The 288,358-nt window shown below is 44.2% G+C and overlaps 4 protein-coding genes and 1 long non-coding RNA gene across 12 annotated transcripts; 2 read left to right on the top strand and 3 right to left on the bottom strand.

Moving 5' to 3' along the window:
• Nucleotides 1-32,293: 32,293 nt before the first annotated feature.
• Nucleotides 32,294-61,262, bottom strand: ANKEF1 (ankyrin repeat and EF-hand domain containing 1). 3 transcript variants are annotated; one of them, XM_083606852.1, is made up of 10 exons: nt 61,053-61,262; nt 56,267-56,652; nt 46,546-46,745; nt 45,162-45,311; nt 42,682-42,805; nt 41,079-41,904; nt 36,522-36,748; nt 35,106-35,359; nt 33,635-33,778; nt 32,294-32,861 (listed from the first exon to the last, which is right to left on the bottom strand). In XM_083606852.1, exons 2-10 carry the CDS (start codon nt 56,607-56,609, stop codon nt 32,700-32,702), a joined length of 2,430 nt encoding a protein of 809 aa, XP_083462978.1. In that variant the 5' UTR covers nt 56,610-56,652; nt 61,053-61,262; the 3' UTR covers nt 32,294-32,699. The 3 variants fall into 3 exon arrangements, with proteins under 3 accessions (XP_083462978.1, XP_083462979.1, XP_083462980.1); XM_083606853.1 differs by lacking the exon at nt 61,053-61,262 and adding an exon at nt 57,933-58,141; XM_083606854.1 differs by lacking the exons at nt 46,546-46,745; nt 61,053-61,262 and having other exon boundaries at nt 56,267-56,413.
• Nucleotides 39,112-41,155, top strand: LOC310759597. The gene is made up of 3 exons (XR_014546448.1): nt 39,112-39,517; nt 40,571-40,745; nt 41,026-41,155. It is a non-coding gene; the product is annotated as an uncharacterized lncRNA (long non-coding RNA).
• Nucleotides 61,263-72,112: 10,850 nt separating the features above from the next.
• On the bottom strand, nt 72,113-91,497 carry LOC310759583 (uncharacterized protein). 3 transcript variants are annotated; one of them, XM_083606865.1, is made up of 3 exons: nt 90,939-91,487; nt 75,425-75,541; nt 72,113-73,140 (listed from the first exon to the last, which is right to left on the bottom strand). In XM_083606865.1, the coding sequence occupies exons 1-3, from the start codon at nt 91,300-91,302 to the stop codon at nt 73,079-73,081; spliced, it is 543 nt and encodes a 180-aa protein (XP_083462991.1). In that variant the 5' UTR covers nt 91,303-91,487; the 3' UTR covers nt 72,113-73,078. The 3 variants fall into 3 exon arrangements, with proteins under 3 accessions (XP_083462991.1, XP_083462990.1, XP_083462992.1); XM_083606864.1 differs by lacking the exon at nt 72,113-73,140 and adding an exon at nt 73,168-73,360 and having other exon boundaries at nt 90,939-91,497; XM_083606866.1 differs by lacking the exons at nt 72,113-73,140; nt 75,425-75,541 and adding an exon at nt 88,940-89,531 and having other exon boundaries at nt 90,939-91,492.
• Nucleotides 91,498-138,354: 46,857 nt separating this feature from the next.
• On the top strand, nt 138,355-263,649 carry PAK5 (p21 (RAC1) activated kinase 5). 4 transcript variants are annotated; one of them, XM_083606855.1, is made up of 11 exons: nt 138,355-138,582; nt 167,435-167,518; nt 202,627-202,708; nt 209,509-209,723; nt 230,963-231,748; nt 244,661-245,155; nt 247,624-247,757; nt 250,694-250,820; nt 257,569-257,694; nt 260,994-261,128; nt 263,075-263,649. In XM_083606855.1, the coding sequence occupies exons 3-11, from the start codon at nt 202,627-202,629 to the stop codon at nt 263,228-263,230; spliced, it is 2,256 nt and encodes a 751-aa protein (XP_083462981.1). In that variant the 5' UTR covers nt 138,355-138,582; nt 167,435-167,518; the 3' UTR covers nt 263,231-263,649. The 4 variants fall into 4 exon arrangements, with proteins under 4 accessions (XP_083462981.1, XP_083462983.1, XP_083462984.1 ...); XM_083606857.1 differs by lacking the exon at nt 202,627-202,708; XM_083606856.1 differs by lacking the exons at nt 138,355-138,582; nt 167,435-167,518 and adding an exon at nt 195,586-195,683.
• An 11,684-nt stretch (nt 263,650-275,333) lies between these two features.
• Nucleotides 275,334-287,040, bottom strand: LAMP5 (lysosomal associated membrane protein family member 5). Its single transcript, XM_083606300.1, has 6 exons — nt 286,199-287,040; nt 285,553-285,719; nt 284,597-284,728; nt 284,044-284,149; nt 279,856-280,044; nt 275,334-276,662 (listed from the first exon to the last, which is right to left on the bottom strand). The coding sequence occupies exons 1-6, from the start codon at nt 286,263-286,265 to the stop codon at nt 276,484-276,486; spliced, it is 840 nt and encodes a 279-aa protein (XP_083462426.1). The 5' UTR covers nt 286,266-287,040; the 3' UTR covers nt 275,334-276,483.
• Nucleotides 287,041-288,358: the final 1,318 nt, after the last annotated feature.

The raw sequence follows: 288,358 nt of genomic DNA, 5'->3' as shown, positions 1-288,358 counted from the left end.
CTGAACAACTCTAACAATACACACAAAGAAGAAGCTCTGATAGATTAGCCCAATGGCAAATCTGGTCCAGCATCCCATTCTCACAGTGGCCAACCAGATGCCTTTAGAAAGGCTTCAAACAGGACCTGAGCAGAGCATCACTCTCCCCTTCTGTGATTTACAGCAACTGGCATTTGGAAGCTTCTTCTTTCTTCCTCTTTGGTGATCACTCATAGTTGAGTAAGATTGTCTTCCATAAACACGGTTTTAACAGTGAGTCCATAAGAGACTGTGGAGGCCAATTCTGGATCCACACGTCCTTCCACAGTGGGGACATAGGTTTTCGAGCAGGAGTTGACATGGTGAGAATTTGCCAAGCATGCCTTCCTCTTAGCACGTTTACCTTTGGCACATTTACCTTTGGTTACCTTTGGTAAAGGCTGTTCTCCAATTGGAGCGCTCGCAGGCCAGTGTTTCCCAGTAGTCGGTGTTTATACTACATTTTTTTAGATTTGCCTTGAGAGAGTCTTTAAACCTCTTTTGTTGACCACCAGCATTACGCTTTCCATTCTTGAGTTCGGAATAGAGTAGTTGCTTTGGGAGATGATAATCAGACATCCGCACAACATGACCAGTCCAACGAAGTTGATGTTGAAGAATCAATGCTTTGATGCTGGTGATTTTCGCTTCTTCCAGTACACTGGCATTTGTTTGCCTGTCTTCCCAAGTGATGTGTACAATTTTTCGGAGACACCGTTGATGGAATCTTTTGAGGAGTTGGAGATGGTTTACAAGTGGTCCATGTTTCACAAGTGGTCCATGTTTCACAAGCATACAGTATGGTATGCCTCTGACAGAGGAGATGAAACATAGCCATTGTGGCTACCGGCCATTGATAGGCTTATCCTCCGACTATATAAAATATCCTTTCAAAATTGCCACCAGAGGGCAGTGGTGGTTCAAATATTTACAGCCGTTTGGTACCTGGGGATTGTGGGGGGCCGAGTGGTGACATTTACCTAACACAGGAGGGATAATGTTGCTCTTCCAAATGTCTTGCTTTGCTTTTACGATTCTATATATTGAAGACTTTCTGATGCCAGCCTTCCTGGATGGCTTCCAGTAAATCTGCTGGGTTCTGTTCTGTTTGGGGGGGGGAATTAAAATCTCCAACACTTTGTCTAAATAGTTGTTCTCCAATAATGGGATGGAGAAGGAGGATTGAATACAGGGCCGTCTTAAGTATATCCGGCACCGTGGTACAAAGATCCCTCTGGCGCCGCCCCCCCCCCCAGTTTTCCAGAGTTGCCAACCTTTTTATGGCGCTGGCTGCAACTTTGCTGGGCTGGAGGAGGCGGGCGGCGGCTGGAGGGCGGCTCCAGCGGGGAAGAGGCTGAGGCTTCAGGCACAGCGTTGCTTCAGTGAGGTGGGCGAGTGCAGCGAGCTGATGTCGTGAGGCGCCACACCACATGGTGCGGCACCCAGCCTCCGCCTCTTCCATGGCGCCCTCCAGACCTTGGCGCCCTGGAACCCTGTGCCACTTCCCTCTATGGGCAAGATGCCCCTGATTGAATATATGCTTGCTTGAAGCATCTCTTATGAGAGCTGAAGGTAGCCCTGTTTAGGAAAGTTTTTAATGTTTGATGTTTTATCGTGTTTTTAATATTCTGTTGGGACGCGGGTGGCGCTATGGGTTAAACCACAGAGCCTAGGACTTGCCGATCAGAAGGTCAGCAGTTCGAATCCCCACGACGGGGTGAGCTCCCGTTGCTCGGTCCCTGCTCCTGCCCACCTAGCAGTTCAAAAGCACGTCAAAGTGCAAATAGATATATAGGTACTGCTCCAGTGGGAAGGTAAACGGTGTTTCCGTGCGCTGCTCTGGTTTGCCAGAAGCAGCTTAGTCATGCTGGCCACATGATCCGGAAGCTGTACGCTGGCTCCCTCAGCCAATAAAGTGAGATGAGCGCCACAACCCCAGAGTCGGTCACGACTGGACCTAATGGTCAGGGGTCCCTTTACCTTTACCTTTTAATATTCTGTTGGGAACCGCGCAGAGTGGCTGGGGAAACCTAGCCAGATGGGCGGGGTATAATTTCTTCTTCTTCTTCTTCTTCTTCTTCTTCTTCTTCTTCTTCTTCTTCTTCTTCTGACTGAAGCAAGAGACGCAGACAGACACACACACACACACTGTTCTCCATGGCTCAAAGAGGGAACTCTGTTCTCCAGGCTTCATTTTTATTCACAGCATGTATCTGAAGTGGCTTTTTATTTGCGTTCCACTTGAAGGAGAGGCAGCAGTAGCTTGCTGACGCACCCTCTAGCATTAATCCAGAAATGGGAGGGTGGAGGGAGGGAAATGGGAGCCTCCATTAAAGCTGTTTCCGATGATTCCTGCTGTCTGATCTCAGAGGCTGCCTAACCAAGCTGCTACCCTACGTGGAAAATTAAGCAGTTGTAAGGCTGAGAAATTAAGAAAGCAGCAACGGGCAGCTTTTGCTTAATATCTATGTTTTTGCTGATTGAATTCTGTGAAACAGGAGAGGATTTTTTATAGAGTGGCTGGGGAAAGCAAGGGCTGGGGGGGTGGGGAAGCGAATTTCTTTAAAAAAAAAATATTATTTTATTAGGTTTTAAATAATTTTATACATATAAAACATAACCTTTTCAAACATTCAAATACAAGGTTCTTTTCAACCTTCGAACCTTTCCCCCTCCCTCCATGGATTCAATATTTAAATTTAAGTTTGCCTCATCTTTTACCATTATCTATGTATTAATTGGACGCGGGTAAAACCACAGAGCCTAGGACTTGCCGATCAGAAGGCCGATCAGAAGGTCGGCAGTTTGAATCCCCGCGACGGGGTGAGCTCCCGTTGCTCAGTCCCTGCTCCTGCCAACCTAGCAGTTCGAAAGCACGTCAAAGTGCAAGTAGATAAATAGGTACTGCTCTGGCGGGAAGGTAAACGGCATTTCCGTGCACTGCTCTGGTTCGCCAGAAGCGGCTTAGTCATGCTGGCCACATGACCCGGAAGCTGTACGCCGGCTCCCTTGGCCAATAAAGCGAGATGAGCGCCGCAACCCCAGAGTCGGCCACAACTGGACCTAATGGTCAGGGATCCCTTTACCTTTTACCCTTTACCTTTTATTAATTAGCCATAATTATCATAAATAATTCCACATTACAAGTGTCCTTACATCCCTGCCAAAGATTTTAACTGTTTACAGTGGTCTTTTAAGCAAATTACAAATTTACTCCAATCTTTAGTAAATACTTGATCTTCCTGGTTTTGGATCTTCCCCGTCAGTTTCGCCATCTCCTCATACTCCATCAGTTTCATCTACCATTCTTCTTTTGCTGGTACTTCTCCTTCCTTCCATCTCTGGGCTAGCAGCACTCTGGCTGCCATTTTTGCATACATAAAAAGTCTTTTATCTTCTCTTGGTAATTCTTCACCTGTTATACCTAACAAAAAGGCTTCTGGTTTTTTTAACAAATGTATTTTTAAACATTTTCTTTCCTTCATTATTTATCATTTCCCAGAAAGCCTTTCCCAATGTACATGTCCACTACATATGGTGAAAAGTACCCTCCTCTTTACATTCCCAACAGAATTTTGTACATTTTAGCAATTTTCCTCGGTGTTGGATACCAACGGCACATCATTTTCATATGGGAAGAGAATTTCTTAATATGGTTCCCTGTGGCTTGAGGTCTTCCCTTAGGAAGCGAAGCATTGAGGGACCTGAACGAATGTGCTCAGCAAAAGCAAACAGGTTTGTGCATAATCAAGGGTCGGTGAGACGTTCAAACTCACAGATGCTTTATTGTACTTTAAAGGCTTTTTAAAACTAGTTTTTCAGGAAAGGCATCAGCCAGGGATGCAGAACTGGGACTGTGGCCATGTTCACAGCATTCAAAGTGTTATGATACCTGAAATATACTTGGAGTCGAGAGTGGATTTCATGCTCTTTATTCAGCTCATAGTAGTGAGGAGGAAAGGAAGTTCCCCCAGAATGTCTGCTTTATATACATAATTTACACAATGGGCCCCATGTGATTGGCTAATGCTGGAATTCTCTTGCAGGCCAATCAGGTTGCGGATTCACTTCCACCTGGAGCTGGATTGGGTGGCTTCTGTGGACCAATCAGGCTGCTGCATTCTGGGTCCTATTGTTCTAGGACCAATCAGACTGCTGCATTCTGAATCCTATTGTTCTAGGACCAATCAGACTGCTGCATTCTGAATCCTATTGTTCTAGGACCAATCAGACTGCTGTATTTTGGATCCTATTCAGCTCAGTACATAACAATACCCCTTTAAACAGGCATAGCTTCCCCCAAAGAATTCTGGGAACTGTAGTTTGTGAAGGGTGCTAGGAATTCTTAGGTGGCCCCTCACAGATCTGTAATTCCCAGAGGAATTCCCTATGAAGAGGGATGGTTTGTTAAACCGCTGTGAGAATTGTGGCTTAGTCAGCATGTTATTCTTTGAAGGAGAACGACCTGAAAATGATTCACAGATGGTATTTATCTCCAAGTAGTCTTGCTAAGATGTACAAGATTGAATCAGATAAGTGCTGGAGATGTAAAGAGATGGAGGGAACGTTCTTTCATATTTGGTGGATATGTAAAAGGGTAAAAGATTGTTAGGAAATGATCTATGATGAATTGGGGGGGGGTTTAAAAGTACTTTCCTCCCAAAACCCAAGTCCTTTCTGTTGGGGATAATTCAGACTGAAATCCCCAGGTGTCAGAAAAGGTTATTTATGTATGCCACTACTGCGACCTGTGTTTTGTTAGCCCCAAAATGGAAAACGAGCGAGGTCCCGACTATAGAAGATTGGCAACTTAAACTGATAGAATATGTGCAGCTTGCAGACTTAACATTCAGAATAAGAGAGCATGAAGAACATAAGTTTAAAGAAGACTGGGAAATGTTTATTGAATATATGGGAAATAATTGTGTACAGCTGAAAACACTGGCAGCATTAAGATAAATGTAACAGTGAAAATAAGTTTTGATGGATGCAATAATGGAAAACCGATTGGTATAGTTTTTGTAAAATATGCAGGGATTTAAGATATGTAAGGGACGCGGGTGGTGCTGTGGGTTAAACCACAGAGCCTAGGGCTTGCCAATTAGAAGGTCGACAGTTCGAATCCCCACAACGGGGTGAGCTCCCGTTGCTCGGTCCCTGCTCCTGCCAACCTAGCAGTTCGAAAGCACGTCAAAGTGCAAGTAGATAAATAGGTACCACTCCGGTGGGAAGGTAAACAGCATTTCCATGCGCTGCTCTGGTTCGCCAGAAGCGGCTTAGTCCTGCTGGCCACATGACCCGGAAGCTCTTCGCCGGCTCCCTCAGCCAATAAAGCGAGATGAGCGCCGCAACCCCAGTGTCGGCCACGACTGGACCTAATGGTCAGGAGTCCCTTTACCTTTTTAAGATATGTAAAAGGAACCATGCAAAGAGAAAAAGGGAAGTCATTGAAATCGTAAGGATGTAAAATGAGTATTTGAAATTGTAAAACTGAAAATATAATAAAATTATAAAAGGAGAGAATTGTAGCTTAGTGAGGGGAATAAGGATCTCTTAGCAACTCTTAGCACCCTTAGCAAACTACAGTTCCCAGGATTCTTTGGGGGAAGCTGTGACTGTTTAAACTAGGGCCCGGGGGCCAGATCCGGCCCAATTGCCTTCTAAATCCAGCCTGCGGACGGTCCGGGAATCAGCGTGTTTTTATTTAAAATGCATCTCTGGGTTATTGATGGGGCCTGCCTGGTGTTTTCACACGAGTAGAATGCGTGCTTTTATTTAAAATGCATCTTTGGGTTATTTGTGGGGCATAGGAATTTGTTCATTTCCCTCCCAAAAAATATCGTCGTCATGGAGCTTTAAATGTATGGTGTGAATGTGACTTGTGTTTATTCATTATGCAACACATCTAACCAAAGGCACAGCCCTTAAATTAGCGCCACTGGATTCTGCCTTCCAGACATTGCTAAAGAGGTAGCTGTCTTTCCTGCAGCAATAACCCTTAAACAGCCATAACCCTTTGCAGTATTATAGGGGTGAGCAAGAAGGGGGAGCCCCTGAATTATTGGAGGCTTCAAACTGTTTTCTTTGTTGGTTTAGTTCTCCCAGAGAATAAGGACTGCATTCACTGTGGGTTCTTAAAATCTGCAGAAATTGGGGGTGTGTAGGGAATTCTAAGCATATGGAAATTAATGGAGCTTCTCTGAGAGTAATTAAGGGGAATCTCAGGGAACTTTTGTTGGAACTGTCAAGGCTGGTGGCAAGCAGATTGTCAGAGAGTGCCGTAGCACGCATCTCTACTGCCACTACAAATTTTAAGGTCCCAGATGAAAGGAACACTTAAAAAAAATAAAATAATATAGGGGCTTTCCTTCTGGTTTCCATCCCCCACCCCATAAACCAGGGAACTCAATTGCATAAGAAACGGAGGAAATAAAATCTTCAATGAAACATTGGGCAATAGATATCGGTCCTAATACAGTGGTACCTCAGGTTAAGTACTTAATTCGTTCCAGAGGTCCGTATTTAACTTGAAACTGTTCTTAACCTGAAGCACCACTTTAGCTAATGGGGCCTCCTGCTGCTGCCGTGCCGCCGGAGCACGATTTCTGTTCTCATCCTGAAGCAAAGTTCTTAACCTGAAGCACTATTTCTGGGTTAGCGGAGTCTGTAACCTGAAGCGTATGTAAACTGAAGCGTATGTAACCTGAGGTACCACTGTATAGACATGGGAACGATTGTGGAATAGGGATATAAAATTTACAGCATTTTATGGTCTATGAGAAAATTATATGACAATGATATATCGATGGTATCTAACACTGAATAAGTTGGCAAAAAATGTATAAATTAAATCAAATAAATATCGGAAATGTAATGAGAAAGAAGGTTCTTTCTCTCATATGTGGTGGTCTTGTAGTAAGGTCAGAGCTTACTGGGAAATGATATATAATGAAATGAAAAGGATGTTTAAAATAACCTTTGTAAAAGCACACAAAAAAACCAGAAGCTTTTCTTTGGGGAATTATAGGGACAGAACTACCTACACTGTATAGAAACTTATTCATGTATGCTACTAAAGTGGCAAGAACACTACTTGCCCCCAAATGGAAAGAAGCAGAAGTCCCAGAAAGGAAGAATGGATACAAAAACTTATGGAATATGCAGAAATGGTGAAACTTACCAAGAGGAATAAGAAATCGAGATCACAATTATATATATATATATATATATATATATATATATATAGAATGGAAATGGTTAATGGAATATTTACAGATAAATTGCAAACAGATAAAAACATTAGCAGGATTATTGTAACAACCTGCAGTTTCATAAGAGTATATATTTAAAGTAGATGAACAGATGAGCATATTAAGTTAATTTGGTTATGCAGAAGGTATTAGAAACAAATTTAAGGAACCACAGAAAGAGGGGGATGGAAGTCAAGTTTTGAAATGTCAAAATGATTGTAAAATTAGTGAAGTGTATAAAACTGTCTCGCCAGAGTGGTACATGCTTTGGTTATCTCTCGCTTGGACTACTGCAATGTGCTCTATGTGGGGCTACCTTTGAAGGTGACACGGAAACTACAACTAATCCAGAATGCGGCAGCTAAACTGTTGACTGGGAGTGGCCGCCGAGACCATGTAACACCGGTCTTGAAAGACCTACACTGGCTGCCAGTATGTTTCCGAGCACAATTCAAAGTGTTGGTGCTGACCTTTAAAGCCCTAAACGGCCTCGGTCCAGTATACCTGAAAGAGCATCTCCACCTCCATTGTTCTGCCCGGACACTGAGGTCTAGTGCTGAGGACCTTCTGGCGGTTCCCTCGCTGCGAGAAGCCAAGTTACAGGGAACCAGGCAGAGGGCCTTCTTGGTAGTGGCACCCTCCCTGTGGAATGACCTCCCACCAGATGTCAAAGAGAAAAATAACTACCAAACTTTTAGAAGACATCTGAAGGCAGCCCTGTTTAGGGAAGCTTTTAAGGTTTAATAGGTTATTGTATTTTAGTGTTTTGTTGGAAGCCACCCAGAGTGGCTGGGGAAACCGAGCCAGATGGGCGGGGTATAAATTAATAATAATAATAATAATAATAATAATTACTAGTGAAATGTATAAACTTGAATAGAATGAATGAATGAACGAATGAATAACATGCATAAGAAACTGGGAGCATCAGAAGATGCCTGATTTGAAGCCCAGACCATTGTGCCATCTCACTCAGTATTGGTAACTCTGACTTGCCAGAAAGGACAGGGAGTGAACCTGGAATTCTCTGCATTCAAAGCAGATGCTCTACCACTGAGCCTCTTCCCATGAACTGGTATCCAGAGACATTCTGCTTCTGATCCTTAGCAACCAGGACCGGTAACCATTGGTAAGCCTTGTCCTCCAAGAATTGGAGGCTCTTAAAGCCATTCACATTGGTGGCACCATCACATCTTGTGGCAGAGAGTTCCACAGGTTAATCACAGGGAAACCACGATGCTGGGGGGGAAACAATGATCCAGAGTCTTTCCGCTTTAGCTCCCCAGGCTATAAAACTGCCATTATAGCAACTCCCTTTCTACAGGGGTTGAATAAGGATGACCTGGATGAGGCATGCAAAGATTCGAGAATTGTACAAAACAATATCTCACTTAGGTAACGCATGTTAGTGGTGAGACTGCAGAATTGTTTGCTTTTACTTTTTTTACAAAATATCATTCAATAAATCACTTGCATTTCTGACTAGAGTATTTTGGCTAGAGGAATTCAGAGAGAACTGATGATTCAGTTCAATGACTGAATTATTATTATTGTTATTGTTGAACTTGTAAGGCCCATTTCCAAATAAATGTGTCAAAATTGGCTCATACCTACATTGTCTAATGCCTTATTCTTATTCTTTAATTACATTTCTATACCCCCCTTCATAATAATAATAATAACAATTTATTATTTATACCCCACCCATCTGGCTGGGTTTCCCCAGCCACTCTGGGCAGCTTCCAACAGAATATTAAAATACAATACAGTGGTACCTCTGGTTGCAAACGGGATCTGTTCCGGAGGCCCATTCGCAACATAAAAAGAGCACAACCCACAGCGGTGCGTCTGCGCATGCGCGGGTTGCGATTCGCCTCTTTTGTGCATGCGCGTAATGTCATTTTGTGCTTCTGTGCATGTGCAAGTGGCGAAACCTGGAAGTAACCCTTTCTGGTACTTCCTGGTTGCCACGGGACATAACCTGAAAGAACGTAACATGAAGAGGACGTAACATGAAGTATGACTGTAGTCTATTAAACATTAAAAGCTTCCCTAAACAGGGCTGCCTTCAGATGTCTTCTAATAAGTCTGGTAGTTGTTTTTCTCTTTGACATCTGGTGGGAGGGCATTCCAGAGGGCGGGCGCCACTACTGAGAAGGCCCTCTGCCTGGTTCCCTGTAACTTGGCTTCTCGCAGTGAGGGAACCGCCAGAAGGCCCTCGACACTGGACCTCAGTGTTTGGGCAGAATGATGGATCATCCAAGGATCATGGGGCAGTTTACAATATAAAAATACAAAAATACATACCATAGTTACAAGCAAAAATAATAACCTCTCTACACACAGGGGGGAAACCCACATTTGAGCATGTGGATTCTAACCACAATTACAGCTGAGATAAAATGAGTGTTGCCAAAGCACCTGGGATAGCTCAGCTGGTTAGAGCACTGTGCTGATAATGACAAGGATGCTGGCTTGATCCCTGCATGGGGGTTGGACCAGATGATTCTCAGGCTCCCTTCCAACTCAACAATTCTGTGATGGGGATCCTTGCTTTGTTTTTAAGGGGGTTGTTCTGTCCCTACTTTAAAACTGAAAAGCAGAACCAGGAGAACACTGGGCTGAGTCCTAAACCCAATAAGTCCTGAGCTTAAGCTGGGGAAAAATAAAACCTGGACCAGCTCAGAAATGCAATGTCTTTGCCCAGCCTGCCTCTTCCCTGGGTAATATCTTGGCTGCATTAAAAGCAGCGCCGTTTCTCTCTTCTAGAAAATGTGTTTCAGCATTAATCGCTTTCTCATTCTCCAGCTAGTGCTTGTGTTGCAGAAGATGGAAATGACCCAGCATATTTTTGAAGAGACCGTGTAAACAATGTAAAATATCAGCCAGGCTGCTGCTGCTGCTGACTCCTTTGTCATTGTGACTCACAGCCTGCTTTTGGCATCTGACTTTCAATTGTGCCTCTCTCCCTGCAGTTTATCATTTCTTGGCTCACTGTTCACGAGCTCAGCAACTAAAAGCCACATTATTACTGTGGGATGGACTAAGGTCAGCTTACGTACAAATGTGTGAATGTCCCATCACGAATGAAGAGAGCCACACTGAATTTTCATGAGTGCCGAGCTGAAATGTGCCTGTTTAACGAGGACGAAGCCTTTTGCCAAATCACATGGGGATTAGAAATGTTTCCTTGACTTTTGTCCAAGTCCTAGCCATTAACTATGTACGGCACAGAGAGACTTGCAGAAAAGGCCCTGCGAGCTGATTTATAAAGCGCAAGACTAGGCAGCCTTCAGAACAGTGAAAGTCCATCGTTTTTCTGACCAAGTTGAGACAACCTCCTCACCTGGATTGAGCTAAGGCACAGGGCAGGAATAGACACCATGGTGCCCTGCAGAAGATGTTGGAATACAGTTCCCATAATCCCTGATCATTGGCCATGCTAGCTGGGGCTGATGGGAATTGCAGTCTAAAATTCTACAAGGTAGGCTTAAGTAGTATGTGGACCAAGAACTCCCAGAAGTGCAAGCTGGATTTCGAAGGGGCAGAGGAACCTGAGATCAAATTGCAAACATGCGCTGGATTATGGAGAAAGCTAGAGAGTTCCAAAAAGACATCTACTTCTGCTTCATTGACTATGCAAAAGCTTTTGACTGTGTTGACCACAGAAAACTATGACAAGTTCTTAAAGAAATGGGAGTGCCTGATCACCTCATCTGTCTCCTGAGAAATCTCTATGTGGGACAAGAAGCTACAGTTAGAACTGGATATGGAACAACTGATTGGTTCAAAATTGGGAAAGGAGTATGACAAGGCTGTATATTATCTCCCTCCTTATTTAACTTATATGCAGAATTCATCATGCAAAAGGCTGGGCTGGATAAATCCCAAGCCGGAATTAAGATTGCCAGAAGAAATATCAACAACCTCAGATATGCAAATGACACAACCTTGATGACAGAAAGTGAGGAGGAATTAAAGAACCTTTTAATGAGGGTGAAAGAGGAGAGCGCAAAATATGGTTTGAAGCTCAACATCAAAAAACTAAGATCATGGCCACTGGTCCCATCACCTCCTGGAAAATAGAAGGGGAAGAAATGGAGGCAATGAGAGATTTTATTTCTTGGGCTCCATGATCACTGCAGATGGTGACAGCTGTCATGAAATTAAAAGATGCCTGCTTCTTGGGAGAAAAGCAATGACAAACCTAGACAGCATCTTAAAAAGCAGAGACATCACCTTGCCGACAAAGGTCTGTAAAGTTAAAGCTATGGTTTTCTCAGTAGTGATGCATGGAAGTGAGAGCTGGACCATAAAGATGGCTGATCGCCAAAGAATTGATGCTTTTGAATTATGGTGCTGGAGAAGACTCTTGAGAGTCCCATGGGCTGCAAGAAGATCAAACCTATCCATTCTGAAGGAAATCAGCCCTAAGTGCTCACTGGAAGGACAGATCCTGAAGCTGAGGCTCCAAGACTTTGGCCACCTCATGAGAAGAGAAGACTCCCTGGAAAAGACCCTGATGTTGGGAAAGATTGATTTAAAATGTTGAAATGATTGTAAAATCAGTGAAATGTATATATCTGAAAAGTATAAATAAATAAAGATAAAATAAAGGTGGGCCACTGGCCTGATCCTGCCGGCTTGGCTTGTATACTTCTGCTGCTTTGCTGCTGCTGTGCATAGAAACCTCAGCTAGATCTTGTATATCTCAGCTCAAACAGGAGGTATATAATTCCAGGGTGGAGAAGTCCAAGACATTATTCTGCTGGGATGGCTCAGTTGGTAGAGCATGAGACTCTTAATCTCAGGGTTGTGGGTTTGAGCCCCATGTTGGGCAAAAGATCCCTGCATTGCACAGGGTTGAACTAGATGATGTTTAGGGTCCATTCCAGCTCTACAAGTCTATGATTTGCCCAATTCATGGATCTTGTAGTTCATTCAATGGGGTTTCATCATTTTCCCTGGCAGACGGAACTGATTTCTTTTGATTCCTTTGATCATTCTACTCATCTGTGAACCTTGTCATATTTAGCTTTTTTAAACACAGCATCAAGCACGGCATTTGATCCGAAATAGTAACATCCCTGCCGTCCTTGATAATTGAGCATGGCTGATCCATGCCCCCGTGGCTCTTTGCGCAAGTTGAACAAAAAACACCCCCTCTGAAGTGATAATGTGGGATTCAGCTTCACCTGTTCCGTAGGTAAACAAATTCTCATTTGAAGTGAAAAGTGTTTAATTAGCACTCTGGGCTGAAACCAGGAGTACTGTGTGGTTTTTTGGGGGGGGCATATCAGACACCACACATGGTCAACATGCCAGAAAACAGAGTTTAACATCTCCCACCAAAATAAATAATAATAATAATAATAATAATAATAATAATAATAATAATAATAATTTATACCCCGCCCATCTGGCTGGGCTTCCTCAGCCACCCTGGGTGGCTCCCAATGGAATATTAAAAACACGATAAAACAGCAAACATTAAAAACTTCCCTAAACAGGGCTGCCTTCAGATGTCTTCTGAATCAGTTAAAGAAAAAAGTAAGACAGATTTTACTTCTTTGTACAGATAACAAGTTATTAGCTGAGGCATGGATGGGCCACCTTAGGGACAGTCTCTCGCACACAGTATTTTGGACTTGGAAACAGATGCTCCGATTTAAAGTTCTGCTTAAGCTGTAAAAGCACATAATCTGGACCAAACTTCCACCTATTTTAAATGGACAGTTTTGCTGGGATGTGATTAGGTGCTAGGAGAGGATATATTTATTAGATATGATCCTTCCTTCCTCACATTTGCAAGTTCAGCAGTGTGCAGCATAAAATGGAAGCATAGATTGTCTAGTTTTTGCATCTTAAGTAACCCAGACAGCGTCTTAAAAAGCAGAGACATCACCTTGCCAACAAAGGTCCGTATAGTTAAAGCCATGGTTTTCCCAGTAGTGATATATGGAAGTGAGAGCTGGACCATAAAGAAGGCTGATCGCCAAAGAACTGATGCTTTTGAATTATGGTGCTGGAGGAGACTCTTGAGAGTCCCATGGACTGCAAGAAGATCAAACGTATCCATTCTGAAGGACATCAGCCCTGAGTTCTCACTGGAAGGACAGATCCTGAAGCTGAGGCTCCGAAACTTTGGCCACCTCATGAGAAGAGAAGACTCCCTGGAAAAGACCCTGATGTTGGGAAAGATTGTGGGCACCAGGAGAAGGAGACGACAGAGGACAAGATGGTTGGACAGTGTTCTCGAAGCTACCAGCATGAGTCTGACCAAACTGTGGGAGGCAGTGGAAGACAGGAGTGCCTGGCGTGCTCTGGTCCATGTGGTTACGAAGAGTCGGACACGACTAAACGACTAAACGACAACAACCCAGGATGCTTTAAGGCAGACTGGATTCTCCTGGATTTCCCACTTTCCTCCCTTAAAATAACAATCACACAAACAGTCTTATAAAATATATATTAAAAATCATTTACTCAGAATACTTGTTGAAGAGTAACACATATAGCAAGCTTTGCTCAGGCAGGCTTAAAATGGTAATTCAGTTACAAAGACCTGCTTAATTCTAGTAGATGTTCTTCACATTTCTTTTTTTAAAAAATATTTTATTTATGGTTTTCTATTTTATACAGCTCAATAATTTCACAATAATCTAAACATTTCAAAACTTCAGCTCCTATCATGTGCCTATCTAGCAACACGTGAACGGTGGGTTTGACTGCATCTTAAATACCCCACATTTTTATTTGAAAAGGGGAGTTGTAGGAAGGAGGAGTGAAGGGAACAGTCACACCCACCCATTGACTTTGCAAATAAAAATAAAAAGTCAGCCTCATTACGTAGTTGCATATTACCGTATTTTTTGCTCTATAAGACTCACTTTTTCCCTCCTAAGAAGTAAGGGGAAATGTGTGTGCGTCTTATGGAGCGAATGCAGGCTGCGCAGCTATTCCAGAAGCCAGAACAGCAAGAGGGATCACTGTTTTCGCTGCGCAGCGATCCCTCTTGTTCTGGCTTCTGAGATTCAGAATATTTTTTTTCTTGTTTTCCTCCTCCAAAAATTAGGTGCGTCTTATGGTCTGGTGCGTCTTACAGAGCGAAAAATACGGTACCTGCCTGAGAATCGTGTTTCAGAATGGGGGAGAGTTGCAAACAGAAATGAAGCTCTGAGAGAGAGCAGCTTTGGTCACTGGGTTGTGGGGTTCCAGAGAGACATAAGGATTGGGGAAACTATCATATTTTATGGGAATTGGAGGCCAGTAAAAAGCCAGCATTTCAACCAAAATGGATATGTTTTTTGTTTTGTTTTTTATGAATGGCAACAGAAGCATCCTCCATCTATTTAACACAGAGGGATTTCTAAAGCTGGCACAGCAGTCTTCCCGCTGTAACATTAAGCAAGGGATTGTTACATTTCTCCTTCTCTTTGCTTTATGGCCTGGTTGCGGCACAGCATAATAAAGAGCCGGAGGCAAGGGTTTTTATTTATTCCTGTATAGAGAGATGCACATACGAGTCTTCATAATGACATCTGTTTGAAGTGTGACAATGCAAACACATTAGATCTCCATCTTGCTTGCATATTGCTTGGGGAAATGAGCAGCACATTTAAGGACTGCTTTATCTGCTCTGGCATGTGGCTCTGTTTCCTATCAAAGCCCTAGGTAAAGGTAAAGGTATAGGTAAAGGTAAAGGTAAAGGTAAAGGTAAAGGTAAAGGTAAAGGTAAAGGTAAAGGTATAGGTAAGGGGCCCCTGACAGTTAAGTCCAGTCATGAACGACTCTGGGGTTGTGTTTCTCATCTCGCTTTACTGGCTGAGGGAGCCGGTGTTTGTCCGCAGACAGTTTTTCTGGGTCATGTGGCCAGCATGAATAAGCCACTTCTGGCAAAACCAAAGCAGTGCAAGGAAACACCGTTTACCTTTCCGCCAGAGCAAAAATGACCAGAAGAATCAGAAATCAGGAAGACTGAAATGATAATAAAGAATGGGGAAATTTTATAATTTATCTTAAAAACCATGATAAACTGTTAAAATCGTTAGTAGGATTGGAGTAACACTTTGTAGTTTAATGGTGAATTTTGGATATAATGGAGATGCAAAAGATTTGGATTATTATAAAAGATACAGGAGGAAAGGACTAAAAGTAAGACCCACAAAGAGGAGGAGGGAAGTCCAGGAGATTCTTTGGAATCTTGTTTTTATGTTGTATATTGGATATGTGATTTTAAAACTGTAATTTGAAAAACCAAGTAATTTTTATATCTATAAAGAAACTCAAACAAAACACTGAAATAGCATAGGAACCACTCAACTCAGCTGACCCTCAGGGTCAAATATTGCCTCAGCTGCAAGCTTCAAAAAGACTTAACAATGCAGTCTTCTTTAAGTAGTCATAGTAGGAGTAACATATACTGTATTTTTTGCTCTATAAGACTCACTTTTTCCGTCCTAAAAAGTAAGGGGAAATGTGTGTGCATCTTATGGAGCGAATGCAGACTGCGCAGCTATCCCAGAAGACATAACAGCAAGAGGGATTGCTGCGCAGTGAAAGCAGAGATCCCTCTTGCTGTTCTGGCTTCTGAGATTCAGAATATTTTTTTTCTTATTTTCCTCCTCCAAAAACTAGGTGCGTCTTGTAGTCTGGTGCGTCTTATAGAGCGAAAATACAGTACCCCCAAGTGTATTTTCGGAAACAAAATGAGGAAGGGGTTGTGAATAGCAGCTGCCGAGGAAATAATACTTCAGTTCTGCGTGCAGCTTCCCCATGTGGTGAGCGATGAAAACTGCAGCCTGGAACTTCTTGTCGCTGAGGGTGGTGAGGGGGATTTAGATTTGCTTCCCCTCTAAAGGCGAACCTACCTAATTTGCACCTTCTGAAAGAATACAGCAGGCATAGGCAACCTCGGCCCTCCAGATATTTTGGGACTACAACTCCCATGATCCCTAGCTAACAGGACCAGTGGTCAGGGATGATGGGAATTGTAGTCCCAAAACATCAGAAGGGTCAAGGCTGCCTATACCTGGAATACAGGAACTGAAGCACGGGGATTCTTCAAAATTTGCCCTTCTCCGAATTCTGTGATGCTGTTCTTTAGCCAAGTAATTTGTACAAAAAATGCATATTTTAGTAAAAATAGAATCGTGGAATTGTAGACTCAGAAGGGACTCTTCCAACCTCCTGCAATGCAGGAATATGCAGATGTCCCATTCGGGGACTGATTCTGCTAATAGAATTATATGAGGACATTTTTTAAAAATGACAAATTGATTTGAAAGAAATGCATTTAAGGGGGTTGGATTATATGAGCCTCATGGTCCCTTCCAACTCTACAATTCTATGATTGGAAAAATGAGAAACTTAAGGAAACCAGAAAGGCCTGCTTCCTAGTTCTTACGCTCTGGACTGACAGAGTTGGCAGTTTTGTTGCCTTGCCTGGAATAATTTTTTGTTTGAGCTGGGTCTTTGCCTAAGCTGCAGGTCTTCCCTGAACCTGCTGCCCTCTAGATGTTGCTGAACTCCAAATCCCATCAGCCCCAACCAGCTTGGCCAGTGGTCAGGGATGATAGAAGCTATAGTTCAACAACATCAAAAGGGCACCGGGTTGGGGAAAGCTGGTCCTGGCTTGGCAGCTGCCCACAACTCAGTCCTATGAATTGTCAAAATCAAGATTTGAGCTGAGAGATGCTATCAGACTTTGAGTTTCAGATGCACATTTACACACTCCTCGTACTGGGCTATTGTTAGAGGATTGGGGTATGAATGAGGATCAACCTCTGCTTCATTTGTAGCATGTTTAAAGCAAGACATATTTCCAGCCTCAACTCAATGACAGGCCTGATTAAAATCTCATTTTCCCTCCCCTCCACTAAAAAAAAATAAAAAATTAAACTGAATTTTAATTTCATGTCAATAAATAATTCATCCTGATTAATTTATTAATGTGTGCGGAGATGGAAAAGATGGAATTTAGTATTAAGTTATTCTTATGTGAGAATAATGGGTTTCTGACTCGAGCTGAGCAATCTTTTGGGTGTCTGCTCAGACGTAGGTCCTACTGAATTCAAAGGGGCTTACTCACAGTTTTGTGTGTCTAGGATTGCAGCCTAAAAAGTTGTCTTGATGAGCAGAGTATCACCCCCACCCTCTGGTTTGCAACTTGATCTGTAACAATAATAAATAGATTTAAATTTAAGGGGCTCTGGGAAAGAGACCTTGGAAGGCCCACAATGGAAGAAGAATGGCTCAGATATGTAAAAATATGTATGTCAATTAGACACTGTTAAGTCTTGCTGTTATTAAATGCCCTCACAGTTTCAGGTCAGTGATGAGGTGGCATTTCAGCAAGATGTAAGGAGGCAACCATTCTGGCCTTTATTCGTCACAATCAGCACTGTTTCTGTTTTCCTGCAGTTCAGTTTCCACCCAACACTATGCTGTTTCTCTCACTGTTCACTATGCAATGCAAGTTATGTAACTTACATATCTATTTATGTAATTTACATAACTTATGCTCATTCCGATGTAAATGAAACACCCAGAAAATGAAAAAAACACCCTTCATTAATTGCAAACCATTTGCAGACTTAAAAACGTCATTTTTTTTAAAAAAATGAATTTATATATTGCCCTATACCTGAAAGTCTCAGGGAGGTTCACAGAACCATGAATGAATACAGATCTTATTCACTTGTCTGATTCCTGACCACAAACATGCAACCTGCTGCAATTTCTGCTTCCTCTATAATTTTCCATGGAATTCTTTGACCTCTCTAGTGGGGACACCAGAAAGAAAAAACAAATTCACAGGGGAATAGAGAAGGGCAAAGCGCATTTCTGAGTGTGGAGAGCTTTTATCCCTTGTGAAAGATTTCCAAAAGAAAACTATGGATGTATTTCATATTACAGTTCCCATCCTAAACATATTTTACCTGAAACAAGTCCTGTTGCTTTTGATGCAGTTAACTTTCAAGTAGCCATGTTTACAGCTGCAGCCAGATTTTTTTTTGTGTGTGTGTTCATGAGTCACTTAAAATTTACATGCAGATAGTGTGTTTCCTTCAATAAACCCAGATGCCATATACACCTGGACAACGCCATCACTGGCCCCAACAACATCAAACATTCCATCTCAGGACGATTTAATTGTTCATCTTCTAACATTGTGTATGCCATCAAATGCCAACAGTGCCCTTCAGCTCTCTATATTGGACAAACAGGCCAAATCCTACGCCAAAGGATAAATGGACATAAATCTGACATCTGAAATCACAAGACAGAGAAACCAGTAGGAGAACACTTCAATCTCCCAGGACATTCTATACAAGATCTATAAGTAGCTGTCTTATTACAAAAGAATTTCAGAAATAGACTGGAAAGAGAAGTTGCTGAATTGCAACTTGTTACTACTACTACTACTAATAATAGTGTGGGTGGCACTGTGGGTTAAACCACAGAGCCTAGGACTTGCCAATCAGAAGGTTGGTGGTTCGAATCCCTGCGACGAGGTGAGCTCCCGTTGCTCGGTCCCTGCTCCTGCCAAGCTAGCAGTTCGAAAGCATGTCAAAGTGCAAGTAGATAAATAGGTACCACTCCGGCGGGAAGGTAAACGGCGTTTCTGTGCACTGCTCTGGTTCACCAGAAGCGGCTTAGTCATGCTGGCCACATGACCTGGAAGCTGTACACATGACCTGAAGGTGCTGCTGTGCAATGCCAGGTCAATGATTCATAAGACCACTGCCATCCATGACTTGATCATGGATGGAGGATTTGACCTGGCATGTGTAACAGAGACTTGGTTGGATGAAGCAGATGGGCCTGTCCTTGCCGCTGCTTGTCCACCAGGTTTCTCTTACGCACAGCAACCCAGACCTTGTGGGCGGGGAGGGGGGGTTGCAGTGATTTTTAGGAAGTCATTAGTTTGCACCAGGCGTCCTATTGGGAAGACCCAGTTCTCTGAGTGCATGTTCTGGAAGTTGGGCAATAGGGGCAGTACAGGATTCCTTTTGGTGTACCGACCTCCCCGCTGCACCAAGGATTCCCTGCCCGAGCTGCTTCAGGTCGTGGCGGATGTTCTCCTGGAGACACCTAGTTTGGTTGTCCTAGGGGATTTTAATATCCATGCCGACACGACCTTACAAGGGGCCGCTCAGGACTTTGTGGAAAGCATGGCCTCCATGGGGCTGTCCCTGAATAAGTTTGGCCCAACCCATAGCCGCGGACATGCCTTGGACCTGGTGTTTACCTCAACGGATGTTGGTGATCTGACACTAACTAAAAGTGAAACAAAAGAAGTGCCATGGTCAGATCACTTCCTGGTGCAACTGGACTTCTCCGCTACCCTTCCCCTCTGCAGGGAGGTGGGACCGATTCGGATGGTCCGCCCTCACCACTTAATGGATCCAAATGGTTTCCAGAGAGTGGTAGGGGATGCTTTATTCCATGTTGATGGCCTTTCAGCTGATTCCCTGGTGGCCCGCTGGAATGTGGAGTTAACCAGGGCTATTGACTGTTTGGCTCCGAAGCGCCCTCTCCGATTGCATGGAGCCCGGACAGCCCCGTGGTTTCCACGGATCTGAGGGCAATGAAACAATCGTTGAGACGGCTAGAGCGCCGGTGGCGGATGACCCATTCTGAAGCTGACCGGACACAGGTTTGAGCTCAATGTCGAGCCTCCCAAGTGGCGGTAGCGACGGAGAAGAAGACTTTCTTCACCGCCTCTATTGCATCTGCAGAAAACAGCAGCAGGAGACTTTTTCAGGTGGTCCACAATTTAGCGGAACCACCTGCTACATCGGGGCCCAGTACGGGCCACATGATCTCCTGCAATGATTTTGCAAAGTTTTTTGCAGATAAAGTCGCTCAGATTCGGGAAGAGGTAGACGCCACAGTGGGAGCAGGGCCAGGGTGGGAGAGTGCTAGAGTCCTGTCTAGTCAAATTGCGTGGGATCAATTCCAATCTGTTATGTGGACAGGCTGCTTGGACGAGTGAAACCAACCACCTGTCTCCTGGATCCTTGCCCATCCTGGCTTATAAAAGCTAGCCGGGAAGGGCTGGGCGATGGGCTTCGTGGGGTGGTGAATGCTTCCCTCCGTGAGGGAGCCTTCCCAGACCCGCTGAAAGAGGCGGTTATTAAACCGCTTCTTAAAAAACCATCTTTAGATGCAGCCACGATGGCCAACTATCGCCCAGTCTCAAATCTTCCATTCTTGGGCAAGGTGATTGAGCGAGTGGTTGCTGAACAACTCCAGGCACGCCTGGAAGAAGTGGACCATTTGGATCCCTTCCAGTCAGGATTCAGGCCTCATCACGGGACTGAAACTGCCTTGGTCACACTGGTTGATGATCTCCGGCGGGCTAGGGACAAAGGTGAGAGTTGTTTCCTAGTTCTGCTGGATCTCTCAGCGGCATTTGATACCATCGACCATAACATCCTTCTGGACTGTCTGGAGGGGCTGGGAGCTGGGGGCAATGTCATACAGTGGTTCCGCTCCTTCCTCCTAGGCCGTGTTCCGAAAGTGGTGGTGGGGGATGAGTGTTCAGACCCCTGGGCTCTCACTTGTGGGGTGCCTCAGGGTTCTGTCGTCTCCCCCATGCTTTTCAACATCTACATGCAGCCGCTGGGAGAGATCATCAGGGGGTTTGGGCTGGGTGTTCATCAGTATGCGGATGATACCCAGCTCTACCTCTTTTTCAAATCAGAACCAGTGAAGGCAGTGACGGTCCTGTGTGAGTGTCTGGAAGCGGTTGGAGGATGGATGGCGGCTAACAGATTGAGATTGAATCCTAACAAGACAGAAGTACTGTTTCTGGGGGACAGGAGGCAGGCAGGTGTGGAGGATTCCCTGGTCCTGAATGGGGTAACTGTGCCCCTGAAGGACCAGGTGCGGAGCCTGGGAGTCATTTTGGACTCACAGCTGTCCATGGAGGCACAGGTTAAATCCGTGTCCAGGGCAGCTGTGTACCAGCTCCATCTGGTACGCAGGCTGAGACCCTATCTGCCTGCGGACTGCCTCGCCAGAGTGGTGCATGCTCTGGTTATCTGCCGCTTGGACTACTGCAATGCACTCTACGTGGGGCTACCTTTGAAGGTGACCCGGAAACTACAACTAATCCAGAATGCAGCAGCCAGACTGGTGACTGGGAGCGGCCGCCGAGACCATATAACATCGGTCTTGAAAGACCTACATTGGCTCCCAGTACGTTTCCGAGCACAATTCAAAGTGTTGGTGCTGACCTTTAAAGCCCTAAACGGCCTCGGTCCTGTATACCTGAAGGAGCGTCTCCACCCCCATCGTTCTACCCGGACACTGAGGTCCAGCACCGAGGGCCTTCTGGTGGTTCCCTCACTGTGAGAAGCCAAGTTACAGGGAAGCAGGCAGAGTGCCTTCTCGGTAGCGGCACCCTCCCTGTGGAACGCCCTCCCACCAGATGTCAAAGAGAACAACAACTACCAGACTTTTAGAAGACATCTGAAGGCAGCCCTGTTTAGGGATGCTTTTAATGTTTGATGTATCACAGTATTTTAATATTCTTTTGGAAGCCGCCCAGAGTGGCTGGGGAGGCCCAGCCAGATGGGCGGGGTATAAATAATAAATTATTATTATTATTATTATTATTATTATTATTATTATTATTATTATTATTATTACACCGGCTGCTTCGGCCAATAAAGCGAGATGAGCACACAACCCCAGAGTCAGTCACAACTGGACCTAATGGTTAGGGGTCCCTTTTACCTTTACCTTTACCAGGAGAGACCTGATCTGAATAGAGACATTGGATTCTTATCTCATTATACATTATAAAGCTATTTTTAGCCATCTCACCCCTTGCTTTTTCCTGTAAGACCAATTGCAGTCCTTAACAGTCATCAACAGGTTTACCACACCTATCAGCCAATCACCCCCTCTTCACCCTCTCACTATAAATAAGGGTCTGGTGACTTCTGTTTCAATGTACAGTGCTACCTCAGGTTAAGTACTTAATTCGTTCCCGAGGTCCGTTCTTAACCTGAAACTGTTCTTAACCTGAAGCACCGCTTTAGCTATTGGGGCCTCCTGCTGCTGCTGTGCCGCCGGAGCACGATTTCTGTTCTCATCCTGAAGCACAGTTCTTAACCTGAAGCACTATTTCTGGGTTAGCGGAGTCTGTAACCTGAAGCCCATGTAACCTGAAGCGTATGTAACCTGAGGTACCACTGTATCTGAAGAAGTGTGTATGCACATGAAAGCTCATACCAGTAACTAACTTAGTTGGTCTCTAAGGTGCTACTAGAAGAATTTTTTTTATTTTGTTCCTTCAAGGGGGTGAGGTATTTGTCTGCCAGGGAACGGGGGTAACTCGCCTTCCCCTGCCATCCTTTATGAACTACGCTGCTGGAATATTCAGCTCCTCGGGAAAAAAACACCACTAGAGTAACAGACCACAGGAAGAGAGCTGTAAGTAAAAGAGAGAAGATCACAGGGGAGGAAACGGTTCAATCAATGCTTACATAATGGGTTTGAGTAACTTGCATGCTGCCAGCCCAGCTCTGGAAAAGCAGATAATTAAGGCCACTGGAGAGTATTGAAAAAACCTTTGGAATAACAGCAAGCATTTACATAACACTTTTCACCTTTGAGGATAAACATCCAAAGATGAACTTTTTCTTTTTAAGCAAAGGCAAAAACCACCAAAACATTGGGTGCAAAATGAACCAGATTTCAATTCCTGAAATTGCAAACTGCTTGGCAAATAAGGAAGTGAGCAGCAAAGTCTGTGTTTTAAATTCGGCTTTCAGGTGGAAGATAAGCCATGCCTTTCTTCTAGGAAAAAAAAGTGTCTGTTAGCAGCAAGGCGATTTATTTGAGAGTAAGTTTCGGGAATAATAATAATAATAATTTATTATTTGTACCCCGCCCATCTGGCTGGGTTCCCCCAGCCACTCTGGGCGGCTTCCAACAAAGATTAAAAATACATTAAAATGTCACACATTAAAAACTTCTCTGAAGCTTTAATAGTGGTAGTGGTGGTTGTTGCCTGTACAGTATTTTTGTTGGGAACTGCTAGGGTAGTCCAGTCAGATGGGTGTGTCATAACAACAACAACCACCCATCAAATTTAGCAGAGCTTAATTCTGAGTAGACCTGCATAGTATTGGGAATTTAATTTGAAATCACCATGGTGAAAAAGCAGTGTTTATTCTGGATTAGGTTTTTTTAAACGGTTGTAATTTTAAAATTTATACTTTCCAAGTTTATACATTTCGCTAATTTTATAAATTTCATTCATTTTACAATCATTTTGACATTTCAAAACTTGATTTCCTTCCCCATCTTTCTGCAGCTGCTTTAATTTATTTTTATATCTTCTGCATAACCAAATTACCCTAATTTGCTCATTTATTCATCTTCTTTAGATAAATACTCTTATGAAAACTACAGGTTATTACAATAATCCTGCCAATGTTTTTATCTGTTTACAATTTATCTGTAAATATTCAATAAACCATTTCCCTTCTTTTCCAAAAAGTTTGTTATTTTGATTTCTTATCTTCCAGAATAAGATTTTTCTTCAAATCGGAAGTATAACACTCAAAATGGAGCATGTTCGGCTTCCAAAAAAAGTTTGCAAACTGGAACACTTACTTCCGGGTTTGCAGTGTTTGGGTTCCAAGTTGTTTGAGTACCAAGGCGCTTGAGAACCAAGGTACCACTGTACTTTGTTTTTTGGAAATGCAATGTTAACCATGCAAACTATTCTCACATTTGGAAGCCTTGCCTGAAGTTTTATGCTAAGGGTTTTGGTTATAGGCAATTCAGTTCTTGTGCCACATGGCGGGAATGTTTTAAATGCTTGGGGCATTCTCTGAGGAATTTTAAGTTATTACCTAGGAGCCTCACTCGTGCAGCTCAGATTACGCATGTATAATATTGGGCACTGTTATTAAAAGCACTGTAATTTGCAAATGCAGGCAGATTGTTGGATATGGCTCACCAGAGCAGCAAACAGGCAGACTGGTTTTCTGATGAAGTGCTATCATTTATCGTATTTTGGAATCAGCATTATGCAAACGAGAAGCATGATTATTTTCTGTACTTCTGTCATTCTCAACCTTCCCCAGTAACTGAAATCATTTGGGCATTTGAAGGAACACAATGGGGCTCAAACTGTGTAATATGTCAATGGTAGCACCCAGAAGGAAAGCTTCTTAACCGATTTGTACCATTGGTCTGTTCAGGGTAAGACATGGAATTGGATGGCCTGATCCACTTGTGTTTTTTACTACCTTCACAACCACTTCTGCACTGAAGGCTGACAATTTTGCAAGCTGCTTCCAGCAACTGCTATGGTTGACATGATCTACAGACCCACTGCGCGGTATCTATCAAATGGATGTTCCTGTCCGTCCAAGGCTTCAGCCATCATAGTGGCTGAGTGCCAAAGAAACTGAAGACAGGCAATCTGTATATACTTGGTTTTTTCCCTCCCACTCCCTTTGCAACAGTTCCCTCTCCCATTCCAGAGAGGGCAGGATCTAAATTCACAGCTTGATATGGATGACAATGAATTTCTTGTTTCCAAGACAGAAAAGTTCACGTCAAAATAAGGAATTACCACTCAGTTTTGGAGAATCACAGCAATTTTTTTTAAAAAATGCTCTTTTGGTTCAGGAAGCTCATTTCTGATTTTGGTTTCAACTTATCCCAAAAGGTCAGAGTGATTGAAACCTTCAACTAAAGCAAAGCTGGTTGTGTGTCAAGCACACAGTTCTAATTTCTGTGCTGCATTCTTAATCTATATTGGAAGTGCTACAGCAGAGATGATTCAGTTTGTAACCAAAGGGTTAACTTTGTCCTCAGTCTTAGTCAACTACCCAAGGGTGTGGTGTTGCTACTTAGCAACCAGTCAGAGTGGCTGGTAGAACATGCTCTGATTGGCTGAGGAGCTCGGAGTGAGTTTTTCCTCTGCATGTTTGGTTGGATGTTTCCCTTGTTTGTTGTACAAAGACTGAAATAAGAAAGACACAAACCTCTCTCTTCCTTCCACCTCAGATTATACTGTTTATGTTCAGTTTCCTCAGTTAATTTATATTAGGATCTTTTCTCTGGACTCAGATGGCATTATTTGAAAGACTTTAATAACACTTTGCACTCAAATATTTGGCAGGGGTTTCAAGGATTGTCCAATTCAACTTAGTCTCCGAGAATGCTGGGAATCCTTAGATTAATCCAGGTATCCCCAACCTTCGGCCCTCCAGATATTTTGGACTATAATTCCCATCATCCCTGACCACTGGTCCTGTTAGCTAGGGATCATGGGAGTTGTAGGCAAAAACATCTGGAGGGCCGCAGATTGGGGATGCCTGGATTAATCCCATTCCTCACAGAAGCAGTGTAGTAGAGGATATCATTTTCCTGGACAACCTGTTCCATCATCCAGCTCATTTCCCAATTAGAAAATCTTTTTTGGCTAATCAATCAAAATGTGATCTTGCTTCTTCCACTGCACAGGCAACATTTCTTATAATTTATCACAAATGAAATAGATTTCCTCACAGCATTTTTGAAGCTGCATAATAAGCACTGTAATCAGTTGCCATTTTTGCTTCTTCAGTGATTCTCATGGATTTGTGTTTTGTTTCCCCAGATGAACGATATTATTTTGGAATGTGAATTCCCCAGAAAGCACATAGCTTTCGTTGTATTATTTCCCTCATGACTTTATTTGCGCATTAAATTCCTATCAAGCCCTTCCTCTCAAAGGAGACGAGGGTGGCAAACAAGTGATAAAACAAGAATAGATTTAAAACAATTCCAGTACAGATGCAGACTGAGAAAGCGTTCAGCTTAGAAAGCTTGGTGAAGGAGGAAAGTCTTCAGCAGGCATCAGAAAAAAACGACAGATGGAGCCTGTTCAATATTCGAGGAGAGTGTATTCCAAAAGGCATGTGCCACAACACCAAAGGGCTAATTCCAATACTGTGTAGAACAGGCCACCAGAAAGAAAGAAAGAAAGAAAGAAAGAAAGAAAGAAAGAAAGAAAGAAAGAAAGAAGAGGAGTTTGGATTTGATATCCCGCTTTATTGTTGTTAGCCGCCCTGAGCCCGGCTTCGGCTGGGGAGGGCAGGATATAAATTATTATCATCATCATCATCATCATTATTATTGTTATTATTATTAACCACTACCCGAAGGAGTCTCAAAGCAGCTAACATTCTCCTTTCCCTTCCTCCCCCACAACAAACACTCTGTGAGGTGAGTGGAGCTGAGAGACTTCAGAGAAGTGTGACTAGCCCAAGGTCACCCAGCAGCTGCATGTGGAGGAGCGGAGACACGAACCCGGTTCCCCAGATTACGAGTCTACTGCTCTTAACCACTACACCACACTGGCTCTCATCTGACCCTTATCTGCAGAGCACAGTGATCAGTCTGGTATATAAAGTGTGGGACAATCTTTCTAGCATCCTGGTCCAAAGCTGCCTAGGGCTTTATATCTCAAAATCAGCACCTTGAAGCCTGGTAGCTAATTTTCAGCCAGTTGTTCCCTAGCATGATGTGACGGACATATTTAAACTTCACAAAGGGGATGCAGATGGCGCTGTGGTCTAAACCACTGAGCCTCTTGGGCTTGCTGATCAGAAGGTTGACGATTCAAATCCCCAGGTCGGGATGAGCTCCTTTTGCTCTGTCCCAGCTCCTGCCAACCTAGCAGTTCCACAGCACACCACTGCAAGTAGATAAATAGGTACCACTGCGGCGGGAGGGTAAACGGCATTTCAGTGCGCTCTGATTTCTGTCATGGTGTTCTGTTGCACCAGAAGTGGTTAAGTCATGCTGGACACATGACCCAGAAATCTGTCTGTAGACAAACGCTGGCTCCCTCGGCCTCAAAGTGAGATGAGCGCTGCAGCCCCATAGTCGCCTTTGACTGGACCTAACCATCCAGGGGTCCGTTACCTTTATTTTTATTATTATTTAAACTTCATACCCCGCTGAAGTCAAGAACAGAACTTTAGACTTCAATCAGTAATATACATTCCAAGGGACAATCAAAGACAGCATATGGTGGAGAGTCTACAGATGTTGGACAATACCTTGGGTTAAGTACTTAATTCGTTCCAGAGGTCCGTTCTTAACCTGAAACTGTTCTTAACCTGAAACACCACTTTAGCTAATGGGGCCTCCTGCTGCTGCCACGCCACCAGAGCACGATTTCTGTTCTCATCCTGAAGCAAAGTTCTTAACCTGAAGCACTATTTCTGGGTTAGCGGAGTCTGTAACCTGAAGCATATTTAACCTGAAGCATATGTAACCCGAGGTACCACTGTAATGAAGATGCACATGGTCATGGTACAAGGAGCATGAATGCTGTACAGAAAGCACAATAAGGGTGCATCTACATTTGCATAGATTTGGAAGCTGAAGCAGTCCTCACTGGTACACCGAAGAAGAGCAGATAACATACAAACGAAAACACTTTTGAAAAGCATAAAGCCCTACTGCCATGAACGGCCATGGAACTGCATGTGTGTGGCTCATCTCATTACAAACCAGTAGCACCACAACTCACGCAATATCCTTTTCCTGGCAAGCAACCCATGGTGGCTGCTGCCCATTGGGACTGATAGGGCCGAAGGCTGGGAGGCCAACAGAAGGTGGCGCCAGAGCCAATGGCAGGCAGAGCCAACGAGTTCTCGTTTTGCTTTATCTTTGCCAAGTTCCCGAAGGGCAACCCTGAGATTATGGAGGAGGGTGTTGAGAGCAAGGGCCACTCCCCAGGCCAGAGGTCATGAAGAAGGCAGGCAGGTGTGGGCTGGCCAAGAGTAGACTGAGCTTTTTGGGACAGTGCCCCATTTGCCCTCATGGACCAACTCCGCCCACAAATGACAGTGAAGATAAAACCTACACCCCCCTTGTGGCAGCAAATTGGCTTTTCATGAGAGTTCCAAAGGAATTAGTTTTGTGTTTTGTGTTTATATTATTAGTCTTTCTGATCGGAGCAAAAATACTGCATGGCATTCCTTCAAATAGCTTACACTCTTCCTTCAAATAGCTTACTATTAATTATTAAAGCAGAGACATCACCTTACCAACAAAGATCCGTATAGTTAAAGCCACGGTTTTCCCAGTAGTGATGTATGGATGTGAGAGCTGGACCATAAAGAAGGCTGATCGCCGAAGAATTGATGCTTTTGAATTATGGTGCTGGAGGAGACTCTTGAGAGTCCCATGGACTGCAAGAAGATCAAACCTATCCATTCTTAAGGAAATCAGCCCTGAGTGCTCACTGGAAGGACAGATCCTGAAGCTGAGGCTCCAGTACTTTGGCCACCTCATGGGAAGAGAAGACTCCCTGGAAAAGACCCTCATGTTGGGAAAGATTGAGGGCACAAGAAGAAGGGGATGGCAGAGGACAAGATGGTTGGACAGTGTTCTCGAAGCTACAAACAGGAGTCTGACCAAACTGCGGGAGGCAGTGGAAGACAGGAGTGCCTGGCATGCTCTGGTCCATGGGGTCACGAAGAGTCGGACACGACTAAACGACTAAACAACAACAACAATTTATTATTATTATTATTATTTAATCTAAATATGTGTGTATCTGATACACCAGTAGCCAAAAGTGTGGAATCCTTTTGGGAAAGGTGTATTTCCGAGTTTGATGGCTCATAACACCTGATTGGTTCTCTAAACACTTATACTCATTGGCTACATTCAAATGAAGGAAAGCTACTGCGTATCAACCTAAGCAAGTTGTGCTTCCTTTTTCTGGTTATTTGGCTCTAACTTTTGACAGAATACAGATAATTGAACACACTTTGTTGCATTATATTCTTCTTTAAATTATCCTTCCACTGATATATTGTATTACTCCAAAAAAAAGTGCTATGAGCCATCAGATGAAGCTACAAGAAGTATTTGTGGTTCTCAAGTTATTTAATTCCCTGCCACAAAAGTTATACAGTGTTACCTCTGGTTAAGTACTTAATTCGTTCTGGAGGTCCGTTCTTAACCTGAAACCGTTCTTAACCTGAAGCACCACTTTAGCTAATGGGGCCTCCCGCTGCTGCCGCTCCACCGGAGCACAATTTCTGTTCTCATCCTGAAGCAAAGTTCTTAACCCAAGGTACTATTTCTGGGTTAGTGGAGTCTGTAACCTGAAGTGTATATAACCTGAAGCGTATGTAACCCGAGGTACCACTGAATATAAAAATGTAGCCTGGGCTTTTTGGAATTTGTGCTGTGGATTCTGCTGGTTAAAGAGGCCTGGATAGGATGCAAATTGCTGGTATTAGAAAGGCTAATAGGCCAGCTGTCAATTTTAGACCAGTGATTCATAGAGGAATCCAACCGTTTTCATTAATGTCCTGAATTTCTACAATGCAGCATTAATCATTACTCTTGCAGATACTTTCCCACCATCTGGGAATGAAGTCAGACGGCAGCCTGAAAGCTGGGATCTGTTAGGGGGCCACTAGGGGGCGCATCGGAAGATGGCTGACAATAACATCTCTCCGACCCACACGAGGTAATTTGGAGGCTATGATGGGGGTAATTAGCCTCCCTAACCCCCCCCCAGGATGATGGGGGGGGTGGCCCTTGCCTGCTGTGCCCTATACCACCCCCGAATTTGTGGGGATGGGGGCACTAGGCACAAAGCCCTCCTGTGGGATTTCGGCACTCCTGGACGCCGTCCCTGATTCGCGCCACTAGCTGCAAGAACTTCAAAAGAAACAATTTGGATGAGGCAAATGCACATATTTCAAGGAAGAAAGGGGAGTAAAGACTGCTAACAGAAGAGATCTCTGATAAAACAAGACAAGAATAAAACATGAGAAGATACGCCAAGACACGGTATGGCAAATGACTGATGGGGGAGGGGAAAAAAAAACTTTCCTTACTTTTCTTATGTGATTAAACAAGAATCCCCTCCCCTTATGAGTCAGAAATGTTGTTTTAAGGACTTAAGCTGTGGATTTAAGGCTGTGTGGAGATAAACTTTCGAACCAAAGCATGTTTTAAGAAGAGCGTGGAATGTATAAGAGCTTTGGAATGATGCAGTTAAAAATGCCGTCGCCATATTGGGAAGCTCTGTCGGAGGTCTTGAGTCTGGGAGGAGAAAGAGAGAAACAAAGCTGTTTATATATTGTGGATTAAACTCCTCAGTGGGATTTAAGAGCGACAGTTTGGCGAGATTATGATGGAAAGAGTGATGTTATCTATGAAGGAGATGATATATGGAAACCATCTCGATTTGAGGATTGGAAGAACGGAAAATTCACACAGGATTATTATTACTATTGGTGTTTATCGGCTTAAGGAGACTATCAGAAGAGATCATAAAGAAAAAAGAGAAAATATATGAACAAGATGTGATGTGGAAACAGCAAGATAAGATGGGATAGAATTATGAACTCTGTCTGGACTGATTTGGACTGATTTGGACATTAACGCAGCAGCAAGAAGATGATCAGAATTCCCCTTCGGATCTTGAAATATGGGTCCCCCTAACAAAATTAAAAATTTGGCTTTGTAATTCGGAATTTATGTGATGTGATTTAATTTGATGTGATTGGCCAGTTATTAAAAATTATTTTTTTAAAAAAAAAAAGAAAGCTGGGATCTGTTGGACTTCTCCCTATCTGAGTATTCTCTCAGCCCAAAGAATGCGTGCTTTCACACAAACACACAGGCAACTTTTACATTTCACTACTGAGGTTAACAGCGTCACTTTGCAGTTTCTTCCATTCTGAGAACATCCCTTCGCTCACCTGTCCAGACTTGGCTGGGGAATCAATGATGTCCCAGATTCCCTGCTCCGTTAAAATGTGATTATAGGCTTTTCAGGAGTGTTGGGCTATTGGCAAGCATCTTCGGATTTAGCCCAGCCTTCATCAAACTGGTCCTTTCCAGATGTTTTGGACTACAACTCAGCCCCTGCCATCATGGCTCTAGTGGGAGCCATCAAAAACATATGGAGAACATCAGGTAGACAAAAGTCAATTTAGCCACTTTTCTGTATGCCTGTGGTGAGTAAAAATGCTACAAAGCAAGACAGAGGGAGGCAGGACACAAGTGAAACAAGAGGAAGAGTTTGGATTTGATATCCCGCTTTATCACTACCCGAAGGAGTCTCAAAGCGGCTAACATTCTCCTTTCCCTTCCTCCCCCACAACAAACACTCTGTGAGGTGAGTGGGGCTGAGAGACTTCAAAGAAATGTGCCCAAGGTCACCCAGCAGCTGCATGTGGAGGAGCGGAGACGCGAACCCGGTTCACCAGATTACGAGTCCACCGCTCTTAACCACTACACCACACTGGCCAGTGAAACAACCCCAGTTTGTTGTTGTCCCTGTATTGATTGTCCTGGCTGAGGAAACATTGGAGCGCTGTGGCTGCTGTCTTTGCATTCCTGGTTTTGGAGGAGGGAATAGCAGCAAGAAATAGTGGTTATTCACTACAGACTATTGGATAACTAGCTAAATAATGCAAACATATTAAGGCTCTTCCAAAGAACATTGGGTGCACATACATACATACATACATACATACATACTGGGGTAAATCATGGTTTGTTTTTTCCTGGCTATTTGTTCTTTCCTTTCCTTGATAAACAGGAATTTTTCTCAGCTTCATTTTTTAGAGTTGAGTGGACATGGATCAAAACTAGGGACTCAGCTGTATAGCTGCAAATAAAATGTTTTGTGTGTGTTTTAAGTGCAATATACAATGTGACACTAGATGGTGATGGTGAGCCTTATGGAAAATTCCATGTATTGTTAAAAACTTTTTTTTAAAGCATTTTCAGAACGGTTTTTATATGTGTGTAGATTCCTCCTAGGAATCACCCAGATCACTTTCCTGTATTATATCTGTATTGCTTTTATGTTATCCCACCCACGACATGCCCACAAAAAATAAGGGAAAACCTACACACCCGTAAGCACCAGGACATTCTTCTCATGGGAAAATTCTGCGGACTTGCACAAATTCTACAGCTGCCCTAGATTTAAGAAGTATCACCAACACTGCTCAGTACAATGGATATTTATAGCACCTGGAAATAATTGGTTTCAAGTTTCTGTAGCAGGATAGAGTCTATTTTTTAAGCAAGGAGATGGTTTCAGATCTGGATGACTGGAAGAGGGTAATAAAAAGTCAACTGCAATGCAGTAGGGTAGCTGGACTCCCACTTTCCTGAAATGTACATTAATCTTCCAACTTGTTGCTAAAAAATAAATATATGAAAACAAATCCATTCCCAAATGCAAGACAGAGTGGTCCTCCTGGTTGAATACTTCAAGCATGCCCTGTACTTAAATTACATAAGCAAAGAACAAAGCAAAATTTCCATTGCAGTTCAGGATAACATGATTCTTGCCCTTTTCGGTACTGGATCCTTTCCGTCCTAGACATCCTTGCAGGAATTGCACAGTGATTAATGCAAAATAGCACCCTGTTGTAACAAACGGGCTTTCTCCATAAAGTTCCTCTTAAAGGGCATCATAAAGTCATCGAAGTCCACCTCATAACTAAAACGCTGCCGGCGCATCTCTCTCTTCCTTAGAAGGTCTTGGGTCGTTGCTTCTGGACTCCAAGTCTTGAAAGAGAAAAGGATCCCATAATTAAGATTCAGCACGTAAGGGTTATCCTTACATACATTTCTTAATGGAAGGAAAAAAGCATGGTTGATATATTTTATAACCACCCCCTCCCATGCCCCCGCCATGCTGAATTTAGGATTGAAAGAAGCATTCTTTTGTAGCCTATGGAATAGGTTTCTGGTGTGTTCTTGGTCATAGTGTGTTTATGGTACCCAGAAAGATTTGCAACCTCCAATTACTATCTCGCTTATTCCCAAGTTTTATATTTTCCAGGCAGCTTTCTTTTCCAGAAGGATATTTTCAGTGTGTTTCCCCACCCCTAAAAAAATGTTTATGGGTACTTTCATTTTCCTACTCATATTGAAATACTGCCCCTCAATGAGGCCAAACTTAGATACACAAAATGTTTAGGAGTATGTGTACCCCTGCGTCCCCCCAGAAAAAAAGCATTGGATATCTTTTTTCACAAACTGAACCCCTCCCCAGTACTCCTGGGCTCTGGAATAAAGTTAGCAACATCTAGCTGTAAAGGATTCAGAATTATGGAGCGGAAGTACTCCAGCAGAGTTGAAGCATCATATACAATCCTGTCACCTACAACTCCCAATAGGGGAAATATTCAAGAACAGAATCTCTTTGTGATCATTTCCTCCCCCTCAGATGAGTGGAACACTAAGAAATAAGCCATTCTACCACATTCTTCCCCAGAGACCCACTGGGGTGTTAAGATCAGCAGAGGGAGCTGGTCTTATTTTGCAGACATACTTACCCTCTGTGGTGTGAAAGTGATATTAACTTTCCTTGTGGCTCCTCTGGTTATCAGTGAATTCAGATGGACAACATTATCCTTGAGGGATTCTTTCTTCTCCTCGAAGAGAGATTTCTCAGCGACTGTTTCCGACGACGGTAGAACCTTAAACACAGAACATCATCAGTTGCACAAGTGTTTGTGTGTGTCGTAAATGTCTCACGCAATTAGCCGGAAGAGGCCTTTTTGCAACCCAAGTTTCTCGTTATGTGTCAAAATCCAAAAGCAGGGGGCTGTCGCAGTAGGTATGGGGGTCATGGAGGCTGCTCCCCCCTTGCAATGTGAGCACTGATAATAATAATAATAATAATAATAATAATAATAATAATAATAATAATAATAATAATTTATTATTTATACCCCACCCATCTGGCTGGGCTTCCCAAGCCACTCTGGGCGGCTTCCAAAAAAATATATATTAAAATACCGTAATACATAAAACATTAAAAGCTTCCCTAAACATGTCTTCTGAAAGTCTGGTAGTTGTTGTTCTCTTTGACATCTCTTTGACATGTAAAAACACCAGGCAGGCTCCACAAATAACCCAGAGATGCATTTTAAATAAAAGCACACATTCTACTCATGTAAAAACACGCTGATTCCCAGACCGTCTGTGGGCCAGATTGAGAAGGCAATTGGGCCGGATCCGGCCCCTGGGCCTTAAGTTGCCTACCCCTGTAGTAAAGATTTCTTAGTTTACAAAACTATGTGCATTGTCTCTTTTTTCAAGTTGTGCTTTCTACAGATCAGTTTCATTTGTTGTGAGACATTAGTGTTACATACAATGTTAGGTTAGGAAGAAAAGGGGGGATGCGGGGGAGGCGTGGGGTGGGGTCAGGCGGCAATGCTTCTATGCTTCTACTTAGTGTACGTGTGGGGTTTTGTGTCAGCGTCACTTGTGTGGGTTCTCTTACTATTCGCTAGTTGTGTTTCCTTGGTGGTGAGAAAGCTTGGGGGTGGTCTAGGGTGTGGGTGGTTGTCTTTGATTGGCTGTAGTGAGATTTGTTTTTGTGTGTGAGTAGGGTGTGTGTTAGCCAGAGTGTGGGGATCAGGTTAGCCAGATTGATTTGTATGTTGTTGGCAGATTCGTGTCGTTGTCTTGTTGGGCTGTGTATGTGATAAAGGGGAGCTATACTAGGCTGAAGGCATCTTCTTCTATTTGTCCCTGTGTCAGCTTCAGTTTATGGGTTAGTTTTTCTAATAAGGCTGTTTCCTACACTATTTGATACCATTGGTCCATCCATGCTTACTCCAGACAAGTCTCTCCAGTGTCTGGCTATGATGCTTCTGGCTACCATGCAAGCTGTTGAGGTCTTCTGCTCCCATCACCCCCTGGCCAAGCTGCCTGGGGATGACGAGAGTTGAGTCCAGCAACAGCTGGAGAACCCACCATTGAAGAAATCTCTTGTGCAGAACCATGGCATCGCCTTACCTCCTCTTTCACAGACTCTTTCGACGCAGGATCTGGCATCTTTGCCTTGGGAGTGGCAGGCGTTGCTGGAGTGGTTGGGGCTCCTGAGGCTGCTGAGGCTGCTTTGGCTGGTGTCTTTGGCTTGGCCCCCTTCTTCCCTTTCTGCTTGTCCCCTTTGCTGTCTGGTGGCTTCGGCATGCGGTCCAGCGTGTCTTGAATGTAGTGGACCAGCCGGGTGTCAGCATAAGCCTTTGCAACTTCCAGAGCGTTTTGTCCTGTTTGAAAAAAGATGGTGGCTCAGTATGTGAGGGCAGTGGCGTTCTTCTGCCTGATGCCAGAGTGATTCCATGTCACCAAGAATACAGGGACAGAGTGGGATGGGAGCCCAGAGTATTTGGGTGATAAAGATGCTATTGAGATACAACTAACCTGGGTGCATAAAGTTCAGTGGTGAAGCATTGTAAAATGATTGGATTTTGAATCCATTGGCGCCTACCTCTTTCTTATTTATTTATTTATTTATTTATTTATTTATTGACATTATGTACCACCCTATACCCAGGGGTCTCAGAGCAGTTTACACAGGCTTCCTCAACCTCGGCCCTTCAGATGTTTTGAGACTACAATTCCCATCATCCCTGACCACTGGTCCTGCTAACTAGGGATCATGGGAGTTGTAGGCCAAAAACATCTGGAGGGCTGAGGTCGAGGAGGCCTGAGTTTACAGAATAAAATCAAGACATAAAACCACAAAATACATAATAGAAATAAAAACAACAACCCAATAGCCCCCTCCCCCAAAAAAACCCACACACAAGGGCGTAGGATATAATCAGATCAACCAAAGGCCAGGTTAAAAAGAAATGTTTTTGCCTGGTGTCTAAAGGTGCATAATGAGGGGGCCAGACAAACTTCCCTAGGGAGAGCATTCCACAGACAGGGAGCCCCATGGACTGCAAGAAGATCAAACCTATCCATTCTGAAGGAAATCAGCCCTGAGTGCTCACTGGAAGGACAGAACTTGAAGCTGAGGCTCCAATACTTTGGCCACCTCATGAGAAGAGAAGACTCCCTGGAAAAGACCCTGATTTTGGGAAAGACTGAGGGCACAAGGAGAAGGGGATGACAGAGGACGAGATGGTTGGACAGTGTTCTCGAAGCTACGAACATGAGTTTGACCAAACTGCGGGAGGCAGTGGAAGACAGGAGTGCCTGGCGTGTTCTGGTCCATGGGGTCATGAAGAGTTGGACACGACTAAATGACTAAACAAAAACAACAACATAAGCTGGAAAGAGTTATTTTTTTAAAAAAAGAAAAAGAAAATGTAAAGGGGCAATGATTCAAATTCCTGTCTAGGTCAGAAGTTACTGATGAAACACCATAGCTAATTTAAAGGTTGCATTGGCTGTCAATTAGCAGTAACACAAAGGTTTTACCTTTTCTGTTTGTCAGCTGAGGCTTAGCACCGGCGTTGACCAAATGATGAACCGTGTCCAGTCGGCAGCTCTCAAGGCCTCTCATCAATGGGGTTCCATAGTTGATTGAAATAGCATCTACTGTTGCTCCAGAATTGATGAGCAGTTCAGCAATATCCTGCTGGCCTGCATGGCATGCATGGTGGAGAGCAGTCCACATGAAATTGTCTGTTGCGTTCACATTAGCCCTGCAGGCAAAGAACAATTGTTCTCTATATTAGAAATATGCTGTTTTGTCACATAGGGACATTTGAGGAATTTCATTTCAGTGAATTCCAATGAGAAGGGACCTGATTTGTGTTAGGATCCATCCTAGTCTCGTGTAGGACCCTGGCAGAGACACATGCCCGACTGGCATGTTCTCTCCCTCCTGGTCGATTGTTCGGGAGCTTCAAAAGCTTTCTTCTTCCCGAACATCATAGAGACCGATGCCAACAGACATCAGCACACTTAGGGATCCACAGAGTTTGTGCAGCTTGTGTAACAAACCTCAGCAACTCAGCATTTTGGCTAATCTACTTTATTTATATATAAACATACACGGAGCACTGCAACATGGCTCCCTCTCTCTCTAGCATCAGACAGCAAAGAGAAAAAGAACAAAGGACAATCGTCCCACTTCACGGAACACAGTAACACAAACGTCCTGTCTCCGTCACTTCCCATTCCGTGGAATGAAAACATATACCGCCATGTGATAGACAACAATCCCATGATGGCAGACAAGGAGAATGAATCTCCAATAATTTGCACACACCAACGCCGCTTTCTGTTACAACTACTGCAGTGCCTGATTGACATGTAAGCTAACAAGCTATAGCTTAGGGCCCCACTCTCTTGGGCCCCCCCAAAAAAAATTAAAGGAAAAAACCATACCTGGATGTACATTTCCAAAATATAAGATAAAAACCAAATAAAACAAAACCTATATACAGCAAAAGTGTTTTGTGGTCTGTAGGCTCCTATGATGTAAGTAATGAGTCCATAAATTACCATATAGCATACCGTATTTTTTGCTCTATAAGACTCACTTTTTCCCTCCTAAAAAGTAAGGGGAAATGTGTGTGCATCTTATGGAGGGAATGCAGGCTGCACAGCTATCCCAGAAGCCAGAACAGCAAGAGGGATTGCTGCTTTCACTGCGAAGCAATCCCTCTTGCTGTTCTGGCTTCTGAGATTCAGAATATTTTTTTTCTTGTTTTCCTCCTCCAAAAACTAGGTGCGTCTTGTGGTCTAGTGTGTCTTATAGAGCGAAAAATACGGTATATTCAACACAAAAAACAGAGACAGTTTGCTCCTGTCAAAGGACAGCTGGACATATAAAGGGCCCCATTACCTTCAGTAGCTTAGGGGCTCATCAAACCTAAATCCGGCCCTGACCAACTGCCATTATTCATCACCACAATGATGGTACACAATTGTCTGGGACTGGGTAGAGGAGGAATGGTGAAGCCCACCTCCCCAGCCTGACCCTTCAAAGAAGAAGACCATTCAGAATTACAACAGGGGTTTGAGGGAGGTCACAGATGACAGTTGGCTGATACATTATCACTAGAAAGCATACCAGACCCACCATCTCCCAGAACCCAGCGAGTCTTAAAAATAGGAGAGCAAAGGGCCTTCAGCACCAACCGTAGAAGGGATGATGATTGAGGAAGTGGGAGAGAAGCGGAGATTTACTCGGAGCAACACCATTATTCCGAGAGGCCACATTTCTAAGCCTCTCTCTGTGAATATTGAATAAAAGCAGATGATAAGGATTTTCCCTTGTCTTGTCCATTCCTGGCAACCAGCCATGGGGGTTGGTTCCTCCGCTGCCTGACAACAGTTGATGCAACACCTTTCTTTAAGCCAATCTCTAAGCGGTTTGCCAACAAGGTCAAAGCATCCACATACGGACGGTACATTTAAAGTACATGAGTTCCCTGGAAGAACCTTGGAAACTGTAATTTACTCCCCCCAGAGCTACAATTCCAAGCACCCCATAACAAACTACCTTTCCCAGGATTCTTTGGAGAAGTCACATGCTTTAAATGTGCTTCAAAGTATATGTAAAGGTAAAGGTAAAGGGGCCCCTGACCATTAGGTCCAGTAGTGGCAGACTCTGGGGTTGCGGCGCTCATCTCGCTCTATTGGCCGAGGGAGCTGGCGTACAGCTTCCGGGTCATGTGGCCAGCATGACTAAGCCGCTTCTGGCGAACCAGAGCAGCACATGGAAACACCGTTTACCTTCCCGCTGGAGTGGTACCTATTTATCTACTTGCCCTTTGACGTGCTTTCAAACTGCTAGGTTGGCAGGAGCAGGGACTGAGCAACGGGAGCTCACCCCATCGCAGAGATTCAAACCACCGACCTTCTGATCAGCAACCCCTAGGCTCTGTGGTTTAACCCAGAGCGCCACCCACGTCCCTCAAGGTATATATACACAGTCATATACTGCCTTTCCTCCAAGGGGCTAAGGCTATCATGCATTGCATTCTCCCCCACCCCATTTCACTCTTGCAACAAATCTGAGAGTTAGGTTAGTTAGGCTTAGAGACGGTGACTGACCTAAGGTCACCAGATGAGTTCCATGGCTGAAGAAGGATCTGGCTGTGGATCTCCTCAGTCCTGGTCCATTGCTCCCACCATGGTTGGAAACGTAGCTCCTCCAGTCAAACATACAATCTTCCATGACAACTTGCCTAGGCTGTCACATCACAATGGTCACTTATGTTGGACATAGCCATTTGTCTTCAACTCATGGGTGAGGACACACTACTACTGGCCTGCAGCCTGAACTAAGGTGGGAGACAACAGCACCTCTACCACAATGAACACACAAAGAAATGGGTCTCCAACCCATGTATCTTTGGGTTAAAGGAAGGATATGAAAAAGTTGACTACTGTTCTAGCCCGTCCCTTTGGGTGCAGCCTTCTGTTGCTTCCTTCACAACCATCTTGTGAAGTCGGATAGGGTAAGACTTGGTGGCCTGTCCAAAGCTACCCACTACTTCTTGGTAGTGGCGCCCGCCCTGTGGAACGCCCGCCCTTCAGATGTGAAGGAAATAAGCAGCTATTTTATCTTTAAAAGACATTTGAAGGCAGCCCTGTTTAGGGAAGTTTTTAATATTTAATGCTGTATTGTTTTTAACACTTGATTGGAAGCTGCCCATAGTGGCTGGGGAAACTCAGCCAGAAGGGCAGGGTATAAATAAATTTATTATTATTATTATTATTATTATTATTATTATTATTATTATTACCCACTGTCAGGATGGTGTCAGCGGCTCCTGCCTGGTTGCCCAGGAAAGTATCAAGACAGGGAAAAGTTTCTTACCCTCCCTTTTCATTTCAATATTACAAATAACCTAGCCTCTTGGATGAAGGCATTGTCCCGAGTGAATCTCCACCCTCTGTTTCTCCCACTTCCTCATTTGTCACTTCTATGGGTGCTGCTAGGTGGCCCTCTGAGCTCTTCACTCTCCTACTTTTAAGGCCTGCTGGATTCTGGGACATGGAGGGTCTGGAATGCTTTCTAATGACACCATATCGGCCAGCTGCCATTTCGCTCCTGCCTCCTCCTCTCCCATTATTTCCCAACTTTCCCCCTCATCTGCCTCTGAGCTGTGACCTCTACCCCCTGTTGTAAATCTATACTGTCTTCCTCTTCCTCCTCTCTCGAGGGGTCAGGATGCGGAGGCGATCTCCACCATTCCTCATCTGCCCAGTCCCTGATGCCCACTGACCTTTGTGTCTGCACTCTGTCAACCGCAAAATTCTGAATGCCCTGCGCAGGGCATGGACACACCCCTCATAAATTGGGGGATGTATCATCACTGAAGCAGTCAAGTACAACATTTTCCTGTTGCCTAGAGCGGACACCTAGGGGAATGTGGCTCCAGACAGGGAGGACTTCCTGCCATACCTGCTCTGGAGCCTGCTGCTCTTGTGTATGACCAGGTGCATGAGCTTAGCAGACCCTGTAAAAGGGCTAGCCACACAGCCATATTCCCCTTTTCTCTTTTCAGACTTCTCTCTTGGACCTCCTCTCCTGGCTCTTAGCCAACACAGGGGTCATCTTTACAAGAGGATGGAAGCCACAAGGTAGAAAGTCTGAGATGTAGCTCAGACTTCTTTTCTGTACAAATGTAACTGTTACCCCCAAGATCAAGCCTGCCTTCAGATTACTGCTGTGAACTGAATGTAAGTAAAACTTTACTCTTACTTTTAAAGAAGACTGTATTGTGTTGTTATTATTTTAAGAGGGAAATAAAAGGGGGAACTTACCAGGAACAAGCCAGACTGGATTGCTTAAGTTAAATGATTCCAACGAATCCATCAACTTGTTCCCAACTATCTGCAAGGGAATGTGCTCTTCTGCTTGCTCACTGGCGTGAGTGAGGAAGGATAATGTTTCATCAATACATCCTCTCCTACCTTCCTCAACATTCCCACATAAATCCCACATTACTTGTGTCTACAGGGCTGTCTCCTATGCCCACCAGCCCAGTAAGCCACCAGAGGAAGTAAACCCACCCTCTTTCCAGGAGAAACTTCACCACTTCAATGTTCCCACTTGCGCAAGCAGCCATCAAAGGAGTTTTGTAGAAATGGTCTCGTATGTCCACTGATACCCCTGCCTCAAAGGCTTTCTTCATGGACGAAAGGTCTCCGTCTTTAGCGAGGTAGTTGATGTGGGCGAAAGTCTTCAACGGGTCGTCAATGTACCACCACGAATCATCTTGGATGGGGTGCTCGGGAGGGTGGTCCCGATTGAACCGGTTGCAGTCCGTCACGTTCTTATAGGTTTCAATCATGTACTCGGGCGGCCCACCATCTGCCTGCCGCGGGTACGCACTCTCCGGAATGACGCAGATTGGCATAGGGGCGACAAACTTGGCTTTCCTGCCTCTCGCTTTCTTGGGTTTCTTCTTCTTGGGGCCATAAGACGTAAGGAGAAAGGCTTTCTGCAAGAACCGGTTGCCTTTAAGAAACTCCTCGAACTTAATCCCTCCTGCTCGCGTTTTCTCATGAGCCTGAGCAATTGTCATTAATTGTTCAGCCTCCACAAACGGACACCTCTCTTCGATGATGGACACAAAATCTTCCTTGTTCACGGCCCCGTCCCCTCGATCTGCAATCTCAAATGCTTCGCGAAGACTTGCCTGGTGTTCTACGGTCCAGTCGTGTAGCCTAACAGCCCAGGGCGGGTTGGGGTTCTTCACCCCAGGCTTGGGCTTGGAATATTTGGCATAGCGCCGCTCAATCTTACGAATCTCCTTACTTGCTGCTTTGAATCCACCGTCTTTAGCCACCTGCCTCGGGGTCTTTTTCTCTAGGTTCCTCCATGTAGGGTCAGTGCCTAAAAGGCAAAAGTGTAAGTTCCAATGAAGACAGCTCTAAAATCTTAGAAAATGAGTCAAAAGAAAGTCTCAACACCTGGGGAATCATCAAAACCGTGGTTGACTCGTTCATTTTATGGCTCTCAAGATTCTTACGGAATAGAGGTGACTAACCCATTCTGGCCGGAGGGCCACACCCATCCTTGATCAACCCTTGGGGGGGGTCACATGCAGTTGGTGGGTGTGGCCAAAGGTGGGTGTGGCCACCCCACATTCTTTCACACACTCCCTTGCTTGGACACAAGCACCACACACCAGCACACAACCTGCTCACCTCTGTGGATGTGCGAACAATCCACAGGCCACCCCACAAATTAAATGTCCATATCATAAATTAAAGCATTGCAATATATTTGATATTACTTAATATACACAGTTAATATATTTGATTAAATACATATTGTGTATTTAACAGATTCAATACATGCAACCAGTAAACCAATTTCATACGCAAACAGACGTGGGTGCTTTTTCTAACAACAAGATTTCACACAAAAATTTCTTAAGGCTTTAAGATGTCATTTTCCTGAATGTTGCTGAAGGCCGCCAAACAAGGCATCGAGGGCCACAGCTGTGGGTTGGACCACCCTGATGCAGTATATTACAGGCACCGAAACAAGATTGCTCTGTTCCTGCTTGAGTGCAGTGGATTCTTGTTCACTGAATCAGGTGACTGAACCCCTGAGTTTATCCTGGGGTTGGGGGGAGCCCTTCATACTCAGACAACCATCCTTTACCTCTTTGACCTATAAATCTGCAACACTCTGCATAACCCCCAGCAGCAGCGTAATGCAGTGGCGTGTTTCCGTTCATGGCTATCAAACCCACATCTCCATTGTAGGCGGAAATAAGCTTCAGGATCTGCGAAGCAAAGTCAACACCATTAAACCAAGACAGACATACTTTAACCAAATGTACTGTACCTGTTTTCTTCTCAGAAAAATTGCAGCAAATGGATGCCATTTAAACAGTCTGAAAAGCTGTAACTATATAAGCTGGGGCACCAGAGAAAGGCCTAATTCAGGGGTCAGCAAACTTTTTCAGCACGGGGCTGGTCCACTGTCCCTCAGACCTTGTGGGGGCTGGACTATATTTTCTTGGGGGAAATGAATGAATTCCTATGCCCCACAAATAACCTAGAGATGCATTTTAAATAAAAGGACACGTTCTACTAATGCAAAGAGACACTGATTCCTGGACCGTCCACGGGCTGGATTTAGAAGGCGATTGGGCCGGATGTGGCTCCCGCGCCTTAGTTTGCCAACCCATGGCCTAATTAGTACTTGTAATGGTGAGAGGGCAAAATTCCTGCACAGAAATACCTCCACTTAAGGCAAGGGCTGGAGCACCTGCAGCCTTTCAAAATTTGCGAGACCACTGCACCATGCTCACTGGGGCTGATGGAAATTGGAGTCCAGCAACGTCTGGAGCATAGCTGTCAACGTTTCCCTTTTTTAAAGGGAAATTCCCTTATTCCGAATAGCATTCCTCACAAGAAAAGGGAAAAGTTGACAGCTATGGTCTGGAGAGCTGAAGGTCACCCACCTGTGGTTTAAAATAAGCCTTTTTCTCCTTCTGACAAGGGCCAAACTCCATATCACGTGAAATTTGCATTTGTGTGGGTGTTTCAAAACAGTGCCCAATTTAGAGCAGCGAAGTTGGCTTCCCCTCATTGGGCGCCAAGCCGAGGGGGTTCCAAATTGAGAAGATCCATCACTGAGAAGATTCCTTTGGGGGTGCTAAATTTTGGCCTCGCTACCAAAGACGGCCAAAGCCCACCGCTATCCCGTACGAGCCCTGCGTGGGGAGCTGTGATCCACAACAGAATTGAGGCACAGGCAGAGGGGAGTTTAATCCTCTTTCCATCATTGCTGCAGTGACTTCCAACATAAATCCCTTCTCCCAGCTGAAATTGGCAATTGCCTTGAGACAGAAGTTGCTATTACGCAGCTTCACCTCTTGGGCAAATAGGAAATTTGAGGGTGGGCTCCATTTTTTTTATGGTATGGCACAAACCCACTCCCAATCTAGATTGGGCCCTTTGCAGCTGCTATTTTTAAAAAAACCACACAAAGACATATTGAATATAAAATGTAGTATTACCCAAAGGGATGTGGGTGGCGCTGTGGGTTAAACCGCAGAGCCTAGGACTTGCCGATCGGAAGGTCGGTGGTTTGAATCCCCGCGACGGGGTGAGCTCCTGTTGCTCGGTCCCTGCTCCTGCCAACCTAGCAGTTCGAAAGCACGTCAAAGTGCAAGTAGATAAATAGGTACCACTCCAGCGGGAAGGTAAATGGCATTTCCATGTGCTGCTCTGGTTTGCCAGAAGCAGCTGTATGCCGGCTCCCTTGGCCAGTAAAGCAAGATGAGCGCCACAACTCCAGAGTCGGTCACGACTGGACCTAATGGTCAGGGGTCCCTTTACCTTTATTACCCAAAGGGATCATCGTTCTGACTCTTTAACTAGCAATCTGCCACTTTCAAAACCATCCTCACGACTCCTCACTGCTCTCCAGATCTTCAAGATTCTCCCGCCCTGAAGGAGGCAGAGGCTGAGTGGTGCTGGACAGCACTGGCTCTTCCTTCAGGGCAATGACCCTCAGGCTGTGCAGGGGAGAAGGGAAAACCCCAAGTTATCACAGCACACAAAAAAGGAAAAGGTAAAGGACCCCTGGATGGTTAAGTCCAGTTAAAGGTGACTATGGGGTTGTGGCGCTCATCTCGCTTTCAGGCCAAGGAAGCTGGCGTTTGTCCACAGACAGCTTTCTAGGTCATGACTAAACCGCTTCTGGCACAACGGAACACCGTGACGGAAACCAGAGCGCACGGAAACGCCTTTTACCTTCACGCTGAAGCAGTACCTATTTATCTACTTGCACTGGTGTGCTTTCGAACTGCTAGGTTGGCAGGAGCTGGGACAGAGCAATGGGAGCTCACCCCGTCATGTGGATTCGAACTGCCAACCTTCCAATCAGCAAACCCAAGAGGCTCAGTGGTTTAGAACACAGCGCCATTCGCATCCCTCTCACCAGAGCACACCACTATAGTAACTCCATGTTTCAGGTCAAGCTAAACATTCTGAAAATTGTGCTTTGGGGAAAAGCCAAATTGGATTTTCTGGGATCCCCTCTGTTAGCCAAGCCTGATTATTAGTCATTAACTGAGAGAGTTCCTTGGGCTGGGTACCTTTGTTTCTGACACCACCAACAAAGAATACCTCAAAAAACCCTCCTTTGGCAGCAAAATGTGCGGCATGGTGTCTTTCATTGTCAAAAACATTAACATTTCCACCTCTCTCAAGAATACCGCGGACCACATCCAAAACCCCTTCTCTAGCTGCTTCCATCAGGGCTGTGCGGCCGGTCGCCTGCAGATCAGAGAAAGGGAGGAAGAGGGGGGCAGGGGAGAGAGAAAGAGAGACACAGAATTAACACATATTTGCTCATTTAGTATATTGCAAAAAGTGTGTGTGGGGGGGGAACAGAGGAAATGTCTTATTCTATAAAGAATGGAAGCCATGAACAGGGGTTAGGGCTGCTAAGTAGTTCCCTGCTGCCCTCTCCTCTACCTGAGAAAAAGGGGACGGAATAATGGGAGCCATTGTTCTTCAGGTACAAAGCAGGCCTCTCTGAAAAAGATCACGATCCTAGCAGAAAACATGAGATATTTCTGTGGCCTGCTCCTTATCTTGAATTTACATGTGTATTAGTGTGTCTTGATAATGCTGGGAGGAGCGATAGATGAATCTGACATTTCTCCGCTTTTCTCATTTCCCCAATCATCTCCAAATGTCCACATCAGTCTGCAATTTCTTAATATCCATACATAAAAAGGCTTCCCGGAAATTCACCAGTATTTTAGTGTGAAATTATTTTTATGCGCTTCCTTAGCATCTGCAGTTTTTTCAAATTACAGCAGCACCTCGGTTCTTGAACGTAATCCATTCCGGAAGACCGTCCGAGTTCCGAAACGTTCGGAAACCGAGGCACAAAGGGCTGGCTGCAAATGCAATTGAGAAAATTGAAAAACACACAGCGGAAGTCGTTCAACTTCCAAGGCACGTTTGAAAATGGAAGCATTTATTTCCTGGTTTTCGGTGTCCGGGTTCTGAAATGTTTGACGACAGAGACATTCGAGAACCGAGGTACCACTGTATGTGTTATATATATCTATATATGTATACAGTAGTACCTCGGGTTAAGAACTTAATTCGTTCTGGAGATCCGTTCTTAACCTGAAACTGTTCTTAACCTGAGGTACCACATTAGCTAATGGGGCCTCCCACTGCCGCTGCGCCACTGCTGCGCAATTTCCGTTCTCATCCTGAAGCAAAGTTCTTAACCCGTGGTACTATTTCTGGGTTAGCGGAGTCTGTAACCTGAAGCGTCTGTAACCTGAAGCATCTGTAACCCGAAGTACCACTATATATATCTATGTCTATATATGATCTGCTGCCTGGTTGATCAGGATAACAAATATTCTTAAAACATTTTTATGGTCGATTAATTTAACCAATTAGCCATTGCAGCCCTAATTATTATTATGCTTATGCCTGTCGGCATTCCACTCCCCACTCTTAGAATGGCTAAGAACATCCTTACTGGGTTTGTTGCATTAGGGTCTGCTCCTCTCTCCAAAAATGTCATGCACATGTCTCTGATCTCATGCGCCTGCTCACAGGCTTGTACGAAAACTGGCTTCCCCTCAAAAGTGCAGTTGTTAACATCCGCCCCATATTCCAGGACCATCTGAACACAGCGGAAGTGCCGTTTGGTGGGCAGAATGCAGTAAAACAGAACACCTGTGTGAAGAATAGTTGCAGAGTGGCTTAACAAGGAAACAGATGCGATCCTGAAAAGAGAGACCAACCACTAAATGCCAAGTAGTAAAATAATCTGCTTATTGCCCTTGCGTACTGCCCATATAACTAAGTGCTCGGGGAGGTTGGCAGAGGCATTAAAATATACCAATACAATCCAAACCAAAATAAACACTCAAACCGATTAGTTAAAATCACAACACCAAAATATACATTCCTAAAACCAGCATAAGCACATCAGTTGAAACAATGAGGAAACCAATACAAAACTAGAAAAGGGGGGGGGGGAATGGAGCAAAGAACTAATGCACCAGATATTTGCGGTGCTTTTTTTCCTGGGGGGACGCAGGGGTATGCATACCCCTAAACATTTTGTGAACCTAAGTTTGGCCTCATTGAGGGGCAGTATTTCAATATGAGTAGGAAAATGAGAGTACCCCTAAACATTTTTTTTAAAAAAAAAAGCACTGGATATTTGTACCCATAATAATTAATATGAAGGCCAGGGAAATCAAAATGATCTTCAGCAGGTATCTAAAGACCATAATGTGGGTGCCCGGAGAGCATATTTGGGAATGACATTCTAGTTATTTTATTATTTATCGACTGAACTTATAGACCGCCCTTCGTCTGTAGATATCAGGATGATTCATAACCTAATTCTATCAACTGGTGGTGGATGGGTGTCACTACTGATATTTTCCTTTTTTAAAAAATATATATGATTTTTATTAAATTTTTTGTTTTACAATTTCAAATAAACACTTTACATCCTTCAGATATCAATGACTTCCCTTCTTCTCTTTCCATGGTTCATTTTACATATCTTATATCCCTGCATATTTTAGAAAAATACTATACCAATCAGTTTTCCATTATTGCATCCGTCAAAACCTATTGACACTTTTGAATTTATCTTAATGCTGCCAGCGTTTTTAGCTGTACACAGTTATTTCCGATATATTCAATAAACACTTTCCAATCTTCTCTAAACGTACATGCTTCTTGTTCTCTTATTCTATATGTTAAGTCTGCAAGTTGTGCATAGTCTGTCAACCTAAGTTGTCAGTCTTCTTTGGTTGGGACCTCACTCATTTTCTATTTTGGGGCTAACAAAACACGGGCCGCAGTTGTCACATACATAAATAACTTTTTCTGACACCTGGGGATTTCAGTCTGAATTATCCCCAACAGAAAGGACTCTGGTTTTTTGTTTTTGTTTTTTTAGAAAGTAATGCAAGTTTCTTTTCCTAGGAGACACCTGACTCACTTCATTAGCTAAGGGAACCTGGGAAAGGAACTCAGATGAAGATTTCAGGGCCTGGGCAAGTATGCATGGGAAGAGATCATCCTTCAAGTAACCTGGCCCCAAGCTGTTTAGAGCAGGGGGCCGGTCCACTGTCCCTCAGACCTTGTGGGGGGCCGGACTATATTTTGAAAAAATAATAATGAACAAATTCCTATGCCCCACAAATAACCCAGAGATGCATTTTAAATAAAAGCACACATTCTACTCATGTAAAAACACCAGACAGGCCCCACAAATAACCCAGAGATGTATTTTAAATAAAAGGACACATTCTACTCATGTAAAAACACTCTGTTTCCTGGACCATCTGCGGGCTGGATTTAGAAGGTGATTGGACCGGATCCGGCCCCCGGGCCTTAGTTTGCCTACCCATGGTTTAGAGCTTTAATTTATTTATTTTTCCAAAAATTGTATTAGTTTTCACAATATTATAAACAAACAAACAAACACACACACAAGACAAACAAACATAAACCATAGCCTTATTGAAAATTATAGTTATTACTTCACGAAGAAGTGAAAGAGTCGGTATATGACTGGTTGCACTATTTTCAAATAAATGAAATGTTTTAAAAAGATTTTAAAGAATATGGATATGCAGAGAAAGATTCTAAATTTCAAATAGAAATAATAAATAATGAATATAAAATTCTATCCAAAATGTATAAGATATTGTTGGAATGGCATACAAAGGATGAAGAAGTTAAATCAGTTATGATACAATGGGCCAAAGATATTGGTTATAATATACAATTTAATGACTGGATAAAACTATGGAATGAAAGTATTAAATTTACTGCATGTACTGCATTAAAGGAAAATGTTATGAAAATGATATATAGATGGTATATTACACCAGTAAAACTTGCAAAAATGTATAAAACATGTAAGAAGTGTTGGAAATGTAAAGAAAAAGATGGTACATTTTATCATATGTGGTGGGAATGTAAGAAAGTGAAAAGCTTCTGGGAGTTGATATATAATGAACTGAAAAAAATGTTGAAATATACATTTGTTAAGAAACCAGAGGCCTTTCTCTTAGGAATCGTCGGTAATGAAATAAATAGAAAGGATCATAAACTTTTCCAATATGCAGTAACAGTGGCAAGAATATTGTTGTTGTTTAGTCGTTTAGTCGTGTCCGACTCTTCGTGACCCCATGGACCAGAGCACGCCAGGCACTTCTGTCTTCCACTGCCTCCCGCAGTTTAGGCAAGAATATTACTGGCCCAGAAATGGAAACAAGAACAAATACCAATGTTGGAGGAGTGGAGAATGAAGCTGATGGACTATGCAGAACTTGATAAACTGACTGGGAAGATCAGATATCTACGAGATCAAAAGTTCATCGAGGACTGGGGAAAGTTAGTTGAGTACTGGGAATGTATAAGTGATAATGGAATAACGCTAGTGGCATTTAAAGAAGCTCTGTAATAACACAAGAAATATTGCAAAAAGGCAAAATAGAAGTGGGGGGTAGGCATAAAGGCAATAGTAAAATTTGGAAATGTGTAATTAAAGAAGTTATAATTCGGATGATTGGCAGAGAGGCCGAAGGAAGTCAAAAAATGGAAAATTTAATAGAAGTTGTAATGTGGTGTGAATGTATTTTTCTCTTTTTTTGATGGAAAATCAATAAAATATAATTATATATAAAAAAAGAAAATTATAGTTATTAACTTTGTTAAGTGACTTCCTCACTTCCCCTTGGTTGAATTTCATTGCATTTCCTTTTAACGGTTTTCCAAATCCCAATTTTTATGAAATTTAACTTAAACATTATTTTTTTTTTTTTTTTTTAGCTTTTCTTGGGAGCCACCGTTTTATTTTTTTTTTTTATAATATATTTATTAAAGTTTTCAAATAAAGCATATATTAGATAAGCACTTATCATTGTCCATTTAACATCTCTCAATTGTTACATGGGACTCCCCCACACCTCCCGCATACACTTACATCATTATTAAATTAATTTCAAACAAATTATCATTTAACTCATCTTAATTAATAATCTTAATTTGGTTTGACATATAATTCAGCCTTAAATCTAATTTAATGGTAGACAATTGTCTGCACTGGCATCCGATTCAGCACTCAGCCAAGTTACAATATTTTTGTAAATAAATCTTAAATTTCCTCCAGTCTTCTTCCATCCTTTCTTCTCCCTGGTCTCGAATTCTGCCGGTCATCTCGGCTAATTGCATATAGTCCATCAGTTGCATCTGCCATTCTTCCACAGTGGGTAGCTCCTGAGTTTTCCAATTCTTGGCAATTAATATTCTTGCTGCTGTTGTTGCGTACAAAAAGAATGTTCTGTCCTCTTTTAACACACTCTGGCCGACAATACCCAGGAGAAAGGCCTCTGATTTCTTAGTAAAGGTGTATTTAAACACCTTTTTTAATTCATTATATATCTTCTCCCAAAAGGCCTTCACTCTAGGGCAGGTCCACCAGAGGTGAAAAAATGTTCCTTCATTTTCCTTACATTTCCAACATTTGCTATCAGACGAATGGTATATTTTAGCCAGTTTAACAGGGGTCATGTACCATCTATACATCATTTTCATCACATTTTCCTTCAACGCATTACATGCAGTGAAGTTCAGCCCAGAGGTCCACAACCTTTCCCAATCTTCAAACATAATATTATACCCAATATCCTGCGCCCATTTTATCATTGTTGATTTTACCATTTCGTCATGTGTGTTCCATTTCAGCAGCAAGTTATACATTCTTGAAAGTACCTTAGTCTTAGGTTCTAACAGTTCAGTTTCTAACTTTGACTTTTCCACTTGGAATCCTAGCTTTTTGTCATTTTTAAACACTTCTTTAATCTGAGCATAGTGTAACCAGTCTCGCACTTTGTCTCTCATCTTTTCTAAACTCTGCAATTTCCAGTTGTCACCATCCTTTTCTATTATCTCCCAATATTTTGGCCAGTTGGCCTCCATATTGGCTCTTTTCCGAGCCTTAGCCTCCAGGGGTGACAGCCACCTCGGAGTTTTATTCTCCAGTAAGTCTTTATATTTTGTCCAGACATTAAAAACTGATTTTCTGACAATATGGTTCTTGAAGGCCTTATTTATCTTAGCTTTATCATACCATAAATATGCATGCCATCCAAACGCATTATTAAAACCTTCCAAATCCAAGACATCCGTATCTTCAAGAAGTAACCAATCTTTTAACCAGCAGAAAGCTGCAGCTTCATAATACAACTTTAAATCTGGCAGGGCAAAGCCCCCTCTTTCTTTCGCATCTGTTAATATTTTAAATTTGATTCTGGGCTTTTTGCCCTGCCAGACAAATTTAGAAATATCTTTCTGCCACTTCCGGAAGCACTCTGTCTTGTCTACAATCTGCAGTGTCTGAAACAAAAATAACATTTTTGGCAATACATTCATCTTGATGGCAGCTATTCGGCCTAACAAAGAAAGTTTTAGTCTTGACCAACTATCCAAGTCTCTCTTAATCTCTGACCAACATTTTTCATAATTATCTTTAAATAAACTCAGATTTTTTGCTGTTATGTTTACCCCTAGGTATTTAACTTTTTTAACCACATTTAGTTCTGTCTCTTTCTGAAGCTGTTCCAACTCAATATCTGTCATGTTTTTCCCCAAAACTTTAGTTTTTTGCTTATTTAACTTAAATCCTGCCACTCGACCAAAGTTTTGAATCAGTTGTAGTACTCTTTTCAAACTAGACTCCGGCTCCTGTAATGTCAGAACTAGGTCATCTGCAAAAGCTTTAAGTTTATATTGTTTCGCTCCGACCTGAATCCCTTCCACCAACCGGTCCCCCCTAATCATATTCAGGAGCACTTCCAGAACCGAAATAAACAGTAATGGGGAAATCGGGCAGCCTTGTCGTGTACCTTTTTCAATTTTAAACTCTTCTGTAACCACATTGTTAACTATCAGTTTAGCCTTTTGTTCTGAATATATTGCCTCAATCCCGTTCTCAAACCCCCGTCCCACTCCCATTTCTTTTAAATTCCCCTTCATAAATTTCCAAGAAATGTTGTCAAAGGCTTTCTCCGCGTCTATAAAAATTAAAACTGCTTTAGTGTTTATGTTTGTTTGTAAAAGTTCCAATATGTCTATGATGTTCCTTGTGTTAGTAAACATATGTCTGCCCGGGAGAAAGCCTGCCTGGTCTTTATGGATTATCTCACTTAAAACTTTCTTAAATCTTCGTGCCAAAACATCTGCAAATATTTTGTAATCCACATTTAAAAGGGAGATGGGACGGTAATTCTTGAGTTGTGTCTTTTCAGTTTCTGACTTTGGAATCAATGTGATAAATGCTTCTTTCCACGATTCAGGCGCCTTCTTCCCCTCCATTATTTCATTACTGACCTCCAACAAAGGTTGTATCAAATAATCCTTCAATGTCTTATAGTAGTTAGAGGTCAGTCCATCTGGCCCTGGTGATTTGCCCTGTTTCAGACTCAGGATGGCCTGTTCAATCTCTTGTCGTGTTATTTTGCCATTTAAAATTGTTCTATTTTCTTCTGACAGCTTTGCTAATCCATTTCTCTCCAAAAATTGTGTAATCTCTATTTCATCTTGTGGCCCTTGAGTATATAACTTTTTAAAATACCTCTGGAAGCACTTTCTAATCTCTCCCGGGTTCTGAATGTTCCTTCCTTCAACCTCTAAGTTTGTTACTGTATTTAATCTTTGTCTCCTTTTCAACTGCCAAGCTAGCAGTTTCCCACATTTATTTGCCGATTCAAAAGTTTTTTGTTTCATTGTTTTAATCTTCCATTCTATTTCCTGATTTATCAGCTTGGAATATTGCGCCTGATAAAGTTTGATTTCTCTCAGAATCGGTTGGGACTTCGGGTTAGATCTTAACTTCTTCTCCAACTCTTTGATACTTTCCAGAATTTTATCTTTCTTTTCATTTTGCAGTCTTTTCTTTAAGGAATTCTGTTGAATCAAGAACCCTCTCATCACAGCTTTACTTGCATCCCAGATAGTTCTTTTTTCCACCGTAGTGTTCAAATTAATCTCAAAATAGTCCTTTAAGGTTTTTTGGGCCTTCTTTACAATTCTTTGATCTCTAAACAGGCCATCATTCATCTTCCATCTAAAGGAGCCGATTGGGATCAATGTCATATCCATTCTCAAGGCGTTATGGTCGGAGCATGTTTTGGGGCAGATTTCCACCTTCCTCACCTTAGGTGCCAGACTTCTAGTTATCCATATTTGGTCGATTCGTGTCCAAGTCAGTTGAGCTTCAGAAAAGAATGTTCCTTCTCTTCCCAGGGGGTTTCTAACTCTCCAGATGTCAACCCAGTCCATATTGTCAGTCATTTCAAAAAAGGTCTTAGGTAGTCTTCCCTCTTTAGTAATGTTCTGGTTCTGTGACTTATCCATATTTGTTGATACGACCCCGTTCATGTCCCCCATCATGATGACGTTGTTGTAATCCAGATAATCCAGCATGATCTCGTGCAACTTCTTATAAAAATCCGATTTTCCTTCATTTGGAGCATAAATTCCTAATATCAAAATTTTTTCTCCTTGATACTGTACTTCTATTGCGAGGATTCTTCCACTTTCATCTTTAAAGAGAAATTTTGGTGAAAGGCTCTCTTTTGCATAGATCACTACACCTCTCTTTTTAACTGTATCCGATGATATAAATTCTTGACCAAGCCTTTTATTTATTAACACCTTTCTATGGAGCCTAATCACATGTGTTTCTTGTAAGCATATAATGTCCAATTGTTCCTTTTTTAAAATATGAAAAATTTTAGACCTTTTTTCGGGACTGTTACAGCCATTTATGTTCCAACTCAAAAGCTGCAGAGACATCCTGGATAGGTCTGGTTATTCTTTCTGGGGTGGTACCTTGTTCTCCGGTCCTTGAGGATCCGAGGGGGCGGGCTCCCCTGGAAGTTCTGGCGCTGGCAATCCAAGTCCTTTGTGGAGGTCTTCTCCGTGTGCTCCCAAAAACTTGTCTCTATCTTCCACTGTTTTGATTTTGATCTTTCTCCCTCTGTAGGTAAAGGATAATCCTTGTGGAAACTCCCACCTGAAGATAATTGCGTTGCTTCTCAACAGTCTTGCCAATTCCGTGTAGTTAGATCTAAGGTCCAGCAACTGCTTAGGAGTGTCCTTGTAGATTTCAATTCTCTTGCCCAAAATGTCTAGTGACTTTTCGTAGTGCAGGCCCAAAATCTTGTCCCTTTCCTCCTTTGATCTCAGTGTTATCAAACAATCTCTGGGCTTCTCTGTCCTTCTGACTCTGCCAAGCCTGAAAGCAGATACAATTTTAAAGTCTTTTTCCTCTAACTTCCAAAACTTGGCAAATTCCTTAGTTAGAAATTCAATAAAATTATCTTCTTCCACCTCTGGTATTGACCGTATCCTCAAGTTGGTCTCCCTGTTTCGCAGTTCTGTCATCAAAAAGTAAATCTGATGTTCTCCAACTTGTTTGCTGAGTGGTCTTACTTCTTTCTCAAGTTCTTCCAATCTTTGACTAGTATCTTCAGCCAGTTTACGATTTTCACCTACAGCCTCCTTTAATTCTCCAATAGACTGGGCATTCTGTGCAACTTGTCCAGTCAGCTTATTCAAGCTTTCTGTGTTCTGTTCAATTTTAGCTGTATGCAAATCAGCCTTCTTGTCCAGAGCCTCCAGTTTCTCCAAAATTTTCTCCAAGACAGAGCTACTTGTCCCTGAAGCCATATCTCCCAGGTGCAGCTCCTCTGTCTCACCCTCCCCTGCCTGTATTAGGGAGGCCGCCTCTATGTCTGGAGGCAAAGTGGAAGGCAAGGCCGGCACAGAAGATCTACGCTGTGAGGCTGCAGATAAAGTTAGAGTTGTTTGTTTAGTCCTTCCTCTTCTCCTTGCGCCACTCATTCCAAAGTTATCTGTAATCCAAGGTCAATCCAAGTTGTTCCCATGAGAAAGCAGAGTCCCAGATGCAATAGTCAAACAGAGGCCGGGAAAGGGAAAGTAAAACAAAGTCACTGCTGTAAGTCCAAAATCCTCTAGAGGGAGCTTAATACGTCTTCAGGGAAAAGATCAAATCCAAGTTAAACTTATAAATTTAAATCCATGTCTATCGCCTCCACAATGTATTATTTTTAGCAGAGTAAAACTTAAAGCAAAACAGTGTTTCTTACAGTGCCTTGACTGCAACAGTTTCAAAGTATCCAGTTCCAACTCAGAATGTTTCAAAACCTGAATTCAATGTATCCAAAGTTGCAAACTGGTGCTCATCCAGGCAGCTCCAGCACCAGAGATTCTTATTTATTTTATAATCCACTGGTGCCACAGAAGAAGGATATCAGTGCACCCCGAATATGACCAGCAAAAGTCAATAGCTCAAAGTCTTTCACTCAGAAAACTGCTTTAACAGGGTGCCAGCATTTAGTTAACGCATAACTTTTTGTCTCCACTCCTCCTGCTCTTTGCTTAAAGTTCAGTATAGCGGGAGATGGGCTTCCTGCTTATCCTCACTCCGTTTTCAGCCAGATTTCAACTTTTTTTAAAAAAGTTTTAAAAGTTTCATAAAGTTCTCAAAAAGTTTCAGAAAGTTGACAAAAGTTTCAGAAAGTTTTCAATGTCCAAATTTACTCACGGGTTGTAGTTTCCAAAGTTCAGAAAAGTTGCAGGAAGAAAGGACAGCGCTGACCGGCAACAGCAATGCGGCTTCACTTCGCTGTTTGCGCAACGACCCACAGCGCCGCTACCCCCTCCGCGATCCGGAGCCCCTTACGGGGTCCCTTCAACGTTTTGGGGGCTGCTTCTGGCGCCCGCCGGGTCCCGAGACCACAGGCTTCTGCCACCTGTGGTTTTCCTGAATGGGTCTCCGCTTCGCCGTAGCGGACGACCCGTTTACAGCGGAGCTCCCTTCTCCTTACTCGGAGAAGGCAGCCATTACCGGTCGCGCCGCCTCCGGAAGTGAAATTTAACTTAAACATTAACATCCTTAGATCTTCACCTTATGGTGAACATATTAATTCATCCCTTAACATAAATAAAATCCTAAGCCCATTAAGTATTTGCAAGCTATTTTCAGTTGCTTTAACTTAACAAATTTGAGTAAATAATCATGATTTAGAGCTTTAAAGGTGAAAGCCAGCACTTTGAAATGTGCCCCATTGTGGATTGAACTTCTTGAGCTACAAGAGAAATCCCCACCTCCCTTTCCAACACCTGGTTCTCTTTACCTTTTCCTTCAACATCAACGATGGTCATGTCTGCCTCGGCCTGGACTAATACATCCAAAGCCAAGTCATGGCCCAGCTCAGCGGCTTTCATCACAGGGGTGCGGCCCATCCGATCCTGGACATCCGGATGAGCTCCGAGCTCCAAGAGAAAGTTGCACATGTCAATGTCGTTGGCAACACAGGCCAAGTGAAGAGCAGCCTCTCCATCGACTGGCTCGGTGAAATTGATGAGTTCCGGGTAGCCGAGTTTGGTGAGCTTCTCAATCTGCTTCTTGTCCTTCTTGCGAACACACTGGAGAACTTTGTAGATCTGTAGGTTTTCGAGCCTTTTGTCAGCCAACATTCTCAATCAACCGAAGGAAGGATATTCTCATAGAGGTGGTTCTCTGGAGAGAAGGAGGAAACGAGAGAAAAATGAGTCTCCTTTGTAACTGAATTCTACGATGTACCCCATTTGTGCTGTGGCGGTTAAGCATATCTGTTAAAGGATGCGACTGTGCATAATAATAAATAATATATTTTTTATACCCCACCCATCCCACTGGGTTTCCCCAGCCACCCTGGGCAGCTCCCAACAGATTAAAAACAGAATAAAACATCAAACATTAAAAACTTCCCTAAACAGGGCTGCCTTCAGATGTCTTCTAAAAATCAGGTAGCTGTTTACAGTGGTACCTCGGGTTACATACGCTTCAGGTTACATACGCTTCAGGTAACAGACTCCGCTAACCCAGAAATAGTACCTCGGTTTAAGAACTTTGCTTCAGGATGAGAACAGAAATCATGCTCCAGCGGCAGAGCGGCAGCAGGAGGCCCCATTAGCTAAAGTGGTGCTTCAGGTTAAGAATGGACCTCCAGAACGAATTAAGTTCTTAACCTGAGGTACCACTGTATTTCCTTGACATCTGATGCGAGGGCGTTCCACAGGGCGGGCACCACCACTGAGAAGGCCCTCTGCCTGTGGCTCATGCCACAGTAAAACATGTCACACTACCGCAGCCAGTGGAAGTTGGTCCATTAAAATGAATGGGACATTGCCCCCACCAACTTCAGTTTCCCTTCAGCCAGTTCCCACCAGCCTATCTTCTTACAGCAGGTGGCATTGCCTGTCAGCTTCCTCCTCCGTAGTCTACACACACACACTCACACACACACACACAATTAAATTTTCTGTTTTACAATTTAAAAAACTCATTTAAACATCCTTAAAATACCAATGACTTCCCTTCTTCTCTTTCCATGGTTCATTTTGCATATCATAAATCCCTGCATATTTTACAAAAACTATACCATTCAGCACTGGCGGAGGAAGACGGGCACCGGGGGGAGCTATGCCCCCACCTGCTCTCCGCCCCCCGGTGCCGGAGCATGAAGCTCTGCCACTGCCATTCAGTTTTCCATTATTACATCTGTCAAATCTTGTTTACACTGCTGAATTTATCTTAATGCTGCCAACATTTTCAAGTATACCCAATATCCCCCCATGTGTTCAATAAACGTTTTCCAGTCTTCTCTAAACGTATGTTCTTCTTGCTCTCTTATTCTATATGTTAAGTCTGCAAGCTACACATATTCTGTCAGCTTAAGTTGCCATTCTTCTTTGGTTGGGACATTGCTCGTTTTCCATCTTTGGGCTAACAAAACACAGGCCACAGCAGTGGCTTACATAAGTAACCTTCTCCTTAGACTTAATGTTGCCCTTGTAGAACTCCAAACAGGCAGGAGGATGGAGACAAAAGTAGAATTAGTTGGCTCTGTCTGTCATTGGCTGTGGCTGTGCGGACTGTTGCTGTCCTTACCTTCCACTCAACCCAAAGGGCGCCAGTCACCACTGGCCACCACACTTATGTTTGCAGTCAGTTGTCCTTTGCTACTGCTGTTTGCCATTGCTGTTTGCAACTCATTAATACTCCTGATGATGCAACAGTGCAACATAGCAACAATGCCGTAAGTCAAAGATGGATTGGCACATTAGCTTTCACTTGAATCTGTTTTAAAATTCTAGTTTCTAGGAGTGCGTCAACTGAGCCTCAAGAATAAACCCTCAACCTCTTGGCAAATACGGGTGCTGTGATGTTTGCACACATTGCCAGAAGCCTCCTTGTGAAACCTGAGGGTCAGAGGTGCAAGACAACAAATCCAAAGCACGACAAACAAAGCAAGTTCACACACGCATGTGACATCCAACCTGGATGGATTTAAAAGAGGATTAGACATGGAGGACAAGGCTATTGATGGCTGGTGCCCATTGAGGCTGGTAGGAAAGGAGGCAAGTTATAAGCAGAAGCAGAGCCAACAGCAGACCGAGTCAACAAAGGCTAGATTTGTCCCCATCCTCCTCTCTGCTGACTTCTACAAGGACAAAGCTGAGCCTAAGGAGGAGGAACAGCCAGGAATAACCCCTGTAAGTAAGAAGGTAGGTGGATGGGGGCTGGCTAATGGCAGACTAAAGTTGCCTTCTTGTAGGCATCTCAGAGGCATCTGATTGGCCACTGTTAGAACAGGATGCAGGACTAGATGGGCCTTTCGTCTGATCCAGCAGGCTCTTCTTATGTTATCTAGGATGGCATGGAAGCACTAAGGGTTGATTGCCTGGAGGCCAAACCTACAGGCAGAGCTTTTGTGACCCACCAGGTACAGTGGTACCTCGCGTTAAGTACTTAATTTGTTCCGGAGGGCTGTTCTTAACCTGAAACTATTCTTAACCTGAAGCACCACTTTAGCTAATAGTACCTCCAGCCGCTGCTGCGCCACCGGAGCATGATTTCTGTTCTCATCCTGAAGCAAAGTTCTTAACCAAAGGTCCTATTTCTGGATTAGCGGAGTCTGTAATCTGAAGCGCCTGTAACCTGAAGCATATGTAACCCAAGGTACTACTGTATTACCTTCTGTTCAGACCTGGGGGCTCTGTGCTGGAAACATGCCTTCAATTTCTCAAAAGTTTCCTTCCCCTTCCATTTTGCTGTCTCATTCACAAGGTGCTTCAGAATTCCCCTAAGTTTGGGTGGGTGTAGAGTTGAGATTACCTATCATGGTGCAGTGATTATTATGTGCCTATTGTCCACAATTTCCATTAAACATTTCCCCAGCATTCTGCAGCTTATCCAGCTGCCCACATTTCCTAATCCCCCCCAAAAGCCCCATGGGAAAGGAACAACCTCATGGAATTCCCCCCATAACTTTAAATGAAGTGCATCTGGAGGGACTGCCTACTAAGCATCTGAAACTGGTGTGCCCACTTTTGCTTTTAAAGGAAGTCTATATGCTTGCCTTTAAATGTCATTAAAAGTAAAAGGGCTCATTAAAAAAAGAAGCAACAAACAGCTGTCAGGTACATATTAGGCAGTTCCTTTATACACAAACACACCCCAGCTTTTTGTGATTTACAAGAAAGCCTGGTTAGAGCCGTCATTGAGTTTTCAGGAAGGACAGAGCACCTGGGAAGGCTGCCGGCAGATGGTTTGAAGAAAGGACACTTACAAACACCCTCAGCCACTCTGAATGTAAGGTGGGAGCAACCAAACTTCTCCCACGCACCTGGGCCGGACTTTGGTGATATGATGCCCTGAGCTAGGTCATAATTTGGTGCCCCATGCCCTCAAAATTTCTTATTTTCACAATAATTCCTTTTGATACAGTTGCTTTTGCATGGATCTTCTCAATAATAATAATAATAATAATAATAATAATAATATTTTGTGCCCCCTTGGCTTGGTGCCCTGTGCAGAGGAACAGACTTCACCACCCCAAATCCAGTGCTGCTTCATGATAATTTCATATGCATTTTCTCTTCCCCTTTGCCAATTTTCATAGTTCCTTTTCTCATTAATTGATGGAGAATGGTTTTTTTTTTAAAAAAAATTAAATCCAATATGTTTCTAGCTCATCATTCATTCCCATGCTCACCAACATATAGTCAAGTAACAAGATTCAGATCTATAAACAAGAATATATGAATCTGCCCTCATCAATAATAGTCATAGAATTGTTAAGGTGGAATTATTATTATTATTTCCCCAAGAGCTCCTTTATTTATTAATTTGTATATGAAACTATTTGGTTTTTCAAATTAAAATTTTATAATCACAAACATACAACATATAGCATAAAAACAAGATTTCAAAGAATCTCCTGGACTTCTTTCCTCCCCTTTGTGGGTCCTATTATTAACCATTTCCCCCTGCATCTTTTATAATATTCCAAATCTTCTACATCTTCATTATATCCAAAATTCACCATTAAACTACAAGTATTATTCAGATCCTACCAACGACTTTAACTGTTTACAATGGTTTTTAAGGTAAATTATAAATTTTCCCGAGAGCTCCTTTATGTCTTGAGGATAGCTGGCAATAAAGTTCACCAGTTGCAGTTATATCTGCATGTATGACTTACGGTATAAGCAGTTGCAATTCACCAGCAAAGCAACTCCAAGTCAACTCAGTGGTCCCTTAAAAGATAAACAACAGAGCCTGAATGAGAGCAGCCTACCACCGAGCGCATGAAGAGTTCTACGCGCATGTGATGAAGTCCGCAATAGCCTTTGCTTGTCAATCAATCTGTTCGGTCCTTTTAAAGGCTCTGGGCTCTTTGGGCTGCAACACACCATTCGTAACACAAGGCTCTCCGAGATTCCTTTTTCTAGACAGAAGCACTAAGGGATTACATCACCCCCCCAGAAACAATGACCACTATTGGCCAGATCTGCCTGGATTTCGCCCTCTCCTCCTTTTTCTTTCTCTTTTCCTTTTTCTCCTTTTAACCTGCCGCGACTCCAGCAGCTTACCTGCAAGCTTTGCTGACGCTCCAGGAGAGCTGGAGGAGACCAGACGAAAGCAGCCGCCCAGGCGCCTCGTAGATGGGCATGACTCTTCCCCACTTCCTCCGCGGGCTGATGGCAAGAGAGCAGGAATGGTTCCTTGGGCGGGTGGCAGCGTCCGCGAGAACGAGCGTGTCCCCGGAGCACCCAGCGGGAGGAGGGGATTGTTAGACGGGAGCTCCTATAGCAACGGAACCAGGGAGAGGAAGCGCGCCGGCGCGCGCGTAACAATGGCAAGCCGGCTCCCAGCCTCGCCGCGCAAAGCGGCGCGCAGGAGCCAAGCACACCCCACTCCCCAAATCACGTGGAAGGGGAGATGCAACGGAGAGGAGCCCGAAGGGCAGAGCCAAGGCTACCAGTTTGCGAACACGTCTAGAATCAGAGCCTTGCAAGGGACCCCGCGAGCCATCGAGTCCGACCGCCTGCAATGCAGGAATCTCAACTAAAAATTAAAAATAAAAAAGGTAAAAAGGTAAAGGACCCCTGGAAGGTTAAGGTTAACTATGGGGTTGTGGTGCTCATCTCAGTGGCGTAGCGTGGGTTGTCAGCACCCGGGGCAAGGCAAGTAATTTGCGCCCCCTAACCCGTGGATTTGCGCCCCCTAACCCATGGATTTGCCCTAACCCCAGATGTTGCGCCCGGTGCGGCCCGCCCCCCCCCTGCACCCCCCACGCTATGCCACTGGCTCATCTCACTTTCAGGCCAAGGGATCCGGCGTTTCTCCACAGACAGCTTTTCGGGTCATGTGGCCAGCATGACTAAATCACTTCTGGTGCAATGGAACACAGAAACGCCGTTTACCTTCCTACGACACCTATTTATCAACTTGCACTGGTGTGCTTTCGAACTGCTAGGTTGGCAGGAGCTGGGACAGAGCAATGGGAGCTCACCCCCGTCATGGGGATTCGAACTACCAACCTTCCGATCCGCAAGCCCAAGAGGCTCAGTGGTTTGGACCACAGTGCCACCCGTGTCCCTTAGCAATCTCAGCTAAAACAACGCTGACAGATGGCCATCTGCTTAAAAACCTCCAAGACAGGCAAGCCCATTACCTTCCAAGGTAATGGTTCCACTGTCAAACAGCTCTTACCATCAGATCTCCCCACCCCATGTTGAGTCAGAATCTCCTTTCTTGTACAGTGGTACCTCGGGTTAAGAACTTAATTCATTCTGGAGGTCCGTTCTTAACCTGAAACTGTTCTTAACCTGAAGCACCACTTTAGCTAATGGGGCCTCCTCCTGCTGCTGTGCCACTGCTGCACGATTTCTGTTCTCATCGTGAAGCAAAGTTCTTAATCTGAGGTAATATTTCTGGGTTAGCGGAGTCTGTTACCTGAAGTGTATGTAACTCCAAGTGTTTGGAGGGAGACCTTTGCTTCTGCTCCTCCTCCTATTAGTCATCTCAGTGTAGTGATTTGTTGATGTGTGTGTGTTAATTTACCTCTTTGATCTAGTTGAAAACTGACTGGCAGCACATGCAAATTACCTAAATAAATTAAATAAACCAATGTAGGCATCTTGTGATATCAACAGACTGTTGCACACTGCCATGCTCAGCCATCAATATTACCTGATGGCCCATATTACAGTTGTCAGGTGTCCTGTTTCTCCAGGACAACATCCTCTTTTTCAGGGGTAAAATGTTAGACAAAATGCATTTATTTGCTTTGAATAGTTGTCACAGTGTCCTCTTTTTTGCTCTTCAAAGTATGGCAACCCTACCATGGGATTTCTTCTCCCCCACCCCCCAAGACTTGCGTTGGAAACGTTCAGGTTCAATATTTTAAGAATGACGAAGATAGAGCAATGTTAGTTAATGTGGACCGTTGGTATCAATTTTGTATTGGCTGACCAGTTCAACAGTGGTGGAAATGCACCAGACTTCAGTACAACTCATTTGCTGTTGTGACATGTTTGTCTTCCTCGTGTGCCAATAATGCATTGCAGGCCCTTACTTAAGCTTTTAGGACAGATGCGAAACAATAGCCTCTCAAGTGAGTAGTCCAGCTCGTCTTTCTTATGTTCGAGGCTAGTGAATTATTCATCCATACACCATCGTGCATAAGCAGCAAACCAAAAGGAGTGCTCTCCGCCCTCCACCTCGCTGGTTAAAAATGATGTGTACAGTGGTACCTCTGGTTAAGTACTTAATTCATTCCGGAGGTCCGTTCTTAACCTGAAACTGTTCTTAACCTGAAGCACCACTTTAGCTAATGTGGCCTCCTGCTGCTGCCGCGCTGCCGGAGTACGATTTCTGTTCTCATCCTGAAGCAAAGTTCTTAACCCGAGGTACTATTTCTGGGTTAGTGGAGTCTGTAACCTGAAGCATATGTAACCTGAAGCGTATGTAACCTGAAGCGTATGTAACGCGAGGTACCACTGTACTAAATAGGAAGACAACTGGGAATGAAAATTGAGTCTGGCACAACTGTATTCTTGCCATTCTTGAGTTCTTGTTGTGCATCTTGTGAAACTATCAAGGAATAGATCAGGAAATGCAAAGAAACATGCGAAGAAACAGGAGAAACAGCATGTCTGCTACAAGTCTTGTTGGGGATGCTGTTGGCACTGTGGTCTAAACCACTGAGCCTCTTGGGCTTGCTGATCAGAAGGTCGGCAGTTTGAATCCACCCGGCAGGGTGAGCTTCCGTTGCTGTGTCCCAGCTCCTGCCAACCTAGCAGTTCGAAAGCACACCAGTGCAAGTAGATAAATAGGTACCGCTCCGGCAGGAAGGTAAATGGCGTTTCCGTGTGTTCTGGTTTCCATCATGGTGTTTTGTTGCACCAGAAGCGGTTTAGTCATGCTCAGTGCCTTCTGAGGCTGAAACTATGTGTTCATTTCCCTGCCTCAAGGTCCAAAAATGCGCCTTGTATGGAGAGCAGAGGAAGGCTGTGAAAGCATCCAAGGGTCGAGGGAAGCATGTTTTCTCACTAGTGATTGGAACTGCAAGTCCCAGAGAATCTCCAGAGGGCATTTCCCTGAAAATATATACAGCATCAGCCATGGGAAAAGGAAAGGGGAAAAAAATAGGCATTACTATGATTCTTAATTACTGGCCAGCTACTGAAGGACCTCTCTCAATGTACTTGCAGCAGTTAAGCATTAAAGGATAGTTTTTAGTGCTTTGTCTTGCTCATGAAAGCTTAATTAAATTGCTCACAGGTGCCTAGCAGACCTTTCATATCAATAGCAGTACCTGGAAAGAGAGAATTGGCAGCAGGAACTCAACCCTAGCCTCTAATCTGATCATATTATTCATGAATGATTTAAGAAAACAATAAAGTTAATGGCTTGTTAAAGAGCTTTAGTTAAGCGAGATAGGGATAGTTTGGTATTATTTTAGTTCTCTCCCCCCCCCCACCTCTGTCGCCAGGTTAATATTTGGATTTTATCTGTCCTGAGCTTCAGTGTCACAGACCAGAGGACCCCTGGTTTGCCCGTGGTACCTGAGTCCATAGAAAAGGGCATGGGGAAAACAAAAATTTGCTGTTGGAGACAGGAATCCCTGCTCAAATTTGGTTTTTCTTCATGTGTACGTATGAAAGGTTTTTTTTTTTTTAAAAAAAAGGGTTAAAAGCAGAAGGAACTTGCTGAGTATGTCGGAGCCCCTGAGCTAAGTCACTGTTGTAGTGTTTGCAAATGATCCACAAATACTGGATTAGAAGGAGACAACTTTACTTAGTGGTGTGCTGCTGCCAAGCTATATACAAAATGGAAACCAGTAAGCACTTTTGGCTTCCTTTTCCCGCAGGTGTCACGCGGAACTGATTCCACCCACATAACCATTTCTAAATCACTTTTGTTCCTGATCCCATTACAACTGTTGCTTAGCAGAAGGGGTGAGGCAGCAGGGAAGTTGGTGCAGTGCAAACACCCTGGCAGGAGTGCCAAATTATGTTCTTAATCTCATGCACCACCCTGGAATCTTTGGGTGGAAAACACTCAGTAAATGTTTGTTTATAGAAAGTGGCTTTGTACAGGGGTCCTGTACCTTTTGCCTTACATCTTTCTACCCCATTCATTTCAGTGTGGAAAAGAAACACCATACAAAATGGTAGCAGTTGTGTGTGGTGGGGTGTGTGTAAAATAATCAATTATGATTAATTTGTGGACCGAAAGCAGCAACAGCAGTGAATTCTTATTGCTTTCGCTGCATTGATTTTCAGTCCAGACATGGGACGAATAAGCAAAAATCAGAATTTTCCACACCTGTTTTTGCTGGGATTGCCCAGTATCCTTATTTTCTTTTCTTTCTTTTTTCTTTTTTTTATTGAGTTTTATTAATACAAAAAGAGGAAAAGAAAAAGTACATTCTACCAAAAGAAAAGCACACAAAAACACACTATTACTTACACAAATGTAAATCCTTCCCCCCCATTTCCCTCCCACCGCCAACCTCTTGACTTCCCTCCACCACACCACGACTTCCTTATTTTTAAAATTCTATATGCAGGCAGGCAGGCAAGCAAGCAAGCAGTGTAGCTGAGCTGTTTCAAGGAGAGTGGAAGGTGCTCCAAAGACCTCTCTGAAGTACTCCCCATTAAACTTCACTGGGGCAGTGTTTTAAGGAGAAGAAGCTTCAGAGAGTGGTTTGGCAAAGGGATTGGTAGGCGGGCAGGCTTGGCAAGCAAATCAAGCAGGGGTGGCAGTCCCTGGTACATGCATACATACATGTATCCCTATTAGTTCACATCCACACCAGCAGTCATATCATTCATATCGTCGCAATATGTTTTGTTAACCTTAACACCTGCTGAAATCAAGTGTTCCCACTGAATGAAGACATTGAACATTTTATGCACAATGAAAGCATTGTAGCTATTTTGAGAATCCTCAGAACCCTTTGCTTTGCCAATCAAATCCTTTGTGAGCTGGAGTGGTGGGAAATCTTATTATCAAAAAAAGGTTCCCCCTTCTATACCAAATCCTAACAGCATGCCCTTAATCTAAAATAACTCCAAATGACTAAATTACCCTTCTCTGGTGTTATAAGAATGTTAAGCCAATTGTTATAATATTTGAAATTGGGAAAGGTGTCATTAGTGGCTTAGGAAATTAGGCCAACTGGCAAACAAGCTACATAAAGTGTATTGACTTCCCTGATATACTGGGTATACTTTTCTCTTCATGGTGTAGGCAGGAAGAATAGAAGTCTTTCCTACCTTGAAAGAAAAGGCTAATATTAGTGCCTTGTACATTAATACTAGTGGCGCGCTGGTGGCGCTGTGGTCTAAACCACTGAGCCTCTTGGGCTTGCTGATCGGAAGGTCGGTGGTTCGAATCCCCATGACGGAGTGAGCTCCTGTTGCTGTGTCCCAAATCCTGACAATGTAGCAGTTCAAAAGCACGCCAATGCAAGTAGATAAATAGGTACTGCTGCGGCGGGAAGGTAAATTGTGTTTCCATGCGCTCTGGTTTCCGTCACACTTGTTTAGTCCTGCTGGCCACATGACCTGGAAAGGTGTCTGTGGACAAACATCAGCTCCCTTGGCCTGAAGCGAGATGAGTGCCGCACCCCATAGTCACCTTTGACTGGACTTAACCATGCAGGGGTCCTTTACCTTTTTTAATAGTAGTAGTAGTAGTAGTAGTAGTAGTAATAATAATAATAATAATAATAATAATAATAATAATAATAATAATAGACAGCCTTTGGCCATGTTATTTGGGTATTCTGTTTTATAAGAACAAAAAGACCACTGAGGCAAATGTTTGCATGGACTAGAACCCACATTAGCAGATACAAGAAGTCACTTTCCTTTGTCTGCTGTCACAGACACAATACAAAGCATTTGCTTACAATGTATACACTCCACAACCCCCCTTTTATCCATGTACACAACTGCCAACAACAGATGCCATTTCATCATTCCTGAGAAGTGGATGCTAGTTCAAGAAGGCCGATTGCCACCACAATAATTGCCGCAAGCCTCTTTGTTGTCTTTACCGCGACAGACCCACAGGCATCGCTTTTTTTTAAAAAAAAGAAACACAGTATAGTATGTCCACAAGATGGCGCCTGAGACAGGGACATTTTAAAAACGTAGATCAGTTTCTTTGGGTTATGGTTAATGCCCAAATAAACCATGTGTGCCCTGAATTTCAGACTAACAAAATAGAAATGGGTATGTGTGGTGGTCACATTCTGCCAAAAGATGCATCATTCATTGCACTATGATGCAAATGGCATTTATGTATATGGCAAGGTAGCCCTCTTCCCTTTCAAATCATGCTACAAAGAAGGTACACACACACACACATAGCGTTTTCCAATTGCAGCCACACACACACACACACACACACAATTTTTCTGTTTCAGAATTTAGAATATGCCTTTAAACAACCTTAAAATATCAATGATTTCCCTTCTCTTTCCAAAGTTCATTTTGCGTAGCATAAATCCCTGCATATTTTATATAAACTAAACTACTGAGTATTCCCATTGCAGTGGTACCCCAGGTTAAGTACTTAATTCGTTCTGGAGGTCCGTACTTAACCTGAAACTGTTCACAACCTGAAGCACCACTTTAGCTAATGGGGCCTCCTGCTGCCGCCACGCCGCCAGAGCATGGTTTCTGTTCTCATCCTGAAGCAAAGTTCTTAACCTGAAGCACTATTTCTGGGTTAGCGGAGTCTGTAACCTGAAGCGTATGTAACCTGAAGCGTATGTAACCCAAGGTACCACTGTATTACTTCCATCAAAACTTGTTTACACTGTTGAATTTATCCTAATGCTGCCAACGTTTTCAAGTGTACACAATTCCTCCCATATATTCAATGAACATTTTTCAATCTTCTTTAAACAAATGCTCTCCTTGTTCACTTATTCTAAAAGTTCAATCCACAAGCTGTGCATATTCCATCAGTTTAAGTTGCCACTCTTCTTTAGTTGGGGCTTTGCTTGTTTTCCATTTGGGGGCTAACAAAACACAGGCAGTTGCAGCCAGTTCTCTTTCCCTTCCTTACAGCAGCAAAGTCCTTCTCTGTGTCATTTATCAAAGAGGCATGAATATGTAATCATAATTATAGGCCTAGCCTTCAACATTTCAGATCTAAATACCCCGATTTATACCCATTTTCATGCAAGGTATCACAGCAACCACCATCATCAACCTTGCTCAAGGACTGCTCAGGTTAGCTGTATGCTGTACTCTTGTTTGCAGTAGCCTGTCGGGCAACTGGTTTGAAAGCAAAGAGTATGCTTGTTTATTTTGGGGTTAAATATTTTGGAGAAAAACACAGTCTCTAGCATTTATAGAACCTGAGATATGAAGCAAAATGTTCATGTGCTATTCTTCTCCACGCTTTGGTGAGAAACAACTTACATCTGTCAGGAACGACACCTGTACTGTGTCAGGAAGTTTTGGGGCATTACATGGCAAGACAGAGTTTCAAACAAAGATGTGCTTTCCAAAGCCCACAGTCCCAGCATGTTCACACTCCTGTCTCAGCGACATCTACGCTTTTTTTGTCATGTCTGCAGAATGAAAGGTGCCAGGATCCCCAAGGATGTGCTATATAAGTGAAATATACTCGGAGTTGAGAGTGGATTTCATGTTCTTTATTCAGCTCATAGTGATGAGGAGGAATGGAAGTTCCCCCAGAATGTCTGCTTTATATACTGTATTTTTCGCTCCATAAGACGCACTTTTTCCCTCCTAAAAAAGTAAGGGGAAATGTGTGTGCGTCTTATGGAGTGAATGCAGGGGGAGGCAGGCAGGAAAAACCCCCAATAGCCACACACAAGCTCCGCGCGGCTCTTGCGGGCTTTTCCCCAGGAGGGAGAAGGGACTGACCCTGGCCAGTCAGTCCCTTCTCCCTCCTCGTAGAAAAGCCTGCAGGAGCCGCATGCTCCTTAAAGGGTGCGCGGCTACTGTGGGTTTTTGTGGGCGGTGGGGGTATTGCCATAGCCGCGCGCAGCCCCTCCAGCCGGCTAAAGAGGAAGCCAAGACAGCGAGCGGGATCCATCCTCTTTAGCTGCACGCAACCTCTCCAGCCGGGAGAGGCTGCGTATGGCTATGGGAGAAGCCAAGACAGCGAGCTCTTTGCTCTTTGGGGCTGGGGGGGACACACATGGGGTATCTGTGGACAAACACCAGCTCCCTCACACTGAAAGCAAGATGAGGGTTGCACCCCACAGTCATCTTTCACTGGATTTGACTGTCTAGGGTTCCTTTACCTTTTACCTACCTTTTAATTTTTAATTTTTTATTTTTGGAGGGGGACATTATTGGGTTGTTCTTGTTTTTATTTTGATTAAGTGTTTTGTGTTTTTATTTTGTGTTTTTATCCTGAGGCCTGCGGGTATCGGGCGGTATGCAAATTTAATAAATAATAATAACCCTGCAGTGTGGGAATCCCTTGCAGATGGCCGCAGAGCCTGGAGACAGTCAGGTTCTGCATTTACAGCAGTGACCAGAGGAGGAATGACAGCTGGGAGAAGCCCAGAAAAAAATAAACAACATGGTACACTTGCATCCTGCCCACCTAGCAGTTCGAAAGCACATCCAAGTGCAAGTAGATGAATAGGCACCGCTCCGGCAGGAAGGTAAACGGCGTTTCCGTGCGCTGCTCTGGTTCGCCAGAAGCGGCCTAGTCATGCTGGCCACATGACCTGGAAGCTGTCTGTGGACAAACGCCAGCTCCCTTGGCCTGTAAAGCGAGATGGACCCCAGAGTCGTTCGCAACTGGACCTAACGGTCAGGGGTACCTTAACCTTTACCTTACACTTGCATCAGCACAACCAGACGCCTTCATCTGCCCCAGCTGCAACAAAACATTTCTCTCCCCTGTTGGTCTCTTCAGCCACAGCAGGTGCTGTAACTCTGTAATGGTTTGATTTCATCCCTGAAGGTGCACTCTCCTATGGTCTCCCAAGACAGACAGATGCTAACCCACCTGCTTCCTCCACACCTTCTGTGTTTTACTCAAATCATGCAGTTGCCCATAAAACTACGTTGGCCCCTTCACTCCCAAAATATTGCATACACCAAATTTGACACAAATACAGTGCATGCTCAAGGATGAAGCCACCAGTGACTATATTGATGGTGGCAATTTATTATATCCAGCATGAGAGGTCTATGCCACTAAATACCACTTTCTGAAAAAGTTAAGTTGGGAAGAGACAGGTCTTGCTTCCGAGCATCTCGTGGGCATCTGATTGGCCACTATGAGAATGGGTCTATCGTTGGTACTTCACTCCCACCAAACTGGCAAAAATGTATAGGACAAGTAGTAAAACTTGTTGGAAATGCGAGGAAAAGGACGGCGACTTATATCATATGTGGTGGTCATGCAATAAAATAAAAGAGTTTTGGGAATCGGTTTATAATGAGTTAAAGAAGATGTTTAAGTATAGTTTTCCCAAAAAGCCGGAAGAATTTTTGCTAGGCTTGGTGGGAGAAGATATTAAGAAGATAGACCAAAGACTATATCTGTATGCAACAACAGCAGCTAGAGTTTTGATAGACAACAAGTGGAAGTTACAGGAGATGCCGACGATAAGAGAATGGCAGATAAAGCTGGTTGAATACGCTGAAATGGCTAAATTGACACACAGAATTTGGAATCAGGAGGAGACAAAGTACCAAAAAGAATGGAGTAAATTTATGGTTTATATAAGAGAGAACTGTACAAATATGAAAATGTTGGCAGGATTGAAGTATGTCATGGTGTAATTTTTAATTAAATAAACTGTGAATTATGGATTGGAATAGGAAAACTGGTGGAAGGGAAGGACGGAAGTCAATGGCGCTATGGAGCATAAAGCAGGATATATGTAATAAGACGTGATGTTTTTGTTGGTTGGTGTTGGTGTTTTGAAACTTCAATAAAAATCATAAAAAAGAGAGAATGGGACGCTGAATCAAATGGACCTTTCAGGACTCTGGTGAAAGGTTGCTCTGCCACTGAATCTTGATGTTCTCCAAAGTGCTAAAAATAAAATCCAAGACTTTTCTTCATCATCTGAAATGATCCACTGAGGTTTGAAACCGAATTCTTTCCAGGATTGCAAAGCGATGTTTGACAGGCATCCAAAAAGCCAGGCTGCTAAATAATGAATAGCACAAAAAGCGGCTAAGTGCTGACATGACAAAATGCCTCCCTTCTCGTAGTCTCCTTCTTTCTCCTTGAAACATCTAGATACCACCTCGTCATACACTCGAGGCAGCTCACGACAATAATTAAAATTGCAACACAGCTACAAAACTATATGGGCACATTTAAGTAACTTAAGCATTCAAAACTGTCCAACCTCAGCCATATCCATGCAGGTAAAATTGTTGGCGTCTCTTCGCACAAATCAGATTTAGAAAATGCATTACAGGCTCTTAATGAAATCAGGGTATTGTCTTTCCATCCACATCTAATTCATAAAGCTTTGTCATTGGGCTAAGCCTGTGATTTATTGCAGCGTATAGGGTTTTTCCTTTTTTCTGAAAACAGGAGTCGACATATCCTTTCCCTGACCCTCATATTTTTAAACCTACCAAATAATTAAGGTTTCTTTTGCATATCTGAAGAGGTGAAGAGGTTTCCAAGGTGTTCATCCATGTGAAATCCATTACAAGTCTAATTTCTGCCTAATTCAGATTGACTCTTGAATTATTGTCACATTAAGCCTAGAGTTATTTGCAAGCATGGTTCGAAAAGAAGCTGTAATCAATTGCATACTGCAGAAACAACATTAATATTCACTTACAATGTTCATGTTGCCCAGCAATTGTGTGCTACGTAAAAAGCAACTCAACTAAATATGGTAGCACATAAATGGTCCATTTATGTTGTAAATCTAGTCTCTGTTTCTCCCTTTGGAATTATGGAGGGATGAACCTTGTCAATTTCAGTTTCTCTCTGTCTGCCGTTTTTCTGATCGAAAATTCAGTTTGTCACATTTCTTCACCAGTTTGCATTTCCTTGAAAAAATATCCGTGTAAATTCATCAGCACATTTCTCTCAGTAGACACCTTTTTGTGTGGCATTCAGACTAATATCGGCATTTTGGCAAGCAATTTCCCCTATATGCATTTGATATTTTATTTTCACAGCTGCATTTTTATGTACACCTTTCCCCAACATACACATCTTCATGCACAATTTATTTCACTGTGGGACAGCATCACAACATTTGGAGAAGTGTGAATTTCGACCAAGGTTAAATGGACGCAATTCAGATCATCTTCAGACTGGACCAGGAGTGGAGGAGAGAGGAATTTGGCAAGACGAAGGACGGCTAATGGCAGGAGTTTATATATGTGACTTTGTTTTTTAACTGTGGGCTGAGGAAAATAATCCTCAGAATTTTAATGGCAGAGATAAATGGCGGAGCAGGCATCTTGTCAGGAAGTTATTTATAGCCCAGCAACTCCTTGAACAACTGAAGGAATGTTTTCAAAGGAGTGGAATGTGAATGGACAAAGGACGGTGGCAATAAATTATCTCTACACTCCAGGTTTGGGAACAGAGTGCTGGAAGAACTACACACGTGAAATGGATATCTATATGTTTGCGAAACAACAAAGGTGCTGATTGCACGGGAACAAGAAAGGTCAGCTTTGAAAATGGATTAAAATTAACAGAAGGATGAGAAGGTGATTAAAGAAGAAGAATGAAGTGGCAACATCAGGAAGCAACAGACACATGATTGTAACAGGAGCGGGAAAACTATGTTTTTTTAAAAAAAGTTGTATTAAATCTTAATGATTTGGATCAATTTGTTATAATTTGGAAAACTAATAAAATGAATATATATAAATATAAAAGAATTTCAGAGGAGAGCTGCATTTTCTTTCGGGAATTGCAGGTGAAAATGCAAACTGAGGTAATTTTCTCCTCATCCCTATTTGCAACGGATGGTTTCCACACATTCAAATTCTGCATCTGCACATCATAAGCTGAGCAAGCTCCACCAGTCTCTCTGTGTTACAGGCCTAGTCAGCTTCACCCATCACTCTTGAGATTTCGAGAGGGTTGTAAGCATCTGGGGACTTCAGTTCTTCAGGCGTGAGAAAACAGTGGTCACTGGAGTCCAAAGGAGGCCAAAGATGACAGCTGCAAAAAAATTATAATAGTATTCAAAATGGATGGTTCAAAGGCGGTGCCCAGACCAAGCACTGTTTGTCATCTTCCCTTCAATTCTTTTCACTCAGTCCCAGAGCAAATCTTGTTGTTTTCCCCCACAGAAATGTACACCCTCGCCGCAGGCAACCTCTCTTCCTCAGACATGGGCACACAATTTTCACTGGAAGCCAAATGAGGGCAATAAAGAAAGCTGCAAAAGAGAGAAAAAGAAGAAAACATACGTCTGCTCTAAGGTAATGCCCTGGTTAGCGTTGTGTGTCACCTCAGTCATTTCCCTCACATTCCCGGACAGCAAATAATGTCATATTCTCCATACATCTCAACACCTGGCCCAATTTTGGGTGGCCGGGAGTAGGGAATGGTGGGAAGGAAAACTGGCAAAGGGTTTCATAAGACAGCTGGGTTTACAGCAGGCTAAAATAACTTGGCCAAAAAGGTGAGTATTCAGCAGAAAGGGAGAAATGGGGAAAGACTCAATTCACGAAGGAGAGAGTGTTGGACAATGTCAGACAAACCAAGCCTGAGTCAATAAATGGCTACAAGATTTTGGCCATATATGCCCCATACATTTGAAGCACTATGAGTGCTTTTTTCTGGGGGTACGCAGGGGTACGCATACCCCTAAACATTTTGTGAATCAAAGTTTGGCCTCATTGAGGGGCAGTATTTCAATAAAGGTAAAGGTAAAGGGACCCCTGACCATTAGGTCCAGTTGTGACCGACTCTGGGGTTGCGGCGCTCATCTCGCTTTATTGGCCGAGGGAGCCGGCGTACAGCTTCCGGGTCATGTGGCCAGCATGACAAAGCTGCTTCTGGCGAACCAGAGCAGTGCACGGAAACGCCGTTTACCTTCCCGCACTTTGACATGCTTTCAAACTGCTAGGTTGGCAGGAGCAGGGACCGAGCAACGGGAGCTCACCCCATCATGGGGATTCGAACCGCCGACCTTCTGATTGGCAAGTCCTAGGCTCTGTGGTTTAACCCACAGCGCATATGAGTAGGAAATTGAGAGTAGCCCTAAACTTTTTTTTAAAGAAAAAAAAGCACTGACTATGATAACACTTTAAACAGTCATGGCTTCCCCCAGGAAATTATGAGAGCTGAGGTTTGTTAAGGGTGCTGAGTTATTAGGAAGAGTGAATTCCCCTCACAGTAGGACTACAGTTCCCGTCATAGGAGCCAACTCCTAGGGGCCGAAGAGTCTTTGGCTACCCCAAGAAAATATTTGAGGGGGCCAGCCCCCCTCCAAAGTCATTGGGCATTGCTGTTCAAATGGTGTGTGCGTACCATGTCATGTGATCGATTATGCAGGGTGGGGCTTACCTGCCCCCACCCCAATATTTTATTCAAATTGGCACCCCTGGTTCCCAGAGTTCCCCATGAAGAGCAATTGATCGTTAAACCACTCAGAATTGTAACTCCCAAGGGAGCAGAAAAGACTATTTATGTATGCGACTACGGCTGCACGATTGCTACTAGCCCAGAGATGGAAAGAATGTAAAGTCCTGACCAGAGAAGAATGGCAGATCAAGTTGATGGACTATGCCGAAATGGCACAAATGACTGGAAGACTCAGAAATCAGGAAGATCAAAATTTTAATAAGGAATGGGGAAAATTTATTTTCTTAAAAACCAGTCTAAACAGCTAAAATTATTAGTGGGATTGGAATGTCACTTGTAGTTTAATGGTGAATTTTGGACCTAATGGAGATGTAAAAGATTTGGATTATTATGAAAGATGCAGGAGGAAAGGACTAACAATAGGACCCACAAAGAGGAGGAGGGAAGTCCAGGAGATTCTTTGGAAATCTTGTTTTTATGTTGGATATGTGATTGTAAAATTTTAATTTGAAAAAACACACCAAATAAATAAATTTGAGAGAGAGAGAGAGAGAGAGAGAGAGAGAATTGTAACTCCACGGGGAAATGGGAGTCTCCTAACACTCTCTGTATCCTCGGAAGTGACTTGGAAGCACAACTTTTTTCCAACTGAAACTTGCTGGTTCTGGCACCTCTCAGGTGGTTGGCATTGCCATTCTAGCAGAACAAGGGAGGTGTTCATGGTGAGTTCCAGCACCTCTTTTTCTACAAAAATAGGACTGCTTGGAAGTGAGTACCATTTGATCTGGTGTTTTGGGAGTGGGGCATGCAAAGGATTGGGTTGCAATCATTTGGAGGAGCAAAATGTCTACTCAAATGAGCCGCTGTATACCCTACGACATTTTGTAAGGCCAAACCTTAATTCTCCTCTTACCAGGTGTCAAAATACCATTCTTCTGCTTAGGAGATGACATCCCTTCATATTCATTTCGTGTCTCTGCCTCCTCTTCCTGGAACGTGACAGCAGGATTCTTCAGCACTCCAGGCATTCCTGCCAAATTTAAAATATTATTGATTATGCAAACTTTTAAACTATATCATAACATAACTCATTCCCTTCTGGGTACAGACTTCAAACTGTTCCTCTGCTGGTGGTGGGGCTTTAAATGGTAATATGTAGGTACTTCATTTACTATAAAAGGTGCTAAGCCAGCTTGGTGCATTTGGGAACCTTGTGCTTATTTTACTGAGTTTGGGGGAAAGTCCTAGTCCTGATGGAATTGCTGCCAGATTTCATGCTTAACTTTATAAATACATTTTTAATTAAATTTTCTGTTTTACAATTTAAAGTACAGTGGTACCTCGGGTTACAGACGCTTCAGGTTACATACGCTTCAGGTTACAGACTCCGCTAACCCAGAAATAGTACCTCGGGTTAAGAACTTTGCTTCAGGATGAGAACAGAAATCGTGAAGTGGTGGCGCGGCGGCAGCGGGAGGCCCCATTAGCTAAAGTGGTGCTTCAGGTTAGGAACGGACCTCCGGAACGAATTAAGTTCTTAACCCGAGGTACCACTGTACTCATTTTTACATCAGTGACTTTTCTTGGTTCATTTTACATAGCCCTACATATTTTACGTGGGACGCGGGTGGCGCTGTGGGTTAAACCACAGAGCCTAGGACTTGCCGATCAGAAGGTCAGCGGTTCAAATCCCCGCGATGGGGTGAGCTCCTGTTGCTCGGTCCCTGCTCCTGCCAACCTAGCAGTTTGAAAGCACATCAGAGTGCAAGTAGATAAAGGAAGGTAAACGGCGTTTCCGTGCGCTGCTCTGGTTCGCCACAAGCTGCTTAGTCATGCTGGCCACATGACCTGGAAGCTGTATGCCGGCTCCCTCGGCCAATAAAGCGAGATGAGCGCCGCAACCCCAGAGTCGGCCACAACTGGACCTAATGGTCAGGGGTCCCTTTACCTTTACTTACATATTTTACATAAACTATACCATTCAGTTTTCTATTATTACATCCATCAAAACTTATTTACACTATTCAGTTTATCTGAATGCTGCCAGCGTTTTCAGCTGTACACAGTTATTTCCCATATATTCAAGAAACGTTTTCCAATCTTCTCTAAACGTATGTTCTTCTTGCTCTCTTATTCTATATGTTAAGTCTGCAAGCTGAGCATATTCTGTCAACTTAAGTTGCCATTCTTCTTTGGTTGGGACCTCAGATTTCATGCTTAACTTTAAATATGAGGGTTCTTATTTGCCTGTGAAGGAGGAACAGTGGCTGGATAGAATTGGCTGTGTTTGTTTCCCTTTATTTATTGTGTTTGCTGTTTGAACGGTTGTTCATTATCCTCCTGTTTAACTTAATCCATCTGGTTACTTCCTCAGAGGCCTGGCTTGCAGCTCATATTTACCCACTTTTACACTACAGTAAGTCTCATTGTGCTTGTTGGTGCTTACTCCCAGGTGAGCATTCATGGGGTTGTAGGTATAAGTGTTCATTTATCAACCTGGTGTACGGCAAACAGTACAAAATGTTTTCGGTGGTTTGGTAAACAGTTGAAACACCTCTGCTATAGAAATTGTCTTCAGCCTTTCAAGTGGCGGTGGGAAAAATAAGCTTAGGAAGTAAGCTCCGAGATCAGTGCTTTGGGTTCATGTACCTGGAACTAAAATCTTCCTCTGGTGAGACATTTTATATCAGCCTTCACCAACCTGGTGCCCTCCAGGTGTTTTGAACACAGCTCCCACTAGCCCCAGCCAAGCAAAAAGGTAAAGGTGAAGGACCCCTGGACAGTTAAGTCCAGTCAAAGGCGACTATGGGGTTGCGGTGCTCATCTCGCTTTCAGGCTGAGGTAGACGGCGTTTGTCCACAGACAGCTTTCCAGGTCATGTGGTCAGCATGACTAAACTGCTTCTGGCGCAATGGAACACCGTGACAGAAACCAGAGCACATGGAAACACTGTTTACCTTCCCACCACAGTGGTACCTATTTATCTACTTGCACTGGTGTGCTTTCGAACTGCTAGGTTGGCAGAAGCTGGGACAGAGCAATGGGAGCTCACCCCGTCATGGGGATTTAAACTGCTGACCTTCTGATTGGCAAACCCAAGAGGCTCAGTGGTTTGGACCACAGTGCCACGTGCATCCCATAAATACCCGGTAAGCCCCATTCAGGGTTAACAAATGTTAGTTTAAAAATATTTTAATTTTTTTTTGCAATCGTCTACTAGATCACAGAATCATAGAATTGTAGAGTCCTGCAGGAACAAGTTTCACTATATGTGTTCTGAGTCTCCCAACATTCAGATTCATGGGATGTCCACACATTCTAGCGATGAAGGATAGGAACGCGCATCTTCCCACATACACTGGGTCTAGTTCAGACCTTTATGGTTCCCGAGTTCAGCATGAAGGCCCAAAGGATGAGTCAATGTGTGCTGAAAATGCCAGGTCCCATTGCTAGTGAAGAATTGGAAGAAACAAGATTTACCAACTATCAAAGAATGGCAGATGAAGATGATGGAACTTGCCGAACTGACCGGGAGACTCCGAGACCAGAGAGAAGAGATGGTAGAAGAAGATTGGAAGAAGTTTAAGGAATATTTGAAAAAAAAATATGTTAATATTTAAATCTTAGAATAGCTTTGGAAGTGGATATAGGCTGTAGGGTTAGAAGTGGAAGGTAGTGTATTTTAAAATAGTATTATTTGTAAGTGATAAGATGTGATTTTTTATGGTTAAAGTAAGTGTGATAAAAAAAATGGTTAGAAATTATGATATATGTAAACTGCTAAAGATGAAGTAAAGTGAAAATCAGATAGGTGGGACTTGGGGAAGCCCCCCTAACAATGTTTAGAAAAATAAGGATAAGACAAGAATTTGTTTGTATTCTTTGTTTTTCTGTTTGTGTTCTTTATTTGTGTTATAAAATGAATAAAAACTTTGGAAAAAAAATAAAGGGAAAAAAATGCCAGGTCCCCAAACAGACGGGAGCTGACCGTCGTGAAAGAAGGGCATTCCTTTTTACTGTCTGGGGCCACAGAAACCTCCTATCAGTTGCAGCGAATCCATGAGCCTAAGGATGGTCTGGCAACACACAATGTGGGAACCTTGCTGAAGCTGAGCTGGTTTGGTTCTGGTTGGTATATGAATGGGAGACTGACCTGGGACTCCCCCCCCCCCCTTGAGTTCTTTCTTAGAAGAAATACCTGCATAACTTTAGAATAAAACAGTTTTCAGGGTCTCCCATGAACTTCTAAAGCGGTAGCCCGGACTTCACACTAGCAAACCTTTTCTGAAATGAACCACTTAAAAACCACTTCACCGCCTATTCTGAGACATATGAATGCAGTGTCAAGATGGCTGCCTTCAATAAATGCTTCTGTTTCAATAGGGCAGGGTATGGTAAAATGTGGTTCTCTAGATGTCGCTGAGCTGTAATTCCCATCATCTCTGCTTGCCAACACACTGGCTGGGCCTGAAGAGCGCTTGGAGACTGACAAGATATGAGAGCCACATGTTCCCCATCTCTGCTATAGAAGTTTGGGTTTCTAAAAAGTTGCTGAGAGGGCCTGTGCTTTTGAGGAGGCAACAATAATAGTGTAGCAACTTCACATCTTCTTAGATTGAGCACTGCAATTAATAACCGGTTCTAGGGCAGAGGTTTATAATTAAAAGCCGGGTTGGAGCATCAGGCTGCAATTAAAAAATCCACACTAACTGAGCAGCGTTTGTAATCGTCTTAAGTGTATGGAGACAAAGCAGTCACATCTCGGTTGCTATGCGCCCCTGCCCCCCGCAGCTTCTGTTAGGCTGACGTGTTAGGTGTGACAAAAGCTGCATCCCAGATTTCAGATATAGAGAATAGCTCTCCCACACCTGTTGGAAGGGATGCTTTTGCAACTTGGTCTGTTTCACATCTAGCTTCCAGGCAGGACGGCAACCAATACTTTATTTCATAAAAGATTTCTAAACTGCTGCCCTCGCAAGCAAAATGCCCAAAGAAGCAACAACATGCAATATAAAACCATCAAATTAAACCTGCGTTATACTCCTCTTAAAAATGAGCAGCATAACTGTTATCACATGGGACAGCAATTTATAAAAGGAGGATTCAGCAAAAAAAAAAAAAGGGGGCCTTAAGGTTTCTTTTGCAAAAAGCAACAGTGATGGAGCCAGGCATGGGAGGAAATTCAGAGCCACCCCAGAAAAATTCCTGTCTCTTGGTATCTGACAAGCTGCCAACTGGTATCAACAGATCAAAGAGCGGGGCATTAGAAGCTGATCTTAAAGTCCAGTCTCGTTGAGTCTCATTCAGAAGGATTGAGTGAGTGGTGGCTAGAGGAATGACTCCTGAATTAGAGTCGTGCACCAGGGGTGGGGAAAACCATGGACATCAAGGTATTCCTTGACTACAAGTCCCATCATTGGCCATGCTTGCTAGGGCTGATGGGAGTTGGAGGCATCAGGTTCCCCATCCCTGAAATAAACTATCATGAAGTAGGAATACTTGAGACTGAGAGGTGACTTTTTCCTGAGTGGGTGACTTCAGAGGAACTGGAGCAAAAAAACAGCACTCTAGGTATTTAAGCCTAGAAGAGTGAGCAAGAGGGATAATGGCATGTAGAAGAAGCAGAGCAGTTCTAGGTTTTGGGAAGAACTCCAACCCGTAAGGAATGCATTCTCTTCCTCTTCTTTTCTGTTGCCACCATGTGTTCATTGGCCTCTGCAGCTGTGGCCACTCTGGACCACCTCCTAGAGTAAGAGACAGAGAGGCAAGGGGTGTGAAAAGGACTTCTCTTTTCCCTGCTTCCTCACTCAGAGAAGGTAGGTCAGGGAAAGCCAATGTAGCATCCTGAAGATTTTGTTGGACTACAAATCCCAGCGTGGCCAATGGCCAGGGATGATGGGAGTAGGAGTCCCATAGCATCTGGTGGGCACAAGGTTCGGTATTGATGGGACAAGTGAACAGGCAGCCACAGAAAAGAAGGGGAGCATCAGGGGCAGGAGACTCCAGGGATTGGCAGGGGGTACCTTCTACTAGGGCACCAGCCTCAACAGGTACCAAATGATGCTGACCCCCAAGTCCAGTCCTGGAAATGGCTATTTACAAATATAAGAGTACGCTTCCCTTCTGATACTACCAAATGCGCATAGAAGAGGGGAAGTGAGCTGGGGACTGTAAGAGTGGATTCTTATTCTTCTTTGGCAATCACTCGTAACCGAGTAAGATTGTCTTCCATAAGCAAAGTTTTAACAATGAGTCCGTAAGTGACTGTGGAGGCCAATTCTGGATCCACACATCCTTCCACAGTGGGGACATTGGTTTCCAGACAGGAGTTGGTCACGGTGTGGATTTGTCAAGCATGCCTTCCTCTTAGTATGTTTCTCCCTTGCGTCCTGAGTTCGAGTGTCTTCAAAACCCATGACACCTTTGGTCAAAGCTGTTCTCCAACTGGAGCGCTTGCAGGCCAGTGTTTTCCAGTTGTCAGCATTTATGCTACATTTTTAAAGATTTGCCTTGAGACAGTCTTTAAACTTCTTTTGTTGACCACCAGCATTACGCTTTCCATTTTTTTTTTTTTTTTGGTTTTAATTCATTTTGCTACATCCAACATTAAAACAAGTGAAGAAATAAACATACATAACACATACAAAAAAGGAGTACATAAATAAAAGAAATAATAATAATAAAAAGAACAAAAGAAAAAACATCACCTAACATAAAACACCAACTAACTAACTTACATTAACTAAATAACTAAATAACACACAACATTAATTGACTTCCCTTCATCTCGGTTTCAGAATATATTATATGATTTTTTATCTGCAGTTTCTTTTCCTCAAAAGACTCTTTACGTCACAAGTGTTACGTCACACCTACTGTGATTTTTAGATTTTTTACCTCTTTTTCCATGTATGTCATAAATTTATTCCATTCTTTATTAAACTTTATGTCTTACGCTTTCCATTTTTAAGTTGGGAGTAGAGTAGTTGCTTTGGAAGACGATCATCAGGCATCCACACAACATGACCAGTCCAACCAAGTTGAAGTTGAAGAATCATTGCTTCAACACTGGTGATCTTTGCTTCTTCCAGTACACTGATACTAGTTCTCCTGTCTTCCCAAGTGATGTGTAAAATTTTTCGGAGACACCATTGATGGAATCTTTTGAGGAGTTGGACTTAGGTTGCTTGTGGCACCACTGACTGTGGGGTAAATATTAAAGAGATGCCTTGATAGGGTTGTCCGAGTCAGCAGAGGGCAGGATTCTTGTGCCTGTTGTCATTTGGTGCTGCTGTGGCAAGAGAAGATGCATTGACCCAACTATGAAAATGTCAGGAATCATGTCCCATCTTGGATCAGTTCCCGAATCCCTACATGTTGTTGTTGTTGTTTAGTCATTTAGTCGTATCCGACTCTTCGTGACCCCATGGACCAGAGCACGCCAGGCACTCCTGTCTTCCACTGCCTCCCGCAGTTTGGCCAAACTCATGCTGGTAGCTTCAAGAACACTGTCCAACCATCTTGTCCTCTGTCGTCCCCTTCTCCTTGTGCCCTCCATCTTTCCCAACATCAGGGTCTTTTCCAGGGAGTCTTCTCTTCTCATGAGGTGGCCAAAGTATTGGAGCCTCAGCTTCACAATCTATCCTTCCAGTGAGCACTCAGGGCTGATTTCCTTCAGAATGAATAGGTTTGATCTTCTTGCATTCCACGGGACTCTCAAGAGTCTCCTCCAGCACCATAATTCAAAAGCATCAATTCTTTGGTGATCAGCCTTCTTTATGGTCTAGCTCTCACTTCCATGCATCACTACTGGGAAAACCATAGCTTTAACTATACGGGCCTTTGTCGGCAAGGCGATGTCTCTGCTTTTTAAGATGCTGTCTAGGTTTTCCATTGCTTTTCTCCCAAAAAGCAGGTGTGTTTTAATTTTGTGACTGCTTTCACCATCTGCAGAGATCATGGAGCCCAAGAAAGTAACATCTCTCACTGCCTCCATTTCTTCCCCTTCTATTTTCCAGGAGGTGATGGGACCAGTGGCCATGATCTATGTAGGAATCCCTACATAGAAGATAGCAAAAGGTTGAAGACCAGTCCTGGCTTAGTGCCCCAGTATTCCTCCCTGATCCAGCTTCATTCTCTCACCAGGAGACAGCTGAATCCCAGTTTTTAAAGGAAGACTCACATAGCTCAGTGGCAGATTGTGCTTCTAACACAGAAAGTCTCCATGGCATCTTCAGTTTTGTAAAAGAAAGAAAGAAAAAAGAACAGACTCTCATTGCCATTCATTGGGCTAATGGACCAATGACATGGCTTGGTACAATATGCAAACACAAAGCAGAGGATCCAGTTGCACAAAACTGGCAGCTAAAGTCAATAAGCCCTGCAAACAATAAAAGAGGTAATCATGGTCCTGTAGTATGATAATAGTACATGAATGCTGAGTAGACACCCTACGTATCAGAGGACTGTAGTTTGTTAAAGGTGCTGGGAATTATAGATCTGTGAAAGGTAAACAACAGTTTCCATGATTCTTTTATTTTGGGTAAGTCTTTAATACATCGTGTGGATGCAGGCAGTGACATAAGTGAAATAGACTATTTCACATGTGTGGTGAGTCTATTTCACTTACGTCACTGGCTTCATCCACATGATGCATTAAAGACCTCCCCAAAATAAAAGAATCATGGAAACTGCAGTTTACCTTTCACAGATCTATAATAGACTTGGGAGGTAGCAAAAAAAAAATACTTAATAGACCGAAAATGCTAATTTCCTTGTGATGCTGAGAAGACTGTATAGAGGAGCTGTTAATGTATTGTGGTCGACAAAATCTCCGTATTGTATCTCGTTTCATTGCTTCATTGAAACCAGCTCCCGTATGGCAGGTGAAAATAACCCCCTGGCCCCCGAAGTGTTTGTTTAAAATATATAGAGAGATATATATCTTGATGTAAATCGTCCAAAGTAATTTAACCGCAGAAGTACCCCAAATTAGATTTACTGCTCCCTGCAAGTGTCAGTGCAGGAACCAGTTCCTAAATGCATCAAAATTAGAAAGTGGTAGACGGCCCATTGACTCTGTGGCTTTCCTGACTTGGTATAAGGCATTATATGCTAGAAGGCAAGGTAAAAAGGTAAAGGACCCCTGGATGGTTAAGTCCAGTGAAAGGCAACTATGGGGTTGCGACGCTCATCTTGCTTTCAGGCCGAGGGAGCCAGCGCTTGTTCACAGACAGCTTTCTGGGTCATGTGGCCAGCAGGACTGAACTGCTTCTGGCACAATGGGACACCGTGATGGAAGCTAGAGCGCATGGAAACCCCATTTACCTTCCCGTCGCAGTGGTACCTATTTATCTACTTGCACTGGTGTGCTTTCAAACTGCTAGGTTGGCAGGAGCTGGGACAGAGCGACGGGCGCTCACCCCGTAATGGGGATTTGAACCACCAGCCTTTTGATCGGCAAGCCCAAGAGGCTCAGTGGTTTAGACCACAGCGCCACCCACGCTAGAAGGGTATCCATGTTAGTCAGTTACTGCAAACATTAAGAGATTTGTCACACCTTAAAGACTAACACGACGTTTGTGTGTGACAGTTTTATGTGTGACTACTTCCAAAGTCTTTCATCAAAACTTTTCAACGAGTTGCTGGCAGAAATTAGGATTTTATTACCTGACGTCAAATATATTCAGTCAGTCTTTTGCAAGCAAACTCTAGTCCCCTGACCCTGAATGTCAAAAAACCAAATGATCAGAGAGTATCAGTCAGAACACTTTCTCTCTACCCGCCCTGTAAATTAAGGCTTTGATTTGCTATGCAAGTGGGTCAATGCATAGGAAATACATTTTCATGCCGCCGGTGCAAGCATCATGGTGAAAATGCTCAAACAGAAAAGAGCAAAGGAGGGGGGAAAGTGGGGGGAGTAGGAGGTGGATTACAGAGAAGAGCTCATCTCTCAGACATGCTAAAGAGGCATTCAAAAGTTGAATGTTGAAAAGACAACCGGACACAGAGTTGGTGCGAAAAGACGGTGTGTGCTGCTGAACTTGGTCTGATTTGCATCAGGAAATCTGGCCTGAAATTATAGGTGGCTGGTGAACCCTTGTTTCACTAGCTGTATCCTGACAATTATTTCCAAACAGTACAGGTGGAAGAAGAAGAAGAAGAGTTTGGATTTGATATCCCGCTTTATCACTACCCGAAGGAGTCTCAAAGCGGCTAACATTCTCCTTTCCCTTCCTCCCCAACAACAAACACTCTGTGAGGTGAGTGGGGCTGAGAAACTTCAGAGAAGTGTGACTGGCCCAAGGTCACCCAGCAGCTGCGTGTGGAGGAGTGGGGAAGCGAAGCCGGTTCACCAGATTACGAGTCCACCGCTCTTAACCATTACACCACACTGGCTCTCACTGGTGGACAGCCTGTGGCCCTTGGAGTACTTTCAACAGCTCTCTGTTCAGTTCAGACCTTTAGCAAGAGAAATCTAACCCTCTCCTAACAGCGGCAGCGAACAGGATGCAAAGTGGCGGCGGGGGTTCTGCTCGAGGTTGCAGCAAACTGTAGACACTTCTGTTGCAAACAGCACCGGCCACATTCTTGGGGGCGAGATTTTGACACACTCCGGGGGAACTTGCAAAACTAGTTTGAACAGAGGTCACGGCCAAAGACTACAGAGAAAGTGTATCGCATTACAATACTGCCTGCAACTCTCTGCAAAAGCTACAATCTGTCCACAGTCTCCAACCCTCTGTAGAGGAAAACAAACATATTGGAAGATATGACAACTCTTCTAAAGCACTCCCCCCCCCTTCAAACAAGCTCTCCTGGTCAGAAATACCCAGTATGGGGTGAACTGTAGCTCACAGGCGGATCATCTTCTTGGCACGCATAAGGTTCTAGGTTCAATTCCTGGCTTCTCCCATATTTTTTTTTTAAAGGTAGCTGGTCCATTTGGGTGAAGGGGCCACTGTCCTTAGCTAGCTTCCACCTGCCTCTTTGTAGACAACCAGTCCTATGGTGGCCCAGACTGTCAGCTTCCTCCTCCTTAGTGTTAGCCCTTGTAGAATTCATCAGGAGGCAGGCAGAGCCAACAAATTCTAATTTTGTCCCCATTAGCCCTAGTGCCACCTACTGTCGGGCTCCCAGAATGGGCACCAGAGACCACAGAGGTGCCTGAGACTCTGTTCCTGCCTGAGACATGGAGAGCTGCTGCTTTTCAGTTACACCAACCTTCTGCAAGCTGGTGCCCTTCAGATGCTTTGGATGCAGCATGGTCAGGGATGGTGGGAATTATAATTTAAAACATCTGCTAGGCACCAGGCTGGTGGAGGGCTGGGGCAGACAATATTGGAATAGATGAACAAATGCCGCGTTCACTCAGGTCCAATGCGCCATCAAATCTAACGTGCACCTCAATTTTCAGAACCTTGAAACCCCAAAAGTATTTGCCAGCAAATGTAAATGTGCCAATGAATCTAATGCATACCTTGTTTTTTGCAACGTAATTTGGCCAAAAAAGGTGAGCATTAGATTCAAGCAAATATAGTATGAAGCAGCCCCCTTTGGTCCTACGACTGGTAGATACAAATTGCTTGATCGCTGCAATTCATAAGAGTGCATTTCCAGGTTTCCCCTCCCTCCCCTGTAACCAGTAATCTTGCTTCCCTGCTTTGAAAAAGAGGGAAAGATTAAATCTTTTGGAAAGATTAAAAACAAGCTTCTCACAAGTTTTGATTCTGCAGTCCAGAAGCACGATACAAGGTGAAAATCAGCCGGAATAAAAATTCTCAATTTTCTGGAAACCTGGAACTGATCCCTTGCCATCATCACCACTAAAATCACTGCTCTGTTCATACCCAAACAATGCTAAATTGGGTGAGGATCTGTATGGTGAAACACCACGTTTTGAAATGCAAAAATCAATCCTACTATAAATATGCAGTTTCATCTTCTCAACTCCCCTGGAAATTGTTTGGGTATGTATGCTTTTCCTCATCTTACATAAGTAAGAAAAACTATTTTCATGTGATGCGCTAATCTACGAAGTGAGCACAATGTGTGCCGTTTGTGATTCTGATCTCATTTCCTCAAACTCACTGAACATTTGTGTCAAAGTCAGCAAATGGTCTGTGATCCTGTCTTACATTTCCTGATCCTCAGCAGGTCTTGACCCAGTTCCTACTGTAATCCATCAGAGAACACTCCTGGAAACCATTCTGTTCTAATCTCTTTTTTAAAAAAATATTAGAACTCATTCAGAAAATCCAAGCCTTTTAATTTCCTACAACCAGGAGCCAAGGTGAGATTGAAATGACAATGGGACCAGGATATGGGAACGTTGACATGAACAGGAGGACAAGAAGTCATGCGGCAAATACATGGAGCAAACAGATTTCTGTTCTCTTCTCCGGCTGACAAATAGGGACTCAAAGCAGTTGAAGATTAAAGGTGGATACATACAACCAGTTTTTCAAAGGGTCTAAAAACTCAGCTTTGTTTGTGTTTGCAATGATGATCTAAATTGGTCTTATGAATCCCAGAGCTGCCATGGATGCCATGGGTTTCTCAACTGCTCAAACGTTTGTGCCGATGTTATCAGATGGCACCTACATTGTCCTGTCTAGATCTCGGCATTTCACAAGCACATAAAGGCCGCTGTCTTAATGTTTCCCCAGCTCACACACATTAGGCATCATGTGCTGATCATGGCACCTGGAAGGAAGCCTGCAAATGAACCAAAATCACCGAATTGTAAATTAACCTGGCAACCGACATTGGAGCAAGATGCTCCCGTGTTATTTTGTTTGTCTATCATATCTAATAATAATAATAATTTATTTATACCCCGCCAATCTGGCTGGGTTTCCCCAGCCCCAGACACTCTGGGCGGCTTCCAACAAAACACTAAAATACAATAACCTATTAAACATTAAAAGCGTCCCTAAACAGGGCTGCCTTCAGATGTCTTCTAAAAGTCTGGTAGTTGTTGTTCTCTTTGACATCTGGTGGGAGGGCATTCCACAGGGCAGGTGCCACTAACGAGACGGCCTGGTTCCCTATAACTTGGGTTCTTGAAGTGAGGGAATCGCTAGAAGGCCCTCGGCGCTGGACCTCAGTGTCCGGGCAGAACGATGGAGGTGGAGACGCTCCTTCAGGTATACTGGACCGAGGCCGTTTAGGGCTTTAAAGGTCAGCACCAACAATATCATATCATCATATCATATCATATCATATCATATCATATCATATCATATCATATATCATATCCCACCTTTCAGGGTGCAAATTCCTTCAAAGAGGCTTACAAGTAACTTTAAAATGCATTCATAAAATCATGCTAGAAGGTATCCCAATCTAACATGTCATCAGGATCCTTCCCATATAGCAGCTGGTGGCAGGTGGCCCTGTGGGCAGGTGGAAGGACAATCCACTTGGAAGATAGGAGCATCTGATGTCATCCTCCTGTACCAACCTCTTTGTCAAGGCTTCAGAGGATTCTATCTCTCTCCCTTGGGGTGCCAAGAAGCAGAAAAACCAGAAGAGTTCTTACCAAGTACAGTTGTACCTTGGTTGTCAAACACCTTGGTACTCGTACATTTCGGCTCCCAAGCGGTCAAAACCCGGAAGTGAGTATTCCGTTTTTTAAACTTTTTTTGGGGAAGCCGAACGTCCAATGGGGCTTCTGCAGCTTCCAACTGGCTGCAGGAGCTTCCTGCAGCCAATCAGAAAGCCGCACCTTGGTTTCTGAATGTTTTCGAAGTCAAATGGACTTCTGGAAGAGATTCTGTTCGACTTCCAAGGTACGACTGTAGTTTCTTCAATATTCACAGAAAGAGACGAAGGAATGCGGTCTCTCGTAGATAATGGCATTGCTCCAAGTAAAGTCCCACACCCTCAGTCCCTCCTATTTTACATCACCCCTGTGCTGGCTGATCAGTGCTTTCTGCCTCTGAGCTTTCTGTTCTACTACTCTCAAGGCACACCTGGTTCTGGGAGGGGGGGGTCAGGAATGCTTTCAAGAGACACTGAGTCTGTTACCTGTCTCTCTCTCTCCCCCCCCCCCGGTGCTTCTTGTTCCTGCTGCTCCCTCAGTATTTCCCAGCTTCTCCTCTCTGCAGCCTCTGAACTATGACCTTCTGCAAACCACTGTTCTAAATCTATACTGTCCTCCTCTTTTTGGGAATGTGCAGGAAGAAGGGGGCGGTCCCAACCATTCCTCCTCAGTCCAGCCCCTGACACTCTTTTCCCTGGGATCCTTCCCACAGGGCAGTTAATGGCAGGTAGCCCTGCCAGTCCAACTGGGGCAGCTTCTGGGGTCTTCTTTGCATGCAATTCCCCCCCCCCCCATCTTTCGTTATTTATTTGTTCAATTTGAAAACTATGCTTCACTACTTAATGTCCTCGGGTGGTACACAATAATGCAATTAAAGAGCAATACATTCATTATTTTTTTAATTAAAATTTCCGAAACCTCAATCATTATTTTAAAGTAATAGTTAGACATCATGACATCACTCTAGCGGAAGGCAAACATTGATACATCTAGACTCAAACACATCAGTCTCTCTCTCTCTCAAGGGCTTGAGTGATGCCTTCTTTGGTTTATGTTTCTCCTGGAATACTTCTCTCAGGGCAGGTGGTGCTAAATGGCCCTATGATGAGGTCAGGACAGTCCAAATGGAGCAGGTATGGGCACCTGGTGTTAGCTTTCCCTGTCTCCCTTGAATTCTCGACACCTTTTTCTACAAGGCAGTTAGTGGAAGATGGCCTGGAGGTAGGAGGGGACAGTCCACCTGGAGCAGGCTTAAGGTCTTCTTTGCCTGTCTCCTCCTCTTTCTTTGGACTCCTTCCCATACAGAGTTGGTGGTACAGTCTAATTTACACTTACAGGCTGAGGGTGGGCTACATCTCCTAGCCTGAAAACTAGTTCACCTCTGCTTATAGAGAGGTTGCAGGATCTGGTTCCTGGTAGATTGAGAAGGCAAGGTTCAACGGCATCTGTTTGTGGTGCTTTGGCACAGGAGATTCTGCGGTAAGACAGAGAAGACATTCAGACCAACTTGTAGAAACGTATCTTTGAATTTCATGAATATCCCACCTTTCTCCCATCGTTGAACTCTGGTGATGCTGTTCGGGAACTCAAAGGGTTTCATTATGGAACTCAAGGGATTCCACTCTGGAACTAGATTTGGGTTCTCAAGTGGCCTCCACTACAATCGAGGGACTGACCAAACCCAGACCGGCTTAGCTTCGGCCAAGTGGTGACACCATGTACTTTCATGCACAGCTCAGGACCACAATACTTCAAAGACTGCCTCTTTCCATATGAACCTACCTAGACCCTGAGATCATCTTCTGAGGCCCTTCTTCATGTGCCTCTTCAAGAGGTCCAGAGGGTGGCAACACCTCCTCTGCAGTGGCTCCCCATCTGTGGAATGCTCTCCCCAGGGAAGTTCTCCTGGTGCCTTCGTTGTACACTTTTAGGCGCCAGGCAAAAACATTCCTTTTTAACCAGGCCTTTGGTTAATCTGATGCACATCCTATGCCCTTTTAAAATATAGGGTTTTTTTGGGGGGGACTATTGGGTTGTTGGGGATGCAGGTGGCGCTGTGGGTTAAATCACAGAGCCTAGGACTTGCCAATTAGAAGGTCAGCAGTTTGAATCCCTGCGACGGGGTGAGCTCCCGTTGCTCGATCCCAGCTCCTGCCAGCCTAGCAGTTCGAAAGCACGTCAAAGTGCAAGTAGATAAATAGGTACCGCTCTGGCAGGAAGGTAAACGGCGTTTCCATGCGCTGCTCTGGTTCGCCAGAAGTGGCTTAGTCATGCTGGCCACATGACCCGGAAGCTGTACGCCGGCTCCCTCGGCCAATAAAGCAAGATGAGTGCCGCAACCCCAGAGTTGGCCACAACTGGACCTAATGGTCAGGGGTCCCTTTACCTTTATTGGGTTGTTGTTTCTATTTTTATTATGTATTTTGTGGTTTTATATATTGATTTTATTCTGTGAACCGCCCTGAGTCCCCCGAGTATAAGGAGGTATATAAATTCAACTAATAATAATAATAATAATAATAATAATAATAATAATGCACCTTGCCTTGGGTTACATCTTTTCACACGTAATATAATATGGCATGGGATACCGCTTTCATGCACAATAGCATTCTCTGTCTCAATCTGCACACCAACGAGGACATAATGATAGATTATGTATGGAGCAAAAGAAGTCCCAAGGCAGAGAAAACAATAAGAGAGGATTCTGGAGAGCTAGGCCCAAACAAGCTGTTGTCTTCAACCAGAAGCAGTCCTATAAAATCAAAGGGATTGAGTAGGCCCTGAGATTATAAACAACCCAAGCTACTTTAGGAAATACCTTCCCGAGAGAGCGGGCTCTCAACGAGGGTCTGCATCACTGCCTGGTTCTTTTCCTTACCCGCTGGGAGTCGTGTCATCCTGGTGTTTGAGGAGCTTTCCTTCTTCAGCACAGATGTCCTTTCTCCCTCTGAGGAACGGTGGACCTCCAGCAACCCATAACCTGCTCGGTCTAATTTCTTCACAAGCATCCCTCCGATGGTGCTTCGAGAAACCAGGCTCAGGATTGCTCTCCATTTCAGGCTGATTTTCCTCTTTGCTCTCCTCTTTGCTCTCTTCAGCAGCCCAAAGGAGAAGTGGAAGATCACCAAGCTGGAGAGGCTCGCAAGGAAAAGGCAGCCAAGCACATAAAGGACAAAGGAAAGGGCGGAAGCCAGTGTTAAGTCTGCAGCCATGAGGAACAGCTGGTGGGAGCCTGTCGCCATCGTGCCGAAAGGACTTTCTTGTTTTATATACACCTCTGCTGCTTTGCTCAGAAGTTTGCAGAGAAACCTTCTGGGAGGTGCACTGTATGCAATTAGGTCATTATAAAGCTAGCTGGCCTCTTGAAACATGCAAAAGCAAGTCACAGCCCTGCTGGGAGGGTGAATCATCCTTCTAGCTATAGCTGCAAAACAGCATTTCAAAACCACACTCGCTGCAGAGAGTGCCAGAAGGGTTTGCCGTGTCTGACATTGCTACACTGCGATCTGTATTTATGACTTGCTTGGTTGAAGTCCAAGAATTGTTTCCACAAGGGAAACAATGATCTGTCTTTATTACTGGGAAAGTTTTTCTTTCTTTCTTTCTTTCTTTCTTTCTTTCTTTCTTTCTTTCCTTCCTTCCTTCTCTCTCTCTTTCTCTCTCCTTGTTCTTTCTTTCTTTCTTTCTTTCTTTCTTTCTTTCTTTCTTTCTTTCTTTCTTTCTTCTTTACAAATGCCTTTCTCAAAAACATGTCACTTTCTGATTTGGAAAAATGTACTTCATTAAAAAGGACACTGCTCTGATACTTTACAAGAAGGCAATATATACTGTTATAAATAAATCTAAATATATAAATAGACCTGAACTGTGTATTTTGGCACGTGTGTGTGTGTGTATTCTGCTAAAAAATACGGTGCCTCTCAATTTGGAAAGGGATTCTTTCAGAAGCCTTTTCCAGTCAGCTAATTCAGGGAGTCTAGAGAGAGATTTCCCTTTTTCTCTTGTAATACAGTCGTACCTTGGATCTCAAACGCCTTGTGAGTTGAATGTTTTGGCTCCCGAACCTTTGAGTATCCCCTGGAAAAAAAAAAAGAGCACAGCCTGTAACTCTCCAATGGTTTGACTTTATCCCCCAAATGTACACTCTCAAAACAGATGGATTCCAACACTATATTCAATCATAACCAAGAAAAACAAAGTGTTTTTTTATGTTCTTACTGATTGACTCTTACTGTTAATGCTTTTTTTTCGGGGGGGGGGGGCAGGGATATGTATACCCCTAAACATTTTGTGAATCTAAGTTTGGCCTCATTGAGGGGAGTAATTCAATATGAGTAGGAAAAAGAGAGTACCCCTAGACATTTTCTTTAAGAAAAAAACACTGCTTATTGTTATTCCTGCAAAATATATAGAGCAAATTTTTTTAAAGCCAAATTGCTTTTTTTGAATACTCAAAAGATCATATCTCTTGCTGAAACATTTAAATACAACAACAGCACCATCTATTGGCCACTACTGTCTAAAATGAGCAAAATGACATACTGCAGGTAAAAGTTTAAATGTTAAAAGACCCCTGGATGGTTAAGTCCAGTCAAAGGTGACTATGGGGTTGCGGCACTCATCTCGCTTTCAGGCCGAGGGAAATGCGTTTGTCCACAGGCAGCTTTCTGGGTCATGTGACCAGCATGACTAAACCGCTTTTGGCGCAATGGGACACTGTGACGGAAACCAGAGCACATGGAAACGCCGTTTATCTTCCCGCCACAGTGATACCTATTTATCTACTTGCACTGGCGTGCTTTTGAGCTGCTAGGTTGGCAGGAGCTGGGACAGAGCAACAGGAGCTCACGCGACAGGGATTCGAACTGCCACCTTCTGAGTGGCAAGCCCAAGAGGCTCAGTGATTTAGACCACAGCACCACCCACATGCCATAAATATAAAGGCAACAACCAACAAATGCATCATGGCACAAGCTTTGCAGACTCAAGCCTGCTTCTGACTTGCCACTTCACTCTTACGCAACGGTTGGAGTGGGATTCAACGGCTGCCACAAGGGGGAAATGGGCCCACTCTGAATCATGGCAGGTGGGTACAGAGCCCAGAGGGCAGCCCTCGCCATTTCTTCCCTATGCAGGCAAGGCATTCCTTGGAGGCCAGACCTGCTGCCCCTGTGGATCCTGCCACCTGAGGCAGTTGCCTCACCTTTCCTCATGGGTGGGCCAGCCCTGCCTGAAATGAACGAAACATTGCTACAGCAACGTTCCTGAAGCCCGAGGAGCCGGCAGACACCTGGCACCCCTGAGATGAGCAGAACAGGAGGTTCCCAGAAAGAAGTGGCTTGAGGACTTCTGTGCAGCTGATGCTCTCAATTTCTGCGCTAACAGTCATCCTCAGAATCAAGCCATGGGAAGTTTACGGATATCGGCGCTAGCGACTTAGCTAATGCCTCCCGCTCCTCCACCAATGCCAAAATCTTGCCAAGCCCAGGAGCAGGCATTTGCGATCGCACACACAATATTGGTTTGGAAACCTCCAGCCAGATTAATTAAGATAGTTTTTATTACATGATGGGAAGGCTCCAATTACATGTTGCAAGGCGTCCTCCGATTCTTTCCTCCACTGTAATTTCTTTTAATTAAAAAAAACCCACCCATGCCAGCCTTGGGCAGGTGGCCTCTTGGTGTGAGAAGCTGGCACTCTAGGCTGGTGACTGAGCAACCCTCAGTGAACATTGCAGGGCTAGGCAGCGGGCTCCCCATACCCCAACCCATATAAATAAGAGACCAATAAGAATGGTTTGGGGTAAAAACAGGCCACAACTTTATTGAATACAGATGAAAGAGCTTTGGCTTGGGCATGGGGCAATCAAAATACTTCCAGCCCGCCTGCCAGAATTGACGCGTGGTCAATCCAGGTGGGGGTTCCTAAGACTTACATCCAATAGGGTGACCCTCGCAAGGACTGCCATCTGGGGGGAGTGCCTTCAGCCCTGCTCCCCCTGGGCACACAGACATGGCCACTCCCCTCAGATGAGCCAGTGTGGTGTAGTGGTTAAGAGCGGTAGACTTGTAATCTGGTAAACTGGGTTCGATTCCCTGCTCCTCCACATGCAGCTGCTGGGTGACCTTGGGCTAGTCACACTTCTCTGAAGTCTCTCAGCCCCACACAGCTCACAGAATGCTTGTTGTGGGGGAGGAAGGGAAAGGAGAATGTTAGCCACTTTGAGACTCCTTAGGGTAGTGATAAAGCGGGATATCAAATCCAAACTCTTCTTCTCTTCTCTTCTTCAGATCCCTTTAAAGGTATACCCCAGTGTGTGGAGGGGCAGGCGGAGACTACAATCTCCCCTCCATCCAAAACAATGGATTAACCCAATGCCCAAGCAGTTGTGACGATTGCTATGAGGTAGGCAAAACCATGTTGGGATACTGCCAGGGAGATATAGTCCATCATGGCCCCCACGTCGCCTCCGGACGATCCATCGATCTCCTGTAGATACAGTATCAGCAATTAGCGACACGAGCTCCAGAAAATAGCTTGCGACATTCCAGAGCTGATGCACGCTCTATCAGCAGATAATGCACAGCAAAAGATGCACGCAGGAGAGCATTTTCTAGAAGTTTATTCAGCGTTGGTCAGAACAAAGAAAAAAACATGACTGCCTGCTTCGGTCTGCTCAGGCACAGAGAGCGAAACGAAAGCAAAGACACAGCAGAAACATCCTGTGAACAGGAAATACGCAGACTCTGTGACTCACAAAGCCTGCTCCCTTTTAAGGTGGAACGGAAATATCCTAACAAACCACCGGGTTGCTGCCAATTAGCCCGGTGGGCAAATTCCTACCCGGCCCCATAAAGAACAGTGACCACCCTAGCCACAGTAAAGTCATTGCCTATCAGCTTAAACCGAAGGTGGGTGGGTAAGGAAAACCGGCAAAGGAACAAACAGGTAGTGCCCCAGGTGTGGGCTGTCTAAATGGCCAAGGGGCGGACCCAAGAAAAGCCTACCTGCACCGTCAGCTCCGCCCCCTGACACAGCCCTAGTCTCAGCTTGCATCCCCATTTGCCAAAGCAGGGTGCAAGCTAGGATCCGGTTCCTGATAGGCGGCGGGGGTTTATGTCCCCACCACCCATCAGGAAGGGCACTGAAGTTCCAGTTCCCTCGTCGGGGCCCCAGTGAAGCCTCTGCCGTCCCACAATGCCTCTGCACCTAGAGGGGTAAGCAGACTTGTGGGACTTCTTTTCAAACACACATAGGATTGTCCTGTGTGTCTTTCTCCTGTTCTTTCAACAACAACAATCTTTATTACGGTCCAGAGACCCAACAAATCGTTACAAAGCAATACACAATTCATACAGCCTACCTCCAGGTTTCTCAGCTCAAAACCACCCACCCTGATCTTCTTTTTCATCTGCTCAAGGAAAATATGGGGAAGCCTCCTTCTTTTCCCATGCACTCTTGAAAAGAACACATTTGGAAGAGTGATTTTGAGTTGGGAAAGGACTAATAGGAACAGGTTAAGCCGCCGCTCGGCAATAGAGCGTGTTCATTGCATGCAGAAGGTCCCAGGTTCGCTCCTCATCATCTCCAGGTAGGGCAAGGAGAAATCCCTGTCTGAAATCCTGGATAGCTGCTGCCAGTCAGTGCGGACAATATTGAACTAGATGGGCCAAGAGCCTCACTCGGTATAAGGCAGCTTCCAATGTTCCAATCAAGCAGCTCGTTCCCTAACACTCTTCTTCCACTCAGACCTAAGCTGTCCTGGGCAACTTTGACTTTAACAGAATATAGAGGAAGGAATTGGGTAACATTGCATAAAAGGTAAAGGGACCCCTGACAGTTAAGTCCATTTGCGAACGACTCTGGGGTTGCGGCACTCATCTCGCTTTACTGGCCGAGGGAGTTGGCGTTTGTCTACTTCTGCAGTTTTTCCAGGTCATGTGGCCAGCATGACCAAGCCGCTTCTGGCAAAACCAGAGCAGTGCATGGAAACGCTGTTGACCTTCCGGCCAGAGCTGTACCTATTTATCTACTTGCACTTTGACGTGCTTTTGAACTGCTAGGTTGGCAGGAGCAGACACCGAACAACGGGAGCTCAGCCCGTCGTGGGGATTCGAACCGCTGACCTTCCGATTGGCAAGCCCAAGCAGCACAGTGGTTTAACCCACAGCGCCACGTGACTGACTATTACATTTTCATATCAAGTGGAAGGTCCTTTCCCCCCGCCGCAAAAAAATGGCTTGTGATGTCACATAATCCACACACTTAATGAGGATTTCACGCCAATGCATTCCCTAACCTGAAATAAGGATATTGTTTTGTAAATAATACATTATTTTTAAAAAAGTTTTTTAAGCACCTCAGTTTTCCCCATCATTTTCTATTTTTTTTAGTGTATTACAAAAGAAAATAAATACAAAAGTTGAAAACGAAAATGAAAAATTTACCCTGCCCTCCCAGAGAGATAAAATTTGAATCCACATCCCTTTCAGTCCACATTCCAGATGTCCAAAGGATAACAAACACACACAAAAATCAAAGTAACCAAAAAATGCTTATAAGAAGTGCAAAGTCCTGTATTCTTCACTGCATGCCAGGCTACTTTACGGTAGTCTTTTCTTTTCTTTTCTTACCTTGCACCATTCTAAGTTTATTGGTGACGTTCTCAACAAGTGCCAATTTTCAGACCTCATCATACCAATTCGCCAAAGATGACCCTTTCATATATTTCCAATACCTAGTTGCCATAAGCTTTGCTGCGAATAACAGATATAGAATCAGTGCTTTAAACAGCACATCTGCATCCCCCTCCCACAAAAAAAGAGAAAGATTTAACGAAGTCATTTATGGGCATGTAACCCCTCTCTGCCCAATATTTTTATGGTTTCCATTAAACACTTCATCCCAAAACTTAGCTACCTTCATATAAGTCCACCACATATGCTGAAATGTCACACAATTTCTCCAACACTTTGGAGAATGGGCTGAACTAATATATGCCCAAACAAACAGGGATTAATTGCCAATTTGGTAATATTTTAAGGGTTTTGTTTTTTAAAGGGTTATATTTGCAGGTGTTATTAAGTTCAAGTTTTTAAAATATGATTTTATGTAACGTGTTATTGTTCTTGTCTTCTATACATTGCTTCCCCACAAAGAAAAGAAAAGGATGTCCCATCAGATCTCTTGCACAGCACAAAGAGTGACTGGCAGAATATACAAAATGCATGATATAACCCATGGGTAGGCAAACTAAGGCCCAGGGGCGGGATCCGGCCCAATCGCCTTCTAAATCCAGCCCGCGGACAGTCCAGGAATCAGTGTGTTTTTACATGAGTAGAATGTGTCCTTTTATTTAAAATGCATCTCTGGGTTATTTGTGGGGTATAGGAATTGGTTCTTTTTTCTTTCCAAAATATAGTCCGGCCCCCCACAAGGTCTGAAGGACAGTGGACCGGCCCCCTGCTGAAAAAGTTTGCTGACCCCTGATATAACCAAATGTATTAGTCTGCTCTCTGAAGACCTCTTGTTTGTTTCTCTGGTTGGGTCTAATTCTTACCTCATTGTGGCTATCTCAGTCCAATGCAATCCTGCACACCTGGAAGTAAGTCTCATTGAGTTCCTCGAGAGTGTATCCCACTGAATTCACTGGAATTTACTTCTGAATAAACCTGAATAGCATTAGCCTGCATAGCTGTAATACCCAGTTCAGCCCGAGCAAAGCTTCATGTTGAAACAGCAGAAACACAGTGTTAAATCCCATCTCTAACCGAAGAGCAGGATTCTAGCAGACAATCTCACTCCCAGTCTGTCTCTGCACAATATTGTAGCTATTAACAAGCTCTGGGTTCATGTTTGAAATCCAAGAATATTTCCCTGTCTCCTTTGAGACAGTGAGGATTTTCTGCCCCATTTCCTTCTCTTCTGAAAAGCGATGCTACAAATATGCCCAAACATTACAAAAAAAGGCACATATTTCTCAGTGCATCATTGAAAGGGGAGGGGCTTGCGCCATTTGATAGGAATAGAGAATTTGCATAGCTATTTAGACAATTCTTTGACATGTAGATGCTTTGAGGAAAGTATACACAACCCCTAGAACTAGTGAAATCTGTGATACCTGTGAATAGTCTTTTATGTTTGTCACGAGGTGCAGCTTTATTTCCATAATATTCCAGAGCTCAGAGAGAAATGACAGATGGATTATCTATTCCCTCTAGCCAACAGAAGGATTCTCTCTTTTTGCAGAGCCTCATTATGCCACTTAAACGACACTTCAAAAGACAGTGAATACTAGACTAAAAATTAATTTTGCATTCAAAGCCTTCTTTGGATCAGTAGTGACAGATTTAGCTGTTGCAAGCATGTTCATGGAATTGGTACGTAGGAACTTAGAGAATAGGGATGGTGGACCAGTGGCTTCCCAGATGTTGGACTAAAGGTAAAGGTAAAGGGACCATTATGTCCAGTCGTGACCGACTCTGGGATTGCGGCACTCATCTCGCTTTATTGGCCGAGGGAGCCGGCGTACAGCTTCCGGGTCATGTGGCCACCAGGACTAAGCCACTTCTGGTGAACCAGAGCAGCACACGGAAATGCCGTTTACCTTCCCGCTGGAGCGGTACCTATTTATCTACTTGCACTTTGACATGCTTTCGAACTGCTAGGTTGGCAGGAACAGGGACTGAGCAACGGGAGCTCATCCCGTCGCGGGGATTCAAACCGCCGACCTTCTGATTGGCAAGTCCTAGGCTCTGTGGTTTAACCTACAGTGCAACCCGCGTCCCTTTTGTTGGACTACAACTCTCATAAATCTCTTACATTGTCCATGTTGGCTGAGCCTGTTGGGTTCCCTAACTCCCAGTAAATTAGCAAAAATGTATAAGACAAGATCAAATCTCTGTCGGAAATACAAGGAAAAAGAGTGTACCTTTTGTCATATGTGGTGGACATGAAAGGTAATGAAAGTATTTTGGGAAACAATATATAACGAACTGGAAAAAAATGTTTAAAATAACATTTTTTTTTTTAAAAAAAAACCAAACCTTGAAGTTTTCATTTTAGGAATTATAGGTAGCAAAATCCCAAAGGAACAGAAAAGACTTTTTATGTATGCAACGACAGCCACATGGATTTTACTAGCCCAGAGATGGAAAGATGACAAAGTCCCGATTAGAGAAGAATGGCAGACTAAGTTGATGGACTATGCCAAAATGGCAAAAACTGACTGGGAAACTCAAAACTAAGGAATGGGGAAAATATTTAACTTACCTTAAAAACCACTGTAAACAGTTAAAATCTTTAGTGGGATTTTAATAAATCGTGTCCTCCCTAAAAGAGGGCACGTGTTGCAGTGAGACCTGGAGACTGATCTCCTGGTTGTGGGTGGGTATATTGGACAGCCACAACACCCGATTGGTAGGTTCCTCGTTGCTGGGTTTAATCTGGCCAATGGGGTGCAGTCTAAACAGACCAAGGGACCTATATATACCTATGCACGTGACCCATAGCTTCCTCATTCATCTCGTGCATTGGAACACCCGCCCACCTCTCCCTACTTTTAGGGCATTTTGCAATTGACCTTGCTATGCCGTCGTGTGTCGTCTATCATTGGGACAGGGGCACGGCAGGAATTTTTCCCACTTGGCTGATTGGCTGTTGCCATTTGGGTTTCACCTGCCACGCAGCAAATCGTCACAACTTGTAAGCTTGGGGATAGGCTCTGGTTCAGGTGATAGGGATGGGAGAATGGTCTTGCCATCCCTATGTGAAGGGTATTCCGTTAAAGGAATCCAGGGACTCAACTTGATTTGGTCAACCCATGAGAGGTGTTTGTGCCCGTGCCTGAGTCCAGGGGAGCATCTGGGGAGTGAACAGAGTCTGTTCCTGGGCTTTTCACCTACCTCAAGTGTTCACCCTTGGCTGACCTATGATGGAGCTCTGGGTCAGCGCTACCTGCCAGGGTGCAGGGAACTAGTTGAACCAGAGCCTATGCAACCACTCACTTTTCTGTAATCAATAAAGTTGTGGCCTAAATTCTGCCAAAAACCAAAACTAAAATTTGAGTCAATTGTGTGTTTATTTAGGGGGGGGGGAGGTCTCTGGGTCTGAACACACAACACTTGTAATGTAACAGATTTTATGACTGAAATGGAAACATAAAATTTTAGATTATTTTAAAAGATGCAGTAAGAAAACTATAATACCTCGGGTTACGAACTTAATTCATTCCGGAGGTCCATTCTTAACCCAAAACCGTTCTTAACCTGAGACACGCTTTCGCTAATGGGGCTTCCTGCTGCCACCACGCCGCCGCTGCACGATTTCCACTCTCATCCTGGGGCAAAGTTTGCAACCCAGAGCAACTACTTCCGGGTTAGTGGAGTTTGTAACCAAAAGTGTTTGTAACCCAAAGTGTTTGTAACCCGAGGTACCACTGTAATAAGAGCCACAAAGGGGAGGTGGGAAGTCAAGGGGATTCAAGGGAATCCTGTATGTAGATAATAAGATGTGTTATGAATGTGAACTTTAATATGGAAAATCAAATAAAAATTTTTTTAAAAAAGAGAGAGAGAGACTGTTGGGTTCCCTTGACCCCCACCCAAGCCAATTTGGGGCATGAGGAGTACATGTCAGGAAGAAAGTGAGGGAAAGTTCTGTTGCACTAGCAGAAGTCCCCATCAACCTGGGTGCAGGTGCCTTCAGGAATGGTCAAATCACTGCCTCTTTTACAGAGATCAGGACTCTGGTCATTCGGTTATCCAGCTGGCATCTGTCAAACTGTCTGGTTCAATGTGCATCCACTTTTGATGCCAAGTTCTGAACCATTTATTTGAAACCAGCCCAAACCCTTTCAAATCAATGGTTTGTATTTTCTGTCGCAAGATCTGATGGATTGCAAGGGACCTATTTGGGAAATATGTAATTTATCCACAGGCATCCAGGGAAATGGTTGTGCAAACAAAAGGACAGATGGAAATTAAAAATAAATAAATCTGAAGACATTTTAGCCTGTATTTTTTTTAGTTTGCACAACCATTTCCCTGGATGTTTATAGATAAATAGGCATCTTGTTACCTAAAGGCTAAGCTCTCTGGCCCTCAAGAATTCACAAGGAAGTTTGTCTTCTCCCCCTTTCACCTTGGAATAGACAAAATCTGGCCTTTTTGGTTTGTTACTTGTGCTTCATTTCCTTCTTAACTGCTCAGGCATATTACTAGGCTGCTTCCACCAGTGTTATTTATTTACTTTCTGATCTCATTTGTCATTAACGAAGTGAGCACTCCATGTGTCTATCTGGTTCCTACCACCATCCCATCTTCAAAATTGGCATTGTGTTTTCCCTTCCTTGGCCTCTTTGGGCTCACTCTCACATAAAACTGACTCTTTCCACCTTTCCCACCCTCATAGGTAAAGGTAAAGGGACCCCTGACCATTAGGTCCAGTCGTGACCAACTCTGGGGTTGCGGTGCTCATCTCGCTTTATTTGCTGAGGGAGCCAGCGTATAGCTTCTGGGTCATGTGGCCAGCATGACTAAGCCGCTTCTGGCGAACCAGAGCAGCGTATAGAAACGCCATTTACCTTCCCGCCGGAGCAGTACCTATTTATCTACTTGCACTTTGACGTGCTTTTGAACTGCTAGGTTGGCAGGAGCAGGGACCGAGCAATGGGAGCTCACCCCATCGCGGGGATTCGAACCACTGACCTTCTGATCGGCAAGTCCTAGGCTCTGTGGTTTAACCCACGGCGCCACCCCTAGCTCTAATCAAATTGGTCCAAACTGAATGTTACCTCTGTAATTAATCAATGTCTATAATAAGCCACATATTTGCTAGACAGCTCAGTTTTTAACGCAATGCTCTGTGGACCTTTGTTAAACATGTTGAGATGAGGGGGAAAATTCAGCTTCCATTTTAAAACTTACCTAATTTTCACTTCCTGGAATGACACACTTCCCAAAACCACGGCTGACTTTAGAAATTTGCACCTCTGTAAATGTTGCTGTGCACTTCTGCAATAATGTATACACAAATGTAGATATACTGGGTGAAAGTTTGCATAAAAATGGGTATAGTGAAAATAATGTACAAATACATTGCCTTAGGGAACGTTCTCACAAAAATGTGTATATTAAGGGGAATTGCGTAAAAAAATGGGTAGTAGGAAAATGCATGAAAGTGCTGATGGACTTTCATAAGGATTTTTTTAAAAAAAAATGCACACAAACAACTGAAGTCGATGGAAAAAGAAAAACCAAGAGAAATTGAAGTTGACAGATTTGTCCATCTCTACAACAATGGCTAGACAGATTATACCAATAATTGTGAACACATTTTCAATATTTTCATTGTATCCTATCCAATGAACTAGTGCAGATTTTTTTAAAAATAATAATAATTGTATGTATGGATGTGGGTGTTTTCATTGAATGAGTCAATAGGGAACTGACTTAAAAGTGCTCTAGAAATCACATTACAGCCACCTTGTAAATCTTCTTTAATCAGAAGCTGATTAACTGGGCAGCAGAAATGGATATTGCTAATTTTCAAAATGGACATTTCCTTTTGACTTCCCCTTTGTTCTGTATGAGGACAGATGTGCTTTTTAATCCAAACAATAGGGGCGAAATTCACTAAGCTCAAACGTTCAAAGTTCAAGAGAACAAACACAATGTTGGATGGAAATTAAATTGCTTTTGTCCACCAGCATATTCTGCCGCTATAAAAACATGTCAGAAAGATTTGGTAGCTTCAGCTCTAGAAAAGCTTGCGTGCAAACGGGAATGAAAGGCGAAGAGAGTGAAAAGAGCAGGTAAAGCAAATAGTCTGCTTTTGATATTAGAGATTATTCTTGCAAACATTATTCTCTCTCGGTACTAATGGCTGAGCATGCCCATGCCTGTTGCTGATATCTTAGCGCCAGGGTTCTTTTGGCATGTTTCACAGGGGTGTGCCATTTCTGTGTTGTCTTTTTATAATTGCACCTTCTTGGGAAAGGCTTGAAGATATAATGGCAAGAACAATGCATTATTATTTACAGAGACCCATCGTATTGTAAAACTCCTCTTGCAGATGATCCGAGCAACACTCAAAACAATAATGCATTCCAGCCTAACATTGATGACCGACTAACAGAACTATTAGATATTCCTAGACTGTTGGGTTGTTGTTTTTTTAAAAAAATATTTATACTTTTCAAGTTTATACATATCATCAGTTTTACAATCAATTTAATATTTCAAAACTTGACTTCCTTCCCCCCTTTCTGCAGTTCTTTAAATTTATTTTTTCATATCTTCAGCATATTCAGATTCATTTAATTTGCTCATTTATTCATCCAAATATTAAATATATTAAATAGATTTAATTTCATTTAAATATATACTTATAAAACTGCAGGTTATTACAATAATCCTGCCAATGTTTTTATCTGTTTGCAATTTATCTGTAAATATTCAATAAACCATTTCCATTCTTTTATAAAAAGTTTGTTATCTTGATTTCTCATTCTTCTGGTAAGTTTCGCCATTTCTGCATATTCCATAAGTTTTTGTGTCCATTCTTCCTTTGCTGGGACTTCTGCTTCTTTCCACTTTTGGGCAAGTAGCATTCTTGCTGCTGTAGTTGCATACATGAATAAATTTCTATACAATTTAGGTAGTTCTGTCCCTATAATTCCCAAAAGAAAAGCTTCTGGTTGTTTTTTGGGTTTTTTTTTTACAAAAGTTACCGTATTTTGAACATCCTTTTCAATTCATTGTATATCATTTCCCAGTAAGCTTTAACCTTACTACAAGACCAGCACATATGATAAAAAGAACCTTCTTTCTTTTTACATTTCCAGCACTTGTTTGATTTAGATTTATATATATATATATTTCCAGTTTACTCAGTGTTAGATACCAACGATATATTATTTTCATATAATTTCCTCTTAAACCATAACAGGCTGCAAATTTTATATCCATATTCCACAATCATTCCCATGCTTCCATATCTGTATTATGACCAATATCTATTGCCCAGTGTATCATTGAGGATTTTCCTAGATATTCTTATGCTTGATTACCTAGTTCCTCCCAAGGTGAGGGGAAGTGGACATAGGTAAGTCTGGCTGGACAGCTTACTCTATGGTATTAACCCCTTCATGCACTAATTAGACTGTTGCATGTTGGCTATATGAGGACGGTTATCTCACAGGGATAACCATCTTCCCTGATCATTGACCATTATCATAACTTCCGTCTTCCCTGATCATTGACTGTGCTGGCTGGAGCTGATGGAAGTCAGAGTACAACTATACCAGGAAAGTCATAGGTTCTCCCAACCTTAAGTAGGGATTCCTTATTTGGATATTTGTTGCTGTTTAGTCATTTAGTCGTGTCTAACTCTTTGTGACCCCATGGACCAGAGCACGCCAGGCACTCCTGTCTTCCACTGCCTCCCACAGTTTGGTCAAACTCATGTTGATAGCTTCAAGAACACTGCCATCTCGTCCTCTGTCGTCCCCTTCTCCTTGTACTCTCCATCTTTCCCAACATCAGGGTCTTTTCCAGGGAGTCTTCTCTTCTCATGAGATGGCCAAAGTATTGGAGCCTCAGCTTCATGATCTGTCCTTCCAGTGAGCTATTTGGATATAGCCCCATGTTAAAATCTCACTGCAGGTGATCTCAATATCGTCCCCTCTCCCAATACTAACCTCCTTTGAGGAATGTGTCGGGAGGAAAAAATGATGAAGGAACATTTTTCTTTTCTTTTGAGATGAAGAAGGGGTTTTATCCATGCTGATTTTTTCCAGCTCTACCACATCAAATCACTTCAAGTAGCAAGAAGATGTTTGGACTTGGCATAGGCAGGAGGTTGAGCTTCTCAGTTCCCAGAACAGTTTCTATAAAGCCTCTGTTGAACTGAGTATCTTGACTTCCTTCTTTTGTCTTTTTACATAATTTTCTACTCAGAGGAATCTGGCATGTATTCAGAGGCAGAGCATAGGATCTTGAGGGAAAGTGTAAGGGGGAGTTGTGAACAGAAAGCCTAAAATAATTTTGGGGGTGGGTGGGAGTGAGTTATAATAACAGGGTGGCCCATCACACTGGGTACCTGCCTCAGTCAATGCATGTCGTTGTAAGAATGGGCTTCAAGACAAGACCCATTTATCATAGAATTGTAGTGGAAAAAATCTATCAAGGTGCTGTTGGTTGAAATGGGTACCGAAACAGTTTTTAATATTTGACTTGATTTTCATCCGATTAGGCTGGGCTGGGTGATGTTATTGTTGATTTAATGTTGTTTGATTCTATAGCATTATGACACACAGGACCCTAAATATTTATGCAGTTATTTAAAATGGAAAAAAGAATAAGACAGTATCAATAGCTACTGTACTGATATGCTGCTGCTTTTATTATGATTTTACTGTAATTTTAGACTGTCTTTCTAAAATTGTTGTAGCCCACCTTGGGAACTTTTGGTGAAGGTTTTTTTTAAAACAACAACAACACCACTCCTGTGTACACATAGCATAATTCTCATTGAATCCAGCAGGACTTACTTCTGAGTAAATATGCAATAGGATTGCACTGCACTGGGGACATTTTTTAATGGCCAGGAATTTATCAGTCGGTCTATGCAGCAATGCAAGTGATTCACTGCTGCTCTTTGGTAGTTTGAACTTAGAGCATATACTTTCAGTGTGATTGCATCTGAAGTTCCCAGCAAGAGGAGGGATTGCTTACAGAACCCCTGCAAAGAAATGGATGCTATGACTGTTATAGCTATGAATCCTCGAATGCTTGGCCAACTGTGCTGACAAAGTGGTAGGTGGTGAATGATTCAGTCACATAAGGCACTTGCTATACCAAAAATATTTAACATACAGTTGCCAAAAGGGATGCAGGTGGCACTGTGGTCTAAACCACAGAGCCTCTTGGGCTTGCCAATTGGAAGGTTGGCAGTTTGAATCCCCATGACGGGGTGAGCACCCATTGCTCTGTCCCAGCTCCTGCCAACCTAGTAGTTCGAAAGCACACCAGTGCAAGTAGATAAATAGGTACCGCTGCGGTGGGAAGGTAAATGACCTCATGGTGTTCTGTTGCACCAGAAGCGCACGACCCAGAAAGCTGTCTGACAAATGCCAGCTCCGTCAGCTTGAAAGCGAGATGAGCGCTGCAACCCCATAGTTGCCTTTGATTGGACTTAACCATCCATGGGTCCTTTACCTTCACACTTGCCAGCCTGACAGATCTTTTACTGGGTGTCAAAATAACTGGCCCCAGATACCCCTATGCAGGGTTTGATTGAGATCAGTGTTATCACAGAAATTAATTATTTGAATTAATTAAGTAGGTTTGAAGGGGAGGTTTCAGGTGTGCAGTACTCAAAAGTGATTACTTCTTAACTCTCACCTTTGCCTGAAAGAATTCCTGATCACAAGAGCAACATCAGGGCTTTCATTCTGGACTAGAATGAAGCTCTACCTTGCAGACAACTTTAGATGTGGTTTCTACCAAGGCTCAGCTTTCTACCATATCAAATGAACAGTGATGTTAAAGTAGGGCAGATGAAGGATAGATGGACCCTGAACAGTTCTTGCATGTGGACTGTTTAAACTGCAGGATGGGCTGACAAAATGGAGAAGTGAGTCCCTTAGCAGCTAAATGTGTACAGGAAAACTTGATCCCCCAACTCCAAAAGTTGGGAACTCTAGATATAATTCTATAACCTTTAGAACTCATGTTGGTGTTCCATAGTGTAAATTTGGAAGAGGGCCACCAGATGGCATCCCTTTCAGTGACAGTGGTACATAAGTATCCTTTGCATTGCTTTTGTACAGATGGAAGAAGAGGTTCGTTGATAAAGCATGCTCAAATTACAATATTTCATTCAGTTTCATCAGCTGAGCAAAAGCAGTCACCAACTTCCCCACTCAATAATAACAACAACAATTTATTTATATCCCGCCCTCCCCAGCCGAAGCTGGGCTCAGAGCGGCTAACAACAGTAAAAATAACACAGTTTACATAAAATCACAATCAATTAATTGAAATACATTCTAAAATCAATTCACTCTAAAATCAATTCAGAATCAAATTAATGGCAACCATTGGGCTAGAGTTCTATGAGGATTACCGAAGGAGGGGTCAGACTGTGCCTTGGCCAAAGGCTTGGTGGAACAGCTCTATCTTGCAGGCCCTGCGGAAAGATGTCAAGTCCTGCAGGGCCCTAGTCTCTTGTGACAGAGCATTTCACCAGATCGGGGCCACGGCCGAAAAAGCCCTGGCTCTGGTTGAGGCCAGCCTAACCTCCCTGTGGCCCGGGACCTCCAAGATGTTTTTATTTAAAGACCGTAAAGTCCTCCGTGGGACATACCAGGAGAGGTGATCCCATAGGTACGAGGGTCCTAGGCCACATAGAGCTTTAAAGCATCACAGAAGAGGACTAAAAAAGATGGGGAGCCATTGTCCCTCTGGATGTTGATGGACTGGACTACCAAATCCCAACAGACCCAATCACATGCACTCTCTCTTCCAGGAAGAACACCCTGGACCCAGCCATCAGCAAGAGAAAGAGTAGTTGCCAGGAGTTTGCTTTCCTTCTCCATACAAGAAAGAAAACTGCTCCAACCACCAGGTATCTTGAAGCTACAGAATCAAAGAGGAGCACACTCTGGCTTCTGCCACTGGCCAGATCAAAGAGATTGACTGGTAGATTGTCCACTGTTTCTCTCTCTTTTCCAGGAAGAACAGTCTGGTCCCATCCATCGGTCAGAGAGGGAAGCTTGTTTCTAGAAGAACACTGAACTCCCAGTGCCTCTTGGCCTGGGAATGCAAAAGTAGACTCTGGACACTGCCACTGGTTAGAGAAATAAGGACCTTCCAAAATTTATTTTTATTTGGTTTATTTATTGAATTTATATACTGCCCTATACTTGGAGGTATCAGGGCAGTTCACAGAACCAAATCAAAATATAAAAGCACAAATATATATAATCAAAATAAAAACCACAACCCAATACCCGCCCCCCCAAAAGAGAGCCATATTTTAAAAGGGCATAGGATGTCAATCAGATCAACCAAAGGCCTCATTAAAAAGGAACATTTTTGTCTGGCGCCTAAAGGTGTATAATGAAGGCACCAGGTGAACTTCCACAGGGAGAGCATTCCACAGATGGGGAGCCACTGCAGAGAAGGCCCCGTTCTCGTGTTGCCACCCTCCAGACCTCTTGAAGACGAGACACATGAAGGAGGGCCTCAGAAGATGATCTCAGGGTCAAGTTCATACGGAAAGAGGTAGTCCTTGAGGTATTGCTGTCTTGAGCCATTTAAGTCTTTATAGGTCAAAACCAGCACTTTGAATTCAGCCCAGAAACTAACTGGTAGCCAGTGCAGTCGGACCAGGATTGGTGTAATAAGCTGAAATCATCTTGCTCTGTTGAGCAACCTGGCTGCTGAATTCTGCACTAGTTGAAGTTTCCAAACTGTCTTCAGAGGCAGCCCTACATATAACACACTGCAGTAATCAAACCTTGAGGTTACCAGAGCATAGACAACAGTAGTTAGGCTATCCCTGTCCAGATAGGGGCGTAGCTGGCAGTGGCAGAGGACGGGGGGGGCGGTCCGCCCTGGGTGCTATCTCTGAGGGGGTGACAAGAAGGCACCCTGTGGGAGGCTCACCCCACAACCCCTGGGCTCAGTGGCGCAAGCAGCCGCCATCATACCGCTTCAGCTGTGTGCGGAGGAGCCCTCTGCTGCCGCTGCAGCTGCGAACAGAAGATCCCGCCACCATCCATACGGCGCTTGAGCGGCACTGTCAGCAAACCACCTGGCAGTGCATGTGCGCTGCTGTTATGTATGGCGCATGTGTGTGTGCCATACGTAGCAGCACACACACATGCGGCATCAACACTCTGCACCGGGTGCCGGTAAGCCTTCAATTGCCCCTTGTAGCTGGGCCACCAGCTGAAGCTGATGGAAGGCACTCTGGGCCACTGAGGCCACCTGAGCCTCGAGCGACAGCAAAGGATCAAGTAGGACCCCCAAGCTACGAACCTGCTCCTTCAGAGGAATATAACTTCATCAAGAGCAGGTGATCTTCTATCCATCTGGTACCAATAGCTGCAATACTTCCATCCAGGCAAAAACACCAGCGAGGGAAAACCAGCAATTGTGTACAAATCTGCCTGTTTACAGCAGTGGTCAGTGAAGATAGAATCACTGCCAGTTCCTGAGAAAGGGAGGCATGTGGAGCACAGAGTGGTGCCAGCATAGCAGGAGTGCTGGACTGTCTCCGCCACATTGAGCTCCCCATCCCTCTCACCTTACCCTCTACCTCTAAGTAACAAGCAGTTATGCTTAATGCTGGGAAGGCAGGTGAGCAACACCTCCCTACTTCCGCCAACCCTCCTGAAATATACCTGGAGTAGAGAGTGGACTTCATTCTCTTTATTCAGCTCATCGTGGTGAGGGGGAATGGAAGTTCCCCCAGAATGTCTGCTTTATATACATTAGTTACACAACGGGCCCCATGTGATTGGCTAATTCTGGAATTCTCTTGTAAGCCAATCAGGTTGCGGATTCACTTCCACCTGGAGCTGGACTGGGTGGCTCCTGTGGACCACTCAGACTGCTGCATTCTGGGTCCTATTGTTCTAGAACCAATCAGACTGCTGCATTCTGGGTCCTATTGTTCTAGGACCAATCAGACTGCTGCCTTTTGGAACCTATTCAACTCAGTACATAACACCTCCCATGCTAGCTTGCTGACCACTCCTGCTGTTTACAACTTACTGCTTCATTCTACATTTTTTTAAATAAATAAATAAATAAATAAATATTGGTTTTCACACATTACATTACAATACAACTGTACCAAAGCCAACACCATTTCCTCCCCATCCCCCCCATACATTTACATTTGTGTTTCCTCAATCCATCATACTATTCTTTTCTCCCTCCTCCCCCACATTTACAGTAATCTTTGTATTCTACAGTCTTCTCAAGTCATCTACTAATTTTTCTTCCATCCAATACTTCACATTTTAATCTAGGCATATTAGCATATCTTTTTTGAGCAATATTTTGCCATATATTCATCAAAACATTTCCACTCCTTTTTTAATTTGACTGATTTCTAATTATAGCAGTTAATTTTGCCAAAATTAAATATTCATTTACAAATCCATTCCTCCATGCCTTGTCTTTAAGTTTGTAAGCCTGATGGCAGGGCCTGCATCTCAACTTTGGATAAGCATGAACTACTTTGGGTGGGAGGTATGAAAAGTAGGATAAAATAATACTTTTTTAAAAGGAAGCTTTTAAAAAATTCATTCTAAAATCTGTTGGTGGTAAGGATAAAAATAAGTATAAAAAGAGAATTTGCTGGATGCCAAGATGCCAGGTTTGGGGCAAGTACTCTTTGGTGAGAGAACCCCAGCAGAGATTTAAAATCGCAAAATATGCAGCAAACATGGAAATATAGACTATCAGACCTTTGAAATATGCCCTTGTGAGTTCTAAAACTTCTCTCTTCTCTTAGCCTAGGAAAGACAACACATTTGGTAAATTAAAAATGGTTTACTTACAAACTCTCCAAAGGTCAGATTCATGTGCTTTTCCATACATCAGCCAGAAAACACAGGCAGTAAAACTTGGCTTAGCTACAGTGGTGAAAGTTCCTAAATTATTGGTATAGGAACACAAGAATGACTTGTAAGAACCATGCGATCTGAGCTTGGAGCAACCAGCTCAGACCTTTATACATGCTGAGCTTCTCAAGTGACTGAGTAAGCAAAAGTTTGATTACCTAGCCCCTCCCAAGCTGAGCTAAGTCTGGCAGGACAACTTACTCTATGGTGTTAACCCTTTCATGAATTAACTAGACTTAAGCATGTTGGTTATATGAAGCTGCTTATCTCACCAAAAAGAAAAGAGAAAAGAGAAGTTGTCCAGTCAATAGGAAATTTGACAGGGAGAATCCACGTTGTGATTGATTTGCAGAAAATTCTATAAAGAATGCCTCAGCAATGGTACTTTACTTTACTTTACTTTACTTTACTTTTTACTTTACTTTTTACTTTACTTTACTTTACTTTACTTTACTTTACTTTACTTTACTTTACAGTGGTACCTCAGGTTAAGAACTTAATTTGTTCTGGAGGTCTGTTCTTAACCTGAAACTGTTCTTAACCTGAGGTACCACTTTAGCTAATGGGGCCTCCTGCTGCTGCCATGCAATTTCTGTTCTCATCCTGAAACAAAGTTCTTAACCCAGGGTACTATTTCTGGGTTAGCGGAGTCTGTAACCTGAAGCGTCTGTTACCTGAAGCATCTGTAACCTCGGGTACCACTGTATTGTATTATTATATCATATTATATCATATTATATTATATTATATTATATTATATTATATTTTATATTATCTTATATTATCTTATATTATATTATATTATATTATATTATATTATATTATATTATATTATTATATTATATTATGGCATGGGTCAAGAATCTAATAGCAACTTCCTTCCCAGGGCAAATGACAGCCACTTGCAATCTGGACCCAAGTTGATTGGCCAGTCTTTCCCAGCCTGGTGCCTTCCAGATGTTATTGGACTCCAACTTCCATTCAGCCCCAGGCAGCATGGCCCATGATCATGGGATGATGGGAGTTGTAGTCCAGCAACATCTGGAGGACCACAGCTTAGTCTCCCCGGCCACTGGAAGAACTTGCAAAGGTCAGGAGTCCCACAACATCTGGAGGGAAGTTGGGGAAGCCTGCTCTCAGCTGTCAAGCTTTGCAGATGGGTTTTTAATCTCAACGCCTGGGAGTTACTGCTGCAAGCATGTTGTGCCCTAAACTATTATATACAGCAGTCCCCTTTCATTCCCTGACAAGCAGCATAAGGTAACATTAAAATAAATAGTGGTACTTTTTTTGTCACCATGACAACAAGACAGCCAGGCTGAATTATCCTTCTGGGGATTCACAGTTCAAAGCTTACAGCAACATTTCCTCCAATTGCCTATTAGTCGCAGGCACAAATACAGCTGGGTTGCATCTCTGGGGAGCCAAGCAGACTGTCCTTCTGTTGGCTTCAGTCACTTACCCATTACAGCTTCACTTAGTTTTATCCCTCGGGTTGAGATTCCCTCTGTCATTAGGGTCTTTCTGTTTGCTTACATTTTTAACCAATTTCATGCCCTCTCATTGAGGGGCAGGTAACAATGCTTAAATAGAACGAAATCTAACTTTCATATGAACATGTCCACTAGCGTAAAAAAATGGCATCGTCAAGTTAGAGTGGAAACAATGTTAGTTTTGATGGGGAAGGTGGAAGAAATATACAGTCAGATCCTGGAAGTTGAGTGGAATCCATTCCGGAAGTCTGTTCGACTTCTAAAACATTTGGAAACCAAAGTGCGGCTTCTGATTGGCTCCTATAGCCAATCGGAAGCCATGGAAGCCGTGGCGGACATTTGGCTTCCCAAAATCGTTCAAAAACTGGAACACTCACTTCGGGGTTTCGATCATTCGGGAGCCAATTTGTTTGGCAGCCAAAGTATTTGAGATTCAAGGTACGACTGTACTGCTGAAACGTTTAGCTCTTGGAATACAGATTCTCTCTGTGAAATTTGACCTCACGTAGGCGACTTAAACTGATGGAATATGTGCAGCTTGCAGACCTAACATAGAATAAGAGAACAAGAAGGACATACGTTTTAGAGAAGATTGGAAAATGTTTATTGAATATATGGGGGGAATTGTGTACACTTGAAAATGTTGGCAGCATAAAGATAAATTCAACGGTGTAAATAAGTTTTGATGGATGTAATAATGGAATACTGAATGGTCTAGTTCATGGGTAGACAAACAAGGCCTGGGAGCCGGATCCGCCTTCTAAATCCAGCCCACGGATGGTCTGGGAATCATGAGTAGAATGTGTCCTTTTATTTAAAATGCATCTCTGGGTTATTTGTGGGGCCTACCTGATGTTTTTACATGAGTAAAATGTATGCTTTTATTTAAAATGCATCTCTGGGTTGTTTGTGGGGCACAGGAATTTGTTCATCCCCCCCCCAATATAGTCCGACCCCCCACAAGGTCTGAGGGACAGTGGACCGGCACTCTACTGAAAAAGTTTGCTGACCCCTGATCTACTTTATGTAAAATATGCAGGGATTTATGATATGCAAAATGAACCATGGAAAGAGAAGAATGGAAGTTACTGATATTTTAAGGTTGTTTAAATGAATATTCTAAATTGTAAAAAAGAAAATTTAATAAAAATTATGTAAAAAAAAATTTTTTTTTACCTCACCTGCAATTGTATGTGGTGCTTTTTTTTCTAAAAGAAAAGTTTAGGGGTACTCTCATTTTGACTCAAGAAAATCACCATTTTATAGTTCAAATCAGGAAAAACAAATACAGTAAATGGCCAAAAGTACAAAGATTTGCAAAATGTTTAGGGGTATGCATCCCCCTGCGTTCCCCCAGAAAAAAAGCACTGATTGTATGTATTTGTTTGAGGCATGTTGCCTGCTTAAGGAAGCAGATATTGAATCTGTTCACCTCCTTTCTTGCCCCTTTAAGTAACTTTATTTTTCTTCTATCATGCAATAGTACACACAGCCCACATGCTTTCATTTGACCGAAAGCTCTTCATTACCTTACGGTTCGTCAGTGGACGTGGAAATAATAGTAACTCATGGAGATGCAAATATTAATTGAACATGCATAGATTTTAACCTCGGTAAAAAGTGTGGCAGAAATTCCATTTGAGAATAAGGAAGGTTGTACATTGATTGCTTGTACATTGATTGCTTGAATAGATTATAGAAATGTTGTTTGCACATGAGCAACTCTGATTTAAAGTCCACCTTCTAAATCAATTAGTGAACCAATATGAAATGTTCATATCAAATAACTGAGAAGAAAAGAAAAGAAAAGATTGAAACCTAATGGGATGCAAAGTCAGGGATCAGAGATACATGCTGGTTTCAAGAGGCAAGCTCTCCTATTAAAATGGCAGCCATGCAACAGAAATATCTAACCCGTTCCTTTGGTCCATGTCTGACAAAGCAAAGGGCTGATCTCTAAGAAATGATGTGCAGCAAAGAGGGGTTCTGTTGAAGCCAATGTGCCAATTTACTGGGGCAAAATCAATAGTTTAAATATAGTTTCAGGTTTCATTGATTCCTATGTAAGAAGGCTTGCTTCCCTGCTTGAACGGCACGCTCTGAGGTCATCCAACTGTGTTTGTTCCTTACTATTGTGTTGTTTTGGGGCACGGGTGGCGCTGTGGGTTAAACCACAGAGCCTAGGACTTGCCGATCAGAAGGTCGGCGGTTCGAATCCCCACGACGAGGTGAGCTCCTGTTGCTCGGTCCCTGCTCTTGCCAACCTAGCAGTTTGAAAGCACGTTAAAAGGCCTTTTCAGTCTCTCTCTCACCCCACCGGTTCTCCCTCAGATTAGGTTTTTTTTATGACCTTGCTATGGACCATGTCAGTCGCCAGATTTAGGGGCCAGGCAGGAAGTTTTTCCCATCTGGCAAATTGGCTCCACCTTTTGGGTTTTTGCCTATTTCATGGCAATCGTCACAACTTTGTAAGGTGGGTAGGCATTGGGTAAGTCTAGTCTTGGTTGGAGGAGAGGTTGTAGCCTCTGCCTGACCCTCCACAGGTAAACGTATCCTGTTAAAATAATCCAGGAGGAGTGGTTCCTGTCCGATGCCCAGATGAGGGCTAGGGCCTCCTCCAATGGGGACTGCTTGGGAGATGCCCAGATCTGACGTAGGTCATAGGGCGTTCCCTACCCCAGTGGCTTCACCCTTAGAAACACTCCCAGTTGGCCTATGGCCAAATCTTCACATCCGTAACCAATAAAGTTGTGGCTTTATTTGATTCCCAAACCAATAATGCAGCAGCTAGACTGGTGACTGGGAGCAGCCAGTCTTGAAAGATCTACATTGGCTCCCAGTACATTTCCGAGCACAATTCAAAGTGTTGGTGCTGACCTTTAAAGCCCTAAACGGCCTCGGTCTAGTATACCTGAAGGAGCATCTCCACCCCCATCGTTCAGCCCGGATACTGAGGTCCAGCGGCGAGGGCCTTTTGGTAGTTCCCTCACTGCGAGAAGCGAAGTTACAGGGAACCAGACAGAGGGCCTTCTCAGTAGTGGCACGCACCCTGTGGAATGCCCTACCACCAAATGTCAAAGAGAACAAAAACTACCAGACTTTTAGAAGAAATCTGAAGGCAGCCCTGTTTAGGGAAGCTTTTAATGTCTGATAGATTACTGTATTTTAATTTTTTTTGGAAGCAGCCCAGAGTGGCTGGGGAAGCCCAGCCAGATGGGTGGGGTATAAATAATAAATTATTATTATAATAATAAGCTGTGTCTAGATATTTGCACCTGAGGGAACGTGGTGGTCATGGGGACTTGATACAAAAGTTGCATTTGAAGAGAACATTCCCCTGTTTTGGAAAAAACCAACAATATTTATCTTTATAATAATAATAATTTTTTATTTATACCCCGCCCTCCCCGGCCAGAGCTGGGCTCAGGGTGGCTAACACCAATAAAATTACAATAAAACATAATGGGGGGGGGGGAAACACCAGTTTATTAAAATATGGGTTAAAATACAATTTAAAATGCAGCCTCATTCTAATAGTAGCCCATAAATCAAAACCATAAGGGGAGGGAAACATAAGGGTCAGACTGAGTCCAAACCAAAGTCCAGACAGAGCAGCTCTGTCTTGCAGGCACTAAGGAAAGATCTCACGTCCCACAGGGCCCTAGTCTCTTGTGACAGAGCGTTCCACCAAGTCGGGGCCAGTACTGAAAAGGCCCTGGCCCTAGCCCTAGTTGAGACCAATCTAACCACCTTGCGGCTTGGGACCTCCAAAGTGTTGTTATTTGTGGACCTTAAGGTCCTCTGTGGGGCATACCAGGAGAGGCGGTCCCGTAGGTATGAGGGTACTAGGCCGCAATCTCCAAACTGCAAAGTGGCATTAAAAACAGTGTGCTGTATTCAACTAAATCCTACCCAGAGTAGACTCAATGAACTTAATGGCCCTAAGTTAGTCCTGTCCATCTATTCCAATGGGTCTACTCTGAGTAGGATACTAGTCTTGGATACCACCCAGTCCATTCTTTTCTTTTCGGCAATTTGAAGATTAAGTTTGTTTCCTTCCGTTTCGGCATATGCAGCTCCCACTATAGGCACGTCTTTCCAATTAGAGCAATCGATTTGCAGTTAGCAAATACGAATGCAGATTTCCTTAATGGTAAAGAAGGCCGTTTCAATAAGTTGCCGCTAAGGATGACTGTTCCCAGCTAATTTCCACAAGGCTTATTTGTAGCATTGGCTGCACACTCGACTTGGGGTGTAGAAGATGTTATCATTCTGACGGCAGCTTTCTTTCCAATGCATCTCGCAACATTTCGAAATAATAAACCACAAATGGGAAAATCATACAGCAGGTATTTAAATTAAATGGATAGCGTAAATTGGCTCCATCTCCCATCTGTGCTCACCAGAGGCTCAACATAAGGGCTGCATGACAGCCATGAGGTGCCTTGGCAGAGAAGGGCTCATGCAACAGCCAAGTAAAATCCCCGTCAGCAGGAGTCCTGGCTTTGGGTCTTTATGCAATTCTCGTATATGGGGTATGAACAATGAGGCTCAGATTGCAGTAATAAAATGGGAGGGAGGGGTTAGCCCTCAGACGATGACCTGTAATTCCCTATCTTTCTTCAGTTGCAGCTACAATTAAATTTTCTTTTCTGAGAGAACACAAAACCACCGTTCTGGACAAACGGTATTATCAGTTCTTTCCATTGATTTGGCTGATGTCTTCTGGAATAGAAATGAAGGAGAAATTTGATTTTGCACGCATTTGGATGAGAAACTACCCCATTTGCACTCCTCAAACCAATATGTGAGTATTGTTATAAGAATTTTAAGGTCTTAAAAGGTAAAGGGACCCCTGACCATTAGGTCTAGTCGTGACCGACTCTGGTGTTGCGGCACTCATCAAATGTTCATAAATGAACCAAACAAACATGGACATAAATATATAAACCACATGTCTGGAGCAGCCCAGGAAGACCGTCCTGAAACCATTTTGACTCCCAAACTGACCAAATGTTTTCTCTGCAAGGAGGGAGGGGGTGAGGGAACCTTCCCATTCAGTGGCGTAGCATGGGTTGTCAGCACCCGGGGCAAGGCAAGTAATTTGTGCCCCCTCCAGGTAGGGGCAGAGAACTGCGAGTGCGAGTGCGCCCCCCAGATGTTGCGCCAGGTGCGGTCGGCCCCCCCTGCACCCCCCACGCTACGCCACTGTTCCCATTATCTCAGGAATAGGGCAATCACCATTTCAAAGGAATGGCCAGACTACCAGGAAGGCAATCAGATAAGGCATTATCAGATAACTTGGCAGACAGGAAAAACAACAACATTCAAATTTCTGTTGTAGACCACCTTTTCTGTGATGTACGTATGATGTATGGAGGGGTGGTCTTGAGCTCCAGGGTAGGGAATTTAAAATGTCTATATAAGGGCAGGCACACCTTTGTTCTGGGTCCTCCTCCGTCCTCCTGCGTGTGAGGGGAGCACCCTGTTGCAACAGTTTAATAAAGATCAGGCTTACTAGCTGCTTTGCTTCTCTATATTCTCTGGTTGGCCTCTGTTATTTTCTCCTACCAATAGGGAACCCACGTAAGGACTCTATACGGGCTCTTGGATACCCCATAAGGGGAAAAGGGCAGATTTTGTTTACAACAGTATCCCTTTGGGGTCTCTCTTTGGGGCATGTGATGATGGCAAGGGAATCCCCCCCATAGGTGACTATGGATCAGCTTGCTCCTAGGTGAGAGACAGGAGCAGCTGAATGTTAGTATACCTGAAGGAGCGTCTCCACCCCCATTGTTGAGCTCCAAGGGCCTTCTGGCGGTTCCCTCCCTGCGAGGTTACAGGGAACCAGGCAGAGGGCCTTCTCAGTAGTGGCACCCACCCTGTGGAACACCCTCCCACCAGATGTCAGGGTTAAGCTATGTGGCTTTTTAGACCCATTCCTATCTGACTAGGTCAATCTTCACCAACCCAGTTCCCACCAGATAGATTGGACCATAACTCCCATCCAGCACAGGCACTGGGAAACACTGGGCCAGATGTTTATTACTTAAACCTAACAAGTGTTGGGCGAAAGTTGCTAGGAAGGGACTGAGTAATTGTGGCTGCTCTGAAGTTTCCAGCAGTAGATAAGCCAGGTTATCTTGTTTCAGTGATTAGCCATCAAAATAATTTATATGGTTGAACCAGGCTCAGATAAGGCCTCAAGAACAACTGTTTTTGTCGTTATAAAAACAGCTGCAGTGGATTAGGCCAAAGGTCCATTTATCCTTAATCTTTGACAACAGGCTGTATTAGATTCCTTAGCAGAAACATACAAGGTCGGGAAGCAGTAATGGAATTTCCCTGCTTCAGGGCAGGCAGTGGAAAGTTTAGCAGTCTCCCAAGCCTCCGAATGCAACATTTGCTACAAATGCTTAGCAATACTCTAGTCTTGAACCAGGAACTTTCATTTTTCATGTTTCACTTGTGGGTGAAATGGTTTATCAAGCCCAGCAGTTTGGCCCAACTACTGTGTGTTATTGGCTAAAACGTTTCTCACTTAGCCTGCGGTCAGGCTGTGCTAAATCAGTCATCTCTTTGTTGAGGGAAGAGTACTGAGGCAAAACATTGCATGATCCCCAATATATCTACCCATGAATATTCCCAGGACATTGCAAACAGATCTGTGCAATCTAGTTCAGGTGGAGCCATTTCAGATGCTTATAGCAAGCTCAGTAAAACCCTCGCTTTGGCATGTAAGATTGCCATCACTTAACTGAACTTGCCAGCTTAAATGTTTATGCCTTCCTAAATTCGTGTGTTAAGAAACACTCAGTTGACTTTTCATTTCTTCTGTTCTCTACAGCGAAACAAAGCAATATGTGAGACAGAATCTGGAGAGAAGTTCTTCTGATCAGTTGCTGGCTTTATTTATTTGTTTTGCTCAGAGAGTACAGCTGGAAAAATACGAGGCCTTTAAAAACACCTGCTGTGATAGCAGAGTTAACAGACCTTCCAAAATGTTGCTCTCTGCATAGAAATACAGCAAATATTTCCTGTGTTGCAGGATGCCAAAGCAATTGGAAACAGATCACCGAGATGCTAAATCATGACAGCATTTTTATTTGAGCACAGTCACATTTGTGTGGCATTTAGGGTGGTCAACCATTTATTTATTTATTTTAAAAATCAGATTAACTCCCAGGCTTTTCATTAATTAACCAATTAGATTACAGCGTTCATAATATATGGTTACGGTGTGCGGCAATTGCATATTGCAAAAACTACCATAACGATAAAATATTTGCTGGGACTTCATCGGTCTGTAACATGATGCAAGAGTTGGCATTAAAGTCATGATTGAAAAAGTAGTCAGTTAGAGCCTCCAGCAGTAAAATAGGTGTAATGTCAAGCTTAGATCTGTAAGGGTTGCTATTAAACGAAAGCACTGATGCATTGTGCATTGGGAATCTGGGGGAAATGGCAGATATTATTTACAAGTGGCAACACAGATTCAGCATCTCCAGTGGAAGAGTTTGTACTTTTCATCTCTGGATTTAATGACCGCACACCCTCTTTATGTAGTAACGTACTTCCCTTACTTTAAAATGTGGAAAGCCAACCCTATTACATTTGAGGACCCCACTCCTCATTTTCGGAGTGGGGTCCTGGGCCTCTGTCCCAAAGTCCCACCCTGATGCCACCACTGAGTATCTCACACCATATACATACATGATTCCCATTCAGTTGTGTTATCTTTCCCCAAACTTTCTTCTGCCTTGCTAGTCCTATACAAAGTCCTATGGGATGCGGGTAGCGCTGTGGTCTGAACCACTGAGCCTCTTGGGCTTGCTGATCAAAAGGTGAGCGGTTTGAATCCCTGCGACAGAGTGAGCTCCCGTTGCTCTGTCCCAGCTCCTGCCAACCTAGCAGTTCGAAAGCACACCTGTGCAAGTAGATAAATAGGCACCGCTGTGGCAGGAAGGTAAATGGTGTTTCCGTGCGTTCTGGCTTCTGTCACAGTGTCCTGTTGCACCAGAAGTGGTTTAGTCATGTTGGCCACATGACCTGGAAAGCTGTCTGTGGACAAAAGCCAGATGAGCGCCACAACCACATAGTCTCCTTTGACTGGACTTAACCATCCAAGGGTCCTTTACCTTTACTTCCCCCCCCCCCACAAAGTCCTGTAAAGGTAAAAAAAAAAAAAGGTCAAAGGTTGAGCTATTTTAATCACCAGTGATGATCTCTCTGGGAACAAGGAGTGCCACTGGGGTGGGTGTGTGAAAATATTCAATGTGGGGACCTGGTCCTCTCAAAGTTTCATGGTGGCTGTCTGAAATAGTACAAGAGAGCAATACTGCAGCCATTTTACTCTCCCAGTGACCTCAAATATTCCTCTGCAGTAAGGGAGGCAAATGAGGAAAGCTTTCCCATTGTCTTTTCACTTACAAATCCTGTCTTAAGGGCGTATTTGTGTATGAATAGGGTGAGCCTGTGACCTGGATTCAGAAACTAAAGTATTTACCATCGCATAATAATAATAATAATAATAATAATAATAATAATAATAATAATAATAGCCTGGCTGCCCAGGTAATGCAATCAGCGACCATTATTAGGTATCCTGGCAAACAGGATTTATGCTGCAAACTGCCTCCTATGATGTATGTATGATTATTTTGGGGTGGTCTTCGGCTGAGGGGATTGGGCAATGTCAAAAGTCTTTAAAGGTTCCTGCACACTTTTGTTCGGGGTCTCTCCCTCCTTGGAAGGAGGGGGACGGACTGTGTTGCAACAGAAAAATAAATATCTGCCTTGCTTTCCACTGGATCCTGCCTCCATCCATTCTTCTCTGACCGATCATGGACTTAGGGGATTCAGAGTCCTATGGGGAGCTGGGCAGCAAAAGCCAAACCCCAATTTTTACATCACTGTTGTTGTTGTTGTTGTTGTGATCAGACCCATCTATGTGCTGCATTCTTTCTGTGCATTCCCCATGGCTTGATAGCATTAATATAAAACGGCGTTTGAAAAACAGAGACGTTGCAGAATATACGCAAGTATTTTCAGCTGCTTGTTTGCTGCGCTCCCTCTGACTGCGATGTGGAAGAAAAGAGGCAGATTATGCTGAGAATGGCAAAGAAGCAGCAGGGAGCCTTGGCAAGTGGCAGGGAGATTAATCTATTCCGTGATGCAAGTGTAGCGCCTTCTTTGGATGAAAGGAATTGATTGAGACCGGGGGTGTGGGTGGTGGGGGAAAGCTCTGAGTAAGAAAATATTGCAGCAGCTGCTTTGCCTGTGCCCTGCAAGGCAGAGGCTAGGGTACCGGGAGAGCAATGCACCACCTGCTCTGAGATGGAATGACTCTGCAATCTGCTGGAAGAGGGAAGGAATGACGGAGCGATGTTAGGACAAAGAGCTGAAACAGGAAGACAGGCAGGTTTCAGTGCTGCGAGCATTCGATTAACGAATGAGCTTGCCCATACAATGCAGCTGAAGAGAACAGAAAATAGAGTTTCAGTGTCTGAGTGATCAACAATTTAAATTGGGTAATGAAAAAGTGAAACCTGATTAATTGGTTAGCGGGTGCTTCTCTTTGTATTTAAAGATTTTTATTATTATTAATTTATTATTATTAATTATTAGTAAATAATTATTATTATTATTATTATTATTATTATTATTATTATTATTATTATTTTTGTATGCCACCCTTCAACTGCAGATTCCAGGGCAGTTCACAACATAAAATTACAATATAAAAAGCACAAAATACACAGTAAAAATAAGAACGACAACAAACTGATAACCCCCCCTCCCACAACTCATGTAAAAGGGTATTGGATGCCAGTCAACACAAGACCTGCTTGAAGAGGTATGTTTTCACCTGGCGCCTAACAGTGTATAATGCTTTTAAATCCGTTAGTACCATCTGTTACTTTTAAACATATTTGCATAACACTAACCTTCACTAGAAGTGTGATGTTGATATACTGAAGGTAGCTTAAGAACTTTAAGTAAGTCCCAAAGTGGCTTCGCAAAGATAAAGATGTGTTCCCCTTAGCTGCTCACCGATTAACATTTGCCAACACTGATTAGCCAGCTATAACTCTGAAAAACTTTATTGCATGTTTATTGTCAAGCTTTCTATGACTATCAGATGTATTATTAATTAATCTTTAAATCGGCAAACACAGTCTTATCCATGTCTATTCAGAAATAAGTCTCACCAAGTTCATTGGGGCTTACTCCTGGGCAAGTATGTACAAGACTGTGGCCTAAACTGATTTAAAGCTTGCAGCCCTGGTTACAAGAGAATATACAATAGCCATTCAAACAGATAAACCATAGCAAAAATGAAACTGTACATTAGGCTAAAATGTTATTATTTATTTAATAAATTTATATACCATCTTTCCTCTCAAAGGAGCACAGTGATAAAACAATTGTTAACTTTTTTTATAAAAAAAAATCTAGTACAGAGGAAAACTGGGAAAGCTGGAAGAGGAAGGTCTTCAGTTGTTACTAAAGAGACAGAGATGGTGCCTGTCAAATATTTAATGGGAGGCCATTTCAGAGGGTAGGAACCGCAACACTAAAGGCCCAGTTCCTGTATCGTGCAGGATGTGTACTTCCTGGTAGGATGTTACCTGCAGGAGGCCCTCACCTGTAGTGCTCAGTGATTGAATGGGCATATAAAGGATGCTTGTGAAACATGGACCACTTATAAATGCCATCTCCAACTCCTCAAAAGATTCCATCAACAGTGTCTCTGGAAATTTTTGCACATCACTTGGGAAGACAGGCAAATTAATGCCAGTGTACTGGAAGAAGCAAAGATCACCAGTGTCAAAGCAATGATTCTTCAACATCAACTTCGTTGGACTGGTCATGCTGTTCAAATGCCATACTATCGTCTTCCAAAGCAACTACTCTATTCTGAACTTAAAAATGGAAAGCGTAATGCTGGTGGTCAACAAAAGAAGTTTAAAGACTCTCTGAAGACAAATCTAAAAAAAGTAGTATAAACACCAACAACTGGGAAACACTGGCCTGCGAGCGCTCCAATTGGAGAAAAGCCTTTACCAAAGGTGTTGTTGGTTTAGAAGACGCTCAAACTCAGGATGGAAGGGGCAAATGTGCTAAAAGAAAGCACTCTTTGTAAACCCTCATGTGATCAACTCCCACCCAGAAACCTATGTCCCTACTGTGGAAGGATGTGTGGATCCAGAATTGGCCTACACAGTCACTTACAGACACAGCATTAAGACTATGTTCATGGAAGACAATCTTACTTGGCTACGAGTGATTGCCAAAGAAGAAAGATGATCAAATGCAGAGCTATTACTGCTCATAAATGAGTTATTTCAACACATCATTTTGGTCACCTCCAAGAACAATGTCATAGTTTAGAAAGGATATATTAAAGGGAGACACTCGAACTCAGGACGAAAGGGAGAAAGGAGCTAAAAGGAAGACACTCTTGGCAAACCCTCCCTGTGATCAACTCCTGCCCAGAAACCTATGTCCCCACTGTGGAAGGTGTTAAGTTGTGGGCGAACATATCAGACGATACAGTGATTCTTCCAAAGCAGCTCTTTATTTGTAAGCTGGAACAGAACTGAACTGAAGAGCTCAGCCTGCTTATATAGAGCTCCAGAACAATGTAACTGTTGCCATATTCTAAAACTATCCAATCACTGAACGTCACTTTCGATCCTTCATTTGCATAACTATCTACAGTATCCCCCTGCTGGCCCAGGGTGAGAACTTCAATACATAACAGAAGGATGTGTAGATCCAGAATTCGCCTCCACAGTCACTTATGGACTCACTGTTAAAACTGTGTTCATGGAAGACAATCTTACTCGGCTACAAGTGATCACCAAAGAAGAAGAAGATAAAGGATAAAATGACATTTGGGGTATCCTGGTCCCAAACTATATGGAGCTTAGTATGCCAAAAACAGCACCTAGAACTCATCCTAATAGGTTGGGCTTACACATTTCATGGCAGGATGGCCACCTGATAGACACTATTCAATGTAAGGGCAGTATAAAGCTTTTTGGCAAGCCCATGCAAGGCATGATAGCATTGCCCCACTGCATCTGATTGGGCATGGTGGCTCTCCCTGGCTAAAGTGCTGGGTTCTTGTCTAACTAGCCTGCTTCCTTCTCCAATCTCCAGTGATATTTACTGAACACCTTCCAGGTCCTGTAGAGCTGCTGCTTTGTTCTCTGGCCATCTGTTCCTGAACCCATTGGCCACCTTCCCTTGTTCCTCCTGTTGCTGCAGCAGCTTCTTCTCTGCTCTTTTCTTTGCTCCATGATAACATCTGGTTTCCAAACTCCCTTTGCCTCCTCCTCCTGCTGCTGTGTGCACCAGAAGCCAAGGCAGCCCTGCAGCACCAAGAATATTCCGCAGCAGCAAAGCTTGATCCACAAAACTGCATCCATGAAGTGCTTCTCTAGGCAGCCACCTAGTGGGAAAGGCAGGGAAAGGCAATCTCACCTAGTTTTGTTATTATATTTTTATTTTTGCACCCCTAATCCCACCTTTAGGGACACGAGTGGCGCTGTGGGTTAAACCACTGAGCCTAGGACTTGCCGATCAGAAGGTCAGCGGTTCGAATCCCCGCGACGGGGTGAGCTCCTGTTGCTCAGTCCCTGCTCCTGTCAACCTAGCAGTTCGAAAGCACGTCAAAGTGAAAGTAGATAAATAGGTACCGCTCTGGCGGGAAGGTAAACGGCGTTTCTGTGTGCTGCTCTGGTTCACCAGAAGTGGCTTAGTCATGCTGGCCACATGACCCGGAAGCCGTACGCCGGCTCCCTCAGCCAATAAAGCGAGATGAGCGCCGCAACCCCAAAGTCGGTCACGACTGGACCTGATGGTCAGGGGTCCCTTTACCTTTTACTCTCAAGATGTTGCATACATAGTTCTCCCACACTCCCTTTTATCCTCTCAACAACACTGTGATGTAGGTTAAGTTGACCTGGGCTCCTTTGGGAGGAGGCGGGATATACATTTCTTTCTATAAAAATAAAAATGTAATGCCGTCGTCATGCATTCCCCATTGGAGGATTCGTAGTGCCGCATCACAGTTCTGGATTTGTGTGAAGTCAGGGTTGGGGAGCAACAGAGAAGGTAAGCCTCTTTTGAAAGGTGGATGTTATTGGCCCAGAGATGGAAAGAAGATTGAGAAGATCAAGTTGATGGATTATGCCGAAATGGCTAAAATGACCGGAAGAATCAGAAATCAGGGAGACCAAAATTTTAATAAGGAATGGGGAAAATTTATAATTTATCTTAAAAACCATTGTAAACAGTTAAAATTATTAGTAGGATTTGAATAGCACTTGTAGTTTAATGGTGAATTTTGGACACAATGGAGAGGTAAAAGGTTTGGATTATTATAAAAGATGCAGGAGGAAAAGATTAACAATAGGACCCACAAAGGGGAGGAGGGAAGTCCAGGAGATTCCTTGGAATCTTGTTTTTATATTGTATGTTGGATATTGGATTAATTGTAATCTGAAAAACCAAATAATTTTTTTTTAAAAAATGCAGGTTTAAAAAACAACATTATTTTGAATAAAGCAGGAATGGAAGGACACAGAAGTTGAAAGATCTGTGAGGGGATGGGGGAGGGTGGAGTTTCCTGCAGGATGGTTGAGCTACACTAGTATGGGCAATAAATAGGCAGAAAGACAATGGTTGTCCCAAAGTCACCCTCTAGGCTTCATAGCTGATGGGAGATTTGAACCATGGTCTCTGAGATCCTAGTCCGACATTCCAACTGCTACAACACACTGCCTCTCTCCTTACGAGAAACACCTCTTTCTGCCTAAGACTGCAGACTGCCCCTTCCAGTCAGAGGATGCAATATTGGGTTACACCAGTGTTTCCCAAACTTGGGTCTCCAGATGTTTTTGGACTACAACTCCCATCATCCCTAGCTAGCAAGACCTGTGGTCAGGGAAGATGGGAATTGTAGTCCGAAAAACAGCTGGAGACACAAGTTTGGGAAACACTGGGGTACATGGACAGTCTCACCTGATATATGACAGCTTCGTATATCGGTGGGGGGACAGGACAGGACAGGACTGCCATGCTGTGTCCTAGTGCCAGTTTCCACAGAGGTTACAAAGCTGAATCTGAGCTGTCTCACTTCCCAATACAAGTTTGGGCTCAAATGGCTATATTGCATAAACAAAAATTGCCCCAAACTTAGAACACTATCATGCCAGGAAGAAAGCGTGTTCTCCTTCATGGAGAGCATGTGTTGTGGTGGGGTCTAACAGGACACCCCTTCTTGGTTACTGGGCAGGAATATTTGGATGGCCATGACTGTGATTGAGCCAATGCGGGTTGTTGGGGAGATTCTGATATTACCATTTAGAGGGTTGGCCCGAAGGTTATATATTCTTGGCATACAGCTTTTTTCAGTCTCTTTTGCTGAGTGCATCAGATCACCTGCCCACCCTCCCTAATTTAGGGCTGTTGCATTTGACATTACTATGCCTGTCATGAGGTCATCTGCTTTTGGGGCAGGGGCCTGGTAGGAATTTTGTCCATTTGGCAGATTGGCTGGTGCCATTTGGTTTTTGCCTACTGCGTAGCAAATTGTCACAACTAGTAAGGTTGCGGTTAGGCATTGGTTAAAAATTGGTTGGTGGCGGGGTAAGGGTTGGCTGTGCCTGCCCCTCCAATGCTGCTGCAGCAAGGGAATTCTGTTAAAGGAATCCAGGGATTTGCCATACATTTGTCCGTATCCCTGGCAAGGGGCTAGGGCCGTGCAAGCCCCTGGGAGCATGCAGGGAGAGGTGAGGGCCTGTGGCTTAGCTCCATTTCTCCCCCCAAATTTTTTTCCTTACTGGCTTTTGCTGGAATCCAGAAGTCAGTTCTGTCCCTGGACAGGGACAGATAGTCATAACCAATGCCTAAGCAACCACTCAAATTTATGTATTTTAATAAAGTTGTGGCCAAAATTATGCCAAAAACCTTAAACAAAAATTCTATGTGAATTGTGATTTATTTAGGGGGTGGCTTGGGGACCTCAACACGCAAGGACCCTAGTCTAGAAAGCTCCTCCCCGACTTCAATTTTTCTGTGTGTAATTGCCCCCATGGAAGAGTACGCTCAGGCTGCAGCCTGAAGTAGCATAGTCCAGACTTTGATTTACTACTTTATTGAGAAGAATTGGCTTGGCCTTTTTTTATTCTCTTGACAAAAAAAAATGGAAAGAAAATGTTTCAGGCAAAATGGTATCTTCTTGTACTTTAGTGAGGCGCAGTAGTCATAATTCATCCATGAAATGCTTTTGAAATATGCCAAGGTATTGGACCATATTATAGCATCCATTAAAGAGACCGTGGGAATTCCAATTCTGTCACGACTATTGATATAAAGAATTCTCAGTGCCCTTACATGTTTCATTGGGAGGAAGTCACAACAGTCAACATGTTTGAGGAGTAGAGTGTCAATGTACACATAGGATATAGGTAAAAAAAGGTAAAGGTAAAGGACCCCTGGACGGTTAAGTCCAGTCAAAGGTGGCTATGGAATTGTGGCGCTCATCTCGCTTCAGGCCAAGGGAGTCAGCGTTTGTCCACAGACAGCTTTCTGGGTCATGTGGCCAACATGACTAAACCGTTTCAGGCACAACAGAACACCGTGACAGAAACCAGAGCACATGGAAACGCCATTTACCTTCCTGCCGCAGTGGTACCTATTTATCTACTTGCACTGGTGTGCTTTTGAACTGCTAGGTTAACAGGAGCTGAGGCAGAGCAACAGGAGCTCACCCCGTCACAAGGATTCGAACCGCCAGCCTTCCACTCAGCAAGCCCAAGAGGCTCAGTGGTTTAAACTGCAGTGCTACCCATGTCCCTTTACATAAGATATAACAACCATGGCTGGCCAGAGATCTTTTGCTGCCTGAGGCAAAGGTAAGGATTGTGCTCCTTGCTGTTCCCCATCCATCAATATATCCGCTAACTGAGGCAGGTGTTTCTAGACTCCAACTCCCATAGCAGTTAAGGATGTAACAACTGGAGGACCCCAGTTTACCCAAGCATACCCCTGCCTAATGTTAGGGCTGGCCCTAATTGCAACAAACCAAGCAAACCACACTGCAGCTGAGAGCTTTTGCTGCCATGAGACTGGCAAGAGGTACCCAAGTTATCACCAAATGTAAACCAACATGCTTATACTGAAACCCCCAGCAATTGCTCATTTTTGCAGCAGTCGAGAATTTGGCCAGAAAAGCAGGACTAACTACATATTACAAACGAAGCACAAATCATGTGTCCCTTCCAAATAATGTTAACTATTTCATCCTACCATTTCCCCCCACCAGATGGAAACTTGCTGCAGTGGGATAACAGGTTCGAAATGCAGGTCGTATGTTTAATTATTATTATGAAGTGAAACAAATCAGATATCTTTTCACTAGGAAAAACACATATTCCCTGCAGTTATTTATTTATTCATTCTGCCCCTGCCCCACCTTGGGTAATGTGGCATCTGTTTCCGTCATATTTCCATTATCAGATCAAGCTTGTTATTTCTCCCGTTGTGCGCAGCAGAAAACCTACGCAGAGTGCACAAACAACCCCATGGTCCAATTGCGTAGCAAACTGTAGCATTGCTGGCCGCTAACCTAAGATTTGTAGGTTCATGACAGACAAAAGTAAACACTGCAAAGTTCATGCAACAGATACCATATTGGCCTGAATATAAACCTCTCCTTTTTTCCAAATTCTGATCGCGAAAAGTTAAAATGCAGCTTAAATTTGAGACCTTACAAAAATGGGCTTTTATGATATCGCTGCTGAAACAGACATACGGTAAAATGGAACAGGTGCGAGTGCCTGGAGAATTTTAAGGGAGCAGCTTATATTTGGGTATATTCGGGTACGGCTTATATTCGGGCCAATATGGTAATAATTTATGCTATCCGCTGCTTCTTCTTCTTCTTTGGCGATCACTCGTAGCCGAGTAAGATTGTCTTCCATAAACACGGTTTTAACAATGAGTCCCTAAGTGACTGTGGAGGCCAATTCTGGATCCACACGTCCTTCCACAGTGGGGACATAGGTTTCCGGGCAGGAGCTGATCACAGTGTAGATTTGCCAAGCGTGCTTTCCTCCTAGCACATTTCTCCCTTGCGTCCTGAGTTCAAGTGTCTTCAAAGCCCATGACACGTTTCTTAAAGGCTGTTCTCCAACTGGAGCACTCACAGGCCACTGTTTCTCAATTGTTGGTGCTTATACTACATTTTTTAAGATTTGCCTTGAGACAGTCTTTAAACCTCTTTTGTTGACCACCAGCATTACGCTTTCCATTTTTAAGTTCATCATAGAATAGTTGCTTTGGAAGACGATCATCAGGCATCCGCACAACATGACCAGTCCAATGAAATATTCCCTGCAATGAGATATGGACTGTGTAAAAATACATTTAAGCAACCCTCTCCTCCAGAATCCAGGGGATGGGGGATAAATTTGATTCAGTTCTCATTTAAAGGTGACCCTAACTAGTTTGCACTTTCTGAAACAATGTGAATAGCAAAGCATAGCTGCCCTTCCAAATTCCTGCTTCTCCTAATAGATACATCTTTGTGCACCTGCATTTTTGAACACATTACTTGGCTGGAGAACTGCATTGCACAATTCAGAGAAGTACAAATTTTGAAAGGTGACTGTGTTTTGGTTTGCACATCCCACCCTTGGAAAATACAAATTTGGTAGGCTCACCTTTAAATGTGACCTGAATCAAATTCCTCCTCCATCCCTATCTACAGGTCAAAATTAAATAATACAAACATATTTTAACCATCTCCAAGACTGGTCTTTTGAAGCAGGCACCCTTGGCAAGTTATTTTCTTTTCCTTTGCAGATTTTTGTTGAAAAGATCACAGGTTCAAAGGTATTCTTCAAATCTATCTGCAGGCACCGGCTCATAGTCTTTGTTTCGTTCCTTGAGAGTGGGAAACATTGGAGAACACTGCCAAGCTAGATAAGATATCTTCTTTGCTCACTTGCTTGCTTCTGGTTTTTCTTTAATTAGAGCTCTGCAAACTTGCAACCCTGCAGAGACCCTAATTAAAGTTATTTGCTGTTCACTTCAAATATGCAGTCCCCTCTGCTTACAGCTTTATTTCTGACTGCAGTTTCTATTATCAAAAATGCATCTTCTTGCACTGGCTGTTCCTCCCTGGGTCTTCATCGCCCTTTTTGGTTTTCTGATGCTACACTCAGCTTTAGACTGAAGACCAGACAAGATGAGACCATGGGTGATATCTGTCTCCACATGATGAATCACTTGGTTTGGATGAATGACTGTCTATAAGACTCATCTACTGCAATTTTCAATGCACTGCCCCATTTTGAGGGGATGGATATTTCCACTGTGATTGCCCATGTGGTGCATTGCTGGCCTGCATGGAGACAGGTACAATTTGGAGCAAACTCAAGTAGCTTGCATGTGTACTACAGGTATGCTGGATCAGACCAAGAGCCCAACATCTTGTTTCTCACAGCAGTCATTTGGGTGCTTTTGGGAAGTCGAGAAGCAGGCCGGGAGGGCAATATACGGTAACTCCTGTTGTTTACCCCACAGAAACTGCCACTGAACATGGAATATACAGTGGAACCTCGGGTTGTGGACTTAATTCATGATGGAGGCACGTCCGCAACCCACACTGTTCGTAACCTGCAGTGCTGCATCTGTGCACACGCGTGATGCGGTTTGGTGCTTCTGCGCATGTGCAAAGTACGATTTAGCGCTTCTGCACATGCATGAGCGGCAAAACCCGGAAGTAAGCCTTTCCGGTACTTCCAGGTTTCCCGCAGTCCGCAACCTGAAAACACGTAACCCGAAGCATTTGTAACCCGAGGTACCACTGTGTTTGTGTGTGTGTGTGTGTGTGTGTGTGTGTGTATACACGCTGGTGGAGCTGTGGGTAAAACCACAGAGCCTAGGGCTTGCCGATCAGAAGGTCGGTGGTTCGAATTCCCACAACGGGGTGAGCTCCCATTGCTCGGTCCCAGCTGCTGCCAACCTAGCAGTTCAAAAGCACGTCAAAGTGCAAGTAGATAAATAGGTACCGCTCCGGCGGGAAGGTAAACGGTGTTTCCATGCGCTGCTCTGGTTCGCCAGAAGCGGCTTAGTCATGCTGGCCACATGACCCGGAAGCATATGTGTGTGTGTGTGTGTGTGTGTGTGTGTGTGTGTGTGTAAATATATATTTACACACACACACACACACACACACACACACACACACACACACACAAATATATATGGCTAATAGCTGTTGATAAGCCTACTATATTCTACATTTTATTTAGCCAGATTCCAGTTAAGGCCATTTTCATCCTGAAATATTCTGAATTCCTCAAGGCTGACCTTTAGACAGGTGGAGGTAAATCAAGAATTCCTCTGACTCTAATTTGATCTTCAGAAGCATTTGTGGGCTCTTAATGCTTCAATTTTCATATAGTTTACATTTTTTAAAGGCACCATCCAACCGTCGTAGGGACTCCACTCCGGATCTGTGTAGGACTTACTCCTTAGCCTTTTCTTCTCCTGAAGATATCCTGCAAGGCAGCAGAGGTTTAGGATCAGAGTTTTCCTTCTCTTAGATGGGTTATCTTCCCAGATTGATGAGCCCCATCTGCCTCTCACTTCTCTCTACAGCATGCGAAGAAGCCACCTTCCTGACCATTGGACCCACTATTGTTCTCGTCTGCTTAATCTTCCAGATACTCTCTTTGCATGCTGAGGACCTCCCTAGGGTTTGAGACCCATTGGCTCACTTGGTTTAGCTGGCCAGTCGAAGTTGTTTCCTGGGGCTTGGCCACGGTTGCATGCTAACAACTGCTGGAAGCCACAGGTGAGAGCTGAGTGTAGAGTGGGAACCAAAGGTGGACAAACTACCCTAGAACAAGCACAACTTATCCACCACTCCTCCCCTAAGACCCCATACACTTCTGTGACTACCACTGAACTAATATATTTATAATTCTATATATGCAACAGTATAAAGGGTGTTAAGTTTCATAAGGGTTGGAAGATGAAGCCAAGATCAGAACTGAAAAGTTAATAGAAGGAAGGAAGGAAGGAAGTTTAATAATAATAATAATAATAATAATAATAATAATAATAATAATATTTATACCCCACCCATCTGGCTAGGTTTCCCCAGCCACTCTGGGCGGCTCCCAACAGAATATTAAAAACACGATAAAACATCAAACGTTAAAAACTTCCCTAAACAGGGTTGCCTTCAGATGTCTTCTAAAAGTCAGATAGTTGTTTATTTCCTTGACATCTGATGGGAGGGCATTCCACAAGTATTTGAGACTAACAGGAAGAGGAAAGGGCACCACTATCTGCATATTATTTCTCTCACCTGCCAATCAAATAGGAAGATACATTCGTTTTGACAAGTACTCCAAGATCTATCTTTTCAGGATGTGATGAATTTATACCTTGCTACATTAATCCTCTTAGTGCTTAACCAGCAGTTAAGGACTTTTATGTCTTAGCTATCAGTTTCACTGGGCGCTCTGACATGATGGCTGGATACCCAGTTGCTAGCTAGGGGGGAGTCTCAAATAATTGATTCAGACTTAATTTTTTTAAAAAAAGAGAGATTAAGTCAATTTTATTGCATTTATCAAGGTTTTAATTCTCTTTGCCATTTTTTGCAATTCGGCAAATTCAAGCACTGTTTCCAATATCTATTTAATTCCTAGCCAAGTGGAAAGAGTGACAGGAGGCACCTAAATACTGGATGGGTCGTGTGTCATTGCGGCCACATTCACTTAAGCCCTATGATGCCACATGAAACTGTCATAGCTTCTCCCAAAGAATTTTGGGAGCTGTTCTTTGTTAAGGGTGCTGAGAGTTGGTTACCAGACTCTGATTCTCTGTACAGAGCTACAGTTCCCAGAGTTCCTTGTGAAGAGGGACTGGCTGTTGAACCAGTCAAGGACTCTATTCTTGGCATGCAATAATATTGACTATTTTATGGTTTGTACATGCTGTGGCACTGTGGCCTAAACCACAGAACCTAGGGCTTGCCGATCAGAAGGTCGGTGGTTCGAATCCCCACAATGGGGTGAGCTCCCATGGCTTGGTCCCTGCTTCTGCCAACCTAGCAGTTCAAAAGCACACCAAAGTGTAAGTAGATAAATAGGTACAGCTCCGGTGGTAAGGTAAACAGTGTTTCCATGCACTGCTCTGGTTCACCAGAAGCGGCTTAGTCATGCTGGCCACATGACCCGGAAGCTGTACGCCGGCTCCCTCGGCCAGTAAAGTGAGATGAGCACTGCAACCCCAGAGTCGTCCGTGACTGGACCTAACGGTCAGGGGTCCCTTTACATAATGGTACAACTTTTGGAAGATAAGGCATCAGGGTGGAATCCCTTAGTTTAATATTGGGTCGGGGTGAAGTGGAGCATCACCCCTACCAGTCAGGGACTGGGCAGCTGAGGAGGAGTGGTAGAAACCTCCACCTCAAGGTTTCCAGGCAGGAGGAAGATGCCAATAGTATGGACCCAGATTCATGGTGGTGGGAAACAGGACACACCCCAGAAGAAGAAGAAACAATGAGTTGGGAAATAATGGAGGATGAGGAAGAGGAGCAAGCTAGCAAGCAGGTGCTTTGGTAAAGGGAAAAGACCCCTGGATGGTTAAGTCCAGTCAAAGGCGACTATGGGGTTGTGGCACTCATCTTGCTTCAGGCCAAGGGAGCCTGCGTTCGTCCACAGACAGCTTTCTGGATCATGTGGCCAGCATGACTGAACCGCTTCTGGTGCAACCAGACAGTGTGATGGAATCCAGAGCTCATGGAAACAGTACTTCCCACCGCAGTGGTACCTATTTATCTACTTGCGCTGGCATGCTTTCAAACTGCTAGGTTGGCAGGAAGCAGATGCTTTAGTCATGAACAGAGACAGGACTCTGGGAGTGGGAGAAACAGTACAACAGATGCGGACACTACATCACTTGAAAGTCTGGTAGAACCTCCTCCTTCTCTGAGGACCAGGCAATCCCTTTGCATCTTCGAGCAGAAGGCTAAACAGAGACAGAAAGATTCCGTCTCCAGCCACCATAGGCAGTAAGGAGGGGTTAGGAAGTGCTGCAAGGGGCACTCAAGACCAAGAATAATTCACGGTCTCTCTGTGCATTCTGTTGATTCAAATAAAAGAACTGGAAGAAGCTTTCTGCATCTCTGATTTCACCAGGCAGCTAGCCTGTGAGTCGTGATACTTCCTCAAGCAGGTGAGATTTCAGAGCACTCTGTTAGAGGGGTCGAAATGGAAGTCTCTGTCCAGAAGCCAAGCGTGGGACAGATGCACCCTAGAGGGCCACCTCGGTGGACACCTCTCGAGGAGGTGTCAAAATCCCAGGTATAACGCTGCTTAAGCATCAGCCCCCCAACTGGAGGCTGAGAATGGATATAAAGAACCAATGCCTGAGTCAAAGCCTACGTGCATCAGTAATCAATGAAAGTTGTGGCCAATTTTAAATCCCAGAACATTGTCTTGTCCAGTTTGTTTACACCTATCCCCATCTTGGACTCTCTCTCTGAGGTGCAGGGCAGTGTGAATGGGTCCACAATGGTATTTTTGTATCTTTGTAGATAATATGCAGTGTTACCTTGGTCGTGTCACAACCTCTCGGGCTAACTAACATCATAGGGGCATTGTGATGATAAAATGGGTAAGGGGAGAGCAATGTCCATGAGCAACTTGGAGGAAAAATGATGGGATAAAATGTAATAAATAAACAATATACTTCTATGGAGTTACCTCCATGTAGAAAAATGGCATGTGCTAAGTGGTCCTCTCTGATTGGCAAAGTTTCCCCAACATCTCAACAGCTGAGCGGTGGAGAGCTCGACGGGTACAAAAGGAGAAAGCTTCACAATGCCAATTAAGTTTCAGAAAGAATAGCTTTCAACAAAAGGAAACCAAGCATGAGGTGAACTCACAATAGGGAATACTTCAGATTCTAGAAAGCTGCCTTGCAAATAAAATTGCTAGGTTTGTAGAGTGAAGGTATAGTCATTTTCTGCAGTGAATAGCTTGCACAGTGTTAGTTACTTGCACTTCACAAATCCCATGGCTTCAAGACAGCAGAGCACGCTGCTTCTGATCAGGCAGATGCCTTGCCAGTATAGATTTGCCCCACGATACCAAAGATTTCATAGAAGCGCTGCCGAGAAAAGAAGTAACTTGCAGGATGCAGTTTGGAGAGAGAGAAAAAGTTTCTGTGTTTGCGGGGATGATATTTGTGTCATGTAGTAATCAGAAGGTTTACTTCTGCAGGACCTGGAGATCTGTCCAGTTTTGGCCTCAGTCCCTCAGTTCTGCTGACTAAACAGAAGGCACGCTTAGATGTTGCTGCATTTTACAGAGTCTACCAGGTGATACACCAGTGTTAGGTGGCACCAGGCATAAATCTGCTGGCTGAATCCTGCTGAGTTTGGGCCATCACCACAGGAAACCAACAATGGTTCTGCAGATTTGGAATATTTCACACTCCCTGTACAGTCAAAAGGGACATTAACGGCTTGAAATGTCAAGAGGTCCTCCCTCCTTCCCTCCCACCTGCTGAGTTTCAAGTTGCATTCTCACATTGTCGTACAGACCATGCCCATTACCTGATTTGTTTCCCTGCACTGACTCCAGATCGCTAAAGGTATAGTCTGCAACTCACCACGAAGGCCTCCCTTGCTCTCTTATAATGGCAAAGGTGCCCACCTGAGAGAGGCTGGAACTGAGTTCCAGTGTGTTCTGGATGAAAAAAAGAGAAACCCCTAAATTTGAATGGCATGCCTCAAATTCCATAAGAGCATTCATTAACTGCCTGCAAGAACTGATTTAAAAAAAACACCACAGCAAGCTCAAAATATGGCAAGGCAAACATTCCGTAAGTTAATCAAGGCAGCAAGATTGGCTGCAGGTGGCAGCCTAGGATATAATTCAATTTGCAACTCCTAGGATTGCCATACGTCCAGAATTTTCTGGACATATCCAGAATACTGCAGCTGCATGCAGTGCGTCTAGGCAGAAATCGGCGAAAAGTCTGGGAAACTCCAGATGTATAGCAGCCCATGAAGGCAGTGTCGCTTTTGCCGATTTGCTCCAAAACGTCCAATTTCTTTGCAATTTCAACAACTTTTCTGTCCAGATCTTCACTTTTTGAAATATGGCAACCCTAGCTACACAAGTGGTGGTACAATGGATTTTGTGGCTGAAGCACTGAGAAACGCACATCCCCATGCAAGGTCTGTTCAGAGAAATGTCACTGGGGAAAGGACAGTGTCTCCCACTGTACTTGAGGGCAGTAGGTTTGTCTAAGGGTTAGGGACTCAGGTGGCGCTGTGGTCTAAACCACTTGGGCTTGCTGATCAGAAGGTCGGTGGTTCGAATCCCCTCAATGGGGTGAACTCCCGTTGCTCTGTCCCACCTCCTGCCACCTAGCAATTTGAAAGCATGCCAGTGCAAGCTGATAAATAGCTACCCCTGTGGCAGGAAGGTAAATGGTGTTTCGGTGTGCTCTGGTTTCCATCACGGTGTCCCGTTGCACCAGAAGCAGTTTAGTCATGCTGACCACATGACCCGGAAAGCTGTCTGTGGACAAACGGCGGCTCCCCCAGCCTGAGAGATGGGCACCTCAACCCCATAGTCACCTTTGACTGGACTTAACCATCACATTGTACTCCTAGCCCTGGCCACTCCTACTACCTCTGCATCTGCTGCCTGAGGCAGCTGCCAGCCCTGCTATCCCACATCACTGCAAGTCATAACCATTATCAGAGTTCCAGCCAGAGAAAAATACTTGGCAGATGTGAAGTAGGGCCTGAGGAGAGATCTTCCTGACATGTGTGCCCCCAATTACTTCCTTACAACATTAACTCCCTTTTTCCAACAAAGCCTAGCCTGGGCTGAAGGAGAAGTCCTCATATCACAAATGATCAGTTTCATATCACAAATGATCGGTAATGATGTAAATAGTCCTGCCAGCCTGGTGGAACCAACAGCTCATTGACTTGCACCACACAGGGACTTCCTCCCTAGCTGCTGCTTGTGGTTTGCCTTCTCTTACTAGGCAAATCTTCTCTCCAGCCTTTAATGCAGACCCTCCAAGTGTCCCTATTTACCAGGGACAATCCTGGATTTACAGAAGCCATCCCGGTTTCTGATCTGATCCTGGAATGTCCCACTTTCCCGTCCCTTTTTCCATCAGATAAATGTTGGAGGGTTTGGAGTTATCTGACCCCCAAGCCCTGCATTGGGAAGGTGTTTTTATGTTTAATGTTTTATTGTGTTGGAAGCTGCCCAGAGTGGCTGGAGCGACCTAGTCAGACAGGTGGGGTATTGATGATGCTGATGGAGGAGGAATGGTCAACCCTATTTTCATTGGAGAAATGTTGGAGGGTACATTAATAATAACAAAGGGAGATGATAAAGTCCCTACCAGAGAAGAACAGCAGATCAAATTGATGGATTATGCCGAAATGGCTAAAATGACCGGAAGAGTCAGAAATCAGGAAGACCAAATTTTTAATAAGCAATGGGGGAAATTTATAACTTATCTTAAAGATCACTGTAAACAGTTAAAATCGTTAGTCGGATTGGAATATCACTTGTAGTTTAATGGTGAATTTTGGATACAATGGAGAGGTAAAAGATTTGGATTAGTTTAAAAGATGCAGGAGGAAATGATTAACAGTAAGACCCACAAAGGTGAGGAGGGAAGGCCAGGAGATTCCTTGGAATCTTGTTTTTATGTTGTATGCTCGATACGTGGCTGTAAAATTTTAAATCTGAAAAACCAAATAAATAAATTTTTATATATACCGTAAAATTTTAGTCTGAAAAACCAAACAAATTTATATATAAAAAAAGAAAACACTATGGAAAAAAATATAACAAGGGAGAAATAAACTGTAATTCAGAACAGCGAAAACCCAAAGCAACCCTCCTCTTTAGGTATCGTTTGGGCTCCTAATGATCTCTGTCTCTCTCTCATTGCGGCTTGAAGAAGAGGCGGTGGGGCGGGGCGGATGGCACACATACCCGCCTGGCGCGCGCACCTCGCTCCCCCCAGTGCGCAGGGCGCGTTTCTTGCGCGCCTCGCCTAGCCGCAGCATCTCCTCGGATCGCCGCTACGAGGCGAGCTGGAGCTCTTTGGCCGGCGGCAGCCCGGATGTAACAGCAGCAGCAGCAGCAGCAACATCAGAGCCGGAGCTGCCGAGCTGTGGTGCTGCCTTGCCTCCTTGCTAGTGACAAGCCTCGGCGAGCACGAACATGGCGCTCGGAGCGATGTAACGGAGGCGCCGGGGCGGCCGGAGCTCGCTTGCCAACCAGCCAGCAGCCTTTAGGTAAGCGCGACAGGCTTCCGCGGGGATGGGGAGGAAGGCTGGTTCCAGCGCGAGGACCATTCTCAGCCGCAGCATCCCGAGGGCCAGCGGGCAGCATCGGTAGCCTCTACCTGGAGAGGATGTGGGATGGGAGGATGGAGGATGGAGGAGAGAGGGTACCCCGGGTTGCCACTGCCTTTGTCAGCTTCCTCGGGGGACGGAAGAGCCTCGCTCTCCCGAAGGCAGCGCTGACTCCCTTTTTCTAGAGGGAAGATGCGCTCTTGGAAGGATGGGAGGCATCTGTGGGTGTGGAAGACTGTGGAGTGTGTAGATTAGAGGCTATCCCAGCTCTCTCATTTCCAGCATGGTCTGAGCTGCCAAAGAAGCACCCCCTCACCCCTGCAAAAAAATAAAAAAATATATAAAAATACCAGGGCTCTTTAGTGAGGGATGTGCCCGTGCGTTTTTGGGTAGGGCTGTTGTGCACATGATGTCTCAGGGACCGGACATTATCTGTTTGCAGAAATCTGCATGCTTCGGTAGGATTGTCCACAGAGTTGGCCACATGCAGCATGCATACATGTGTGCGCGCATGCACACACACACACCCCAGCGAGCATGTTTTTGGGTGTGGGTGTGCTGGGCGGGGAGGGGAGGGGAGGGGGAGATTTAAGGAACTGCTGTGACTGCTTGCATGGAGAGCGTGGCGATTCTCTGGTCTTGCAGATTAAAGGCGCGGTTCGAAACTGGGGAAATTTAATATTCTCCATGTGTGTGTTGTGCAGTAAGCCCTGCTGTGACCTTGTCATTTTAGATGTTGAGGAGGTAGGAAACACAGGAAAAAAACCCCGCCACCTTCCCAAACCTAGTGAAACAATGCCCTCTTTTAAGAATCTGATGAAGAGTACTTCTCAACTGCAAGCTGCTAGTTCTTTTGATTTGATACTCTTGCTTATTTTACAATGATGACACATGGCTGGCATTTTTTTAAAAAAAATGTGTTTTATTTAATGTCTGCACCCCCTTGTTCATAAAACAAGGTGAGATAAAAATGTAAACGTCCAAGTCAGATAAATATTGGAAATATTGTTTGGACAGCTGAGTGATTTCAAGAAAGGAAATAGGACTCTTGTGTCTATTTTAGAGAACTTTGCATAACAGCAAGACAAGATAATCTCTCACTAAGTAGAACACGTATTATTTTACTCTCCTGTACAGGTTTACTCAAAAGTAATTCTCAGTGTGTTCAATGAGGCTTACTCTGAGGTAAATGTGCATAGGATCACACCCTTCATCAACTGCTTAAGAAACACAGCAAACAGATAGATTCACTTCTGTAGTTATTTTTATATAATACTACATCGATGATGAGTTAAAAGAGAACATTGGGAGCAAGTTTTGTTTCAAGCTTAAGAATCAACTTTTCTTTAGGAGACGAATATTGCACAGGAGTTTAGTCTAAGAATAGCTCATTGAGAGAGCATGAGCCACAATGTATGCACTGGGCAGGGTATTCTGGAGCCTTGCCAATGAAATCAATAGACGATCACACCAAGTCTATGATTATGCTGACTTTTTTTTTTTTAATGCACTTCCAAGCTTCTTAGGTCTGCCATTGTTTTATGTAAAGTGTAAAAGCTGTTTTTGATATTTGCTGCTTCTTTTATCTCACTCTTCATGTGATACCTAATTATCACTGGATGTGATGGTTTGGGTTTTAGAACAGTATCCTTTTCTCTTTTTTTAAAGTCTAAGTTACTTCTGAATAATTTATCCCTGAGGTAGGGTTGGGAGAAAACCACAACTGTATCGCAACTGACCTTGTTTTAGAAAGATACAAGGCTGTAGACAGCAAGACAGTGGAATGACAAAAGGAAATTAGTGCTGGCAAAGGAATGTCATGGTGATCTCTCATTGTGATAATTCCAAAATGCATAGTAGGGCAATACCTTTATTAGGCCAACTCCAGTGCCACATAACATTTGGGGAAGAAGCCAATTTTGCTTTAAAAAAACACACAAAACAAACAAAAAAAAAAAACAAAAAAAAAAACAGAAGGTGGGAGCCTGTGGTTATCCACATGTTGTTAACTCTTTTTTATGAAATAATTTTTATTTTGTTTTACAAGTATAAAATTATAACAATACCACCATACACATCCATATTTAAAGATTCCTCTGAATCTCTGGCCTTCCCATTTTCCCCTCCATGGGTCCTATTGTCAATCTTTTCAACTCCATATTATTCAGTACTCCATATTTTATATCACTACACTATCTCCATAGTACTTGCTACATTACAAGTGTTATCGCAATCCTGCTAATGTTTTCATCTGCTTACAGTGTTCTCCAAGATAAATTATCTCTCCCCCCCCATTCTTTATTAAAGTTTGGGTCTTCTTGGTTCCTGAGCTTTCTGGTCAGTTTTGTCATCTCAGCATAGTCCAACAGTTTAATTTGCCATTCTTCTCTGGTAGGGACTTTATCTTCTTTCCATCTCTGGGCTAGTAACATCCATGCAGCTGCTGTTGCGTACATAAACAGTCTTTTCTGCTCTTTTGGAATGTCAGCACCTAAAATTACTAATAGAAAAGCCTTTTAAATAAATAAAATTTTAAATAAAAGTTAATTTAAACATTTTTTCAACTCATTATATATCATTTCCCATAACATATCATTGTTATGTTACAGGACCACCACATATGATAAAAGGCGCCTTCTTTTTCTTTACATTTCCAGCAGATATTTGTACCTGTTATACATTTTTGCTAGTTTTGTTGTTGTTTAGTCATTTAGTCGTGTCTGACTCTTCGTGACCCCATGGACCAGAGCACGCCAGGCACGCCTGTCTTCCACTGCCTCCCGCAGTTTGGTCAAACTCATGATAGTAGCTTCGAGAACACTGTCCAACCATCTCATCCTCTGTCGTCCCCTTCTCTTTGTGCCCTCCATCTTTCCCAACATCAGGGTCTTTTCCAGGGAGTCTTCTCTTCTCATGAGGTGGCCAAAGTATTGGAGCCTCAGCTTCAAGATCTGTCCTTCCAGTGAGCACTCAGGGCTGATTTCCTTAGGAATAGGTATGTTTGATCTTCTTGCAGTCCATGGGACTCTCAAGAGTCTCCTCCAGCACCATAATTCAAAGCATCAATTATTCAGCGATCAGCCTTCTTTATGGTCCAGCTCTCACTTCCATACATCACTACTGGGAAAACCATAGCTTTAACTATACGGACCTTTGTCAGCAAGGTGATGTCTCTGCTTTTTAAGATGCTGTCTAGGTTTACTAGGAGTCAAATACCACCGGCACAACATTTACATATAGTTTTCTATATGAATACATTGCCCATACTGTGGTTGATGGGAATCAGAATTCAACAACTGGAGGGCCACATCTTTTATACCTCTGCCATAAAAGTTTGCATTAGGGCTTCTCCACGCTTTTCCCCATTTGCCCCACTGCTTGCTCCTGGGGAAGCCCTCTCTTGACCACTGAATTGGAGCAAATGTCAACCATTTGCTCCAATTGATGTTTCCTTTGATTCGGCAGTAAAGAGTGGGTTTCCCCAAGGAAAGCGCAGGATAAAGGGAAAACTCCATGCCTAGAAAGCAACCTGGGATAAGCGTAAGACCTCTCAGACCTGTGGACAAGCAGAAGTATTAGTCTCAGTCTTAAAACGGAGTGCAGATTAATTTATCTTAGGTGGTATACAGGTTTAAGGTTACACTCTGGTTTGTTTGGATAAAGAAACAGACAATGGCCAGTTCCTTGTTTTCTAGAACACAGAATCCGGCAGTATAGAGTGTTTGATGACAGGAAACAGGATTTTAGTTTTCTTATCAGATGTGGTGGTCTTGTAGTAAGGTTAAAGCTTATTGGGAAATGATATATAATGAAATGAAAAGGATGTTTCTTTGGGGAATTATAGGGACAGAACTACCTAAAATGTATAGAAACCTATTCATGTATGCCACTACAGCGGCAAGACTGTTACTTGTCCCAAAATGGAAAGAAGCAGAAGTACCAGCAAAGGAAAAATGGATACAAAACCTTATGGAATATGCAGAAATGGTGAAACTTACCGGAAGAATGAGAAATTGAGTTAAACATATTTTATTTTTTTTAAGAAAAGAATGGAAATGGTTTATTGAATATTTACAGATAAATTATAAACACATAAAAACACTGGCAGGATTCTTGTAATAACCTGCAGTTTTATAAGAGTATATATTTAAAGGAGATGAATAAATGAGTAAATTAAGTTAATTTGGATATGCAGAAGATATTAAAAATATATTTAAGGAACCACAGAAAGAGGGGGAAGGATGTCAAGTACTGAAATGTCAAACTGATTGTAAAATTAGTGAAATGTATAAACTTGAAAACTACAGTCATACCTCGGGTTGAAGTCGCTTCAGGTTGAGCGTTTTCAGGTTACGCTCCGTGGCAACCTGGAAGTAACGGAATGCTTTACTTCCGGGTTTCGCCTCTTGCGCATGCGCAGACACTCAAAATGACATCACACACATGCGCAGAAGTGGCGAATTGCGACCCCCGCACGTGCAGACGCGCAGACGTGGGTTGCATTTGCTTGAGGATACGAACGGGGCTCCGGAACGGTACCACTGTAATAATAATAATAATAATAATAATAATAATAATAATAATAGCACAGGACTGAGATTTTAGTTTTCTATATACTCCATGTGTGAGTATTCAAATTACAAGAACACCCATTTGCAGTCAAGTGCTACAGTCAAGTCACAAGTTTGCAACCTCACTGAGCATTAGGTCATCATTGCCCACCCCAGTGTAGATGTCTGTGTCATATGTTAAAAATGCAATGATTTGGGATCTTATGGGCTCAAAAATATTAATGCAGGGATTTCCTTATTTCTCTTTTGCATTCAGGAGACTTTCTGTCATGATGTTGTCAAAGTCTTCTCTATGCTTATGGAGAGACCAGGAAAAGCTCAGCCCTTTGAAATCATGAAAGCTGATATCATTGCTATACAAGCTGGCGTTCACAGAGGCCTATGTTTTCCCCTCTCTTTAAATGGGTGAAGGGAAGAAGTATCGCCAATCACTGGTTGCTGGGGAAGTTTCATTGCCTCTTTTCAACAGGCAACAAAAGTTTTCGAAGCTTCACAGGAGTTCTAAGGTCTGCAAGAGGCTTGAGTGATCACATACCCCCCAACATTACTCCATTGAAAACAGGGACATCGTATTCCTTAACAGTGTTCAAAACTCCCATTGTTCTAGGCACATTTTGCGACAGGGAATTTCATTAGCACAAACAGTTTCTGAGCTCTGGGTGACTAAGATTTCAGATTAAAACTGCAGATTGGAAGGAAAGGAGGACCTTTTTCTGCCTCCCCACTTCCAGCTACTCTTTGATGACTGGAGAAGAGACCTTCTTAAGAATATTAGGGGGGCGGGCAGGGGAAGTACTAGACCATGTGAAAAATGAACATAATATTTTAGCTGCAGTTCATTCATTTTCAGCTTTGTACAGTGGTACCTCAGTGTACAGTGGTACAGTGGGACGCGGGTGGCGCTGTGGGTAAAACCTCAGTGCCTAGGACTTGCCGATCGTCAGGTCGGCGGTTCGAATCCCCGCGGCGGGGCGAGCTCCCGTTGCTCGGTCCCAGCGCCTGCCAACCTAGCAGTTCGAAAGCACCCCCGGGTGCAAGTAGATAAATAGGGACCGCTTACTAGCGGGAAGGTAAACGGCTTTTACGTGTGCTGTGCTGGCTCGCCAGATGCAGCTTGTCATGCTGGCCACGTGACCCGGAAGTGTCTTCGGACAGCGCTGGCCTCCGGCCTCTTAAGCGAGATGGGCGCACAACCCCAGAGTCGGACACGACTGGCCCGTACGGGCAGGGGTACCTTTACCTTTACCTTACAGTGGTACCTCAGGTTAAGTACTTAATTCGTTCCAGAGGTCCGTTCTTAACCTGAAACTGTTCTTAACCTGTAGCACCACTTTAGCTAATGGGGCTTCCCACTGCTGCCGCGCCGCCACCACACAATTTTTGTTCTCATCCTGAAGCAAAGTTCTTAACCTGAGGTACTATTTCTGGGTTAGCGGAGTCTGTAACCTGAAGCGTATGTAACCCGAGGTACCACTGTATTCGTGTTATAAAAAAGCATGCCTAGACATTCTGTTGTTGCACCCATAACCTAGGTTTAAGGTGCCATTTAGCTCCTAGCTTTCATATCTCAGTTTCTAGCACTGTTCCTTAACAACAACAACAACAACAATTTTATTATTTATACTCCTCCCATCTCACTGCGCTGCCCCAACCACTCTGGGCAGCTTATAACATATATAAAAACACAATAAAACATGAAACATTGAAAAACTTCCCAATTCAGTGCTGCCTCCCTCAGATGTCTCCTAAAGGTTGCATAGTTACTCATCTCCTTGGTTTGGGGGGGTCACATAACTGCATACCCTCCAACATTTCTCCGATGGAAATAGGGATGTCCTATGGGAAAGTGGGACATTCCAGGACCAAATCAGAACCCAGGATGGCTTCTGTAAATCTGCGACTGTCCCTGGAAAATAGAGACACTTGGAGGGTTTGTGATTGGGCTTTGGGTGTATTAGAGACATTGATAGGTTTTTTTTGGGGGGGGAAGTATCACTCCTTTTAAAAGATGTGATCTAGGACCTCTTAAACTTGGTGCTCTGTCTAGCACCTGGTGGCGATGGACTGTATTGCATGCTTTCCAGGATGCAGGTGGCTCAGTGGTCTAAACCACTGAGCCTCTTGGGCTTGTCAATCAGAAGGTCTGCGATTCGAATCCCCGCGATGGGGTGAGCTCCTGTTGCTCTGTCCCAGCTCCTGCCAACCTAGCAGTTCAAAAGCACACCAGTGCAAGTAGCTAAATAGGTACTGCTGCTGCAGGAAGGTAAACGGTGTTTCCATGCACTCTGGTTTCCATCACGGTGTCCATGATTGCAGTCATGGGATTTTTGTCTATCACATGATGGTGTATGTTTTGACGGGCTGAAGAAAGCCTTTGAAGCTCCGGAACGAATGACCAGGAGGGAGAGAACATGCCAGTCAGGCATGTGTCTCTACTAGGGTCCTACTCGTATGTCGGACGAGCTCCTGACAGATAAATGGTGTTTCCATGCACGCTGGTTTCCATCATTGTGTCCCATTGTGCCAGAAGCAGTTTAGTCTTGCTAGCCACATGACCCAGAAAACAAATTCCGGCTCCCTCGTCCTGAAAGTGATATGAACGCTGCAATCCCATAGTCACCTCTGACTGGACTTAACTGTCCAGGGGTCCTTTACCATATATATATATATATATATATATATATATATATATATATATTGCTTTCGCATTAAACCACTGCTTAGGGCAGCAATGGGGAGCTTGCTCCCCTTCATATGCCATTGGACTCAGCCCATGCTCAGGGATGATGGGATTTGCTGTTCGACATCAACCCGAGGGGAGAAAATTCCCCTACCCTTGCCTTGGGGTTTCTTCCTCCCCCCTTCAGAGCCCTTTATCAGGCATTGCTTGCCTTTGGCTTTGGGCTGGAAGCCAGTTTATGCCTTCCTTGTCAGCATGCAGCGTCCTTCTTTCACATTGGGATTCTGCAAGTTTGCTTCAGCTGGGCGTATTTGGGATTCACACATGGCTACTTCCATGAACTGGCAATTCTTAGTTCTTGGGGGTAACCTTTTGCCTTCTGCCTTCAACACGTAGCCAATCCTGTGGTTTGTGCATTTTCATTTAAGCGCTGCACCAAGTCTGTGCAGCTCTGATAAGTGAGTTAAAGCCTCACCCAAACATGTAACACAGCAAGGCGATGTCTCTCATTGTCTCCACCATCGGCTATGTCCTGTATGTTGCAGTGAGCTCTCATGAATTACAATTACAATCCTATGGTCAGTTATACATACACTTTATTGATTCAACAGCATCTGTCCAATACAGTGGTACCTCGGGTTACATACGCTTCAGGTTACATACTCCGCTAACCCAGAAATAGTGCTTCAGGTTAAGAACTTTGCTTCAGGATGAGAAGAGAAATTGTGCTCCGGTGGCGCGGCAGCAGCAGGAGGCCCCATTAGCTAAAGTGGTGCTTCAGGTTAAGAACAGTTTCAGGTTAAGTACGGACCTCCGGAACGAATTAAGTACTTAACCCGAGGTACCACTGTATACGGTTATGGTGAACTTGTTTTCAGATTGTAAATTCTTGTCTAGAGAAAGCAGCACCATCCATTTTGTTGGGAGCTGCCCAGAGTGGCTGGGGAAACCCAGCCAGATGGGCAGGATATGAATAAATTATTATTATTATTATTATTATTATTATTATTATTATTATTATTATTCCACACACTAGAGGAAAATATCAGTGGGCCTGGGGAAGTACCAAATATATCTGGGTGGGAGAACAAGAATCCCTAAACACCAACAGCCCAATGAGAGCCTGATTTAAATGGTGGTCACACAATGACTGGTGAGGGAGAAATAAAAAACTGGGGGGGGGGGGATGAAATGGAATATCCTGAAAAAGGGCATGGCTGGTTGGAACTCTGATCAGGAGCACTCTACACTGCAAGATTTTGTTGCAGGTCCCACTTGCACTTACAAAATTTGGATGCACCTAACTGTTAAAAAGTCTCCTCTAGGAAACCTGTTGTATAGATGTCAAGGTTCGTGTCTGGAGCAGGTCTGGGATGACTCGCAAGGTGGTTGTGAAGTAAGCTCTTTATTCAAGGAAGCAAAACAGCTCAGGCCTAGTGAGCACAGGAACTCTTCCCAGCAGATCTTGCTCCTATGAGGCAGTTGTGAGGCAGCTTCCTGACTCTATTCCTTCCCAAGCAGCCTGAGACTCTGACACCTTGTGTGTCTCTTCTCCACCCTCTTCTGTAAGTTCTGGGAGGCCAGGGGGACAGGGGAGCTAGTCACAGCAGGAGGGGCATACCTCCTGGTTGTTTCTTCAGCAGCCTGCCTCATCTGTGCCTCTTGGCCCTTCTCCTCTCCAGCCTCTGCTTCTGCCTCTGCCTCTGCACTGCTCTCTGCCACCGACTCTTCCTGCTCACTAAACGCTGTTACCTCTTCAACTTCCGGCACCTGCTCCTCCCAGTCTGCTCCCACTGACCAATTATCATTGTCCCACCACCAACCCACTGCCTCTGAGCCTTCTTCCCTTGAGGGTTCCCTAGCTAGTGCCTCCCACCGCTCCTCTATATCCAGCCAGTCCATGACAATAGAACATACATCCTGTTATGTTCGCACCAAGTTTACTTGGAGGTTAGGCTCTGCATAGCCTTTGTGGAACATGCATTCTGATTTGTTTGAGGAGCAGCTATGCATCAGGGAACATTCCTCCTGATTTGCTTGTGGCAGGTTGATATGCCTTCCCATTATTCATTCAACCCACATTTTTCAGTGGCTTTCCACACTAGTTTCCTAACTGCAAAAGCTCCTTTAAAAATGGTTTTGTTGTGCTGGGAGGACAGAGCACTGCTGATTTTAATTAGTTTGATTTTAATTATTTGTTATTTTTCAGATGCTATTAGGTGCATTTGAGAAAACCACTGTTCCAACAATATATTGTATAAAACAAACAACTTGCCTTGGTATTTATACAGATTTGTTTCATGCTGAATAATAAAGTTTAATCATTTTTAAATTCCAAAATATCCCTGTTTTCAACTTGCGTTTTACTGATTATTTTAAGGCTTGTTTTATTTTATTTTTTGTAAACCACTTGGAGATTCCGTTTCCAATCAAATAGTTCATAGATATTGTTAAATTAAACTAAATAAAAATAAGTGCAAAAGTGAAATAGATAAAAACAATTGTGCAAAGCTAGACTTCCAGCATGTGGTTGAGTTCTTCCCATGAAATAGTGACAGTATGGAGGCACTCAGAGTGTTAGAACCTGTTTAAAAATAGCAGCTGCATAAAAAAAAGTAGACAACTATCCATATCTTCTGAATTGCTAAGCTCATTTTTTATAACACGGTTGCCTTCTGGAAACCTTTGCAGCAGACTTTTTTCTACCTTGTTTTTCTGGTTGTCCTGAATTTTGGGCAAGATCTCTGCAAATGCTCCACTTCTCCTTAGGCTTGAAGACCTCCACTTTGTATTGATTGGGAGTCTGATGTTGACATCTGACTAGAGTAAGCATGTGGATTTCAATTTTTTTTTTGCTCTAAGTCCTGTGATAATTGTGATAATGATCAAATGTTGACTGTAGAGACATGAGTAACTGGAGAAGAGGTATTTAGATGGTTTGTCTAGCTCATGACAAGCTCGGGACCTCTAAAGCAAAGCAAGTGCACCTATCTTTTACTGTTAAGTGTTGGAAGGTTTGCCATGTTTTTTAAGGGGTCTGTTCTGTGTCTCCTGGAGCTATCCATTCCTCTTATCGCTCTGCCTTTGAGTTGGCTGGCTTCCATATGCAGTGGCTCACAGTCAAGTTAACTTCTTGCCCTCCAATTGTCCTTTCCCTTCTGGCTTCTCCTTTCTCTCTCCCACAATGTGTTTGCAAGTTCCTGCTCTTATCTGCTGCAGCACTTCTCTAGAAAGAGCGTTACTGGATGAATGCTGAAGCCCAGCTGAAATAGCAGGATTCCAATGGCTGGGACTAATGGAAATCAGCACAATACTGTTATCAGGCCTGCATAACTTATGACCACATGGAACACGGCTCCCCAGATATGCCTGGTGGCTCAGTAGGGTCTCACTAAAATAATATTGCGGAGTTGGGAAAAATTGAGAAAAGGACAACTGAAAGGGGACATGTCATGACAGAAGTTTATAAAGTTATGCGTAGCATGGAGGAAGTGTGAAAAGAATAGCTTTTCTCTCTTCAATACATTTTTTTAAAAAAATAAATTTATTTATTTGGTTTTTCAGATTACAAATTTACAGTCACATGTCCAACATACAACATAAAAACAAGATTCCAATGAATCTTTTGGACTCCCCCCTCCCCTTTGTGGGTTCTATTGTTAATCATTTCCTCCTGCATCTTTTATAATAATCCAAATCTTTTATCTCTCCATTGTATCCAAAATTCAGCATTAAACTACAAGTGATACTCCAATCTGACTAACAATTTTAACTGTTTACAATGGTCTTTAAGATAAGTTATAATTTTCCCCCATTCCTTATTAAAATTTTGGTCTTCCTGATTTCTGATTCTTCCAATCATTTTAGCCATTTTGGCATAATCTATCAATTTGATCTGCTATTCTTCTCTGGTTGGGACTTTATCTTCTTTCCATCTCTGGGCCAATAACATCTGTGCAGCCGTGGTCACATACATAAATAGTCTTTTCTGCTCCCTTGGGATTTTGGCACGTACTCTTCAAAACATTGTGGACATCCAATGAAACATATACCCTCCAACAGTTCTCCGATGAAAATAGGGATGTCCTATTCAATTGTTCTTGTTGTTGGTACCCCAGCCACCTGACTGGGTTGCATTATATTCTTCTTCTTTAGCGATCACTCATAGCCGAGTAAGATTCTCTTCCATAAACACGGTTTTAACACTGAGTCTGTAAGTGACTGTGGAGGCCAATTCTGGATCCACACGTCCTTCCACAGTGGGCACATAGGTTTCTGGGCGGGAGTTGATCACAGTGAGGGTTTCCCAAGCATGCCTTCCTCTTAGTATGTTTCTCCCTTTAGTCCTGAGTTTGAGTATCTTCAAAGTCCAGGACACCTTTGGTAAAGGCTGTATCCCAACAAGAGCACTCACAGGCCTGTGTTTCCCAGATGTCGGTGTTTATGCTACATTTTAAAAAAATTGCCTTGAGAGAATCTTTAAACCTCTTTTGTTGACCACCAGCATTACGCTTTCCATTTTTAAGTTTGGAATAGAGTAGTTGTTTTGGAAGATGATGATCAGGCACAACATGACCAGTCAAATGAAGTTGATGTTGAAGAATCATTGCTTTGACATTGGTGATCTTTGCTTCTTCCAGTACACTGGCATTAGTTCGCCTGTCTTCCCAAGCGATGGACGCTTTCAAGGAGTTGCATTATATTATAGTTAGACTTTGATTGGAGCAATCCTTAATATGCCTGTAATGTTATTCCTATTTTGCCCATGGGGCAAGGGCAGGGGAAATAAGATTTGAACTAGCAGGCAGAGGGTAAACTAGTATCGCAAGTTTCTTAAAGCAGAGATGGAGACTCTGTGGTGCGTCTGGAGACATTTTGGACCATTTGCTATCCTGGCTAGGGTTGATAGGAGCTGGGAGTCCAACAACAGCTGGAAGAGTAGAGGTTCTTCATCCAGGTCTTAAATGCATTTATGTGGGGTTTGTTGTCTGCTTGTTTGGTTGTACAGTGGTACCTCTGGTTGCAAACGGGATCCATTCTGGAGGCCCGTTCACAACATGAAAAGCCCGCAACCTGAAGTGCCGTATCTGCGTGGTGTGATTTGGTGCTTGTGCACATGTGTGAAGCACGACTTAGTGCTTCTGCGCATGCACAAGCGGCGAAACCCGGAAGTAACCCTTTCCAGTACTTCCGGGTCACAGCGGGATGCAACCTGAAAGAAAGTACAGTGGTACCTCAGGTTACATACGCTTCAGGTTACATACGCTTCAGGTTACAGACTCCACTAACCCAGAAATAGTACCTCGGGTTAAGAACTTTGCTTCAGGATGAGAACAGAAATCATGCTCTGGCAGCGTGGCGGCAGCAGGAGGCCCCATTAGCTAAAGTGGTGCTTCAGGTTAAGAACAGTTTCAGGTTAAGAACAGACGTCCGAAACGAATTAAGTACTTAACCCAAGGTACCACTGTAACATGAAGCAAACGTAACATGAGGTATGACTGTAAGTCACTTTGAGTTGCCCGAGACAAGAGATAAAGTGGCTAACAAATTCATAATTAATAGTAATACCCAGTGCTTTTTTTTCTAAAAAATGTTTAGGGGTACTCTCATTTTAACTCAAGAAAATCACCATTTTACAGTTCAAATCGGGGAAAATAAATACAGTAAATGGACAAAAGTACAAAGATTCACAAAATGTTTAGAGGTATGCATACCCCTGCGTACCCCCAGAAAAAAGCACTGGTAATATCTCTCTAGTTACTTCTTTCCCCCTCTCCTGGCTCAGAATGCCTCCATCCCCCTGGCCCCTGTGTAAAATCCTTGTTCCAACAGCTTTTTGCACACACAGCATCGAAGAAGACAAAAAGCTTTCATTTCAGGCAGGATTACATGAGGAAACACAATTATTTGCAAGGCTGGGGCTTATGTGGTCACTCTTACAGTTTCAGGCTACTGTCAGAACAAAGATACATGGTAAGATTCATGCGCTGTGCTTCTAGTTCATTGTTTCCACAAGCCCCAAACTAAACAGTTTACTGGAAGAGATTTTTCCCCCTGAGTGGAGTGAGCCCTACACAGGCTACCCACAGTGCAAAACCGAGTTTCCAAAACAAAATGCTTCACCTCCACCTCCCGATCTGTGTGACAGCTCTAAGTCAGAGTGCACAACATTTTCCACGCTGGTGAATTTCCCATGTCCCAGTTCAACAAGGGCAAGTTTGAAACAGGCCTTTTCCCCAGAAGCTAAAGTACCAGCTCTTATTAGCTCATCTCGTGGCGGAAAAGACGAAAACATGCGCTGTGCTCAGGGCCCTGGTAGCACAGGGAGGTGAAAGGGGGTGAGCAATGGCATACTTGCCCAGAGCACACAAGCACATATTATTCATCCTGTCTCCCCATCCTTTACAGAGGAGCACACGTCCTCTACTGCAAACTTTCAAAGCTCTCCTGGGGCTGCCAGCTCATTGCCAGGGGTTGGGCTTGCTCTAGTGAAAGGTATTTGAAGATTATGGGTTTGAAGGGCTTCCATTCATATCCTCACATGCTGATTTCTCCCCTGTCTGTAGCCCTAATTCAGGCATTCTTATTGCCAAGTTGGTCATCACAGAAGAAGTGGGGAAGTGTCACAGGAGAGGGGATTATTTATTTATTTATTTATTTATTTCCCACCCACCCATCTGGCTGGGTTTCTCCAGCCACTCAGGGCGGCTCCCAACAGGATATTAAAAACACGATAAAACATCAAACATTAAAAACTTCCCTAAACAAGGATGCCGCATTCTGAATTAGCTGTAGTATCCGGGTCGCCTTCAAAGGTAGCCCCACGTAGAACGCATTGCAGTAGTCCAAGCGGGAGATAACTACAGCATGCACCACTCTGGCGAGACAGTCTGCAGGCAGGTAGGGCCTCAGCCTGCGTACCAGATGGAGCTGGTAGACATCTGCCCTGGACACAGAATTGACCTGCGCCTCTGTGGACAGCTGTGAGGTCAAGCAGACCTGCCCCCTATCCCTCACATGAGTGTCACTGTGTCAGAGCCTCCATAGATATGCCTGCATGTGTGAAGTCTTCTTTGTGACCCCAAACCCAGTTTAATCAGGATTCTAGGTAATGAGGAAGCCTGCACGCCTACAGATGCATAGACAAGGGCTCAGTCAAAGGCAGTTGTGTCTTTTGTGTGAAGGATTACTCCTCAGCATGCCATGGGAGGAAGAATGGCCAAAATGGGACCCATAATATTAGAACTTATCAAGTGATCTCTCCATTCTACACAAATAATTCTAATATCTCCGCCAGTGGTTTCATTCACAAATCAGATAAACCTGCCATGGTAGTTCAAATCCTAGGTAACTCAGGGCACATCCTTGAATTTTCCAATTAAGAGGCAGCTTCCTGTGGAGTCTATACTAGGAGAAGAACTGTAGCTCACTGGTAGAGCACAAGCCTTTCAACCCTAAGTTCCTAAAGCTTCAGTCTCTGGTATCTTCCATTAATAGGGTCACATGTGATGGGAAGATCCTCTATCTGAGACCAGAGAGAACCAGGGCTAATCAAGAGTAGACCAGGGTGAAGAACCTGTGGCCCTTCAGATGATGTCAGATTACAACTAGGGGATGCAGGGGACGCTGTGGTCTAAAGCACTGAGCCTCTTGGGCTTGCTGATTGTAAGGTCGGAGGTTCAAATCCCCATGACGGAGTGAGCTCCCGTTGCTCTGTCCCAGCTTCTGCCAACCTAGCAGTTCAAAAGTACACCACTGCAAGTAGATAAATAGGTACCACTGTGGTGGGAAGGTAAATGGCATTTCCATGCACTCTGGTTTTCGCCACGGTGTTCCATTGCACCAGAAGTGGTTTAGTCATGCTGGCCACATGACCCGGAAAGTTGTCTATGCATAAATGCCAGCTACCCCGGCCTGAAATTGAAATGAGTGACATGGTGGTCTTTGATGAACCGCCCAGGGGCCCTTTACTTTTCTTTTACCTAGACTTCAACGCCCATAATCCCTGACCTTTGACTATGCTGGCTGTGGCTGATGGGAGTTGGTGTCCAACAACATCACGGACTCCCCATTCCTGGTGTAGACAGCACTGGCCAAATCGAGCAATCTCCTGGTATGTTCCTATGTCGCTATGTCCCACTATCTCTATCCATGTTGCTATGTTCCTATGTTCCACTATCTCTGTAGAATGTGTCTCTGTGACACATGTTTGCAAGCATGTATTTGTTGCATTCACATGCTACATTTTAGATGTATAATTAAACATGTGGATGAAGTGGCCATCCCTTTTCATAGTTGGCTTGATTGTTATGCTAAATGTTGGCTGGATTATTGTAGCAAACTGAAAACAGGGGCTGCCATGGCACCTAACTGCTGGTGATTAGTAAACGGAAAATATTGTTTCAGAACTCTATATTCATGAGATGAGCCTCCCTAGATCAAAAAGATAAAAGGATTTTAGCATCTCCAGTTTTCAAAAGCCAAGTAAAAATGAATAAATCTGATTGTGGCATAACTTGGCAGTGACTCACCCTCAGTCCAGGACTAGTCAGGTGATAGCCAGTAAACCAGCAAGGATCAAACTGGGAATAGACAATTCATTTCTCATGTGATTGCCTATTCTGGGCTTCTTGCCAATTTAAGTCCTCTCTCTCCCTTCCTGGAGTGCCATTCTCCACCCATGAGTTTTCATGTAGCTCATGGAGGGGGAATCTCTTCCCCTTCAGATATAGTTGGACTGCAAATCCCATTGTGCCTGACTACTCAACATCTGGTTGTGGCTGATGGCAATTGATGGCCAACAACATCTGAATGACTGGGTTCCGCATCCTTGATGTAGATGCCAACAGGTAGTGACAGTGATGATCCATCGCTGCTGCTGCTGCTGCTGCTGCTGCTGCTGCTGCTTCTTCTTCTTCTTCTTCTTCTTCTTCTTCTTCTTCTTCTTCTTCTTCTTCTTCTTCTTCTTCTTCCGTGATCCCTTGTAGCTGAGTAAGATTGTCTTCCATAAACACGGTTTTAACAGTGAGTCCATAAGTGACTGTGGAGGCCAATTCTAGATCTACACATCCTTCCACAGTGGGGACATAAGTTTCTGGGTGGGAGTTGATCACAGTGAGGGGTTGCCAAGCGTGCCTTCCTCCTAGCGTGTTTCTCCCTTGCATCCTGAGTTTAAGTGTCTTCAAAGCCCAGGACACCTTTGGTAAAGGCTGTTCTCCAACTGGAGCGCTCGCAGGCTGGTGTTTCCCAGTTGTCGGTGTTTATACTACATTTTTAAAGATTTGTCAATAAACCTCTTTTGTTGACCACCAGCATTACACTTTCCATTTTTAAGTTTGAAATAGAATTGTTGCTTTGGAAGACAATAATCAGGCATCCACACAACATGACAAGTCCAACAAAGTTGATGTTGGAGAATCATTGTTCGACGCTGGTGATCTTTGCTTCTTCCAGTACACAGGCATTAGTTTGCCTGTCTTCCCAAGTGATGGGTAATTTTTTTCAGGGACGCCATTAATGGATGACAAGGGGACGATCCAGAGAGTGAGATGATCCATCTACCATGAACTGTTCTCCTTCAAATAGGCTAACAGTGAAGATAGTCATACCAAGTGTCTTGACACAGTGGTTTGATCTTTAATGCACACACATTAGTCCCTCAAATCTAGTGTCTCAGTGCTTCATATTTGTATCCCTGGCAAGCCTCTTGCCACATACTTTAGAATAATTGCCCTCAGCCTAATTAGTTTATTCCCATACTGTAGCAAATTCAAAAGTCACTGCACATTGGAGACAGGGCGAAGGTTCTCCAAATACACCCAGTGAAGTGTACTTTGAATACATAATTCACGGTCCTAAGGCAGATTTGTAGATTGAGAAACTAGATCTGTGTAAAATGACAGTTCTCACGGGGGTGGGGTGTTACAGGAGAAGACTATTCAGAGAAGACCCCGTGGTAGCTTGTGGGCTGAGGATTTCATAAGCTGGAATTCATAAGCCAACATCAAGCTGTGATTTCTTATCCTGGCTCATTTGGAAGCCACTAGCAATAGTTTACTGATTCACACGTAACGGGAAGCTACATGTGACTTCCTTGCTCATGTCATGCTTGTGCAGGGGGGGAGAGGTTGTGTGTGTTTGCATGGTGCTTGTGCGTACATTGACTTATGTATCCAGACTTTGAATTTCTGAACCCTGAATCTGCGTATTCTGGGATGCATTGTTTCATTTAGATGGTGAGCCTTTTTTTCATGTGAAGGTAGAATTCCCTTAGGAGGAATTGTAGACTGCATGGACAACCTCTCTCTTTTTTCTCTTTTCTCTTTTCTCTCTTCTCTCTCTCTTCTCTCTTTTCCTCTTTCCTCCCTAAATTTCTGATTGAGAGGGATAGATCTGTCTTGCAAGAAGTCTGACTTGCTCTCAGAGCTCTTCCCTCACCTCCTCCTTTCATCACTTTGTAAATTTAAGCACGGCTCCCATTCCCCTCTCCAGCCTGCTTCTCCCTGCCAGCTCCCTCCACTCATGTGAAGTTAGGCTAAGGGTCACAGATTCCCCCTTCCTGGTTTAATCACTCAGCTTCTTATATTTGCTATGGTACTTCTATATAGCATCACAAGTTGAGATGGTGGCTCTCTAGCCTAGAACTCAATGAGGTGCTCATCCTTGCCTGGACTTTACCACCTGCAGGTGAGAGCTCATATGATGGAACTCTCCTCTATACAGAAAACACAATTTCCCACACATAGAAAACAAGCATCTCAAGTTAAAAAATAGGCCCCACCTCCTATATTTACATTTTTAGGTACAGGGGTTCTTAAAAAGTAATTAATTTTTGTGAGCTTTCACCACATACTGAAAGTGGACACCTTAGTGGGAACAGTGCCTTAGACAAACACTGTATTGATCGCAACTCTCATTCAAGCATTCTTTATTATTATTACTTTTTAGGGGGTTAGGGGTCTAAATCTTGCCTTCATCCGAAACATGGATTCCTGGTGGTATACTTAAAAGTAAGAAATTAATACATTTTAAAATAATAATGATGATAATGATATCTGAGAAATAATTCTTTAGCAATCAGAGCTGCGAAAAGACTCATAGATGAGGAATGTGGATGTGGAAGAACAATGTTACAGAATAAATCTACTTCTCCTTGAATAACTAAACTGTTTCTGGCACACAGCTCACTGTCTATTTTTGTTCTGAGTGATAGCTTGACAGCTAAGCAAACTTAAATGTTCTTTAGCTGGCAAATGTCACCAGTTCTCTCCTTCACCCCCCTCCCGTTGCATAAGATGATCCACTTATAAGTTTATTTCCAACTCAATTTCAACATCTCTCTCATATATCCACATAATTAAAAACTGGAATAAAGTAGTATTATATGAGTGCAGCTAGGATTCTGCCCAGAAGTGATTATCAGTGTCAAGAGGTTAGCCCTGGACTTGGGATACCTCAAGGATTTTTAAAATCATTAATATTATTTTGCATTTGGAGAGTGTAAAATGTGTCTGCCTTTCCTTTATGAATTGTATAAATTAGCATTATATCTCTGAGTAACCATACCAGATAGAGAGAGTCATAGTTAATGTAGGAAATTCACTGCCATAACATGTAGGAAGCTAGCTTATATTGAGTCAGACGGTTGGTCTATTTAGCTCAGTACAGTGGTACCTCGGGTTACATATGCTTCAGGTTACAGACTCCGCTAACCCAGAAATAGTGCTTCAGGTTAATAATAATAAAAATTTTTATTTATATCCCGCCCTCCCCAGCTGAAGCCGGGCTCAGGGCGGCTAACAACAATAAAATAATACAACATTCTAAAATTATTTCATTATAAAATTAATGGCAACCATTGGGCTAGAGTTCTGTGAAGATTGCCAAAGGAGGGAATCAGGCTGTGCCCTGGCCAAAGGCCTAGTGGAACAGCTCTGTCTTGCAGGCCCTGCGGAAAGATGTCAAGTCCCACAGGGCCCTAGTCTCTTGTGACAGAGCGTTCCACCAGATTGGAGCCACAGCCGAAAAAGCCCTAGCTCTAGTTGAGGCCAGCCTAACCTCTCTGTGGCCTGGGACCTTCAAGATGTTTTTGTTCGAAGACTGTAAGTTCCTCAATGGGACATACCAGGAGAGGCGGTCCTGTAGGTACGAGGGTCCTAGGCTTTGCTTCAGGATGAGAACAGAAATTGTGCTCCGGTGGCGCAGCAGTAGCAGGAGGCCCCATAGGCTAAAGAGGTGCTTCAGGTTAAGAACAGTTTCAGGTTAAGAATGGACCTCCGGAACGAGTTAAGTACTTAACCCGAGGTACCACTGTATTGTCTTCACTGACTGGCTGTGACTATCCAGGGTTTCAGAGATGGAGTCTTTCCCACCCTTCTGGAAGACCTCAAGGATTGAATCAGGACATGCAAAGCAGATGTTCTGCCATGGAGCTATGGCTCTTCCATTCATGTGGGTCAGACCAAAGAACCATCTAGGCTAGCATTCTGTTTAGGCAACGTCCAACCAGATGGTCCTTGAGAAGCCCATAAGCCAGGCATGAATCCTATCTCCATCCCCTGTGAGGATGGCTGCAGGCTTAGGTGGCTTGTAAAATAGGATTAGAAAAACAATTACAGAGGGTCAATCAGTGGGCAGCAAATACCAGTTTCCAAAGAATACCCAATGTAAGTGACGTTTTGTCCTCATACCCAGTGGAATTCCTGGAAGTATCTGAGGTCCAGCTCTAAGGGCCTTCTGGCGGTTCCCTGCCTGCGAGAAGTGAGGTTACAGGGAACCAAGCGGAAGTAGTGGTGCCCTCCCATCAGATGCCAGGGAAATAAACTACTATCTGACTTTCAGAAGACATCTGAAGGCAGCCCTGTTTAAGGAAGTTTTTAATGTTTGATGTTTTATTGTGCTTTTAATTCTTTTGGGAGCTACCCAGAGTGGCTGGGGAAACCCAGCCAGGTGGGCGGGATATAAATAATAAATTATTATTATTATTATTATTATTATTATTATTATTATTATTATTATTAGCCAATGTCTAGATAAGTACTGCGGACCCAAAGCCAAGCCATGGACCCCCTCTTTTGAAAAGAAGAAGATATCTCTATGGTAGTTTTGGTTTTGTGAATGGTGCAACAGACCCCATGGGTGGGTAATAATAATAATAATAATAATAATAATAATAATAATAATAATTTATTATTTGTACCCCGCCCATCTGGCTGGGTTTCCCCAGCCACTCTGGGCGGCTTCCAACAAAGATGAAAGATACACTAAAATGTCACATATTAAAAACTTCCCTGAACAGGGCTGCCTTCAGATGGCTTCTGAATGTCAGGTAGATGTTTATCGCTTTGACATCTGATGGGAGGGCGTTCCACAGGGCGGGCGCCACTACCGAGAAGGCCCTCTGCCTGGTTCCCTGTAACTTGGCCTCTCGCAGTGAGGGAAGTGCCAGAAGGCCCTCGGAGCTGGACCTCAGTGTCCGGGCAGAACGATGGGGGAGGAGACGCTCCTTCAGATATACTGGACTGAGGCCGTTTAGGGCTTTAAAGGTCAGCACCAACACTTTGAATTGTGCTCGGAAACGTACTGGGAGCCAATGTAGGTCTTTCAAGACCGGTGTTATATGGTCTCGGCAGCCGCTCCCAGTCACCAGTCTGGCTGCCGCATTCTGGATTAGTTGTAGTTTCCGGGTCACCTTCAAAGGTAGCCCCACGTAGAGCGCATTGCAGTAGTCCAAGCGGGAGATAACCAGAGCATGTACCACTCTGGCGAGACAGTCTGCAGGCAGATAGGGTCTCAGCCTACGTACCAGATGGAGCTGGTAAACAGCTGCCCTGGATACAGATTTGACCTGTGCCTCCATGGACAGCTGTGAGTCCAAAATGACTCCCAGGCTGCACACCTGGTCCTTCAGGGGCACAGTTACCCCATTCAGGACCAGGGAATCCTCCACACCTGCCCGCCTCCTGTCCCCCAGAAACAGTACTTCTGTCTTGTCAGGATTCAGCCTCAATCTGTTAGCCGCCATCCATCCTCCAACCGCTTCCAGACACTCACACAGGACCTTCACCGCCTTCACTGGTTCTGATTTAAAAGAGAGGTAGAGCTGGGTATCATCCGCATACTGATGAACACCCAGCCCAAACCTCCTGATGATCTCTCCCAGTGGCTGCATGTAAATGTTGAAAAGCATGGGGGAGAGGACAGAACCCTGAGGCACCCCACAAGTGAGAGCCCAGGGGTCTGAACACTCATCCCCCACCACCACTTTCTGAACACGGCCCAGGAGGAAGGAGCGGAACCACTGTATGACAGTGCCCCCAGCTCCCAGCCCCTCAAGACGGTCCAGAAGGATGTTATGGTCGATGGTATCAAACGCCGCTGAGAGATCCAGCAGAACTAGGAAACAGCTCTCACCTTTGTCCCTAGCCCGCCGGAGATCATCAACCAGTGCGACCAAGGCAGTTTCAGTCCCATGATGAGGCCTGAATCCCGACTGGAAGGGATCCAAATGGTCCGCTTCTTCCAGGCGTGCCTGGAGTTGTTCAGCAACCACTCGCTCAATCACCTTGCCCGAGAATGGAAGATTTGAGACTGGGCGATAATTGGCCATCGTGGCCGCATCTAAAGATGGTTTTTTAAGAAGCGGTTTAATAACCGCCTCTTTCAGCGGGTCTGGGAAGGCTCCCTCATGGAGGGAAGCATTCACCACCCCACGAAGCCCATCGCCCAGTCCTTCCCGGCTAGCTTTTATAAGCCAGGATGGGCAAGGATCCAGGAGACAGGTGGTTGGCTTCACTCGTCCAAGCAGCCTGTCCACATCCTCGGAGGTAACAGATTGGAATTGATCCCACACAACTTGACTAGACAGGACTCTAGCACTCTCCCGCCCTGGCCCTGCTCCCACAGTGGAGTCTACTTCTTCCCGAATCTGAGCGATTTTATCTGCAAAAAACTTTGCGAAATCATTGCAGGAGATCATGTGGCCTGTATGGGCCCCGATATCGCAGGTGGTTCTGCTAAATTGTGAACCACCTGAAAAAGTCTCCTGCTGCTGTTTTCTGCAGATACAATAGAGGCGGCGAAGAAAGTCTTCTTCGCCATCGCTATCACCACTTGGTAGGCTCGACGTTGAGCTCTAACCTGTGTCCGGTCAGATTCGGAATGAGTTACCCGCCACCGGCGCTCTAGCCGTCTCAACGATTGTTTCATTGCCCTCAGATCCATGGAAAACCACGGGGCTCTCCGGGCTCCATGCAATCGGAGAGGGCGCTTCGGAGCCAAACAGTCAATAGCCCTGGTTAACTCCACATTCCAGCAGGCCACCAGGGAATTGGCTGAAAGGCCATCAACATGGAATAAAGCATCCCCTACCACTCTCTGGAAACCATTTGGATCCATTAAGTGGCAGGGGTGGACCATCCGAATCGGTCCCACCTCCCTGCAGAGGAGATGGGTCGCAGAGAAGTCCAGTTGCACCAGGAAGTGATCTGACCATGGCACTTCTTTCGTTTCGCTTTTACTTAGTGTCAGATCACCAACATCCATAGAGGTAAACACCAGGTCCAAGGCATGTCCGCGGCTATGGGTTGAGCCAGACTTATTCAGGGACAGCCCCATGGAGGCCATGCTTTCCACGAAGTCCCGAGCGGCCCCTTGTAAGGTCGTGTCGGCATGGATGTTAAAATCCCCTAGGACAACCAAGCTAGGTGTCTCCAGGAGAACATCCGCCACAACCTGAAGCAGCTCGGGCAGGGAATCCTTGGTGCAGCGGGGAGGTCGGTACACCAAAAGGAATCCTGTACTGCCCCTATTCCCCAATGTCAGGGAACTGACATCGGAACCAGAGGCGGAGGCAAGGCTCCCAAGCGATGCTGGAGAAGGGCCCAGCAGGGAGAGAGGCAACTCATCGGCTGGGGAAGGAAATCAACGTAACACCAGGGATAAAGGGGGGCAGATGGGGGAATCGGCGAGGGGGCTCCAGGACTCCTCGCCGGAGACCAGCGGGGAGAGCACGGGTCCTCCGCTACCCACACCCACCCTGCGCAGAAGACTTCCGCGCAGGGAAAGTAGGCGTAGACTTGGCGTCAAAGAACTTCTTTGCTGGAAGAAGTTCAAGAAACGCCCGCTGACGGATTCTGCTAGCGACTGAAACAGCCACGAAGTGAAGGGCTGTCCAGACAGAAAAGGTTTAACCAGGCAACCTAGCCAGGAGTGGCGGCAACTTACGCACGAGCAACCCCTATAACCATTACACCCAACTTCCAGAACATGCACTCGGAAAACTGGGTCTTCCCAATAGGACACCTGGTGCAAACTAATGACTTCCTAAAAATCACTGCAACCCCCCCTCCCCGCCCACATGACCTGGGTTGCTGTGCGTAAGAGAAACCTGGTGGACAAGCAGCGGCAAGGACAGCCCCATCTGCTTCATGCAACCAAGTCTCTGTTACACATGCCAGGTCAAGTCCTCCATCCATGATCAAGTCCTCCATTCATGATCAAGGGTTACATGGGCCCTCTGGGGTCCACATACGACCAATTGGGAATCACTGGTCTAGAAAGAATGCTAGTTCTATTCAGTAGATCTGTTACATTTTTAACCACATAATAGAGGGTGGCAACATGAGAACGGGCCTTTTCTGCAGCGGCTCCCTGTTTGTGCAATGCTCTCCCCAGGGAGGTTCGGCTGATACCTTCACTATACCGTATTGGCCTGAATATAAACCACACTTTTTTCTCCAAATTCCGACCGTGAAATGTTAAAGTGCGGCTCAAATTCACAACCTTACAAAAATTGGCTTTTACAATATCGCTGCTGAAACAGACATACGGTAAAATGGAACACAAAAAAATGGTTTTTTGCTGATTTGTGAACTTAATTAATTCTAATGTCATTCATCACTTTCCCCATTTTTTTACAGTTCAGTATTGATTTTTTATTTGCATTTATAGTGCTATAAACAGGTGTTTAACCCACTTGTGGGTCCTCTCTAGTGCCTGTAGGATTTTCTTCTACATTTGCCATTTATGGGTCTGAGGGCCTGCGGAATTTTAAGGGAGTGGCTTATATTCAGGTATTGTCTTTTTTTCCCCACCCCACCCCCGAATTTTAAAGGTGTGGCTTAAATTTGGATGTGGCTTATATTTGGGCCAATACGGTACAGTGGTACCTCGGGTTAAGTACTTAATTCGTTCTGGAGGTCCGTTCTTAACCTGAAACTGTTCTTAACCTGAAGCACCACTTTAGCTAATGGGGCCTCCTGCTGCTGCTGCTGCGCCGCTGGAGCCCGATTTCTGTTCTTATCCTGAAGCAAAGTTCTTAACCTGAAGCACTATTTCTGGGTTAGCGGAGTGTGTAACCTGAAGCGTATGTAACCTGAAGCGTATGTAACCCGAGGTACCACTGTACATCTTTGGGCATTCCTCTTCAACCAGGCCTTTGGCTGATTAACAGTTGTGAGCTGCTCTGAGATCTACAGGCATAGGGCGGTATACAAATATAATAAATAAAAACAAAAACATATCTTTTGCATGTATTTGTGGGATATGGGTGGCTTACTGTTTATTATTATTATTATTATGAGGGACGCGGGTGGCGCTGCGGGTTAAACCACAGAGCCTAGGACTTGCCGATCAGAAGGTTGGCGGTTCGAATCCCCATGACGGGGTGAGCTCCCATTGCTCTGCCCCAGCTCCTGCCAACCTCGCAGTTCAAAAGCACGTAGAAGTGCAAGTAGATAAATAGGTACCACTCTGGCGGGAAGGTAAACGGCGTTTCCATGCAGTGCTCTGGTTCGCCAGAAGCGGCTTAGTCATGCTGACCACATGACCCGGAAGCTGTACGCCGGCTCCCTCGGCCAATAAAGTGAGATGAGCGCCGCAACCCCAGAGTCGGCCACGACTGGACCTAATGGTCAGGGGTCCCTTTACCTTTTTATTACTATTATGTACTTCATGGTTTTATTCTGTGAACCATCCAAAAATCTTTGGATGAAGAGCAGTATAGAAAAATTAATAAATAAAATAATTAAAAGTAAGCTCCCTTGATTTCAGTGAGGCTTACCGCTTCCAGGCGAAGTGGTTATTGAATTGCAACCTAGGTCACCAATAGCAGCTTCTAGGCAAGGGTGATTAATGTTCCTAGAGTCATAGAATCATAGAATTGTAGCACTGGAGGGGACCCAAGGTTCATCTAGTCCAGGCATAGGTAAACTTGGCCTTCCAGATATTTTGAGACTACAATTCCCATCATCCCTGACCACTGGTCCTGTTAGCTAGGGATGATGGGAGTTGTAGTCCCAAAACATCTGGAGGGCCGAGTTTGCCTATGCCTGATCTAGTCCAATCTCATTTCTTGTAACATGAAGCCATTGGTTCGAGTCCTGCCCTTCCAGAGTAGGGATAGGCTGAAAGCTATCCACTGAGACGATACTGTTCAACCTGAATCAACTGAGCCTACGGATAGTGAAGTTCTATTTATACTCAGCTTATAATAACTTGGAGGAGAGAAGCCATTCTTCAGCTTGCTCATGTTTGCTGTTGTCTGATAGGGTATGGGGAGCCTACTGATACCCAGATGTGGCTGGACTACAACTCCCATTAACCATTGGTCACAATGGGAGTTGGAGTCCAGAAAGACCTGGAGGACCACAGGCACTTTGACCCTGGTCTAGGAAGTCATTATACAGCAACACTCTTCTCTTCACATATGAAATCGCCTCTGAATCTTGGTGAAGGAAAGAGGTCCTCTGCAAGGAGAGAAAGTTGTTGTTCATTTCAAGGATAACACCTCCTTTGAAGGGTTATTCAAATAATATCTCTTCACATTCTGTTTAAGCATATGCATTTTTTTAACGGGAGCCAGACTCTTCTGCCTGGGGTGTTGCACTTTGAAAATGTGCTCGGAAACACCTTTTCTGGGAGATTTTGTTTTGTCCCTTTGAAAAGTACAGAATGAATAATTCAAAGAGTAGACTTGAAGTAGCATCATCTGCTCAGATCCAGATCGTTGGTCCATCTCAGTATTCTCTGCACATCAGTAGGCAGTTGCTCTGGCAGGGGTGTTTTTCAGACCCGTCCTTCTAAAATGGTGTCCTCTGAAGACCATCGAAAAGAGGTACAGTGGTACCTGTTACGAAAAAGGAGCAATGCTGCTGAGTGCTCCAGATGGCTGGAAAGCCAAACAGGATGTTGATGTTATGGGACTGTACCGTGGGAACCAGGGACAGTCTATTCTGTGCTCTGAGCACCGGATGTTAGCTCAGAGTGTCACATGACCCTGTACCAGAAGTACATGGGTGGAGTTATTCCCTCTCTGCTGTTGGTGTAGAAACAGTGCAGACATGTTTTCTCTGTACTGCTGGAAAGACAGAAATAAAGGCATGTAAATACATTTCTGTCTGTCTCTCTCCCCTCCCTGGGGATGGCAGGGAAGAGGGGAGGAGTGGTTGTGTTCTTCTCACGTTTGAAGAAGGATCGGCCGATAGAGATCTCGCCTTGTCTTGCCGGGAGTCGCTGACGGGGGGGATCAACAGGGAATCAAGCCGGGCACCTGGAGAGTGGCCAATTCCTCTGACTGATATGGCTTTGAAGATTCCGACCTTGGTAGTTGAACAGCTTGGCTCCTGAACAAATTGGCACCTGAACACCACAAACCCAGAAGTGAGTGTTCTGGTTTACGGACGTTTTTTGGAAGGCGAACATCCGACGCGGCTTCCGCGGCTTCCGATTGAGTGCAGGAAGCTCCTGCAGCCAATCGGAAGACACGCCTTGGTTTTCAAACCATTTCGGGAGTGAAATGGACTCCCAGAACGGATTAAGTTCAAGAACCAATGTATGGCTGTACTTCATTTCTAGCTCAATCAAGTCTAGCTGCAAGTTTAAGAGTCAAAATTCAGGAATGATATAAAAATTGAGGGGAACGAATGGACAACTGAGCAGATTTGTGCCTGATTGTTGTTATGGTTGTTGCTGACAGTACAGCGCGTACGTTGAGAGGCAGGTGGATGGGGGCCTTTGCCAACCAATGCCAGCTTTGGAAGCACATGGGGTGTACATAAGCAAGGAGAGAAGCCAAATCTAACAGTGATAACGGCAAGCTGGTTTGCCGCCACTTGAATGTCAATGGAGCCTCTCCATTTGGCAGTGGTTCCACATACTTTTTTTTTATCATGGCTTCATCAACCAGTTCAGAAGTTGCAAAGTTAGGGGTAACATTTCAGCCATTTGGGAGGGAGAGCACGCAAGCAGGGCTTAAGCATATCTCCCATTTACAACTACTGGTGTTTTGTTTTGCTGTTTAGTTCTGTAAATGCTGAAGTGTACTAGGGGGACTAGGCTAGTCTCCTAAATGTTCCCTGTAAATCAGAGTATTAAAGTATTAAATTCCGGAGCCTCTTTCCCAAAGTCTGGGAAACTTCTGCCAGGCTTAGGGAGGGAGACACTATACTGACACCCAAAACATCAGGATAATAGCTGTCAACCATCCCTTATTTGGCGGGAAACTCCCTTATCCCAGCGCCGTGTCCTGCTGCTGTCCCGGATTGATGATATCCCATAAATTTCCCGGGTTTCAAAGGAAGCAGCTCCTCTCCCTCCCTCCCTCCCTGCTGGCCAGGGAGGAGGGAGGCTCCAACTGTGTTGCTTGGCTGCGTTGCTCACCCAATAAGGAGTCTAAGAACGACTGGGGGGTGGAGCTTGCATGCCTTGTGACGATCAAATCAGCCGCGTTGCCTGGGGACTCGCCTTTGCTCAGCACTTCCCAGCGGAGAGGTGACAGTGGTTTTCCTTGCTGCATCCCCTTTGCTGGGTTGCTGCACTGTGGGAACCACTGCTTGAGGCTTCGTTTGGCTGCTGGCTGGGCTTTCTGCCTTTGGCTTGGAGGGGCTCGGAAGTTGAACATACCTGTGCTCGGAATCAGATGGATACGTCATTGACGGCCCACTCACCCTTGCTGGGGAAAAGGTCTGTCTGGAGCGGGGGCACATGGTGGAGAAAGAAAGAAATAATAATAATAATAGTAATAACAATAAAATATTTTGGCTGCTGATCCCTTATTTTCGAGGCTGCTGGTCCCTTATTTTCAAATCTGTAAGTTGACAGCTATGATCAGGATGTCGTGACATAAGACACATGACGTCTGTCCCCCCCATCACCCTTGCAAGCTGGTACCTCTGTCCCTAACCTACCCCCCAAAAAATCATTGCACGCCACTGCTGATAACCACTACATTCTTCCAAAGATACGGTGTATCTCACCGTTTTTCCAAGGAATTCAAGATGGTCTACATAGTTCTCTTTCCTGTGAGGTAGATTTAAAATCACCCATCCTACAAAAATACCCTGGGCCGTTTTTCTTCTTAATGCCACTCCATATGGACCACTGTTGCTACCCCGAATTTCACCCTCGTAGAGCTAGGAGATTGACAGATGTCTTGGAATATGTCTTAAAGTCCAGAGCTGAGGGACTATGATGATGGGTTTTCTGGTACCTCCTTAATTATTTTCCCATGTGGTTTCTCCTTCCCCATCAATGCTCCTTTCAGATGCAACAGCTGTAGAGGGGATTCCACATGGATGTAGGAGATAAGGACCAGGAATCTTGAAATACTTAACTTTTTGTTTACAAGGTAAGTTTCTTTTACCCTTCAGTTTCGCCACAAAAACTTTAAGGCTGCAAAGCCATAGTCACTTACCTGGGACTAACCCTGTCAAACAAAATGGGACCTGTTCACAAGTAAAAATGGGGAAGAAACTCATTTGGGGCACATTTTAATGTTGGTCTATAAAAGTCACAATTTCTAGGCCAGCACATGTACTGAAAGGCAGCTCTCCTCTGAAATCTGCAGTGGTCCAAATTTGGCAATACAGAACTGCATAGAGCAATGAAAAGTGCCCACACCTACGTCAATATTAGTGAAAATACAAAAGTGAGTTTTACTGATGAGACAGTGCAAGCAGAAATGCACTTTCCAAAAGAAAATGTGTGTATTAGGATAAATGAGTATGAGGATGCACGTGAATTTTCATGCAGACTTTTTAAATTAAAAAATGCAAATCTAGGCAGAAATGTGGCGAACCAAATTTAAGATAGGAAAATTATAAGATTGCACTATAAATACTATTATTTCAGCATGAGGTCAAAATAAAAGACCATTTTTTAAAAAACATAATCTCTACTGCTCCAAATCATGAGTTGAGTATTTTTTTATTTTATGATTTTGGGAGCTGGCAGTGAATAACTGTTGCATGTGTCAGGGCTCTTATTTACTTCCAGCCAGCTGCTATCTCCCCAGTAGTTTGTAAGCAGTCTTTTCAGTTATAGCTTTGCCTTTTGGAGACGGTGAAATGCCCTTCTAAGTCAATATTCCTCTCTGTTTTTCATTGCATGCTGAGGCTGCCCCTAAACCTGAACCAACAAATATCCAGATATGTAAACTGGGGAAGGGCCATAGATAATACTGAGCGGGGTGGACCAATGGTTTGGCTCAGTACAAGACAGCTTCCTATGTTCCTAGCTGTTATGTACTGAGTTGAATAGGATCCAAAATGCAGCAGTCTGATTGGTCCTAGAACAATGGGATTCAGAACGCAGCAGTCTGATTGGTCCTAGAACAATAGGATTCAGAACGCAGCAGTCTGATTGGTCCTAGAACAATGGGATTCAGAATGCAGCAGTCCAGTGGCGTAGCGTGCGTTGTCAGCACCCGGGGCAAGGCAAGTAATTTGCGCCCCCTAACCCGTGGATTCGCGCCCCCTAACCCTAAGCCCCAGATGTTGCGCCCGGTGCGGCCGGCCCCCCTGCACCCCCCACGCTACGCCACTGCAGCAGTCTGATTGGTCCTAGAACAATAGGATTCAGAACGCAGCAGACTGATTGGTCCTAGAACAATAGGATTCAGAATGCAGCAGTCTGATTGGTCCTAGAACAATAGGATCCAGAATGCAGTAGTCTGATTGGTCCTAGAACAATAGAATCCAGAATGCAGCAGTCTGATTGGTCCACAGGAGCCACCCAATCCAACTCCAGGCAGAAGTGAATCCGCAACCTGATTGGCCTACAGGAGAATCCCGGAATTAGCCAATCACCTGGGACCCATTGTGTAAATAATGTATATAAAGCAGACATTTTGGGGGAACTTCCATTCCTCACTACTATGAGCTGAATAAAGAGCATGAAATCCTCACTCGACTCTGAGCATATTTCACTAACTGAAGTTTTTCAGTCTTGTCCCTCCCCATGGATTTCACCTCTTTCCCACCATGGTTGCATCCTCTCCTCACTAGGGAAAGGCTAATGGAGTATCCTGCTGTTGGGCCACCAGCTTACCCCAGTCACAGGAGAAGGAAAATACAGGGGGAAGATGTGGCAGTGGTTGCAAACAGTGGAGCCAGCAGAGAAGAACATGACTGGAGATCTTTAGCAAGTGTTTGATTTGCTGCCAGTATATGTCTGACAATTCAGGATTTCAAGGAGGGCTAGAGTACATCTGAAGAACATCATCGAAGCACTGTTTTTCATCTTAGGCCAGTCTTTGGCCTCAATCAGACTCAGCCACATGAATCACAATGATCATTTACAGCTGCTTTCACCATGCCTTCCACATGTTTTAGTGTACCTTTTACCAACTTCCATTGGTATAAAAAAAGCTACAGCTGTTCATGGTTAGCTTGACCGCACATGTTCATGTGCTGGTAACCTCTCAGTTGGATTACTGCAACACACTCTAGGTGGGGCTGCCCTTGGAGGTGGTCTGGAGGCAGCAACTGGGGCAGAAGGCAGCAGCTGGGTTGCTTGTGGGGAAAACAATCAGCAGTTTATAACACATTCTTGAAGGATTTCCACTGGCTGCCAATTTGCCACCAGGGCAAGTTCAAGGAATTGGTACTAACGTGTAAGGCACAGGATACTTGAGAGATCACGGACGCGGGTGATGCTGTGGTCTAAACCACTGAGCCTCTTGGGCTTGCTGATCAGAAGGTTGGTGGTTTGAATCCCCGCGATGGGGTGAGCTCCCGTTGCTCTGCCCCAGCTCCTGCCAACCTAGCAGTTCAAAAGCACGCCAGGTACTGCTGCGGTAGGAAGGTAAACAGCATTTCCGTGCAATCTGGTTTCTGTCACGGTGTCCTGTAGCACCAGAAGCGGTTCAGTCATGCTGGCCAAATGACCCAGAAAGCTGTCTGTGGACAAACACCAGCTCCCTCAGCCTGAAAATGAGTTGAGCGCCGCAATCCCATAGTCACCTTTGACTAGCCTTAACCATCCAGGCGTCCTTTGCTTTTTTTTACCTTACTTGAGAGATCATCTTATGCACCCAGCAGATCGCTGCAGTCTGCAGGAGAATTTTCCCTGCAAGTTATAAAGCTCTCCAAAACCCACTCCACAGTAACTGTGCGCAGGGGTTTTAAAGTAGCTACTTCGATTCTGCGGAATGTTAAGAAAAGAACAGTAGTCCACTACTGGCATTTTCCAGAAACCATTGAAGACATTGCTATAGCAGGCTTTCCTGGCCGGATAACTAGGTCTTTGCCACGAGTGGCAACTTTGTATGGTTTTAGTTTTGTTTAAAATGAATTTGCTGTTGTTGTTGTTGATGATGATGATGATTTTAATCTTTTGTTGTTGAAACGAGTTTGGTGCTTTTCATTATCTTTAGTGTATGTAGCCTTGAGACGGTTGCTTAGCAGGCAATCAATCAGTCAATAATAATAATGCTGATACCATAATATAAAAAATTAGAAATCACTTGAAAGTACCAAATAGGCCTAGGGTTAAATTAGGATTTAATTAAATAAATGGGATTCAGAACAGTAAGAAAAGTGAATAAGTTTAGTTGGAAATATTTTTGTTTAAGAATGATATTGGAAAGCTGTTACATTCAGATACAAGGAAATTCAGAAGGGAGGGATTTGAGGAAGTCAATTAACAATGTAAACAAAAATTGGTTTTCAAGGGATATGGGATAAAGATTATGTCTTTTACTGTTGTGGTTTTGGTTCTGTGGTTTTTTTTTTAGTATTGTAATGTATTTTTTTTTCTCTTTGGTACGTTTCTCTGTTTTTCTTTTTCTTTTTTATTATGTTGTATTTGTTATAATTGTGAAAATTTAATAATTTTTTAAAATAATAATAATAATAATAATAATAATAATAATAATAATAATGCTGATACAGTAGATATACACAGAAATTGACAACGTGGTGGTGGCAGATAGCCAGATTCTGAGCAGCAGTCTTGCTGCTGCTTGCTAGTATACAGTTGGGGGCAGGGCAGGGGTGCCCCATTTCCCTCCCCCCATGAGGAACCCCTCTCACCCTACGGACCCCCAGGCAAACAAAGGGATTTACTTTGCCTTCTGAATTTTATGCCCCCCTGTCCTATTAAGTAGCAGGGACACTGCTGTCGGTGGGAGGGGGGTCATAACTGTTGCGTCCTCACCGCCAGTCGCTCCTGCATATACACGTGGCAACATGGCCTCTGTCCATTAACACTTTTGCTACAGTAAATAAAAGGTAAAGGGACCCCTGACCGTTAGGTCCGGTCAAGGATGACTCTAGGGTCATCCCACTTTACTGGCCAAGGGAGCCAGCGTACAGCTTTCCAGGTCATGTGGCCAGCATGACTAAGCCGCTTCTGGCGAACCAGAGCAGTGCACGGAAATGCTGTTTACCTTCCCGCCGGAGCGGTACCTATTTATCTACTTGCACTTTGTGCTTTCGAAGCACTAGCTTGGCAGGAGCAGGGACTGAGCAAAGGGAGCTCACCCCTCGCGGGGGATTCAAACCGCCGACCTTCTGATTGGCAAGCCTTAGGCTCTGTGGTTTAACCCACAGTGCCACCCACATTGCTACACTAAATATATCAGCATAAATGCATTTTGCCCCAGAGCTCTCTGTTTTGTGTTCCCTGCAACACTTAGCTGCCTCACTGGAATAGTTAGGCCTATGTCATTCAAGCCGCAGTCTGGGGTAGCTTAGCTGCGACCCTTCGTATTTTATTGGACACTGACTGCATCACCCCTGCCAACATGGGCAATAGTCAGAGATGGCAGGAATTGTGTTCCATTGACATCTGGAAGACCAAAGGTGTTTTGCCTGCTCTGATCCTGTTCATCAGAAGCTTTCATTAGTTGTTTTTAATGTTTTTAAGCAGTGGAGCAAGATAACTAGTTCCAGGAGAAAAGCTCTGTTTAAATGACGGCTTCTGCATCATTTTAAGGTGCATGCAGGCATCAGCACAATAACCCAGGGCAAACTGACCCAGTCTGTGACTGAAGGCAACCGTTGCTTTGGAAACCGTAACGTATCTCCCAGGTGTGAAACATTAAGTTGCAGTTCTTTGCAACACGCTGCTTTCCCTCCCCCCATATTTTTTGAATCCTTTCCCATATAAAATCTAAACTGTACACAGGGAAGATCTCTTTCCTCAGTGGTAAAACATGCTTTGGAAAACATCCCGGGTCCAATCTTTGGCATCTGCAAGTACAACTGAAACCCATGGCCAAAACCCTGAAGAAGAGATAGTAGCGAGTTAGATGGATTAATGGCCCGATGCAATGTACAGTCATTCCTTGTGTTCCTAGATTTGTCATATGAGGGAGAATTCAGAAACACCATTGCCACCTGCATTTGAAGCCTTAAAATTTAAAATTTGATCACCTGCGTAAGTCAGCTTTTCTTTGCCTTTAGGGGAGAGGGTGGAGTTTTTGAAACATCTGGGAACTAGTTCAGCGGCAGCCCTAGTTCTGGCACAAGTGTTTCACAGCCCCTGCTAGGCTTACCTTTGTGACGTGGGTGGCGCGGTGGTCTAAACCACTGAGCCTCTTGGGCTTGCCAATCAGAAGGTTGGGGGTTCAAATCCCTGCGATGTGGTGAGCTCCTGTTGCTCTTTCCCATCTCCTGCCAACCTAGCAGTTCGAAAGCACGCCAGTACAAGTAGATAAATAGGTACCACTGCGGCAGGAAGGTAAATGGCGTTTCCATTCTGGTTTCCATTACGGCCAGAAGCATTTTAGTCCTGCTGGCCACATGACCCAGAAAGCTGTCTGTGGACAAAGGCCTGAAAGCGAGATGAGTGCAGCAACCCCATAGGTGCCTTTGACTAGACTTAACTGTCCAGGGGTCCTTTACCCCCCCTTTTTTTTACCTTCATAACACATCCAGGAAACTAATATAATAATAAATAAATAAATTTTTATTTATACCCTGCCCTTCCTGGTTCAGAAAACCAGGCTCAGGGCGGCTAACAACAAATTTAAAACACTTAATTGTAAAAGCAGCATAAAATACAATATAGAAACATGAATAAAAATAAAATTCAAAATTCAGAAATCAATTTAGGGAAAATCCATCTAATGAGCATTAGATAGTCACCAGGGCTAGCAGGCTGAATTCGTCCTACTTGGGCCAGCAAGGAGGCCAGGGGAGAATTAGCTGTGGGGTCTCAGAGCAGGTAATCTTCATAAAAGGGGAGGGGGAGGCAAGAGAAGGGAAATAAAAATCAGGCTGAATTCAAATTAAAGGCCAGGCAGAATAGCTTTGTCTTACAGGCCTGATGGAAGGAGGTGAAATCCTGAAGGGCCCTAGTCTCATGGGACAGAGCATTCCACCAGGTCGGAGCCATCACTGAAAAGGCTCTGGCCCTGGTGGAGGATATTCTGACTTCTTTAGGGCCAGGACCTCTAAATTAAGGTTATTAATGGACCTTAAGGTCCTCTGCAGGGCAGACCAGGAGAGGCGGTCCCGTAAATATGAGGGCAATGGAAGTTTTAGGACAGTGGTGGCCCTCCAGGTGATGTTGTGCTCCAGCTTTTCTTATCAGATCCAGTCACCATGGCCAATGCTCACAGAGGCCCAAGAGGACAACTTTATTCCATGAACTTTTCCAAGTGAAACAGTAGCGGCACAATCACCAAAGATGATAAAGCATCTCAAGATTAGTACGGGCAGCTGAATGGGGAATGCTGCCCGCAAGTTATTCTGCATTCCAGCTAAGCTTCCATTTCAACAGTTCCTCTTTCCTTCTGTGCCCAGATGTTTATTGATGAGCAAACCACAGAATGTTAAGGTTGGATCAGCAGCAGACTTAGCTACTTCCATTGAAATCAACAGGACTTCAGACATGGCCAACCTCTCCCCTTGATTTTAGTGATACAATCTGGATCTACAGTGGTACCTTGGTTCTCAAACTTAAACTGTTCCGGAAGGCCGTTCCAAAACCAAAGCGTTCCAAAACCAAGGCGCATTTTCCCATAGAAAGTAATGCAAAATGGATTAATTCGTTCCAGACTTTTAAAAACAACTCCTAAAACAGCAATTTAACATGAAATTTACTATCTAATGAGACCATTGATCCATAAAATTAAAGCAATAATCAATGTACTATACTATAAAATAAATAAGTATTGTAAATGATTAAAATTAAAATTTAATTTAATGACTGATAGTCATTGTTTGGATGGGGGGCATTTATCCATTTCCACAGTCACACAATCAATCAATCAATCAATCAATCAATCAGTAGTTGAACTGGGTTCCACACAGTCACAAAAACAAACTAACTGAAAAAACCTCAAAAATAAAAACACAAAATAAATAGCAAAAACAAAAGCGCCAAATACAGTGGTACCTTGGTTCTTGGAATTAATTTGTTCCAGAAGTCTATTTGACTTCTGAAATGTTCAAAAACCAAGGCACAGCTTCTGATTGGTGCAGGTGCCTTGGAAACAATAGCCGACAGTTCGGCTTCTGAAAAACGTTTGAAAACACTTCCGAGTTTTCAGCGTTTGGGAACCAAGGCATTTGAGAACCAAGGTACCACTGTATATTGTAATATACTTGAGAAAGTTCTAACTTTGCCTAACCATGTAAGGCAAAAGCATTTTTTTTAAAAAAGGTGCTGTGTGCGTTTTAATTTTTAAACAAATTCTCAACCACGGTAATGTGATATCTGCGTTACCTTGGGCAGCAGACAGTTACTGAGCCCTCTCTCCTCGTAAAATGTCATTATTTACACAGGCTGCGCAATCAGATTGAATTGAAATCTAGGCTATAAGATTTGCAGCACGAGGTGAAGAGGGGAGTCGCACTCAAACTGGCCTGGAATTAGACATTATTGCTGCCTCATTACACATAATTTCACCAACCGCTCATTGAAACCAAGAGGATAAAGATCACAAGCTTGCCACAGAGCGCTCTGTACAGATGTGACTTTTTAAATACTGCGATGTCCAAACCCACACAATTATCACAGCAAAAGTCTGCTTCTGACGGACGGCATTAGCTTCAGAAGAATTGTAGGTGCGTCGGAGATGTCAGAGTGTGGCTAGGCCTGCCTTTCCATTGCCGAGTAATTTCTGTCAAGAATGCAGCCTATTATCAACCCCAGTTTGCAAATAGAAGGGATCAAGGCATATTGATGAAAGTGTGTCTTCCTCTACTAAGTGTACGACTGAGAAAATACTATGAAATGACTCTATACCGATACGTATCTATTCCTTCCTCATCCTTACTACCCTCCCTTAGGGATATGTGCTAGTTTTAAAATGAATTGGGGGAGGGGTATGAAATGGACCAGCCCCACTTGTTTCTGTTGGGGGGGGGGGGCGGAAATCAGGAGAAATGGAAACAAAAGAATTAAAAAATACATTCATTTTTTTCGTTTGTTTTTGTTTCCCATTGAAACAATGAGTCAACTAATTTGTGTGTCTTATTGGAATGCTGATGAAATGGAAGCCCCTGTCATTTCTCTCTGAAATGTGACGTGAATGATTGATGCCTCAAAGGGGTAGTAGAACACCTGGGAAAGCAACCTGGGCAGAGAGATTATAATTGGACTATTGACCTTGGAGGGAGAGGGTTAAACACTCCCTACTGTTTCTGTAACATTCAGAACCTCCCACTCCAACATTTAATTTAGCCTCTAGTTCCACATACCTAAGGGAATGAGAGAGAGAGAGAGAGAGAGAGAGAGAGAGATTTCCCTTAAGTATGTGAAACTAGAGGCTAAATGATAAACAGTGGTACCTCGGGTTACAGACGCTTCAGGTTACAGACACTTCAGGTTACAAACTCCACTAACCCAGAAATAGTACCTCGGGTTGAGAACTTTGCTTCAGGATGAGAACAGAAATCGTGCGGCGGCAGCGGGAGGCCGCATTAGCTAAAGTGGTACCTCAGGTTAAGAACAGATCTCCAGAACTAATTAAGTTCTTAACCCGAGGTACCACTGTGTATATCTATCTATCTCTCTATCTCTCTATCTCTATATCTATATCTATCTATCTATCTATCATCTATCTATCTATCTATCTATCTATCTATCTATCTATCTATCTATCATCTACCAGGGATGTCCAAGAGGTCAGTCGCGATCTACTGGTAGATCCCCGGAAGGTTTTGGTAGATTGCTGTCGATCACTGGGTCCCTTTCCTTAGCGTTGGTAAAATATAATTTGGCCCCGCCCCCTCGCTCTGCCCTCCATTGTTGCATGATCTGCAGAACGGAAGACGGAACAATCTGAGTAGCCGTTCCCCTTTCTCCCTTGAGCTTAGGCTTGAATTCTCAAAAAACGGGGCCTCCCCCCCTCCCCAAAAAAGCTCAACAACTCTTACCTGAAACCCCAAAAAGGGGGTAGATCACTGCCAGTTTTTAATTCTGTGAGTAGATCGCAGTCTCTTGGGAGTTGGCCACCCCTGATATATATTATAAACAACATCGCCTTGTGCCTCATGGCAAACTGAGAGGGCTTTCAAAAACTATTTGTATTGTTTTGTGTATGTATCAGCTTTCCCCTCTATTTAGGATGGGGTGGCTAATATTTTTTTGGCTTGAAGGCTGCATTAACTCTTGGTCAACTCTCCAGGAGCCACATGGCAGCAGCGAATGTGGTCAAAAGTAGGTGTGACCTTCCAAATCTTGCATGACGTTCTCCGTTCACATGCATGGAGATCAGCTGACTGTCTCATCAATCTGATAACCAGGAAGGGGTTCCTTGCATTCCCATCAGGGTGTTCCTCCAACCTAGTCCTGTGTCCATTTTAATTCCGCCCTTTTCTGTTTCTGCTGCCAAAACGAGTGGTGTCTCAATGGCAGGAGGATGAAAATTTGCTTGTGGGAACAGATTAGGCCTCCTGGCTGGGAGTCAGCTCTTTGTGGAGCCAGATATGTTTTATATACTCTCACGTAGCCCAGAATCCAGCAAAAGTTCTCCCTCGTTAGAGCTGCAATCCTATGGTCTCTTACTTGAGAGGAAACTATTGAACTTCTGAGCTGACTGGTATAGTATCACACTAAGTCATGCTGAAAGCAACGAGACCCAACTATATTACATTCAATGTTATGATTTATGGGTTTGCAAATGCTATAAGTCCAACGTTATGTTGTTGTTTTTTTGTTATTGTTTAGTCGTTTAGTCGTGTCTGACTCTTCGTGACCCCATGGACCAGAGCACGCCAGGCACTCCTGTCTTCCACTGCCTCCCGCAGTTTGGCCAAACTCATGCGGGTAGCTTCAAGAACACTGTCCAACCATCTTATCCTCTGTCGTCCCCTTCTCCTTGTGCCCTCCATCTTTCCCAACATCAGGGTCTTTTCCAGGGAGTCTTCTCTTCACATGAGGTGGCCAAAGTATTGGAGCCTCAGCTTCAGGATCTGTCCTTCCAGTGAGCACTCAGGGCTGATTTCCTTCAGAATGGATAGGTTTGATCTTCTTGCAGTCCATGGGACTCTCAAGAGTCTCCTCCAGCACCATAATTCAAAAGCATCAATTCTTCGACGATCAGCCTTCTTTATGGTCCAGCTCTCACTTCCATACATCCCTACTGGGAAAACCATAGCTTTAACTATACGGGCCTTTGTTGGCAAGGTGATGTCTCTGCTTTTTAAGATGCTGTCTAGGTTTGTCATTATTATTATTTTTAATTTGAAGAATGCATGCAGCTCCTCTCCAGTTGCTCGCGGTAGTTAACACAAAATGAGTTGACCACTAGTAAAATATAATATATTAACGTTATATTTTACTAGTGGTCAACTCATTTTGTGTTAACTACCGCGAGCAACTGGAGAGGAGCTGCATGCATTCTTCAAATTAAAACAAAAACAACAACCAATGATCAAGTTCTGTCCAACAAGCTGTGCAGTATCAAATATCAAGCGCTCATCTGATGTTCAATAGGTGTTGAATATCTGTTGTTCTTGATTTTTTGGCTCGTATCGAATAACAGGTTGCGGAGGAGGATTTTGAGGGCAAATGCATTCCGGCATCTCTCTCCCGCCCACCCTGCTTTCCAAATCAAATGTCTTCAAACACAGACACGTACATGCCTAGAGCTCCGATTCTTTTTCCTTCTCACCAGGTTTTTGAAATACTTCCTTGCCCACTGCCCAAGAGTTGGCATCTTTTCAACCTCCATCAGAATAACTGAACAAAAAAATTAGTGGCATTTCAAATAGAACCAGGAGGCCTTCCGTAAATGATAAGCCAGCTGGAGTGTTGGAATTGTCACCAATGAGGAGTGTGTTGATTTGAGTTCCCATTGTTGCCTTTTTGTGGAAGGCAGGCAGAAGGACCTGCCCACAGGCCCTTTGTTTACCACCCAAGAGCCGTCTGCCATGAAATATTAGTTAGGCATCCTGTAGGTTTTGCAGTTTGAAATGATAACTATCACGACACATTTCTGCATTTAGGCTGCCTATTACTACGTGGCTGAGGATCTGTGTTAATACTTCCCACAGAAACCACCTCATAAAGTGAATGTTAAATATTTTTTTTTTTATAGTGATGATGATGTTCTTTAATGACCATTCCCATTTCTGGCTGTGTTTTCTTTTTACATGGGCAGCTTAAAAAAATACATCGAAATCCCTATATATTCTGCCTTCTTAAATTCTGAGGTCCTAAAACCATGTATGCAGATTGAGATTGGAAATTCTGGCCCTAATATAAAGGAGTAGGTGAATATTCATATCCAAGGCTTAGTGGAGAACTTTGAGGGTTTTTTACTTTTCCCTTTTTTACCCTCAAGTGGTGCATACATTTTGGCAGTAAACAAATAGACAAATAAATAAATAAATAAATAGTGAAGTTTGTTTATTATACTGTACAAAGTCCTGATTATAACTTCTTATTCTTAGTGTTGTCAGTGGTTCTAAGATACTTGTGCGCTCAATTGCACCTTAGTTTTAGTAAAGACTGTGGTCTCTGCCCCAATGGGATTACAGTCTAAAAATCAATAGCATAGAAACACTGTTTTTTGTTATCGTTTCTTTAATTGGGAAACAGATCATGGGAAAAGGATACACTCTCTTCAATACCAACAAACAGTAAGATACGATTGGCCCTCTTCTTTTAAATGCATTCCTTTTTTTCATTTATGCTTAAGAGGAAACGAAGGCCTGCAAGCAGCAATCCTATATCGACTTAGCTGGGAGTTAAGTATAATTGAGCACAGTATAACTGAGGGTAGGTAATAAATCTAAACAAGAAGAGCAATAATAATGGTGCTGGGAGTTGTACGTTTGTGAGGGGTAAATTACAGTTCCAAGGATTCTCAAGGAAAACCATGTTTGTTAAATGTGCTTTAAATATATGGCGTGAATGTGACCCTATTTCAGCACTGGCAGTGGGACAGCATCCTTCACTGCACCTGACTGCAGACTTGTTGTTAATAATAATAATAATAATAATAATAATAATAATAATAATAATAATATTTTATTATTTATACCCCAACCATCTGGCTGGGTTTCCCCTGCCACTCTGGGTGGCATACAGCTCATAAAAAATGGTAAAACATCCAAAAAATTTCTAATACAGGGTTGCCTTCAGATGTCTTCTAAAAGTCAGATAGTTGTTCCACAGGGCAGGCACCACTACCAAGAAGGCCCTCTGCCTGGTTCCCTGTAACCTCACCTCCCACAGTGAGGGAACCACCAGAAGGCCGTTGGAGCTGGACCTCAGTGTCCTGGCTGAACGGTGGGGGTGGAGACACTCCTTCAGGTATACTGGGCCGAGGCCGTTTAGGGCTTTAAAGGTCAGCACCAACACTTCGAATTGTGCCTGGAAACGTACTGGGAGCCAATTTAGGTCTTTCAGGACTGGTGTTATGTGGTCTCCAGTCACCAGTCTAGCTGCCGCATTCTAGATTAGTTGTAGTTTCTGAGTCACCTTCAAAGGTAGCCCCATGTAGAGCGCATTGCAGTAGTCCACAGGCACAGGGCAGGCCACGTGGCACATACAACTCTTGTGCCCTCCAACCGCCTGTTGTCACTGCCCCCCCTCCAGCTGCCTCATTCTGCTAAATGGTAGGGCTGGCCCTAGGTATTCACTATAGCTCAGACGCTGCATGCAGAAAGTTCAACCGCTTAGAGGAAAATCCCTCTCGAGAAGCAGTGTTGTGGCAATATTCCTCAGCAGAAGAGCAAACAAAGAGTAAGAAAGAAAGAAAATTAATAACCTTGATGGCTAGAAATGGTTGCTTGTGTAGGAGTTCACAGAGCTAAAGATAACAGCTGCAATCCAACACAGAACCAAGCAAGCTTAAGCCCCATGATAACAAATAGGGACGCGTGTGGCGCTGTGGGTAAAACCTCAGTGCCTAGGACTTGCTGATCGCAAGGTCAGCAGTTCAAATCCCCGCGGCGGGGTGAGCTCCCGTCGTTCGGTCCCAGCTCCTGCCCACCTAGCAGTTCGAAAGCACTCCTAAGTGCAAGTAGATAAATAGGGACCGCTTTATAGCAGGAAGGTAAACGGTGTTTCCGTGTGCGGCGCTGGTACTGGCTCGCCAGATGTTGCTTAGTCACGCTGGCCACGTGACCCGGAAGTGTCTCCAGACAGCGCCGGCTCCCGGTCTTGAGCGAGATGAGCGCGCAACCCTAGAGTCGGACACGACTGTCCCGTACGGGCAGGGGTACCTTTACCTTTACCTTAACAAATACATTTAACTGAAGTCAACTCTGGGTTGGATTGGGTTGGATTTTTGTGAAGGATTAGAATGCTTTACCCATGACCCACAATGGAGCAAAGCAATCCAGACATGTACATGTACCTGGCCGGAACTGTGAATGGTATTGGGTTAGGCAGAGCTTTCGTTTCACCCAGATCTGCCAGCTAAGATGCTGGGCAGCCACCACCAGTGGAAAGCCCCAAAATGGGCATTACACAGGTGAAGAGAGTCACATTGAGTCAACTCAAGACTCCAAGCTGGTCTTGCTGTGCTCTTGTGTGATGCAGTGATGGCCCATAGTTTGGATTAAGTGCTAAGTTATTTAAACACACACATACACATCTGAGACAACCAGGAGGGAACACCTACAGGCTCCAGGGCCACCATTTTCAATTTCCTGAAGATGCGCTGAAAAAGGAATAGTCCGTAGCTATCACCTAACGGCTTTACAGAAAACTTGGCCCATCTCAGGTTTATACTGCTGCTTTCTCTTTGCCTGGATGAGTCCCCAGCCGCAATCCTTTCTTTCATTGTTCTTGAAGGAAATAGTTTGATGCAGCCGGGGGAGCAGTACAGCACTCCCATAATAAGGTCTTTCTCTGAGAGAGCAGATGAAAGAAAAGAGATAATCAGGGCTTCAAACCTCCCACTGTGCACCTGTCAATCAGTGTCAAAAGGCAGCGGAGAGATGGCTCTGGGCTGTGCCGTAATCATTCTGATCAGAGCGGGAGAGAGGGCTTGATTAAATTTGCCAGAAGCACTTCTGCATCTATCGCTTACATTGCTGCAGATACGTTTACAGGTGCTGCAAGATTAGATTCTTTAAATTATTATTTCGTTCCAATGTTTTCTTGTTTTTGTCTGCATTCCTCAATGGTAAAAGACCCCTGGATAGTTAAGTCCAGTCAAAAGCAACTATGGGGTTGCGGTGCTCACCTCACTTTCAGGCCGAGGGATCCGGCATTTGTCCACAGACAGCTTTCCGGGTCATGTGATCAGCAGGACTAAACTGCTTCTAGAGCAACAGAACACTGTGACAGAAACCAGAATGCATGGAAACATTGATTACCTTCCTGCCGCAGTGGTAACTATTTATCTACTTGCACTGGAGTGCTTTCAAACTGCTAGGTTGGCAGAAGCTGGGACAGAGCAACAGGATCTCACCCTGTCAAGGGGATTCAAACTGCCGACCTTCTGATCGGCAAGTCCTAGAGGCTCAGTGGTTTAGACCACAGCTCCACTCGCATCGCAATGACTTGGGGCCAAACTAGACATGACATTTATTCCATATTATGATGTTGTATAGCTGGTCCCACCCCCATTTTGTTAATAACTAGTGCAAGCAGCAGAGCTGGATTGGGTCCCCATTAGAATTGGGTTCCCCATGCTTGCTGTTCACAATGGGAGGGGAAATGCTTCCATCAGAGCCTATGGGAGCTTCCTTCTCATTGCTAACATGGGGTGGGAATTTTTGATTGACATCATGGCCAGGGTAATTGGTTAAAGTGCCCCACCCCCTATGCCTTAGTCCTGATCCAACTAGCTCCACTTTCTGTGTCCGCTAACTTTAAAAGAAACTACAGCAACAACTGCGTAGCATCTAACTATGTCATACTTTGGCTCTTAGATGACCAAACTTGGTGAGAAACTGAGGGAAGGTGAAGTGAAAATCATGGGGATGGACAAGCTTTGGAAAAGGTCATTCTAGAATGTTCTTTTTGGTTATTCCACACACCCCTAAGGTTCATTGGGAAGAGCCAAGTATCTTTTTGAATTCTTTGAGTCTTCCCTGATAGGATCGACCACAAGATGTGCAGGAAGTGTTGCTCTCATGTTAAATGGACTGGATTTAGAGCAGCATGGAGCTAAATCTGATTGGCTATGTAGTGCTTTGATACCCTGACATCGAATGCATCTGGTACTCAAGGAGAACTGAAACCAAAAAAATGCTGCCAAAGCAACAGCCAAGGTAGAAAACAGAAGGGAATCAAAGGCAGCTTCAAAAAATGTAGGGCTAAGGTATTTTTTCTGGGCAGGTTTGTACCTCCTAAAATTACTGTTTTTGAGACAATAATTGAACCTGGAGAACCTTTTGGCTCAGCATTTCAGAGAATACATCCTGTCGTGGCAGAACTTTCGCTATGTCTGTCGAGGCCTACTAAAATTATGGACTAGATCAACAGTAATGCAAATGATTAGAGAGAAAATATAAATACATTTCTATAAGAGAAGTTAGTTTAAAATACGGAATCGTAAAACTGGAAGGGCTACACTGTGACCCAGTGTGGTGTAGTGGTTAAAGTGTCGGACTAGGACATGAAGAGTGCAGGGTTCAAATTCTGAATCAGCTATGAAATTGTGATTATTCCAATTGAACTGAACCGGCTGGTAAACTGCAGTCAATTAGGAAAACATTTTGTTTTGCCTTTCCTGTTAGCTTTGTGTCACATAAGACTTTTTGCCTAAGAAGCTGTGACTTTGCATGATGTTGTCCTCCCTGCCACCCTGTCCTCTCCCTCCCAGTAAACAACAGTAACCCTATGGTCAGGGGGAAAGCCTTAGCAACTCCTCTATACCCAACAAGCTGCTTCTGCTTCCAGACAATTGCCATTTGTCCAGTGCTTTTCTTCAGGGGAGGGGAGAAAGGTGCTGGTGCATTTCTCACTGATATACCAACATAAAGGTAAATGGTAAAGGGACCCCGGACCATTAGGTCCAGTCGTGACTGACTCTGGGGTTGCAGTGCTCATCTCGCTTTATTGGCCAAGGGAGCCGGCGTATAGCTTCCGAGTCATGTGCCCAGCACGACTAAGCCGCTTCTGGCGAACCAGAGCAACGCAGAGAAACGCCATTTACCTTACCGCCATTGCGGCACCTACCGCATTTTTAGCTCCATAGGATGCACCCGACCATAGGACACACCTTGTTTTAGAGGGGGAGAACAAGAAAAAAAATTCTCCCCCTCTCTGCACAGCACCCCTTCAGCGAAGTGGCAGGAGGTGCTGCGCAGAGAGGGGGAGATTTCCCCCCCTTGTTCTCCCCCTCTAAAACAAGGTGCGTTCGGTGCATTCAAGGAGCGTTCAGTCACCTTCAGTGAAGGCAACCTGAAGCCTCCGGAGCGCAGTGGGAGATCTGCTTTCCCCCACTGCCAGCCTCAAAGAGCAGGTCAGGGAGCAGCCGAAAGGCGCGCAGCCTTCCCGCTGCTCCGCGAGCTTGTGGGGGCTGGCGGTGGGGGGAAGCGCTGCTTTTCCCCACTGCCAGCCTCAAAGAGCAGGTCGGGGCTGGCGGGGGAAGCCCGGGTCCCCCCCCCAGCCCCATGGACCACACATTCGCTCCATAAGACGCCCAGACATTTCCCCTTAGATTTTAAGAGGAAAAAAATGGGTCTTATGGAGCGAAAAATACGGTATTTATCTACTTGCACTTTGATGTGCTTTCGAACTGCTAGGTTGGCAGGAGCAGGGACTGAGCAACGGGAGCTCACCCCGTCGCGGGGATTCAAACCGCCAACCTTCTAATCGGCAAGTCCTAGGCTCTGTGGTTTAACCCACAGCGCCACCCACATCCCATCAACATACCACCATACACAATGAGTAAACGTCTAACTTACAGAAGCAATATGGGATGTTCTCTTTCTCTCTGTTGAGTTTACTGGCTTTTCAAGCAAGACATAATCCTGCGCCCTTCTATAGCACAATTACTGTATTTTCTGGTGTATAAGACTACTTTTTAACCCAGGAAAATCTTCTCAAAAGTCGGGGGTCGTCTTATACGCCGGCTACAGCAGCAGCTCCTGCAGCAACTCCCTCCAAAGGACAAACGACAGCAAATTAAATCAGAGGACACCAAGCTCTCTAGATGAAGCAGAAATACGCTTGAAAATTGGCCCCAGAAGCCCCCCCCCAATCACCAGCAAGAGAATGACCCTAACTGCTCCCGGTAGTAGACCACGTGGTCCAAAATGGCGGCCTCGCATTGCCCCAGCAACTAGACATGTGGCCGCTGCCTCAGCCCAAGCAGCATAAACCCCAGCCATTGGGAAGTGGAGCAGATTTCCGAGCCAGACTGGAGACTGGTTTTTTTTAATTTTTATATGGTGTGCGTTGGAAGAGGGGTAGTCCTATACGGCGAATATATCCCAAACTCTATATTTTAACTGGAAAAGTTGGGGGTCGTCTTATACGCCCAGTCGTCTTATACGCTGGAAAATACGGTAATTGCTGGAGAAGCTCTAGGGCTTTTCTGAGTGGGGGAGAAAACACCAAAACCCAAATACCCCAGCATATTGCAGCTGAATCGAACCAGCTGATAAGTTGCAGACGAGGAGGAAAACTCTTTGCTCCTGCCTTTCCTATTAGCCTTGTGTCACATATCACTCTTCTTGTCTAAGAGGCTGTATTTCTCAGGGCAGTCAATACATCAGTCAAAAGAACAAGGAAATAGCTTTGACTTTTCGACTCCTTTGTTCCAAATGGTAGCATCTGACATCTCAAGTTTACCATGGATAGAAAGTGAAGCAATTTACTTTTGGGCTATTCATTAACATGGGCTTTAGTAACAATATTCCCAGCTTGTAAAACAGCAAATGAAAACCGGCACCTGAGAAATCAAATCAAAACCAAATGTTTTTTTTTTAAAAAAAACACACACACACAAGTGCCTTAATATCTACTTTTCAATACCTCTCTGTTTTGTCCAGGGGTATCAAACACATTTCTGTGTCTGAAGCCCCCGAAATTGGCTGTTCAGGAAATTACATCTGCGCTCCATCAGAAAACTGGCTTGGTGCAGGCGTGTTTCATAACCATTCCTCTAAATGCCCTATCAGGAGAGCAAGCTCTGACTCAATTGCAAGGTTGGAGCGAGGCTTTTCTGATCAGAGATTGTCAAATGCAGACAATTATATAATATTGTTTATGATTCAAGGACACCCAATATATTTCTGTGAAGGAAATAGATTATATCTCAGCCAAGAAAGTGAAAAATGAAAATGGGAAAATTTTATCTCTCTAATCTCAGGCTTACATTTGCCCCCTAGATTTAATCTTATTGTTAGTTTAGTGGCACAGTCCTATGTCTATGCAGAAGCAAGTCCCACCAAAATTGATGGGACAGACTCCCAGGTAAGTGTGAATAAGATTGCAGCTTAGGTACATCTTAGGGCAAATGACTTGTCTTAATACATCTGAATATGCATTTACAGAAAGTGTGTGCTAGAACATAGCTTTTGATGGTGAGAACAAAGTCTATAAAGCTGATATAATTATTGAGAAAGGGGGCAGCTTGACATCCCAGGTAGTTTGGGGGCGGGGAGAGGGTTGGTAGGAATCACAATGCACACCTACACAGCACATGATGAATGAACTCATTTTGCTCACTATTTTAAAAATAGGTGGTATTAACTGTTGCTGAGCCAAAATGACTTGCTGGCTTTGATGAACATCTTCAGAAGGGTTGAACAACAACTCCTTCTTTTGATGATTTTTCTGCACCACTTATGACAATGTGCACCTGTCCATTTACATTGCTTTCATATATTTCTCTCTCTCTCTCTCTGTCTTCCCAAAATTTCCACTTATAGCAAAACAGTTTTTCAGATTTTCTGACGCATTGTCATGCAACGTCAGCACCATTCAGCTAGTATTCGGGAATAATGTGCAGTGGTACCTGGGTTCTCAAACTTAATCCGTTCCGGAAGTCCGTTCAAAAACCAAAGCATTCCAAAACCAAGGTGCGCTTTCCCATAGAAAGTAATGCAAAATGGATTAATCCATTTCAGACTTTTAAAAACAACCCATAAAACAGCAATTTAACATGAAATTTACTATCTAATGAGACCATTGATCCATAAAATGACAGCAATAATCAATGTACTGTACTATAAAATAGATAAGACAGTATTGTAGATGATAAAAATTAAAATCAGATATTTTTTTTCTTACCTGCACTGATGATGGTCATTGTTTGGATGAGGGGCTTTTATCCATTTCCTCAGTCACACAATCAGTCAATCAGTAGCTGAAGTGGGTTCCACACAGTCACAAAAACAAATTAACCAAAAAAGCCTCAAAAATAAAGACGCAAAATAAATAGCAAAAACAAAAGTGCCAAACTTAATCAGTTCTGGAAGTCTGACTTCCGAAATGTTCGAAAACCAAGGCGCAGCTTCTGTTTGGTGCAGGCGCCCCACAAACAATAGCCGACAGATGCATCAGACATTTGGCTTCCAAGACACGTTTGAAAACTGGAACCCTTATTTCTGGGTTTTAAGCGTTTGGGAACCAAGGTGTTTGAGTACCAAGGCATTTGAGAACGAAGGTACCACTGTATTCAAAAACCTGTTGTTGTTTTTTCTACTGTAAGAAATCAGACTTTTTTTTTTTGAAAGAACTTGAACGGACCATCAATATTTTCAGTTGTGTGGCATGTGGACAAGCATCTTGTGTGGGTTGGTGGGCATGGTTTGGGAGACGCCTGTTCCAACCCACCTCTCTCTGACTGACTGTCAGTTTGTCATCTCTGTTCGGAAGTGAGATATGGCAGATAGAGATGATGGTGCAGAGTCCATGTCCAGCTTAGGGTGACAGTGATTAGCTGCAAAACAAACATTTGTCGCCATAATCAGGTTCTCCATAATCCCACATGGTCAGTACTCTAGAATACTAGGCACTGAATAAGTTAAATAGCTGTAGAATGGCTATTCCTGTGTGCATGCTCAAAACTCCAACACTTACTGGTCGGAAGAACTTGAGTGCATGTAAGGGCTCTGACTCTGGCTATGAAATGATTACCAGTTCAGGGACAACCTGCCATTAGGGTGGAAAGGAGAAACATGTACACACACCCTAAAAGCAGTGGCATGTTACTGCTGCAGACACTCAGCTGCAGGTTCACTCTTAAAAACATCAGGAAAAGATAAAAAGGTAAATGACCCCTGCCCTGGACGGTTAACTTCAATCAAAGGCGACTATGCGGTTGTGGCGCTCATCTTGCTTTCAGGCCAAGGGAGCCGGCATTTGTCCACAGACAGTCATGTGGCCAGCATGACTAAACCGCTTCTGGTGCAATGGAACACTGTGACAGAAACCAGAGCGCACAGAGAGCGCACAGAGAGCAACAGGAGCTCACCCCGTCATGGGGATTCGAACCGCTGACCTTCTGACTGGCAAGCCCAAGAGGCTCAGTGGTTTAGACCACAGCGCCACCTGTGTCACGAAGGTAAGCCTAGCAAGGGGCTGTGAAACACTTGTGCCAGAACTAGGACTGCTGTTGAACTAGTTCTCAGATTTTTTTTCTACTGTAAGAAAGAACACATTGCTACCCGCATCAAACAGCACATGTCTGATAATAATAATAATAATAATAATAATAATAATAATAATAATAATAATATAATATATTATTTATACCCTGCTCATCTGGCTGGGTTTCCCCAGCCACTCTGGGCGGCTTCCAACCGAATATTAAAATACAATAACCTATTAAACATTAAAAGCTTCCCTAAACTATAAATGGTAAGCACAGAAAGGGCCCCCATCTCTTTATCTTTCAATGGCTTCATTTGCCTTAAGTGATGGCATCACAGAGCCAAATCTGATTGGATACATAGCACAGACATACCCACCCATGTGCTGCTCCACAGTTGGAAGTAGTATAATGCTTCCAAGTACCAGTTGTTGGAAACCATGAGAGGGAAGAAGGGAGCTCCTGTGCTAGTTTCCTGAAGACATCTGGTTGGCCAATGTGAGAACAGGATGGGGGACTATATGGGCCAGTGGTCTGACCCAGCAGAGGTGCTTATTATTGTTTTTAGTACTCTATTTTCAGAATGGAGTAAGGAACCTGTGGCTCTTCATATACTGCTATGGAGAAGTGCGTACATACCTTATTTTTCGCTCTATAGGGCACACTTTTCCCCCTCCAAAAATGAAGGGGAAATGTGTGTGTGTCCTATGGAGCGAAGGCAGGCTTTTGCTGAAGCCTGGAGAGCAAGAGGGGTCGGTGCGCACCGACCCCTCTCCCTCTCCAGGCTTCAGGTAGCTATCCACAAGCCTTCTGAGCGCGGCGGGAGTTCCCCCAGCGCTCCGAAGGCTTGCGGATAGCAGCCTGCAGCCTGCAGCCCGGGGAGCGCAGTGCCAACTGCTGCTGCCCTCGCCGGGCTTCAGGCAGGTATCCGCAAGCCTTCTGAGCGCGACGGGAGTTCCCGCCGGGCTCCAAAGGTTTGCGGATAGCAGCCTGTTCTGGGGGCTGGGGTCGGGAGAAGCTCGGGCTTCCCCCGTCTCCAGCCCCGCAAGCTCCGGGAGCGGCAGCGAGGTTGCGCACAATCTTGCCACTGTTCCTGGACCTGTTCTGGGGGCTGGGGTCGGGAGAAGCTCGGGCTTCCCCCGCTCCAGCCCCGCGGCTAAAAACGAAGCCGCACGCAGCCTCTCCCGGCTGGAGAGGTTGCGTGTGGCTAAAGAGGAAGCCAAGACAGCGAGCGGGATGGATCCCACTCGCTGTCTTGCCTTCTTTGCTCTTTGGGGCTGGGAGGGGGAAATAAATTTTTTACTGTATTTCCCCCCCCCCCTAAAAACTAGATGCGCCCTATGGTCCAGTGCGCCCTATGGAGCGAAAAATACATTTACCATTTCACAGAACACACCACAATTAAGCAGGCATGAGTTGCAAGAATTTGCTTGCACCCTCATATTTGGTTACCTCATCATCCTAAAGAAGTTTCCTACCAACAAGCATATCCCAGCCCAGCCAAGGCTTCTGATATTTCGACATTCTGAAAGTCCCACACTGCCAGGACTGGCTTGTGAAAAACAGCTTGAGGTAAGGCAGGAATGAGACTCCATGGGACAAACCTCTGTGATGAATCCAGGAAGGTGAAACAAACAGTATCCAAAGAGAAAAATAGCATTGAAGCAGCACTATTGGGGGCGGGGGGTGGGGAGACACAGGACAGAATGTAAATAAATAGATCTTGGAGAATATCCACAAGTGGGTTGTTGTTTTTGCAGGGGGTGGTATTTCTGTCCTCCAGAAATCACTATTTTGGGGCCAAAATTTGAGAATATATAGTCTTCCAGATAGTACAGGCAGAGCTGCAGCTGGTGAGGGGAACTTGCTGTTGAAACATCTCTAGCTCCTCCAGAGCACCCCCTCCCATTCCTTATCTTTCTGTATAGTTACCAGGATTCAGTGGGTTGCGTAAGTGCTTACTGTTTAAAGAGTTTGCTTCTCAGCTGCCGGGTGCTGGGAGCATCTGCTTAGAGAAGACATGCACTGTGAAAATACAGAATATTTGCCTCTTTGTGGTTGACAGCCTGGCAATGTGGTCTGCTAGACTCCTGCCACGGAAAGTGAGATGTTGCAATTAGTAGTTCGGGGTTTCTTAATACCTCTCCCCTGCAGAGTCTGCCAACAATTGACTGAAAGATTTAATTAAATTGAAACAGGGAATTAAACATTCAGCTGCTGATACTAGAAGCCTTGCAAGATGTTTCGAAATGGCAAACCAAGTAAACAGAAACAAAAAACAACCCAGTTGTGTGCACATTTACCAGTTTTAAGGGTACTTTCAGATCAGGCCTGCACTCTCAAACAGCTATAGTTTGTTCACCTACTTTTTATGGGGTATCCACATGATGCAAGGGAGCAGGTGGCGCTGTGGTCTAAACCACTGAGCCTCTTGGGCTTGCTGATCACAAGGTTGGCAGTTCCACTCCCCGCAATGGGGTGAGCTCCTGTTGCTCTGTCCCAGCTTCTGCCAACCTAGCAGTTCGAAAGCACACCAGTGCAAGTAGATAAATAGGTACCACTGCACTGGGAAGGTAAACAGCGTTTCTGTGCACTCTGGCTTCCGTCACGGTGTCCCGTTGTGCCAGAAGCGGTTTAGTCATGCTGGCCACATGACCCAGAAAGCTGTCTGTGGACGAACGCCAGCTCCCTTGGCCTGAAGTGAGATGAGTGCCACACCCCATAGTCACCTTTGACTGGACTTAACCATCCGGGGTCATTTACCTATTTACCTATGCAATGCAGTCAATCTACTCCAGTTCCTATCAGCCCTAGCCAGCATGACCAAAGATCAATGAAGATGGGATTTGTCGTCCAACAAAATCAGGAGGACCACAACTTATTCATCTATTTTCTGCTCTTTCCCACCCAAATGTTTCTTCCATCCTGAGTGCTATGCAAATAACTTTCTTTTGTCTCCCTTGTATGCACATAGTGACTGATATCCTACTGGCTTAATAAAACTATAAAAACCATACAATGCTATAAATTACAGAGTCTTTGTCTTAGAAGAAGACAAAAGAGGGCAATTCTTTAGCATCTTTCAGGGTTCATTCTTCAGGTAGTTATTCACCATGAGAAGCTCCTTTGCAATATTTCAAAGCAAATTGCTGCATGTTCTCCCAAGCTTTTAATAGTAGCATCCTTCAGCATAGCACTGCATTGAAAGCTAAAGTGCATATTGTCTGAGAAATGGTGGCAAGAATGAATATTTAAAGGCATTTTCCAAATGGGAGGAGTGCAAAGAGTGAAACGTGAAAGCTCACGGGAACTGAAGATGCAAATATTTGCAACATGAGCAATGTATAAGCATCTAATTAATATATTTATATATAGAATGATGGAACACTGGTGCAAGGAATAATTGGAAAAATCAGAGCTGGCATTGTCAGAACTTTACATCAGTACAGTTTTGATGCACCAAAAGCATGGCACATAAAATGACATATCACTGGACTACTGAATGATCTGTTGAAAGGAAGGCTAACAGCAGAATCCTGCACAGGTCTACTTAGAAGTAAGTCCTATTGAGTACAAAGGACCTATTTCTGTATGTATTTGTTTAATATATTTATTAGTTGCTTTCCTCACAAAAGCAATCCAAAATGACTTACAAAGCCAGTAAAAATGCTAAAACCAATTATAACAAATGTAACCAATAAAAGCCTAAAATATATTTGTACAGATAAAAGACAGGTCTTACAGATCCTGCCCCACTAAAAGACGTTGCAAATATCAGAACCGCTTCAAGTCAAGGGCCAGTGGGGGAGGAAAGTTTTTGCTTCTTCCTGACACCTAAAATATGCTCTGCAAAAAAAAGTCCATACAAACACATGTGTTGTTGTTGTTGTTGTTTAGTCGTTTAGTCGTGTCCAACTCTTCCTGACCCCATGGACCAGAGCACGCCAGGCACTTCTGTCTTCCACTGCCTCCCGCAGTTTGGTCAAACTCATGCTGGTAGCTTCAAGAACACTATCCAACCATCTCGTCCTCTGTCATCCCCTTCTCCTTGTGCCCTCCATCTTTCCCAACATCAGGGTCTTTTCCAGGGAGTCTTCTCTTCTCATGAGGTGGCCAAAGTATTGGAGTCTCAGCTTCAGGATCTGTCCTTCCAGTGAGCACTCAGGGCTGATTTCCTTAAGAATGGATAGGTTTGATCTTCTTGCAGTCCATGGGACTCTCACGAGTTTCCTCCAGCACCAGAATTCAAAAGCATCAATTCTTTGGCGATCAGCCTTCTTTATGGTCCAGCTTTCACTTCCATGCATCACTACTGGGAAAACCATAACTTTTACTATACGGACCTTTGTTGGCAAGGTGATGTCTCTACTTAGAAACACGTGTATATTAGGATAAATTCGCACTGACATTCGAATTTCCACGACCATTTCTATTTTAAAAAAGCTCCCCCCCCCCTAATACAGGAAGATAATACAGGAAGATAAAAGAAACTGATATAAATAAAAGCAAAAACAGAGAGAGGGTTTCTTTTTAAATAAATAAATTGCTAATTGATGTGTGTTATGTACTGAGTTGAATAGGATCCAAAAGGCAGCAGTCTGATTGGTCCTAGAACAATAGGATTCAGAATGCATCAGTCTGATTGGTCCACAGGAGCCACCCAATCCAGCTCCAGGTGGAAGTGAATCCACAGCCTGACTGACCTACAGGAGAATCCCAGAATTAGCCAATCACGTGGGGCCCATTGTGTAAATAATGTATATAAAGCAGACCTTCTGGGGGAACTTCCATTCCTCCTCTTCACCACTATGAGCTGAATAAAGAGCATGAAATCCACTATCGACTCTGAGTATATTTCAATGTGGAAATGTGGAGAACTGAAATTAAGATTGGAGAATGAGAAATGGAGATAACCTAAATCATAAGACAATGGCAGGGCCACATCCTGCAGCAGAGAAGGGGTAGGAGAAAGCAAGGAAGGATTCTCTGTTGAGTAGAGCCCTCAGCACTTCAACATCTTCCTTGGGGTCCTCCTTTGAATGTTGAAAGCCCCAGGTGCTAGGACACGTGGCTGCTAATGGATGCCAAACATTTTATTTATTCTTTAGCGAGACTTGGGGCTTATCCGCCCTTCTTCATGTCCTGTAGCTTTCCCCTGGAGAAAACCTCAATTGGAGCAAATGACAATTTGGTGTTTTTTTTTCTGGATTGATGTTCGCTCAATTTAGAGCTAAGCAGTACAGGGCAAGCATAAGTGCGAATGAGCCCTTCTGGTAGATAGTTGCTTCAGTGTTTGCCCTTCTATACGATATTTGTACGGTGGAGTATCTTTTCTATTTGTTTGGAAGAGTCACAGTCTGAATGAATAAAAAGTTAAGTTACTCTCAAGGGCAAATAGCAGCTCATCAGAGTACAGAAAGAGATAGTTGTGGATTGATGGGAGCTGCTGTGTAACAGTGAGGAACAGTTATACTAATGCTGCTCACTTTTCAATGTGCCCCGATTTTCGATTAAATGTGCCTTTGCTGCAGCTGCGTTAACCTCTTCGTGGTCAGTTGGGGCCAAAAGCAAGTGTGGGCTTTGTTGCTGATCTCATCAATGAGGAAGACAAAAAATGTTTTAGCAGACAGAATATAGACCAGGGGTCAGCAAAGTTTTTCAGCCAGGGGCCGAACCACTGTCCCTCAGACCTTGTGGGTGGCTGGACTATATTTTGAAGGGGGGGGGGAGAACGAATACCTATGCCCCACAAATAACCCAAAGATGCATTTTAAATAAAAGCACACAATCTACTCATGTAAAAACACCAGGCAGGCCCCACAAATAACCCAGAGATGCATTTTAAATAAAAGAACACATTCTACTCATATAAAAATACGCTGATTCCTGGACCGTCCGCGGGCTGGATTTAGAGGGCGATTGGGGCGGATCTGGCCCCCGGGCCTTAGTTTGTCTACCCATGATATAGAGCTTCAAAATACAATGAAATAAGTGTGCACAATTAGAAACTCAGGAGATTCTTCTGACTAGTTAATATATGTAGGCATACCTTTGAAGATAAAATGAAGCTTGGAAAGGCTAAACTGCAGGAGGCATGAATTTATATAATAGAGACCGGTTTCATTACATCTCATTCAACTGGGATCGTAATACACAATATGGATGTCACTGTCCATATGTGGCAGGAATGGTGAAACCATGATGCCTGAAGATTTATGCAAGGGTGTTTGCCAAGACCAGCTCTACCATTAGACGTAGTGAGGCACCTCTTATCAGATAGCTAACCTAGGTAAAAGTAAAGGGACCCCTGACCATTAGGTCCAGTCGTGACTGACTCTGGGGTTGTGGCGCTCATCTCGCTTTATTGGCCAAGGGAGCCGGCGTACAGCTTCCGGGTCATGTGGCCAGCATGACTAAGCTGCTTCTGGTGAACCAGAGCAGCGCACAGAAACGCCGTTTACCTTCCCGCTGGAGCGGTACCTATTTATCTACTTGCACTTTGATGTGCTTTCGAACTGCTAGGTTGGCAGGAGCAGGGACCGAGCAACGAGAGCTCACCCCGTCGCGGGGATTCGAACCGCTGACCTTCTGATCGGCAAGTCTTAGGCTCTGTGGTTTAACCCACAGCGCCACCCGTGTCCCAGAGCTAACCTGCTCTGTGCCTATTAAGCTAGCCTGTAGCATCACTTTTCAGATAAGTAAAAAATAGTCAATGCAATGGTCACAATCAAACATAAAGTGCAATGAAACTCCTATATATTTATTTAAATTATGGAACTGAATTAAAATTGAAGTGAAAATTGCCCACCACAAATTTCCACTGCAAAACGAATTTAATTCATTTTATTTGTTTGTTTATTTATTATTGCATTTATATCACATATTTTTCCCCAAGAAACTAAAGGTGACACACATGGGTCCCCCTTTCCTCTTTACAGCAACTGCTTTCAGGTGTAATTTGGAGATTTTTAAATCAATACAGCAAATCAGTAAATCTGAATTAGTTCATTTCATGCACTGAGTTTACTGAATGCCCCACTAATTAACAGTCACCAAAAAACAAGTGCAACCTGTGACAATGGCCATAGCAGTTGAATTTTTATAAAAACCTGTCTGTCTGAACAGTTCTCCACCTCCTCTACCATCAGTTTGTGTTATTACGTAAGCAGATCTTCATTGTATGTAGTCCCCCCCCAATTAAGTTTTGCCACACCTAAATACAATGAACTTAAATGACAAAGGTTACACTGCCTAGATCCCATTTGATACTAAATGTTCACTGATAGCTGAAACCAGGACCTAGATTCACCAGCTACCAGTGAATATTTAGTGCAAAATGCCATGCTTTGACATCAACATCTCTCAACTCCAACGAAGGATAATATTTGCAGCAGGGACTAGGCAAGTTTGTATCATTGTTCTGTGCTTATCTCACGCTGAGCAGTCAGCAACTTTAAAGCAGATGAAGAGGAGGAAAATTAGAGCCTGTAGCACTCATCTGGTGTATTGAGCAGAGGCCACAGAGAGAATACTTGGAAGCAAGAGATGTTCAGAAATAGTTGCCCCCCAGATTGTTCTGTGCTTGGATGCTGTTGCTCTTTGGGAGGTGAGTGAAACAAACAAACAAAAATCAGCAGTTCTTATGCACAAATCCGTATTGGCTTGCATTTGATGTCTTGTCTGTAGATTAATTAATTTCTCAGATTCAGCAGTATTCAAGGGTCTGGTGTGCTTGCTACGTTAAGGCAAGTGAGAGCTGGTCTTGCATTTTTTATTTTATTTTTTGCTTGAACAGGGGACATCAGGCTTTCCTCCTGCTTAACAAGTAAGGCTTCTCAGATAGTAAAAAGTAAAGGTTGTGGCCAGCTGCTTTCTTTGTCCTCTTTAAGACTGTAGTCCAGAATAATTCCTGAAAGGCTTACAGGTGTTAACGGAGAAATCTGAGGGCTCCCTTGGACAAAAAAACAAGGACACCAGCCAGGAATACCAGAGCAAAACAGCAGCCTGTAGGCTTGGTCTTTATTGAAGACTGTCGCGACAGGACTCCCACCTGCCTCAAGGTGAAACAAGATGGAAGCCCTGAGCAAAAGAGAACCCAAACGTTTATTAGCTGCTAATCCCCATGTTACACCCCCCAACTACATCACTAATACATCATGATTACATCATGAAAGGGGAGGTCTGGTGGCAGTAATCTGAGCATCCTGGAACCTGCCCCGTGGTTCCCCTTGCCTTCCACCAAGCACCCATCAAGGGTAACAAAAGAGATATTTACATTTCCCTAATTCCCAGTCAAATTAATCACATCCTTTTGTCTTCATCTGGGTTTGTTATTTCTGGAATGGCTACCTGTCTGGTGCTCAGGTATTAGGATGCCAGGAATAATCACTCAGGCAGAGGGGCTGCTGAGCAGCTGAGCTCACACGTCTATATGAATTTCCAAAGTTTTCCCAGTGAGCCAGTACATATATATATATATATATACAGTGGTACCTCGGGATGTGAACAGGATCCGTTCCGGAGCCCCGTTCGCATCCTGAAGCGAACGCAACCCACGTCCATGCATCTGTGCGTGCACGGGTCACGTTTTGCTGCTTCCGCACATGCGTGTGACATCACTTTGACCGTCTGCGCATGCATGTGCGGCGAAACCCAGAAGCAACACGCTCTGTTACTTCTGGGTCGCCACGGAGCGCAATCCAAAAATACTTAACTTGAAGCACATTTATCCCAAGGTATGACTGTATATATATTTATCAGTGAATTGTTACATTTGGTATTGTGCAGCAGAGGCCCTTTGAAGAGATAGGAAGAAACTGTGATGAAGTGTTTTGTGGGGACAAATCACAAAAGTCACAAAAGTGATTGTGCTGATTTTGGTAGTGGGCTGCATGCGCATGATATCTGCTGGAGGCGCAACACCTCCCCAACCTATACATAGATTCCTGCAACACAGGTAACTTTCCCTGTTGCAAGTGTATCATAGAATTGTAGAGTTGCAAGGGACCCTGCTGTCATCTAGTTCAATTAACCTCCTGCAATGCTCAAATCTCAGCTGACGCATCCCTGACAGACGGCCGTCCAACCTCTGCTTAAAAGCCTCCAAGGAAGGAGAGTCCACAACCTCCCAGGGGAGTCCGTTCTACTGCCAAACAGCTCTTACTGTCAGAAAGGTCTTCCGGATGATTAGTTGGAATCCCCTTTCTTGAGAGAACCAGTGTGGTGTAGTGGTTAAGAGCGGCAGTCTCGTAATCTGGGGAACCGGGTTCGCATCTCCGCTCCTCCACATGCAGCTGCTGGGTGACCTTGGGCTAGTCACACTTCTTTGAAGTCTCTCAGCCCCACTCACCACACAGAGTGTTTGTTGTGGGGGTGGAAGGGAAAGGAGAATGTTAGCCACTTTGAGACTCCTTCAGGTAGTGATAAAGCGGGATATCAAATCCAAACTCTTCTTCTTCTTCTTCTTGAAACCTGAACACATTGGTTTGGGTCCTGTCCTCTGGAGCAGGAGAAAACAAGCTTCCTCCAACTTCCATGTGACAATCCATTAGATATTTGAATATGACTATCATATCTTCTCTCCTCCAGGTTAGACATATGCTCTTAAAGGATTAGGGACGTGGGTGGTGCTGTGGTCTAAATGACTGAAACGCTTGGGCATGCCAATCAGAAGGTTTGAATGCTGCTCCAAGTCAACAGGGATAGCTAACATGGTGCCATCCAAAGGGTGTTGGACTACAACTCCTATCATCCCTGGGACGCGGGTGGCGCTGTGGTCTAAACCACTGAGCCTCTTGGGCTTGCTGATCAGAAGGTTGGTGGTTCAAATCCACACAACGGGGTGAGCTCCTGTTGCTCTGTCCCAGCTCCTGCCAATCTAGCAGTTCGAAAGCACACCAGTGCAAGTAGATAAATAGGTACCACTGTGGTGGGAAGGTAAACTGCATTTCCTTGCGCTCTGGCTTCCATCACGGTATCCCGTTGCGCCAGAAGTGGTTTAGTCCTGCTGGCCACATGACCCAGAAAGCTGTCTGTGGACAAACACCAGTTCCCTCAGCAGCCTGAAAGTGAGATGAGTGCTGCAACCCTATAGTTGCCTTTGGCTGGACTTAACGGTCCAGGGGTCCTTCTCCCCCCCCTTTTTATACCTTTAACTTAAAGGATTCTTGGGAGGCTTATATTACTAGATCGCTCACTGTGATAATTTTACACAAGACAAAGCTGCAACTGTTCTGTTTTTTAAAAAATGCAAAATAGATGCTGGTCTGGAAAACATGCAAACTATGTTTAGCAAAGCAACTAACTTTGCAAAGCAGTTCATTTGTAGAAGAAATAACAGGCACTTCCAAACCACCTGTTTGTTGAGCTATCACCCTGAGTTGCTTTACAGAATGGTTAGATGACCACTGGCTATTTAAGGAGAATGTGTTCTGATTTGCATGCAGGAATATTGGATGCGTCGTGCAAGATACAAGTTGCACCACACTTCCCAGTGCATTTCCGTAACACTTTCCTTATCACAGAAAGACCAATATTTAGTGGAAGTGGGTATGTTGCACAAGACCTCCCAATCAACTTTAATTGCACAGCTTGGATTTGTTGGTTTGCAGGATTGAATCGCACCCCAAAATAGAGACAGTCTGGAAGCACCAGTGTGACAGTTTTCTAATTTTGCTCCATACACAGGTGTGTGTGTGTGTGTGTGTGTGTGTGTGTGTGTTGTAGAAGTGGGATTGGCAGGGGCACACACCAGCACGGGCCATCCTAGAAGACTAATCCAATTGCATTTTTCAAGCTGTGCACCATGTAGCACAAAACGTTGAATTGGCTGCATCAATATGGGCAGGTTCACACCATAGATTTGAAGCACGTGTAAAGCACATGGCTTCTTCCCGCAAATCATGGGAAACTGTAGCTTGTTAAGGTTGTTAGAAATCTCACCTGAGGAAAAACTACACTTCCCTGGATTCTTTGCACGCACTTTAGATGTACGGTACAGATTTGTCCTATGACTTCTGGAAAGACCTGATTGAGAGATACCTCCATGAACCTTGATGTATGCTTCAAAACATTCTGTGCTGCTGCTGCTGTAAACACATGCAAAAATAGCCTTCCATGGCATTCTGCCTTGTGGAAAGTCCCACTGACCAAAGAAATGGGAATTTGCTCTGCTCACTGTGTTTCTATGAAAAAAAAAATGGTATTTTGTCTCACTTCGATGTGACTTGAATCCTTGAAATGTTGCAGTCGGCACCAACTGCGTTGCTCATAGTATACTGCAATCAGGATTATGGAGACTGTTGTGTACATAGGATGATGCCAGATCCAGATGATTTTTATACTTCTTCTGCCCCTTGATCCACATATTCTTTGTTAGCATCACTCTATAATTTGCTTTCATTACAGGCAGCATTCATTTCTTGGATATTTAAGAAATGGTGCTTAATTACAATTGGCACTCTAGGAGAGATGCAGCTGAGTATAGTGGACATTTTGCAAGATGAACATCTTGGCTTGGCGTTAGAGGGCCATTGAAACCGAACAGCATTGTGCGAACCTTTCGGCTGCAATTTTGTAAATTATCCAGAACACATAGCATCAGGGTCCTCTGCAGATATAAAACCAGTGATTTCAGTGGCGCTCTGCCAATTTTCATCAGCTGGGCATCATTAATAGAGAAGATGCAGTCCAAGTAAATTTTCAAGACTTTTTATTTTTTTTAACAGCTTGAATGCGGGGCAAATTGATTTCACACTTCTGCTGCAACTATAAGATCTTCGTTCTAATTGGAGAAAGGCTCAATTAATGCTAATACATTTCATTAATGTAGAAATAAATTTCAGACTTTTGGTTCAGATTTTTCCCTTAGGCAACTGCAAACATGTATTCCTTACTCCTCTCGCCCATCTTTCTCCCCTGATAAATCACCACCATCTCTGTCCTTGACACGTCAGTATCATTGACAACATTTCCTCTTCTAATACAGACCAGAGGAAAATGGTAATTTACTTAACTGGCTCAGCAACTGTATTTTGTTATGCTGGACACAACACTGTGTAGAGACTTTGTTCTGGGGATAGCCTTTTCAAAAAGAGATGCGTGCTATTTTGTGAGTCTGCGTTGGACCAGAGACTGTGGACACACTCACACCACAGAATTAAACTGGCTTAATGATCAGTCCCTCCTCCCAGGGAACTCTGGGAATTGTGGGAATATCCTAATATCCCCAGCACTCTTAGCAAACTACAGCTCTTGGCTCTTGGGCCCAAGGTGGAGGCTCAGCTGATTGAATATTCTTTCATGGAAAAGCTTCTCTGCACATAGAAAATGAGATATCAGGGGGCCGTTTCTAGTCTAACCTTTCTCCTGACATGCTAGTTTTCTCTCTGTGTGTGGTGATGCAGAAAACTATACGGAAGAGAATTCATTAATGCTCCTCCAGTTTATTGAGCATCCACCCTGATTTGCTTTTGCAGACACTAAGGTCCAGCTCCGAGGGCCTTCTGGAGGTTCCCTCACTGCAAGAAGCAAAGTTACAGGGAACCAGACAGAGGGCTTTCTCGGTAGTGGCACTTGACCTGTGGAATGCCCTCCCACCAGATGTCAAAGAAATAAACAACTATCTGACTTTTAGAAGACATCTGAAGGCAGCCCTGTTTAGGGAAACTTTTAATATTTGATGAATTATTGTATTTTAATATTTTGCTGGAAGCCGCCCAGAGTGGCTGGGGAAACCCAGCCAGCCGGGTGGGGTATAAATATTATTATTATTATTATTATTATTATTATTATTATTATTATTATTATTGCAAAGCTTACACAGAGGGAGGCTTCTGGTCTTTCCTGAGCATTCATTCTGATTTGCAACTAGCATTCATCTTGAATTTATCCTGATTTACTTGTATGGCGGCAGGATTGGGAAGGATCGGCCGATAGAGACCTCGCCTTGTCTTGCCGGGAGTCGCTGACGGGGGAGGTCAACAAGGAATCCAAGCCGGGCACCTGGAGAGTGGCCAATTCCTCTGACTGATATGGCTTTAGATTCCAACACTGGGCTGATATTTGCACCACATCTGCTAAAGATGGCCCTGATTGTAATCCACTTTATTTGTGCTAAACAACTTTTATAGTCGTATAGGCTAGTCCATTAGGGCAAATCCAATGCCCCACTCAGCTGCTTGCTTTCATATTCCATCTGGCCCAGAAGGTGGCATTGAATGTCAGCGTCTTCCTCCTTAGTCTCAGAGCTACTATGATTGAACTCAGTGAGGAGAAGAATGGGGGAAGAGCTAGAATTGGTTGGGTCTGCCTGTCATTGGCTCTGCCTCAGCCTACTGTTGACCTCCCTTCTCTCTGCCTAATAATACTAATACTAATACTAATACTAATACTACTACTACTAATAATAATAATATATTACTTATACCCCACCCATCTGGCTGGGTTTCCCCAGCCACTCTGGGCAGCTCCCAACAGAAAATTAAAACCACAATAAAACATCAGACATTAAAAGCTTAACTAAACAGGGCTGCCTTCAGATGTCTTCTAAAAGTCAGATAGTTGTCTATTTCCTTGACATCTGATGGGAGGGCGTTCCACAGGGCGGGTGCCACTACCAAGAAGGCCCTCTGCCTGCAAGTCCCAAGAGGTATCAGTCACAACTTGAAGCCCTCCAGAAAAAAATTGGAAGTCTGGAAATGACCCAAGTCCCCGCCCACAGTCTGCAGTGGTCCACGCCCAGATATGGGTTGGACACATTAGTGAGAACAAGGCCTACTTTCTCCTGGTGTGCAGTGGCGGAGGAAGGGGGCGTGGGTGCCAGCCTGGGGGCGTGACATCGCCGCGGGCGGCCGCCTCTCCCTTGGGACGCTCGGGCAGGCGCTGCCCCAGTGGAATGATGCTCACATGGCCAGGCACCTACCCAATTGGGACGACAACTTGCATGGGCAGGCGCCTACCCCTTGGGACTCTTTTACGTGCGACGTGCCACACCCCCATGTGTGGCATGCCACACCCCCACCGCCCCAGGTACTGAAGCCCCTTCCTCCATGACTGCTGGTGTGATTCCCCCGGAGTGGTGGTTTCATGTTTACTGGATACCATTGGCATGCTTTTCCTCCTGCCTTGGCTAGTCAGTTGCACCACTGGTGTAGATTTGTGTCACATAGTGGGACAAATGACTACTGGGAGAATAAGAGAGCCAGGAGGCACACAGCATGTGGGGAATTGGAAACCAGAGTTCTGTTGTGAGCAGCACCTGACCCTTCACTGGCTGTCAGCCAGGAAGCTAATACAGGGCTCACTTTTTCCCAGCGAGTGCTGTTTTAGAGGCTCTGTAATGTCAGCTGATGCATGAAAATAGGAAATACAAAAGTGGCTTTCATTGTGTGGGAGGCGGTGGAACATTGTTCCTCAAATGACAACAGTGTTTCTCTAGTTACCCTTTGCCAGCGTTTACTATTTCTGTACAAGCCCACATTGTCTTTGATGGTCTGTGTGTGTTTTTTATTTTATTTAGTTTTATTTATTTCATTGTGCATCTCTATTAGATGTTTCTCATGGGCCAACCATCCCGAGAAACCCTGCTGTGCTGTGGTGTGACCAGTGAAGGCATTTTCGACAATAAACAAGGTATTGTGTGCTTTGGAAGAAACATTGACAATGGCAAAGCCCAGATGGCTTGGAACCGTTTCAATGTTTTCTTCTTGCTGTATTAGTGCATAGATTTCAGTAACGGTGGTGGCTGTGGGGCAGGAATGGCCAACTCAGAAGACATTTGGAGCATAGCTGGGAACATCAACCGAACTCAAAACAGGATGCACTATAGCCATTTGCAGAGGGTCTTCATGTATGCACATGAACATGGAAAGAGATGGATTATCCTTTCTGGTCCTCACCAAAACCATCACATATTTGAGGTGCTGTATGCATCTAAACCAAAGGAGGCATTTGTCTTTGTGCTAAGGCAGGGTTTTCCAAACTTGGGCCTCTAGCTGTTTTTGAACTACAACTCCCACCATCCCTAGCTAGCAATTTGTGGAAATGTGCAGTTTTCTTAATTTTGTGACGCAGTTCTCCAGCCAAGTTGAAAGCACCTACTGGGGTAAAATGTGCTTTAAAATGCATGCACACTAGTGAACACTACATGCAAAAATGCATTTTATCTCGGGAAACTGCTTAGCAATAAGGTGTATATTAGGCTGCAGTACATACAAAATGTGTATTAGGAGAGATGTTCGCTAAAATGCAGATTAGTTTTCCTGAGGACTTTTAAAATCATCATCATCACAAACTGATGTGGTAATATGGAGAGCTGAACTTAAGATGGGGGAAATGATAACCCAAAATTGACAGATTCTCCCACCCCTAAAAAAGGTAAAATGTAAAAGACCCCTGGACAGTTAAGTCCAGTCAAAGGTGACTATGGGAAAAGTTGTGGACCACCGGGATAAAATTTACGGCATGTAATGCCTTAAGAGAAAACATTATGAAAATGATATATAGGTGGTACATAACCCCAGTCAAGCTTGCAAAGATTTACCATGTGCCTGACAACAAATGTTGGAAATGTAAAGAAACTGAAGGTACATTTTTTCATCTTTGGTGGACCTGCCCGAAGATTAAGGCATTCTGGGAAATGATCTATAATGAACTTAAAAAGGTATTTAAATATACTTTCCCCAAGAAACCAGAGGCCTTTCTCTTGGGTATTGTCGGCCAAGGGGTGTTAAAGACGGATATAACTTTCTTTATGTATGCTACAACAGCAGCTAGAATACTCATTGCGAAGTACTGGAAGACGCAAGAACTACCCACACTGGAAGAATGGCAGATGAAGGTGATAGACTATATGGGTTTGGCAGAAATGACGAGCAGAATCCGAAACCAGGGAAGAGAAGCAGCGCAAGAAGAATGGAAAAAATTCAAGGACTATTTAAAGAAATATCACAAAGTTAATGAAAGTTAGAATGATGTTGGACTGGAAAGCAAATGGTTACTATTAGCAATGGTTAAGACAAGGAAAATAAGGAAGAATAGTCTAAATTTAAATTAAAATAAGGGAAGATTTGCTGAACAATCGATAAGAATTTGGAATACAGAAAGGGGAGGCATGAGGAAGTCGGGGAAGATAGGATATGAAATTAGGATATGAAATGATACATGTTTTTTGTTTTGTTTTTGTTTTTGTATGTTTATGTTTGTTGTATTGTGTTTATATGGAAAAATAAAAATATTTTAAAAAAAAAAAAAACAAAGGTGACTATGGGGTTGCACCGCTCATCTCGCTTTCAGGCCGAGGGAGCCGGCGTTTGTCCACAGACAGCTTTCTGGGTCATGTGGCCAGCATGACTAAACCGCTTCTGGCACAATGGGACTCCATGATGGAAACCAGAGAGTACGGAAATGCTGTTTACCTTCCTGCCGCAGCGGTACCTATTTATCTACTTGTACTAGTGTGCTTTCGAAATGCTAGGTTGGCAGGAGCTGGGACAGAGCAACAGGAGCTCACCCCATCATGCAGATTCGAACCACTGACCTTCTGATCAGCAAGCCCAAGAGGCTCAGTGGTTTAGACCACAACACCACCCGCTCCCCTACTCTACCAACACCATGTGGCATGCATAGGAAATTTCCCCTTATATCAGAATCTCAAGTCAAACAGTGAACAAAGTGGTTGGTGTGGGTGTGTTTTCAGAAGTAAGGAACATACTGAAAAATGTTTAAGCCTTGAAACTGAAAGGTCTATATTTAAGTCATGTTTTACCTGTGTGAACACATTGACATATAACCCTGCAGCTATGTACTATCCCCTTTCACTTTTAAAGATTTCTTACTGCTGTTATCCCAGCATGCACGACATTGCTGTAAAATACAACAGACTTATTTAAACTGGCAAGTAAATCAGTCTGTTTCGGATGTAATAGTATTAAGTTATGGGTGTGCACCATATTACTTGTGAAATACAGTGCAATTTAGAATATTGTACAGAAATAATATCACCTATTACAGTTAATTAAGCAGTGACAGGTTTATAGAGTGCTGGAAGGCGAAATTCAGTTTAAATTTGGGTTCTTTCCCCCTTATTATTGCTGTGAGCCAAAGACAAATTGCAATGCATTAACACAACCGGTACCATTGGTTTTTACCTGGCTCTACTTTTTTCAGGGTTGTATGGTGTCAGTCAGCTGATGGTATGAATTCCATCAACAGAACTTGGAAGGCTTGTGGGACCCTTCAGGGCAGACTGGGGGGCAGGGACTGTAGGTGGAGGGTCAATCCCCCAAAATTGCTTCCCTCTCCATTCCACTGACTTTCAGTCACTTTCAGCTGAGCGACACTGTTGGTTGGATACAACCTTCAGAACAGTTTATCTCCTAGATAGAAAATGACTGATCACACTGCTGAGTTGCTTAAGCTGCTTTCGCATACACCTGAGTCAGCTTTGGCCTACTGAATGACGTGGAACAAATCAGGGTGAGCAGAGCTCCATTCCAATACACTGCATGAGCCAATCGCTCAGTGAACTACAATGCTCAAGGGTGAAGTCCATTGTAATGGCTAGTAGAAAACCATTCATTGTTCAGCCCGGACACTGAGGTCCAGCTCCAAGGGCCTTCTGGCGGTTCCCTCCCTGCGAGAAGTGAGGTTACAGGGAACCAGGCAGAGGGCCTTCTCAGTAGTGGCACCCGCCCTGTGGAACGCCCTCCCATCAGATGTCAAGGAAATAAACAACTATCTGACTTTTAGAGAACATCTGAAGGCAGCCCTGTTCAGGGAAGTTTTTTTATGTTTGCTGTTTTATCGTGTTTTAATATTCTGTTGGGAGCCTCCCAGGGTGGCTGGGGAAACTCAGCCAGATGGGTGGGATATAAATTATTATTATTATTATTATTATTATTATTATTATTATTATTATTATCATTATTAAGCATGCCTGTGCTCAGGTGGGTCTGCTAGCCTCTGAAGTGAATTAAGACTAAATGCTAACTAGGATTGCTTTATTGTTTTCTGTATTCTACCAAAGTTTTACCCAGAAGAGATATTAATTAGGAAATATAAGGGAAAATTAGCAAGGTGTGATAACAAATAATCACATAGCATCTAATGAAGACTTTGCAAGGTATAGCAGAATAATCCTTTGCATGTTTCCTCATAATCACCCCATGGAGTTTTGTAGTGCTTAATCCCAAGGTCTTCTTCTTCTTTGGCGATCACTCGTAGCCGAGTAAGATTGTCTTCCATAAACACAGTTTTAACAATGAGTCCATAAGTGACTGTGGTGGCCAATTCTATACACTGCATGGAACTGCATTGTAACGCAGGAATTTTGCAGGAACCCATTTTTAGGCTGCAATCCTAAACATACTCACCAGAGGGCAAGTCTGATTGATCTTAGAGGGATTTACACCTAAGTAAACATGGTTGGGATTGTACCATGTGCCATTCAAATTTGTTGGGTTTTTAAACAAAATCTGCAGGATTTATGACACCATATTTATATGGAATTTCTTGGGATCTTTTTCAAATGGGATCATCTTAATAGATGGTCCTGGTTGCGGGCAGGCTCTCAACCTGGTTCCCCCCACCCTGGCGTGGGTGGAGCTATCGCACTCACGCTGGGGTGGCACCTCAATCACCCAGAGCTATTGCCCAATCATTTCAAAGGGTGATAGTGGGGGAAAGTATAAAAGCGGCAGCATGTGCCAGGCTCCTGCTTCGTGTTGCTGAGCACCCGCCCACCCTCCCTTTAATTTAGATCCTTTGGCCTTGCTTTGGACTTTGGTTGGTTGCCCGGCTTGAGTCGGGGGCCGGGTAGGAATTTTTTCCATTTGGCAAATTGGCACAGGCCACTTGGTTTTTGCCTACCTCTTAGCAATCGTCACAACTTTGTAAGGTTGGCAGTTAGGCACTGGCTTATTGTGCATGGGGGAGGGGAGGTCGGCCATCACCTGCCCCTCCAGTTTCAAGGGTATTCCGTTAAAGGAAGCTGGGGCCTCGTTCCTGTCCGAAGTCCACTTGAAGGGTGAGAGCCATGCCAAGCCTCTGGGAACACCAGGGGAGATGCAGGCGGGTTCCCCCAAAGCCATTTCCCTTTGGGTGGTTCACCCTTACGCACTTCCTGCAAAGCAGACAGGAGTCAGATATAGTCTTGCCAATGCCTAAGCCAATACCGCTCTCATTCCTGTAATCAATAAAGTTGCGGCCAAATTTTTGCCCAAAAACCTTAAACAAAATATCCATGTCCGTGTGAATTTAATTATCCTAATGGGGGGTCGGCTTGAGGGTTTGGCCATGCAAGCAGCTTTTGCGTAAAGCTCCAAGATCCTGTAGGTTGCGTCCCCACCCCCTCCAGACCATCTGAATTACTTTCTTCTGTGCAGCAAAAAGAAAGGGGTTTTAAAGGAAAGTTCTCTGGAATTCTCCACCACTTTGTTTAATACAACAGCGGGTGTGTTGTATCTTAGGTGTCATTTAATGCTTGTATTCCAAAGGCAAATACTAAGATTGGATGGGTGGATTGGCAGGTTGATTGGATTTGTCCCCTGCGTGCTTCTTGCTGAAGTGATCTGCTTCAGTGCACACCGTGACCTAGCTCACAATTTCGACCATAATTAATTCAGTGCCCTTTCCCCAATCAGGCAATTAGGGCTCTGACCCACAATCGGAGAGCACAGGAGGAAAGCAATCAGATTATCACTTTGCTACACAGCAGGTCAACTCAAGCTTCATTCCGATATGCTTGGAGGATTATTCAAATTGTCCCTTAACATACCCAAGAACTCTGTTTAAAAAGCAGCTAGCCAAGGGGCGGCCAACTGAGTAAATACAACCACTGAGGCCGAAGGATCTGAAACAATCAAAACTAAATAAATATTTCCGCACGGCATTTCTCCTTGCAGACTGTAACAACCTGACGGCGGTAAAGCCTGCAGAATTTTGAGTGGCCGAAAATGAGTGCTTCTTCGTTTGTATGATTTAAATTGAGAATTTCTGTCTCTCTGGTGGCCTTTTTTCTGTTTGGCATACTGTGTGTAGGAACCCATACTTCTGTATATAGGTAAAGGTAAAGGGACCCCTGACCATTAGGTCCAGTTGTGGCTGACTCTGGGGTTGCGGCGCTCATCTCGCTTTATTGGCCGAGGGAGCCAGCGTACAGCTTTTTGGTCATGTGGCCAGCATGACTAAGCCGCTTCTGGCAAACCAGAGCAGTGCACGGAAACGCCGTTTACCTTCCCGCTGGAGTGGTACCTATTTATCTACTTGCACTTTGAGGAGCTTTTGAACTGCTAGGTTGGCAGGAGCTGGGACTGAGCAACGGGAGCTCACCCCGTTGTGGGGATTCGAACCACTGACCTTCTGATCAGCAAGTCCTAGGCTCTGTGGTTTAACCCACAGTGCCACCCGCGTCCCACTTCTGTTTATACTGTAGATGAAATGGTTGGTGGCTGATGCAGATGACATTTCTTTTTAATATATATAATAAAGCAGTTACAAAAGATGGCAGATAAGAATTCAGAAGCTAAAAAGGCAAGGGGGTTAAGAGAAAGGTCTTCATACATGGACAGAAGGCCATCAGAAAGGGTATCAAATCCGCTTCCTTAAGGAAGAGAGTTCCACAGCCTGAGCACAACCTTCCCACCACTGTTTAATATAATTCAGTGTATCTTCTTTAGATATTGATCATAGTGGTTACAATCATGGGCAGTGTCAGAGGGTTGACTGGGGAGGGAGGCAAACAAGGAGCTTGCCTTCCATTTACCCCCATTGATGTCGTTAATTTATCCTGATTTCTTTTTCATTCCAAAGTCTTAACGTGAAGGACACAACACATCCACCCACTTTGCTCTTTCTGTGTGTGTGTGTGTTTCCCTGGTGCTGCCACTAGTTAGAATCTCACTTTAACAGATGGGGACAGATTGTAGAATAAGGGGAATTGCCCTTTCTCGGGTTCACTAAACATGACAACATGTCATTATCTCCCCCAGGTTGGGGTAGCTTGCTCTGATGTCACAGAAGGAAGCCTGCAATCCAAGATCCTTTAACTGGAGATGTCATTAAACCCAAGATGAGCAAGCAAACATGGGCAGGACCATTGATTTCAATGGGTCTTGTCTGATCATCACTAACACTGAATATTGCCCATATACTCTGAACTCAATGAAACCATTCTTTTTGGCTGTTCTCCTGGTGTGAAAACAATTTGTTTCAGATATTTTATTATTGCTACCGTAAATTCTGGTGCTGTCCATAATTCAGATTTCTCTGGCGGTATCTGCTTGATGTTTTTTCACGGCATCATACACATTCTATCATAGGCATGGAGCCTTATCAATTTCTCGTTTTTAACCGTTTCACCCAGCATAGCAAATTATGCTTGACTGGCTTACAATATCTTAGCGCAAAGGTAATATTCTCCTTTGTCCTCGCAGGTTTTTCCACCATGTTTGGAAAGAAAAAGAAAAAGCTTGAAATTTCCGGCCCTTCAAATTTTGAACACAGGGTACACACTGGATTTGATCACAGAGAACAGAAGTTCACCGGACTACCTCAACAGTGGCATAGTTTGCTAGCAGACACAGCAAACAGGCCGAAGCCTATGGTGGATCCTTCATGCATTACCCCAATCCAACTTGCTCCAATGAAGGTAAGCAGATTATATTGAAATTGAAATTGAAATACTTTATTGTCACTTGTACAACTTGTATACAGTGAGATTACACAAGCACCCCCCACTCAGCTCTCTTAGTCTTAATTCCCCTCATTTACTGACGCACACCCACCAAACCCGAAAGTCAGTTGCCCTGTTGTTGTCTTTTCATTCAGCAGCCTAACAGCCCACGGATAGAAGCTGTTCTTTACCCTGTTGGTGTGACTAATCATGCTTCTATATCTTCTGCCCGAGGGCAGGAGATCAAGAAAGTGCTGGCCAGGGTGTGAATCATCCCTGAGAATTTTCCTCACTCTCCTAAGGCAACGTTCTTCCACGTTGTCATCCAGCGGATTCACGGGACAGCCCATAATATCTTGTGCTGTATTCACCACCCTCTGTAGACACTTCCTATCAGATGATGTCAAACCAGCATACCACACCGTGATGCAGTATGAAAGGACACTTTCTATTGTTGACTGGTAGAAGGAGATCATCAAATGTTGATTGACATCGTTCTTTTGCAATCCTCTGAGGAGATGGAGTCTGTGTTGGGCTTTCTTAACCACCTGGGTTGTATTGATTTTCCAAGTAAGGTCTTCACTGAGATAAACTCCTAGGAATTTAAAGGAAGAGACTCTCTCCACATAGCCCTCTCCTATATACAGTGGGGCTAGTTCTCTTCTCTGCACCCCAACACATACATATTAGTGGAAACTGTGTGAAGTGTCCTTCAGGGAGCTTGCCCATTTCTGTTGCAGAACAAAAGGGCAGGTTCTCTCTTGAGAAAATATCTGAATAGCCACCACAGACGTATGTCAATAGGACATATTTGTTATGCAAAGATTGCAATTTTAAATGAATTTTGCTTTGCAGTGGTGGAACCTCTGTGGGTGCTTAATGGAACCAACTAAAACAAAGAAAACTCCTAAGTTTGGAGGGCAAGTTTCAACACAGGAGAGAAAAGTGTGAGTTTCCAGTTCACAACCCAACCAAAAGCATATTTTCAAATTAGGGTTTGAGAATTCAGTTCAGAAGGAACACCAGAGACATCCCAAAACCAACATGGCAGACTTCCCCCAAAGTCCACATAGCCATTGATTAGAACTTGGCAGTTTTGGAGTACATGGTTCAGCTGAGGATACACAAAAGGAGTAATGTTCCTTGAAGCCCAGGCTAACGTCATGTGTATACAAGACCATAAAATAGACCTTGTTGTCATCCTCAGTTTTGCACCGTCCCCTCCAGCAAGAGTAAAGCAGGTTGTGTCCTTGTGCCCTGCTTGTTGTAGATTATTTGCTGTGTATCAGTTTATCCTTTCAAATCGATATCCTTAACAGTTATTTTTAACAAGCCGTCTCTGAGCAAAAAGTTGTTTCTTGGTTAAGATAAAGCAGGAATCAATGTTTGCTTCCTCCACCCCCTGCTTTCTCACCCAATCATCCTAGCTACTCACGAAGCAGTAAGCTGGGAGGCTTGAAAACAATGTTCTTTAAATAAATCCACGAGGACTTTGGAGTTCAGTTTGAAGTCAGATTGCATTTTCTTACGCAGCGATGGATGGATATCAGTTATATATTTTAATGAAGCCATGTAGAAAATTTAACAGCAAAAATTCACAATTCCAGTTGTTAGGACTGTCTGCTTGCTGTTGTTTGCTTTGTTTTTTTTTTCTGTCCAAACTTCTAAAGCTTTGCATGTAAAAAATATTAGAGCCAGCTGAATCAGACCAAAGGCCTAACTGCTCCTTGTCTGCTGTCTCCAGGAGCATATTTAGATTCACACTAGGAAGAATACATTGTAGACAGTAGTCACTGGCAGGGTTAGCTTCCATGAATTCGCCTAATCCTCTGAAAGCCACCCAGAATGGTGGCCATCGCTATTCCTTAATGGAAAAAGGACCCCCCCACACACACAGTTTTTTTCCATCACCCTCTTGCCCTCTCCTCAAGCTGCATTGTTGCAGGCTCAAGAGATTCATGCAGTGTGATCCTATGAATGAAGGGAGATCACAGTGTATCCTAACGCCGCCTTTAAATATGCCAAATTCTATTAGAGCTTTGGATTGAAAGGAAGGAATACCTTGAAGCAGAGAAAGGGGTCTCATGTAAGGTAAGTTTACCTGCATTGTGGGATCTTGAGGTTTTGCTGTCATCTAGTGGCCATGTTCTTTATTGTTCAGAATATACAATAGATTTGTGTCACATAGGAGTGGACAATATACTATTGTGTGCTGGTGAGGGAAAGAGTCCTTTATCCAATTTCCTTTGAATTCGTTTTCTGTTCGGGCACCACAGAGACCTTGCTAAGACATTATGCTGCAGACATTATGCTGAACTCAGTGCAGCAACAGTGGCGGTAAGAGGAGGAATGTGACTTAGCTTCGAGAAATGAATCCCCACAGAAAAACCACTGGCGCAAACTAAATATCCTTAGTATTTGTTCTTCCATCACCCACTTTCTTTCTTTTTTCGTATTTTTTGTATTTTTGTTTTGTACTTTTCAAGTTTATACATTTCACTAATTTTACAATCATTTTGACATTTCAAAACTTGACTTCCTCCCCCCTCTTTCTACGGTTCCTTAAATTTATTTTTAATATCTTTGCATATCCAAATTAACTTAATTTGCTCATTTATTCATCTTCTTTAAATTTATACTCTTATAAAACTGCAGGTTATCACAATGATCCTGCCAATGTTTTTATCTGTTTATAATTTATCTGTATATATTCAATAAACCATTTTCATTCTTTCACAAAAAATAAAAAAATGTTACCTTGATTTCTTATTCTTTGGATAAGTTTTGCCATTTCTGCATACTTTGTAAGTTTTTGTATCCATTCTTCCCTTGCTGTGACTTCTGCTTCTTTCCATTTTGGGGCCAGTAACATTCTTGCCGCTGTAGTCGAATACATGAATAAGCTTCTATACATTTTAGGTAGTTCTGTCCTTATGATTCCCACTTCTTTCTTTCTAGAGTAAATCTAGATCTGATATGTGATTATACTTGCAGTCACACTGAGTCATAGGATTTGTAGTCTGCATAAAAAGACTCTCATTCTGGTATATTCCTCCCCCCCCCCCATGTGTGCTGGTGGGGCACTGTGCAAACAAAGATGGTGGTGGATATCCTAAATGCATAAAATCAAATAAGCACTATTAAATATACTGTGTGCATTGAATGCATTTAAAGTATGGCACCCTATCAAAGAAGCAGACTGTGCAAATGTTACAGGAAAGCTGCACAGTTGCGACATTCTTTCTGCTCCGCTCCAACCAGTTGCGCACTACATCATGGGCCTTGCAAGTTTTAAAGCTGCGTAACTATAGAGCCATTGCTGGGTTTGCACATTTTGTTCAATGCTGGGCTTCAGTGAGGGATTTGCAATGAAGCTCTTTCACTTCCCTTCACACTGCTGACAGTGAGAGAATAGACAAACGTACTGGGAAGTAGAGATTAAAAATATAAAATGAACCATTTGGGCAAAAACAATGGAATTCCATGATATGATATGATGTCAGCGGGTACCAAAGGATTTAAATAGCATGAGAATGTGGAATGTGTATTTTGTCTTGAAAACACACCAGTACCTATTGTGTGAGTGAGAGCAATGGGCTTAATGCAGGCAGTTGGATATAACCACATCTTCTGACTTGAATGGACCACTACAAAATCTGGTAGAAGCTCCCACTCCCCTCCTAAAGGCCCTATGCTGTATATATCTTATAGAAAGACTGCTCTTGCAGAGCTATCTGGAAATGGTGTTAATCTGCCACCTAGTGCCAATGGATAAAACTGCCAATGAAATAAGGTGAGTTAAAAACAGCTGTCTTTTGGCATCTTAAATAGTAGTAGATTTATTGCGGCATAAGCTTTTATGGACCATCTTGCATTATGAACTATAGTGCAATACATCACATACTGATCTTAAATTGTTGCCACAAAATTAAAAAGGTGAACTATTTGATGGTCTTTGGGGCTCCCAGATTGCAACAACCAGACCTTAAAAGCTTATACAGTGGTACCTCAGGTTAAGTACTTAATTCGTTCTGGAGGTCCGTTCTTAACCTGAAACTGTTCTTAACCTGAAGCACCATTTTAGCTAATGGGGCCTTCTGCTGCCGCTGTGCCGCCAGAGCACGATTTCTGTTCTCATCCTGAAGCAAAGTTCTTAACCTGAAGCACTATTTCTGGGTTAGCGGAGTCTGTAACCTGAAGTGTATGTAACCTGAAGCTTCTGTAACCTGAGGTACCACTGTATGTCGCAGTAAATCTATGAGGGTGATAGCCAACAGTTGTCTTACTCAGAGATGACCCACTGAAATCAGTGGACTCAAATAACACAGTTGGCTGTCACTCTTAATTTTAAGGTATCATAGAATTGGAAGGGACCCTGCGGATCATATGGTCCAACCCCCTGCAAAAGCAGGAATATGCAGCTGTCCCATGCTAAAATCGAACTGCAAGCTTAGCATTATCAGCACCATGCTCTAACCAACTGAGCTATCCAGATACACAAATCATTGTTGCTGTCACTGTTGCTTTGCTACAAAACAGCAGACTAGGTGTCAGGAATGAGCCAGCTCAAAGCAAAGGTTTGCAGCCAACTGCAGAAAGCAGCCAAGAACAGGAAGGCTTTGATTTTAGTCAGGCAGGAGAGGGCTGGCAGCTGCATACTTCGACTCTTCCTGACCTTGATGAACAGGATGATAAGGCGGGAGCTGAGAGTGGGCTGGAACACAGCCAAAGCTCGCCAGAAGCACAATCAGGCGCGAACAAACCCCTCTCAGACCCGGAAGAGGTTGGAACATATCCAATAAGTCCAATGAGTCGGCGAATGGGAGGGTTGTTAGATAGGAAGCAAAACAAGAGACATCAGGGTCGAAAGTTCAATATCTGCTGGAGACGCTGGAAGGAGTCTTCAGAAGGGTCATCTTGAGTAATGGTGCTGGAGCCTTCATTAGAGCCGTCCAGAACCATATGCTTGTTTTTGCAACAAAGCCTCCTTTTCAATTAGCTACGCTTACTGTGTCAAGCTCGGAACCTGGGAACCTGACACTAAGCCAGCTACCCTTCTTGAATGTGTCATTTGAGTGACTGATGATTTCCCCAGTGTATTGATGCCAACCTACAATGACACTGCCCTACTGATTCCATAAAAGCAGCCACAAAATAACAAGTGAGCTGCACATTGCAAAATCTTATTTCATTTACTCTGTCTTAACACCTCAAATAGTAGTGATAGAATGCTTATCCACATGTTTTACTGGTTCTGTTATGAAGAAGCAATGATCTAGATCGGCCTTCCCCAACCTGATGCCCTCCAGATGTTTTGGACCACAATTCCTATCAGTCCCAGACAGCAGGGATTATGGGAGATGTAGTCCAAAAATGTCTGAATGGCACAAGGTTGCAGGAAGCTGACCCAGATCAGAAGTGCTAAGTTACAAATGCTCAAAGACCAGGTGGGATTTTCCTTTCCTCTCTACCTTTGCCATACGACAATCTACGCTGGAAAGTTTCAAAAGCAGTTTGACATGTGGCTGTGGAACTGCTGTTTGAGAGAAGCAAATCCAAAACCATCTTAGCCATGTCGAACTAATTTTGTACTTCTTTGAGTATTGGACAACATGGCTTGATATGATCAGGAATCATATTAATCTTAGAAAAATATTCCCAGAAAAGCTTTGATCCTAGGCATGCATAACTGGGACTAAGTTCTATAGAATCATATGAAAGGAAAAATCAAGACCATTTTCTGAAATTCAGTTTTTTAATCTTGTTAGATTTTGAAATTTTCCAAAATGTCTGAGATGATATCATTTCACCGTTTGGGCATTTGGCTAAATTGTCGCTCCTGTAAAGAAAGGAATAAGAGTCACTGCTATATTTCATTGCTAATTGCAGACTCTCAGTACCAAACACAAGGTGGCAGCAGAAAGTGTTTCAGCATGCAGATAAGGCGTCATCTGCTTAAACAGAAATGTGGTGAGAGTTTTGTTTAAAATAAATCCAGTGTGATGAAGTTGTCATTTGCATGTGATTACCCTTATTAAGGGACTGCTTTCTCACTTCATAATCTGAGATTGCAACTGATGTATGCAAATTCCAAAATTTGAACAGGCAACACATCAGATGCTTATTAGGATGTGTGATTGCCCCCTGGTTCCCTCCATAAGGGATAGGAGATTTTTTTTGAGCACACCAGTTGAATTCTCATCATAACCCTTGCCATGCCTTCTGTGTCTTCCTGCCCAAGATCATTCCTTGAGGCAGCAGAGGCAGGCTGCTCCCAATCTCCAGTGGGACATATTTTCCCACTTGGAAGCTGGTACTACAAGTCCCAGAATCCTCAAGGAGACATCTTCTCTGCAATGATTCTGGGATTTGTCCTTCTCTGACCTTCTGGCAGCAAAAGATGCTCTGCTGGGGACTGAGTACTTCTCTGCCACCTGCCTCCTGATACGTTTGGGACCTTGAACAAGGGAGGCAGCAGAAGAGGGTTTTAACCAGAATAGAGGCAGATTCATCTATTCTAGGTGGTGATCACAGCCAGCTTGGGTCCAGAAGTTCAGGACCTTGGACAGCTCTCAATGGAGCTTGGCTTAATAGCTTATGAAAGAAGAGCTCAGATGTTGCTTCAGCAGCAATCTGGAGTTCACTGAGGGTTTAAACAGGCTGCAGTTCAGTTTAGTTTGTTCCCTATGAGGAAAAGCCGCCTAGTTTCATGAACATTGGCTCTCTGACTGAACTGAAAATATTATGGCTTGACAACGGTTTCAGGGGTGACGTCCTTGAAATCCAAGGATGATGATAATGCAATCTCCTCCAGCTGGGGAGGCAGGGTATGGGTTTTATACCCTCTAGGGAAGGGGAGGCAGAAATCATCACTAAAGCACAATAAAAAGGACATCTGGAGCCCCCCTCCCAATTGAAAATACAGGGAGCAATTAGACTGGAAGGAGGCAGGGTGTTTTTCATACACCAGCAGTTAAAATGCTTTTTTATCCATCTCTAGCAAAAGAACTGGGGAAAGCTGTACAGGAAGTTACAATACATGCAAGTGTTGGGGTCTGTAAAATAGTGCTTAGTGGGTCCCCGTGTCTCCAGCAGGGTAGTGTGAAACTGATATTATGCAGACGGTATATAATAATCATTAAATGGTTCTAGTCTTGAATGCTAAGTTGGTCTGAAAAGGCAGGCAGCCCACTTGTCTGGAAAATGCATACAGCTACCATGCTGATTTATAACTTACTATTTATACAGTGTGTGCATTATTATAACTTGCTCTTGCCTACATGGTAAAAAGTGCTGTGCTAGTCTCCTCTGGTGTTCGCTTAAACATGGATATATGTATATGCAGGTGGTGCTGTGGTCTAAACCACTGAGCCTAGGGCTTGCTGATCGGAAGGTCAGCGGTTCGAATCCCTGTGACGGGGTGAGCTCCCATTGCTCGGTCCCTGCTCCTGCCAACCTAGCAGTTTGAAAGCACATTAAAGTGCAAGTAGATAAATAGGTACCGCTCTGGCAGGAAGGTAAACAGCGTTTCTGTGCGCTGCTCTGGTTTCACCAGAAGCGGCTTAGTCATGTTGGCCACATGTCCTGGAAAAACTATCTGCGGACAAGCGTCAGCTCCCTCGGCCAGTAAAGCAAGATGAGCGCCACAACCCCAGAGTCTTTCATGACTGGACTTAACTGTCAGGGGTCCTTTACCTTTTATGTATATGCCACAGGACAAATTAGAGGTTTGGACCATAAGGAGAACACCACTTGTTGTAATGCCTGGGAAGGAACTCTCTGAGTCATTGCAGCAGCTAATACAGAAATTATCTTTATTAGTTAATATCAGGCAGCCAATACAGCTGCATTGGCATGAAAAGATAATAAGCCCGTCAAAGTTTCTACAATGTGCAGAAGTGTGGGTTGGTATGACTGCAACAGCAGCAGGGATTATGCCCAGATACTAAGCTATGATTTCTTTCAGGAACAGAGAGGAATCGGGATGCCTTGCTCACCATTCTAAGGGTCTTTCAACCACTTGTGGAGCCAACTCTGCCAGGGCAAACCTATATGCTTGATTAATATGTAATGCTAGCATATGGGATTGAAATTGGCAGCTAGTCTAGTGTGATGGATTTGCTTCACTTCTTTTACATGGGATGTGGATGTAGCAGCAATTGCATTAACATGGCTGTGCTCAACTCAAGGATCAGGGAGACTTATCATGCAATCCTATTCATGTTCGCTCAGAAGAAAGTCCCACTGTGCTCAATGGAGGGCCAGTATGGAGTGAAATGGCCTCCCCAGTTTCACCATTCATCAGTTTTGGGTGCAACTGCAGAAACATCTTTAATAATAATATTATTTTCATAGTGTTAAAGGAAGCATTGGTGGGGGGGGAATTGTTGTCCAAAACATCTGGAAGGGTAAAAGGTAAGGGTAAAGGATGCATGGACACTTTAGTCCGGTCAAAGGTGACTATGGGGTTGCGGTGCTCGTCTCACTTTCAGGCCGAGGAAGCTGGAGTCTGCCCACAGACAGCTTTCTGGATCCTGTGGCCAGCAGGACTAAACCGCTTCTGGTGCAATGGAACACTCTGACGGAAGCCAGAGTGCACGGAAACGCTGTTTACCTTCCCACCGCAGTGGTACCTATTTATCTACTTGCACTGGCATGCTTCCGAACTGCTAGGTTGGCAGGAGCTGGGACAGAGCAACGGGAGCTCATTCCATCACGGGGATTTGAACTGTCGACCTTCCGATCAGCAAGCCCAAGAGGCTCAGTGGTTTAGACCACAGCATGACCCGTGGACACCAGGTGGGCAAAGATTGTCCTGCGCCTTCTGTTCCTCCACTCTTAGCCCATTGCTTTCTTCATCCACCAATATCCACCAATCCACCATTCAGTATTTAAGAGGAATTTCTCAGGAGAGTGTTTTCTGAGAAATTTCCCAGAAATTTTCTTTTTTATCCCCACCTAAACTGCAGAGAACTCTCATCTCCCTGCAGAGAGAACATTTGGCAAAATACTGTCTCCCGGTTTCAGAACCTACAGACAGCATGGAGAATTTTGGGAGGCCATTTTCACTCAGCCCTAATCCCCCTCTCCACCCATCAACAGAAATAAAATTGGACAGAATCAGACAGAATATGGGTTTGAGTTAATGGTCTGCTAGAAAGAAACTATAATGTTGGCGTCAGAACTCAAACCAGCCCAATTACTCTGGCACCCGCTTGTGATAGCCATTTTATATTAATGGCGGATTGGGGAGTTTATCATTTGCTATTTTCTGAAGTCAGACATGGTTGTTTATACTTAATTTATCTTTAAGGATGTAAGTGCCTTTCCCTCTGTAAAAAGCTCCTCTTTCCCCCTCAAATATTCATGAATTAATATGAGAACATTAATTAACGTATTTTTCTGTGTATAAGACTAGGTTTTTTCCCTAAAAAACAATGTCAAAAATTGGGGGGGGGGCATCTTATACATGGATACATCTCTCTCCCCCCCATTTTCTTAAATCGGAGTCCCCCAAAATAGGGGATGTCTTATACATGGGGGCATCTTATAGATGGAAAAATACGGTAGTTTAGTACAGAATTTAGGCCAGGCTCTTCAAAGGAATCTTTCACGAATGGTTGCGTGTGTGTATGTGTTTGTCCATTTTAGTTGCTACTTGTCCTTTGAATGCATGCTTAAAAATACACTTACAGATAGGTAGCCATGTTGGTCTGCCATAGTCAAAACAAAAAAAAAAAATTTCTTTCCAGTAGCACCTTAAAGACCAACTAAGTTAGTTCTTGGTATGAGCTTTCGTGTGCATGCACACTTCGTCAGATACACTGAGTGTATCTGACGAAGTGTGCATGCACACGAAAGCTCATACCAAGAACTAACTTAGTTGGTCTTTAAGGTGCTACTGGAAAGAAATTTTTTGTTTGTTTGTTTTAAAAATACACTGTTTTTTTAAGGGAAAAGAGGGAATGCATCCTCAACATGAACATAAAATATAGAATTATTTGCTTAACGTGAGTTCTTACTGGGACAAAGCAGTTAATCATCTACTTCATTATAGTCAGCGTTAATACAGTGGTTTTTAAACAGGAGCTGTTTTTCATCTCCTCTTTGTAACATGGCGAGACAGCTGTTCTTGCAGACAGATCCATTATAGCTTATCACTAGAGAACAGGCCGCTAACATAACACCATGAATTATGGCTATTGTCACCGGCAGCCAGAACAAATGCCGGAACTCGTCAGAAAGCAATGGAAAGCAGAGGATATCTGCTCTTAAGGAGAAGTGGGCTTTAACTCAAAGAGATTGGCTTTCATTGATTTTAATGTATGAGAGTCGCTATGGCACAGAGGCGTGGCATAACTCAGCGTTGCGATATTGATTTCTCCCAAGCTGCGCTCTGGTTTGCATTAATGCATGCTGTTTAGCACTCGCCAGAGATAGAGGTATGATAACCAATAGGAGCTGAAACGGTGGGGCGGTGCGTGCTCTCGTCTTCGCTATGCACAGGGGTGCCATGTGGGAGAATGTCCTCTTCTTGTCCTGCCCCCTGCCCCTGTTTTGAAACTCTTTTTCTTCTTTTTTTTATACATACAAACATACAAACATACATTTCATGCAACATACCTACATACATACAACATACCTACAACATACCTACACTCAATCCCACAGATAATTCCCATCACCACCCACCACCCCTCACCCTTTGTGTTAGACTTCCAATCTACTCAATTGCAATTTCTTTCCACTTCTACTTCTTTCTTTCACACACCTTTAACCTAATTTCATACTTCTTTTTCTATTACACATTGTTATCCATCTTATTTAGTATTCCAATATTTGAAACGAAACTTGTTTATTCTAATAGAAGTTCTGATTTTTCGATATAGTTTTGCAAGTATCTTTTAAACACCTTCCAGTCCCTGTCTGCCTTCTCTTTTGAGATCCTTCCAATTTCTCCCATTGTTTTGGATATATTGTAGTACTCCAATAATTTGGCAAGCCACTCTATCTTTGTCGGTACAGTACCACTTTTCCAATTTTTCGCAATCAACAGCCTTTTGATTTTTCGCAATCAACAGCCTTTTGATTTTTCGCAATCAACAGCCTTTCAATTTTTCGCAATCAAGGAATTGTTTAAACATCAAACAATTTTGGGAAACAGTATATAACGAAATGAAAAAAATGTTCAGATATTCATTTAGGAAAACACCAGAAGGTTTTTTATTGGGAATAGTACCAGGAAGCCTAAAGGAAGAAGACAAGACCTTATATTTATACGCAACAGTAGCCGCAAGGCTGTTTTGAAATTCTTTTGAGAGCGTCTTGTACCTCTGGTCAACTCATTGTTATAAACAATAAAATGGGTGTGTGGGCTATGAATGCATGTTGAAACTACAAGCCTCTTGCTGGGAATCACAATTGGGGATAGTGCGGTTGTGATCAGGCTCGGCTTGTGGGTGTCAGGGACTGGACTGAGAAGGAATGGTAGGAACCCCCCCCTTCCTGCACCTTCCCAAGAGGAGGAGGACAGTATAGATTTAGAACAGTGGTTTGCAGAAGGTCATAGTGCAGAGGGGAGAAGCTGGGAAATATTGGGAGAGTAGCAGGAAGGAGAAGCACAGCTGACAGACTCAGTGTCTCTAGAAAGCATTCCTGACCACCACTACTCTCCTAGGACCAGGCGTGCATTGAGAGTAGTAGAACAGAAAGCACAGATCAGTGGGCGCAGGGGTGATGTAGTATAGGAGAGATGGAGGGAGTGGGACTTTACTTGGAGCAATGCCATTACCTAGAGAGAGACCGCATTCCTTTGTCTCTCGCAGTGAATATTGAATAAACTACTTGGTAAGAACTCTTCTTGTTTTATCTGCTTCTTTGCTGCCACCATGGGAGGGGTAGGATTCCCTGAAGCCTGACAGTGGGCTTCCTATGGACATCTGGTTGGCCACTGTGAGAGCAGAGTGAAGGACTAGATGGATCTTTGGTCTGATCCATCAGACTCTTCTTAAGGTCTGATGTGAGATACCAGTTCAGCTCACCTCCTAGGAGAATATATGCCTCTTGCCTGCAACTATGCCTTGCTAGTGTTGTTGGCAATGGGGAGACAATGGAGTGAGCCTCCAGTGGGCAGTGCGTCCGGAGATCCTGGGCTGCCCAGATGACCAGATCCCTCCTCTTGGCCATGCTGATGTGATCCAATGGAAAGCAGAGTGATACATTTGGCACCAGCTTGGCTGCAGAAGTTGCAGGAAGGAGCCATACAAGGCGCCATCCAACCATCTTAGGGACTCCACTCCAGATCTGTGTAGGGTTTACTCCTGAGCCTTTTTCTCTCCCAAAGATGTTATATTATTATGAAGGGGGTGGCCCTCCAGGTGTTCTTGAACTACAGTTCCCATCATCCCTGACCACTGACCACATTGGTTGGAGCTGGTAGAGAATAGAGTCCAACGATATCTGGAAGTTACAATGTTGCTTTCCCTCATTCCATGACCATAAATCTACTGAGTTTCTGCACATCCTTGAGTGTTAAGAAGTCCCACAGGCAAGTGATACCAAGTTTTGGTTTCCTCTTGGAGAAGAAATCACTGAAGATTAGCAACTGTGCCCTAAATGAATCCTTTTGTATGGGTTTGGGGTTTTTTATATTTAAAAAGCAAAAACATAATCTGGCTTGATTTTTCTTTTAAAACATCTGCCCTGTGTAATGCAGTTTGCAGATATCCAACAAATATGACCATCAGGCAGGCAAGGCCCTGTTGTTGTTGATGATGATTTCTTTTCTCACAAAGTGATCCAAAGTAACTTAAAAACAAAACAAAACTAAGAACAACCACAAAACCCTAAGAACACAGCTAGAAAATCAAAAGGCAGGATTAACTAATCTGACCCCATTAAAAGAGGTCACAGTTTTGCCCCTAAGTTTAAGAGTCAAAAGTCTGGGCTAAGAGAAAAGTCATTGCTCCCAAATATGTAGATAAAATTTGTGCCTCCCTGGGGATATCATTCCACAAATGAGGGGCCCCTCCTTTGAAGCTCACACAGAGGGTTCCTAGCTGCTGGTTCCTGGCATGATCCTTAAAGCCCTAATGCCCTCAGCCCTATATACCTGAAGAAGCGTCTCCGCCCCCATCATTCTGCCCGGACACTGAGATCCAGCTCCAAGGGCCTTCTGGTGGTTCTCTCATGGAGAGAAGTGAAGTTACAGGGAACCAGGCAGAGGGTCTTCTCGGTAGTTGTGCCTGCCCTGTGGAACACCCTCCTATCAGATGTCAAGGAGATAAATAACTATACAACTTTTAGAACACATCTGAAGGCAGCCTTATATAGGGAAGTTTTAATTTTGGTGTTTTATTATGCTTTTATATTTGTTGGAAGCTGCCCAGAGTGGCTGGGGCAACCCAGTCAGATCAGTAGGGTACAAATAATAATAATAATTTGTGATGGGATGATGAGCTGCTTGTGCGTAAAATCCTGATCCCTCAGAGTTTGGCTAAGTTCCCAAACCTCTGTCTGTGATGGAGCTCCTTAAGCGTGGCTCCATCAATCGCTCGTTGAATCGGACAGTGGGCGTTTACGGAACTTCTTCCAGCATAAAAGCTCCTTAACGGAAACACGTCTTCTGGACTCTCGGCGTGACAGTTTCCGCCGAGGAGTGGGTGTTCCTAAGGGAGGTCCTGAAACCCCCCCACTGTTCTCGCTAGAAGTATCTCTGAGCTCTCCCTCCGACTCACTTTCCCTTGGAACTCCACTTCTCCCCCTGCTGGTCCCCTCCTCCGCTGAGTGGTCTCTCTCACCCTCCATGAGCCCTTTCACCTCCTTCGTCTCAGATGACAGTTCCCTGACATCCACCTCCCCTCCAGGGCCCCTTTCACCCCCTTCCCTCCCCTCCTCTGCGGGAGGCGAGGGAGCAAAACCCCTGAAGGAACCTCCCTCATCTTCCGAAGTTTCGAACACTTCCCTCCACCTTTTGCTGTTCCCGGTTTCCAAGTACTCCTCCTCCTCGGAGTCGGTACCTCCTTCCAACTCCGATTCCCTGAATCCCTCCAGTTCCTCCTCATCGTCGGTGGTGCCAAAGTACTCCCTTCGGAACCTCGCTACTGGCTGAGGTTTCCTGGGGAACCTTTGGTGGAACGTTTCGATCAAGACCTCGTCATGGACCTCCTCTGCCTTCACCCAGGTGTTTTCTGACTCTGGTTCCCCTTCCCACGCGACCAAATACTCCACCTGATTCCCCTTCCACCTGGAGTCGATGATTTCCGCCACATAGTTGCGGCTTTCCCTTTCTTCTATGGCTGGCCCCCGTGTGGATACCCCTTCACCTTCCCCCCGGTATGGTGACAGTAATGACCTGTGGAATACTGGGTGCAGTTTCATGTGGTTCGGTAACCGGAGTCTGAAAGCCACTGGGTTGATCTGTTGGATGACCTCAAATGGTCCCAATCTTTTGGGTCTCAATTTCTTGCAACCCCCCTTGTACGGCAACCCTTGGGTTGATAGCCAGACCCGACTCCCCACCCTAATTGTTTCACCTTCCCTTCTGCTCTTGTCTGCCTGCCTCTTATATTCTTCTTTGGCCCTTTCTAAGTGGTGTTGGAGTTGACGATGGATCGCTTCCATTTCTTCTACAAAAAGTTCAGCGGCCGGAACACTCCATCTCTCTCCTCCTTCCCCTGGAAACGCCCTGGGGTGGCACCCATAATTAGCCAAAAATGGGCTCATCCCGGTGGACACATTCTCTGCATTATTGTAAGCAAATTCCGCTAGTGCCAACTTTTCGACCCAATCGTTTTCTCTGTCATTGACATAGCACCTCAGGTATTGTTGAAGGATACCGTTTGCCCTCTCCGCCTGCCCATTGGTCTCAGGGTGCCTGGCAGTCGAAAAGTTGACCTCTACGTGCAACAAGCTCATAAGCTTCCTCCAGAATCTGGACGTGAACTGTTTCCCTCTGTCGGACACCAGCCTCAAGGGGGCGCCATGCAGCCTAAAAATATGTTCTACAAACAATTTCGCTGTCTCTTCCGCCGTGACTGCATGTGAGCAAGCTACAAAGTGACCCATCTTAGTTAACTGGTCTACTACGACTAGTATGGCGGTTTTCCCCTGGGATTTGGGCAGATCAGTCATAAAATCTATCGACACCGCCTCCCACGGTCGTTCTGGTGTGGGTAACGGTTCTAATAAACCCGCTGGTGCCCGCCTTTCTCCTTTGGCTCTCTGGCATTGGTCACACCTTCTCACATACTCCCGTACATCCTCCCTCACCTTGGGCCACCAAAACTCCCTGGTCACCAACCACATGGTCTTGTGTTGCCCAAAATGCCCCGCTGTGGGATTGTCGTGCAACTGTTTGAGTACTCTCCCCCTCAATTCCCCTTCGGGTATATATAGTGCCCCTTTGTAATACAATGCCCCGTTTCTTTCTTCAAAACCTCCGGGGTCTTCTCCCTCTCTCCTTAAACCTCTGAGCTTATCCTGGGCGTACTCATCATTGACCGTCCCCTCTACCAGTTCTCTTTGCCCCACCCAGGCCGCACCACACACCCAGTGGTCCTCTGGGATAATATGTCTCTCTTCTGGCGCTCCCTCCCCCTCCAAATATTCAGGTTTGCGAGAGAGAGCGTCCGCTCTGATGTTTTCTGGACCTGGCACGTAGCAGATTTCAAAATGGAATTTGGAGAACTCCTGGGCCCATCTCACTTGTCGTTGGTTGAGCACTCGTGCTGTTCTCCAATACTCCAAATTCTTGTGGTCCGTACACACTTGCACCTTATGCTGTGCGCCAATTAGTAAGTGTCTCCATCTCCGGAACGCTTCGTGAATGGCGAGTAGTTCTCGGTCATATACCGTGTAGTTCCTCTCGGATTTGTTCAGCTTACGCGAAAAGAAGGCACACGGTCTCCATTCCGACTTATTGCTCCCTGGCTGAAGCAGCACTGCCCCCACCGCCCGGTCTGAGGCATCAGTTTCCACTCTCATGGGTTTTTGTAAATCCACATGCAGGAGCTGTTCTTCCGAAGCGAATGCCTTTTTCAATTCCTCAAAAGCGTGCTCCGCCTCTGCCGTCCAAACGAATTTCTTCTTGCTGCTTAGACAGTCCGTGATGGGAGCCGTTAAGTGGGCAAAGTTCTTGATGAATTTACGGTAAAAGTTCCCAAACCCTAAGAACCTTTGCACATCTTTTTTGGTTTTCGGTGTCTTCCATTCCAGCACCGCCTGGACCTTGCCTGGATCCATGGCTAATCCCTTGTCTGATAAGCGGTACCCCAGGAATTCCACCTCCTTGGTGTGGAACTGACACTTCTCCAATTTCACCCACAACTGGTTTGCTTGCAGCTGGCTCAGCACTTCCCTGACATCCTTCACATGCTGCTCCTCATTCTCCGAATATATCAGCACGTCATCGAGGAATGCCACGCAATTCTTGTAGAGCAAAGGTCCCAGTACATGGTTCATGAGCGATTGAAAACAGGCGGAGCCTGATTGCAATCCGAATGGCATAACGCGATATTCGAAAGCCCCTAGGGGGGTGAACATCGTTGTCTTCCATTCATCCCCCTTCTTTATTCGTATCAGGTTGTACGCTCCTCTCAAGTCCAGTTTCGTGAATATCTTTCCCTTCCTCACCCTGGTCAAAATGTCATCAATCCTGGGCATGGGGAAAGTCACTGGTTCTGACACGGCATTCAGGGCCCGGTAGTCCACGACCAATCTCGGTTTATCCGTGTTTTTTTTGTCCACAAAAAACACTGGACTGCCCCCCACCGCTCTGGACTCTCTGATGAAACCTCTCTTCAGGTTTTTGTCAATAAACTCCCTCAACTCCTGCATTTCCCTGTCTGACATGGCGTACAGCTTGCCCACGGGTAGCTGGGCCCCAGGGACCAGGTTAATCTGGCAGTCAAAGTCTCTATGCGGTGGTAGTTTATCTGCTTCCCTTTCGCTGAAGACCTTGCTCAGGTCAGCGTATTGTTTGGGAACCTTCCCTTTGTTCGCCACTTCCGTCCCTGCTATGGAGGCTTTTGCCCCTTCTGGCACCTTTCCCTCTTTGCAGTGTTCCAGGCAATGTCCTGACCCAAAGGACACCACTCTCTGATGCCAGCCCACTAGCGGGTCATGCAACGCTAGCCAGCTCATTCCCAAAATGACTGGCGCCCCTCCCAGGGTGGCTACATTGAACGCTATCCTTTCGGTGTGCCTTGCCACCCTCATAACCATTGGGACGGTCTGTAGGCTAACTTCTCCCCCCAACAGCTCCCTCCCATCGATCGTGGTGACCTGCAGGGGGTTGCTTAAAGGGAGTGTCTGTATCTGGTGTTCCGCTGCAAACTCCTTGCTCATAAAATTACAGGAGCTGCCTGAGTCTAACAGCGCCTTGGTCTTTAGTGGGTATCCGTTTGCCAGCTCTAGCAACACCTCTATTACTAGGGCTGGTCTTGGAGGTTCCGGAGTGGGCACTTTTACTGCTCCTTGGCCTGTCTGCAGTGCCCTGACAGAGGCAGACAGGCGTTGGCTTTTACTGGCTCCTGGACTTCCTCCTCCTTTCCCCCAACAGCCCCCGCCATCCCTTGCCATTCCTTTCTTTGCGGGCAGACTCTGGCAAAGTGACCTGGCTGCTGGCAGAGGTAACATTTCTTGGCGCTTTTTCCCTCCTTCTTCCTCCCTTCACTGGGATTTGAAACTGCGCGCGCGCGCGCTGTTCCAACTTCCATCGGCTCTCCGGGCGGGAAACTTGGCTCTGGAATCTCTGGAATGCGGAAATCCCTCCAACGCTCTCCTTTCCCCTCCCGCTTCTCCAAGGCTCTTGCCTCCTGGCGTGCTCCAATGGTCAGCGCTGATTTGGTCAGCTGGTCCATAGACTCCGCCCTGGGCGCCCGGGAAAGTTCGTCTTTCACCGCCGAAGAAAGCCCCTCTTCAAATAGCATTTGAATGGGTTCCGCCGATAGGTCCCACCCCAATCTATGTATCAACATTGTAAACTCAGTCCAGTACTCACGAACCGATCGGCTCCCCTGTTTGCAAGCCATCAATTGTCTGCGTACCAGTCCCTGTTCAATCTCGCTGGAAAACATCAAATCCATGGCGCGAAAAAACTTCCTCGCGTCCTTCAGCATGTCACTATTCCCTGCCATCAGGGGCCTGACCCAGTCTCTCGCCCCTCCTTCGAGATGGCCAATCACAAACGCCACTCGCGACGCCTCATCGGGAAAGTCATTAAACTGCAGTTCAAGAGCATACTGCATCTCTGTCCTAAAGGCTTGGTAGTTCCTGGGGTCCCCCCCAAACTTCTGCACCATTCCTGGCATCTTTCTTGCTAGTGTAGCGCCTTTTGCCTTTTCTGCATCCTGCGCCCTCCTTTCTTCTAGCCTCGCCGTTTGCATTGCTAGCTGGAGTTCCAACATTCTGTACCTTTCTTCCAGAGTTGGACCTCCTCCAGCTCCTCCTGCTCCTCCGGCTCCGGCTGGGTCACTCATGATGCCTCTCTGCACAAGCTGCTTTCAGGGTCTGTCCGATTGCTGTGATGGGATGATGAGCTGCTTGTGCGTAAAATCCTGATCCCTCAGAGTTTGGCTAAGTTCCCAAACCTCTGTCTGTGATGGAGCTCCTTAAGCGTGGCTCCATCAATCGCTCGTTGAATCGGACAGTGGGTGTTTACGGAACTTCTTCCAGCATAAAAGCTCCTTAACGGAAACACGTCTTCTGGACTCTCGGCGTGACAGTTTCCGCCGAGGAGTGGGTGTTCCTAAGGGAGGTCCTGAAACCCCCCCACTGTTCTCGCTAGAAGTATCTCTGAGCTCTCCCTCCGACTCACTTTCCCTTGGAACTCCACTTCTCCCCCTGCTGGTCCCCTCCTCCGCTGAGTGGTCTCTCTCACCCTCCATGAGCCCTTTCACCTCCTTCGTCTCAGATGACAGTTCCCTGACATAATTATTATTATCAGTGCTATTTTTCTAGAAAAAGAGGTGCTGAAACTCACCATGAACTTGTACTCTTACAATGGCAATGGCACCCACCTGAGAGGTGCTGGAATTGAGTTCCTCTCTTTTCTGACTGAAAAAAAGCACAGATTATTATTATTATTATTATTATTATTATTATTATTATTATTAACCAGTGTCACCCACTGCCCATGTTAGCTACAGGAGGCCTTTACAAAGCCGCAGTATCTGTGCAAATCACACCCTTCCCTGCCCCCATCTCTTTTCCTATCGCAAGGAGCAGCTTTCTCTTCAACGCATGGATTTTCATCAGGATTCAGGGCCAAGTAAGTGAAGGTGTCTTCAGAATTCCTCCAGGAGGTGGTGTGTGGGGTGAACAACCCCTGATAAGGCACAAATGAAAAAGAGCTGTTTCAGGTGGAGGAAGGGGAATAAATCATTTTGTATGCAGAGCAACCTCGTGCCTCCATAGGGTCCTCCTCTCTGCTCAGAGAAGCAGAGAGAATCTACAAGCACAGACAAAATAAGGGAGGGAGAGCAAGGAGAGAGGAGAGAGAGAGAGAGAAGAATCTCTTCTGCCTTGAAGCCTAAACACAGGGAGAATATTAAATTGGCCCTTGTATCTGAGCAACATGTTGACACAGGGGAAGTGGGTTTCCCTTGGGTGCTTCAGTCTTGCATTAAATTATAAAGTATTTCATTGCCAATCGTGCTGTTTTATGATGTGGTAATTAAATATGACTGGGCTGTCAATTGAAACACAGTCACATTACTGAATGGCTTCAAAGTCAAAGGGGAGCACATCTGCCACACCTCGTTCGACCCTATGTTTTCAGTATCAAAAGCCACAAAACAGCAACACCAGCTTGTAATTGCAGACAGAAACCAGTGCAAGCCCTGCCCTCTGTTTGCCCCTCAGAGCCGTGGGGATGGGCCCCGGTGGCGGCAGCACCCTCTCCTCCTCCCCAACCCCTCTCCAGCTGCTGCTATGAACTGGCCAAGGGAGGAGGCTGGCTGCGGCAGCCATGGAGAGGTAATGGGATGCTCCTTCACTGCCACCGCTCAAAACAAGTGGCGGCTCATCATCCTCCCCAACCTTGGCAGCAGCAGCACTGGTGGGGGAAACAGGGACAAATCAGAAGCCAGGGTGGCTTTCATAATTCTCGGACTGTCCCTGGAAAATCAGGACGCTTGTGGGGTATGTGTCAGGCTTCCGGGAATCCGATCACCCTCCCTCACAGCTGGCTGCCAGAAATGGGAAAACAAGACGTTCTTACCAAGGTAATTTATTCAATATTCACAGAAGGAGACGTAGGATGTCTTCTCTCAGACAATGGCGTCGCTCCGAATAAAGTCCCGCACCCTCCATCTCTCCTATTATACGTCATTCCTACATTGGTTAATCTGTGCTTCCTTCCTCTGAGCTTTCTGTTCTCCTACTCTCAAAGCCTGCCAAGAGCTACGAGGGGGAGGGTCTAGCATGCTTTCCAAAGACACAGAATCTGTTAGCTGTCTCTCACCTGGTACTTCGTTTCCTCCTCTCCCATTATTTCCCAGCTTCTCCCCTCTGCAGCCTCTGAACTGTGACCTTCTGCAAACCACTCTTCCAAATCTATGCTGTCTCCCTCTTCTCTGGGAAGTGCAGGAGGAGGGGGACGGTCTCCACCATTCGCCCTCAGTCCAGTCCTTGACAGTATGGAACTCCAGCTATTTCCAGGCTTCTGGCCAGTGAGAAGCGAGCAGATTATTAAAGCTCAGTTTGAGATGCCATGAAAGCTGTTTAGAGCCAAAAAGAAAAGTATCCCTTGTATATCTTGTTCCTTTTCTTCCTTCTGCCTCACAATGCCTTGGTAGTGTTACCTTAAGTGTTCTTTTAGGGAAGAATAAAGTGCCCAATAATAAGCAGCACATCCTGTGCTCCAAATCCACTTGTATAAGTAAATCTAAACTGAGGAGTGATTTCTTTTCATTCAGTTGTATGCTGGCAAACTAGTTGTTAGCTTTGGCTGGCACTGGTACAGACTGGCATCAAGTAGCAATTTATTATAATAGTCTCTACTTGTATATGGAGTTTTCAACAGTATGCAATAATGTATCTTTAGGAGGAAATGACATTTTTTTTTGTCCTAAAATGTTACATTTGATGGAGGGAAATGGCAGGCTATCAGCCTGTTCCTCGCCGCATTGTTGAAATTGCTCTGCTCAATAGTTTTATCACAGTAACATGAAATCTAAGACGGTCTTTAATCAAAAGCTATCTTCTGTTCCCAGACCATCGTTAGAGGAAATAAACCTTGCAAGGATACTTCAATCAATGGATTGCTCGAAGAATTCGACAATATCTCCGTGACACGTTCCAACTCGCTCCGGAAGGAGAGCCCTCCTACCCCTCGCCTGGGACACGCCAATCATATCGAAATTCACCAGCAGGAAAATGGCTACATCACGTATTCTCAGTATTCGAGTGAGTCGGAGACCGCTACGGACTTCCTTGCCGAAAAGTACAGAGATAAGAGCATTCATGGGGAAGAGTTGGACAGATATTCCAGGGGCAGCTGTGCTGCTAAGCAAAATGGGCACATGGCGAAAGTGAAAGCCAGCGAAATGTATTTTTCGGAAGCTAAGCCCCTGAAGTCTGATATCTCTAGGTTCTTGCCAGATTACCATGCTCACATGGAAACGAAAAGCAAACTGAATGAGTATGGTGGCTTGAAGCTGGAATATCAGAGGGCTCCTAGCGGATCATCCCTGGATTATAAAGAACCTTTTCATTTCACTCCTTCTAGGACTTCCATTCACAGTCATTGCTCAGGAGAGAGACTAGAGTACAGTGACAGCGACTGGGCCAAGGATGATTATGACAAAAGGCCAAAGTCGTCCTATGTAAACCAGACAAGCCCTCAACCTGCCATGAGACAGAGGTCCAGGTCAGGCTCTGGTCTCCAAGAGCCAATCATACCCTATGGAGCAAGTGCTTTTAAGTCCCATCAGCAAGGCCATTCGTATAGCTCATATACCTACCCTCGATTATCAGAAACCGCAGCAGGCATTCCAAAGGTAAACTTTTACAGGTCAACCTTTTCGACATTGTGGTCATTTCAGTATTTGGAGTTGAACACTTATTTTGCAATCTGATTTTAGCCCCAGTATCCCTGTGGGTCCTACAGAAGACCTGGTTTCTTCCCAGGGAGATGAAAGGTTCTTGCACATAGGCCTCTGAATATGTATGAAGGTTTCTCATTTTTTATGGTTCGATTGGAACTCCAGTGCTACTTCTAAAAATTGGTACTGGCACTAAATCGAGCTGTGTAGTTCAGTGATAGCTTTTTTGTTTGTTTGTTTTTTGGCCAACAGATATTACTAGAGATGTTCAAAACCAATCCATTTGTTGCCAAAAAAATTTCCACCTATCTGCTTCATTATATTGAAGAGAGCCTCAGATATCTGTGCTTTTAGCTGTCCCTCCAGCAGCTACTCCATGTGTATCCAAATATGGGTGTTCACTTCATTTCTTCCAATGGGAGGTGCATCTGGATGGGAATCTAAGTATGCATCCCATAATGATCTATACATTTTTGGCTAGCTGGTACAAGAGTTTCCATACCCAGCTACTGCTCCCTGCCCACCCCCACCCCACTGACTGCCATCATACAGAAGAAGTTGCCTAGGCAGCCGATCATCATTTGTTTTCCTGGCAGATAGTAAACCAGACAGCAGTGGAAATTTTAGGACAGCCAGACAAATAGCAAAAATTAGGGCGGTCCGATTGCTGTGGCATCCCTATACATGACACTTAAATGCACAGCTGCAAAATAATGATAATAATAATACCCAAATGTTTATCTGTCCCACCCCACTTCCCATTACGTTAAATAGAATTTGCCTGTTGTGGGTCCTAACTCTATGTCATTAGTAACTGCACTGCAAACAAGCAAAATCCAGTGATGTAGATCTCCAATAGGTAAGTTCTCCAATATGTTAAAGAGGAGGGAGTCAGTGGGTGGTTGCTGTTTGGGGCGGCACCCACACATTCAATGCAGTGTCTAGAATGGCCTATAGCTCAAGGATGTTGTTGGACTACAATATACACCATCACTGATCACTGGCCCTGCTGGCTGTGGCTGATGTGAGTTGCGTTCCAACAAAATCTGAAGAGCCACAGGTTCCCCATCCCTCCTGTAGAGGCTTGATAGCTTCTCCTGTGAGCAACGCCATGGTTCTGATGAAGCCAGGTGCCCCAACTCTAGTGGGCCAATGTGTCTTCGCCCTCCTCAATGTTTGTTGGAAAGGGGCCCCTTACTGTGTGTGCATGATGTCACATGGATCACATGTTGTCAGTTCAGTGGTTGGCTCCTCCAGATGATGTGACGTTATGCAGTTGCAACACGCACCGGGCCCACTCAGTTGTTTGAAGCCTTTTCCCATGAGGATTTGAGCACATCTTCTCAAAAATACGTCTCATATCTGAGTGTTCCATATTAAAATTATGCTTCAGATTCACAGTGGCATTCTATACATGACTATGCAGAAGTAAAGGGCCGATGAGTGCAATGGAACTTACTTCCTGGTCAGCAGATATAAGATTGCAGTGCCTGTTTCATCCATCTGTTCCAATCAGTCTATGAGTTCCAAAACAAATAGTGTTTTTGCATAAGGAAAAAACAACAACAGATGTCTTCCTCAGGGGAAATGGTGATGGTTTAAGTCTAAAAATCAATTCATGACATAAATTATTTGGCTCCCATCATTATTTTTATTTAAGGGTTGTTTTTTGAATTACCTCTGGGGATGGGGGTATCTAAATTTTGCCCTTTCTTCTCCCTTGACATTTTTCAGTGACATCAATATCATCCTTCCAAAATGTTAACCATTTCCTACTTCTAGACTGAATATCTCTCCTTGCCAAGTGCCTGAGCATGTGCATGGAACATTATAGCCTAAATGCACAGACACAAGCAAGCCTAATGAAACAGCAAATCCATACCTGGCTGCTATTGCTGCATATGTGATTGAGCTTCAGTTGATACAAGCAAATAGTTAAAGTCTTTGCTACAGAGAAGACTTTTGCAGCAATATATGCCGTTGCCCCCAGCACAATCCTGGTGAACTTTGTAGGCTTATTCCAGAGTAAGAGCTAGTTTAACTGAGCCTTTTAGAACTGTACAATATGAGCTGACTCTACCCAAAAATTCATAAAAGGAACCCTGATGCATCAATCCCCATCTAATCCAGTATCCTTTTCCCAATGGAAGCCAACCAGGCATCTTCAGGAAGCCCAGAAATCTGGGCATGAAGACAGCTCTCCTCCCGTGCTATAATAATAATAATAATAATAATAATAATAATAATAATAATAATAATAATAATTTATTATTTATACCCCACCAAACTGACTGGGTTTCCCCAGTCACTCTGGGTGGCTCCCAACAGAATATTAAAAACACAATAAGGCATCAAACATTAAAAACTTCCCTAAACAGGGTTGCCTTCAGATGTCTTCTAAAAGTCAGATAGTTGTTTATTTCCTTGACATCTGATGGGAGGGCATTCCACAGGGCGGGCGCCAGTACCAAAAAGACCCTCTGCCTGGTTCCCTGTAACCTCACTTCTCACAGTGAGGGAACCACCAGAAGGCCCTTGGCTTTAGACCTCAGTGTCTGGGCTGAATGATGGGGATGGAGACACTCCTTCAGATACACTGGGCCGAGGCAGTTTAGGGCTTTAAAGGTCAGCACCAACACTTTGAATTGTGCTTGGAAACATACTGGGAACCAATATAGGTCTTTCAGGGCCGGTGTTATATGGTCCTAGCAAACTCTCCCAGTCACCAGTCTAGCTGCCGCATTCTGGATTAGTTGTAGTTTCCGGGTCACCTTCAAAGGTAGCCCCACAAAGAGTGCATTGCAGTAGTCCAAGTGGGAGATAACCAGAGCATGCACCACTCTGGTGAGACAATCTGTGGGCAGGAAGGGTCTTGGCCTGCGTACCAGATGGAACTGGTAGATAGCTGCCCAGGACACAGTATTGCTGTGCCTCCCCTCCCCCAAAAACCCAAACCCACATTCAGAGATATACTGCCTCTAAGGCTCCAACTTCCATTTGGGTATCCTACTTATCTATGACTTTGTCTAATTTCCCTGCAAAGCCATCTGAGCCAATAGCCGTCCCTACCGCATCTTGCAACAGGAAATCCCGCAAGTTTATTGTTCTTTGTGCTTGTTGGCACATTCTCCCATTCATTCCAAGTTGGCATTCTGAACCTGTTCTGCATTTCAGTTCAGCCCCATGGCGAATCCAGGGGAGGGCAGGCTATGTGACACATTTCATCACATGCCTGAACTGCAGTCCACAATGCCCACTGAGTCAGTCTTCATTTCAGTGAATCAGCTACATGGGATGTGGGAACTGCACTTCATTTTATTTAATTGAACATGTCAGGGTGGGGAAGTCCATTGTCTGTTTTCCTCTGCTATTCTGCAGAGACGCAGTTATCCACCTACGTACACATAGAGGCTGGATTTCTGGATCAGCGCTTTTGATTGCATTCAAATCAGATGGCTCACTCCCCACCCACCCCCAGCAATCTCTTACACCTTGCTCTTTCGAAGTGTACAAAATGGTTATTTCTTGTTGCTGCTGATGTTGCATTCTCATCCTGTACCTTCTATTTCACTTTCGCTCCCCTCCCCAGAAAAAAAGTGAAATGAGTTTTTTAAGCAGGAGGGATATCCACCTCCTAGCAACTGAAATGCCCTTTGTGCCAAAGGGAGAACATCCTTGCTTGCCGTACACAGAGAATAGGCAGCACAGCTGCCGCTGCAGCAGCATGTTCCGTTTCAGTGCTGTGCTTTTGATGGATTTCTTGTCAGAACTTAATCTGCTCTGCTGACCTGGACCTGAACAATCAGATTCCCTTCCCTCCCACCTCTTTCCATTTTCTTCAGTCATTCAAAGAATTTCCTTTGGGAGATTAATTAAAATATAAATGTCAAAAAGAAGTATGCAATGAAACAATACGTATAGTGCATGCCACTCTCTGGATTTTGCAATGCTGTGGATCTCTATGCTTAGACCTGATTAGAATTAAGGTGTGTCAAGATTATCTTTTGTTACGCATGTCACAGAAAGCAATAATAATAATAATGGAGCATCTTGAGTCATAAGTGTGTGTAAAATATAAGCATGAGTGCATTTTTACAAAAGCTTGTTTTGTTTTTCTTTTTTCCTTAAACCTGTCTCTTGTAGTCGGCCATGCCTTTTAAAAAAATGCTAACGCTGATTCAATTCATTAAAGTAAATTTCAAATCACTAACATGGAAAGGTAATTAGACTCTATCTAACATGTGAGCTGTCCACATCATTATCAAAGGCAAGGAGGAGAGGGGGCAGAATAATTACCAACCAACCTCTTCTCAATAATTTGCTGGATATTTGTCAAGAGCTTTCTCGTGGAGAGAACCTGTAACCATTAATTTAAAAGGTGGAAGAGGACTGGCAGATAGACATGCTTGATTTCAATGATCTGAAAGAAAGAGAGAAGGCAACTGCTATAGCTCTTCACATAATTAAAAAGGCAAACACAGCAAAGCCTCTCAAGATGTGATCTAAAGTCACATGAAAGAGAACCTTGTAGAAGCTAAGCAGATCTGTGTCCAGTCACTGCCTGGATGGGAGGCCAGATGGGAAGCCTTCTGGCTTGAATTCCATCATGGAAGGACAGTGGGATATGGTTGTAAACAAATATATATAAATATAACAGCTTCTGCATTACAAAGTTGTGCCCAGCCCAGATTCTCACATTGAAGTTACAGGAACCAATGCTACCTTGATAGGATATCAACTTTACATAGCAGTCCAGGGATGGGTGTTTTTAAGGCATGCTTGGTTGCAGCCAGGTTTTCTTCATTTTTGGCTTTCAAACTTTCAGTTGTCATGATCTGAGAAAAGTTTGAAAAGGTATAGCCTCAGACACTCAGAAAAAAACAGAGAACAGGCCTTCTAATGAACCAAAGATCTTTAGAAGGTCTACCACCCAAAAGAGCAATTGGTCCCTTCAACCAAAGTGATGGACAAATGCCATTATTTTCCTCCATACCTAGGGTTTTTTGAGATGCTCATCAGCGTTGGCAACAGAATATGGAATAGGCTCGACCTCTTCCAGAGAGGCTCTCCTTATGAATGCAAGCCACCGCTCCACTTGTACAAATAAAACTGAAACTGAGAGGTCTTGCACTAGAGGAAGAGTCAGAGAAGCAGCCATCCATGCACTTAAATTATTAGCAGTCAGCCTCCCATGTTAAGCATGGTGCTGACCCAATCCCCAGCAAACATGGACTCCTTTGTCATTTTGCGAGATACAGCGAGCTCATTAAAGCAGCTTGCCACTAATTCATGGGTGAAATAATCGCACGTGTCCATTGCCAGCACCCAGCTCATTTATATCTCTGAAATTTGCAGCTCTAAAACGCAATTGGCAGTTCCGCACTTGGTGAATAGTCAGCAGTTTCTGGAGCTTTTGGAAGCGCTCTTCTTTGAGAAAGAGAAGCCCGGCAGCTCTCCACTTCAGATACGCCTTCTGAGCTTGCAGGAAGCCTTCTTTCCATCAAAGCTTGCTGTGAGATTAAAAGACGAGCGAGTCCGCCGGACACGAGAGTTTGCCAGACGCTAATCTCTGCATTAAATCTATCTTCCTCCATTGAGTACACCCTACTCACAAACACTCCGGCGCCATGCAGCAGCCTACAGTGACAAATTGATGCTGCGGCGAACTCCCTTTCTCGCCTCCGCCCCACCCTGCAGTCTTAGCATAAAATGGTCAAATGATGTTCCACTGCAGAATTCAATTTCACAGTTCAGTTGGATCCTTGATTACACTGCCAAATTCAGATTAATGTGCATTTAACTAACATGGATCAGGGAACTCCTGGCTGCCAGCCAGCAGTAAAACTAGCAATGGAGAGCTGTTTAAGAGCTCTATGCTTTGTCCTCCCTGTGCGCCACCACTGAAATTGATTGATTAAATAAATTCACAGCTATAATTATTTGTAATTGTGCTACATCATGAGTCTGTGTCGAAACCCCCCACCCACGTCGGAGATGTTACACACATTATCCCAAGCTCTTTTGCTTTGAACAAAGCTGAAAATTATTCCTTTTCAGAAATGGTTTAGATTTTCTGTTGTTGTTAATCTTGCACCTTCATAGGTACAATTTCCTCAGACTGGCTCAGAAGAATATTTGAGAATGTCAAGAATAAATGGATAAAAAGCTAGGTGGGACATTTTAAAAAAACAACAACAAAGAATGAAATAGTCTGAATTCTAAACTCTCGCAAACAAATCTGATTAAGCGTCAATGTAAAACATCATTGTCATCTTGCAAAGACTGCCACTGATTTAATTTCTTTTTGACTTTTTGATTTAAACAATAGGATTTTTTTTAAAAAAGAGTTGGTCATTTTAGGAAATAATTCAGGAAATGGCTAACTCCTGTATTTTTCCTTGAGAAGGCTCCTTTTAAAAAGAGGCTGAGCTCCTATTTGATGTGCCCATCTTATAAATTCCCTCAGGGATGAAATCTCATTGTGTGATATTCTGTGCTATATACGCATAGTTCACTCAAGTTGCATGTATGCTACTGACTGGAGATTACACACATAAATATACAATCGCACCCCAGGGGTTAGCACAGTGATTCTCAAACTTGGGTCCCCAGCTGTTGTTGGACTACAACTCCTATCATCCCTAGCTAACAGTACCAGTGGTCATGGTTGATGGGAACTGTAGTCCAACAAGAGTTGGGGACCCAAGTTTGCTCTCCAGATATTGTTGACTACAATCCCCATAATCCCTTGCCATTGGGCATGCTGGCTAACCACCAGCAAACATGGACTACTTTTTCATTTTGCCAGATACACAACTTTGTAACATTATAAAGGCAGCTGGGGAACTATTTTTCCAATATCTCTTCATCCAAACATATGGAATGCCTGGACCATTAAACCTGTGAATTATCTGTTCCTACAGGTAATGTGGAGATGCTACATCTTTTGGTTTTGAGTCTTTGCTAGTGCTACTCTCCACCAGTTAAAGATTGTTAATGTTCAGCTTTTTGGCTTTCACCCAATTGATCCATCCATCCATTAATTAGAATAATATTTAAGTAAAGTTAAACATTGTAAAACAACGTGAAAAGTGGCTTTTTTAAAAAAAAATGCTGAAAGAAGGGTCCTTTGTTCAAGCCCACATTAGTTCATTAACTGACATCACTAGTTCAAGGGCTTATGGTAGCTGGTACTATCAAAGCCTTAGACCTTGGAGAACCAATGCTAGTTGGGCACTACCAAGCAAGACAGACTCAAATTTCACCCACTGGGAGGCAGCTTCATATGCCTAGAGAAAAGTATTTACCTTAAAAATAGACTTAAGATCAACAGCTTTTAAATCAAGCATAAATAAAATACTTGAGTTAAAATGCCTTCTGAGAACAAGGAAGTTCTAGGTCCATCGTATTAAGAACATACAAAGCTGCTGTATGGTCCACATGTTCAGACCAATGGTCCATCTACTCAATAATGTCTTTGCCAACTGACAGCAGCCCTTCCTGGAGATGCCTTAGGACCTTCTGCATGCAAATCAGATGTTCTACCACTGAGCTGTAGCCTTTCCTCGTTGTGCTATTGTGATAGATTCAGGTTTAGAAAGGACATATTGAAACATTGGCACTGATTTCAGTGGACCTTTGGTAGCTACAGTCACCTATAGCTCATACTGTGAAGAACATAAGAACAGCCATGTTGGATCAGACTGAAGGTCCATGTAGCCAAGCATCCTGTTTCTTACATTGACCAGAAAGCCCACAAGAAGAAGATGAAGTCAATAGACCTCTCTCCAGCTGTTCCCCTCTCAACAGAAACTGGTATCCAGCACAGATTACCTCATAAAGCCCCATTGATAGGTCTATCTTCTGTGTATTTGTTCATCGTGTTGTTGTTGTTTAGTCGTTTAGTCGTGTCCGACTCTTCATGACCCCATGGACCAGAGCATGCCAGGCACTCCTGTCTTCACCCCCCTTTAAAGCCATCTAAACCAGTAGTCATCACCACATGACAGCCAATTCCATAATTGAATTATGTGCTTGGTGAATATGTCCTTGCTCTCATCAAAATGGAATCTACTGCCATTCAGTTTTATTTGTGAACACCAGTCTTCAAACACACACACACACACACTTTTCCTTGAAAACTTTCACCTTCCCTTGTAGGAAAGATGTTCCAGCCTCCTGATCATATCACCTGCTGTTGTCCGCATTTCCCCCCACTGTACAACATCCTTTTGTGGAGTAAGAAACTAAAATGTTCAGAGGTGCTAAGACCACCCAAACAGGTCAAAGGATGTCTTGAACCAAGGATATTTATGCTCCATACAGAACCACTGGCATTACAGCAGTCACCCATAAGGCAGTGGTGGCTAACCCAGGGCTCTCTAAGTGTTGCTTGACTCTACTCCCATCCTCTCCTACCAGATATCTGCCATCTTAACAGGCTATTTAAAGCCTGATTCTTAACAAATGGCCTGTACTCAGCTACCTTCAGTAGCCTCGTGCTTTTGATTTTAGAATCATAGATGCAATGCAGGAGTCTTCTCACAACTCACAACCCTGAGATTAAGAGCCTCATGCTCTACTGGCTGAGCTATCCAGCAGCTAGCTTTTGTCTGGTTCTTTCCAGTCCCAAAGGTTAATCAGATCACAAATTATTTTACATCTAAAATTAAACCTTTAGTTGATAATCTAGTATGTGGTAGAATGGAAATCACCATTCATTTTCAGGAGCCTTCTAAAGCAACTCATTGCAATTTCATTCTTTTTGAGCTTAATGCAGGAGCAGGGAACCTGCAGCCCTCTTGGACTACAACTCACATCATCCCTGACCATTGGCCATGCTTGCTTAGGCTGATGGGAATTGGAGTCCAACAACATCTAGAAGGCCTCAAATTCCACCATCCCTGACTTAATGTGTGGCCTCTGATAAATTGTTATCCTTAGGCATATGAAAATGCCAGCAATTGTCACTGTTCAGTTTTCGATGAGGAAAAGTTTTGACAAGGATACAATCCTTCTTAGCCCCAAACTTATGATTCTGCAATTAGGGAAGCAAATTCACAGGGGGGTTGGGAGGATTTCTGTTCTGAAGACTGGGTTGTAAACTAAGCTATTTCTGAACTGTTGTGGCCAGTATGAAACATCTCCTGTCTACTCAAACAAGGGGAATGGTCAGGGAAATTGGTTGCGTGTTGTACAAACAGATGTTGCTGCATCAATCTGTCACGATGGACTTTCAGTTGATAGGAAACTGTGTCGCTTCACAGGCTTCAGAATGCCAATAAATGTTGCGCAATAATATCCCCTCTAACCCCATCAAGAAATGGTTATTCACACTCATTACAGGGGGTGAGGGAGAGAATGTATCAGAGATTTACGTGGCACATGCTCTTTGCACTGTGTTGTGTTCCATCCTGCTGTCAGACTGACCAGGCAGCAGCAGCAGCTGTTCTGATCAAACCACTGACAGCTAGAATCAGAGCAGATCAGACTTACCCCAGTAGTGGCTGGCCAGATGAAAGGAACTTCTTCCTATTACATTAACAGTATGAAAGGGAAAGGTCCTATCCACACTAAGCTTTTCTCCACTCTTTCCAGGCATAGTCTGCTCTTTAAAGCTCAGTGTCCAAACACCTTTTTCTTGTGACTCTAGGCAGCGGTTCTCAACCTGTGGGTCCCCAGATGTTGTTGGACTACAACTCCCATCACCCCTGAGCTCTGGCCTTGCTAGCTAGGGGTGATGGGAGTTGTAGTTCAACAACATCTGCGGACCCACAGGTTGAGAAAGGCTGCTCTAGAGCTTCCACTGTGAAAACCTCACAATCGAAGCAAACATCAATCTGTGGGAGATCTGAATTGACATTTGCTCTGATTCAGCTTTAAAGGGGGGTTGTGGGGAAAGCTTTTTTGGGGGGGAACCAGCCCAGAAATCCTCAGACGTGGAGCGTTAAGGCATGGACCTCTGCCTGGAAAGAGTTGGCCAAAAGGTAACTGGATTTAAAAAAGATTTGGTATGTAGCAGTCTGTAGGGTCAGATTCTACCGGTAGATGATTTCAGCCAGGGGCACCAACTATAGAGGGCAGAAGGGGCTTCAGCCCCCTCAATATTTCTAGGCGGGGGGCTGACCCCCCATATTGAGGGGATTGACATCCCCCGCTGCTGCCGAGTGAACACTGGCCTGCTGGGCGAACTCTGGCCTACCAGGTGGGGGTGGGAGCCATGGAAGGTGATTTTCACCCTCTGCCCCCCCCAATATCACATGTTTCCACCCCCCCAATGTGTGTGTGTGGGGGGGTAAGTCAGCACCCCGGATTTGGGCTGAATAAAAGTGCAAGAAAAACCCAGAGGGCTTCAGAAAGGACAATAGTCACTGTAATTTTGGAGAGCAATAATATGGTCACATTCCACTGATGAGGAGATCTTGCCAGTTAAGAAGGGTGCTGAGACTCGCATATCTGCTATAGGCTTTAATAACTGTAAAGACCTGAGCTGTGAATAAAGTACATAATGGGACTCCTAAAATCCCGTTCAAGTCGATGAGACCTGCCTTAACTGTGCACAGGTTTGCAATTCCAGTATACAAGAGCACATGTGCTGTGGAAGCAGCTATGCAACCCACAATGTGTGTTTAGTAGCTCTGCAACCCATGGTAGAAGGACACAAATGTAGGGTGAAATCTAGTGGGAAGTTCTCCTGAACTTGAGATGAATGGGACCTGCGATAGTTCAATGCAGATTGTGCAGGACAATTTCTCTGTGGAATGTGCCCATGGTCTGAAGGCTATGTCTGAAAACCAAGGATGAGAAGCTAATGGACCTCCATATCAGCCGCAGCCAACGTAGCCAGTGGTCAGGGTTGATGGAAGTTGGAGTTCAGCCACAGGTTCCTCCCCTCCATCTGTCTTCTGCAGAATTGGCTGCAGTTATCTCTACTAGAGTCATCTTGGTAAAGCAGGAAATCAGTAATATTTGAAGACGCCTTGTTCTAAATCAGATTACTGGCCCATCTAACCAAGTGTCATCTGTCCCTAAGGGTACAGGCAGAATTAGAATCATAGAATCATAGAGTTGGAAGAGACCACAAGGGCCATCGAGTCCAACCCCCTGCCAAGCAGGAAACACCATCAGAGCACTCCTGACATATGGTTGTCAAGCCTCTGCTTAAAGACCTCCAAAGAAGGAGACTCCACCACACTCCTTGGCAGCAAATTCCACTGTCGAACAGCTCTTACTGTCAGGAAGTTCTTCCTAATGTTTAGGTGAAATCTTCTTTCTTGTAGTTTGGAACCATTGCTCTGTGTCCACTTCTCTGGAGCAGCAGAAAACAACCTTTCTCCCTCCTCTATGTGACATCCTTTTATATTACTTCCCACCCTTGCTGTCAAAGATCCTTTTAACTGAGCCAGTGTGGTGTAGTGGTTAAGAGCGGTAGTCTCGTAATCTGGGGAACCGGGTTCGCGTCTCCGCTCCTCCACATGCAGCTGCTGGGTGACCTTGGGCCAGTCACACTTCTCTGAAGTCTCTCAACCCCATTCACCTCACAGAGTGTTTGTTGTGGGGGAGGAAGGGAAAGGAGAATATTAGCCGCTTTGAGACTCCTTAAAGGGAGTGAAAGGCAGGATATCAAATGCAAACTCTTCTTCTTCTTCTTCTAACTGGAGATGCCAGGGTTTCTTAGGCATCCAAAGCATTTGCTGTCCACGAACCTGTGACCGCCCCCCCATGAATGACAGTTGCCTGCAATCTACCTGCACCAGAGTTCAACCAGGTGCTTCCAGCTGCAGCCATCAGTTGCTCCCTTCCCTAACCACTGAGCTGTGGCATTTACTCTTCTTGAAATAATGTGTTTCATTGAAAGAGATTACTGTGTATCGGTTGAAACAAGTAGCATATAATCATAGATTGTAGAGTTGGAAGGGACCCTTCCCTGAAATGCAGGAAAATGCAGCTGCCCTATATGGGGATCGAACCTGCAACCTTGGCATTATTGGTACCGCCAAGTACCAATTGGTTCTAACCAAGCTACCCACTTAGTAGGGGCCAGCATTTGGTTCCTGAGAGATGTATTGAGTAGGGAGCTGACCATGCTCCGATGGCCCAATGAGAGATGCCACAAGAGCAATCACATCCTCTCATTATTTGGGAAACACTCAAAATAATAATAATAATAATAATAATAATAATAATAATAATAATAATAATAATATACACTGACCGTGGCAAAGTTTATTTCAGAGGTCTCAAGAAACAAAGACCGTCATGCTCTAGACATAACAAAATGACTACCTCAGTCTCTTTTACCTGTTGTTTAGTTGTTTTAACTGTATCTTGTTTTGAAAGTGTTTTGTGGGTCTATGGACCGTAATAATAATAATAATAATAATAATAATAATAATAATAATAATAATGTATACCCTGCCCATGTGGCTGGGTTTCCCCAGCCACTCTGGGTGGCTCCCAACAGAATATTAAAAACACGATAAAATATCAAACATTAAAAGCTTCCTTAAACAAGGCTGCCTTCAGATGTCTTCCAAAAGTCAGATCGCTGTTTATTTCCCTGACCTCTGGTGGGAGGGCGTTCCACAGGGCGGGTGCCACCACCGAGAAGGCCCTCTGTTTAGTTCCCTGTAACCTCACTTCTCACAGTTAGGGAACCAACAGAAGGCCCTTGGAGCTGGACCTCAGTGTCCAGGCTGAACGATGGGGGTGGAGATGCTCCTTCAGGTATACTGGGCCAAGGCCTTTTATGGCTTTTAAGATCAGCAGCAACACTTTGAATTGTGCTTGGAAACGTACTGGGAGCCAATGTAGGTCTTTCGATGTACGTGAAACCACGCTTACCTGTTGACTTGCTTCTTTTCACAGCTGGATTATGATCGAGCACAGATGGTTGTAAGCCCACCGCTGTCTGGGTCAGACACTTACCCTCGAGGCCCAACCAAGCTACCTCAAAGTCAAAGCAAAGTCACGTATTCAGGCAGTGGCTACCAGTACCCAGCAGTCTATCACAAATTCTCCCACTATCACCACCAGCCTTCTCTCCAGCCAAGCTCACATTACATTTCCACAGCTTCTTACCCAAGCTCCCCGAGCATCACTTCAAGTGCTTATCCTCCACCAAGCTGGGGCTCTTCCTCAGACCAACAGCCCTCCCGGGTCTCTCACGAGCAGTTCCGAGCGGCCTTGCAGCTGGTGGTGAGCCCTGGTGACCCTCGGGAGTACTTGGACAACTTCATCAAAATTGGGGAAGGCTCCACTGGTATCGTTTGCATTGCCACAGAGAAGCACACGGGGAAGCAAGTTGCAGTGAAGAAGATGGATCTCAGGAAGCAGCAAAGGAGGGAACTGCTCTTCAACGAGGTACGCCATTTTGGAAGTGTGGGAAGGTGCTTCCACCTTACTGATTTCAGCTGGGCTTGAGCACGCTGTTAGATTGTGCCCATTGGTTTTAAGTAGAGGTAAGGAAGCCATGCTGGGACGCGGGTGGCACTGTGGGTTAAACCACAGAGCCTAGGACTTGCCGATCAGAAGGTCGGTTGTTCGAATCCCTGCAATGGGGTGAGCTCCCATTGCTCGGTCCCTGCTCCTGCCAACCTAGCAGTTTGAAAGCACGTCAAAGTGCAAGTAGATAAATGGGTACCGTTCCAGCGGGAAGGTAAATGGCGTTTCCATGCACTGCTCTGGTTTTCCAGAAGACGCTTAGTCATGCTGGCCACATGACCCGGAAGCTGTATGCCGGCTCTCTCGGCCAATAAAGCGAGATGAGCGCCACAACCCCAGAGTCGGTCACGACTGGACCTAATGGTTAGGGGTCCCTTTACCTTTAAGGAAGCCATGTGTGGGATGTGGGTGGCGCTGTGGTTAAATCACAGAGCCTAGGACTTGCCGATCAGAAGGTTGGCGGTTCGAATCCCCGCGACAGGGTGAGCTCCCGTTGCTCAGTCCCAGCTCCTGCCAACCTAGCAGTTCGAAAGCACGTCAAAGTGCAAATAGATAAATAGGTACCGTTCCGGCAGGAAGGTAAACGGCATTTCCATGCACTGCTCTGGTTCACCAGAAGTGGCTTAGTCATGCTGGCCACATGACCCAGAAGCTGTCTGCAGACAAACGCTGTCTCCCTCGGCCTATAGAGTGAGATGAGCGCCACAACCCCAGAGTCGTCCGCAACTGGACCTAACAGTCAGGGGTACCTTTACTTTACCTTTAAGGAAGCTATGGGGAACAGGGAGATCTGGGCATGTCACCTTGAGCTCCTTGGAAGAAAGGTGGGCTAGAAACATATTAAAAATAAAATAAAATTAGAGGTAAACATGCCTCCAGATTGTGCCCATCAGTTCTAATTGGTCTTAAGGATGGCACTGAATTGGACAAAGTATAATTAAAAGGCATATTCTGTATCCACATGTCTTGAAAGACACCTCTGTGAGCTGTTGGATGTCAGGGCTTAGCCAGAAACCAGGACTTCTCTCTCATACACAGAAGCCATTGCTTTGATTTAGTCACCCTTCTCCCATCTTTATGTAACAAAAACATTTACTCTCTCCCCACTCACTATCTCCTTAGCTCCAAACAAAACAGAGCTTTCCACAGCCCTTTTTGGTAATTGCCCCCAGAAGCTACTAATCTCACTCTAAGTTGCCAAAGGCGAAGAAGGAAAAGTTGTGTTCAGGAAGCTAAAGCAAGGAGGTCCAAAAAGATCCAGATGTTCTCCAGAGTCCTGAGGACACCGGCTTACACAACCAACAGTTCCTCTATCTATCTATCTCAATATTGTCCACGCTAACCGGAGTGGCTCTATGAGATTTTCAGAAACGGAGTCTATTTCCCCAGCCACTCTGGGCAGCTCCCAACTGAATATTAAAACACAATACAGCATTAAACGTTAAAAACTTCCCTAAACAGGGCTGCCTTCAGATGTCTTTTAAAAGTAAGATAGTTGCTTATTGCCTTGACATCTGATGGGAGGGCATTCCACAGGGTGGGCACTGCCTGGTTCCCTGTAACCTCACTTCTCACAGTCTGTCCCTGCCCTTACAGTAGATGCCAGGAATGCAACCTGGGATGTTTTGTATGCAAAGTACATGTTCTGCCCCCATGCTACCATTCTTCTATGAGGGTAGATGCTGTCACGAGACCATCTGCTGCAGTACTGGCAGTGTTCATAGAGTGCCACTCAGATGGGACCAGCCCATTCCCATTCCCTGTCTTCCCAAAGCTCTTTATAGAAAGCATTCATGCCACCTTCCTTAAATGTACAGTTCATGATTCAGAGAGCCAAGTTGTGCCTATACAGGGCAAGCTTTCTCTCTCTCCATTTGCCAGCAAGATGCAAAGGAGAACAGCACTCCTGTGTTGCATCTTTCATAGTTTAGGGAAGAGGCATTTCAGCAGCTTGATTCACTCTAACTTGCACCCGCCTCAAATTCTATTTCTGCACATTTGCTGTGGGCACAGGAACCCTTTACACAATCATAAACCCATCGCTTCACATTGCAAGTCACTTTTTTAATTCGCTGGGGGAAGGTCCAGAGTTACGAGGCAGGATTTGTGTCCTTCAACCAAACATATACCTAAAGCCCAGTTCCACATGAGGATTTTGTTTTGGTTCAAGGTCAATATGTTTTAGTTCAATGTTATTTTGCTGATAATTCACATTAAAACTCTTTTTTTAAAAGATGTGTGTGTGTGTGTGTGTGTGTGTGTGTGTGTGTGTTGCGGCTGCTGTATAAAAATATATTTACAATTTGGCCTATGTGAATTAAAAAACAACAGATGCGCAAAAACCCATTAGCACACCATTCAGAGGTTCTCCTCTTCTGTTCTTTCAGGTTGTAATAATGAGAGACTATCATCACGAGAACGTGGTCGACATGTACAACAGCTACCTTGTGGGAGATGAGCTGTGGGTTGTTATGGAGTTTTTGGAAGGTGGTGCTTTGACCGACATAGTGACTCACACCAGGTAAGCTGCATGAAATGGGTACATTTTAAGACAAGCCAACCCTTCCAGGCATCTGATAGTTTGCCCCGTGGTTTTGCTGCCTGCAAGGGCTTTCCCCATTCACTGAAACTGGCTTGATCTCACTACATCAGGGTGGCGGGGGTGGTGCTTTTTTTAAAAAAAACCATCGAGCCTTTTGGGCTTGCCGACTGGAAGGTTGGTGCTTTGAATCCCCGCGACGGGGTGAGCTCCCGTTGCTCTGTCCCAGCTCCTGCCAACCTAGCAGTTCAAAAGCACACCAGTGCAAGTAGATAAATAGGTACCACTGTGGTGGGAAGGTAAATGGCATTTCCATGCTCTCTGGCTTCCATCACGGTGTCCCATTGCACCAGTTTAGTCATTCTGGCCACATGACCTGGTAAGCTGTCTGTGAACAACGCCATCTCCCTCGGCCTGAAAAGCAAGATGAGCGCCGCACCCCATAGTCGCCTTTGACTGGACTTAACCATCCAGGGGTCCTTTACCTTTGCATCAATGAATTGAACCCCTGTAGGTGGAGCATCAGCATGCATACAGAGGAAGGTAAAGTTTGTAAAATGGTGGAAAGGATTTGGCATTAGCATTAAGTCAACACATTACACCATTCTATCATTAGCAGCAGGAGCAGCAACAACAACAGAGGAAGAGTAGTTGGAGGGAGACATACACATTGGGTACATCCTATCCTGCTAATTCCTATTCATTGCCTTGTCGTTTCCATGGCAACCTGTGAATTTGCTAAACATAGTTTGGTTGTACCATCAGATGTATCAGTAAGATGCTGCACAAGGGAAGTGTGGTGGGTTTGATTTCCAACATGGATGTGCTGGTGCCTGAGCAACTTGGAAGTCTGTGTGCTTAATTCTTTTACACTAGCTGATTCTCAAATAGGGGAAAATCTCATTTGCTCTGTAACTTTTCTGTTGTGGCTATTTTAAAGACCCGCTTCAGCCCACATACTAAAAAAAAAACCCTCGTAGCTTTCATTAGGAGCTATTTTCTGAACTGTTAGTCACCGTGCCAAATATTTTGACAGGCATTTAATTGCAAACAGATGCTTCCAGAAAACTCTTAAGTGCTGTCATTAGGGCCGGGATTCATTAGAAGCACTCCTTTCTTGGCATTTGAACATTTTATGGCCGTCTCTCTAAGGTTTCGTTGAAGGCTTTGCAGTATAAATAACACGAGGCCACAGTGGGCAAAATGTTCATTGTGCCTGATGGCTTGACCACAGCCAGGGTTGCGATTAGCTACTGACCATTCATTAGGCAAGAGATGTTGGGAGTCTTCATCTGCCTGCACTCCCTGTCTTCACGGTGGCAATCTGAACACACAGTGTTGGCTCCATCCTTGTCTTGAGTGCTCACAAGTGTTTGCCAGTGGGATGGTAAGAGTTTAAGACCAAGACCTGGGAGACCAGGGTTCAGATCCCACTTCTGTAGCCTTATTAGACTATACCGACTGGTGGGGTCTGCGTTGCTCCCGGGAGGGAGAAAGGAAGTCAAATGACACCGAGGTTTGGTTCAGAGAGAGAGTTTATTCTGCTCTCAGGATAGCAGAAGGCACTTGCGTGGTCAGTTCACAGCAAGTCCAAAGAAATGAGAAATTTCATGCAGTGTATATATCCTCCAGGCACCCTCTCCCCCCTTCCCCAGGAATCCAACCACGTCAGCTTATACACGTAAGTTGACATCCATGACCATAAACAGATATTCCTGTTCCGGTATTCCTGACCATAAAAGGTTGTTCCTGTTCCTATCTTGGGGCAGGAGGTCACCAACTCTAAGAACACTCCTGGCACCATTCCCGGACAAGGTCTGTGCATCACTGTGGTCAGGAAGTAAGATAAGACCCAGATGTGTCATCCCTGCTCCACTTTGGAATGGACAAGGCCATTCATTAGGCATCACGGACTGATAGAGGAGAGAGCTTTGTTTATACAGCTGGGTTCTTGGCTCAATTGCTCAAGTGCTCAAGTTAATGCATTTTAGCTAATGGAGAAGGAAAAATGGGGCCTGTTTCAGACTGACTGCAGTCAGATTTTAGATTTGGGAAACCCATTCCTTCACTTCCAGCAATGAATCTCACTGGGGGACCTTTGGCCAGTCACTTCCTCTCAGCCTGACCTACATCACAGGGTTGCTGTGAGGAAAAGGGGTGGGGAGTGAACCTTATGCACAACTTTCAACTCATTATAATTTTTTTTGTGTGAACTCAAACTTATCTGTATAATGTTCATAAAATCATGGAATCATAGAGTTGGAAGGGACCATGCGGTCTAGTGCAACTCCCTGAAGTACAAGACTCTTTTACGCAATGTGGGACTCAAACCCATAACTCTGAGATTAAGCGTCTACCAAATGAGCTACTGCCCATTGATGCTATGTCAAAACAATTTAATAAAAATAAAAATTAGATTGATGGATTATTATTTAATTTCTATACCACTTAATATGCTTAAAACATCTCAAAGGGCTGTACAAAAAGCTTAAAAAACCAACAAATTTAAATATTACAAAATTGCACCGTTACATGTTAAAGTGTTCCATTAATGCAAAGTGACTAATGCATATAAATCAATGTCAATTCATTTTCCTTCCTTCTCAGTCTCCCCATTCTCACCCAGGATCCAAACAAATTCTCTGCTCACCCACAAAAGTCTCATAACGAGAAGAGTTCCTGGAAGCGGCAGACATCACCCTAGTCTCTTACTCTAGACTTGCTTCCCTAGTGCCCCCGTCCCCTGCCTGTTCCCACCAAATGAAACAGCCTTTCTCAACCATGGGTCCCCAAATGTCGTTGGACTACAACTCCCATCGTTCCTAGCCAGCATGGCCGGTGGTCAGGGATGATGGGAGTTGATGAAAACAATACAGCAGGATTTGTTTCCATGTGTTGCTTTCTTTTAAAAATTCCAGAATGAACGAAGAACAGATTGCTACTGTCTGTCTGTCTGTCCTAAGAGCACTGTCCTATCTGCACAACCAAGGAGTCATTCACCGGGATATAAAGAGCGACTCTATACTTCTCACAAGTGATGGGCGAGTAAGTTTCTCAGCAGCTGATTTATTATTATGAATTAATTTTGTATACCAACCTTCATCCGCAGATCTCAGTGCAGTGTAGTTCACAACATGAGCATGTTTTTATGTTGTACAATTTCGTCTTCTTCTTCTTCTTCTTCTGGATATTGCCTCATAGAACATTAACTCTGGGTGGTGCATCTTGAGGTCCCCCAAGCCACCCCTAAATAATTCACAATTCACACATATTTTTTGTTTAAGGTTTCTGGCATAATTTTGGCCACAGCTTTATTAAAATACATAAATGTGAGTGGTTGCTTAGGCATTGGTTATGACTATCTGTCCCCACACCCAGGGACAGAACTGACTTCCGGATTCCAGCGAAAGCCAGTAAGGGAAAACAATATTGGGGAGAGCATGGAGCCGGGCACCAGACCCTCATTCCCCCCCTCGCATGCTCCCGGGGGCTTGCACGGCCCTAAGCCCCATTCAGGGGTACGGAGGAAAGAATGGCAAGCCCCTGGATTCCTTTAACAGAACTCCCTTTCCGCAGCAGCATTGGAGGGGCAGGCGCTTACCCCTCCACCAACCAATTTTTTAACCAATGCCTAACCGCAACCTTACAAGTTGTGACAATTTGCTAGGCAAAAACCAAATGGCACCAGCCAATCAGCCAAATGGGCAAAATTCCTACCAGGCCCCTGCCCCAAAAGCAGACGACCCCATGACAGGCATAGCAAGGTCAACGCAATAGCCCTAGATTAGGGGGGTGGGCGGGTGATCCGATCTACGCAGCAAAAGAGCCCAGTCAGTGCTGCGTGACTTGATTTTATAACCTTTGGTCCGTCCCCCTAAATGGCAACACCAAAATTTTCCCCGTAACCCAACCGCCCAATCGCTGCAGATGTTCATCCATACTAACCCGCTCAGCAACAGAGGGGTGGCCTGTTCAGACCCCACCGCAACACGTGCTCTCTATGAAGGAGAACATGCTTTGTGCAGAAATCAATTATAGGAAACTGAGGCCAGAATCAACACATGCCCCAAACATGAAAAGGGAGAGCTTCTGTGCATATGCAGAAAAAATGGCATTTCTTTGCAGTATCAACCCCTCCCTCTTTGTGGCCTGCTGCTTTGCATGGTCCTTTGGCTTGTAGGGAAGGGGGGGCTGCTGCTGGAAGGGGGAGCTGAAAAGCCCCACGGGCACGAGTGGAATGCCATTGAGAGTGCTTTGGATCCCAGCCAGATCATATATAACTTGGTTTCTGTTTTCTTTTCAACTGCACCTTACCTCTCCTTCCCAGTGCTACAGAGAAAAGGTGTGGCTGCTGGCTGCCAATTAGCTACCTGTTCAAAGTGTTGGTTTGGATGTGTTTTTGATGTTTTCCCCTGTACAGCCTGGGATCAGAACACCTGAAAGTTTGTCTCACTTTGTGGCCTCTGCCATTTGCAATTCCCTTCCCTTAAACAGGCACATTCTCTGTTGTCTTTATGGAACCTGCGAGAATAACAACAACACAATAATAATTCAGGACTGCCCCTTTTCTGCTACCATGAAAGCTCGCAAAAGTATAGCTGCAGGTCTAATGGCAGCTTTTTGTGACAGTATTCTTCTTTTTTAAAATTTTATTTATGCTTTTACAGTACATTGGTACATCCATTTCACGATATTCTTCATGATCCTTCTACATTATTTGACTTCTCCACACCTTCCTCCATGGGTTCCTTTTGACTCTTAGTTGTGCTACATACCCTTCCACTCCTTCTAGTTAATTTAGCTGCTGCTCATATGTCTGGTCTTACTTGGGAATCTATATAACTGTTGTAATTCTTAAATATTCTGCGAAGTTTTCCCATTCCTCTCCTATGGTATGTTCATCCTGGTTTCTTATCTTTGCAGTCAGCATCACTAACTCTACATATTCTAACTTATTCTAGCAATCCTCTTTCGTTGGACCGTTTTTTGTCCTTCCACATTTGTGCATAGGCTATTCTGGCCGCAGGAGTTGCATAAAGAAACAGATTTAATACATTCTTAGGTATCTCACCCTCTATTATACCCAAAAGGAACATCTCTGGGCAGGGGTGTGTGTGTCAATATTAGCATCTTTTTTATTTCTGTGTATATAATCTCCCAATATTCCTTAGCTTTCCCAGCCAGATGGGCAGGGTATAAATAAATTATTATTATTATTTGTCAGACCTACCCTAGGTCCCAGCTCACAAAGGACCAACGCTGCTTTGTTGTTAAGTACAAAAGTCTTTATTGAAGTTCAGTTTCACTTCCAGAGCCGCAGCGCGCAGCTCTACGTCTCAACTGTCAGACCGCTGATGCTCCGTCTGAGTCTCCTCCCCCTTGACACCAATTTAAGATTCTAGCCTTGCTCCACCTTTTCCGCTGCTCTTTCCTCCTCTGGGTCCGCCTGCCCGCCGGGGTCTCGCCCCTTCTAGCCTCCTCTGAGGCTGATTCCCCTGAGCCGTCTCCCTCCCTCCGGCGGGCTTTAGGAGCTGGTTCCCCATCCGGGTCTCCTGCTGTCCCGCGCGCCTGCACATTTGAACTTGGCGCGCGCGCCCAGCCAGCAGCTTTCCTCCTGACCGTTTCACTGCTGCTGTCACTGCTTCCCCCTTCGGGGGGGCTAGCTGCAACTGACCTCCCTTCCGTTCCTCCACTCTCCGATGGAGGCGTGGTCAGCCCTGACTCCCTCTCTGGAGGAGACGCTGGCCCTGACACATGTGACTCTTCCCCCCCACTACGCTCTGGTGGGGAAACTGGTCCCGATCCTCCACTGCTGTTTTGGGGTTCCCCTCTGGCTCCTTGTTTCTGGTGCGTCCCCCCTGGGACCCCACTTGCCCTGACCATCGGCGCCCCCTTCTGGGAATCTTCTGATTCGCTGGAGAAGCTCATGGAATCTCTCGGGCCACTGTCATACTCCCCTACGCTGCCCTCGGATTCTTCCCCTTCGCTCTCCCATTCCTCTCTCCCCATTGCTCCTGCTCCTGATTCCCTGACATTATTATTATTATTATTATTATTATTATTATTACTACTACATTCTTCAACCTTGTATCCTCAGAAGTTGTTGGGGCAATGATGCCCATCCCCCCGATCACTGGCTAAGCTGGCTGGGGATGGGGGGAGTTGTAATCCAACAACATCTGGGGTCTCAAGGTTGAAATATACCTCTTTCTGTTATCAAATGGCCTACGAAGGTTGTGCAGAGCACTCGTTCCCCAAGAAGTAGAGATGCAGCTGGCTGCCACTGCCAAATAATGCTTTATCTTTCAATGTTCCTTCTGGATTCAGGCTGCATACACTTAGGCTTACCAAAATTGTAGGGATGTTGAGGATAGTCGGAGAGGATATATTGATTAGATATTATCCTTCCTCACTCGCGCTAGTGAGCTAGTAGCAGAGCACATTCCCTTGTACGTTGCAGGAAGCTAGTTGATGGATTCGTGAGAATCATTTGAGTTAAGCAATCCAGTCTGGCTTGTCCAGATTGGATTGTTCTTGGTAAATCCCCTTTTGTTGTTGTTTAGTCGTGTCCGACTCTTCATGACCCCATGGACCAGAGCACGCCAGGCACTCCTGTCTTCCAATGTCTTCTGCAGTTTGGTCAAACTCATGTTCGTAGCTTCAAGATCACTGTCCAACCATCTCGTCCTCTTTTGTCCCCTTCTCCTTGTGCCCTCCATCTTTCCCAAAATCAGGGTCTTTTCCAGGGAGTCTTCTCTTCTCATGAGGTGGCCAAAGTATTGGAGCCTCAGCTTCACGATCTGTCCTTCCAGTGAGCACTCAGGGCTGATTTCCTTCAGAATGGATAGGTTTGATCTTCTTGCAGTCCACGGGGCTCTCAAGAGTCTCCTCCAGCACCATAATTCAAAAGCACCAATTCTTTGGCGATCAGCCTTTTTTATGGTCCAGCTTTAGTTCCCTCTTAAAAACAATAATGACACAACAGTCTTCTTTTAAAAGTCATGATAAGGTTTACTTACGTTCAGTTCACAGTATGGTCCTGAAGGCAGGCTTTAGCTTGCAGTTACCATTACAGAGAAAAGTGTGGGTTCATCCTCTGTGGGGCGTGAGCCCATATGCTGCTGGCTGAGAGCCGACAGACAGCAAAAGGCATCAAGGGTAAGAGTAAGCAAGAGCAAGAGAGGAAGAGGAAGATGGCTGCGTGACTAGCCCCTTTATAGGGTCTGCCAGGATCATCATGCCCACCTACCTGATCACATGCAGGGGGAGAATGCTCCAGATCAGGTGTGACAAGAAATCCTGGAGCAATACTCCCCTGTGTGTCCAGTCTGAGCAAACAGGAAAAGTTCTGTTTGACTGCTTCAGTGATGTTACATCCCATAAAAATCCTATTGACTTCACAGGGTTTCAAGTTGACCATGCACACCCTCGATCACTCACAAACCCACTGCACAGTTGCGATAGAGTTGACCGCTTGCAGAGTTTCTCAGAGAGAGTGATAGACCAACATCAAAAAGGAAAGAAAATTATTTCCATCATCATGAATAGATGTTCTTCGGTTTTGCTTTTTTTAAAAAAGAAGAGGTGCTGATGAAAAGCCATCTCCTCTCTGCTTTGTAGATATGCATACAAAGCCTCATTATGCCTATTACTCTCTACAATGCACATTTTGTCATGAGAGGTTGTATAATCCTTTCATTTTTCCTCCTCCTCCTCTTCTTCTTTTTTTTAAAAGGAGCATCCCTTTATCTATTCAGAGGAGCAATCGACATGCAAAAACCTTTTTGCGCTCCTACAGCAAGGGAAATGGATCTGGCACCCAAAACTTGCCTTGGCTACATCTATTCTGTAATGGTATAAAAAGAAGCTTGTGTTTATGGGTGCCTTTGTTTTACAAATAGCAACCATTCTTTCTTTCGCTTTTCTTTTTTTAACAACGTCGACTTGTGGGGTAGGAGAAATGGGCAAGAAGAACTTGATTAAAAGTAACATACGCACCGATGCCAAAAAACCAGACAGACAACGCTTATAATAAAACGCTGGTCTCTGCGATTGCAACCATTTATGTAGCTTCCTTATTAACTCTTCCTTCAACTTTCTGTTCTGGATCCCAAACTGTAGCCCGACATGACAAATGAGCTGGAAACCTGGTGTGTTGCCTTTCCTGTTTCTGACATGCAAACCCAAAGACTCAGGGCTCAACCACAAGCCTTCTGCCAGGGCATCACAATAGGTGCTATCTGGTTATCTGGATGGACAATGACATTCTAAAAAACTGGTTCTGCTATGAATTCATAAAAAGAATAGTTCCTCATTTTGCTCTAAGTACATCGCTGTTTTGCTAGCAGAGCTGGCCAAGCTGCTGTGCGCGCTTATATAATGTCTATTGTAATTAGAGTATATTAAAGCCAAGAGAAAAAAGGCTCGAGACATGATGGAGGTGCTTGCAAAATGAATTTCTTACTGTATTACCATTGGTCCATCTAGCTCTGAATTGTCTACATTGCTCTCCAGGATTTCAGACAAGTTTCCCTCCCAGCCTAACCAACGGTCTTCATTTTCCAGCACATCCCTGGATGAACCTTATTCATTTCCCCTTATCTTGGCTACTTTGTGTTTTGTTTTGTTACGTTTTTTTCAAAATTGTACTCTTCAGTTTTATACATTTCGTTAATTTTACAATCATTTTAACATTTCAGAGCTTCACTTCCTCCCCCCTTTTTGCGGTTCCTTGAATTTCTTTATTTTTAAAGTATCTTCTGCATATTCAGATTCATTTAATTGGCTCATTTAATTATCTACTTTAAATATATACTCTTATGAAACTGCAGGTTACTCCAATAATCCTGCCAATGTTTTTATTGGTTTGCAATTTATCTGTAAACATTCAATAAACCATTTCCATTTTTTAATAAAAAGTTAGTTATCTTGATTTCTTATTCTTCCAGTAAGTTTCACCATTTCTGCATATTCCATAAGTTTTTGTATCCATCCTTCCTTTGCTGGGACTTCTGCTTCTTTCCATTTTGGGGCAAGTAACAATCTTGCTGCTGTAGTAGCATACATAATTTTTTTTTTATAATTTAGGTAGTTCTACCCTATAATTCCCAATAGAAAAGCTTCTGGGGGTTTGTTTACACACACACACACACACACACACACACACACACACACACATTATTTTGAACATCCTTTTCAATTCATTATATATCATTTCCCAGTAAGCTTTAACCTTACTGCAAGGCCACCACATATGGTAAAAACAACCTTCTTTCTCTTTACCTTGTCAACATTTGTTTGATTTAGATTTATACATTTTTGCCAGTTTACTCAGCATTAGATACCAATGATATATTATTTTCATATAATTTTCTCTTAAACCATAACAGGCTGTAAATTTTATATCCGTATTCCACAATCGTTTCCATGTTTCCATATCTATATTATGACCGATATCTATTGCCCAGTGTATCATTGAGGATTTTCCTAGATATTCCTAGGCTTGATTACCTAGTTCCTCCCAAGGTGAGGGGAAATGGACCTAGCCAAGTCTGGCTGGACAGCTTACTCTATGGTATTAACCCCTTCATGCACATTTCCCAGTAAGCTTTATCTTGGCTACTTTGGGAAATATGCAATTCCATCACTTACCAAAGCAGAGCCTTGCTTAGTTTTAACAGAGAATTATCAATACTGTACAGCTAAAATGATGGGCATCTGCTAAATATGTCTGAATACTGCTCACAGGATTATTTCTCTAATGTGTTATTTATTTGGGGTTTTTTTATTTCAGATAAAATTGTCAGATTTTGGATTCTGTGCCCAGGTTTCAAAAGACGTTCCAAAACGGAAATCACTTGTTGGAACCCCCTACTGGATGGCACCTGAAGTGATCTCCAGACTGCCTTATGGAACAGAGGTAAGTACAACTGGTGTTTTGTTCCATACAGCAACATATATTCATTTTATCAACCATTCCATTAAACAGAAGCACATTATCATCAAAGCAAAAAAGACTTCTGGACCAGCTTACATGCCATGAAGCAAAACAAAGATTGCCCCTACACACAGCTTACCTTCTAAAAGACACAGCACAAAAGGAAAGGTGGGGAAAGGGAGGAGGAGGGAAGAGGAGAGCAAACAAACCCAGGCACCATTATTTTTAAAGCTACATGACAGTTCTTATAATGATAAGCCAAAATGGAAAGGAAGAACCAAATGGATCTGGCTTCTCAGAGAAGTGCAGAATTCAGCAGCCAGATTGCTCACCGGAACAAGACGGTTTGAGCATATTACACCGATCCTGGTCTGACAGCACTGGCTGCCAATTAGTTTCTGGGGCCAATTCAAAGTGCTGGTTTTGACCTATAAGGCCTTAAAAGGCTCAGGACCGCAATACCTCAAGGAAAGCCTCTTTCCATATGAACCTACCCGGACCCCGAGATTATCTTCTGAGGCCCTTCTTCGTGTGCCTCCTCCTCAAGAGGTCCGGAGGGTGGCAACACGAGAACGGGCCTTCTCTGCAGTGGCTCCCCATCTGTGGAATGCTCTCCCCAGGGAAGATCGCCTGGCGCCTTCATTATACACCTTTAGGAGCCAGGCAAAAATGTTCCTTTTTAACAAGACCTTTGGTTGATCTGATGCACATCCTATGCCCTTTTAAAATATAGGGATTTTTTTTGGAGGGCACTATTGGGTTGTTGCTTTTATTTTTTTATGTATTTTGTGTTTTTATATCTTGATTTTGTTCTGTGAACTGCCCTGAGACCCCCGGGTATAAGGCGGTATATTATTATTATTATTATTATTATTATTATTATTATTATTATTAATAATAATAATAATAAGTGCCCCTGCTTCCCACAGCTCCCTGTACTGCAGCCTGATGTTATCACTGCTGCCAGGTAATAAATACAGTGGTACCTCGGGTTACTGATGCTTCAGGTTACAGACTCCGCTAACCCAGAAATAGTACCTTGGGTTAAGAACTTTGCTTCAGGATGAGAACAGAAATCGTGCTCCGGCAGTGCGGCGGCAGCGGGAGGTCCCATTAGCTAAAGTGGTGCTTCAGATTAAGAACAGTTTCAGGTTAAGAACGGACCTCCAGAACGAATTAAGTTCTTAACCCGAGGTACCACTGTAGTTGATGGAAGAGCCCAGTGGAGCAGGTGTTTCAGCACGTCCAGTAAAGTGGCCCTGTGTGGCCCCATCTCTATTTCCGTATAATATAATCTCTATAATACACTTGAGTGCATTATGGAACCCCCAAGTAGCCAGTCTAATGGTCCCTATGAATACCAACGAAGGGCTCCATCCAACTAAGTTCTACTCAAGAGGAGACCCATTGAAATCAATGTGCCTATCAGGGGCATCTTGCCCATAGAGGCAAGTGGCGTGGGACGCCAGGGCGCCAAGTTCTAGAGGGCACCAGGGAAGAGGCAGAGGATGGATGTGGCTCCTCCTGACATCAGCTCGCTGCCCTCGCCAGCCTCACTGAAGCAGCGCTGCGCCCGGAGCCTCAGCCTCTTCCCCGCCGGAGGAGCTGCCCTCCAGCCGCTGCCCACCTCCTTCAGCCCTGCAAAGCTTCTGGCATGATGGCGCCAGATATACTTAAGACGGCCCTGGTGCCTATGTTAGTTGTGTGCATTGATTTCAGTGGGTAGAACTAGCATTGGCTACAAGCTGCAGCTTCAAAATGTCCTTACACATTTAACCTTTTCCCATGGGAGAAGCTTCATGGGAACGGGCAGGCCTTTGCAGCAATTTCGCTATCAGGGTCTCAGAAATTGCTGCAAGGATTCTCATGTACCAGCAGTTCGCTTGATACTTTTCTCCATCCAGTGTCGTCCTTGGTAATACTGCATGTTTAGAAAGGGAAACTGTAAGTGACCATTTGGGATGCATTGATTATGTAATATATTACTCAGTGCAAAGTGAAAAATCCATCATGCCTTACGGCTGCACATAAGATAAGGACATCGCATTTTAGGGCCTATCATACTGAAGTTGCAAAATAAACCACGGTTCAGTATTTAATACTGTGTTTTAGCTTTCTGGTGTTGAGTATTTTCTTACATAAATAAATAAATAAACATACCACTAAACAGGATTTCTGCTCAGATGAATTCTTGGGCCAGGGTGCCTGTAGTTGATGGGCAAACTCACCCTGTCAAAAATATTATTGGGGGGAAAAATAAAAAAATTGTCCAGTAGCACCTTAGAGACCAACTAAGTTTGTTCTGGGTATAAGCTTTCGTGTGCATGCACACTTCATTATTATTTCTTTGATGTTTTATCGTGTTTTTAATATTCTGTTGGGAGTGTCCAGAGTAGCTGGGGAAACCCAGCCAGATGGGCAGGGTATACCTAATATATTATTATTATTATTATTATTTGTTCACTGAATCCCGAATCCAGCATGACACATTCAATCAAAAGTTATAACAACAATCTGCAGCATCTTTGAATTTAGCTACTCCACCCCCCACAAAATCTACATGCTGACTGTGCAAGCACAGAAAATATAAATTAACTCATAATCAATCTCAGTTCAAATTAGAAAAATGTTAACGTTCACTGAACCAGAGTCAGGGCTCATTATACAATCAAGGATTAACTGTACTGCACTTGATCTTCACCAAAAGGCCGAGAATTACAAATACAATAGATTTTGACTTAATTAACTAATTTCTAGTTTCAGTGGCATTACTAAATTTAAGCATAGTCAGTGATACCCAGTGAAACCCAGTGCATGGAAACTGGTAACACTGTCTATTCTAGCAGGAGAAGAAATTCCAGATTTTTTAAAAAAGCACTGCCTAGGTTGGGATTAGATATCTTTCCAGAGCCACCCTGAACCAAATGTGTAATCTCACTCTTGGGACTCAGCTACATTAGTTAAAAAAAAAAAAAAAATTTAAAAAATGTTTTGAATGCATTATAAACATGCAACGCCAGATGGCACTGGAAAGCAAAAAAAATTCAATGCATTTTTTACATAGCATTTTTTTCTTTTGCTATAACGATTTAATTTATGACTTATTTGTAGCAGGTTTCCCTCCTGTATGTAGATCCACCCTGTGTCATCAGCCCTTCAGGAGAGATTTTCACCAAGCAGACTTAACTCTTTTAAAAATGTTGATAGGACAATGTCTCTATGGGGATTAGACATCTGTGTGCAGCACCTTTCAGACTTTAATACATGGATGTATATTGCAGGTGGATATCTGGTCCCTTGGTATCATGGTCATAGAGATGATTGATGGAGAGCCGCCTTATTTCAATGAGCCACCTCTCCAGGCAATGCGCAGGATCCGAGACAATTTACCACCAAGGGTGAAGGATCTACACAAGGTCAGAGGGTCTACACTTTCATGAAAGCCCTGGTCAGTCATTCGGAGCCTCAGGCAAATAGAACTGCATGAGGGAGAGAGCAAAGAACATGCTTGATGGCTCCTGTCTTCACATCTCTGTCGCCCTGTGTCACCCACATAAACATGATTGGAGGAGAAGGTCTGTAGTGGTGAAGCTGCTCTATACCTCTAAGGCTGCCTGTATGATTATGACTCAGTCTAAACTATGCACAGAGAGCCTACATCTCTGGATAAAGCTCACCACTGTAGACCTTTGCCCTCTGGTGTGTGGAAGGTGATGGACAAGGGTAATAAGTACATGACTGAAGGATTGTGGGCAGCTGGGGAACCTTTGGCCCCCCAGATGTTGCTGGTTCAAGTCCCAGAAGCTTTTCTTTTGGGAATTATAGGGACAGAACTACCTAAACTGTATAGAAACAAGTAACAAGTAACAAGGATGTTACTTGCCCCAAAATGGAAAGAAGCAGAAGTCCTAGCAAAGGAAGAATGCATACAAATCTGTGGATCTGGTGGAATGCTCTGTCACAAGAGACTAGGGCCCTGCGGAACTTGACATCTTTCCGCAGGGCCTGCAAGACAGAGCTGTTCCACCAGGGCTTTGGCCAAGGTGCAGTCTGACCCCCTCCTTCTGTAATCCTCATAGAACTCTAGCCCAATGGTTGCCATCAATTTGATTCTGAATTGATTTTAGAATGTATTTCAATTAATTGACTGTGATTTTATGTAAATTGTGCTATTTTTACTGTTGTTAGCTGCTCTGAGCCTGGCTTTGGCTGGGGAGGGTGGGATATAAATAAAATTTTATTATTATTTTATTGTTAAGAAATATGCAGAAATGGTGAAACATACTGGAAGAATAAGAAATTAGGATAACAATTTTTTTTTACAAAATAATGAAAATCGTTTACTGATAAATTATAAACAGATAAAAACATTGGCAGGATTATTGTAATAAACTGTAGTTTTATATGAGTATAAACTTAAAGAAGATGAATAAATGAGCAAACTGAGTTAATTTGGATATGCAGAAGATATTAAAAACAAATTTAAAGAACCGCAGAAAGAGGGAGAAGGAAGTTTTGAAATGTCAAAGTCATTTTAAAATTAGTGAAATGTACAAAAATGAAAAATATAAACAAACAAATATAAGTCCCATCATCCCTGACCATTGGTTGTAATGGCTGGGGCTGATGGGAGTTAGAGTCTAACAAAAACTGGAGGGCCAAAGGTTCCCTAGACCTGAGCTAGTGCACCCCTAACCTCCCATCATCACGTTAAGCACTGATGGACTGAAGCCTTGTGCTCATTACCAGCTACCTTCATAAGAACCTAAGAAGAGGCCTGCAGCATCAGGTCACTGGACCATCTAGTCCAGCATCCTGTTTTCACAGTGGCCAAGCAGATACAGATGCAACTAGATTCATCCTCAAGCACATCCCTGAACAAATAGGTCCTCAAACTGCCTTGTCTTAGAGATAGTTGGATGATGGCATTCCTTGACCCTCTGCTCAGAATGTAATCCTCTGCCCCAAAGCCAAAGCTTCCCCTTTTGTTCACCCTTGGTACCTTTGGGGTTATTTGGGGGTCAGAGAAAGAGGAAGTGGTTGGGGCTATGAACAGAGCGCTGTTTGGCACATACCTGCTCAATGATTTGCACACAGCTTCACACACCTGCTCATGAAGTCGGCTCCTGTTGTAAGCCACTTGTTTCAATTTCTTGCAAGATTTGAAGAGGCACAATCTAGAACTTCGCCACCTTATTCCCACCTTCGTTCTGCTGCATGCATAGACCGGGTCTTGGATAATGAACTCCTGAACACATGAAAGTCCCATAGCGATGCTGCACACTGCTATTAAATGACAGAAGGCTGCAGCACCAATCATTTAGGTGTTGCCTTCTTCACAATGTTGCTTTTGCTTTTCCAGGTTTCCTCAGTACTCCGTGGCTTCTTAGACTTGATGTTGGTGAGGGAGCCTTCCCAGAGAGGAACAGCACAGGAACTGTTGAGACACCCATTTCTGAAACTGGCTGGGCCTCCTTCTTGCATAGTGCCTCTCATGAGGCAATACAGGCATCACTAAATCCAGTAGGGTTCCCCCCTCGCTTTTTGTTTCTTCTGGAGGAGCTGGATGAAATCTGGCAAGTAAGCTGAAGGCACCTCTGTTGAGCTACCACTGCTGGCACACGATGAAGGAGACTTCTCTGAGTTTATGAAGATACTTTTTTCCCTTTGCTTGGTAACCAGGCATGTTGACAGTTAATACTCCTGTGTGGGATGCACCTTTCACAATCCATCGGTGTCGTTAGTCTGTCAACTATCGAAGCAGAAGGACGTTACTTGTAGCACAACCCAGATGGAGCATCCATTTTTTATTTGAAACCGAAGCAAGGCGGCACTTCTACTTCAGAAGGACTTTTTTCCTGACAAAAACGAACAAGCACTTTTTATCTCAGTTGTAGCAATGTGACGTATTTTGAAATGAATTTGTAATTTTCTGTATATTGCTTTTGATAATTTACAGTACTTTGATGTCATAGCGGTCGTGCTGGTAGAGGTGGTAGATGTAAGTTAATAAGCATTTGAGCGAGATCTTTCCTACTTTTCTATCCCTTTTGATGAGAAAGGAACACACACACACACACACACTTTAACAGCTCAGAATGTTGACAAGAACTTTTCATCTGTGTTAGTCAAATGTACATCTTCATTTTGCAAACATTCAACTTGCTGAGCAATACAAGATACTTTTTCTCCCCTTGGAAATAATGTGTAAAGATTTCAGTATTGTCCAGAAGCAATGAGTATCTTACAGAATACACAGGACCTTATGCCAAGGGCTGAATTGCATATTTATATTTATCATGTCAAACTGACAGCTATTGTGTGGCGGTATATCAAATCATCAGTGGCCACAGAAAGTGTCCAGATAGAGATTTGCTTGCCAAGAGGTAAGCTTTCCAGTTGTGAAAATATTTCAATTGCAAAGGCTGCAGTTGAGTGACATATGCCACTTATGACATATGCCTATAGCTGGATGCTGATTTTGCTTATGCTCAAACTCCCGCAGCCCTGCCATTGCCTTTGTTTCAGACAGGCCTGCACAATTTGTGAACACCAAACTAAACACACACCCCTGCAGTCACCTGCTGTGGCCTGCCAACAGCTCAGCATACCACCTTAACCATGCTTGGCCTGCAGAAACAGAAGGCTACAGCACACATAACAAGCCACAATGCACAGCTAGCAAGCTGTGTCCCTTTTGGTGAGTTGCACAGATGTTGTGCAGGCCTGGTTGTGTGCAGCTTGTAGTGTAGCAGCAGGAGTCTTGGGGCTGTACCCAATGAAGTCATCCCATTCATGCAAAGACTCCCCGTTTGGGCAACTGAACTCTTCTTCTTCTCCTCTCCCACCTCCCCACTGCACCCCAGTAAATCTCCCCTAGAGTGTTGGGGGGAGGGACCAAACCAGATGTTGGGGGAGATCCACAGGAGAACAGAGAGAAGGAAAGTGTTATTGCAGAAGTGGAAGACCTCACATGGATGGGACAACTTCATTTTTTGAGTGAAAAAAGTAAACAAAAGAATCCCATTGACCATCCAGTTTCACATCCTCCTTTACAGGGCAACATATGATGTGTCTGGGGACCCATGTCATCTGGAGAAAAAAAACTTAGTGACTGGGCTCAGCTAGCAATGTGGGCGATTCTTTGTTTTAGTCTGTGTTGACTCCAGTGTCACAATATTCGTATTCATTATTTAGAGTCACGCTTTGGGAGTCAAACACCAACCTCAAGATGTCCAGCAAGTGACAGGGCATTTCCCAAGTTGAAATCCAAGTGTTTGTAAGATTCCAGTCGACATGTTCACCATTCAGGGGGAAATGCTGTGTAGACCCTATTGGAATGTGAATTCAGCAGTGACTACTACAACCAATTTTGTGTTGCTTGTTGAATATATTTGCATGTTTACCATAGACCTATAGCGCGTTGCCTTTATAAGTGCTTCATAATTATTTCCATGATGGAGGGGGTTTATTTATTAATGATTTTTTAAAAATTATGCACAATATGAAAGCCATGTATTTTCCAACTTTTTTTGTTATTACTGACTTCACTTGAAAAAAATTATCTGACCCAAAATCTAACATATCTGGTTAGAACGTTTTGCATTACGAAGGGTGTTTCTCTCCCCTCAACACAAATAAGTTGGTCATTCCCTATTGTAATAAACGAGAAGCAAAACAATAAGTTAGAAGGCTGTTGATTCTAGATAGATTTGTCAAAGATGATGAAGATCCTGTACTTTATTCCATCACAAATACATTAATTATTTTTTAAAAACCAAGTCAAAAAAGTAACTAAGTAATGCTTCTTCAGTTTGCATAACACCTTAAGGCTACAATCCAATATATACTTACCTGGGAGTAAGTCCCATTGAACTCAGTGAGACATCTTTCTGTGTAGGCATGCCTAGGCTTGTGCTGTTAGTGCTTAAGGGGATTATCACAACTAAAGAAATAAACCACAAACTTACTTAAGGTTGGACGCGGGTGGCGCTGTTTGTTAAATCACAGAGCCTAGGGTTTGCCAATCAGAAGGTTGGCAGTTCAAATCCCCACTACGGGGTGAGCTCCCATTGCTTGGTCCCTGCTCCTGCCAACCTAGCAGTTTGAAAGCAGGTCAAAGTGCAAGTAGATAAATAGGTACCGCTCCAGCGGGAAGTTCAATGGTTTTTTCGTGTGCTGCTCTGGTTCGCCAGAAGTGGCTTAGTCATGCTGGCCACATGACCCGGAAGCTGTACACCGGCTCCCTCGGTCAGTAAAGCGAGATGAGCGGCGCAACCCCAGAGTCGTCCACGACTGGACCTAACGGTCAGGGGTCCCTTTACCTTTACTTGAGGTTACAAAAATAATTTGCCAGTGAAGCCTATGTTGGCGTTCACTCTTACAATTTTATTTGGAACTAATGGCCTGATCTTATGAGCTACTGAAACTAGACCTGAGCTTCGTGATCCAGCTTCAGATGAAATCCTAACGGAGCATCATCCATAAGGTATTCCATGCCAGTACTTACCCCTGGGTATCTATAGATACATCTTAATATCATAATCAGAGCAACCCAGGATCCCCTGCTGCATACCTTTTGAGCAGTAAGTAGAATGTTCATACTTTTTATTTAATGTAGCTTTGCCACCATCTTTTCTGAAGCATCCAGGGCCAGTCCACCCATGAGGCAAGATGAGGCAACCGCCTCTGGTGGCAAGATTCACAGGGGAAGCAGATCCCTGTGTAGATATTTATCACCCTCTTGTTCCTGGTGCAGATCTTCACTCACCCTTTCTTCCCAGGCAGGAATGGGGTTGCCATTTTGTGCTTTCCATCAGGTCGTCCTTCCACCACCACCTGGCCTTATCCTTAACCTCTGAACTTTTCCCATCTTGCCCATCTCATGTTGATTGAATGCTCCCTGGGTGGCAGCTATGGCTTGATTTCTGGCAGCCGATGAGGAAGAGCTGGACTATACCACTTTGGACTGCCAGGAGGGGGGTCACAAGATGGAATGCTCCTCCATGGGGGTGGAAGCCACTGCTACTCATTAAAAAAAAAAAGACCTTTGTGCAAGACTGCACTAGAATCCTTCTCCCTGGCATGTTAATTTTTTATGTGCAGGCAACATTTCTTGTATGGGAGACTTTCTAAGAATGTGAACTTCCACCTGCATGCTGGCATGGTACAGCCCAGATAGTCCTATACTATTGTTCTGTGCTCTGACTTGCATGCTGCTTGTGCAAAGCAGTAATAATAATAATAATAATAATAATAATAATAATAATAATAATATTTCCCAGCCACTCTGGGTGGCTCCCAACAGAATATGAAAATACAATAGTCTATTAAACATTAAAAGCTTTCCTAAACAAGGCTGCATTTAGATGTCTTCTAAAAGTCTGGTAGTTGTTTATCTCCTTGACATCTGATAGGAGGGCGTTCCACAGAGCGGGTGCCACTACCGAGAAGGCACTCTGCCTGGTTCCATATAACTTGACTCCTCGCAGCGAGGGAACCGCCAGAAGGCCCTCATCACTGGACCTCAGTGTCCGGGCAGAACGATCGGGGTGGAGAGGCTCCTTCAGGTATACTGGGCCAAGGCCGTTTAGGGCTTTAAAGGTCAGCACCAACACTTTGAATTGTGCTCAGAAACGTAGTGGGAGCCAGTGTAGGTCTTTCAAGACCAGTGTTATGTGGTCTCGGCGGCAGCTCCCAGTCACCAGTCTAGTTGCTGCATTCTGGATTAGTTGCAGGTTCCAGGTCACCTTCAAAGGTAGCCCCACATAGAGCGCATTGCAGTAGTCCAAGCAAGAGATAACTAGAGCATGCACCACTCTGGCAAGACAGTCCACGGGCAGGTAGGGTCTCGGCCTGCATACTAGACGGAGCTGATAAACAGCTGCCCTGGGCACAGGATTGACCTGTGCCTCCATGGACAGCTGTGAGTCCAGAATGACTCCCAGGATGCATACCTGGTCCTTCAGGGGCACTGTTACCCCATTCAGGACTAGGGAGTCCTCCACACCCACCCACCTCCTGTACCCCAATAAGTGTGGAACTGTGAAAGAACTGAGTAACTCTGACCAACCCACATGCCAAGGGGTGAATAGTACTTTAGTCAAAGCTACATATATGTCTGTCTGCTTTCCTATAATAAAGCAGTTTCATCGGATCAGAAGTCAATCATTTCACAGAACTTGAAACCCAAAGCAAGTATATCTAGACTCAAACAGTCATTCGCATGTCAGCATAAGAGCTCAGAGTTATATTTAGTTCTGTCAGCTGCCTTCAGGTTTTCCACCCCCATCAGAAACCCACTCTCTAAAAACATGGGCTTAGGCTGCATCTGCATACACTATAGGTGAGATTCATCTAACAATCCCCATCAGCTGAAGCCCTGTGCAATAGCTTCTCCAAATGCAACAAGGCTTCCCCCCTCTCCATCTGCTGCATGCCCTCAAAATTGGCCCAAGGACTCGGGAGAGCCTTCGGAACGGTGCACAGGAGAGGAGACGTGGGGGTTGTTCCTTCTGGCAAGCTGATATGCTTGTGTAGACATTTGTAATAGCACAATGCTAAAGTCAACCCATTCTCTTAAAAGCACATTCATCTCCTCAAAGAATCCTGGAACTGTTGCTGGGAACTGCGAGCTTTGTGAGGTTCCCAAGATTCTTTGGATGTCTTCTAAATGTTAGGTACTTGTTTATCTCTTTGACATCTGATGGGAGAGCGTTCCACAGGGCGGATGCCACTACCGAGAAGGCCCTTTGCCTGGTTCCCTGTAGTTTTGCTTCTCGTAATGAGGGAACCGCCAGAAGGCCCTCGGCATTGGACCTCAGCATCCGGGCAGAGCGATGGGGGTTGAGACGCTCCTTCAGGCATACTGGGCTGATTTTTTATTTTTCCCTTCAAAATATAGTCTGGCCCCCCACAAGGTCTGAGGGACAGTGGACTGGCCCCCTGCTGGAAAAGTTTGCTGACCCCTGGTATAACGTGTACACAGCCCCTGGTGGCCCAAACCTTTACTGGATCTTTGCCTCGACTGGTAACGTTGGTTGGTAGCATAGCCTATCTGGGATAGCAACGAAAGTGCAAAACAAAACACCCAGAGCATTCTTTTCATTGGGCCCCCTCGTTTTCTGTGTTCTGGTGTTTACCAGCAGCAAGAGATTTATTCCCAACATTAATCTTTGTCATCAATCTCAGCAAGGCTTGATGTTACCTTCTCCAACACAAAAACTACCGGTATATACTTGAATGTGTATGCTTGAGAATGTGTTGCCCCGCAATTGTTTTTTTGCTCCCATGGGTTCAAGGGATTGATCCTGGGAACATTTGCAAAGCATACGCTCTAACCCTGAGCTACAGCCAATCCTATAGTGTGCAATAGTACCCTGCCCCTTTTATGCATCAGAAACTATAAATTTATTTTTAAAGAAGATTAATCTTCACACCAGAAGGTGTATTGTACAAAGTAGTCTTGACAAAGACAAAGGAATATTGCAGCAGAGCCCATGTTCCCAGAACAGATAATTGATTAAGAATGAAAGTACAGTGGTACCTCGGTTTACAAACTTAATCTGTTCCGGAAGTTCGTTCTTAAACCAAAACCGTTCTTAAACTGAGGCACACTTTCCCTAATGAGACCGCCTGTTCCCAGTGCCCTTCCACTGTTCAGATTCCATTCTTAGACCAAGGTAAAGTTCTCAAACCAAGACACTATTTCCAGTTTTGCTGAGTTTGTAAACCAAATCGTTTTTAAACCAGACTGTTCTTAAACCAAGGTACCACTGTAATGGGGGTTCTATTTTCCACTAAAAAAAAAGTCTTTATTAATAAAATGGATTGTGTTTAAAAAAATATATATTCCATGAGTATTTGATCAAATGCTTGTTGCAATGTGAGTCACATTTTAAAATTTAATGTGTGTTGGAGGGGGGGAAGAAACATCTAATTTTCTGATCCATAGGTATCCCAACCCCCCCCCAGCAGTATCCATTGCAGTGCCTAGAAGTCATTGCTATCTTCAAAAGATTTTGCGTACACCAAACAACTCAGCAGGGGAGATGCAGGGGCAAATAAAAACATCCATATTTGCAATCTTGCTGTGGTGAATGTCTTTAACGTGCATATTCCATGTGGAAATCTACCTCAGTTTATATCAGGGACTTCAAATGTTGCACTATAGCTAAGAGAGAAAGAGTAGCATGGAGGTCTTCCTGTTGGAGCTTGCGTTCGACCGAGCTGAAATAGCTCTCTTCCACAACGTACTTCAGAATCCATCAGGCTCTCCTCCTCCGACAGTGATTAACGACCTCAGCCTTTGATGAGGCTTCAGGCACGTTTCCCCATTCCGCAGAGTATACAAACAGCAGAAGGAGATGGAAATATGTGCTACATCACTAAGTTTATTTCTAACTATGCAGGACAGAAAAGAATATGCATCTGCTCTCTGTGAGAGTCCGTGAACAACTAGACAAAGAAACAGGAAACCAGTAATATCAACATCCGTCTCTTGTGAGACTTCCAACAGTCTGGAATGTAAACAGAGGCTTGTGACTCCAAAAACTGCATAGTGGCATAACAGAAATCCAACACTTTCTAGCATATGGGGGATCTGAGGCTGCTAAAATGGAAGAGGGGGTGGAATGAGAAAAACAACAAAATGCACTTAAGGCTTCTGCCAAAGCTGAAGTATGTAAGCATAGCCTGTCTTTTTTCTTTAAAAAAGAAAAGAAAAAAATAATAATTGAATCCCTCAAGTGGCTCAGATACTTATAACATTTCATCAAATCCCTCGCTAACTGAAATACATTCCAGTAATATCTCTGGTTACACATATACATTCAAATGAGGTTGGCTTGTGAGTATCAGATTAAGCTGGTGGAGGGTTGAGGGGAAGCTCGTATTATGTTTTTAGTTGTTTTCACAGAAGGGTAATTGCATCTGAAGGGCATGAGTGTCTTTATCTATGTGTACCTTCAGTTGAGAGTGGCTGAGGAAACTCAGCCAGATGGGCGGGTATAAATAATAAATTATTATTATTATTATTATTATTATTATTATTATTATTATTGATTAATAATACAATTGATCGGATCTGACGTTAATAATAATCCAAGACATTGCTCTGCAGCAACTCATTCAATAGGGGAAGTGAGGAAGTGAAATCAGTTCTTGTGGAGGTGCTAGTCTGGTGGCCTGTGAACTGTCATTGAGCCAATTGGTTCATTTCGTAGACTTATACCTTGACTTTTGACTAGACTCCTCAAAGTGATGAACATGTATAAAATGCAACAGATTAATCAAGAACCACATGCTCACACATCAAACAGCCAGCCCCATTGAAACAGGAGCTGTTTTCAGATGTTCCTTCCCATAGGACAGGGAATGTCTGTTGGCCGTAGGATAGGTAGAGGAACCTCCCACAGGAAAGGCCTCCTTGCCTGCCCCCCCACTCCAATAATTGCTATAGGAGATTAATCTATATAGGAGCAGAGCGCACATTAAGATGAAACCAAGCTGACCATGACGCAAGAAAAGTCCTTGCTAGACTAGACCAAATGTCCACTAGAAGCTGAACTGTTAGGGTAGACAGTTGCCCCCACCAATTTCAGTCCACCCTCAGCCAGCCCTTGCATCCAATCAGAAGAGTGGCTTTTGTCTGTCATTCTCCAGCCCCCATGACCCACAGTTCCCTAGTAGTTAATAAACACATGTAACACAAGTAATTTTGGTTTATGGGTTCAAATAGGCCACAACTTTATTGGTTAAAGATGTGAGTGGTTTGGCTTAGGCATTGGGTGAAGCCTGGTTATATCTCAACTCCTGCCCATCTGCAGGGAGTCCAACTAAGGGTAAACCACCATTAGGGACAGCCCCTCCTTCTGAACCTGAATCTTTCCCTCCATCCATAAATCTGGCACTGTGGGAGAGGGAGGCCCCTGGCCACACTGTGGTTAAATCTCCTGTAGCCACACCCACAACCAGCACTGATTGGCCAGTGGGACCATGCTACGGGTGGTCCCGCCCAGCTCTGATGACATGGCCAGGTTGATGCAAGTCAGGAGCGTCAGTCCCCACCCCTGTGCCAGATCACTATCAGATCACAGCTGCCCGGCCACAACGCCACCCACCAGAAAAGGTGAGTGGACTTCCTAATGACTTCCTGCTTTCTGTCCTGCCAGCCTCATGGGGCATCAGGCACCACTGCAAATATCTATCAATTCCAGCATTTTCTTTCTGCAATAGTAGCCATCCAGATGACTCTGCCTCTCTATCTTGTATCCAAGTAATGATGAGGTGTTATCTGAGTTGAAGGACACATTCCAGCCAGGCAAGAACATTTAAGGAGGGTTTGAAGCAGAGCTAGTGAAGGATGTTTCTGAGGAAAGGATCTCTGATAGAAGAGCCCAGGAGGGCAGAATTTGGCCACCAGGCATGACATTCTCCACCACTTGATGCAGTGTGTGGAAGGGACATCAGTTGGAAGAGGGCCCATATTGCTTTCCCCCATAATTCCCTTTGGCAGGACCTGAGGCAATGTTACCCTACAGCCCATGCTGCTGCTTCACTTTCGTGGTGAAAGATAGTGCATAAATCGGTCACTAGAATAACAACAGGTAATTAACAAACAAATAGTGCTTTTCTGGTTATTGTGGACTAAACTCACCCACAAACTGTGACCTGGTCACCCAGGACTTTGGAGATAATGTGCAATCAATCACTATCCCTGTTGAAATGGGTTATAAATAGAACTAAAGGATGGCTGAACATAGGACTCATTTGGGTATACTGGGTTCATCCATTAGCTTTCTTTTATTTAAAAATTGGAAGCAAAATAACTGAGCAGATGTTTTCGCTTTTGCTGCAAATATTTTTAGCTAGCCATATTCACCAAGCGACAACTACTGGTAGCATGCCAGCAGAAGTTAGTCGCAACCAACTTCTCATACAATTGTGATGGATAAGAACTGTTTGGCGCTTTGTTCCTCCCTACTAGGTAAAAGAAGGAGTCTTCAAATGAGGAAATAATTTTCTGAGGGACTAGACTTAGAGGCATCATTCCACTTCCCCTGTGGAGCCCATCTTCCCCTGCCTCTGCAAGGAACAGACATAGGGTTCCAGGTCTGCTTAGAAGATGAAAGAGAACCAAGAAAGGATAAATTCTAAAAAAGAAATTCTAAAAAATGAAAAGTCTGTTTTGATTAAGGGCTTTTCTCTCCATGCTTGGAGTTCTGGAGCCTGTCTAGGAAGCTACCATACCAAGTCAGATCACTGAGCTCAATACTGTATACACTGACTGGCAGTGACTCTTTGAGAGGGATCTCCTGGAGCTCCCAGTGATTGAAACTGGGGGCTTCTGCATACACAGCATTGAGCCAATGCCCTTCTCCAAACTCTTCTTCAGCATCTCAAACCCTTCCCCCATTGTCGGTCTGAGGCAACATCAGGAGAGAGTAAAGATAAGCTTAGGACAGTGGTGAAGAATTTCAGACCTGGGGAATGAATGTGACTCTCCACCCCTCTCTATCTGGTCCTTAGGACTATTCCCAAGCCATACACCCTTTCAAGCCACACCTCTGTCCCCAAGCCACACCCATCTCTGCCTGTGCTTCACAACCTTCTTGCAAGGTCATTCAGAGCAGTCTCTGAGTTGCTCACCCTCCCAGCTGAGGATGGATCTCTCCATCAGGAAATGTGAGGACAAGAGCACAACCTCCACACAATCTCTCTCTCACACAGATCATTTGACAAAATCCTCAGTAACTTCCATGTACCCTACCTCCTTCCTGGCTAGGGGTTTCAAGTGACTTAAAGCCAACAGATACTCACTAGCCATAGGGACAGAAATTTGGAGGGAGGGTCTGAGACGTTTCCTCTCTGACTGGGCTGAAGCTGTGTATGTGTTTTCTCTTGAGGAGCAGAGTAGAATAAACCCCAACTGGGGAAAAACCAAAACCCTCTGGTTATTAAACTCCAAGCACATTCCAGAGAGCTGCTTTCTGACAGAGGTCCATCTTCTTACACCAAGCCAGAAAGCCGTTGGGTTGGAAGAAGGACATGAGATTGCTTGTTCCAAGCACCGTTGTACCTCTGAATAATGGCACATTTGCACCATGGGAAAACCCAGGAAGCCACTTGTGGTGCGTTCCATTCCAGAGATATAAATGATCTTGGTTTCACATAAAACAGCACAAAGTTGAATGCAGCTCCTCAGCTGATTTATGGTGGAACAGTAAGGGATAACAAAATGAAACTTACCCAGGTAAGATGGAAGCACTTTTGATGGGTGGACCTTCTAGTTCATCCATTCAGTCCCGATGTGCTCTACAACACATCATGATGTTGGAATGGAAAGAGGAGAAATAGAGTTGTGCACAAATGCCTCTGGAAATTCGCCGCCATATATACGGGCAGAGAAATTGGGAAGACCATCTCCTCCAAACGGATGGAGAAATTTCACAACAGTTTCTCATAGATGGGGGCTCACTCATTAGCAGTGCCAGCAGTACAATTTTTCTGCTGAAAATAGCAGCTTCAGCAGGGCAGATAACAGCATTGGGAGCACTTTTCAATGGGAAATCAGCACAGGGAATTACAGCAGCAGACAGTGGAGGCATGTGTTTGTGTGCTCACATGAGCTCGAAACGAAAGGAGGATTAGGGAGAGTTAATACATGAATACAACACACATAGCATTTTCACAGTAAAAATGCCCATGAGGTTTTTATGCTAGAGCAGGGTTGGGAAACCTTTTTGGTTTCACAGGACCTGTTCCTTGTGGGCCAAGTGTGGCAGGTGGGCAGGGCTGCCTGCCAGCCATATAACATCATTATGTCATCACATGATTGATAGGTAGGTTGTCTCACCCACCAGTCAAAATCCTTTGTGGGGGTTTTTGTCCTAGACCATGGGTAGGCAAACTAAGGCCCAGGGGCCAGATCAGGCTCAATTGCCTTCTAAATCCAGCCTGCGGTCCAGGAATCAGCATGTTTTTACATGAGTAGAATGTGTCCTTTTATTTAAAATGCATCTCTGGGTTATTTGTGGGGCGTAGGAATTCATTAATTCCCCCCAAAAAAATATAGTCCGGCCCCCCACAAGGTCAGAGGGACAGTGGACCAGCCCCCTGCTGAAAAAGTTTGCTGACCCCTGTTCTGCACAGAACAGCACCTGAAGTTGTGGCAGTCTAATTTTTTTTATAAGATGTGACCAGTCCTATGCATGCTACTTATGCGCTCTTAATGTGTCATTTGGTCCCAAGACAAGCCAGATCCAGCAAGGGAGATCTTCAAATGCGTGTGCTGTTCATCTGAGCCACCTAAACTTGATGGAAGTGACTTATGCAGAAGATACGGAATTTCCCCTTCATTGGCATTATTTTGCCACCCCTGAGAAGTGTGATGACCTGAAATGGGACCAGCTTCTCTCAAGGAAACACCCTTATTCCACCTGCCGAAGGCCTTTGTAAGGGAAGCACTGATACAAGGTGCTCATTTACCAAATCCACCTGACATTTTATTTGCATCTCATTATTTGTACAGAAGCAGAGGTCACTTCCAAATGAATAAGAATGCCAATAAAATATTATTTTACATATTTCTATATTTGCCTATGTTTCAAAAATACTCTGCATTAATCAACATAATTCAGGATTTATTGGGAGGGGTTTTTCCCCCATATATATATTTACACATATATATTTATAACACCTGAAGATAACTGCATAGTCATATGAACGTTTTGTGGTTGTTGTCTTAAATGAAGTCATCATGGAGTGGTAGGCATTTTTTTTTCAATCACAGTACATGCAAGGTGCTCAGCCCAGAAGCATTTCTCACTTGGCTTACAATAGCATGGCGCTCTTATGTTTTGAGCAGCAACAACTATAAAGTTGTTCTGGTGCTAAAGCATTCCCATTAAGCAAAAAACAAATTTTCCTCAAGCTAAGATCATGGATTCTTTTCTCTTCCCCCACCCACCCTGCCTGATTGAAATAGATTCTTGGTTGAGATGAACTTGAAGTGAAGCTGTGGCGGCTTAACATAAGGTGAGCAGGATTTGGCTGGTATTTTTGTTTCTTTTTCAAAATGGCATCATTCCTTGGGGAATGTCTCCATAGGATGCTATCCTAGACCCCTGGCTCCTTAACCATCCCTTTGCTCCCATAGGAAAAGTTGGAGCTTTGGGAATATAGGGTGATGGGTTGGATCCAAAGAAGCTTTTCCATGGATGGAAAAAGTCCTTCCATTCAAAGGAAAAGACTATGGCCCAGAGGAGGTTTTCATTCATGGAAGGATTGGAGATGATCTTCAGCAGTTTCTTTTTCTCCTTCAGCCTCCCATCCATTTGTTTCAAGAAGCATAAAGGGCTGCAGGATAAAAGGGGGGAAATATGTCTTTCCTCACTCCTTCCATTAAAATTATGGATCTCCATACCCAGATCATCAGATCCAACCCATCCTAGCAGCAGCAGTAGCAGCAGATCAAGCAGTACTCAGAGCAAAACATACACCTCCATCCTAATTTCTTCCCTCAGAACATGAATGGGAAGGAAGCTGCCATTTTACATCAATGGTCCTTCCAAGAAGCAAATGTTGCCTTGTGCTCTGAAGTACTGACTTTTGAGAAATGGCTGCTCCTGCTGCCCCCCGCCCCCACCTTTTCCTGCCCTCCCCCTTTTGGTCATTATAAAGTAGTTAAGTTTTATTTCATCACATGGGAGCCCCTGGCCTACAGGAGAAAAAAGTGCTTTTGCTTCAGCTGACTGGTGAGCGTGCCAGCTACTATCCCATATGTTTGTACTCAGATCTGTCTCGTGGGATTTGGACTTGACTAGCGGTCATTTTGAGGTGGAGATGGTAAACGCCGAGAGTGATCACGATAACAAGTCCCAAGATCAAGCCCAGAATGAGAGGGAGGGTTTCTTCCAACTGTTCTCTTTGGTCTACTGGGCACTTATGTTCTGCAATATAAATGAACAGAAAACAGGGAGGGGCAGCAAGACAGAGAGAGAGTTATTTTCTGTACCAGTAAACATGAGCTTATATGAAACAAAATGGACTCTTTCCCATACAAAGAGCTCAAGGCAGCACATACAATATTCCCACAACAGCCCTATGGCGTAAGCCATACTGAATACAAAAATATGGCCCAGAGTCACCTTGTGAGCTCCATAGTTAAATGAGAAATTGGACAGTTTGGAGAACATGGCCCATCTAGTCAAGCATCCTGTTTCCTGCAATGGTTATGATGGCTCCAGGAAGTTCACATGCATGAGGGAATGTCAGAGCAGACTGGGTGTCAGGGACTGGACACCATCAGAGGACTGGTTGAAACTGCTTCCCCCTCCTCCTGAACCTTCCAGAGAAGAGGAAGACAGTATAGATTTACAGTAGTGGTTTGCAGATAGTCACGGCTCAGAGGTAGATGAGGGGCAAAGTTGGAAAATAATGGGAGCAGAGGCGGGGAAAGAAGAGCCAGAGCAGCTGGCTGACAAGCTTTCCAGACCCTCCTTCTCCCAGATCCCGGCAAACATTGAAAGTAGGACAGCAAAGGGCTCGGAGGCAAATGGCCCTAAGAGGCCACCGTAAGGTGGCTGCTGCTGCTGACGACTGAGGAGAGAAGGAGGGTGAAGCTTACTCAGAGCAATGCCATTACTCCAAGAGGCTACATTTCCAAGCCTCTCTCTGTGAATATTGAATAAAAGACATTGGTACGAGCTTTCCTTGTCTAACTATTCCCGGCAGCCTACGGTGGGGGGATTGGATTCCCTGACACCTGACACTGGGGGAAGGCATTGATTGAAAAGATCCATGGCCTTCCAGTTCCCCAACATGTCACTGAAACAGGGAGAAACATATGCCAGTCCTGGAAATGCTGTATGTATTTTCCCTTCCATTGGAAACAATGGGAAGGAAATCATTTAATGGGCAGCCCTGAAAAGAACAAAGTAATGCAAAAATGCTTCTCCCACTCATCGTGCTGGTGTGGTCTTGCCAGTCCCCCAACATGCCACTGTTGCTGCAGTCATTGTTGACAGTACTGAGCTAGGACTGGAAAGGGGTAACCAAAATGATCAAGAAACTGGAGTGCTTTCCCTTTGAAATTGACATAGTTTGTAATTTTATCATTAAGGAAAAACAGGCGACCAAGGTCAGATGTGCATAAAATCCGAAATAGTGCACAAGAGGCCTTAACCCTAGTCTTCAGTCTTCGCATTAACCCTTGGGGTCACTGAGTTAAACTGATGGGCAGTAGTTGCAGAGCAGAAAGTAGAAATAACTTAATTTTGCAACACTTAATTAATTTGTGGAATTCACTGCCAGGAGATATAGTAATGGTGATTGGCCCAGACAGCTTTAAAAAGAGGATGGACTTTTTAAAATTTAACAGGATTTATATACCATCTAATTATCAAGACCTTTAAGCAGTTGACATAAAACAATATAAAATATTCATTAAAAACAAGTCAACCTATAACTTATCAAAGCACAGTATACATGATCTTGTTGGTTTTTTAAAGGAAGAAATATACATGATAAAACTAAATGTTCAGATTAGATGGATAGGTCTGGCAATGGCTATTTGCCATGATAGATAAAACGAATATCTGTGTTGAGAGTCTGAGTACCTCTGAATACCCATTGCTAGGGGTCAAAATAAGGGATTCCCAGAAGCCTTTGGTTGGTTGCTATTGGACAGTGGATGCTGGACTAACAGGACCCTTGGTGTAATGCAACAGGGTCCTTCTTATGTTTTGTTTCTACCTGTGCATATAAGACTTTGACACTCATATGCCAACAATAAACAAATTTCCACCTCCATATATATAATCACACGGAAATCCAGAACATTTCGTAAACCTGAAACCTTCCACCTTTTTTCTGCCATGAGTAGTTGATGACAAAAGGAGTACATACCTCGGGTTAAAGTTGCTTCGGGTTGAGTGTTTTCGGGTTGCGCTCCATGGCAACCCGTAAGTAACGGAATGCATTACTTCCAGGTTTCGCCGCTCACGCATGCGCAGACGCTCAAAATGATGTCACGCGCATGCGCAGATGCTGTGAATCGCAACCCACGCCCATGCAGATGCGGGTTGCATTCGCTTCAGGATGTGAACGGGGCTCCGGAATGGACCCCGTTCGCATCCAGAGGTACCACTGTATCTACAATATCTATTCTATAAGAAAGGTGGTTGGCTAAAGACATTGGTAATGGTTTACTGCTCAGAAAATTTAGAGCAGGACTGCAGAAGGTGAAGCAAGGGATTTGGACATTGCCCTTTTGGCTGTGGCATTTTGCCAAAATAGTGATTGGTTATGAGAAGTGAGCAATATAGAGTCCTCAGTCACAGCTACAAAGCACTTTCAGCTATGAATGGAAAACTAAGGGCAGGGGAATCATGTTAGAAATTATCCACGTTAAACAGAAAAGCAGGTTGTAGAATGTAGGGCAGTCTAAGCCCTTACAATGGGTTTTGGGGACAACACCTCCAACACAAAGACCAGGTGCCAACCCCCTGCTTATTCAGCTGCCCTCCCTGCCCAAACAGTTTCAGGATTCTTCACTGCTGAATCTTACTTCCATACAGCCCAGTGATTGGCACTATTGCTCCAACAAAGAAAGTTAGAAGTAAATAAGATCTACTCAATTGAAGTAGAGGAGCATGTCTTCACCTGCCTCCTTCTCCAGGAATAATTATAGTATTCTCCTCAACCTAATGCATCTTCAGGACCAGGCAACTCCTTAGCTCTTATCTTTCTAGCCGTTATAGCATTTGTATTTATTTATTCCATTGATTTTTAGAAATTAAGAACCTGTAATACAATTAAGTTGTAAATTAATGCACTTGTTTGTGCCCACAAATAATTTTATTTGTGAGTCAATGGTCCTTGATGGAAAAAGCATCCATTACAGGACAATAATGGAATGGGGAAAATCTGCTTATTCCTAGCTGAAGGAATGCTATTTTTAGCCTTAGTCTGAGATTCTGGACAGGATAGCTTATTCTTTCAAAAATAATAATAAAGAAGGTGTGTTGTGTCCCTTCTCCATCCCAGCTTTCCATAGAAACTGCCTGCTTTGCTGGTCAAATGCTGCCAAATCATATTTCCAAATGGTACCCAAACATTTCCCAGCACCCGCAAGACCCTTACCTTCACTGAAGGTGAAATCAGAGCTGATGTCAAAGGGCTGAAGGCGGACCTCCGACAGCAAGAGAACTACAGATTTTTGATGGTCGCTGGAGGTCAAGGTGATTGTCTGCTGAGCTTGGCATTCATAAGACTTCCCAGCTGGGGTGACTAAAGCAGAAAGATGGCGTGTGGTAGAAGTGTGTTTCCCAGCTGCCAAAAAGAGAGAAATGTCAATGGATGAGAACCACTCCTATGGCTTGGCATCCTCAATGTTGCCTACTATTTGAAGAGGCAATAACTCCCCTGCTTTCACTGACCAGACTTAAGCCTGTTACCAACATGACCCATTTTCCCCCATTCCACTGGTGGAACACTGCTAGGGGACCATCTCAGTGATGCAAGTGTCGTCCCACTTGCATTATCTTCCTGTCTGCTGACAGAGCAGCAGTCGTGTGCCAAGGCCCTATGACCCACAGTTCCCTAGTGATTAATAAACACATGGACAGGAGCATTTTAGTTTATGGGATCAAATAGGCTACAACTTTGTTGGTTACAGATGTGAGCGGTTTGGCTTAGGCATTGGGTGGTGCGAGGCTATATTTCAACTCCTGCCTGTCTTCGGGGAGTCCGTCTAAGGGTAAACCACCAATAGGGGGACCCCTATGTCTTACATCAAATAGGGGCACCTCAAGGGGTCCCTGTTGGGGTTGTGGCATGGCCCTAGCCCACGTCTGGGCATTGGACAGAATCCATGCCCCGGATCCCTTTAACAGGATACCCTTAATGAGGAGGAGCAGGCAGAGGCTACAACCTCCCCTTCCAACCAAACAAAGGCCCACCATGAAAGGTGTGCAGACTTAAGCAACTTCCAGTGGTCCTTTGGTCAGCTTTCTGATGGGGCATGGACTGCATCCTTAGTTGCCGTCGTCAAACCTGGATTCCACCCAAACAATTCATATTGGTCAGGCCAGCTTAATAGCCAGAAAATCTTGCTTTCCCAGAGTTGGCTGAGGACAGAGGCAGAGCTCTCTCATCCACTTCACAGTGCATTGGTTTCATGTATTCTTTACACTCTGGCAAGACCCAAAATTCCTACGACTTTCTAAGATTTGTGGAAAAGGCAAGAACCCTTTCCAGGACATTTATGGTACAGGACTTGGTACTGTCAGTGATGATGAATTGGGAGGGGGGGTGGAGGTTAAGAATGAAGAAATATCCATGTGCAGAATTGCCAACACTTGGGGAATTATGGAGAAAGAACCCCCTTTGTCAGAATATTTATAAATCATCAAAAAGTGTGTGTGTGTCCATATACCCTATTGGGGTCCTTTGCACTTGGAAGACTAATGTGCTTTTGCTATGGCAGCAACTATTATTATTATGCTAAAGAATACCAACTATTAAGCAGATATGCAGCTTCGCCAGAAGAGATGTGTTGGCAACATCTTTCTCTTACTAGGTTCATCTCTACAAATGCAGCATATCACTCGATTTTCTTTCTTATTTTCATTGCTGAAGGCATCCCCACAGCATCACTCAAAGTGCCATCACTCGTGCTGTGTCCCCTGAGGACTATTCTATTTGTATCTTCCCCAGGGCAGCATTTTAGCCTCAGACATGCCCTGTGAGATAAGATTGAGAGGGTGTGTGACTTGCCCAAGGCCACTCAGTAGGCATTGCAGCTGAGGCAGGATTTGAACATGGGATCTGCACACCCAATATCCATCACGTTAGCCATTTGCGACACTGGTTCTCATAGCACAGCACTCTGAGCAAAACTGTACATAAATCAATAATCAGGGATAATATTCCAAAATAAGCCCTGAAACATATACAGATTTGTAAATGTGCTTAATTTTAAGTAAGAATAATGACAGTGAAATGTGCATGATGCTCATATGATTAAAGTAAGTCCATAAATCTTAATAAGTAGGGTTGAAATCCAAAAATAAAGAAAAATGAGTATTGAAATTACTGGCACATAACTGCTTAACTTATGCACCTATGTCCCACTGAACTGCTTTCTCTGGATTGAACCTATGCTCATTTACTTGGGAGTATGATTCTTTTGAAGTCAATGAGACTTACTTCTGAGTAGGAACATCTAAGATTGCACTTTAAACCTTCAAAAAATAAATCTTTTTTTTTTAAAAAAAAAACCCCACAGCTAATCTATGTTTGCATGTGATGACAATTCCCAGTAAATTTATTCGTGCAGAGGCAAGGTGGATTTTCAAACCCTTTTGAAAATCAATCATGATTTCCCTCTTATACTTTATTTTAAAATGAATATGACTTTCAGCGCAATTTATACTTAGGAAGGAGATAAATAAAACTTTGGCTTCAATTTCTGAATATCAGGAAATATTCAAAAGCGATGAAATTTATGAACAGTGGATGTGACTTTTGTTTGCTTCAATGCGACAAAAGGGGGGGGGGATCCCAGGATGGGGGAAGCCACAGACAATCTCTTGCAGAACATCATGCACTGCAGATATACACAGCAACAAATAGAGGCAGCAGGAGAACATCTAAGATCAGGTTGAGAGAGTAATGCTAGAAAATGAGACAGAATCATCTTCAACAGACAAACTACACCAATGAAGCAAAAAGCTGCCCACATCTTCTAGGGCATTTGGATGGATTCAGGATGAAGCAATCACCACCACCATTTCAGTGAAGGGAAAACTGAGGTGGCTTCGGTTTTTTTTTTTAAAAAAAGAGCATTTAGAAAGAACAGTGCCAAAGTCCAAGCAATAACAAGAAAAAAAATAGGAGCTGGTTTTGTTATTTACATTTGAAGACAGGTTTAGGAGCCCAGTCTCTACGTTCTGAAGTGCTTGCAATAAGAGCATGAAATTCACCCATACCTGCAAACCTGATTCTGTAAAACTCGAAAATACTTTACACGCGAAGCCTAAACTATAGGTACAAGAGACAAATCATATAGGCAGCAAATCCATCTATTAAAGCTTTCACCGGATCACCTTTACCACTGGAGACCAGTACCAATGGAGACCAGTGTTAATTTGTGAGTTAAGAGCACATTTCATTTTCTTAATAATATTTTTCTCCCCTGTTTTAGTTCCGGCATGTTGCTGTAAATAACCGATGTGGTATTTTCTTCCTGCGATGAGTAGTAGCATGTAGCTTTTGGTTTTTAATTTACCATTTTGCACTTTCTCGTTAACACGCCAGAAAGACAACTCTATCGGAGGGTTTTTTGTATTTACATTTAATTAATTTATTGCTTTGGTCTTCGGAGAAACCGTTGTAGCTAGCCCTATCTGTTGAAAGGTGCGCATAAGACCAGGCTTGCAGCCCGATGGGAAGAACGTTTCCTTACAAAGCGAGTCTTACTGAGTTCAGTTTGATCGCAGCAGCACAACGCAATCCTAGGCAATGATAACTCAGTAGACTCCCTTGAGTTGAGCAGGACTTACTTCCAGGTAAATAGGCATCGGATTGCACCCGCGTTTCTTTGTAACGTGTCGGGCCACCCCTTCGTTTCAAAAGGCTCCGAACTGACAGAAATCGGCTTGTAATCGGCAATCTCAAACTGTCGAATCCTTAATTCTTGAAAAGCGTGGCCTTGTTCGCCGTTTCGAGGCGGCCCAAAGGCAGAAGAAAGACGCCTCTTGAAATAAGTCGATTTTGCGCACAGGGAAGGGACCTACCTTTCAGGAGGGCGCTGAGAAACAAGGCAGGCGGGGAGGGGGGGGAGAGAAGGCGGGGATCCAGCGCCTAAATCCACCCGAATCCGGGCATGTGTTCAATCCACCCAAGGGAAGGAGGGTGGTTTGAGGTGAAGGGATGCAGTTTTTATCTGCAGTGCGGGCTTGGGGGTGTAGAGGAATCTAGCCTAAGGTAGGCAAAGCGGACAAAAAACCGGAGAGAAGCGACGCTCCGTGTGAAAGCAGAGCGAGCTGGCACAATGACGCACAGGCCGGGGACGCAATCCGGACTTGAAGAGCCCACGAAACCAAGACTGCATTTCGCTGTGTTGTGCTCTATGTTGTGTCCTCACACCCTAGCCCAGACAGCCCCCCCCCCCGCTTTTCCAAGGAAGGTGATGGAGAATTTCAGGTTGCCTTCTTCCACTCCTGATCCGCTTTCACCAAACATTTCGCTCTCTAGATTTTCCTAGGCCTCTCCTTCCCTCCCTCCCTCCCTCCCTCCCTCTCTCTCTAATAGCACATCAGGACTTACGGTTAACCGCGTCCTTGAAGTAGGTGCGCTCGGAGCTGTCGTAGACGAACTGGACTTTGTTCATTTTCCACCAGGCCTCGGGCCCTGTGCTGGTGTTGCGACCCTCCTGTCGATTTCGGGGTGGAGGAGACCGGGGGAAGGGAAGAGGGGGGGATAGAGAGGAAAGACAAACGGTTGATATTAAGGACGCATCCCCTTGGGACCCTCCGCATCCCGTTTCGGCCTGGTGAGAACTTTGTTTGAGCTTTGGGAACCCTGCGCCCTCCCAATAAATAAAAATGCTGCTCGATTTCTCAGATCTGTCATGGCATGAAAGAACTTAGAAGCTACGGGGAAAGAACCGCTTCGTGGGCCTTTAGTAAGGATACTGTACGAACTAGAAAAATAAAAGACAATGCCATCCTGGTGTTTTTTGACCGCCCGTGTTCTCTGCCTCTCATTTTTTCTCTCACGCTCTCCCCTGTATTTACTTCCGTCTCTCACCCCCACTCCTTTGACTCTTCCCGAGTTTCTGGGCTCCTACGCGGGTGACCCTGCGGTCGCCATTATTTACCTTGACAAAGTAAAGTCGCAGGGTGTAAGCTTTGTCTATCCAAAAAATCTGGAGCTCGGCTTCGTTGCTGCCGCATTTCCCCTGCTCTTCTGCTCCCCGGGAAAGCGGGATGTAGGCTTGCTCTGTGATCAGCTGGACACAAGGGCACAACAGGCTCAGTCAACGGAGAAGTCCAACGACCTCCCCCCACCCCCGAAATCCAACGACCTCCCCCCCCAAAAAAAACCCTTTATTAAGGATTTCATCCGAGGCAAAAGGCTCTCAAAGAGACTGTCAAGGGAAACGTGGAGGAGTCGCCACCCCCCTTTTCCCGAAGCTCTATAACAACAACCCACAACAGATGGAATGAATACAGGTGTGTGCAGGATCATAGAAATGAGCGGATTTCTCTGTTCACAGCCAGGTAGAATAATTGCCCATAATCTCTCCACCACCACTCGCCTCCCCGTCCCGGAGGATCAAGATGGCCGGATCTCTTTTCCACTCCCATATGAAAAAGCAAGTTTTATGCACTTATAAAAGCATTAAACCCAAGAATCCCCAGCAACAGATAGGAGCCAGCATTCCTTGGGGTGGGAGAGCGAGAGAGCGGAGGCGTTTATTCTCCGAGTACAATCTTTTCTCATTCCAAGCTTAACTACTTGTAAATTCGGTGTGGGTTGTTGTTTTTTAATTTTCTTCTTGTGTGTGGGGAGCTGGGGATTTGCATCACCTTAGCAGCATCAGGCAAGAACTAAGGCGAACCATGCTTGGGATACTCATATTCTAGATTATTCCTGCTTCTCCCTCCCTCTCAGTCACACAGTATTTCAAATCAACAAACATTTCAGAAATACTAAAGGTAAACCTTCCCGCTCTTTTATTGGATGACAAAATGCACAAAGTTGGTGGAGTCGGTGTGCGTGCGTGTTTGGAGAGAGATGGGGCAAGAGAGAGCTCGCGCGCAAAATCCTTACATCTACATAATTGCTGGCCCACACGTCATAGGGGACGATGAACTTCGCCGCGAATTCCGCCATAAGACAGGTCGTTCCATTTTCGCGAACTACAAAAATAGCCTTTTCGGGGTTCGAAGACAGGCCGGAGAGGTTCTCCACTTCTTGTTCTGCCCCGCTGCCGGCCACTGCGTTATATATAAGAGATCACAGTCAGGAGGGGGCATGGTTTTCAGGTTTAAGCTGCGAACCTATACGCATTGGTTAGCGACCAAGACCTATCCAACTCAATCAGGAATTCTTCTGAGAAGGATTGCACTCTCAGTCACAAAGCTTTATTGAAAATGGGAGTTTCTTATCAGCGGTCAGTTTTGGTCTGATTATGTGGGTAGGAAACTACCTGTCTTTCTTAACTGCACGGCATTTCCCATCGAAAGCCCAGCCCGCTGATCGACATATTTCCCAGCAAGACCGAGGAAAGATCATAGTCATCTCCCCACAACCAACAGCAAGACATGCAGGGCTGCCTTATGGCTGTTTCCCATTTCTCAGACGGCCCTCAAAGCAGAGATGCTAGTGATGCGCAGCCTAAATAGACAGACTCGCCAGAGGAAAGTAGCGCTGGTCGTCCGCCACCCCCACGGGAAAAGCAGGCATTGATACTCACATAAAAATAGAAGCAGTACAGGGAGTCTTAGGCTGGATGAGGAGGTCTCGCGCCTTCTCAGATCCATGCTTCCAAAACGGAGCTCGCGGGGATGAAGCTGGGGGTTTTATTTGGTGGGGTGGGAGCTGCTCCTGGAAGAGTCTTTCCTCTTCGCTCGCTTCGCTTCCTGTAGTGTTGCTTGCGCGGAGGCGAATGCACTACGATCACTTTCCTAAGCTCGAGTAATACGAGCTGCGGGAGGCGGGGTGTACGTGGAAGGCCGGCGGGAGCTGTCCAAAGTAACCTAGTGCTGAAGTGCCTCACGCTCTCCTCAGCTATACTGCTGCAGGGTCGGAAAGCGAATACTGTAGAGGAGGGTCGCGAGAGAGCTGTCCAAAGTAACTTAGTGCTGAAGTGCCGCCGTTGGTACGCTTTCCTCAGCTATGCTCTTGCAGTGTCGGAGAGCGAACAGCCGAAGGTCGGAGGGAGCTGTCCAAACTAGCTGCGGATTGCAAATCGACATATAGGAGGGAACTCGATAATTTCCTTGCGGTACTCACCTAAGACCGTAAAAAAAGAGCTGTCGTTGTGTCGCTGTTTCCGATTCCACCACCCCCTCCAACATTTACATTCATTGGGCAGTTCAGCCTTATATTGTCGAAGCCCAACAGCCTTTCCTCCTCCCCGACATCCCTTTTCCAGAGGCAATGCCTCTTTTATTTATTTCACACCCTAGCGAGGCGAAGTTAAAGCGCTCTCCCGTTCCATGATCCTGTTTAGAAGTGGAGGAAGTGGCGGCGCTTTCCCTACAAAACAATTAAAGCGCTGCTTCTGGCGTGCTAGGCTCGGAAGTCGTCAGCTGACATCGACGGAGTCAAATATACCCTTAGAAAGGGGTCGAGGCGTCAATGAAGCGTGTTTATTGTAGCCACAAGGAATTGCTGCAGTTCCCATGATCGGTGGGGATTTCGTGGCCGAGGAGAGGACAGCAAGTTATCATTAACCTCTATTGCTAAGCCTGCTTGGCTTGATAGCTAGCTTGCTAGAATATCTGGCAATGCAGAAAATGAATACTTATGAAACAGGGAAAGACTGAACGACTAGCAAAGGCGTGAGATGGGGCAGGGAGGGGAGGCCCTGAGAAAATAATACCTCACTCAAGTGAAACCAACCAGAGCAAGTAAACTTTCCTTCCAACCTCATTGTCTCTCACACGCAGAGGGAAGGAATGCACACTTACCGTTAACTCCTCAAATAGTTTACCCATATTGACAGGACAAACTCATCCGTAGGTGGATTTTATGAAATTAACTTGATTCCTCAAACAATTTCCTAGAGTCACGTGATACTACTTTGCACTGCCTTTTGAAATGTCTTTCTGACTGGTTGTAATTAAGGGGAGTTCCTCTATACAGGTTGCAATAAGTGGTGGATTACATAATAGAGGCCAAGCAAGGCAATCCACCTGCAGTAGACTGGCTTCTACCTTTTGGCTTGATTCCATGTGACCACCGCCATTTTCTGGTGGTGGTTGACAGAAACCTGGAGATCATCCAGACTGTGGAGTGCTTGCTAAGATGAGAAACATGAAAAGGTTTGCTCTGTGGAGCACTTGACACGGGATGTCAGTTTTAATCAGACCGCTTCACAATGTGTGGCCTGGCAGGCTCTCTTATACCCCAGCCTTCTCAACACCCCTGAAAAGCACATTCTATAAGGTCTCATGGACCCTCTTTTAAAGACCCTGTGTAGGCTCATGGCATTTATTTATTTTTTTGCTACTATACCTTTATAGTCATAGTAAATATTTCAACACTTTACGTACCAACAGTTACTTATTTATATCAAAGACGTACAGCTGGACTTCTAGTAATTTATTTCACTTCCAATGGAAGGCTTGGCATTAAATGTAAAATGCAGTAGATCTAAATGCAACTTTCCATAAATGGAGTTGTGTTAAGGTCACAACCCTGTGCACATTTCACCTGGGAGTAAGCACCAGTGAATTCAATATTACATGATTCTCAGTAGAAATGTGTAGATTGCACTGTAAAATCTCAGTGAAACTAGAAGTGTCCCCAACACACGAAATATACTAGGGAAACCATAACTTTTTAAAAATGTTGATTTAAACAATAAATAATGTTAATATATATAGAGAGAGATTTATAAGTCCAAAAA

Source organism: Podarcis filfolensis, assembly GCF_964270895.1.
Source record: "Podarcis filfolensis genome assembly, chromosome: 3".
NCBI classification, from domain to species: Eukaryota; Metazoa; Chordata; class Lepidosauria; order Squamata; family Lacertidae; genus Podarcis; species Podarcis filfolensis.
This window is presented reverse-complemented; position numbering and strand designations above follow the sequence as displayed.

Coding starts and splice junctions, on each gene's coding strand:
- PAK5 (XM_083606855.1), top strand. CDS start 202,627: ATGTTTCTCATGGGCCAACCATCCCGAGAAACCCTGCTGTGCTGTGGT. Junction 202,709..209,508: donor CATTTTCGACAATAAACAAG/GTATTGTGTGCT, acceptor TTGTCCTCGCAG/GTTTTTCCACCATGTTTGGA. Junction 231,749..244,660: donor CCGCAGCAGGCATTCCAAAG/GTAAACTTTTAC, acceptor TTCTTTTCACAG/CTGGATTATGATCGAGCACA.
- ANKEF1 (XM_083606852.1), bottom strand. CDS start 56,609: ATGTTGGCTGACAAAAGGCTCGAAAACCTACAGATCTACAAAGTTCTC. Junction 46,746..56,266: donor CGTTGATGTTGAAGGAAAAG/GTAAAGAGAACC, acceptor TTCTTCACACAG/GTGTTCTGTTTTACTGCATT. Junction 45,312..46,545: donor ACCCTAATGCAACAAACCCA/GTAAGGATGTTC, acceptor TCTGATCTGCAG/GCGACCGGCCGCACAGCCCT.
- LAMP5 (XM_083606300.1), bottom strand. CDS start 286,265: ATGGATCTGAGAAGGCGCGAGACCTCCTCATCCAGCCTAAGACTCCCT. Junction 284,729..285,552: donor GGGCCAGCAATTATGTAGAT/GTAAGGATTTTG, acceptor CCTTGTGTCCAG/CTGATCACAGAGCAAGCCTA. Junction 276,663..279,855: donor TGATTTCACCTTCAGTGAAG/GTAAGGGTCTTG, acceptor TTTATATTGCAG/AACATAAGTGCCCAGTAGAC.
- LOC310759583 (XM_083606864.1), bottom strand. CDS start 91,302: ATGGCGACAGGCTCCCACCAGCTGTTCCTCATGGCTGCAGACTTAACA. Junction 75,542..90,938: donor GATGACACGACTCCCAGCGG/GTAAGGAAAAGA, acceptor TAAATTTGGCAG/GAATGCCTGGAGTGCTGAAG. Junction 73,361..75,424: donor GAATGGTATTTTGACACCTG/GTAAGAGGAGAA, acceptor TCTCTTTTGCAG/CTTTCTTTATTGCCCTCATT.